Raw genomic sequence first — 255,826 nt, 5'->3', positions numbered from 1 at the left:
ATGGATGGATGTTCTATGCAGCCCTACAAGTTGAAACAAGGCATTCTTATTAATATTGCATTTGTGGAAAATGAAATAAGCAGCAAAATCCACCCATTTTTAGCCATCTCAGGTGCGGCTATTTTGTCACTTCTGTCGACTGAAAATGATGTCACAGTTGCTCAAGAGTCAGATAATGACCAATCATGGCTCAGCTTTAGAAAACAGGTGAGCTGCGATTGGTTGATACCTGAGCCCTGAGCAACTGTGATGTCATTTTCAGTCGACTGCAAGTGACAAAATGGCCGCCCCTTGAGATGGCTAAAAACGGTGGATTAACTCTTATTCCACGAATGCAATATTTATCAGAATGCCTTGTTTCAACTAGTGGTCTTGCATAGAACATATTCTTGAAAAAAAAAATGTTTGGGTTGACTCCCCTTTAATGTGACAGATGGCAAGCATTATCATCATGAGTGAGTTTCACTTTGTCACAGTCATGGAAAAGGCATGTGTCATAAACAGTCAGGGCATTAGCAGCTCTCCTCCTCTGCGGGATTACAGGCGGCTCTATTTCAAATGTCCGCTGCTGCATGATGACTGATTTACTGCCACAAAAAACTCACGCTGTTTTAATCGCTTATTTGTGATGAACCAACAATACGTGATTCTATAAATATTCTTGTCATTAGTCCTACATAACGTTCAACACAGTGAAATGATGCTAGCCATCAGGGGTGGGCAAACTTTGGTGCTTGACACATCCATCCATCCATCCATCCATCCATCCATCCATCCATCCATCTATCTTATCCTCACTAGAGTCGTAGCTGTGCTGGAGCCTATCCCAGATAACTGTGGGCGAGAGGAAGGGTATACCCTAAACTGGCTGTCAGCCAATCGCAGGGCACATATAACTGAACAAGCATACACACTCACATTGACACCTATGGACAATTCAGTCTTATATTCTTCTTTTTGGAATGTGGAAGGAAGCCCGAGTATCCAGAGAAATGATTATATATACTGTACAGTACACACATATACAGTATCTATTTAAGATGATGAGCTATTTCAGAAAAGTGGCTGATCTCATTCTTTGCACATTTCCCTTTGTGAGAAAAAGTCAAGATTCAGATGGGGGAAAAGGTCTAGTGGAAAATCATATATACTACACAGATTATGACAACTTGTTTCAAGCTTTTTGCATGTAAAAACGTATGCGTTGAACTAGACAATTTAACCGAGACCTAAGTAGTTTTGACAATTTCATTTCTGTCCTCCAAAATGTACCAAAACTACAGAGAAAACTGTGATAACAAAGAATATGAAGTTCAATGGAAAATCTCAACTATTTGCAGGGAAAAACGGGGAAGTCTCAATGCCATTTTACGGCCATAATGACTCTGTATTCGCTCATTTTCATCACGAATAATAATTTTCCAGTGGTGTACTAAAGCGCTGGTATAGCCTACCTTTACCATAACTGATGCCACCATGTTTTCAAATGACGCTGATGGTGGCATGCTGTAACTTTGTAATAACTTGTTTGGATTGAGGATCATTTGTGTGAAAAAATACTGTAAAAAAAACCCAAGTATGATTTAAAGGGGGAAATCAACCCAAACATATATTTTTCCAGAATATGTTCTATGTAAGCTCACTAGTTGAAACAAGACATTCTGATAAATATTGTGTTTTTAGAATAAAAATTAACCCACCGTTTTTAGCCATCTCTGGGAGCAGCCATTTTGTCACTTCTGTCGACTGAAAATGACATCACAACTGCTCAGGGCTCAAGTAACAACCAATCACGGCTGACCTGTTTTCTGTAGCTGATCCGTGATTCGTTGTTACCTGAGCCCTGAGCAGTTGTGATGTCATTTTCAGTCGATAGAAGTGACAAAATGGCCACCCCCTGAGCTAGCTAAAAACGGGTGGATTCCTCATATTCCACAAACGCAATATTAATCAGAATTCCGTGTTTCAACTTGCGCTCCTACATTAAACATTATTGAAAAAAAATATGTTTGGGTTGACTTCCCCTTTAATACATAGTATCTGTATGGATAAAGAGCTGCCAATCAAGCGTGCTAATCATCGCTCGGTAATCCCGTAACTCGGCTCCCAAAGGTCAGTGACAAGTGCGGGCCGGTGGGAAATGAGTCACCCATTGCAAGGCGTGTGAACATGTTCTCCAATCTCCGATAAGCTCCTGTGCTGTAATTGTAAAAGGGAAGGTGAGGAGAGGAATGCGGTTGCAAAAGCTTCATACTGACAAGAACATCATTAAGCACATGCCGAGCAGTGCACGGGAAATAAATAGGACCCACCAGGTATTCATTTCCACATCGTGTCTATTATTGTGTTTATGTGTGATCATGGGGCGGCATGGCTCAGTGGTAGAGTGGTCGTCTCCCAACCCAGAGGTTGTGGGTTTGATCCACAGCCTTTGTGACAATGTTGAAGTGTCCTTCAGCAAGTTATTGAACCCCCACCAGGAGCAAGCTCCTGGTGCTGCATCATCAGTAAGTGAATGAGGAAACGATGTAAAGTGTTTTGAGTAACTAAGGTAGAAAAGCACTCTACAAGTGAAAGGCCATTTACCATATCGCTCTTACTGTTTGCGGTGGTGTACAACTGCCCCGCAAGCGTCACTGTCAATGTCAGCTTTACAGATGCCACGTGTAAGGTTGCCAGAATATTAGAAACAGCTTCTCAGATACAACTATTTGTGTGTTGAACATAGATGTTAAAATTACTTGTTTTTTTATTTGTTCTTCACTGAAAAAAAAGAACTAGCTTTTCGGTTGCATGTGATTAAAATGTGGCAAACAAACGGATCCTTTGTTTATTCTTGAGGAAAACATGAGTAAATTACATCGGTTTACCATATTTTAATCATGTGCGACCAATGTACACGTTTGAATTAATTAAATCCAAAGGATTTTTTTTCCAATGTTGCATTTAAGTGAGGGGTTTTGAAACACCATTATGACATAGATGTCACCTTGAAAAATGCATATTTCTTTTTGGTGTGTAAATACAGAAATGTTGTTTGTTATGGCGTCATTGTAATGTGAATAAATATGCTAAATATTGTATTACCTGATTATACAATATTTGATTTGTTCATTATTTATGAGTATTTCATCTTCAGAAATGATACTGTCATCTGTTTTGGTATGCATTTTAAATATATTGTTGCTTTTAATTTTGAACCACCATTAATTCAGGAAATGTAAAAAATACACATTTTCTTTTAGTATCATTCTGTTTTGTGGTTATGGTACACTCTAAATATTGAAGTAATAGTTGTCCTACAAGCGAAGTACACTGTTGCTAAAATACATTTACCTAATTTTTCTTCCAACATTCACATTTAACATCACACTTATCTGAAATTATAGTAATCATGAAATAATTGCTACAAGAAACAAGCTTTCACACCTTCGTGTGATAGTGTCATTAAACAGAATCCATCTTAACATGTGTGAAGTCGAAAATGTATGAAGTCTAACATGAGGATTTAACTATACACCATCATCACCACCATACGGCCCCCTCCCTTCGAAAATATATCCAAACTAACCACCTCAACCGGTCTGTTAAGAAAGAAGGCCTCATTGTTTCAATAGCCTCTGCTGATGTCGTTGGGGTTGTCATGACAATGGAAATGAACCAATTGCTAAAGATTCTAGAGTGCTAAACATTCTAGTTCGATTTGCTTGCTTGGAATACAGGAGACAGCAGTCATCTGTGCTTCATTAGCTGCTACTCTAAGGACTACACCGCCACCATGTGGATGCAGATGGGAATAGCAACCATTGTCACCAATACGCAATGCCTTTCTGTCATCAGCCAATCAGAGGACGAAACAATGCTGACGTCATCAGGTCTGACACGGCGAGGACAACTTTGAACTGTATTAACTTTAACTATGTCTGTATGTTATTTACATTGTGTATATTATGTATTTGGATGATATACAATTAAAAAAAAATAATCTGATAATGCTGATATAGTTTAAGTTACATGGGCCAGCAGCACTTTTTGATTCTGAAGGCCTTGAGCAGACTAGTCTGACATGGCATTAATAACGTGGGGCTCTAATCTGACTGAGAGAAAAAAAAAAGTCCCAAATCCTCGAACACATACAGTGCTGCCTTGAGAGACAAGTTGAATCCATACTGTGACCACTCTTGTTATGTCAAAACACTCTTATCTCAAATCATCCTTCCTGATTCCCTTCCAGCAGATTCACCAAAAAAAACAAGGCTTCATGATGTTCAATACCCTCAGTTGAAATGTTTTGTCAAACAAAGAGATTTCCACCTTGTGCGTTTGCACCAACCTCATAGCTTTGTCTTTCAGTCTGCTAGTTTATTTCTAATATTAAATGAAAGCTATTGCAACCTTAGTGAGAATAAGCGGTTCGGAGATGGAGGGGAGGTTAGTTTTAAGATATGATTGTGGTCACAAAAAGAATGAAATGCATCTCAAGGCACCATTGTAGAAGAACTAAGGTTGCAGGCCAGTGCTTCTGATAGTGTTTAGGCCAGCAACGAAGGCCTTGCTGGTTCTGACCGCTCACCACTGACTCATACAGTATACTTGCACTTGTACTTTTATCGAATGATACTTTTAGCTAAATAACGCAATCACAATATTAGGAAAGCTTCTCCACTCTTGTGTCAGAAGTCATTCAATTGTGCAGCTGTACCTAATGTGTTGGACTGATGATTCGCTTACAAGGGCATTTATTATGTGAGGGTGGACAACGCGCCTGTGCAAAGTGTCATGTTATAAGCGTGTGCTCATTTGTGTGTGTGTGTGTCACAGGACGACAGCTGATAGAGTGAACAGGTGCGGCGGCGAAGATTTGGTGCATTTGTATCCCCTGTCTTTGTGTGCATGTGTGTGTGTGTGTGTGCGTGTGTGCGTGTGTGCGTGCGTGCGTGTGTGTGCGTGCGCGCGCGCACGTGCATATGGCCCCAAATGTAAGCATGTGGCACAGGCAAGCAGCACGGGCGACAATGGGCGCTTGTGTGGGCCATGCGGGAGGGAAACCCAATATGCAAGGACACGGTAGGAGCTCAAGCTGCAGCTGCTTCTTCTTCTCTTCTCCTTCTGCTGCACCACAACATGGCGATGACACCAGCAGGCCTCAGCACGACCAACTGGCCCACCTCCCATTTCATTTACACATGCAGCGATACTGTAAACTTTCTGTCTATCTATCTATCTATCTATCTATCTATCTATCTATCTATCTATCTATCTATCTATCTATCTATCTATCTATCTATCTATCTATCTATCTATCTATGTCTCTCTATCTCTCTCTCTCTATCTCTCTCTCTCCCTCTCTATCATCCATCCATCCATCCATCCATCCATCCATCCATCCATCCATCCATCCATCCATCCAGACTTTGTTTTCCTCATAGAAGTACCATAACTTCAAGTGTGATTGGAATATTATAAATTTTACTTTTTGTTTTTATGATCTTTTTGTTGCAAATGTTGACTGTTCTGTAATCCCTTTTCAGTAATGTTAAGAAAATTGTAATTTGACTGTCATAAAATTGTGACTTTTTTAATTGTGAAATTACACATTTATTTTCATAAAATTACAAATTGTCATAAAATTTGAACATTTTCTTGTAAAACTACCATTTTCTTGTCTTAAAAGTCCAACTTTATTCTCATAATCTTTCTGTTTTTTTTGTAAAATTACCACATTATTGCTGTAAAATGACAAATTTACTCTCACAAAATTAAGACTTTTTCTTGCAAAATTGCCACTCATATAATCAGGACATTTTATTGTAAAATGACATGTTCTCAGGAAACTGTGACTTCTTCTATATGAGTACAACCTTTTGTCCTGTAAATGAAAATGTGTCTTAAAATTATAACTTATTTTCCATGATGTCACACATTTCTTGACTGTTACTTTTCCTTTATACTACAATTATTATTATTTTTTTAATTATAAAACGTATGTTTTTGTCAAATTGCTGATAGAGTAGTGGTACACACGCCTGAGTTGTGTGCGGGCAGCGTGGGATCGGTTCCCGCTCAGTGACGGTGTCTGTGTGTGTCCCCTGCGACTGGCTGGCGACCAGTTCGGGGTGTAGTCCGCCTTTCGCCCATTGTCAACTGGGATAGGCTCCCGCGACCCTGTACAGAATAAGCGGTTTGAAAGATGACATATTTTTGTCCATATATGTCATATTTTACACATAGTCTCATGTTGTTGTTATTCTAATGTTAAGCCGCTGAAAACATTCATTTAACACCTTCAGTAATCAAATATTGTGCAATAGTAAGAATAATAACGCATTTTTTCCTATTATTTTATCATTGTTTTTAAAAAATTCCTGACTATTATTTTGATTTCAATACATTGTCTACCCAACTACAGTATGTTGTGTAATACTGTATACGACTACTACTACCACTACTATCACTTGTGATAATGATGATGATGATAATGATGAACCAAAACAAAGTGTCGTCACGATCACGTGTGGTCGTTTGCTCCACAACCCACGCTCGCGCCTTTTCCCCCCCTCCTATTGTGTGTGTGCGTGTGAAACTTAAGAAGACTCACACACTCCCTCACACAAGAGCACGTACGAGCGAACCCACGCGAAGACAATCCACGATGACGATGACGATGATGATGTTCTTGCTCTTACTTCTACTCTGCATACACTGTGAGTTAAAAAAAAAAAAGACACTTGTTTGCATGTCGTTTTCTGTTCACGTGAACGTGCAGTAGTTGGCTCATCGGTTGCATGTGCAAAACCTGCACATGCAATCTAGCATGACGTCCACAGTGTTTGTTCAGGTAACTTTGAAATTGACTTCGAATGATACTTGTGGCATTTATGTAGACTATAGATAATGTCAAGTAAAGTAAAATGTAGAAACTGTGATGATCATGTTTTGTAACTTTAATCATGTTTGAAAATGTCAATAGTACACGTGTGCGGATACCTCCCCCGCTGACCGCTGTTTATCGGCACAAAACTCCCTTTTGAAGTTGGGTCGGTTTAACATGATTGCTTCTCATGATCTGTTCACTTAAAAGGCAGATACAGCTGAAGTAGTCCAAATATTCGGACCATGTTTGTGAGGCAGAATTTCATATTGGATCAGTCGTTGTTTTGTGCATCATTGCATTTGTGAGAAGAACCTACCCATTTCTGACCCCAGCACTCCAAAGTCAAACCAGAACTTCAGGCTTAACCTTAGGACTCTAATTTAACCCTTCAATGTCTAATAAAAGCTCCATGATGAAATGTCGCCATCTAACGAAAACCAGCACGAGAGCCCTTTTGAAAATCAACCAATTTCCCCAAATAGTAATGCTCAGTTTTGATTCACACTGTCTGAGAAGTTTTAACATAACACTGAATTTACTAGGGGGGGGGGTCGTATACTGTGAGGTGTTTCTAATATTTTGACACTCTTGTGTAGCTAAATGAGGTAATCAAGTATAACTCAGCTTCACCGCCACAATTAAAGACATGCAGTTAAATTCCTACTTTTCTGAAGCAGGTCTTGCATTGGATCATGTTAAAGTGTACCTTTAGTGTAGCGTACCGCACAGTATAATTAAAAGTAAAATCTAATGTGTTCAAATACGTTCAGTGGACTCTCCTTCATTCCACCCCGTCTTCTTGTGTGTGAGAAGGACGTTATCAGTATCGCCTTGAATCCGCCCCTTCTGAAAGTCGTCCATCAGTTTTACATTCCAAAACAGCAGCGGTCCTGGTACCACCACACACCACACGCACACACTCTTTTTCATTTACGCTCAACTAATTTGCTGTTTTAAAGGTCCCATGCTATGAAAATCAATTTCCACTGTTTCATGCATCAGATAGGTCAAATATAATCTGCGAATCTGTTTGTCAACAGTTGATCAAGGAAAATGCAGTCAAATGTCAATTCCTACTAAAAGTTTTTTTTTTTAAACATCATCAAACAAATGGGGCAGCACGCTGGCCTAATGGTTAGCATATCCCTCTGACAGTTCTGATGTTCTGGGTTCGAATCTTCCTCTGTGAAATGATTGTGTGGGTTTTCTCAAAGTACTCCTGTATGCAGGTCCATTGCCACCAAAATTGTGCCTATGTGTGAATGAGAGTATGAATGGTTGTTTTTTTATATGTGCCCTGCGATTGGCTGTTGACCAGTCCAGGATGTACCCTCGGTCTGGCCCAAAGTCAGCTGGGATAGGCTGTATCACCTGAAGACAAGTGCTGTGGAATATGCAAGTGCCGTTGCAAAGTTAATCATTAATTTTGCTTCTTGCAGGTCCTGTCAGTATGTCAGTGACAGTGAGCTCTTCTAAAACCAAAGTGGAGGTCCATGAACACACAGGTAAGAGTGCTTCGTTTCCAGCTTGTTTTGTTAAACCTTCTTTCTTGAAAATCTACGGTATCTCTCCGTGAAACAAGCTATTACAGCACTTATGCTACCTCCAAAGGCAGAATCGACCTGAATCAAGTTGGGGCCTTTACAGGCTCCATCTCACCCATGACTCTAATTATGACTCCCGAGCTTCGGTGTAGCATCATCCCTGGCGCTATAGGATATGGATGGGTGAATTTAAGAAACATTTTTTTTTTTTTTTTTTTTTAAAAGGGATGAGTAAAAAGAGATAATAAGTAGGACTGCAACTAATGATTATTTTAATAATCTGTTGATGATTTTGTCAATTAATAGGTGAATTGGATTTTTAAAAAGTTGTACGTTTCCATCCCGTTTTGAAAAACAGGACATTATTTCAAATGACAATGCAGTAAATGCATAGGTTAAACATAAATTAATTATGATTCAGTTCCTGGTTTGGTCCTTAACTCAGAAAATTGGCAAAAATGTTGATCAAGTTTGAGGTCAGTTTTCCAAAGAAAAAGCAGATGTTTACAAAAACAACAAAATAATCAGCCTGCTTTCATGGAGAACTGCAGGTATCTAAGAACATTTACTGGTGAGAGGCAGGGATTCCATGTATTTGGACAATTTTGAATTATACAAGGTCTCCAAACAATTACTCTATGATCAAAATATTTAACAACTGATTTGATAATCGATTAGTTGTCAATTAATCGATCAATTGTTGCACCTCTCAATAAGTGTTTCTATGTATGGGCTTATTTAGATAAACAAAGCAATATGTGATAAAAACAAAAGCGGTAGACAAAAATATATATTTTTTAACAACTTGATGCAAGTTGCAGCAGAGTGAGAAAAAATTAAAGATGTTTAAACCTGAAAAGAACATTTTAGGTACGGCGGCAATGAAGCAGATTGCAGCCTTTGCGATTCTACTACACTGCACTTGTTCAGCCCTGGATTGGAATAACGAAAGTGGTCACGGAACAAATCACAATCGGAAGCCAAGGCACCACTGTGCGTCACATATAAATTACAAACGGAGCCGCGACATCATCAGTGTGCATCAGCGTGTCCTGACCTTCCAGACGCTGTTCTGTCCTGCAACTTCCACACTGAGAAGGACCAGAACCCTCGAATCGAGTGGAAGAAGAAAGGAAAAGCTGTGACCTTTGTCTACTTTAATAACAAATTTACCGGTGGGTGACGGCTTCTCTCCCTGTTTTCTGGAGTTGGAAACAGCACTTTCTTTCTTTGCTGATTTCCCATCACGGCAGGCTCGTACGCAGGGCGGGCCAAGATGGAGGGAGCCACTCTGACCATCCACTCGGTGACACAGAAAGACTCCGGCGAGTATCGCTGTGAGGTGACCGCCGCCGATGACCACGTCAGCTTCGGAGAGGCCACCGTCACCCTCGGCGTACACGGTATGCGCCTGCGAGCCATAATATTAGGTACACCTGCACAATACAATGCAGAAGCTGTGTTATGCTATGTTAGCTATATTCACAAATACATTTATGTTTGGTTTTATTATTTTGGGCCTCTCATTTTAATTACTATGCACTGTATTTTGTATGATTACTCCAATAATAATGATTTATATGATAAACAAAGGCCATCATTAGACTTTATTTTTCTTTTAACAAAAATATAGTCACACTAAAAACAATTATTTGAAATCATTCGTGAAATTAAATGAACATTAATATTTAGTTATAATTTACATTTATTACACTTAATATTTGTTTATAGTTTCATCCATTTGTGAGTAACTATTTCAATTGAATTGTTTTGTTTCATTTATCATATTGAATTAGCTTACAATGTATTTTTAACATTTATTTTCAATAGATATGTTTATGTAATGTAGACTGTATTGATATTTTCTTATTTGATTAGACTTATTTGAGATTCATGTGGTGTAACATTAACTTAAAGGGGGATTGTACAATGTTGAAACACCTTGCAGGATTGGAGCGTAGCATTAGAAAAGTCACAGAAAACGCTTCAAAAATTAGCTGTGCTAGCATTACTAGCATTAGCACTGTAAACAAGCCGACGTTAGCCACAGATATTAAGTTGGTAGCAAGACTTATTAGGAAGTTTTTTGTTTTGTTTGGAATGTACATAAAATAGAGGTGATAAAGGTACCCGTCGAGAACTAATGTCTTCTGTGTGGCTTCTAAATCCTCTTAGCCAGTAATTCTCAACTGGTGGTTGGGAACCCAATTTGGGGGGGTCTCTTACAGCTAGTAAAAAGTAAAAGTTTTTTTTTAGTAAGAATATGTATTACGTTCACACGTGGAACATATTAGGTAAGTGTCGGGAAATGTTACTCACATCTGCTAGTTTACTCTGTAAAGTGTAAACAAAGTGCAGCCCAGCCATTGGCTCACGGGCGTCCTAGCTAGCAATATGCTTTTGAACGCATAGTCAGACTCACAACATAATATACAGTAAATGTATTGAAGTATTTTCAAAGGTGTTCTCAACTTCCATCAAAGTGGGTCTCAACCGTACTGTACTGGCTGGTCAACAGTTCTTCAATCCTGTCTACCACTGTTGTGTTGGCATGAAACAAATTGCAACCATTTTCACTGAGTACAAGATGTCAAAATTGAACTCCAATCAGTGATCAAAAGTGTTGTGGATGAAGTGGCAGTGGACAAGTCCCTACATTTAGGTCGAAAAATTGTTTCCTTCCTCCTAATCAGTGATACCTGTCACCTCAGGAAACCCCAAATTTAACCTGTCAGGCCACCACCCCCAATTCGGCACAGGTCAAACAAAAACACCGCACCTTAGTGGTTGGAGGAATAACAAAAATATACAAAGCAATACATGGGGCTCCTACACCTTACAACAACTAAAAAGATGCGGGTCATAGATTGAGAACAAGTGAGAACCAGTGATGTACAGTAAGCCGCCTGAGGTCCCTTCACTTTTTTTGTGTTTGCTAGCTTATGCCCAGTTGTTGGCAAATGACGGATCTGTATTTTTTCATTTTCTGGTTGTGGATATTCTGCCATAGTTTCAGCATAGCTCCTGAAGCGCAAGGTAACAGGTCAGCGCGATTTTTCGATGTTATGGATATGTAATAAATGACAGTGGTTACATTAAATGCTGCTTTTGTGTGTGCGTCCTAAGTGCCGCCCCACATCCCGTCTTGCGAGGTGCCCCACTCGGTGTTTGTGGGCTCCGACCTGGAGCTCCTGTGCAAAGACAAGCAGAGCGTGCCCCCGGCGACGTACAGCTGGTACAAAGACAACAGGGCCCTGAAGGTCTCGTCCGACTCGCCGTACAGCATGGACACGCGCAGAGGCACGCTGGTGAGTGAGCTCCGGCTGTGTGACACATGGCGCGTAGAGCACAAAGCGCACACTTGTGCACTCGTATGTACCCGTGAAGGAACACATGTGCAGCTGTTGCTCTTCCTCTCGCTTTCACTCTTCACCCAGAGCAGAAGTTGACAAGCGTCTCCAAAGTGGATTCTGGGATGTATCGCTGCGAGTCCTCCAACAGTGTGGGGGCACCCAAGAGCTGCGTGGCACAACAACTAAAAGTTATTGACTGTAAGTTGAGTTTTTTTTCACCCCTAACTCTTATGCGCTTTACACGTGTACTCACAAGAGATTTTTTTTGGGGGGGGGGGCGCAGATCCGGTGGATATCGCCATTTTGATAGCTGGCGCTTCGGGTTTTGTGATCCTCACGCTCCTCTGCTGCATCTGCGCGTGTGTGTGCCGACGTCGAGGATACTGCAAGAGTGAGTTATTTCTTAACGGAGCCCCTGTACAAACATGTAAACACAATCATATATTGGGACCATACATTATTTAAGGGAAACATCGACGAAGCATAATAGGACACATTTCAGTATCTGGAAACAAAGCCCAACAAGAGTAACATATTTTGTGCTAACGGTGACTGCTATTTGGAACTGTTCGCAATTCCTTTTCACCAATCTGCCTACTCTCATAAATGTCTTGAGTGATTGTGACATTGAGAATGCTTGACCATCTCCCATTTTTCTCCCTCCAACTAGAAGAGAAGAAAACCAAAAGGTGAGTTGCTAGTCTTTAGTTTTGCCCAACCACTTTTGGACATTTAAGCAACTTGTACAGTTTGTCTTGCAGCGCCAAGTCATACAACCCTCCTCCTCCTCCACCCATCCACAATGTGAGTCATGTTTATTTGGGTTGCTGATAACCAAGTCACCTGGCTAATCCAAAGAACGGATTGTTTTTCTGTGTCTTCTCCACAGATCAAGACTTACAAACCAACTCAGTCCTTCATGATCTGATTTGTGCAGTGTTGTCAAACCAATCCAGAATTCAACATTTATTCTTCACTGCACTGGACTGTTTAGCCCACGCTGGTATTTTCTCAAAGACCAAAACCTAAAGCGGACTCTTCGTCATCATCCTTGCTGGACCCGGCCACAAATGTGGTTCAGGGGCAGTTTCTGCTGTGTCTATGTAACACAGGGTTCAAACTTTTTTTTTTTTATGAAGAAGGTTTGATTATTTGCTATTTCTGTGAGGGGTGAAGGAATTCCACTCTCACTAAAGACGCCAGTATTACAATCATGCCCTCACATCAACCAACAAAGATTCCCACTGCATTTGATCTATTTTTCCACACACAGAAACTTTATTTTTCTTGTTATTATGTTCATATACTCTGTTTTACAAAACTGTATGTGTTTGTGTGTGAATGTGTCTTAGTTACTCTCTTTCACTTTTGTTTGCGTGTGAATTAAGAAACAAATGAACGGGTGTCTGCAAACACTGGAGGAACATTGTATAAATTGCAACATTAATATTTTTCACAAATCTCGCATTTACCTCAGTAGGAAAAAAATGGAGTTTGTGCATTTTTTTTAATCCAAACCTCATATTTCAAACTAACTTTCGAGTTTGTCTTTTTTTGTCTAAAGAGGTTTGTCTTAAAAATAATGAATGAATTAAATACAAAATATATATTCAATAAATACATGCATTAAATAATTACATGAAGTCAACAATATTCCTTTTTTTTAAGTGTCAGAATTTCATAAATAATTAGATTTATTTAACAGAAAAAATAGTTACATGGAAAAAAAATCCTCTAAAATTCCCATTACTGGTTTATTTCAAAATATCAAAATAACTATTAATAAATCGAACAAACTCCAAACAAATTATTTGTTTATCTAAAAATGACATATATAAAACCCGACAAATTCCAAGTTGTTTATTTCAGAACACTATTACATTATTAATCTATGAATTCCCATTGTTTTAAAAATAATAACACAAATAACACACAAATTCCCACAATAGGTTTGCTTTTAAATAAATATAATCTGCATATTCCCATTGATTTCTGTGTACATTGTGTACAATATACAGTATGAAAGGTCTTTCACACGCAGCTAATATGACCTTTATGTGCATAGTGTATGTTGACATCAGTGTTTTGTACATTTTACTGTATCGTCCAAAAACACAAATAACAACAACGACCTTTTTACGCGAGTATATCTCCGAAGCAGGCGGTGAGATAAGTATTGTACTACTGGTACATGGCCACGAGAGGGAGACATCGTACTGAATGTTGGTGGCTTGATGGAGTGAAAGTGCCTTTATTCATTTTGCATGATCTTTATGAACAACAGTTGAATTAATATTGCATTTGATTTTGCCCCTTTATCATTGTTATCCTTTTTTTATTGTTGTCCTAGTCTATTAAACGTTTTGACATCTTTGATTCTTGTAGTGTTGTCTTCCTCTCATACACGCACGCATTCCCCCCCCACACACACGCCCTCACACGCGCATGCACACACACACGCACACACTCTCATGTGGTCCTTGAAGGCTACCTGGTGCCCGCGGGAACAGCATTGGTGACGCCTGGTATAGTGTATGCATTATGTATGTATGCTCTTTGTTACTTTAATGAAAGGGCAAACGGCACTTTTCTCATCCGGGGCAAACGGGCATGTGCTTGAGCACCACTCGGAGTCTAGCTAGGGTGACCATATGTCCCGCTTTGCGCGGGACTGTCCCGCATTTTAATGATTTTTGATTCGTCCCGCAAATTGACGCACAGTCCCGCACGTCTGATCGGCAGGCACCAATTTTCAAACATGCGTCTAAAATCTTTTTTTTTTTTTTTTTATCAAACGCCTGTGTGCTGAGAACAGACAACACACAGGGAGGCTCTTATGGAGGCGGGTCTCGGGCTGTGTGTGTGTGTGTTGGGGGTTCGGGTGTATGGTATTCGGCCTGGTGTGACTGTCTGCGTGCGAGACTGTGAGAGGCAGGGGTATGCTGTCAATCAAACAGCCGGGCGCACATGCAGGCAATAGTTGGTTTTAAAAACACGCCTACCAAAAACAAGCATTTTAGCGACGCGTTCCATACGTTTGTGATGAATGAATGAATGAAAATGGAGGACTCTAGAATCTGGCTGGGCCTGGGCGGGCACAGGCCCACCCAGATTGACAGACTGCCCACCCAGTGAGATTCACTGATACTTTTAAATTTTTTGTAAATTATTATGAAATTATTTTTGAATTTGTGTTTCGTTATGTTTTTTTTTTTTATTGTATCGAATATTAAGAATGGCATAATTGTGGTTGTCTAAGGAGGATCTGAACTTCATATTATTCAGTTTGTCATTTTATTTGAATATACCATGTGTCGGGATACGAGGATTGTGGTCAGTGAGAGAAATATTCAAGGCCCACCCTGATTTTTCCAGGCCCACCCATTAGCCACGTTCTGGCTCCGCCCCTGTCCTTGATATTAATGTCTCAGAGATTTACCTTTTTGCTAGTAGTTTGTGTTGTATTTTTGTAACTGCAGATAATTTCAACTGCAATTCTGTGTTCTGTGTTTTTATTTGTAGATTTATATTTGTTATTTTGTTACAGTTTATTATGTTATGTTACTGAACAATCGACAAGCTGTGTCATATGCATTTTTGGTGTCCGTCACGAGCGTCATATGCGTCCCACATTGTCCCCCACAAGCATAGTCTCTGTCCCACATCTGGTGAGTTTGGATCTGGTCACTCTAGGTCTAGCTGTACATGTGCAGTCAAGTAGACTGCTTGGAAGTAAAGTTAATTATTTGAGAGGGTTTTGCACTGACAAGTATTCATGTTGGATGTTCTCCTTGGATTACATTTAACTCTTACATCCCATTTTCAATCCGGTGAGTGTGTGCGCGTGCGTGGAAAGCGATCCGTCACAGAAGGGCCGAGAAGTGTGAAAAGAAGTGTGACAAAACCACAGAGCGTGTGTGCGAGTGGGCGGAGGCTGTCAAATGAAATCTACGTTAGTGGTGCTGTTTTATTAAGACGCTAAGACGAAAAGTTTGCTCGGCCTGCATCTTGGGTCACAGGTTGGCACGCTCCATCATGAGTGAGTTCCTGCAAAGACTTGGAGAGAAAGAATGACAATCACTGGGCAACTAAAAATTCCATTCCATATTTTATTTCAGTTCTGTTGTTAAATACAATTTTTGATTTTATTTCAGGTCTTCACTTTAATAATTTATTTTTTAATGGCATTTACCATTCATTTTTTCATTCAATTTCATTTTTTCTTCCAGATCGTATTTTCTCTAGTCCTTCATTTTGTCTTCAAATTTTCAAATTTATTTTTTTAATCTTAAATTCACATTTTTTTAATTTTAATTCATCCATCTATTATTTTCTAAACATCTCTTATTTTAGCATCATGTTATTTCTTTATTTAATTTATTTTGATTTTTTTTTCCATTTCTCTCTGAGTAATTTCACATCTGAAATTACTATTTTACTTATTTTAAACAAAATCACCACGTTTTACTTTGGAATTTTTTGATAATTAATACATTAGAAGAAACATGTCATGAGACATCAAAGTCTATATAAAAATAAAGAACATCCTAAAAACACCCTGAGAGCACCGCTCCATTACTTGGGTCAATCTGACCCAACTTTCTGCAAAAGAAAAAAAATCTTTTTTTTTAAATTGTACTTATTTATTTTTATTTGTAAACAAAAAAAAACCCCTAATATTGAGTTCATTTCATAAAACAACAACAACCACTACAACAACCCATTTTGACTCAACTGTTTTAGAGGGAATAAAACATCTCTCATAACAGCACCGTTGGAATTCTATCAGAAGGAAAGCTAAACATAATTTATTATTATTAAATGGATGAATGGGTGGATTAGTATTATTATTATTATTATCACACATTATTCAGGCGCAAGAGAAATAGCTCCACTGCAAAGTGTTTTATAAAACCCAAACACAAATGATGAGAAATGACAGGCAGGCAGGGAATATGAGCAACCTTTCTGTAAATCTTACATCACATGGACATCAATGTGTGGATGCCTCAAGGGGATTGCTGTGGTGAGGACCAACAGGAAGTGGACCAGCGACACGGCAGGCATCGGGGCAGGAAAATGCTCACTTCCCGTCAGAGCAGAAAGAAATAGCAACGTTTAAACATTTAAAAGTTCGCAGACGGCGTCCCCTACTGCTCCATGAAATCTTTATGCCGACGCGCTGTCACAATGCCAGGAGCCCTGCTGAGTGATGCTTGGATGTCAGTGTGAGTGCTTTTAGAACAACTTTCGCACTCAAGTCTGTTCTATACACTGCTAGCTGTGTCAGAGTCAACCCCCACCAAGTCACCTTTCGCAAGGCCAACCATCAACCCCCCACTGAAATGCAGCCTGACCAATCAGAGAGCAAAAGAGAACAGAGGTCAGAGACTTTCCTGGCAGTGCTTTGTTGACTGCAAAAAATAATGGAAAGTTTATTGTTTTACTCAAGAACAGTAAAATGTCATACAGGGCTTGACATTACCACCTGCCAACCGACTAAATACGGTGAATTTCATCTTTGGCCTGTAACACTGCCCATCCCAATAACCACTTTGGTGGGTTGAATTTTATATATACACTGTATTTATTGGTAAGGCTTTAAGGGGGGATATTTTGTAGGCTCTAGGACCTGGGGGGAAGTGGCCTGTGACCTCAGGCTGAGGTGCACTTTGGTTCTGTAGAAGGACATCGGTTCAAAACACGCCAACAACTCAACTTATGGATGGCTTAAAAAAAAGAAAATGAATGTTTTCCAGGGGCTTAGTTAAAGTCCAGACTTGAATCCGATTGAAATGCTGTGGCATAACCTAAAAAAGGCTGTTCATAATCAAAAACGTTGCTGACCACAAAGAACATAAAGACTTGTCTTACTTTTGAAAAATAAATAAATAATATAAAATAAAACAAGCAAGAAAAAAAAAAACACCTGAATGATTTCTATGACTTTTGGAGGAATAATGTATGGACTGAAGAGAAGGTATGTGTCATGTTACATCTGGCGCAAATATAACATAGCATTTCAGAAAAAGAACATCATACAAACAATGCAACATGGTGGAGATAGTGTGGTGGTCTCAGGCTGCTTTGTTGCTTCAGGACGTGGATGACTTGCTGTGATTGCTGAAACCAGGAATTCTGCTTTTTTTTTTTCCAGAAAATCCTGAGATAGAATGTTTGGCCATCAGTTTGTGACTTCAAGATGAAGGATACTTTGGTTCTGCAGCCGGATAATGATACAGGACACACAAGTCAACTTCTGGGAAAAAAAAAAAAAAAAAAAATCAACAAAATGAAGCTTTTGGAGCGGCCTAGGCAACGTCTGTACTTGAATCTGATTGCAATGGCATGACTTCAAAAAGGCTAATCATGCTAGAAAACCCTCCAGTGTTGCTGAATTAAACAAATTCTGCAAGGCAGCGTGTGGGCCAAAATATCTCCACAGAGATGTGAAAGCTCTGTTGTCAGTTATGGAAAACGCTTGATTTCAGTTGTTGTTGCTGTGGGTGGCCAACCAGTTATTAGGTTTAGGGGGCAAGTACTTTTACACGCATTTATTCTTTTAAGTCCACCTTTTCAAAATTAACAGTACTCCTGCAATTTGGGGCAATTCTACCAACTTGGGCTGTGGACTGGATGAACCTATTTTTGCTTATTGAATTATTTTAATAGTAAATAGAACGTGAACTGGCTTTACAGGAACAGTGTTGCTACTGTCAAGTGCAGTTGTTGACATTTTGTCATCCGTGTGCATCAGCTTCTATCTTTAAGTACGTGAATGTATTATAAAGGAACTGAAATCTCCTTAGTCCCAAAATTTAATATTTCTTCGGGGTGGGCAGAAAGGTGATGTCAAAAGATTTTCGGACATAGCAACGGTAACTAAGTGGGGGTGAAATTGCACACTCCATCCACAACTTCAAACTCCCAATGTACTGCAGCCCTGCGCTTCCTACTAGAGCTCAAATAGGATCAGTGTAGGCAGCGTGGCATCCAGATGAAATGTTGTATTTGTGTGAGCATGTGTGTGTGTGTTCCGTGGCTAGAATTTGGGGAAGTATTATAGAATATCTGAGGCGTGAAAACCAAGCAGGTTTGTCACACTTTGTAAACCAAAGATGAAAGTTCACATTTGGCTTGGATTCCAACAGCCGCAGGGACATTGCTAAAAGTGTCAATGTTGCAATATATGTTTATTCCGTGCATATTCGTCATTGTAAAGGCAGAATTTGTGATGCTGTGGATTCACTCTCAATGAATTTACTGCCAAATCATGATAGGTGAGTACTTTTTTTCCATGGCATGGAATCTTAAGATCAGAACCAGACCTCTCCCCTCTCCAAATGTGGATACAAAACTGATACGTATCAAATATGTGTCAGGTCAAGTGCACCGTTAAAGTGGAAGTCAACCCAAACGAGTATGTTCTATGCAAGGCCACTAGTTGAAACAAGGCTTTCTGAAAAAGATTGCGTTTGAGGAATAAGAATGAATCCACCCGCTTTTAACCATCTTCGAGGGCGGCCATTTTGTCACTTCCGTCGACTGAAAATGACATCACAACTGCTCAGGGCTCAGGTAACAACCAATCACGACTGACCTGTTCTCTGAAGCTGAGCTGTGATTGGTCATTACCTGAGCAGTTGTGATGTCATTTACAGTCGACAGAAGTAACAAAATGCCCGCCCCCTGAGATGGCTAAAAAGGGGTGGATTTTGCCACTTAACTCATATTCCACAAACAACAATATTAATCAGAATGCCATATTTCAACTAGTGGGCCTGCTGAGAACATATTCTTGAAAAAAATACATTTGGGTTGATTTCCACTTTACATCTCAACAGCTCCCCAAAACCGTCGGTCACCTTTGGAATTACCCTTGAAAACCTGAAGTTCTCAACACTGAATACAAAATGATTAATATCTCAGCCCCTGTAGCAGACAGAAACATAATTCTAAAAGAATTAAAGAGCTTAGACATGTGGCTTTCACGCAGGCATAATTTATTATTATTTATTCTTTCAATCGAAGATGTAAAAATAACGTGCAAGTGCAAGAGAAGCACTATTTTCATTAAAAAAAAAATTGAGTGGTAATTGCCATCCTCTATTTTCTTACTTAGAAGTCAATATCGTCATTGTCTACAAACCACATCATATCACCTTCGACTGGTTCCACTGGTCGTGCACGTCGTCCATCTATCACTGCCGTTACTTACTTTAATCAGAGTCCCCGGCGATAGACTGCGTTCGCCATTAGCCTACCTACGGCTTGAAAAAATTCCACCACACCGTCACGTGTATATTCTGATGCATTAAGTTGGCTAAGAGACGGAGAATTGGATTAAAAAAGGACAGTGATGTATCCGCCCTCCCGGTTTGAAAGGTAGAAAGATGCAACAGCGCTCCCGGCTCTAGTGGTAGACACGCGGTTATGCGCTCCCGGCTTACTGGGTTAAACGCTCACATTGGATACACCCTGTCAAACAACAAAAATAAACACATTAAAAAACATCTGCTGATGAGTAAATATGGTCTGAATAGGCTAAATTAGAGGAGGTTCCATTGTTAGATAAGACAAATAATTACAGAGGGTGGTGTGTGCAATGGGGTAATGTGGAGGTTAAAGCCATTTAAATCAATAGGGCAAGAGTAATCCAAGGACGATTCAACTCTATGTAACATTTAATTGGCGCGGGGCGAGAAAGCTGCCTGGCCAAGGGCTGCTTTTCCGCTGGCCGTGAAAGTGTGCGCATCGCTCAGAAGGAACCAGAGAGTTCACACTTCACTTGAGTGCAGTAAATGATCCAGCCAAGGATTTTTTTTTGATTTATTTATTTTTTAGGTTTTTAAGGTTTTATTAATTCTTTCGGCGTTTGGTTTTTGGCCTTGGTTTCCTTGTTTTTGGTTTTCAGTTTCGGCCAAGAATTTGCATTTCATTGCATCCCTAACAAATACGCCCAATGCGTATAAAGTTGTGTGCTTCAGTGCGCCGCTTGAACACTGCTTAGCATTCAAGAGGAGTCCTCCATGCTCAAGTGCTCCCAGTATTACGCCTTTAACTCTTTCCCCCCAGAGAGATGGGAAGGAATGGAGAAGGGGAAAAAAAAGAAGACATAGATAACAGAAGGATATAGATTTGAGAAAAAAACCTAGTGGATTCCCGTCATGATTCTTTGGACAATCTGTGACAAGTATTATTTTTGGATTCATACAGAAGCGGGACGCTGTACACGAGCTTGTGCTGCACTGTCCCGCCACTAGCCAGACTGTGTGTGCGTGTTGTGTATTGGATTAGACTTTGCAATCACATCTCATCAGCAGGACGAATAATGAGACCTCAGACGGAATGACTATTTACCCGGACCCTTTATGTGAAAAATGATGCACCGGTTCTGCCTGATTGTGACTTGAGTATCCTCGCTCAGTTCATCAATCGCTTTGCACTGCACCGAGATGAATATTTATCAAAGCTATAAAAAGGCACAGGAAACAATTTATTCATCACAGCCAACACGGCGAGAGCTTCACATCTTCTGGCCATGTTTGCGAAAACTAGGACAGTAGAGCACAGACCTCCCAAGGCCAAACAAAAACCTTTTCTTCTTTTTTTTTTTCAGTTTATTTTTAGATGATTTGGACATTGTTAGTACTGGATAACGTGTATTAATTCTAAATAATCAAAACTTGAGAGAAAGGGTGGGTGACCGAGATCCAGACACAGCAAATATGTTTGTATAACGAGTGGCTAATGCTATTGCTAGCTTGGTTCACAGCTGGAAACAAGTACGAGATATGTCAACTATCTTGCTCAAAAACCGACAATCTTCTTTTTTTTTATTTCAGGCATCAGTTTCATACAATGTCACGTACATACTCGACACTGATTGATAAATTTTTGTTTGAGTGGGTGGGTACTTGAATAACGTGAGTGGAGCTAACGTATGTTACAACAACGCCAAATTTTGATGGAGGAATTGCATACAGCTCAAACTTAAACCATGTCAGAGACTTACTTTGACCTAATGTATCCATAACACAGTTCAACGAACCTAACATCAAGATTTGGGAATGTGGAAAGAAGCCTGAGTGCCTGGAGAAAACACACGCAAGCACGGGAAGAACATGCAAACCGGAGCCAAGACCTGAAACAACTATGACGGACGTGTGCGGACGTGCTAACAACTGCTAACAAGAGCTAACAAGAGGCTACACTGACGACCAATGAGCATTCATTTTAGCAGCGTGTCCTTCACCAGGTTCCAAAACTATTTTTTTGTGTCACCTTGCCACTAATAGTAACTTTATGTAGTTTTTGCATAAAGCACATCACCTTAGGTGGAGGTAATAATAAAAAATCCTGAATCTCCACCAAATGATAATGATCTTTTTCTTGTCTCATGTCCATCACTTGATAAAACTTGATGGAAATGATTTTGACCATCCTATAAACAAGCAGAAAAACACAGCTGACAGCAAAACAATAGCTCCTTCGTGGGGGCCTAGCGTGTACATTCTCTGGCAGAACACCTTTGAAACATGCTGCAGCTGATCAGAAAATGGAAGCAGATTGGAATAATTGTCCCCACTCATTTGCTGGGACTCATTAACGTGCCAGGATGAGGATTATAAAGTGAGCAGGACCAAAATACACTCCCCCACACATAACCATGCACACACACAAACTGTACCCACAATAAAGGTGGAATATCAAATATTTTGCCACGCAACGATAGAAAGACAATAACAACACATGCACAAAGACAGAGACAGATTCACTCCTCTCTGAATTCACCTTTAACCTTTCCACAGACACAGCTCATCTGGTGATTTTTGCTTCTTTAGCAAAGCCCTGCTCAGAAGAGTGAGCCACATGACGACAGGACCGGGGCTTAACAACCTTTCAGCCCCCTTCCGACTTATTAAAGCCCTCCAGGAAGAGAGTCTGACGCAGTAAAGCAGAGGGAGAGTTTTCTTCAATTTGGCCTCATTTCCGTGTGGTGCAGATCGTCTCCTTTTAGGCACGTTTTGGTCTTCTTTCTATCCTCAGAGGATGAAATCAAAAGCACTCCCCACCTGTTCTTTTTTTTTTCTTTTCATGGCTTCTAGCCACCAAACATGTCGTTGTGTCTTCCAGCACATCTGATTAAAGAGTTGAGGATATTTTCCTTTCTCTTCCCACACTTGTCTGCGTCTTTCCTTTCAGTCAAGGTCTGCATGATTATAGCTTGTTTCCTCACTGATTACGGCCCTCTCTCGCTTGCCTCCCCTGCCCGTTGAGAGAGAGATATAGAGACCTTGGCAGAAGAACAGAACCAGAGCCACACTCGCAGCTCACACCATTAGGTGGACTGGTGATCTAATACAAGAGCTGTATGAAATATTATACCTTTACAAAGATGGTAAAGCTCACTTAAAAGAGATATTAATTGTGACTTAAAAAATGCAATGATGGTTATCATTACTAATGGGCATATGAATCAGGGGTGCACATTGGATCTGAAACGGTATGAAAACTTCATATCCTGATTATTGCGACCAAAATGATCACAGTTACCAATATTAGCAGGATCTTGTTCGATTTAACTGAAATCTAAAAAAAAACCAACAAGAAAAACTAAACCTGGAAACCATTACACCAGTTTTATTTTGAAATTGACTTAAAGTGGAAGTCAACCCGAACATATTTTTTTCGAGAATATGTTCCCAGCAGGCCCACTAGTTGAAACACGGCATTCTGATAAATATTGAGTTTGTGGATTAAGTGTTAATCCACTCGTTTTTAGCCATCTCTGGGGGCGGCCATTTTGTCTTCTGTCGCCTGAAAATGACATCACAACTGCTCACAACGACCAATAACGGCTGACCTGTTGTCTGAATCTGAGCTGTGATTGGTCGGTGGGAGCAGTTCTGATGTCATTTTCAGTCGACAGAAGACAAAATGGCCGCCCCCAGAGATGGCTAAAAACGAGTGCATTTTGCTGCTTAATTTATATTTCACGAACGCAAAATTAATCAGAATGCCGTGTTTCAACTAGTGGGCCTGCTGGGAACATATTCTTGAAAAAAATATGTTTAGGTTGACTTCCGCTTTAACCACATTTGCTTCTCATTAATACGAAAACATCCATCGAGCAATTTTCTATATTGCTCATCCGCGGTCTATACCCTGGACTTCAGTCAAACCATTCATTCACTTTCAGACCTATGGAACATTTAATTACCAATCAATCAGTCTCGCCAGAGTTACTGCAAAAAGAAACTTAGTTACTTTTCTGATCACTTAATTTCAAAAGTAATTTAGCTACTTTCCTGAATTGTTGATTTTGAAAGTAACTCAGTTAGATTGCATTTTACTCAGCGGATGCTGACAACGGCGGCACGGTGGTCGACTGGTTAGCACGTCCGCCTCACAGTTCAGAGGTCGTGGGTTCGATCCCGGCTCCGGCCTCCCTGTGTGGAGTTTGCATGTTCTCCCCGTGCCTGCGTGGGTTTTCTCCGGGCACTCCGGTTTCCTCCCACATTCCAAAAACATGCATGGTAAGTTGATTGGATACTCTAAATTGCCCCTAGGTGTGATTGTGAGTGCGGATGTTTGTCTCTGTGTGCCCTGCGATTGGCTGGCAACCAGTTCAGGGTGTCCTCCGCCTACTGCCCAAAGACAGCTGGGATAGGCTCCAGCACGCCCTGCGACCCTTGTGAGGAGAAGCGGTACAGATAATGGATGGATGGATGGATGCTGACAACACTGACATAAAACGACAGCCAATTTTGGCAGTACACTGAAAAAAGTTTTTTTGTTGAATTTACTCAACTATTTTCATTTCGTCAAGTGGTTGCGCAAAATAAGATAATCTGGATCCAATTACATTTTTAAAGTAATCTATCTGTCTACTTAAAAAATGTATCTGTATCCAAATGATATACGTCAGTAGCCCGCAGGCCTGCTCTAAAAATACCTTCCAGTGCTGGGACATTGTGATTTCCTCGGAAAGTTCTAGAAGGGATCATTTGAAAACCTAAATACTGGCAGAAATGTGTTGCACATTTATGTTTTGTAATTATGTTTCCTAATTATTGTGACATTGACATGATCGATGTCTTCACATAAATGCATTTTATTAATATATAATATTAATTAGTATAATAACAACATTATTAAAGTTAATTTGAGCAAATTTGTTATTTCAGAAGTGTGTGTCAAAGCCTTTTGCATGAACGTTTACCCAACAAGTTGCCCTTGGTTACAAAAAGGTTAGTGACCCATGGTGTAATGTATTCAGAAACATATTTCTGAATTCACCTTAAAAAGGATGTTTTTCTTGAAATGTTCATTGTTTTAATTCCTTTCCACAAGGTATTTGAGTTTCTTCCCCATTATGCATTAAAAACTGTGATTTGCTTAATGGTGTGGAGCTACATCCTTAATGAGGCTCATCTGGGAAACTAATTATCAAACCAGATATCAGTCTAAACCATGAGTGTCAAAACTCAATGCCCATGGCCTATATCTGGCCCTCCAAATCATTTTATGTGGTCTTCTAAAGCAATTACACTGTGTCTACTTCATGGCTGTTATATGCGTACACGGCGCAGCTGCATTTTGGCCTGAAAGTTTAAACTTTACGTCTGCTGGAACCATGCCTAAATATTTGCGGTAATAAGTAATGCGATGTCATGAATTTGATCAGGTTGCGGGCAGGCAGACTGTCATTGTATTTCATTCATAAATACAGTATGCATTGAATCGTCTGAATTATTGTTCAAATCAATTCATTGAACGCATTATAATTGTTTTCGTTTTTATTGTAAAATTTTAAAATCAGCCTACTGGGCACTGCACGGCTATGGAGACCTGTGGGGACATGGACACGTATAATTGGGGTGGAAGGAGGTCTCCAAGTGCCCACTTCACAGAACTCTGAACTCCCAACCTGTCAACTTGATGTCATCCATCAGTGGAAGTCAAAGTACATTTGTACTTTATGCGCCTGGAATTATCATGCATGTACGTTCCTTTAAAAGGAATGAGAGGATCCGCTTCGATCGGTGGCGAATCAGGTCGGCTGTGTTCTGTGAAAATGTCAAAACTTAGTCTAGCCCGCCCCTGTGCAGATTTAGACTGCGCCTTGTGGCAGGCTTGCCCTGGGCATAAAAATAGAGCCCCATGTGTCATGCTAAATTGGTTTGTTGTTTTCCTGTTGACACAAAATATGTGCTTGTTTGAAAAAAAAGTTGAAATATGACAATAGGCTAACGATGTGAAAAAAAATGTAAATGCATGATAATTTGGAACACATGGAATAAAGTGCTTTACTTCATTTTTAAACATGTTGCTTCATTCTGAGCACACTCTATATTTTCTGTCTGCAGTCCATATGTTTGTTCTCTGTGGGCTTTCCAAGTGTTTATATGTATAATTTCAAGCTTGCCATGACTGATTACAGCCCTAAATTCTCCTTATGACATCTGAGCGTGTGTGTACTGTATAGTATATAGAGCAAATAGCGGACCCTCAGGCACGGCATATAGCGACGTTCTCAGCCATATCACTGGTGCCTCTTTCGTTCGTCTCGGCTGCCTCTCCCTTTGATTGCACTTGCAGACTTTTGATGTGCCTGCAAGAATCCAAACAAGTAATGACAATATGGGAGCACAGCATTGTGTAGACACAGAAGGAAGTGTGAAAATGAACGCCGGCCCGGACGAATTACCCAGAAGAAGCAATATGGCAGTGCATCCCCGGCATTTGTATGGTGCGCAAGATGAAAGGCAACTGACTGCACATTTGATTTAAGGAGAAAAAAAACAGAGCCACACACAGTGTCTGAGGGAATAAATAATAAAAGAGCATGCAAAGCAGACTTGAGAAAAAGGGAGAAGTGTGCAGGTTAGAGCGCAGCAAATTAGGTGTCTTTGAAGCTGCACTCTAAAAGTGCTCTGTTTAAAAATGTAACAGCCAGGCTGGTGGCTTACAGGGTTGATCGGAGAAAAAAAAACAAAAAAACAAAAAGCCCTGTAGTACAGTATTTTGAACATTTGTAATGAAACAATTCCACTCAGAGGAACTAAATGGTGAAGTTTGCAATTCCCAAATAGATAACTTTTTGTCATGCTTGTTAAAACTGTCAGTATGAGTTAAAATGATCCGTGAAAAAAACTTTTTGGGTCTTTTTTGGACCATCTTGTACCTCTATATTGATTTTTAAGAAACCCTCACGCCCAAAGAAAACAACCAATCGGAGATAGAAGGTGTGACCGACGGTGTGCCAATTATTTGCCGTGCACTGGCGGGCACACTCACAGCTTTTTTGACTTTCATCAGAGAGGGAGATATGATTCTCAACTTCAGCCCAATGACTGGTTCTGTAGGTGTGTACTCCACTTAAGAGAGCATTATGAAGTCCTTTAATGCAGACTCTTTCAAATATGCGCCGGCTCACTTCGCTTCTCTGAGAAGTCAACGACACAATTGGTTCTTGCTTTTACAATCCAAGATTATATCTTGGCTGAGTCCTTCCTGGTTGCCTGGCAAACATACAAGTGCCAAAAATCCTCTAGGGAATCACTTGCCTGATAGGAAATATTTTTGCTCCCACTCTTAATCCCTTGAACCGTAGTGCATAATGCGTAATGAACCACAGCTGCCTTTTATACTTTATACTTTCATTAATGAATCTCTTAAAAATGTTAACCACCAAGAGGATGGAGAAAAAATTAACATTCCGTATGACAGCTTTCACGTCCTGTGCTCTCAGTTCATTCGATGCCCTTGCGCAATCTAATGACATTCAGTACAAGGGCAGTTAAAAAAAAAAAACGGAAAATAATTTGGAGTGAATATGCTCAGAAGGGTATTAAATTGAACAGTATAATTAGAAAAACTGTTGAAAAACCATTAGCAACCATATCACTAAAAGGGGTTAGTACCACTTTCTGTCATATTCACATCGTGGGTTACTTATAACATTATTTAGCGACCTTTTTAAAGATTATCTATCTACGTATTTCCCTAATTTAACACACTTTTTATTGACCTCAAAACAAATATAAATAAATACATTTATTTAATGTGCATACTGTACCTTAGAAAGTTTTTATCTGTTATGTAATCAGCTCTATTTAACCAATTAACTTAGAAGAGTAAACACATTTAAATAATTGCAATAAGTTAGTTAAAAAACTTTATTTATTTAGATTTGATAAATAATATGTACTCATAAAGGTAACATTTTATTATTTACCTACTGCATTTATCATTTTAATGTCCTTATCTATGATCTTTTGCCTTGCCACTGAAATGCGTTTTATATATATATATAAATATATATATATATATATATATATATATAGCATATATATATATATATATATATGCTTGTGTTTGCTGTACTCTGTCACTCTTAAAAAAGCAATATGCTTCATACTGCTCTTTTATTTGCTATCATGGTGTTGGTGTTCTTAATGTTGTGGCCCGTGGCCGTCCTCGTCAAGTCACAGTGACATGATGGTAATGATCCTCTTCAAACAATATGTCCACCAATGAACTAACAGGAAAAGGAACGTTTTCCTCCCACCGTAAATGGGCGCCATTTATCATCCAGTGATCAAGCATTGTCCTTTTCCCCCTCCTTTCTGCTGCCACCTCACCACATCGATCATCCGCCACCATCACCACCTGCCGCCAAATGTTTTCTACACACGGTAGTGTACTCTGACTCTTTCCAGCGTGTCTGTTTCTCATCTGTGTTATTCTCTGGTCGGAAAGACGTCGACAGATAACCACACGTTTCCCTACAGACTGCATAGTCATTGATCTTTTTGCATTCTAAGATAATAGTTTGCCGTGGAACTTGAAGTTTATGCCAAAATACACAATGATGAAGAATGTGACTTAAAGAATTAACTTGCGTCACTTTACTCTTCTTTTTGTTTGTTAAAGGGGAAGTCAAGTCAAATATCTTCTTTACAATAATACGTTCTATATGCACCCCCACCTGTCTAAACATTTGTGGATTTTCCTGCCTAATTCAGTTTAAACTAATGGGGTGCATAGAACATATCATTGTTAATAAAAGTTTTGACTTAACTTCCTCTTTAAGTTAGAATAAGCAAAGGTCAGACGTGTCTTTCTGGCTGTTGTGGCGATTGTCGTGATCATGTATGAAATTCATTGACAAAGACAAAAGCCAAGGCCATTTTATCTATCTATCTATCTATCTATCTATCTATCTATCTATCTATCTATCTATCTATCTATCTATCTATCTATCTATCTATCTATCTATCTATCTATCTATCTATCTATCTATCTATCTATCATCTATCTATCTATCTATCTATCTATCTATCTATCTATCTATCTATCTATCTATCTATCTATCTATCTATCCATCTATCTATCTATCTATCTATCTATCTATCTATCTATTTATCTATCTATCTATCTATCTATCTATCTATCTATCTATCTATCTATCTATCTATCCATCCATCCATCCACCCATCCATCCATATATATCTATATATATCTATATATATCTATATATATTTGTATATATATATATATATATATATATATATATATATATATATATATATATATATATATATATATATATATATATATATATATATATATATAGATAGATAGATAGATAGATAGATAGATAGATAGATAGATAGATAGATAGATAGATGGATATATATAGAGATATTGTTTTATGAACGTAAAATGTAGTTTCAGCTCGTTATCTTTTTTTAAAAGCTCTCTTGTTTTTATTTTATTTTGTTAATGAAAATGCTTTTTCCGCTGGACGATATTTGAAACGAAAGACTCACCGTGGCATTGAAGCCTCGCCGCGGCCAGGACTAATGCATCTTCTTTAAATGCGGCAAGGTGTCCAAGGTCCTCAAAGGTCCAAAAAGGTACTAGAAGGTGCTAAAAGGAGACGCATTTAGTACGGCCGTGATGAGGCTTCCATTATGTGGTGAGTCTTTCGTTTCAAATATCGGCCAGCGGGGATTGTGGGGGTACTAGTTGTAGTTTGTTGAAGTTGGTAGTCGGAAAAGGCTAACGGAAGCCCGTTTAAAATGATAGTCAGCCCGGCCTGTAGGCGATTACTAATTGGTCCGGCTGGACAAAATGGCGGCTAAACGGATGGTGGAAGGGTACCCCGGCTGGAGGTGGAAAGCAAATTTTCAGTCAAATGCCCAGCCCTGGCGGTCATATTTCACAAAATGTGTCTCTTCACCACTGTCTTTCCCCCTCCTCTGCTCCAAGAAGAAATGCTCCCGACGCCCTCACTCCCCACTAGAGATTTCAAACAAGGTCAATTTGTATCACTTGTAATTGGCTCAGCCCAAGGCCCGGAAGTCACACAGGAATTGTCAAAAGTGACTTTTCCAACAGGAAACTGTGAAAAGGAAGACAGTGTTTGTGAGTCTCATTTTCATGACTTTGCAGTTATGCCATGAAACATTTTGTGTTAAAAACATCTTAAAATGAATATTCATTTATTTCACATGGATTTAAAGTCATTCAAATCACTCCAGATCAGTCTTGACACACATTGTAAGACACAAACTCCCTTCATTATCCCAACAGAAATGGTGTCCTCGTTTTTCAAAATGTTCTCATAAAATTCCAAGTACAATCACAACTTCATTTTCCCCACCTCATAATATTATGGCTTTGTTCTCATCGCATGACTTCATTTGTCAGTCGTCTTCTTGAGTTTTTTTTCTCATTAAATTATATTATCATAAAATCCATGTGCTCATATTATGATTTCCTTATTATTGTAGGACTTTATTCTAATTTACCTTCTACTAATAATACAACTACATTCTTGTAGAAGTCTTTTTTTTTCTCATAATGTTTCACCTTTCTTCACATGTTGGACGTTTACACAACTCTTAACTCTTGTAAACAACGGCAATAAAATCCATATAATGAAAAAATATTCTCAGCGTTTTGCAACTTTATTCATAGTCTTGACCTGCGGGATCCTGAGTAGGATACAATTAATAGCAACACTCAAACATGCACTTTGTCTTCCTACATCCTGCATGTTACACGAACACACGAACACACGCACATACATGCACATGCATGTTACGCGCGCACACATACACATGCACGAAGCATATTTTGATGAGTTGCAAACTTTGTGCTGATCTGTGTCCTGTCCTATTCTATCCTAACGGAAGTTTGGGATATTTTGTTGTGAAAAAAAAATCCACTGATAGAGACAAAAAGGGGACTTTTTTTCCCCAAAGCCACTGCGGCATGATGTGTAAATGAAGTGTAACAAATACATGCATGCATGCCCGCGCATTGAGGTAAAAACACAACGTAGAGGGAAGGCCATTGTTGCAGCGGGGGAGTTTTTTTTTAAATCCACGCTAGAATGCTTGCTCGATCTCCTCCTTGTGGCGGCTGCGTATGGACGGATATCAGGCGCACCCTCTGGGAATGTTCTTTTCATCCAGCTGCTCTTTCATGCGACTCAACTTCTCCCCTAAGCCTTGTGTATTTTCCTCAAGGTCAATGCAGATATAAAATGGCGCAAAATGTTCAGGTCATGAAATGGCAGACTTGAGGAGGAAAAGCAGACAAACCCAAAGGAGCTCTCGTGTTGCACCTTCCGTCATTCTCCATCCTCTTGTTGACAACATGTTGCCTTGACCCTTGCGCGCTCTTACTGTATCGACCCAAAGCACACGTAGAGTATGTTTATTGAATTTACATCTGTCTTTCTTGGGTAAGGAATCATATTTGGTGACTTAGAATAACCACATATATCCCCGTCAATCAACAGAAAAATTAATAAAATAATGAAATGTTGATAAGAAAATACTGTATCATGAAATGAAGAGGTTTTTTTTTTTGTGTGAATTGGGTAAAATTTTGTTGTGGTTCCCAGGTATTCCAGTGATAACTCCATCATCCATTATCCAAATCGTTTATCCTTACAAGGGTCGCGGGCGAGCTGGAGCCTATCCCAGCTGTCTTTGGGCAGCAGGCGGGGTACACCCTGAACTGGTTGCCAGCCAATGGCAGAGCATACATAGACAACCAACCATTCTCACTCACAAGCACATCTAGGGACGATATAGAGAGTCCAATTAACCTACCATACATGTTTTTGGTATGTGGGAGGAAACCGGAGTATCCGGAGAAAAGCCACGCAGGCACGGGGAGAACATGCAAACACCACACAAGAAGGCCAGGGTTGGATTCAAACCCACAACCTCTGCACTGTGAGGTGAACGTGCTCACCAGTCGACCACCGTGGCACCCTAATATGCAAAATGCCACACAAAATTATATAGGGTATTTGTCCATTACACCACACTCCAAATGATTTTGCAAATGTTTGTCTCAGATTTTTATAAATAGTCAATGCTAATGGCACTCAGGATAATTTTCAAGTCATCAACTATTATAGAATCATTTCATTGTTTTTAAACAATAACAGTATTTTTTTCCTCACAAATGAAAATGTAGTTTTTGTTCAAATGCACTCTTACAAATTGTTATGCACAGCAGAGTTTAGGTTGTAAGGAGCTGAAAATAGGTTATCAGTTGAATTTGCAGCATTTGGAGGTTGTATTTGCTGAAATAAAAAGCTATTTCAATCAAAAACGTCTTAAAGAGGAAGTCAACCCAAACATATTTTTTTTCAAGAATATGTTCCATGCAAGCCACTAGTTGAAACAAGGCATCCTGATTAATATTACGTTAGTGGAATAAGAGTTAATAAGTAATGACCAATCACGGCTGACCTGTTTACTGAAGCTGAGCCGTGATTGGACGTTACCCGACCCCTGAGCATTTGTGATGTCATTTTCAGTCGACAGAAATGACAAAATGGCCGCCCCTGGAGATGGTTGAAAAGGGGTGGATTTTGCTGCTTAACTCTGTTTGTGTTTCAACTAGTGGGCCTGCTGAGAACATATTAAAAAAATATATATATCTTTAGGTTGACTTCCGCTTTAACAGCTCAAGTGACATTTGAACAAAGGTCCTCATATTTGATAGCAATTTCGCAAGTCTTGCATCCATTCAACTAGTGAGTTTTTAGACAGCTTCGGCTTGAATTTCTTTCCAAGACGTCCACATAGCCTCCCAGAGTTGCTCTTTGGATGTGAACTGCCTCCCAACCTCAACTGTTTTATCCTTACAAATTATATCCAATACTAATTGTAATAAGATTCAAAAAGTGTACCTATAGAAATATGTTTTTTTCCATGAGAGGGTTAAGGTCAGGGGATGTCGTGCAAATAATCTGGTGCATATGTGAAGCCCTTTGAGACTTTCCTGTGATTAAGGGCTATATAAATACATTTGACTTGACATGACATAATATCCTAACTTTATCCTCGTGAAATACTTTTTTCTCATAATGTTACAATTTTGTTTTTTATTCTTGTAGTGTATATTTCCCATAGTATTATGATTTTGTTCTCGTAAAATGAATTATTCTTTCATTGTGTTTACATGATCACAATACTGTGCAGTAGTACAACTTAACACTAGTTTTACAACTTTATTCAAATAAGTTGTGACTTTTATCATCACGACTTTATTGTCCATTTTTGTGTAATATTATAATTATGGTCTCATAATATTACAAGACATTTCGGGAAATTTGACTTCACTCTGACTACATTTCATAGTGGTGACCAATCAAAGGACAGCAGCCCTTTTTTTTTTGTCCCACAGGCATATCATTTTGTAATACTGCCAATGTTCCAATAATGGTACAGATCTCAAATTTTGAATTTCAAACTGAATTCACCTTTTTGGCTGCATGCACACTGGTCGGTATGATCAATTTAAAGGAAGGACTTGCGAGTGGGTATGAATGTGGCAACAGATCATATGACGGTTGTCTGACCTGCAGGTGTGTGTGTCATTTCAGGCGTACAGGTCATTTAACAAGAGAGGAAACATGCTGCCACGGACCGCCGTGCTGGATAATTACACCCTGTTTCTTTTGAGGTTGTTTTTGTTAGACGTATTTGGAAAAAGATCAAGTGATGTCACTGTGGTTTTCATGCGTTGTGTGGCAAACGGGGGAGGATAATCCTTAAAAGGAGTCAGCGGTGCCTCAGTGTTGAACATCCCTTTGGAAAATAACTGGCACCCAGGCCGGAGCAGAGTGAATGGAAGTGTGTTTACAAATTTACATTGTCGTATTCTTCCCACGAATGACCGGTCCACATTATTTACACTTCGACTTTTTCCTTCATCGTTGGAGGTGAAATGGGCCGAAAAATCCTATCGTCGCTTTCTACTTCTGATTGGATTTCATGACTGTATTTTTTCATTTCGTCTTTTAATCGTTGACGAGATTGTCAGGTTAATGTAGTTATTGTTATCGTCTCAATGAATGAGTACTATTTTAGTTTTTGTTTCGTTTTCATCTGAATAAAACTATTCGTGGCAAAATGAATAACGAAAAGTTTTAGTCAACGAAATTAACACTGGTTCAAACTGCGCATAACGTCACAGTGACTTAAAAATAATATTTCAAATACTTGCTTGGAATATAACTTTTGCCTTGTGTTTGATGAACGCTTAGGCCTACTACGCGACTGCATTTTAATGTTGATCGTGTTTGTGCTAGTTGCGGAGCTAAAGGTTTTTTTAGGTGGTACTTGGCGTAAAAGAACGAAGAAAGAAAGAACCTCTGACCTACACAACATTCAAAAGACAATAATGTTCAGTTTTGAACACAGCTACTGAGAGGTATTCATTTAGCAATGCTGTAAAAAAATGCTCTTGATAATTACTTTTAAAAATATATTTTTAATAATAATACTTATTAATACTGTATGTATGTTTATTATTGGGTGTGTCATTTCCACTGCCCCAGCCCCTTTTGTAGCAAATGGACATACATCGTAAATCAAAAGACATCTGATTGTGTACCTTTTCAGCATGAACTGTCAATATAAAATTAAAATCCAACAATTGAGCACTCTGAATGTAAAGGGAATTATTTTCTACTACTTAGTTTAGACTTAAGTTTAAAATTCGAGATACCTGCGCCAAATGGTGGCAGTGAGCGCAACTCACTTTAAACAAGCAGCAGTTTGGCCACTCCCAGGTGAAGTTTACTGTCAAACTAAACATAAAACAAAGAGACTTACATGTTGTGTATACAAAACTACCACAAGTCTGCTAGCTCAGTGCTTACACATATGGAAACACCATAGACGGATTCGTGAATAGCGCTCGTGTTGTCGTAATATAGCCCTTTAAGCAACTGATGTTTGAGCACAAACGGAGCGGCAACACATGCACAGATAATATAACTATCCCCACAGGCCCATATTCTTTCTTACAATACAATACTGCAGCTTACCAAGGAATTTTAAGCAATGTCCCCAGATGGCCAAGGCATGCATACAAGGAGCCATGTCCAATAAACTGAAGCAAAAGATGTGTCAAAACTCTTTGATTCTTCACATTCTAGTTATGCATTACTAAAGTGCACTACTATAGAGAGCTAGTTTTTTCATTAAAAAAAAAAAAATCATTGCTCTTTTTTTTTTTCAATTTTAGGTTTTTTTTTTGTGTATGCTGGAACTGATTATTGGCATATGCCTTCATTTCAATAGTGAACGATGATTTCTCAAAGCACCCCTGTAGTACTACCGGTATACTGCATGTGTTGCTTGGATTTTTGATTGTACTTTTCCATCTTCAAATACTGGTTTTGTTCCAACCTCCTGGTTCCTTCGGTCACACCTAATGGAACTGCCCTTCGCTTCAACCTTGAGACCCATGTCTGCCTGGTTGTTATGCCAACACAAAGCATGCGAGGGTGATTGTTTTGGCTACATGAGCATGTGGCTCAAGGCACACATAACTTTTGATATGAGAGTGATAAGCAAACTCTTTTCTCAAGTAATTACAGTCCCCTCCAAGAGTATTGGAACGGCAAGCTTGTATACTGAAGACATTTGGGTTTCAGGTCAAAAGATGAATATGAGACACACATTTAGAACTCTAAATGTTACTTTGTACTATTTGCATCTAGATGTGTTCAACAACTCAGGAAAGAGCACCTTTTGTTCAAAGTATTGGAACTGATTGGTGTTTGTAATAGCCTTTTAGAGTGACTGCTGAAACATTACATAGTGCTTATGGCTTTGGGTTTCCCTCATGAAAACTGCATTTGCTGTTAAGAAAACATGAAGACCAGAGACCTGCCTATGGGAGAAAAGCAAACCATTTTGAAGCTGAGAGAAGGCGGAAAATCAATCAGAGCTATTGCACAAACACAAACATTGGGCATAGTCAATACAACAACTTGGAATGTCCTGAAAAAGATAGAAAGTACTGGTGTACCGATTAACTGGCATCCCGATCCACTTTGAGAGAAGAAACATACAGGCCACACCACAAGATGCCAGATTGGATTTTGCAAAGAAGTGCACAAATGAGTCACGAAGGTTCGGGAAAAAAAGATTTATAAACTGATGGGACCAAGATTAACTTCTACCAAAGTGAAGGAGAAAGAAAGGATCTGCTGATGATCGAAAACACACAAGCTCATCTGTGAAGCATGCTTGGAGGTAATGTCATGGCTTAGGCTTGCATGGCTGCTTCCGCTCATTTGTCTTTATTGATGATGTAACGCATGATGCTAGCAGCAGTATGAATTCTGAAGTCTGCAAAACCATTTTGTTTGGCAATTTGCCGGAAAAAGCATCCGAACGAATCAGGAGAAGCTTCATCGTGCAACAAGACAATGACCCCAAAACACTGTCAACGCAACAAAGGTCTTCAGGGGGGGAAAGTGGAAGCTCTTCGAGTGACCAAGTCAATCACCGGACCTTAACCTAATAGAGCATACATTTCACCTCCTCAAAAGAAGAGAGAAAGGAGAAACAAGAACTGAAATAGGCTGCAGTAAGGGCCCGGAAACGCATTTGGAATGAAGAATGCAACAGTCGGGTCAAGTCAATGGGTCGTAACCATAATGCCACAGGGTAATGCCTTCCGCATGCGCATACCCCGTGGTATTACTGGAAAAATACCGAACGTAAATCCTGCACTGCAGACATCACAAAACCATAAAATTTCAACTAAACAATGTTTACTTACTTAGATTTCAAACATATTGGTATAATGTGGGCCAAATGTGACCAAAATATTTTATTTTAAGTACATTGGAACGTATTTGCTAGTCAAATTATGTTCGCTCCACGTTGGCAGCTCCATGTTTCCGTCGATTATAGACTAGCATCATCATTGCATTGTGATTATTACACTATTTGCAAAATATCTCCAATAACTATTAGAGACATTTTAATCAATGAAATTAAGTCAGAGAAAATATCAAAAGAAACATAACCCATACCAGTGCCAGTCTGGAATCTGGGGCTCCTTTTCCCTGCCGATAATGAGTCATCCTTAAAACCTTTTTGAAATGTGCAAACGTCACTACCACTTATTATGGAATGACACACTTCGCCGCTTATCTTTAAAAGCACATGTCGGAGGGAACCTTGACTGTAAATAAACTGGAAGTGGATTACATAACAAAAGACTAAATGGCACACATCACACAATTAAATGTGAATAAATGTGCTTTTCGCAACCGATGAGTCAAAATGAGCGCGTCTTCATTTTCATTTTGAGCGGAATGTACAGACATGCTCGGCATCCTGGCCATCATACACAGACCTGTCCATCAAATATGTGGTCACCATGGAAACAACCCAGTTCCAGGCTGGCGCATGGCAGATGCGGCAATATAATGGGGGACCAGACGGTGCCTCGTCTGCCTGAGGAGGAGGTGTTCTTAAAGGGCCGGTACCTTGACTGTTGTCTTTTCCACTTTCAGGGGAATGACACAAAGAAGGCCAGCGAAAGTACAAAGCCGGTTGACAGCTTGAGATATATTGCTCTTTTTGAGTGTGAGTGTGTGTGTCATGTTACAATGTAGACCGCTCGCAAGTCCCTACTGCGGTTGTATAAACGGAGTTAGCGAAGAAAGCTTATCTCAGGGCATCGGTAGAAGATTCTATTAGGTGGATGAAAAGCAGATTACGAGCAGAAAATGAGGGATGGAGATCAAAATAGAACAAAGGACGTCAGGCGTTGTGAGGATGCCGTGCAATGATGGGGGAAGTCTGGGAGGAATTATTGAATCGCACGGACGTCTTGCAAAGCAAATGACAGCCTGAATGAAAGTTGGGAGATATGGCGTGAGAAAGAGGAAGGATAGGCATTGATAAAAGGTTCAATGGCTTTTGTGCAGTTTCAGAAAATGGATTTGCCATCTCCCAGGAAATAACACCTGCTTTGCACCTGCTGTGTGAACATGATGGAAACCACAGCAGCCAAGTACCCACCCAAAAAATACCATTGTTCCCTTTTGCTCAAATAGCACATGCAATTAGGCTACTACATCCCCGAGAAGGCTTACATCAGTCATCAGTTCAATATTGGAACCTCAAAGGTTGAACACAATCCATTACACCGGTCAACAAATTCTTACACATTTAAAAAAAAAAAAATCAGAGATTCACGTAAACACACAAATTAATTTTTTTGCCCTGATTCTGAATCTGCCCTCGTTTTTTCTATAGCACATCAGGTTTTCATAATAATAATAATAATGATAATAATATGAGAACAATTATAAGATATGTATTATAACACTATATTTAGTAATATTTTTAAAGGGATCGATTCAGCAACAGGTGGATTTTTTTTTTTTTCTGAAACATCATAGCTATAAATTACAATGCATGGTAAAATCCATATTGTGTAAATTTTCTAAAAGTCTATGTAGGCGCCATAATTGAGTTACGTCACGTGGTGCTTCAGTTGCTGTGGTAACGAGCTGTCAGTTGGGTCACGTGGTGAATGCTGGGTAATTTTAAATAGGCGTGCTTACCAGCTGAACGGCAGAGAGACTCGGGCCGGGTAGCCGTATTTTTTGTTGACCGCTAAACGCTAAACTCGACACTAAATGCTTCGCTTTGCTTTGCTACAAGCATACGCTACGCCACTGTTATATTAAAACCATTCAAATCGCAATCAAGACTCAAGTGTTTCAACTGTCAAGCCAACGTAACAGCAGCGCGTCAGACAAGTACCCAACCCGCCCACTGTCTCTCAGAAGCGACAAGGCTGCTTGGAGTCGCTGCAGTCTAAGTTAAAAACAAAAAATGAAAATGTCAAAAACATGATGTGCTTGGAAAAAAAGGAAAGACATTTTTTCAAATCATCTTCAAAAATATGTTTGGGCACACATACAGAAAGCCATCTTGGATTAAAATTTGCTGTTGGCCAGTGTTATTGAGTGCTGTTTTGATTTGTTGTAATTTCCACACTAATTTTTCCCAAATACAGTGGGACCCTTGAGATATGAGTGACTTGACTTGGAAATTTTTTGTCTTTCCTTAAGAGCAAACATTTGACAGGTTTCTTTGTCAATGTGTTATATGCTACTATACGGGATCTGATTGAAAAATAACCCCTGTCATGAAACGTGTGATAACCTGGGGTTGTGTAATAGTGTAATTATGACTGTACGCAAAATGGTGATTATTCAAATTGGGAATGAAGTAGGCGTGGAAAAGCAATTAGCGAATATGAATTTTCAGACTCGAATTAGGAAGGCTCTTTGCATATTGTGGGGTATTGACTTGATTGTGATGGGGAACTCTGTGCGAGTGAAGTATGAAAGTGGAGTGTGCACATCAGGGTTATAATAGTTTTGGATTGTCCATTATGGTTAGTTTTTATTCCGTTTTGAGATTTGCTTTTGAATTCAGTTAATTGAGTTAAGTTTGAGAGCAAGTTTATTTGTATTTTTATGAGTTTTTCTCTTTTTTGGTTTGATTTTTATTAGTTGAAGACTTAGATGAAGGCCATTTTCGCTATAGTTGTTAGTTTCATTTACCTTTATAACGTAAGATATAGTTTCAGTTAGTTTTTCTTTTTTTTTTAAAAAAGCATTTTCGTTTTTATTTGATTCGTTCATTTTCCTGAATTAACCATAATAACCTTGGTTCACATGCCTGGTAAGGATGCGTGCTGCTTTGAAGTGTGTGCGGGTATGAAGGATTTAGCAAGACATCAGCCAGGAATATTTCGCCACTTAATGAGCATTAAACTGTTAAGCAGTCAGTCACTAAAGCCCATCTCGGCATTGTATCGATGCATCAGTTGTTGCTTTGCAATGACACCAACATCTCACTCATGATGATGCACCACAATGATTCAAACTCATTTGTGAATTTAGAGGCAAATTATGCACGAATACTTTAGATTTGTGTGATGTTTCTTGTTATTTTGTACATGGCGCAGGTCCATCTTTTTGGGAAAAGAATGGCATAACCCATCAGAAAACCAAAGAAAGCCTTGACTCAATCTTATGACGCTGACGAATGACGATTACGCAAAGGTTTGTGTTACTTAAGACTCTTGAAATTACGCCTCTTAAGTTAAGAGGCGTAATTTTCAAGTACATTTTGTTTGAATTCTGAAATGTACAACACTGTATTGTGACCCGGATAAAGCAAACAACAGGAATCCTCAATCAGCTAAATCGCTTTGGAGCAGTTATTCTGACTGGACATTGGTTAATTTTGTGTGATTAAAAGGAATTAAATGCATATTTTGGGTTGCACTGCTGGTCTTACCATGGGCTCTTGAGTAAACTGTTTCATTTGGAAAGGAAAACAGATTTATTGGTATAGAAAATAACATTGAGGAAGCATCAGCAGCTCACCGGTCGCACTGTACCTGCACACTAAAATGCTCATAAAGTGTTGCTTTGTGCGTCCTGGGATGGTTCTAGCTAGTCGCAGGCTGGAGAAGCAGAGGAAGTGCAGAGCAGGTCAGAAGCTGCAGCTGTGAGCTTTATTAAATCCATATTTTCCTGCATATTGTTTTTTGAGCCTTTATGAGCTCAACCGCGATCCTGCGCATTTTTAATAAGTTAGACTGTCAAATTGTGCACATTGCTAACAGGGAGGGACATTTGTTTTTTAATCAATAGCTGTTGACTGCAAATTGCTGCTAAAATTTCGCATGGGAAATAATATGTAATTAATGTATTTGTCACCATCATAAAAAATGAATTGACTGTACAGATGATGTTTTAATTAAACCTTTTAACATTTAAATATCATACATTGGGGATCTAAATTCTGGGTCCAGGAATTTACACAGTGCACGGGATAAATTTTTCCAAGGACCCCGCCCCCCCCATAATACTGATGTATATACCCCTCAATACCATTGGAATTCAAAAATCTCCTTCTTTCGTTAAGAAGTTAAAGTTGTAATTTTTTTCAAGGCAAAAATCTTCACACAAAAAAAAAAAGACAAGGAATAAAGTCCAATTTTTTCCCCCAATATTATGATCATGGAGTTAAAGTTCAAAGTGGGAAGAAAACCATATTTTAACAAGTGAATAAAAAAACCCACACCATTATTCTATATCATGGAGAGTGGTTTAGATTGGTTTAATTTATTTGGTCAAAAAATCTTACTCATGCAGTCTCAGACTTTTTGCGTGGCCAAAATACAAGATAGAGAACATCATTGGTTTATTATGTTTCTTCTTTCTTGGCTGCTGATCCTAGTTATTCAGCTAGTTATGCAACTTAAACTGAATAAACTTTTTTTGTATGTACACTAGTTAATTTCTATATCGCCCCAGTTGTACTGAGCAGCAAGATGTTTTCCTATGTTGCAATCATTTCCATTTTCTGTTCTCTGGTTATTATCACACGTTTCTTCTTCCATCATTGCTACACAGGTGGCATCACAAACACACTCATGCACATGCATGCGTGTAAATAAACACTAAAATCAACTAGTTGACGTGAATGAGACCATTATGTTGACTCGGACCATTTCGAAATCAGTCACGAGTGCGCAATCAGGACAAACAGATGGCACGCAATGGCCGAGAACGCTCGTGTGCATCGGCATCACCATGGAAACCGTCACACTCTCGAGGGTTACTAATGGCCGTCAATTAGTCGAGAGACACAACAAAGCGGCCCCGGTGTGAGAAATGGGCAGATGTTCAGATACGGTTTTGTCTGCGTCAGAAGGCTTTGGCGGTGCTGTCACGCGCCTGCGACGATTACCAAGGTAGACATGATGAGAGATGGGCTGCTGCTTGAGTGCGATCGGCTGGAGAAGACAATTAGCATGTTTGGGAAGATGGCAAAGAGGAAGTTTAGTGTAGGTTTATTTCCATCAAATTAAAAAAATTATATATATTAGGCGTGTGCATCTTTCCAATAAAATACGACTGGATATGTTTCTTGATACATGAGGTGCGATATGATTCAAGGACGGTTTTATTTTAAAGTGTAATGATTTGAATTTGGTTCGATTCTGGATCATTGTGATTATGAATTAACTTATTAGTACTGTAAATGCAGAGGTGGGCATTCCGTCTGACAGACAGACCGGTCCATGACGGACGCCTGTTTTGCAGGCGATACATGGGAAACTTTACAAAAAGATCGAGTAAGCATAGGCAGAAGGGGATTTTCACTCTTCTATGTAATCGTTTATTCCCTGACATTGATGATTATTGTTTCGTTTGATGCCAGTAAATTTGCTGCTTGATTCGTGTATTTTACGTCAAGCATGTTTTTGGAAAGCTAATGGGTCCTAATTTATGTCAGGCATGTTGTTGGACAGCTAAGGGGTCCCAAACGGGGATGTATTGAGTTCGTTGGATGTTCGCAGTAGTATACGCGCCAGTTCTGAGTGAGTTATTGAGAGCTGTGGATTGGATTGGAGTGACATTAAAACCAGAGTATTTCCTACTACGGTGTGTCCGGCCACGCTTTTGAGTGCCTGTGTGGATGAGGTGCTCCAGCGAATTCCCCCAAATTCCCATACAGTCCTAGCTCTCCACAACAGTGCACAATCTGTTCCACTATTACACTTTTTTGTTTTTGTTTTTTGAGGGGAGTATAAAGCGATAACGGAAGTGTGGTTGAAATAATAGACGGATTGACCAATAGACGATTACAGTCTAGTCCGGCTTGAAAAATGGTCGGATAGACGGATGGTGGACAGATACCCAGGCTGCTGACGGATGGCGATTGATGGACTGGCAAGCTTTAGTAAAATGCCCAACTGTATGTAAATGTGACATTTCCTTTGTGACGTATCTTCCCAACAAAAAATGATTCGATACGTATCTCGATTTATTTTAGATTAAATTTAGATTTTTAGATTAAAGTTATTTTTTGTTACACCTCTAATATATTTATGTATAGATAGATAGATAGATAGATAGATAGATAGATAGATAGATAGATAGATAGATAGATAGATAGATAGACAGATAGATAGATAGATAGATAGATAGATAGATAGATAGATAGATAGATAGATAGATAGATAGATAGATAGATAGATAGATAGATAGATAGCGGCTTGATAAATGTGCATGTCAACCTTCTGAATATAGAAAATAAGTGAGTTGTGGAAGCAGAACTCCCATAACTCATCTGCCACGATGAACTCCGTGATGCACTTCTCACAGCTGGTGGCTCCCGTACATTTTTTGAACTACAAAGGCTGCAGCGTAATGAAAAGTCCTTGAGTGACAAGCACCTGGAGAGAGATGATAAGCGGCCAGTGTTCAGCTATGGTTTGAGGGAGAGAGTTTTAGGAGGGGGTTATCCCCAGATGACGTTTGAGTCTGTCTTACCATTGTTATCTGAGAACATCACAGGCCACGTTTTGTTTTTGTGTGACCAATTTGCGCTCAGGTTTATGATTTGTTTTTGTGGTTTCTTGTTTGTCATAAGGAGCTTTGCCAACGATGCCAAGGCAGTTATATATTCATCACTACCTATTTGTTAGTGTGCCATTGAACTAATCATAAAAAGAACCTTTTTGGTACAGATCCAGACACAGATGCAGATGTAGGATTATTTGTTCCACTTTTGATCACTGTTTTTGTCGACATCTTTAGATACAATGTAACTAACCAAAGAATAGCCATAATTAGTTATGTGATACCCACAAGCGAAAGCTGGTCACAATTCTAGTGAACGTGCAGAGTAGAGAGCATATGGGCCAAGTATCGCACTGCGAGTCATTTAAACATATTCGCCATTGTGAATTGTAGGATAAGATAAGATATGATGAGGTGAAATGAGATAATATCAATTTTATTGTCCCAAATGGGACTTACTGCCTGCAGCTGCCAATCCTATACAACATACATTAACATAAACACAGACACAAACCAACGGTCTGAAAATTGCATGTTTCTCAACAGAAATAATGAAGGCATGGCCATAATGAAACCATTAAACCACCAATGATAAAGTGCCCGAAAAAGATTGCACTCAATTGATTGCATCAATTATATTCAATACATCATAAAAACAAGTACGACACGAGTGAAGTATTAACTATTAAAGTGACCGATTTGTTCAAAATAGCAAAATAAGTTGGGATAAAAGAAAGCTTGTATCTGTTGCTTTTGTATTTGAGGACTCGGTAGCCTCTGACCGAAGGAAGTACCTCATATTCACAGAGCAACAAATGGAAAGGGTCACTGAGGACCAAGCTTTGAAAATGTTCTTGCGAGAAAGGAAACTCTTTTCCTCCACATCGAGAAATTACAAAATGAAACCCAGATGCTCACATTAGCTTCCCCTGTTGCTATGCCTTAGCTCTGGATGCTTCTGTATTATCGACTACTCCTAAGGCCGTATCTCACGGATGCAGCGGAGGCTTGCTAGTGTCGCGAACGTCGGAATCGACAACTTTTCTGATTAAAAGCTGGTGGTCGCCTCTGTCGTTAGCAACTATTAGCGATGCTTTGTGACAATTAGCAATAACAAAAAACTTTTACTTACAGGTTGGTCCAGGGCTGCCCCGGTCTTCATATTTCTCTTTCACCATCTGCTTCGGCACCTCTCTTTTGCTTTTACTGCTCTTGAACTCATCCAAAAATGTGTTGTGAACATCGGGTACGCTTCAAAAAAGCCAGTCAATATTTCTTTGTGGCTGATGTCCAAGGATTGCTCGACCTTTTTTTTTTCCAGATATCATATGGGTGATATAAATACAACCGACAAACACAAACATTACACAAACACTGAGTGGTCTAGTGGTGATAGTTATCAACTAAAAACATCACAAAAGTCACAATAAAGCACCAGATCGTTTCTCATTGCAAACTCAAACGCAAGCTGACTTTCCACTTTGGTCTTACGGTTCACAAGTGAGGGCTTAAATCTCTTTTGCGAGCCGATTTATTGTTGACGGGCGTGCGCGGCAGTGCGGCAGTAATTGCAGCGTGCAGCAGCCCGCGCCTGATGGAGCGCAAACGAGTGAATAAATCGAGATAGCGCACTCATTTGAACGTTTGACATTTACTGACGAGGCAATTAAGAGGAGGGACTCAAAAACACAGTGACCACAATTGCACAAACTGCGGCGGTGGTGGCGGCGCTCTCTCGCTCTCACGCCAAACGGATGCTATTGTCTCATGTTCACGAGGACAAGGTGACACATTTTAATTGGATTAAACACACAAAGAGTCACAAAGACAACACTGGAACCTGTTGTCATTTTCAGACTAACGCAATTAAACTACAAATGCATAGTCGTGTGGTTGTACATTGTGGTTGACCATTGTATTCCACCTGGCAGGGTTGTGAATAGACGATTTCATAGACAGAAAAAAAAAAGCGATTTCGACTATTTTTTAAATTTCCCGTCTATCGTTTATCGCCTACAAAATGGGCGTCCGTCATAGGCGCAAAGGCAGACCGGTCCGTCACATCGGCGAAATGCCCAGCTTTGATGGAAGAATTGCCAGTCATAACGTCATTAAAATTCACAAGTTGGGATCTCAATTTTTGGTCCAAACAAATACAACATTTTAGCAACGAAATCGCTAACGTGGTGGTAAATGCGGTGCTGGAAGCTACTTAGATACTTAGGGACTCAGTTACTTCAACTCATCCCAGGTTGAAGTAACTCACTAAGAACTGTGCTTGAGCTTGTGTTATGAAATTGCATGAATCCAATTTGCATATTTGTGAGTAATTTATGCCTGCTCTAAAGCCGAATGCCAAATGACGGTGAACATCGGAGCTCCGTAAGCCACTACTTGGTTTCATGTGATAATGGCAAGGTCAAGCTGTCGACATTGGCTTTGCAACACTTAATTATAGCGCTGACATCTGTGGCATCATTTCATTAGTCGTGTAAATTAACTCTGCTATTCTCAAAGGCTGCTATAGTCACTGTCCCACCATTGTTTTGCTCTTAATCTTAGTTTAGTGTGTAGGATTATTCATCCAACTGATTGAGGGTCAAATCAAAATGGTTTGTTGTTAGTTTTTCACATGATGGTGGACATTATCAGAGTATTCAATTGTGAAAGTCTGAATTGCAGTTTAAAGGAAAACCACGAATACAAATATTGAATTAAAAACAAAGCACTTTAATTTTTCTTGAATGTAGCCTCCATACTGTACATACGTGCTTAACCCTACTGAATCAAGATTGGTGAAGTGCACATCCAGGATTTTTTTGGGGGGGATTTCTCTGTGAATAATGTATGAGTCTTAATTACAAAATTCAGACACAATCAGGAGGTGGGACTCTATGATGGTGAACAATTTCATCGTGACTGCTGGACTGCTGACACTATGCTGTATCAACGTGGATAGAAAGTACAGCAATACAAGAACAACAAGTCATTTAAAATTGCAAAAGCAGAATGCTACGGAAGTGGGCGGTAATGTGAACTAAAGGAAGAAAAGAGACAAGAAAAACGTTTGGAGGTGACAAGTCAGCCGTGAGAAAAAAAAAAACAGGCGGTGGTGGGGTGGGAGTGGATTGATGATCTGGGGGTACTTCTTGTGTGCGACCGGACAGAATCGAAGTCAATTCAGAGTTCAATCATGTCTTCCATCTTGTGTGCTGCCAAGTTCTGTTGAAGAAAAGAGGCCGGGACATTCGGGCCCTGCTATACATTCATGGCCAGACCCTGTCAGAGCTCATGGACAACAAAACAACCTTCTTTTGACCCACTTAGACAATTCAAATTGAATATTCAGGGGAATATAAAAGTAACAGAACGAAAATGAGTCCCAAGATCTTTTGGGGCTGGTTTGGACCACATTTTTTTCAACATGCCACTGCAAAATGATACAATTATGAGTTAATGATTATTTTCTAAAAACAACAAGTTTGAATATCAAATATCTTGTCTTTGTAGTGTATTCAATTAAATATAGGTTGAACATGATTTGAAAATAACTGAATTCTGTTTTTATTTACGCAATTAACACAATGTCCTAACTTATGTAATTAACACAACTCCCAAAAATTTGCAGAATAGTGTGTTTGCTTTCAAATGCTAAAATAGCCTCAATTCTACTGTTAGCTTGGTCCCTCCAAAGTGGTACTAATTTGTGTTTGAAATAGAAATACATACTTCCTCCAACTTTCTGGTTAGATTCTAAATGTTACATTAAAACATTAAACATTAAGAAGTTGTTACTGCATATTAATTATTCCATACAGATGTCTTAATTGGAAACGAAGTTCTTCACTTGCATGTACATATGTTTTGTTCATTAATTGCACTGTTACATCTGGATATAAGAACTGCTATTTTTGTATCCTGTGCAAAAGTAATAAAAAAATGACTTCCATTTCCGTGTCGTAGCTTTAAGTGTACGGCGCGGCGCTGGCCTCAGCATGAATGACAGTTTGGAGAGATTTATATGCTCTAGAGATGTCGCAGACAATGACATACTTCGCATGCAAAGGGATAAGGTATGTACTAAATGTTAACAGTTAGTTAACAAAACAGACTACGCCTGTGAGTATAATGTTACGGAACACAGATGAAAAAGAAAAAAAAGACTCAACAGTGTTGTGCAGGCAGTTGATAAAGGTGGCTCCGTGGTATCACAGAAGAGAACAGTGGTCTTTTTAAAAGAACCCAACACAACATGTCAGTCGGTACTCGACCCAGTTTTGGATGATTACAAGGACAGACGAAAACCCACTACCTTGCTTTGTCCATCCTTTTAATTTGCTCATTAATATCTCATGAAGTAGTTTTAGTAAGAGTCCAGTAGTAGGGTTGGGGCAATGTGTGTGTGTGTGTGTGTGTGTGTGTGTGTGTTCGGATGGGGGTGGGTGTATGTGTGTGTGTGCGAGGGAGGAGGGGGTCAAGGTCAAGGTGAACTTCATTATCCCCAAGGGGCAATTCCTTTTAAGGCCAGCAGTCCAAAAAAAAAAAAACACCAATAATCCAATCACACACAAACAATACCGTTGCTGTCCTGTGAAAAACACTTACCGGTATGTCCAATTATGGAAACATTTTTAATTTTCAGATTAATGATCGCATTAACTGTGGAACACTAGGCACGTAAAAATAAGAAAATTGAAAAAAAAAACAGACATAAGTGTTTTTCACAGGACAGTGACAATATGCAAAGTATACAAGTGTTATACCATACTATTTAAAAGGGCAATGGAAACTGGTAGGAATGAGTTCTTACATCTGTTTGTCCTGCACCTGGGCATACGGTATCTGCGTTCTGATGGCAACAGTTTACATTCAGCAGACAAAGGGTGACGGCAGTCGGTTGTGATGGAATGGGCCTATGCTGCTACTCTCGCTCGATAAAGAGAGGAAAGTTCCAAGTTTGCATGTTCTCCCCGTGCCAGCGTGGGTTTTCTCCGGGTACTCCAATTTCCTCCCACATTCCAAAAAACATACACGGTAGGTTAATTGAACACTCTAAACTGTCCTCAGGTATGGTTGTGAGTGTGAATGGTTGTTTGTCTATGTGTCCTGCGATTGGTTGGCAACCAGTTCGGAATGTACCCCGCCCGCTGCCCAAAGATAGCTGGGATAGGCTACAGCACGCCCGTGAACCTCGAGAGGATAGGTGGATCGGATAATGGGTGTATATATATATATATATATATATATATATATATATATATATATATATATATATATATATATGGGCTAGCATGCACATTATATTCTTTCCAGCCATTGTTGTATTTCTGCTTCAAACCACTCACAGGGGGAAAAAAAGCATTATTTTTCTACTGTCAATTTTCTACTATATTCTCCTACTGACTGTTTTACACCCACCGTTACTAAGCACCCCCGGCCTCCCTCTCGTGTGTAGCTTTGTGCAGACTTCGACGGCTCCGCCCCACTCACTCAGATGTGCATGCCCCCCCCCAACACACACAAAAAAAGAGAGAGAGAGAGAGACAGAGAGAGAGAGAGAGAGAGAGAGAGAGAGAGAGAGAGAGAGAGAGAGAGAAAAGAAAGGGGTCCAGCATTACCAGCAGCAACTATGTGACAGACAAACAACGCGGACCCTCGGCTCTGTTCGCAGGTATCCGCGGAGGCACAACGTAACCACCACCACCACCTTCCGCCGGACGGCCGTGGCAGCATCCCCACGCAGCGCTTTTTAGGTAAGCATTTTTTGTAATCATTGTTGTTCAGACATCCGCCGGCTCTTCTTCCCATTCAACTGGCTGCATTTGCGCGCGTGTGAATAAAGCATCTGGCTGCACGCGCACACACGCACTCACACACACAGTGAAATAGATAAATCACAAAAAACAATAATAACGTTTCAATGAATTGCACGTTGTGCACGAGGTCTTTGTCCCGGACACGCGCACGAAGCTGCATTCCCACACGAGGGGCGCGTGCATGTAACCACGCGAGCGTGCACGGCGGGTCAATTCCAGCATATTAAATCAGATCATATGCCAATATGCAAACCTGACCCCCCACCCTTGAAAGGAAGGATTCCTCCTTCTGGGAGGTGGGGGGTGTTTTTTTTCCCCCGTGCACCATGCTGCACACAACTTGGGCACAATATACAACCATGTGTACAGTAAAGAAAGGTGTCCTTGATGATTCGATAAAATCAGATCACACAGATAACTAACTGAATGGTTTGTTAGTTGAATTAATTATACCATATCACACATGGGGATGAAATTGAATGCTTCACTGTTGATGTACAGTTATTTTTAAATTAAGCCAGTGAGACTCTGCACTTCAATTAACTCGGTAGGTTTACTTCCACCAGTATGTGCTGCTGTTTTGGTTAGCAACAGAGTTCAACTGGGATCAGCAGACAACTTCAATGTTCATGTGAACGGAGATAAGGGAAGTGTCTGTTCGCAAATTCACTAGGGGAGACTTCTTTGACAACAAACTGCTATACGAATTGCCGTCATTTGTCATAGTTTTCATAAATAGTGCTACAATAGAACTGAATTTATTTCTCTTTAAAGATTCACTAATGCATCCATCCATTCAATTCATCTGAGAGGCTGGTTAAGTGCTTGGGAATCCGCTGCTGTTTTAGTTAGCAACATAATTCAAATGGGCTCAGCAGTCAATTTTTTAACATCCGTGTGTTGCTGAGGTAATGAAGGCGTCTGTTTAGTGAGAGGCGTTTATTTGTTCACATGCCTTCAATTAGAGTAGGGGCTAACTCTTGGAGGAAATAGGGTATTTTCTCTCTGCTATCATGAAATTGTATTATTCACCACAGCTTTCAAGAAAAATGAAAAATTGCACACTTTACTAATGTACCCATTGGGCCTAATTATTGGACTTCATGGTAGTTGTGTGTACCTGTTCTATAGGGCCAAAAGGATACATGTACGTATGTGCCCAGTCAAGTGTCACAGTCACGTACCACTAAAGAAATAAAATGACGCACATTATTTCCGGGTATGTAAGGTACATTTTGGAAATTGATCATGAAAAGGGGTGTCGTGTTTTACCACCTCACAATAGTAATGTGAGAAGACTCAGCATGATTTAATTTGAAATTGCTTACGGGCTTGGTTGGTGCTGCTGCTTTTGTTAGAAACTGACTTGAAATGGGCTAAAGAGGAAAATTCACGGCTCGTTCGTCATTACACTCCGACGTCCAAGCGCTCCGGCGGCTGACTGAAGCTGCTTCCCCCGAGGCGGAGTCACGACCAATGGGCCAGGTGACCGCCGAGGCAGCCTCGACTGCGGCTATCAAGCTTCAATATGGAATAGAATGTCATGTTCTATGCGTGTATTAGTCTTAATCAAATCGACAGACAGAAAAAAAAATAAAAATCATAATGCGTCTCTGATATTGTTCAGGGGGCCGGGCCAAAGGTGAAGGTGGGCCTGCGGGCCGTCATTTGGGGACCACTGCTCGACAGTATTCCTTTCTACTTATCTTGATTTGGGGTTTTACATTTCAAAGTCATACTACAGGATAACCCCCGCCCACACACACCCACACACACACGCACATACACATCCTCTAAAAACAGCAACAACAGAGAACGAGGGTCTCCTGCATTTACTTCTCAACATAATTTGATTTGAGAGGAGACTGAGGGCTGCTAAGTAGTCAATGTTAAAACGTTAGCGCCTGGCTAGCATTTGTGATTCTCTTTTAAGGGGACTTCTAACCATGCATGTTCAAATGTCAACCATTTGGCATCTGCTTGGAACCCTAGGTAGCTAACACCTACTCTATCCAGTACCAACTAGTCCCTGCTTCTGTCAGCGGAAAAGCGCCACTAACGATTAGAGCAATTCCTTTAAGCTGTTTTTTTTTCAGCTTGACAGCAAATGTAGCTTTCTGACCATGGGCTTGCTTCCTGTGTTTCCTTGATGCAAGGGAAGGTTTGAGGAGGTTGGGGGTGGTGATTGCGGGTGTTAAACGCACTAGTGTGAACAGTAATTAGCATGCTTTTTAGTGTACGTGTGTGTTGTCTTTGAAGTGCCTGCGCCTCTGTCACCTACAGGAAACTGGTGGTTTATCACTCTGCGCTGTCAAGACGTATCTGGGGATCAAACGGTGTCGTTGTCGAGGAGGCGTGTACTGAATGTGATATTCTATTAAAAATACACACACTTGCATCTTGTGTGTACTCCACTTTCTGCTCCGCTGGAATGAAATATGCACTGGATGCATTGTAGGAAGTCTTACTTTGTTGCAAAGTTTATTTTCGCAGTAACCTTGCATTAGTCAAAAGTAGGGCTGCCATGATTAGTCGACTAATCACGACGACGTCGCCGATCAAAATCGTCGACAATTACTTTTAATCATCGACGCGGCGTTTATTTATATATTTATTTATTTGGCACATTATTTTTCTCTCGAGACTGTCACGTCTCGCGCTTCTCCCGCTGGCTGTTTTCCTATCTGCAGCGCACATGCGCAGTGGTGGTAATCCGGGTGATGTAAATAGAAGCATTATGGGTAAAGTAGTGTAAGCCTTACACTGTAAATGCTAATTCGTGTTGGCAACGGATTCCGAAAGTTACGGCGCAATTCACCAAATATACTCAGTACAATGCAAATCTGCCTTTCATGGCAGCGCGATGGGGATGCCCAATCATTAAAAAAAATGGAAGCAAGTTATGTCAAAGTTTAATACAATTTAAATGTACTAACGTCTTGTCTTCATGATTAGTTTGTACATAGAGAATTTAAGCTGTAAGCGAATTATGCTTATTATAAGAGCAGCAGCTTGCTGCTGCGATTTGCCGCAATTTATATATTATCCAATTACTCGACTTATCGCAACTACTGTTAGTGATTAGTTGACTAGCAAAAAATCGTTTGTGGCAGCCCTAGTTGAAAGTCAGTGGTTTAAGATGCTGTTTTTTCTTTGTCTAATATGAAGACAGATGTCAAAAACTTAAGGCTTGGGGTCCAGATCCGGACAGCTACATCATTTTATGTGGCTTGCTATGGCAAATCATGTGCATCTACTTTATATGTTTTGATAAAACATGTACCAAAATTCCACAGTGTTCACTTTTAATAGCCATTTGAAACCCTCTTTTTATTTTTCAATGAGTTGAACATATTTCCTTGACTTGTAATATGATGAAGCGATTACACATATATGGTTGTGTATATTTTGTTTCACAGTCATAACAGCCCTTGTAACTAGAATATGACCAGCTACAAAAATGTGTTTGGCACCCATGGACTCTAAGATGTTTCATTGAACAGGGACTTCTCAGAATAGGGCAAACAGCAATACTAATTGGAATAAGTGGAGAACTGCTCTCTGATTTCCGTGGATCATAAAAGACTTTTTGGGTTCATCCACCTAATTATAGACTTTGAAGTGCGTATTAGTCTGAAATCATATCCAATTGGATTGTCTCGTTATGGAGCAGTCAGCTATTGCTTTATTGCGGTGCATGTACAGCTAGGTGAAGATTAGAAGGCAAAAAAAAAAAAAGGTTTTGAGACCAAGAAGAGAACTGCAAATGGTTGCATCTGGAAATTATGGAAACAGAAATAATCAGTGCCAGAGTCAAACTGTCACCATCATAAAACATTTCAATGCACAGGCAATGCTTTGAGAATGTCTTTTAACATTTTTAACTGTCATTCAAGTGTAGAAATTTAACCACCATCAATATAAGAAAGTAAATACAATGTCAATAGTGTCTCGCATGTGTTAAAAGAAGCTAATGACTGTATCACAACAACAAAACAGTTAATTATTCTAAAAAGCAATGTCCTGTATGGTGGCTCACTGCTTTGAAAGTGCACCCGCTCACCTCACATCACTTCTGTATGTTTTTCTTCCTCTCTTAACACTCCCTTTTGGGGTTGTTGAATGACACCAAAAACAAAGACAAATCAAATGTTTGAAGCTCTCCAGGTCTGAACTGAGCTCTTGTGAGGTAGGCCGACAACATGTTTTTGGAAGTTGTTTGTCAAATTCAAAATTGTTGGACGAAAAGAGGATTTTTTGTTTTGTTTATTTATTTTTTGTCCATTCGCTCGAGTTGGTAAATTTGAACTGCAAGACCAGGATCGTAATAGTGTTTAGCATCAACCAAAATTTTAGCACAACTGCCGGCCACCTGATTGACTAGCGATGTTCATACATTTTTTTCTTCTGTCAGAGGAGAAAGCCCCCTCCTCAGGTCCATTGTGACATGGCGCGAATGAAGCAGCTACGTTTCTAGTATCCCGTGACCAAACTTCAGGGAGAACCGTGAAATGTATCGATCCATTTGGTTTGAATGCAGCATTACATTTGATGCATTTAAGACCAGCTAAAATAGCTTGAAAAATGACTTTTCAAAGATTTGTTAAAAAAAAAAATGATGCATTAGTACCATTAGTAAATGCTTCACTTTCCCTTAAGTTTCTCTGTTATGTCGATTTATACATAAGCGAGGACGTGACGCAACAGACAAGCCAGCTGCCCGTCAGACTTTCTATGTCCTGGTGTATCAAAGATGAATTCAACCCAAACATTTTTTTTCAAGAATATGTTTTATGCAGGCTCACTAGTTGAAACAAGGCATTCTGATGAGTATTGCGTTTGTGGAATATGAGTTAATCCACCTGTTTTTATCCATCTCAGGGGGCGGCCATTTTGTCACTTCTGTCGACTGAGAGTGACATCACAGTTGCTCAGGGCTCAGATAACGACCAATCATAGCTCAGCTTCAGAAAACAGGTGAGCTGTGTTTGGTCGTTACCTGAACCCTGAGCAACTTCAATGTCATTTTCAGTCGACAGAAGTGACAAAATGTCCGCCCCCTTTAATGGCTAAAAACAGGTGGATTTTGCTAAATTCCCCAAAAGCAATATTAATCAGACTGTCCTGTTTCAACTACTGGGCCTGCATAGAACATATTCTTGAGAAAAAAAATGTTTGGGTAGAATCCCACTTTAAACTTTACAGAAACACAACGATTAATTACTAACGCTGTTAATCAGGGGCAGCTGGCATAAACCTCATATTGGGTGGTGGACTTCACATTTGTTCAGCACTGTGTACATACATTCCCCACAACCAAATAGCACTATAATGTCCTTTTGTTTTGGTGTTTAGTCACAGTAAGCCCCTATCCAAATATGACCAAATAAGGACTAAGCTTGACAGTTGATTAACACAGTTATGCAGATACTCTAAAATTGCCTAACGGTTATAATCATCATCATAGACACCAATCTAAATGATGCATAATGAACATGCTAATGGTTTGATGCATACACAACATATGCGAAATTCCTGGCTTGGCTGCGGCATATTAATTGGCACCGGATGTCTAACGTAGCTCATGAAGTGGACTGGGTATGCCTGGAGGTTTCAGGTGTGTGGGAAAGACCTGCAAAACTGGTGACTTTTCCCCTCTTCTTTGTGTCCACACACAATGAGAATTATTCCCGAGTGTAATTTCATCTTCTCTTTGTCCTTGCACAATCGGAGCAAGGGGAATAAAAGAAAAAGACAAAAAATAATAAGGCACGCCCTGGAAGGTGTGGTGGGACAAATGTGCCCGTTGGCACGAGGAGAACAGGGCAACACGCCCTTGTTAGTGCGGCAGATGTGCGAAATGTGTTACAAACCACAAATCGCTCGAGAGGTGAAAAAGCTACTGTACACACTTTGGATAAAAGTATCGGGATAGCTGCAGCAAGCCAACAACTACGACAACGCATTTAGGAAGACTCTTTCAGGGCGCGACTCTTTTTGCCCATTTATGAACTTGGCTCCAAATCTGTGTCATAGTTCGTCCCCAAGAAAAGTTCGTCCACACTAAACTTATACAAATACAATTTTTATGGGCATTTTTGGCATTAGGGAGCAGAAAAAGGCACGTTGGGTGCATATACAGTAACAAACTGCTCTAAATGTCTCGCTAATATGATGACCCAAGATTCAGACATTTCTGGATGAACAAACCGCTGATTGATTAATTAAAGACTTTCTACTTTTAGACTTTATAGACAACTTTAAAAAAAATTATTCCTCTGGCCTTTTGGGCTACACGTGGTAGTTATGTTTAATTGACCGATTTTGATGATTACGAGGGGGTTCTTGGAATTTGTATATTTTTTTTCCTGCACGGACAAAAGTTTGAGAACCCCTGGCAACCATTCTCTACCACATTAGTAGTCGTTGGGCACACACCTCAAGTCTTGTTCGTTTGGCTAGTGCTAGCCCTCCATGCCGCACCCCAGTTTAGTTCACTTCCCAACACGGATGAAGAGGTGAGCCTGGAAATGATTGCACAGGCATGAGCGCGTGCACACCCACGCAGCTTAGGCAAGTCGTACTAATATGATGAAATCGTTAAAAATGCCATATTGGTAACTGCCGCCTATTTGTTAGTAAAGGTTGTATTGTTGCATTACTTTTGTTGACGTCGTGGTTGTAGCGGAGCCTACTTGTGGTGTTGTGTCATGTTGAGTGAAAGCAATTGTTTTCAATCCAAGAAATGTATCAGGCTTGAACATGTCAGTCAAACGATGTCACGAAAATAGATATTTTGAAAATGTTCATCATTGAGCATCTGCGCTAAATCAAAGATGACAAGTGAATCTTATCCAGATGGGAGCACTTAAAACGAGTTGAGACATAATCAGCGGGAGGGAGCGTATGATTCTAGGTGATAAAGGTGCTGCAAAAAAACCACAACTAACGATGGACATCGATGAAAGTCGTTAAGAATGAATTGTTCCAACGAATACGTATAACTCTGTTGATCACATAAGTATGAATGACTATTGAACAACTTTAACTTTTACTTGGTCTTGACTTAATAAAAATAAAATAATGATATGAAATATAAATAAAAAGATAAGACATCCCACACCAAATTCAGTCAAGTGAATTTTCACAACGGAAGTTAACAAGGCAACTTAAATACTTTGAGCAGCTCAAGAACCATAGTCCTCAATGCAGTATGTAGCTATGCATACATGAAAACCAACTGAGCAAGAACCAGATGGCGGAGGCAAGGAAAATGCACCCGGTGGAAGAAAAGAAGGTTCTGTGAGGTGACTGTCTACCTCACTGGCTTAGTTTGAGATGGAGAGACAAAGTAGAGGGACAGAGGGGAGTTAGAGAGAGAAAAAAAGGAAAGGGGGGACCGTCGAGCACCCGATAGGTATGTGTGCCCCACTTAAGGAATCATGTCAGCTATAGGAAGTTGAGCTCTAGTTGTGAAAACAAGTTTGAACACACTCATCATGGACAGTAATGCTGCATTCATTTATTATTTTTGAATGATATTTTCATTTATCACGAAGCTATTTGTGGTTTTCTGTAATCCTACAATTGTCAAATCTATACATATATCTTTCATCATAAGTGCAGTAGTTTATTGTTGAAGATTTTAATCTCTTTTAAATTGCCAAGGCCTATTAACTTAAAGTGGAAGTCAACCCCCCCCAAAATCTTTGCGATTAATATGTTTTATGTGTCTTCGCTAGTCCAAACATGGCATTCTGATTAATATTGCGTTTGTGGAATATGAGTTAAGCAGCAAAATGCACCCGTTTTAGCCATGGGGGAGGCCTTTTTTTCACTTCTGTCGACTGAAAATGACATCACAGTTGTCATCATGGCTCAGGTAACGACCAATCACAGCTCAGCTTCAGAAAACAAGTGAGTTGGGATTGGTCCTTACCTGAGCCCTGAGCAACTGTAATATCATTTTCAGTCGACAGAAGTGACAAAATGGCCGTCCCCTAAAATGGCAGAAAACGGGTGGTTTTGGTGCTTAACTCATCTTCCACAAATGCAATATTAATCAGACTGCCATGTTTTGACTAGCGGGCTTGCAAAGAACATATTCTAGTCAAGAACATTTTTGGGTCGACTTCCTCCTTAAGTAGCAGGTGCACACCCCGATAATGCAGCAGAATGTTCTCCCACTTTCAATCAAATTTATCAAAGACCCGATTATTGGATGTTTCTAAAAGATTATCCTGAGCGATATCCTGTTGTGTGGAGTGTGTAAAGAATGATTGGGGCCAAGAATTGTAAATTGCTTTTAAGCTGTTTTTCTGATTGGAAATTCTTATTCGCATTGTCAACACCAAGTTCGGCTTAGCCACAGACCACGCAATTGACAATAGTCAATGCGAATGGTGTGTTGTGCTGGTCATTCAAGTACAAGAGCAGTAAGCACACACTCTGTGGGGTCTCTCACCAAAATGGTAAAAAATGATGATCAATGATGGTAATTGGAATGACTTTTGTTATCTATTATAATGGTAAGTTGGGTTCCCTTCCCTTGTGTGATTAACTGTGATGCTTAATCAATGGTGGCTTATTTAACACACAGGGATAAATAGTTTTCTGAAGCAGAATTTGAATTTCTTCTACTTCATTTGTTTGGCAGTTTGAACCAGTTTGAAAAAAAATATGTAACCGCCACTTATAGAGGTGGAGTGGAATTATTTATCACCCATATTTGAAACTGGGTCATTCTCCTCCATACAGACTGGGTTTAAACACTGTCGCTAATAAATATGGTAAGTGGTGTGGATGAAAACAGCACAATGATTCATTCACACCTCCAATGCTGCTAAACTTCTATCATTCTGTAAATCAGTGGCAGGAAAAAGACGTTTTGAAGGCTGACTGGCTGCCACAAAGCCGTGCTGCTATAAGTGTAGTAACTAATGAAATGTATAATTGCAGTCAGTGATGACCTGATAACATAGTTAGTCACAGATTGAGCGGCCTCATTAGTGGCGCCGCACAGGAAGTCCGGGGAGAAGGCCACTTATGTGTGCCATGAGTGATGACCATCATTCACGCAAACGTGTTTTATTCTTTCATTTCCTCTGCTTGCGTGAGTCAAATTCTAAGACTTAATTCCTCATTTATTTTTGAAAGAAAAATAGGATGTGATACATGATGGACATTTGACCCCAGGACAAAAATGGGAGGAATTCTGCTGCTATTTTTACCAAACATTTTCAGTTTTTTTCCTCCACTTTCCTTTTACATACATTTATTAGCATGTTTTCAGTGATACACTCCCTGAGATTGAAAGGCTTGCTGTAACACACGTTCCAAAAATCTGTCGTAAAGCAGGGCCGTAAGATCTTGCAAAAACATACATGTGCTGAATATTGCAGTTTTGATACTATTGCAAAATTTAAAATGTACTTAAAGAAATGACATTTTTATCTAATGAAAGAAATATTTTATTTTTTCACGAGGCAAAATAAGCATGCTCAAGGAGTTCTTATCTAATTAATTGTAATAACTTACTTTTTTTTTAAGTTATTCAGTGTTACTCTATTGATGGCAATGCACATTTAAGGTTACATCTGATTGTTCAAAGTCAGATAAAACCATACACTTCCATGAAAGTATTCATTTTAGAGCTGTCACTATCAAATCTATTTAGAATCGATTATTGTATTAATTATTCCATAGATGGACTTTTGTCATCATAAAACTTTTACTTACTATGCAATGCTTTCGTAACGTTTTAACCTTCTTTTGAATCAAACTAAGTAGAAGTAAGAAACTAATGCTACGTTCACACCAAACGCGGATTATGCGTTTCTGGCGCCGCGTTTGTATTGGAGTCAATGTAGTTCGCGCGGGCGGGCGCGGTTGCTCGCTGGGCGGTGCGAATGATGCGTTTGGAGCGGTGGGACGTGACGCGGAGCGAAGCACCGAAAATCCGTCCATTTGTCCCATTCGCGTATCAATCAAGTCAACTTCTTTTGCCACTCCGCCTGGCGGCAGCCGATCAGCATCGGGGATACTGCGACAGCCAATCAGCATCGGGCATACTGCGTGACACACAGCCAAATGGCGTCCTGTTCACTCGGCGGCTTTTTTTTTTTTTTTTTACAGTTCTTGAACTTTACCAAGACAGCAATGTTGTTAGCATTAGCATAGTGTGTCGGCCATTTGATTGTGATGTTGAAAAATGCTGTCGTAGTCTACTGCCAAGCGAAGCCCCTCCCCTCTCCGCTGTGAGCGAATGAGCGGCTGCAGCATTTCAGGTTTCAAATTTCCCGCGGTCAAACGCGAGCGAAACAAGCGACTCGGAACGCTTCACTCGCGTTTGGTGTGAACGTTAGCATTAGGCAAGTTAACCATTTTTTTTTTGTTTGCATGTTCTCCCTGTGCTTGCGTGGGCTTTCCCTGGCTTCCTCCCACATATTCCAAAAACACACATGCTAGGTTCATGAAATTGCCCCTAGGCGCGAATGTATATGAGTGTGTATGGTTATTGTCACGCTTTTCTTTTCTGTAGTGGCGCCACCAAATATTCTGTATGCGAGCGGTGTAGCATGAAAACATGAAAAGGCGCCACGAAGCGTTCCGATCCTCCAAACACTGGTATGTAATTTGACTGCTGGTCGAAGCCGCAGGAGAAGTTTCCTCTCTCATCACTTCCAGGCCTCATCTGTGCGGAAGCATCAGAGACGAGTGGGCAGGGCACTGTGGGAAGGTGGAGGTGTAATTTCAGATGCTCGCTAACTGGCCAGAGCAGCAGTTATGTGAGCTTCAAAAGCAGCTTCGGCGGCCGCCGCAGCAGCGCCGCAATCATCAGAGCCAGCTGTGCCCCTCACTCCCGAACGGGCGTGGGATCTGAGTTCGCCATGTGAAAGGCGCCCACTTGCAGGCAGGCCAATTAGCCTCCTTTTACGAGGGCCTGAAACTGTCAGAATGCAGTCTGTATATTTATTTATATTTGTACACTCAATGGCTGAAACATACACACCTGCACATTTGAAGAGATACAGTACAAGAGGGATAGTATTCACTTTTTACTGTGGTTCCTACTCCTAAAAAAAATGCATTTATAATGCGTTAAAAAAAAAATCATCATTATTATTACTTTTTTTATATGGGCTCGCCTATCACCTATCACGATAAACTGTAATTCATTCCGTATTTCTTCAAATACAGTGAGCGCCCGCGTATTCACAGTTTGGCAATTCTTTTGGCCCAGGAAAAGGTACACACAGTAACCTTGGAGTGTACAATTCACCCTAAGGGCAACAGAGGTGTAGGCAGTAATTTTTCAGAGGGAGAGGCCGGGGGTGGCTATGAATGCATGCGTTATTCTTTATCATACCATCCACAGTCAGGATCTCATGAAATAAAATTCACACATATTCAGAGCAATAGCAGTCACAATCATAACCAAGCAGGGATGAGTCTAAAGGCTTCTTGATATTCTCGCGGGCGATGTCCACGCGCACATCACTGCGGCAATGCCGCGCACAATTTGCCTTTAGACTCACGCGCAACCCACACGCGTTGTTTTGAAAATGGGTTAACATTTCACTCCAAGTTGGAGGGTGTGGCAATGGATGATATTGGCTGGGACACCACAGGGTGGAATTTCCTCTGCCTTTTATGGCCAATTCCATTCAGTGTTTTTATTGCCAAGCAACGTAAGCGACAGCGACAACATTTATTTACTAGATAATTCCATTTTCTTTGCCTTGGCTTTGCTTTTTGTATCTCATGTTCTACGTCAGTCTCATGCACTCATTCGCTAGCTAAAAGCCAGTCGGAGTGATCGATTGTCACCGACGCCATTTTGCATAGTGCGATCTATGGCTCATTGATTCAGATCATATCTAAAAAGCACAATGACACAAAAATTCTTCAAAAATTCAAAATTCTTCACAATTTGAAATGTTTCTTTTTTTCTTAGGTTGGTTCGTGCTTGTGTTACGAGTGTGTGTGCAAGATTAGGTGCATGTGTGCATTTTATTTCATGAAATCATGACTTATTATTATTGTTATTTGCTTGTAATGGTGTGAAATTAGTTATTTTGATTGACGCTGACTGTAAGAATTGAATGTTCTTTACTTACAAGTTAGATTCTTTTTTTCATGTGATTTCAGATCAATTGTATATTTATTATTTAAATATGTAGTTAATATAAATAACTTTTGGCAGAGTATCAGGGGGTTTAATTAGAATACTGCATCCAAAATGGCAGAAAAATCATATCGAATTCTCCCCTAGGTGTGGGCGTGTCCAAGGGGGTGGCTAGAGTGTGGCTGCAATGTAGCTCCTCTCCTGAAGGCCAGTGTGCAGTGAAATAAATGAGAACAATTGTTATTTATATTTAGTCTAAGCAGCCCCACTCAGAAAGAAGCCACATCTCAAGTTACGTCGGCCACGCCTCTCCCCCTTCATCATATCAGTTCACTAACAGATGTTGATGAGTTTCACTGCAGGAATCAGTTGCTAACCAAAACAGCAGCAACTACAAAAAAAAAAAAAATAATTTAAGTGTGGAGCTTCACTACATGTAAACTTTAAATATGAGTAAATACTTACCGATATTTGTAAAAATATAGTGTAGGCCTACAGTACTGTATATATTGAAATATGCCAAAAATAAGAATTATTAAAGGCAGAATGATTTAAAGTTCATTTCTTGTATTCGATTTCATTAAACTGTATACACAATGTTGTGGCCAGTGAGTGTTTATGTGTCTGCTACTGTCATTTGATCTTCTTAAACAGGGCATATGCAAGCAGCTTATTGTCTATCGTAGTAGTGCAGTAAATCCCTAATAGGCTGCTAATCTGAGTCCATGTTTGGCGTCAGGAGTTCACGTAGATTATAGGGGTTAAGATGTCTGAAAATGGATGCAGAGCTTTGCATTTTTTAGCGGGCTTGTTGTCTCAGCAGTTTTCCCCCCAAATACAACAGCCAGAGTGTTCAACACAATTGTAGGTGTTGATAAAAACTATTTATGGTGCATTTTAAGTATCTTTGTGTTATGTTATGTTAAATTTACAGTTAAAGAATTTTTTTTTTTTTTTTTAACCATATGGATATCGAAATATTATGCGTTGGGATTGACTGGCGACCAAGCAAACGTGTACCCTGTTGTAGTGGTGTATAGCCATCCGTAGTGTATATTAGGGCTGCATGATGTTGGAAAAAAATGACATTACGATTTTTGGGGGGGTTTGCGATGTTATGCGATGTTAAAATTGATTTTTCAACAGATGACTTGAATAGATTTGTTTGGGAATAATTTGGTTAACTGACCATGACATCATTGTATTCATATTATATCGTTTCATCCAGATTAAGGGGGTTCATCTGTGATTGATGATTGCTGTACATAAAAGGGATCACAGAGGACATGTCTCTGTAACATAATAGATTATTTTACAGTGTATTTCACACTTCAATGTAAACAGCAGCAAAATATAAAACATATTCGAAACACTAGACCCTTGAGTCATTTAAAAAAATAGAAGAAAATAGAAAAACGTTTAAAGCAGCGGCAGTTATAAACACCTTTAAACTAAACTATAAAATATTAAAAAATTAAAAAGCAAGTGTACTAGTGCCTGAGTTGTTTATAAAACTATAACATTAAGATAAAAAAAACTTTGTGAAACTGCAGCAAAGTTGTAAACAAATTAGAACCAAAATATTAAAACTTAAAAAAGAGCAGGTGCATTAGTTCACAAAAACTAAAACGGTCTGTAAAACATATTGCATCCGTGATTTGTCGGTGCTGTTTGGACTTCTTATCATAAGGAGTTATGCTGGCGAAGGCGTCTGTAATTGTTTTTCGAGTAGATGAAGTTTCCCCTTGGGTCCCACTTCTTAGTTTGAACTGCTCATACAGGGGCTTGTGACGGCGATTGCAGCAACAACGGTGAGGCACTGTTGGCAAAGGATGTTTTGTTGTTCTCAATCGTCCTTTTTATAGCCGAAATACTTTCATATTTTGGATGTTTACTTTCTTTTGGGGACTAAATCCATTGCCGCTTCTGCCGCTGTTTTCAGAGCAGACAGCAGAGTGGAGGGGGAGGGGCCGGTGACTGATTGGCAGGAAGGAGGGGGTGAGCGAGACAGGCTGTGTAAGAGCACGGAGTAGCTTGCTGCTTTTAGAAGCAAAACAAAAGTTTGCGTGTTCGAAGAAAAAAAAAAGTTAAAACATCGCACATCCTACGATATGACTATCGCAATCGCGATGTTCAAAAGACACGTCGTGCAGGCCTAGTGTACATCGTATATAAGCCTTCTAAAATAAGATGACTAATCTCAAGGGGTAATTCCATAATAAAGGTTTGAAGGGTTCAAGTATGATGTATCTTGCATGGTTTGTCTCAGGCTATGCTGCATGATCATTCTAATGTGATAAGATAAGATAAGAATGCCTTTATTGATCCCACAGTGGGGAAATTTTCATTGTTACAGCAGCAAAGATATAGGTCACACAGGGGCGGCGGCATAATGTGGCCATTAATGTATAACATTGACGGCAAACATTTAGGAGCAAACCTATGTAAATATACGCAGTAACATGTGTATATACACATGTATATACACACCAACCTACATCTACATAAAAAATATGAGGAACACTCATTTCGGCCTGTACATAGTACAGAGGAGAAAATACTCTTAAGTAAGTGACAGTGCTGCAGTGCTGTAGTGAAATGTAAGGAACAGCATTGGATAAAAATAAAACTAGACTAACAGTCGTGGGGAATGTTGAGTATTGCACGGTATTACAGTAGTGGGGAATATTGGGTATTGCACGATATGAGCTCAGGTGCAGGACTGCACTATTAGGCAACACACATTTTGGCAACGTATGTTCTTCGACAACGTCCAAACTGGATGAAACTTCATATGCATCTCTACTAAAACCCACAAAATTATTTGTTCCTTGTAGTGTGTCTTCAATGACCACTCCACTTGACTGCGCTCAGCTGAATTTGCTAATAATGTAACTCTTCGTGCCTTTTGGAAATGTAACTCTTTGTGCCTTCGAGCCACTTGTGTGACTGTTAGCCTTTCAGTCACACACGCTGCTTATATAGAGGTCTGCCCTGCAGTGCTTGTCTCTGATTGGTGGCCCACGGCGGGGAAATGGTTATTGAAGGATCTAAATCTATGTGAATGGCTATATATTAGCCAACAGGTTAACCAAAAACCTATATGGCAATTACGCTTTACGGACATCGCATAATCAATTAAAAGTGTTCAAAGTTAGCGTGCCCTGATCTAACCAAGCTGGTGAGGATCAGCACCAAAGACAGGGCCAGCCAGGGAGGGGACCAGCCAATTGGAGAAAGAGCGTGCTTGCTTTTTTAATATCGAACTGCACAGCAACTGGCAACTGTTACAGAGCTGTGCTCCCTTTTTCAAAAAATGCCAAGAAAACAAAGTTAAAACACATTTCCATGTCACAATGAACTTCTGGAACTCTTTTTCACACATTTCACGGTTTAAAATGATAGGCGGACCGGCCTGTAGGCGATGACTATTTGGTTCGGCCGCACATAAAGGCGGAAAGACGGAGGAGGGGTACCCTGGCTGCAGGCGGAAGGCGATAAACGGACTGGGAAATTTTTGTAAAATGCCCATCTCTGAAGATTACTCTAAAACAGTGACTCTATAGCCATATTATTATGTCATCTTCCAAACCGCTTATCCTATACAGGGTCGCGGGTAGGTGCTGGAGCCTATCCCAGCTGTCAACGGGCGAAGGCAGATTACACCCCGAACTGGTCGCCGGCCAGTCGCAGGGCACAGATAGACACCGTCACTGAGCGGGAATCGATCCCACACTGCTCGCACACAACTCGAGCGTGTGTACCACTACACTATCAGTGACGCCATATTATTATTATTTGATTATTTTGGAAGACTGCGATTGGCTGGCAACCAATTCAGGTTGTCCCCCGCCTACTGCCCGAAGATAGCTGGGATAGGCTCCAGCACGCCCCGCGACCCTTGTGAGGAGAAGCGGTATCGATAATGGATGGATATTTTGGAGGAAAAGAGGGGGAAATTAGATCAGTTTTACGATGATTTTTGCTCGTATATAAAATGGATTCCTTGGCTCAACCAAGGTAGGAGACACACATATCTAATCATATTCTCCTAAATTAAAGCTCAAGTTATTAAGTAAATCTTATATGATGCACATTGACTCATAATGGCCAGTTGCACTTTTGCATTACGATAAACTCCAGCAAACCTTTCAGAGTGGTGGTATAAATGATGCGTGTTGAATTTTGTTTTGGTGCTACACAATAATTATAATAACCCCCAATGCCTTCCCAAACCAACAGAGGCTAGAATTTCTTTTAGCGGTTCATTAAGGGATGAGCGCTGTGGTCAGTGCAGCCGCAGTGAGTCCTGAACTTTGAAAAGTAAGTAAGCTTTGATGTTGGTGGTCGTCGTGTTTCAGCATCCCTGCGCTGATTAAAATTTCATCCAGATATTCGGCAGTGGATGGGAAGAGAAGGCAGCTGTTGAGCACGCTACATGGTAAATCATTTTTATTAACGGGACACTTGGGTGAGCTTAACATTGGCACTTATATAATAGGTTTGCATGTAAAATAGCGGCGTGGCGTATGTTATGTTTTCGGTCTCAGTGGTCTACGTCACACGGGGAAGGAATGCGTGGTAATATTGCTCGCTTTGTCAGTTCTGTTGTCTAAAATGGTGACCGATCGCCACCAAAATGTAGATGCACATTACTACTCCTGTCCACTTCAACCTGTGAAAGTATAAAATTGTTCTGCACAATAGTTTGGATTTATTGACATAAAACGTGATCTCATCATGATCACCTCCACAAAATCAAAACTACCGTGGCGATTGCTCCTCCACTTTCGACACACAATGTGTGTGCACACACGAACCCCGACTGGTTATATTTCGGACACTTAGCGACTCTAAACTCGTGTCTCAGGAGGGAGAGAGACGGCGGCTTGCAGCAGCAGCAGGCAGATTGGAGCTTTACTTCCCCTTCTTCCCTCCCCGGCTAAAGGTAGGATAATGGGACGGCTAATAGCAACAACTAGCTTCAGGTCTTTAAAACAAAAGGCGTGTTCAATGCCTCGCCCGTCCTAACCGTGATCAGCAAAAGAGGCAGTTCACTTATTAATTTTTTTAAAGCAAAGAAGCAGTGTGCGGCGGCACGGTGGTCGATTGGTTAGCACGTCCACCTCACAGTTCAGAGGTCGTGGGTTCGATCCCGGGTCCGGCCTCCCTGTGTGGAGTTTGCATGTTCTCCCCGTGCCTGCGTGGGTTTTCTCCAGGTACTCCGGTTTCCTCCCACATTCCAAGAACATGCATGGCAGGTTAATTGAACACTCTAAATTGCCCCTAGGTGTGATTGTGAGTACGAATGTTTGTTTGTCTCTGTGTCCCCTGCGATTGGCTGGCAACCGATTCAGGGTGTCCACCGCCCACTGCCCAAAGACAGCTGGGATAGGCTCCAGCTCTCCCCGCGACCCTTGTGAGGAGAAGCGGTATAGATGATGGATGGATGGATGGAAGCAGTGTGCGCTCGTCCCAGCCTAAATCTACGTAGCTCTGCTGACTTCCACATTTCCTCATTCTCATATAAATCAGCCACGGAGAGGTTAATCCTTTTGATATGTTGAAGTGGGCATTAGTAGAGATGTCCACTTAAATTTTGGTGCCAATTGATCGCCGTTTTTGGACGTTATAAGCAATAAAAGTACAATGATTTCCAATGGAGAGTTTGGAATCGGTTCCTCACGTGACTCCGGCCGAACAAGGATAGAACGGTAGGGGGCGCTGCCATTGTGCTCATGATCAAGGGGCGTTATTCATGGAGTCAGTTATTTCCGAATTTCTCCAAAATGAATGGATAAAATAGAAAATGGCAACTCTTTTCATTTTCCTGATCAAAAAATATATAAAATGAACTTGTTAGTGAAAACATGGCCATCCCGGCCCCACCGTCCCTTTAAGGTGTGCGTTATCGTGATCATTTTGAAATCGTGCAGTTAGTGGTGCACTCACCTGACTTAAGTGCGGTAACCTTGTGTTAAGTTCACACTGAGAGCGGTTGCTTGCCATATATGTGCCCTGTGATTGACTGGCCACCAGTCCAGGATACAGTTCGCTTTGCTTCCCAAGCCAGCTGTGACCCTGAAAAGGAAAAGCAAATAGAAAATGGTCATGGTTTATTTCTCTTTCATGTTTAATGGAAATGTGAGTAAAATGCTAATTAATCTTCCGGACAGAATGCATTTTGGACAAAGGTATGCGATGGTGTTTGCCGTCACACGGTTTAGCTAGACTAGGCTTTGTTAGGTTGTCTTATTCCTTTATGGGTCCTTCTGTGAGTGCTCATTCCTCATTTCATTTATTGTATTCCACTTTGGAGTCATCCATTCAAGTTTTTCTGTGCAATGGACACATGTCACTGTTTTATTTGGGCCATGTTCAAATGTAGTGTTTGTAATTGTACTTGAGATCTCATCAAGGTCCAAAAATGGGATCTGTAGCTATAGTGGAAGTTCAAGCCTCAATCACTAATCCCAATACATTTCACGCAATCGACCGTATTCTTAATAAATCAATTTGTAAAAAAAAAAAAGAAGACTATTATGCCCATCCCCACTCCTCAATTCCATCCTTTCTTTGCATTTCAGCCTGGCAACAGCAGTCACATGCTCTTAATTTATTAATTGAACCAACATGTGATCATCATCCTGAACATACAGTTGTCAGTGCGCCATACTTTGCTTGAAGGCAAACATGGAACGCGTTACACAAAGCAGATTGTCGCAATTGGTGCCAGAAGACAAACAGGCCTGTACTTGCTGGGAATGAGTTCACTCAACGGCTTCAATCTTTCCTTTCTGTCGTCTCCTGCTCTGTATAAGTATCTGAATGTCTTTTTTTTAATACAAGGTTGCTGCATGTTTGTAATCAAGAAAAATAGCATGATATTGTGAAATGCAAATTTAAAAAAGATAATGGGAGAATGTAGCGAAATAAACTGGTGTAATTAAGCCGAAAGCCGCATACTCACATTGTACTATTTCTGTGTTGGTGTGTGACTTTAAGGGGCATGGCCTAGTGAGTGCTTAGTGAGTCAGTCGGGTTGACCGTTTCAAACGCAGTTAGTTCAGTGTGAAAGTCTGCTCTTCTCCATGCATGCATATATACAACACTGTACATATGCTTGGCCAAAGGCTATACAATTTATCTTGATATTATTGTTAAAGTAAATTATCCTTGTCAAGGTCATGGAGTATCTTCAAGATTTTATTAATAATGCTCAGGGTGTAGGCGCACCCGGAACACATACAGTGTATTGTTACAAATTCAGTGTTGTGTTCAAAGTCTCCGGGAAAACGCCCCACAGCCCCCATTCATTCATTCATGTGTGCTTTGCTTTTGTTTGTGTGTAAAATGTTATTGTTGCCTCGCAGCGATGTACCTGCTTGTTTGTCGGCCGCTTCAGCTGCTCAGAGACGAATATTACGGCTTTATTTTCGGAGGAGCCACTTTGAGTCTTCAATACTTAATGAAGAACAAGGCCATCATCGGTCAGTGCTTTAGTCACACAATGTGTGTGCACTTACTCGTGTGGTTAGACAGACTCAAAGAAAAGGTACATCTTAAACACAGGTGCCCTGTGCCTTAAGCCACCAACAAAAATACAGCTGTAACATTTTTACAGTCCACGCTACAGGTGTAAGTGCTGTCTTTTTGATGATTGCGCAAGCCTGCAATCATGTGGTGGTAGTTCTGATGTCGCTGATGTCATCTGTGTATTGAGGAGGATGATTACTTAGAACATAGCTGGAACAAGTAATGGAAAAGTTTCTTAAGAAGACGTTTTTCGTTTGTGGTTTGTCTCTGCTCTGAGAGCTGCCTGTCCATTCATGAGCACGCATGGAAAGTCCATCAGCAAAGACCACCCCCAGAGGGATCATGCCTTGCTTTGAGACATTGAGAACTATTATGGAATGACTTCTTTCCCCATTTGGACCCTGGATTTCCCTCTGGGAAGTCCGACATCCTCCCAACATGCATGTTAGGCTGCAGACTTGCCCCTGTGATTGACTGATGGTCTGTCCAGGGTGTACCCCACTCAGCATAGGATAAGTGGTATAGAAAATGGATGCATGGATGGATGGATGGATGGATGGATGGATGGAATGGCTCCCTTGAATGTAGAACCGCAAACAGATGGTGAACTGATCAATAGTCTCACTCGTAGCACAGTTTAGCTGAGTATGTAACACAACTAAAACATTCTTTGGGACTACTTGAATTGACTGCATTATATACAGAAGAAGTATCAGTTTATTTGCCTCATCGGAGGCAAGACTGACTTCTCGCTTCGCTTTGAGTTGAAAGCGATTTTGCAATCTGTATGCTTGAAGTAGCAACGGCATATTCTATCTGGAAGGCCCAGAAAAGGGGAGAGAAACAAACCAGAAGGGGCATTTATGCTTGATCTTATGTCTTTATGTCTTGAACATATACAAACAAATAAAGACGAGATAGGTTATGAAAAGAAATGATTTTAAAAAGGAAGCATAAGATTTTGTTCTTTGAACCAAATATTCTTTCAAGTGCTATTGAAAGTTGACTTTTCAAGGATTGAAGGAAATTTAATTGTCATACCAACACACATTTCCACATGGTATGGCATCAAATAAGAAATAGTCAGCAAAGAGGAAGGTGGGCAACATCCACGCTATGGCACAACTCTTCCGGGCAGCGTCATTCTGCCCAACGCCGGCATGGAAATAGGAGTTCAGAATGTTTATCAAAATATTTTCCCAAGGGTTACCGCTGTCAAGAGTGAGTTGGTCTGCCACCTCATCCCTTACGCTCAACATGTTCCTCTACTTAGTCTGTCATGAAGGTCGTATGTCAAGCAATTATCCCTATGTGGCCTGCGAACGTTTATCTCATCTCATCTCATCTTTTTTTTTTGATTTTAATGACACATTTTCCCTTTCCACCACTATTGAACCAAAGTGCTCTCACAGAACCTTTAGATGGAAAGTGTGAGAAAATGCTGATGTGACGCTTTGTTGCTCATTGTGATGCTATGTTCCCAGAATCATGATGACACATCCTGACGTACTCCATACAGACCTTGTAAAGAGAATTCTGAGATTTGTTTCCGAACATAATATACATGTTTGAAGATGATTGCTAAATATGTGTAAAAACTGAGAACTACGGTATGTTGTGCACAGTTGTGGAGATTGAACTGTTTTTCAACATTGCAGTTTCCCAGATTTTTTGAGGGGGGGGGGGTTAAATGCTATCCATCTATCCATCCATCCTTAACCCTAACCTTAACCTCAGCTCACACATGATTCCAATGAGGACAAGCCCTATTGAAAATGGATGCATAGAAGTAATCTGAAAAAGCCCCCGAATTATGTTAGCTAATAACAAAGCGGTGATTATAAAACAAATTCCTACTAAATTCTCATAAGTACAGGCTCATTGAGCACTCACTTTGAGATTTATAAATTCACTAAACATCTTTTTTGGACACCAAATTCCACTAAGACATCCAATAGCTTCGTCGTAAGCTTTAATAATAGAACATTTTGTCCTACGAGAAAATGTAACCCTCGACAAAATTAGAAGCCAAAATGCATCTCAAGAGAAAAACGGAAAGCGCAGCTCAGTGAGCATGAGTCTGACTTACATGAATTAAAAGCCAAATGCCATAAATAGGTTCATCTTGCTCTCAAGGAGGCTAACCCATCATTTTGGGGCTTTTGGGCGTCCTTTTTTTTTTTTTTTTGCATCTTGTTGCCGTGTGCTGCTGCTCTGGGGAGAGGCTCACAAAACGCCGTCCTCCGCTCCTGCCTCTCCATCTGTACGCTTGTGTTGTTTCGCGCTCGCCGATGCAACCCGAATGCTGCCAGGTGAGGGGAACTCCACACACATTCGAGATGTCATTTGATTTGTTGAAGGCATTTGGCCGGCTTTGCGCTTGTTGTGTTTGTAATCGTGAGTTTGTGTCAGACTTTCAGGGTGTTGGAAAGTCATATTTTTCCACTGGGAAACGTTTGACCTCCCTTAGACATGTCGGAACTGCTACACTCGCAGCATATGAATCACGGCTCCCACCTGATGTGGCCCCGAGGCTTTTACAAAGCATGTCACTTTAGATATGTGTGTCTTGAGTCTCTATGCAATCGCTACTCTTTGGCCCAGTTGCTCCTTGCTGTTTTTCTGGAGCTTGACCGAGGTCAGCGCTTGAGCTTTGGCCTCCTGTGTGGCCGAGGGCAGGAGGTGTGTGTGCGCGGATGTGGCGGGTTAGAGGGGGTTGCTTTATGTCAGCGGTGCCTGGGAGCCTTTCTGCTGCGCTCTGCAAGTTCTGGCAAGACCGACAGGAAGCTGTAATTACGACGAGAGGTTTCACTCTGACAAGAACCCCCCCCCCCCTCGCCCACTGAGAAAAGCCTATCTCACATTAAGAGACCATCTTTTTCTAATTAGCTTTGGCTAACTAGGTTGCGGTGCCGTAATGTGTATTTAAAGGTTCAGTCACTCACTTCCTTTACTGTGCACATAAGAACCTCTAATACAATCACCGTTTAAAACTATTTTTATAATTAGAACCAGTTAACATCGGATTAAATCATTCCATTGTCAAAATTGAGTGATCATAAAGCCTTTTTTAAACGACAAGGGATTTTTCAAAGTAATACAGTATGGCCTGGGATACAAGAAGGGCTGAATGATTTTGAAAAATATTGTACAGTAATTGCAATTTTTTTTCCCCCTCAATATTTTCAATTGTCATTTGACGTGTTTATTTTTTTGAGGGGCCTCACCCCATGTATTTATTTACAAACAGTAGTAATGAATACATTCTCAAAGTATATGCCTCCTCTATCACAGCGAAATGCCACTCCAACATGCACATTCATCTATAATTGATCAGCCGATCAACGTGCACCCGCTACATTTACGTTGCACTTGAATAGAGATTTGTGACACGAATAAAATCAGTCCTTATTTGTTACTTTTATTCTAACATACATGGCATTTTAACACTGATTAGGAGTCAAGCCCACGGCAGTCCTTGTACCAAAATATCATCACTCACAATACACCGACTTCATATCAATATTAACGCTACAGGCTATGCTGTAAGCAACATTGTAACGGTCAGAGCAGTCATTAGTGATGCTTCACTATTTTGACCACAAATAATGTATGATGTGAGTATATGTTCTGTAAATGTCATTAATGTGTTTACCGGTAAATACAAACTAAAGAACAGAAATGCCTTCACCTTTGCCCCAATTTGCTGAGGCCATTTTCCATGGAATTAGCCTTAGCACAAGATCACGTATCGTTCCCGTACGCTCCACATATATGCATTGCCGCCTACTCTCAACCCTCCTTGCGGCTTGGCACTCTTTGACGTTGGCATTGAATCAATCCACAAATGACAATCTGTGGCTATCAGCAGGAACCAAGGAAGTATTTTATGGATGCAGGAATTTGTCTTTTTTCCTACAAAGGATAGGGGAAAGTCGATTGAAATGCCCATTATCTTTGACTCATGCAAACGAGGGAATGGTCGGCTTTGTCAATGTCCATTAAAGATCAATGGATTGCCAATTTATTCTTATTTTTAGGCCAAAAACAACACTCAAAATTTGAGTGCTATGATTTTTTTCATGAACTGAAACTATCTTGTATTTATTAGTGTAATTCCTTGATTGAAAAAAGAAACAAAAGAACACATAGCATTTTCTTAGAGTATATTTGCTTTTCACTTGACAACAATGTTATGTCATGTGATTCTAATTTGCCAGCTTGATTGCCTGATGAAAAACTTTCCAAATGTGGTCACACAATATGGTGTATTGCCTGATTTAAAAACTCATAAAGCTGGGACATACTTGCCTTCGAGTAAGGATATGTTCTCGATGTGAACATACCAGACCAGATCTTCCTTCTTTATGATCTTTCTTTCTCCTCCAGGGCCTCCAGCTGACGTTTCAGCCGACCCCTGCCCTCCCCCGCCTCCTCTCCCCCACGCCCCCCTCCTGCTCCAGCTGCAGGGCTTTGTTGCTGGTGAGCCCCGCTTAGTAATGAAGTCCAGCATGAGGCAGTGGAGGAGGCTCGTGTTGGTGGGAATGCTGGCCTGGGTTCTCATCTTTCTCGCCCTTTTCTCGTACTTCCTGGACTACCGCGTTAACAAGTCGCCTACCTCCGCTGGCTCCCTGCTCTCCCAACACCCCGACACCCGCCGCCTGGCCTCCATCCAGGCTTCCCATCAGCAGAACGCCGTCACATTCTCCAGCTCGACCCCAACCTTGCCTGGAGATGCGCCGGAAGCCGAGCCTCGCGCCAGCGCTGCGGCCTCCAGCAACAGTGCGCCCTACGCCAACTATGGCAGCCAGGAGATCAGCCGGCAAGACTACATGGACCCCCAGACTCTGGCGGCCTGGTCTTCTTTTGGCACAGAGAATGTGGGCTCTCACTCCGACCCGGTGGTCCAAAGTCGGGAAATTACATCCCAAAATACGGAATATCAAAACCACGTGAGCAGAGCGCAGCCCCATGGAGGAGAGGAGGAGGAGGAGGAGGATGAAGATGAGAGAGAAAATGCAGATGAGGTGAAGACAAACAGAATAAGAACTGAAGGTGTCAGGACGGCCGCTGGCTCTTCTTCTAACCTGGAGAACTACTTCTCCAAGTCGGCATCGCTGTTGAAGCGCCTGTGGCAGGGCCGCTTGTCCACCGACATGCTGGACCCGAGGCTGCAGCGAGCCCGGAATGAGTACATGAAGGCCAACAAACACCACGTGGCCTACAAGGGGCCCCGCCGAGCCTCGCAAAGTGCCAAGGAGCTGCTGTGTCAGATGAAGACCCAGGCCCAGCTGAGCGCGGTGGACGGATCGGAGGAGCCCTTCTCCTCACTGGGATGGGCCCGTCTCGTGCCGTCCGTCCCACTGGGGCGGCTGCACGGGTCTCAGGGTGGGACTAGCTTCAGGACCTGTGCCGTGGTCTCCTCTGCCGGCGCCATCCTCCGATCGGGACTGGGCAAAGAGATTGGTGAGTGGCCTTCTAGTTCCTTTCATTTGCTGTCACTTGCATGGCTTGAATTTGAACTTGAACTAAAATCTGATAGGATTTGAATGCTCATAGTCTATCTACATCAGGAATGGGCAACTTCAATGCCGGGGGGTGGGGTATGGGTGGGGGGGGGACACAATTTGTCATCATTGCCACTGGCAAGCCACATAGGACTACACAATTCCTAACCAGATGCATGACAAAAAATGCTATTTTCAATATGGACCAAATATGTGCATGTGTGCAAATACGTGCTCCTCTAATATGTTTTATTTTTGACAGTATATTTTTCAGTGCATGTTTAGAGAGCCACTCCTCACCCAACAGCAACGAGTTTGATGCAAACAACAAAATAATAGGAATTGTAGGTCTCTGGTATCCACCTGAACATCTCACTTTTTTTTCCCCAAATCTTTACTATTGGTCAATCCCCACATATGTGTATTATTTTTGCAAAGTGTTGAAAATAGCATGCTCCCTTTGACAATGCAATATGAATGGCTCAACAAACGAGGATTTCACCCGGCACCAGCGATCAATTCCATCTGGTGGATTAAACATTCACTCTAATATTGCAAGTTGTTCCTTAAATTGTTGGTATTTGGGGTCACTTCGTGAATAATCACTTCAATTAAGCACTTTAAAATTGAAATTCTTGTCGGAATTTCAGAGAAAATGAAACAAAGCTGCAAGCGGAATTTTTGAATTTGTGCTGTGTTCAGGGTCATTTCGTCAGTCATTGCTTTAGAGACATATTTTAAGAAGAACTAAGAATTATATAATACCTGTAGAAATTGAATGTGAATGCTCAAAGTGGACCTGCTAGAAAGAAATTAGATGATTATTATTGGAATTCCGTCCTTGTATTGCCGGGGCATTCAGGGAAACATCCGCCCATCCATCCTTCCATCCGCACTGAAAAAAAATGATGGTTAAATTTACTCAATTATATTTTGTCAGTTGGTTGCACAAAAAGAATATAATCTGGATCCAGATAAATTCTTTTAAGTAGATGTAAAGTCTACTTAAAAATGTATCTGGATTCGGATGATTATATTTCATGCAACCACTTGATGAAATCAAATTAAGTACTGGTAAATGATGCACAGCATTTATGGCACTCAATTACCAAATAGTGCTTGTCCTCATTAGGGTGAGCTCGAGCCTATTCTGATTTACTTTGGGTGAGACGTGGGTTACACCCAGAGTGGTTGCCAGCCAATCACAGGGCACATACAGTATAGACAAACAAACAACAAGAAATCCTCCGATAAATCACTTGCAATTGGTGACAGTTAATCCGAGATAAATTACATTGAAAAAAATTGTTGTTGAATTTACTCAAATTTATTTTGTCAAGTTGTTGCATGAAATACAATTATCTTGATACAGGTGATTTTTTTTTTTTTTTCAAGTAGACGATACAACTACTTAAAAATTGGATCCGGATCCAAATGATTTTAATTTGTGCAACCATTTGCCGAAATAAAATTGAGTGAATTCAATACACCCCTTTTTCAGTGTATTGATACGTTTCAATGTACTATTTTGTTCAAATAGTATGAAATGAGAAAAGGTGAGCTGCATGCACACATTGAATCTTGACAGCAAAAAGCAAAATGAGGATGTATGGAGGTGGTGAGTTGTCACGTAGTTGTCCTGTCTGTCGCTGCGGTCGATTATTCACAGGAAGTGGTGGAGTTGATTTGCTGATGTGCGGGAAAGCAAGCACACGTGAGAGCTGTTTCAAATATATGGGGTACTGTAGTCAGGTACATGAGGTGGAAAGATGATCATAAACAGCTCTCTGTATGACGCAGTGCACTTCTGAACCACTGACATGTCTGTATGTGGTCTGTAACTGCACAAAGTACAATCAGCAAAACTTGAATGCAGATTTTCCAGCAAATATTGGAAAAGTGGTTCGCCTAAAAAAAATCTGCAAATAGTTGAATGTGCGAATGCAGAACCTCGATTATGCAGGGGTTCGCTGTATGTTGAATATGTATCATTGCATTTCCATTTGCACTAGCCAGGTTTTGCATCACCTCTTGTTACTGCGCTGATTGATATGTCAAGCAGGCCCACAGTTAGCAGTGCACATCTTTTGAATATGTACACACTCGAATTGGTAGATGAGGGAGCTTGGCAGCTTTGAGGAAAAGTGGAGGGTGTGAAATCCATGACAGATGGCTCACTAGGGGAAAAAAAATGTCCGGGAGGGGGTTATCCCACCCCCAACAACCCCCATTCTGGCAATCCATCAGGTGTCTTTACATCACACGGAGCCTCTTTGAATTTGATTCCTGAATGCATAAAAAATATTTCTGTTAACATCAACTGCATGCAGACTACTTGATATTGATGGTGGCAGCTGCTGTGCATCGAAAAGAGGCCTTGAAAGAGCCAGAAGGTCGATACTTGTGTGATGTGAAATACATCATGTATTAACGGTTGCTTATGAAATGATCTGTCTTATCGCTCTGAAAAGATAGAGGCTTCTGCAGTCCGGACTAACACACGCCACACCCCGATGAATTCCCCTGTGCATCGTCCACTTGAATAATTAAACATCGCACTTCAACTAGCCATCTATCTGAACGTCATATTTCTTCAAAGGGAGGCCTCCGCTCTAATTGTAGCCACACCTGATTTATTTGTTGTCCACTCGAATAAATGCTGCACCTGATCTCTCTACTGAATGATATATCTCTTTAAATAGAGGCCTCCGCTCAAATAGACGAAACCCTCTAATGAATTCCATGTGTGCATCACCCATTTGAATAATTAAATAGCACTCACTTCAACCATCTATTTATCTTTTTCGAGCTCTGTAAATACCATATACATCTTCAAATAGAGGCCTCTGCCTTAATAGACACCACATCCCAATTAATTGCCCCTCGTGCGCCATCCACTTGAATAATTTAACGTTGCGCCTCAACTAGCTTTCTATCTGATTCAATATTCCAATATTTCTGATTCAATATTTTCTCAAAGACATACTGTGCCTCCACACTAATTGATGCCACAAATTGGTTATTTTATGCTCCATCCGCTTCAATGAATAAATGCTGCACCTTAACTATCAATCTATCAATGTGTCTGTGTTTATCTGAATACCATGAATCTTCAAATGGAGGCCACTACTCTAATAAATACCATGCCAGCAATTAATTCCTGTGTGTGCCGTACACTTCAAAAAATAAAGGCTGCACCTGTTAACAAGCCGTTTATCACGCAGTGTAGCCTCAAATAGAACCCTCAAACTATGTTTTTTCAGAATGTGCAGATGAATTTCTGTCTAAATCATCCTCTTGAATAAATAAATGCTGCACCTCAAATAGACGCCATCTTTTTCTCATTCTTTACAACGACACGCACCATCTGCATCTCTAAAGCTGACGTATATGGTTTGAAGAGTGCGTTTTTGAGACAAATGTTGTAGATATCCTTCAGTAGGTGACACAACGTTTAGACTACATGGGTGCCTTGAGAAGTTTAATTCGTTCCATGATCACGCTCATTACTCAAAATACTTGTATCAAATAGTCTCCAATTCCCCAACATGTTTCTTGCAATGTGTTTTTAATAAAGAAAAATGTCACTCTAAAAGAATATATGCCTCTGAGTATTGTTTTATCGATGTAAATGTGTTGCTCCACCATTCAAATATCTGTTGCTTTATAAAAATGCAACCATGACGCTATTCGTTAGCCCATCTAGAGCGTTTTGCATTGTTAGCATTGAGCTAGCAAACTCTAGCGGAAAGTTATGTGGATGTTTGAGATCCACGTCTAATCTCTTTATGTTTAGCTTGACAGTAAACTTCAACTGGGAGTAGCACTAAACAGCTTGAAGCATTTTTTAAAGATTCGTTCACTATGCCAAAATGCTGCAGTCCGAGTTAAGTTGACTGCCACCAGACAACGCTCATATCTAAAATTTTTGCTCGTGAGCCAAAGAAAGAACATCATCCAAATGTTGGCTCGTCTCTCGAAAAACTTCAGATCACTCGTAGCTTCTCACAAGGTACCACTGCAATGTTACGTATCCATCCAACTAGCCATTTTCTATACCACTTATCCTCACTGGGTGTTAGGTTCATCAATTAGACATTTCAAAATAAGACAGCAAAAAGAGAGAAGACGCTCAATTTCTTTGTTACCAGCTTGCAAGGAGAGCGAAGAGAAAACACATTTTATTGCTGCGCACAGTCCGCGAAGCAATACCTTTCTCTAAGTTCTGCAAAAGCTTCGGCACCCTTTCTTTTTATTGAGTTTCGGAGTCCCTGATAACATGGATGTTTCCGACCTAAGAGCGGGGTTCGAGCCGTTGAAAACATGTGAACTCGTTTCTCTATGTGTGTGTATTACTGTGTACATGTGTCAGCATTTCAGAGGTTCTATTTTCACGTTAATAACGCTGTTGAGGAATGATATGAAAACGGTCGACGCCCTCCCTTTGCAGCAGAAGCAATTTCTTCATGGCAGAATTCACATTTCACACAAATATATATTTTGCAAACCATTAATAGCATTGCTCTAATCCAAAACTACATGTTACTAAATCATTCAACACTATATAATGTAATCAAATCTAAAACTATGTTACTAAACCACTCCACACTATATGAATATAACGTAATCAATCACTCAGGATTATATGTTCATTCAACCTCAGTATGATAGGCAAATGTGTGGCTGCTATTTGGTGATTAATAATAAGCAAATGTGGGATAACTATTTAGTAATTATTCCTTCACTGGGGTACACCCCGGGACTGTTCGCTAGCCAATCACAGGGCAATTATGTTATTTGATATTGCAAAAGCGCATCATGTCTGTCTCTCCTTCAATACATGGCCTAGCACAATATAAGCCTTGTACTCTCTGCAGTTGACTAAATAACCACTCCCACCCCCACATGAGGAAAGAGGATGATTAGCAATCAACACAAAGCAAATGTCAACACACTAAAAACGAACAAGTGTACAACATCAATCTCCAGCTGGGAGCTCCAGATTTCACAGTGACTCTGTGCACTTGTTTATTTGAATATCAACATTGTTCCTCCTCAGTGTCATAAAAAGCACACCTGCTCACAAGCACAGGAAGCCGGTGTCTCTCTCTTTCTCTAACCCACACATACACCTGCCAACTTCTGAAGTATATACTGTAAGCAGTCAAATGTTTTTAAAAAATGGTATTACATGTCTATTCTTCTAGCACTATTGCGTGCTTCCCAATCCCAAGCAGCCACAGCGTATTCATAATGCCAGTTGTATGTTCTAAAAGAGTTTTGACTCGATGGGTACTTCAGTGATTTTGACATTTCTTGAATTATTTAACTTTCAGCCTACTTTATTTTTTCAAGGGGTTCGAATTTTGGGCTGCGATACACTAGCTTCATCCTATTTTTTTCTTCTTCGCAAAGAGAACTTTTGATTGGCACTTTGATTTAACCCTGTGTTTATTGTTCTTGTTGTTGTTGTAGTTTGCAATGGTGTGGATTCATTCTGTAAACACGTGCAGTAATGAAATATGAACGCGCTTGCATAAGGACCTCCTATAGATGCTGAAATATTTTATCGAGTTACTTGTAGATGACAATTCCGTTCGATCGAGAGATTCATCATACATTGTGCAATGCATTACTGCCACCGTGTGGTCAACACAATGGACAAAAACTTCAGATACAAAATAAATTCATCTAACTACTGTAATAAAAACTCAAACTACAGTTTTGGAGGATGTTATTTTGTTTAGTTGGTTCAGCTCCAGTGCACTTTGTGAGGATAAGCGGTTCAGATCAGCGGATGGAGTTTTATATATGTCTAAGTTATTATTATTATTATTATTATTATTATTATTATTATTATTATTATTATTATTATTATTATTATTATCATTATTATGTATCTCAAGCTGCTTTCCATCGTGCTGACCACACAGTGGCAGTAATGCATTGCAGTGTATTGATTTTATTCAGGTCATTTTATTTTTATGTATTTTATTTTTGGCCTTCAATAATTACATTTACTCATGTATTTATCTTAAAAATGTATATTTAATGACATATTCATTGGTTTTGTATTCTTTTATGATTTGGCTTTGATAGTGTATTTATTTGCAATTGATAAAAGGTTAACCATTTTTAGGAGGCTTATGAAGAAAGTTTTGGACTTAATCATTTGATAATTTACGCATTTATCAGTCAAATAAATTTTATAGTTACTTACATATTTATGTAGTACAGTTATTGTTTGTTATTTTTATTCATTTGGGAAGGCCTTTATATGAGCTTTTGATATAGATTTCTATACACCGTTCACATATACACTGTTGAGCTATCATACACAACATACAAAATGATCTTTTTTCGTTATTATTTAGAAATAATAGTATTTGTATCGTATTTTCACGGAATAATAAGTACTGTAAATTAAAGCAAGATTGGTTGAAGCTTGTCAGACTTTTTTCCTCCCTCACTGCAGTGCCATCTTTTGGGCATTGCATGTATTTGGCCCGAATTCAAGTCAAGTCTAATAATAACTAGCTCAGTTACCAAGACTGACCGTTAGAGGGCAATTGTGCGGCGTGATTGTGACACTTGCCTCTGAAAAGTGTGTCTTCATGTGTTTCCACTCAATCATGCAAATGCAAATTTGATTTATTGCAGCACAACATGCTTTGAGTTTTTATTGCGCAAATAAAGATCTTCAGCTGGCGAACTCTTGACTTGGCGTCACCAACCTTTTTGCAACTGAGAGCTCCTTTTAGGATACTGATTAATGTGAAAGGGATACTATTTTGTTACACACTTATGAAAACAATAAAATAATAATAATATTTAAAAAGAATGGTGTTCATCTATGTGAAGACACTGATCGTGTTAATGAATTTTCACAGTATTTATCAATAATGCTATATAGGTGCTTATATTCATTGGCCCGTCTATAGCGTTTCCCATTATGTGTTAGCATGAAGCCACAGACTCTAAGGTCAAAGTGGTGTGGTTATTTAAAATGCAAAACCTTAATTGTATTTTACATGTTTAGTTTGAGAGTATTCTAAGTGGGAGTGGCTTTGCCCTTCCAGCATGCAGACTTGGGACAAAATAATGAACCCAACCTTGGGTAAAATAGCCCAATCTGCTCTAAAGCTACAGGTACCCAGTCAGGGGGTTAAAAAAAAAAAATAAAAATAAAATTAAAAAAAAAGAATTTTTTTGTGAGTGTGAATTATAGCAGTTTATCATAGCAGTTTATCATGTAATGCGATTGCCGATGTGTGTGATTTCAGATGCTCACGATGCTGTGTTGAGGTTTAACGCGGCGCCCACCGAGGGGTACGAGAAAGACGTGGGCAATAAGACCACCATACGCATCATCAACTCACTGGTGAGAACATGAATATTAATGATGAGGTTGACTGGTGCTGACGTACTAGATGTCGTGCGGCGGAACACATGAATTATTCATATAAATAGACACCATATGGTTAAAAATGTTGGGACATGAAAAAAATCATGGCCTTGCCTCCAGATACAGGAACGTTTACATCTGTTACCAAAGCTACGATGATGTAATCGGCCCATCCATCCATCCACTGTCTGTACCTTTTATCCTCATTAGGATTGTGGATGTGCTGGAGCCTATCCCAGCTAATTTTGGGTTTGAGACATAATGTTACCACTTCATTCTCTTAATATTACAACTACATTATGGTAAAATCACAACGTCTCTTGTTTCATTAAAACGTAATTCTTAAAAAAATAATGACTTTTATACTCTTGCAATTCCAACTTTATATTCTTGTAAAATTGCAAAGTCCTGAAATTTGATCTCGGTCTCAAAAAGACTGTGCAAACTATGCATCACAGTTATCAGTGTTGTTGACATGTACATAATTTTGTTGCTTAAAATTGTGTATTTTATATAGAGTGTTTAGATGTCTTACTGTAGCTGCTTGGTTACAGTGGTAAAACGCTTTAACGATGGATAGTTAATTAAAAGCATGTCCAATATCATCTATAGGTTATGGCAAGTCCAAAGCATCACTTCCAGACCAGCTCTCTTTACAAGAATGTAACCTTGGTGGCCTGGGACCCTGCGCCTTACACTCTCAACCTGCACAAGGTTGGTTGGCTCATACACATCACCCTGTATCTTTATCACTGTTATTCTTTTAGTTGTTTCAGGAGAGAGTCCATTTGTTTTAGTGGAAATTGTACTTGGTATTGGAATACAGGCAGTCTGACGTCATTTCAAGGGAAAAGATTTTTCAGGTTCTTATCGCATTCCACATGCGCACCAACCCTTCCTCGTCTTATATATTCACTGTCAGCTAGCATTTATCAACATACCGTATGTATGACTTTATTCTGCCCTTGAAAATGTCAGATTCATATGTACATTCTAATATTATTCATTGAGGCAACAGTTTAATAATAAACATTAAAATACATAATTCAATGAATTCTAACAACAATTGCATTTAAGTGGTTTTGATACAAAAAAAATCACTCAGTTAGTGGATAATACAAATAAAATTCTAGTATCGCTTGTCACAATACAAATATCAAGTACCGTGGTGCCTTGAGATAAGAGTGACCCACCTTACGATTTTTCTTGATGTGAGCTGTTGATCAGGTGATTTCTTTCTTGATTTTTGCTTTGACTTGGGAGCACAAACTTGAGATACAAGCACCATATGGTGGCAGGTGGCTCAACGGACGTAACAACAACCGCTGGTTTGTCAACTATACTTAGTAAATATTTTTAAAAAAGAGGCTTCCAAAATGTATTGCCACTCTCAGGTTAATTTTTCTGTCAAACAAAACGTAAAATAAAGAGAATTATACGTTTTGTAGTTAAAGCAACCACATAGCCTCCGCTACATGAATGCTAACAATTAGTATTTATGTGGCGGTGCTGTTATCCCTTAAGGAACAGATATCTGAACACAAACTGTGCTGCACCACACGTAGACCATGAACAATACCCACAGGCATATATTATTTGTCCTCTGTGGAAAAAAAAACGGATATTATTGCTGTACTGACAAGCCGAAAGAGGAGCCTCGCCTCGCTGGTACAATCTGTATGGCTGGAGTGCACACTACAACAAGCAGCACAATTGAAGGAGAAAGTGTGACAAAAATTGTGTGCCTCTTTTTGTTTTTAAATACCGTTATTGCTGTATGTTTTTACAACAAAATAATATTATACAGTGCTATTTTCTCATTTTAAAAAATTACAAAAATGTTTTATTGGTGGGGGGGGCTGTAACGGATTATTATTATTCATTTCAATGTGGAAAGTTGATTTGAGATACAAGTGCTTTGAGTTACTAGTATGGTCAAGGAATTAAACAAGGCACCACTGTAACAAGGAGAGGGGAAAAAATATTATAGATAACAGCAAATCCAGTCACTAGACATAATGGATCCATTTAGATAGAAAAAGCAGTTATGAGCTCGGCTGTGTTTTCTTTTTTTTTTTTTTTGGAAAGGCTTATTTATGATTTATGATTATTATTCTCCTGTTGTATCATCCTACAAAACCATGTTCCAGATACGTATATAACAACAACATGAAGTAACATCATTTAATTATTAATATTTAGCAACATCCTCCTAAGTATGATAAAGACTAAAATATAATAAAATACAATATAAAAATATTTTTAAAATGTTTTTTAAGTTTTTACTTTTTTATTTGTATTTTTTTTTTTTACAAAAACTGCCTTCTCACTCACCTTCACTCACCCAACCTTCTTCCCTGAAAGATTGTTGCTCTTCTCTCTCATTATGTCATTTAATGGGCCACAAAATGAGCGTCTAGCTGCTCCAAATTGATGTGCACATCATCTTTTATTTGTTGGGCGGTGAATACATTTGCTTTCATGACACTGAAAATTTTTGAATGACAGTCTGGTTTTATGATACCATAATTTGTGTTGAGTACCGCCAGTTACATAAATTAAAGTCTCACCCCACCGCTAGCTTCACTGTTTTAATGACCTTTTTTACAACTGCCATTTTGACATAAGCACAACAGCTACAGTACAGAATCTATAAAGTCAGAGTTGTGGTCAAAGAGGGAAATTAAATGGCTCCAGTATAATAATAATTATTATTATTATGATTATGATTATAATAATAATTACAATACTCTCTGATTTCAAATTAAAAATGACCTTTACTTCCTTCAATACATTTTATGAGAAGAATCCATTCGTCCAAGTAGTTATTTTCCTTCAGCGATGCCCAGCAGACATTTTTCATTTGCACATAATGGAGACATTCTGGAGGCTCATCAGTCATTGACAGCTTATATCTCTTATTAATTTTTATCAGAGTCGCCACAAAGAACATGTCCGACTGATTCCGAGAAACATTCAATTTCCTACTGGCTGCCTCAGCCATTGGACATGCCTATGTGAAGAACACTTGCACTCCTACACATATAACTCAAGTCATATACAAAATTGCCTTCCCACTATGAAAATTGTGCACGTGTGGACAAAATTGTCCATCCTCCTGTGTTAGAAACATCATGAATCTGACAAAAGTAATAGGGGCGTTCCGATACAACCTTTTCACTTCCGATACAATACCAATATTGCAGCCTATCGTATGGTCCGATACTAATATCGATACGGTACAATATCAGCAGGAATGTTACATGCTTTTAATTATCTTTTTTGTATGAAATGTTAGGAGACTTGATCAAGTGATACTACTCAATCAAACAACAATAGTCAGCAAGAGTAGGTGTGATTAAATATGACCCATTTATTCCAAATGTTTGGGTTACATAAATTCAACCTCAAACATGAGAATGTACTTCACTTGAATACAAAAAATAAATTAAAGGATCGTGAGAAATAACCCAAATGAAGTCAATAAAAGTGGGGCGGTCGTGACTCAGGAGGTAGAGCGGGTCATTCAATCACTGGAGGGTGCGCTGTTCAAATCCCGCCGTGACGCATGTGTTGTTGTGTCCTTGCAAGACACCTCACCCACCTCACCCACCTTACCCAGTGTCACTCACACTGGTGTACGGATGGGTGTGAATGCTTGGAAATGGTCGGAGGTAGGGCTGCTCAATTATGAATAAAAACATTAATCACAATTATTTTGGTAATAATTGAAATCACGATTATTCAAACGATCATTTATTTTTTGCTACTAAACAAGAACAGGTTTAAACGTAAAAAATATTAAGACAAAATTCTTTGAAACGCTATAATAATTTAAGTTCGTTTTGGACCCAACAACATTTATAAAATTCTTTAAAAAAAAAAATGGAAGTGCAATTGTATGAATTAAAGTATGGTTTCCTTGTATAAACAAACGAGTTAACTTGCTATGCACTTATAAATTGCCAAAGTAGTAAACTGCTTGGAGTCAAATGCCAATTTTGACAGAATAACAGACATGCTATTCATCTATACATTTAGACCTTTGTCTGGAGACAACTTGCACTTTATACGTCTTTACTCGCCGTCTTCCACTGCAAACCCAAAATGTAACCAAATAAGCAATTTCGACGAGCCTTGCTTGCTTTACAAGTCGTTCCTGTGGCGGGTCTTGTGCCATTTTTAGGTCTGTTACTCTGTTAAAACGTTGAGTAGGAGCGTGTGCAGTGTGACTTGCGAAGTACAGGGTGCGGGCTGGCTGGCTACCTAGCTAGCTAGCTAGCTTGGAGAGGGCGGCGCGGTGGAGTAACTCGTGTGTGCATGCCTCAAAACAACTCAAAATTAGTATTAATAATCGTTGTTTTACGATTATGCCAATTTTGTAACCGTGGAGTGTAATAATCGAAATCGTAATTGAATTTCGATTAATTGCACAGCCCTAGTCGGAGGGGCACACTGGCAGCCACAATTCCGTCAGCCTGCCCCAAGGCAGCTGTGGCTCCATATGTAGTTTACCACCACCAGAGGGTGAATATGTGAGCACATGAATAATGTATACACTGTGGGCGCTTTGAATGTCCGGTTGTCCAGAAAAGGGCTATATACTGTATTTTATGTTTTAGTATATCAACATCACTGCTGTGAAAAAGTTTATTATTCATACTGGTGGCCTAAGACTTTTGGGTAGCACTGTAATACGCACCTTTGGTCTGATGCAGTGTCCCCCCCCCCCCCCCCATCCTTGCCCCCTTTTGTCAGTGGTATGCCAGTCCAGACTACGACCTGTTCAGCCCGTATGTGGAACGTCGCAAGTTGCATCCTGACCAGCCCTTCTACATCCTCCATCCCAGGTACATCTGGGGCCTCTGGGATGTGATTCAGGGCAATACTCAGCCGAACATCCAGCCCAACCCTCCATCATCCGGCTTCACAGGTGAGCACATCTCATATTCACTCACTGGACACTAACAGGCACGTGTAGAGTCCTCAGCAAGCTCATCGTTACAGCCCGGACTGGGTCCATCAGATGAGGAGTATAAAATATTCATAAAGTGGTGTCAGAATAACAATTGCTTGCCATTATCCCACAATATATTGCAGTTCATCATTCGTACCCCTGCTATTTTGCAGATTTTTTGTGTGGAATTTATCCATCTGCCTGCTACTGAAATTAGTGCTTGCCCGCCAAATTGTCAAGCTCCGATCACAACGTACACACGTACAGACAATGTTTTTACATATCGCATGAGTCACTGTTTACCTACGCAGACTGTAGATGCAAATACTTCATATAGTTGTTTCATCTGTTATCTTTTCTTTCAATATCCACAAACATACACACAAATATACTCGCACATAAATACCCGTGTGGACATCCTGTGCTCAATTTGACATCTGAGCCGAGATGGACTGTTGACTAATCTCACAAGCTCTCCCGGACCTTAGCAATCAACATGCGTGTTCTGCTCGCGCCTCCTCGCCATATTGCAAACATATATTGCAAACAGCATTTTTTTCTTTATTATATGTATGCACCCTCAGTGTCAAATTGACACATTTGTTTGTCTCTTAAGTGACAATCTGCCGGTGGCTGTCATACTAAAGAGTGCAATTTTCACTCCTTGATACGGAAAGCACCCTGACAGAAGCTCATGCCATTTTACATTGCAGCAATTTGTCGCAATAATGTTTAATACAGAGTGCGCGGAAACATGCTAGACCTGGAGTCGGCAACCTTTAACAGCACTCAAAGAGCCATTTTGATCCGGTTTCCACAGAAAATAAAAAATTGGAGGTTTGACATCTGAAATGAAGATAATAGCTTATTCGTCGCTAACCGCGTCTATAAAGTGCATAATAAAATGGAACGGACTTAACACACGACACACGATTGAGGGCAGTCTTTTTGCATCGATACATATTAAACAAACAAGCCAACGTATTCCAGCGAACCTTAGTATTTTCACTTGCTATTGTCCCCCATAAAAAGGAAAGGAAAACAAAACACTACTCGGGGCGGCCATTACACCACACGGCCTCCGCATTCTACAGACGGAGGACATGTCATTATGTCGCACACACCTCCGGAACACACACACATAGGTTGCGGTCAAGCGCGGCAGTGAAATCGTGCTTTATTTGTATATTTGCTATTTTCACCGCTTTAAATTGACTAAAAGTGCATACAAATTACAGACGAAGTAGGGACAGACCATTAGAATCAGTTCGCGAAAAAAACAAAAACAAATCAAATTTACCATATTTGGACTTGCGAGGTTTTCGGCTGAAAGTGACAATGTAATTTTATTTTCATATTTCGAGATCACAATAATCAATTTACAACTACAACCAAACAAACACAAATAAAATAGTTTGTTCAGATATTGCTCAGTTTTGGTTTCCCTAGCAGCAGGCGTGTCAGCAGGCAGCCGCGCGTGCTGTCAAGTGCTGTCAAACGTCTGTGAAGAAGGCGAATGCTGATCACTGAAATTGCACGTTCTGAAGAAAGGAGTTTAAAAACGGACTTAATAAGAAGACATGATACACCTTTTTGAGACTGTGTTGTGGTGACTGTTGTGTTTTGCTAAATTGGTGTTGTTTCTGAGGTTCCTGCATCAGGATCGCTGGATGGGAGGGGTGTGCGAATGAGAGAGGAGTGAGCGGACAGCGAGAAGGACGAGAGATCCGTGTATACTTATGACGGTTGTTGCACTGTAGTTGTCGTTGGCCACGGCCCACAGTAGCCGTATTGGGATAATAAAAAGGGAGATAACTAAGCTAGGTCTGACATCATGTCTTTGGAAGCCGTTACAATACACTTCAATCGGACACTTGTAATTTATTTTCCCAAGCCACGCAGAGCCACAACATAAGGATGAAAGAGCCGCATGCGGCTCCGGAACCGCGGGTTGCCAACCCCTGTGCTAGCCTGACCAAACATTGCATTTTCGTTTTGTGTAATCGTGTAAATGTGTGAAGAGACCGATTTTTTACTTACGCTACAAATAAAAACAAATAGTTTTCATCTTTGTTTGTTATTGGAGCAACCTTTGAAAAAAAAAAAAAAAAAACAGCATGAAAATGTGTTTTTCCATATTGTGTGAACTAGCAATTACCCAACCTTGGTAGAAGACGTCAGACACGTCAATCATACCACCCGCACGGATACACACCTTTCTACGCAAACTGCATTGACGTAATCACATCGCAAGAATACTTCAATTTGCATTCGGGAGAGGCTGGACACCCTGCTGAGGAGCTAAGCAGTTAAGCTGTTATTCAATGTCCTCATCAATGAAGTGTAATAATGACAATTGCTGCCCCAGTGCGGCATCGCAGAGGGGAACGGACACTATTTGAGAACATACAGCAATCTCTTCATTCTTATCTGTCCTCAAACTAAAAGAACCAAACCATCGCTACATTCCCTTAAAATGTGTGATTTTAAATAACCGATGCTGACAATCAAGTGAGAAGGAGAGGGAAACGCTCCCTCTACCTACTCAAACATCAGGTACGCATGATTACTGTGATTCTCGGGGAATTAAGCCATTGTTGGTGACCACTCTGACGCATGTAGCCGCGAGTCCCTCTTTGTTGAAGTTCAATTAGGGACATTTGCGTTTGATTTAGTTTCCTATAAGCACAGAACAGGATGAATGGGCCGCAGTGTCTCACACAGCTTTGCTCCAATTGAGCGTTCATCAACATCCACCTCAATGTTCCCTCTAAATTACACTCATGAGCAATTGTCGTTGTACAATAATGCCGCATTGTATGGGGAATGTTTTTAATCCACAGAACAATAGTGGTAGTCAAGGAAGACGTGCAGGAATAGGATATTAGCGATAATCATGAAGAACGTGTGGATATTTTAAAAGGCCAGACTCTCTCCCACTCAATTGCATGGATTGAGAAAGCGTAGAATTCTCATACATTTTTACCGGCAGAAGCTTCGCCATTTTATCCACTACTACATGTGAAATAGAAATACGGTCATGTCATGTTGTAAAACACAATATATGAGCACCGTATATAATGTAGCTTTGGGCTCAAATGCAAATGGCTGTCTCGCAACTAGCTAGGCCTGTTCAATTTTGCCTAATAAGAAAATCCTGATTATTTTCTCTCAAACCCGATTTTACGATGACGATTTCTTTGTAAAATAAAAAATAATGAAAGATGAAGTATTTTGAATGTCTTTTATTTAAACTTAATTTTTCTTTCTTTGAACTCAAAATGCCAGTCAATTTAAGTTCAGTGAAGGGGATCGGCTGGCTAAAATGCGGCCTCCTACCAGCCCGACCAGAGCAGGGATGAGTCAGAATGGTTCAGTTCTATTCCAGGCAATTTCCAAGTTTCAATCCTGGGCTCCTAGCTCACCATCGACCTGGCCAATTCCGTCAATTGAGCATACACTCCACTTCACTTCCTCACTCATTCGGCAGTCGGCTCAGATAGTCGGCTCCTGCAGCAAACAATCCCCCACGTGTCACTTTTTCCTGCCAGTGGCATTTTTAATTTTTTTAATTACTTAATTCCCTTTTATTTGATGATGCCACACAAAAATATAAGTCCTGTTTATGTTCCTATACCAGCTCCTTTGTCTTTATGTCCATTTCTGTCATTGTGACATTGTTTGTGTTTACGTCTCAAAACAATAATGGACAGAAACGTGTCCGGTTTGTTGCTGTTACTGTTGTGTGTGACAATGAAATGGAAAGAGATGGTGATGGGAGGCACTTGATGAGGGGTTTGCCGCTTTTATCGATTCTCCCCGGGAATCAATAATAAATGCATCTCGAAGAACCCTGCAACCAAATGATTTCAGCATCACAACAGGCATGTATTCTGTATGATATACAGTAATACACACTCAACGGTTACACAACGACATGGAATCGAATAAAAGAAATTAAAAGGTGGCAAAATTCTTGACATATTTGCAGATACTGGGTAAAGTCTAGTTCACACAATAAGGAAATTTGTTTGAATGATTTTTATCTAGAAAAGTATTCTCAACAGAGCAGACTTCCACAAAGGTGGAAAAATCTCTTACTTATGTGACATACAGTAGATATGAAAAAAAGGCTAGTTGAAACGCCGGGTTTTTGTGATATGAAAAATGAGAACAAAATAAATTAATTGCCCTCTCCATATATGTCATGTCATGTCATCTTCCAAACCGCTTATCCTATACAGAGTCACGGGTGGTTGCTGGAGCCTATCCCAGCCGTCAATGGGCGAAGGCAGACTACACCCCGAACTGGTCGCCAGTCGCAGGGCACACATAGACACTGTCACTGAGCGGGAATCGATCCCACGCTACCCGCACACAACTCAGGCGTGTGTTTAAGTTGTAATTTGCCCTTGCATATCTGTATATAATCTTGCACATTACACATGATTTTCAAATGGCTTCTGTCATGTGAAGTGAAATCAGCAATGTACGGCGTATATGTCTGAAAAGGTGTTTCCACCTGTACAAATTACGCTGAAAGTGTACAACTTGACAGGTATGCAAATTGACGCTGAACTGCAGTCGGTGACCGGAAAATGGATGTCCTGTTTTGATTAGAATTTAAACAGTCCTCTTTATCGTGCTATTCACACTTTGACGTCATGAGGCCACAACGACAAGAAACAATTATTTCACCGTATGTGTCAGGGTTCTGGGTGTGAGGAGGGCCCAATTGCAGAGACATGAGACGAGTTGAGAAATACAGTGATGTGTTTATTGAAACAGGGATGAAGGTGTAGATCGGAGAGCGAGTCCAGAGGTTGTCTTGGGAACAGGCGGGGCTCGCGGCACAGCGTTGGCAGGCTGAGTGCAGGGTAACCTGAGAAGCGATATAAAAACAGGCTCAAATTTCTGAAAGTACTTGCAGGAGTGCAGGATGGTTGCTGGATGCACAAACTCGGAATCGAGAGTGTTGATCTGGCGACGAGGTGGTGGTTGGGCCCAGCTTAATAAGTAAGATGCTGATGGTGATGGCTTGCACCTGGTCCCAGCACCAATTGTCTCTCCGCACCTGCACCAAGACAACCATAGACACACACACATGGAAAGGAAGGGGCGGGGCTCAAGGAGCAGAATCTGTGAACCTAACAGTATCTATAAGAAGGAAGTGGCCAATGAGCTTCCTCTCACAAAGTCTTATCAGCAGGTTGCAAAAGAGATATGCAGAGACTGGAGGGGGTCACAGAAAGGCACCAGAGTGGGCGTAATTGGAAATTTCAAAAAGAAGAATTTGTTGTGAATTTTGCCCTTCCAGCCCTTTGTTAGAGAACAGCAAGTTGGGCAAAAAAGTATTGAACCATTGAACAATTGGAATGTGATTTCAGAATTTTGGAGAAGCTAAAATTCAATTCACCCTTAAAGAGTATTGTCCATTTTAGGTTCATCCTGAATTTTCATCTTAAATCCCAATATCCCTCATTTTTGTGACTAGTGTATGTTATACAATACAGTAAATACTGAGTTGATTAAAGTTAACATTTTGCTGTTCAACAAAAAACAATTACCGTAGAATCGGTTGACAATTATCACTGTTTATTTTTTTGTGGAGGTTTAATTTACAATAAGGATAGCAATCCATCCGTTTTCTACACAGCTCGTCTAACAACTGAGCCCATCCAGCTGACATCTGCTGAAAGGCAACTTCAACCCGGGCTGCTTACCAGTCATTCAAAGGGCAAGTTTTTATTCAATTAGCTGCCTTCTGCTCTGGAGGTATCTGGCGAGCTAGTTTGGTGAGGTTTGCACGACATTTCATATTTCTTAAAACGAGACAGTCAGAGTATGGCTTTATGCCACAGTCGCAGAAATGGACTTCTTTTCTGCTATGCTGGCAGCCACAGCACCCCTGGCCTGTTGTGATCCGAAAATCAGAATTTATGTTGTGGCCAGTGGTCGACTGGTTAGCACGTCCGCCTCACAGTCCAGAGGCTGTGGGTTCGATCCCGGTTCTTGCCCCCTTGTGTGGAGTTTGCATGTTCTCCCCGTGCCTGCGTGGGTTTTCTCCGGGTACTCCGGTTTCCTCCCACATTCCAAAAACATGCATGGTAAGTTGATTGGACACTCTAAATTGCCCCTAGTTGTGATTGTGAGTGTGTGTGATTGTTTGTCTCTGTGTGCCCTGCAATTGGCTGGCAACCAATTCAGGGTGTCCCCCGCCCACTGCCTGAAGACAGCTGGGATAGGCTCCAGCACGCCCCGCGACCCTTGTGAGGAGAAGCGGTATGGATAATGGATGGATGGATGTTGTGGCTTTTCAATTTGTAGCAAGACAACTGGCTGTGAATAAAGAACATAAGGGGATTCACGTGTATTGTGCTTTTTTCTTTCTTTCGCAAGCCATATGTTTTGCACATGACATCTAAACGGGTATTAACTAGTTGAAGATTTTCAGGCAAAGTAATTATTACAAATGATCGTGGAATACAATTCAATACAATACAGTATGACTTAAGGTCTCTCATTGGTCAAGCAGATTTGTCACTGCAACCTTTGAGGATGTAATGACAAAAAAAATATCATGCATGCTAATGTTAGCATCTGGACGTCACTGCACTTTCTCCAATTTGCCGCCGTGACCCTCATTCTTTTCTTGGATAAACTGTGAGTCCAAAACTGCTGAGAGGTAAAAACAGGAGATTGTTGTTGTTTGTTTGCGTGTCTCGTTCCAACTGATGCAATCAATGCAGCGAGGGTTTTGCACTTTCCCGGGGTACTATTTTGAAGTGTATCCCCAACAACCGCAGAGTCTTTTTGGGCATGACCCTTTACCATCCACACACGGTACATCAGATCATATGAGCAGGTGTTTTTTCTTCTTTTTTTTTGCATTTAGCACACTAAAAACAAATGAATAAAAGTCATGGGACACAAAGTGACTTTTCTCTGTACAAACACAAAACTCACATGTCAAACTACATCAACCCTCTAATTCCTGTTAATCCACGGTCCCGGCCGAAGCATTCCCACTTCTCATTGAGTCTGCTTGTGTTTGCTCGGGCCTGCCGGTTTCAGGTCACGACCTTGGGGGGCGTGGTCAGCTTGACGGCCGGCGCGCTGCTAGTTTTGTGCGCGTCGCTGGAGATGTGCGCAGCGCAGGCCACCGCGTTGCTGGAGAACCGTTGGTTGAGCTGGATGACGGTGGTCTTGGATGACATGGAGATGTTGCCTTTCTTCCCCGACCAGTGGTGGCAGTGGAACAGGATCAGGAAGTATCTGTAGAACTAACATGGCAGATGGGAACTGGGTTAATGTCAGTGCAAGTGTAGTCACCCTGTTCTCACAAACACAAGCGGGCAGTGGAGTTGATGGAGCATAAATCTTTGCTTAAAGCACTTTGATTGTGGTGAGAGCAGGGAAAATGGCCTTCTAATGATCTGTTGCATGGCATGAAGTGGCCTGAGACAGTCTGAGTGCTTTGCTCCAATGCCTGATTTGGAAACATCTGAGAGTTCTTGTGGAGCGTTTCCTGGATACCGTCGGGCAGCGTTTACTCCTGCACATCAAACAAATTATGGCGTGTTTCGTGTAAGAATGGTGTGGATACAATATTGTGCAAAAGCCACCGCTACCTGTATTACTTTTATGACCTTTTGTAGCCAGAGACTGCATAATAGCCATCTTTTGTATGATTTAATGTGAGGCAACTGGATTTGATCTGCCCATTGTGCGTAAAATTGTGTTTAAAACTTGTCACTACACACCTGACAAACTGATCTGGTGCTGAAATGACAGAGCAGGAAAATGCACGGTTGAAGAAGTTTTGTCATAGATGATATGGCATGATTCCTTCTTGTGACCGGCTTTGGTCATTCAGTAGCTCCAAAATTGCATTGTGGATTAGACAAATGTGTTACAATAATTTCTGTTTCTGGCATTTCAAACATGTTCACACAAGCGCAAAGTTCTCCCCGCTGCCTCTGGTTTTGCCTTTACTCCTCCTCATAGTTCCATACAGTGGTGCCATTTGCCTTTGCCTTTCAGATGTGCTATTTCTAGACACAAAATCAGCCATCACAATTCACCTCATTGATGAATCCAATGCGTGATACATTCATGTATTCCTCACACAATGAACAAAATTTACTTTACGGCAATTTTGCCTTTTGCCAGATTCAATCCTCGATCAGCCTCTGATCTGTTTTGCATGAGAAACCAAATTGTGACATGCCATCCCCTCCTCTGACTGATAGTGACCGGCTCGCTCCCTCCGGGGGGTAGGGTAGGGTAGAATTCATTGTTGTGACCCATACAACTGTGTAAACACGTCAAAAATACATCAAGTCCCCAAGGCGCGGAAAACAAGAGCAGGGAAAACAGCAGAAAGAGAGCTTATTGTGACTTGGTTTGTCACACCAGGGGTTGCCACAGCATGTCACCCGCATGATTTGTTTGGCAGTACTGATTCAGATGACCAACAATGTTCCCATTTAAAGTAGCTGACATGTTATAGTATAAATTAAATACAATGGTAAAAATGATGCAGTACAGTTCAATTTTTTCCGATCTCTTTGAACCCGCAGAACATGGTATTTCAGTATGACAAATGTATTATCGTAGATTTTTTTTTTTTTTTCAACGCCACCACTACGTGCTCATCAAGTTACTTCCTCTCTGACGGAGTCCATCAAAACGGAACATTATTGCCTCTGTTATATATTTATCGGAGGGGGGTGGGGCGGACACATATAACGCAATGGCATGGCCCTTCACCGTATGAGTCACTTTGCGAGGAAGGATTTAGCATCGGATTCATAATGACAACAGAGAGGACGGAGACTTGTGAGCAGAATAACAATCCACCGAGACCAACTGATAAACAGAAATGGGAGGCAAAGGCTGGTGGTGTTTGTGGTAGGCAGATAACGCGGCATAGCATGCGGAGCCTGCCTGGCCTTCATGTTTTATGTATTCTGTCTCTCAAAGAAGGCTTTTCTGACACATGTACACTTTTTTGCCCCCACCCCTGCTCCCCTCTACGGATTTACACAAACGACATTTGCCTCAGAAAAGCCCGCCATTTTAACTGCAGTCCACCATCCATCCTTTGTGAGTGAGGGCGTCTCTCCATGAGAGCAGCCCAGAAGTACACGAGGGGCGACGCATGGCTAAAAAAATCATTTTTCTTGTGGCAAGAACATGGAAAAAATTGGACTGGAAATCAATCAAACAGAGTGTAGCTGTTGCAGTTGCACCCGAATTGCCCATGTCAGCTCTGATTTCATGATCTGCTAGTCAGACTGAAATACCATGTACACACACTCTAATTTGTTGGTTCGCCCGGCAAACTATAATCAATTATTTCAAATATATGTGATTTATTGTCACCAAACCATCAATCATCACTAGAATCCCTTTGCTCTGTGTTCACAATTACCTACAAACTAAGGGTCCAAAATGTTTTGTTTATTAGCACGGATTTCATGGTATTAACTAAGAACACAAGAACTAATTGGTGTGCTGCTGGATAATCACAATAGATCCAATCCCAGCAATAATCTGTATGATTGATAATCCAAAGGGATTACACCAAAATCTCTTAATCACTTTCTATGGCATAACTTGGTGAGGTGGAGCTTTACTAAGGAGTGTAAGGGCCACACTCACTGAAAACAATAAAAAGGGGTAAAGTTATTGGGAGAAAAATAGTCTGATTAGTCACCTTTCAAAATGTTATAATATATAATAATGTTATAATAATAACGATGCATTATTAAGAGAAAGAAGTCATGGGGCCCTACTTTTGTAGACTGGCGCACGTGAACTCGGCATAAAAGCGAGTGCATCTTAATTTTTGTGCCAGGGCGGGTCTAGTTGATCATTTTTAGGAATTTGGCAGAACACTTTGCGCCTCGCTGGGCATTCCAGCAGACCGAGGACATTTTCTATTATAGGGCGTACCTGACAATTTGGTGACAGAAAGTAGACTAGAGTTTAGACCCGCTAAAAGGAGGTCTAAATTGTGACACAGATGGTGTAACGCAATTTCGGACAGATTCTGAGCTCCGTGGACGTGGTGGATGTCATCGTATTTCATTCATAAGTACGACATCAGCGTGTGTGAATCCCTCCTGATCATTTTAGACATCAATTCATTGTGTGTGTGCGTGTGTATGTATATACGAATACATAAACGGTTAACGTCTAATATAGTAGTAAACTTCCCCTGCGCTGTTTCTTGTAATGTAGACCCACACACTAATCACCAAGCGAGGAACTGACACCCCGGATTGCACATCCGTCTGCTGGTTGAGAGGGAGCCCGGTTAGCTCACGAGCTAGCTTTTGGTTATGGCCTCTTGTCATGGCTTGGAAAGTTTCGAGACAACCCATTGGGATCATTTCCAGCCACCTGAGACTTTAAAAAGGGATGTCAACGCAAACATTTTTTTTTCAAGAATATGTTCTATTCAAGCCCACCAGTTGAAACAGGGCATTCTGAATATGAAATATGCGTGGTATTTGATTGACAGTTGACATTGGAGTGTGGTTTCAGCACACTCAGCGAACACGATCACAGCGTTTGAGCAGAGAAATAGCTTGATTTTTCACATTTGTTTTCACGCCGTTTTTCTCTGCAGTGTGTCAATTAACAAAGCGTTTATTTTCATTTACAGGGACTCAAGCGGTTTCAGTGTTAACCCTGAATTCTTTTCCTGCAGGCATGCTCCTGATGATGGCGCTGTGCGAGCAGGTGCACGTGTACGAGTACATCCCCTCCATGAGGAAGACCGACCTGTGTCATTACTACGAGCGTTACTTCGACATGGCATGCACGGTGGGCGCCTACCACCCACTCTTGTATGAGAAGAGCCTCATCCAGCGGATCAACAGGGGCACAGAGGGCGATCTGCGCAGAAAGGGACGGGTCACACTCCCCGGATTCCGCACCTTTGACTGCGACATCTGAACACATGCGAGCTGACTCCTTGAGCCCACGTTATGTAACTCTGACCTTTTCTGGGCCCACTTAGGGTGCGGTGCAATAAAGCCACTGGAGACGACAAGGCTGCGATGGATGGGTGGGGGCGGGGGCAGGTTTACAAGTTTTGGATTAGATTGACGAAAAACACAAGCCATAGACCTTCAGGGTGGTGGGGGATCAACAGGGAGGCTTTGGGGAGAGCTTGTTTTCATCAAGATGTTCTTTGGGACTACAGGCTACTGGATGGGAAAAAAAAATACCCTCGTGACAGCTTTGAAAAGACATATCTTTCTGCTTTAGCTGAGCCATGTTAGCTGCGGAGCTGACTTAGCGTAGCTGCCGAGTTTTTAGGGAATTTTCAACCATTTTTTTTAATTGGTGTGAAGTGTCTTTTTTAATAGTCGTGTGGTTATCCACTTAAACTATTTGATGATAGTGCTCCAACCCATTATGCACTCATCTGAAGTCATCCGGGATGTTGTTGTTTGGCTTTGGGAAAGTGTGAACAACCAGTTAGGTCCCCCTCAATGCTCCACTTGCCTGGTCAAGCGATTTAATAAAATCCACGTTTAAGACCCTGCAGATTTTCCTCCTGGCTTACCTACACCGACAATACTGTACATCCAGAACCTGCAGGTTCCTCCCGAGTTTAGTTGATGTGGTAGATGGATGTCAAGGTAGTGAGGAAGGATTGTATGTTGGTGGGCAGGTGATGCTAATATATGCCATCATGCATTCACTTCTGTACATTCTTACATAAATGTATGTCTCACACTTGCAGACTTGTTCATATTAGACTATGACTGTTGAATATGTTTGTGGTTGGGAAGATAGCTCCTGTTTGATTAAATCAGAGGACGACGGGACCAGTTTTCTGGGATGCAAAAAGACAGCGGTAGTCAGACAGGGCACAGTCCATGTTTAGTGAAATTAATGGGCTGTAATTGACAGGTGTTTAAAAGAGAAGCTCAAAGTATACTTTTTACAACCACCGCGCTGCAGCTTTTACTTAATGGTTGTTGATCCTACTTGGCAAGAATATAAAATCAACTTCAAGCTTATCATCGATGTTATTTAAGTCATTTTAACGAGGGAAGGGAGGTAGATTTGGTTAAAGTATATTGGAGGTTAGAAAAGTAGGGAGGTAAAGTAGCGTAGGCTGTGAAAATGTGTGGTAGGAAATATGGGATATACACATATCAACAATCAGACCAAATTTGAGCTTTTTCCTTCTCATGAAAGTGAGCAATGGCTCAAATCTCAGATCTTAGTCCAACATGCTAGAGATACCTGGGAGAGTGTGATAAACCTGAGGGGGGATTACATCGAAGGAGAACATTTGAAACATTCCTTATTTTAGTTTGAGTTTTTCCTCCCACATTTGAATAAACGGTTAAGATGCTACATTGTTGTGTGTGTATGCTGCTTCAGTTGGATATGATAGATACAGTCCGGTTCAGGTAACTCTCACTAACTTGAATGTAACCTATAGCGGCTGCATGTTTTCACGGCGAGCCTCTCAACAAAGCATGTGGGCATTGGAGGGGTAGGCGGGTGTGGGGAGGAGGTTATATTCTTTTTTTACAGAGCTATAGCAAGCTCCTTTATTTCTGCTTGCGAATCCGCAAATATTGGTCGGGACTTGCCATCATCAGTGAGGAATGTGACCCGGTAAAACCATCAGCTTTGCTCCGTCTCTGCCTGAGGACATTTGATTTATTATGTTTTTCTACCAGTTAGCTCTCCGTTGGGCAGTATTTTTCTTGCCCATAAGAGAATTTATTTAAAGACAAAAAATGTGTGCTGTTGTGACAAAATGCTCTTGAGCCAATGTTGGTTGTTCAGTATCAGACGTGATGTCACATGAGTTTTGTATTAAATGGAAGTCGATGGCTCTGGAAATAAAAATATAAGTCCAGGGATTCTCACTGCTAGCTATATAAAATAGTGTATTTCCTCAAATAGTGGCCTAGCTAGTATAATTAACTCAGTTTTCATTTTGCTAACCAAAAGAGCGGCATCTACCAAGGCAGTTGCTCAGATTACAATTAGAATGACATGAATGAAAATGTTTCTTGACGGATGCCACTAGGTTGTTGTAAACGAGTTTGAGGGTGAGCTGGTGTTGCGATGCAACCGCAATTAGCATTGCACTCACTTCTGCGCTCGCTCCACAATCAATTCTCACAGTTCTTTCTCTAGAATTGTCCTTTCGTTTGCTAGTTATTGTAATATATAATATTTCAAGTATCATTTATTTATTTGTGAAATATAATTCAAAATACAGACAGAATATTCTATAATATTATATTTCCAGGCCAGGCCACTATATGAGAAAATAAAGTGTGAGCTCCTTAAAAATATTCTCATATTTGGTGGCCGTTCTTTTTACTACTTGAAGTTTGGACTGGGCTGTATGGATGAAATCTTGTGCTGTGCATTTCGATATAGAGTAAAAGCAAGACTGTACGATAACTTGTAGGGACAAGCTATATGGCTACTTGAAACAAGAAGGTACATTGACACGCACACAAACACAAAACATATTGAGGCAATTCTGTCGTAGGTGTGGTCGTAATAACTGATGACTGGATTAATTCATGTCAGCTATGTGGACATCCATGTAGACCTCCAGTTCTAGACAAGGTCTTGGAAATGGAAGTTCAGTTCATTCTAACAGAGACTTCTGGTTGTAATAAGAAATGAGCATCATTTGGGAGATGTAGCTACCTTGTTAAACAACAACTACTTTCTTGTATATAACGGCTAACTTTTCTGAGTGTAAAGTTCGGACTCTGAGCTCATTGCCATTCCACCTGGCAGTTTTACCTGACCGAAAGGTGCACCAAAGTAAATTTGATGCTGTACTTGAACCATTTGGAGTATCGGCATAGTTTTGGTCTCTTTTTGAAGATAACACTTTGAATTTTTCTCCTCAATGGAAGATTATTCTCCTCCTCAGAATATTTTTAAGTGCTACTGGCACTGAATTATGGAAGTTTGAATACATAGAAGGCCGTGGGTACATAGAAGGCCGTGGGTCGGCCTTCTTTTATGTATTCAAACTTCCATAATTCAGTGCCAATAGCACTTAAAAATATTCTGACAGTTGAGGAGAATAATTCAAAGTGGTATTTTCAAAAAGAGACCAAAACTATGCCGATGCTCCAAATGGTTCAAGTACAGCATCAAATTTACTTTGGTGCACCTTTCGTTCAGGTAAAACTGCCAGGTGGAATGGCAAAGGGTTAAGCAACCAATTAAAAACAAGAATGGAAATAAAAGTGCTAACTTTTTTTTTTTTTTTTTTTAATCAGAAGCCAAGTGTTTTTTAATGGCGGTTGGAAAATTAAATTGCTAAAGGTGAAACAGGAACTCCGCTGCTGAGGATTTGATTTCTTTGTGACTGAAAACACTGAAGCTTCGACAACCACTGAATATACTGTATATAAATTTCCATAGAAGCGCACACGGCATGCAAACCAGGATGAGGCTAGAAGAGTCTTCAAACTGTCTGTGCTGTACTGTGCTGCATATAGAACCCACTAATGTCGTACATGTCGTGAGAGGCTATGAGACTATTTATCTGGTTCTTCTGCTTCGGGGTGGCCGTTTGCATGCTTGTGGAGAGGCCAATCTAGTCTGGCTGCGGGGTAGTTTGGAGTAACTCCCTAGTAGCCCATCATCGAATGCAATTATTTCATCCTAACCTCATGAGCTTGTCAATTTTCCTTTTTTTTTTTTTTTTTTTTAAATCGCCTCTTGGCGAGGTAACTTTATATGACCTGTGGTGAAATTTGAGGGATTGTGCACCTCACTGCCCGTGACACCTTTTCTGAGGCAGAAGAAAAAAAATGAAGCAACACCATTTTCACTCCTAACAGCCTTAAAGGGTGTTCTTGTTGACTGGTTTGCACATTTTCTTCTTATTACACTTGAATTCAATTGGTATGATTTAAACTGTTCCTTTTCTAACAATGTAAATAAACATTCTCCATGTCTAAATTTCCTTTGTTGACTGACCTGCTTGTTCATGAGGATGTAGATGAGCGGGTTAATGACGGTGCTGCTCTTGGCCAGCAGGGAAGGCACCACGCTGGCCACAGGGCTGATGATGTCAGGTGGACCGAATGTCGCCATCATGGCCACCACGCCGTACGGCATCCAGCACAGCAGGTAGCATGCAGCCGTGGTCAGAACCATGAACAGGATGTGGTACTCTCGCCTTCGAGCTGCCGACTTGCGGATCTTACCCACCTGTGGATCAAAATATGGAGAAAAAAAAATCAATGCAACAATTATCAAGGATGAATTAATATTTAATACTTGTTATTTTTGCTACCCCCTATCATTCCATTTATTACACGGATGATTCTCATTAGTCGTGGCTATTGTTGTTGGTACTACTAATGACATGATTACCGCTACCGTATAATGTAAAAACCAAAGTAAACAGTTGCCACAAATTTTTGCTCCAGTTCAATGGACAATGTGCTGTTCTTTATCGTAAGTGTTCCTTGGCCACCTGGGTGCGGTATGATTCAGTATTACGGACGCCAGTGAGATACAGAAATATTAGTCATTTACAGAGGATAAAAAATATATGTCTGTGTAGCATGATGCTGGGACCTCCTGATGGGACCGAGGCCTGCAGAAGAGCTGATTTCCATGATGGTCAGCACAGGCCTGGTCCTTATCAGCAGAACTTTCAGGTGCTACAAACATATTTTTTCCTCTATTTGGCCCAACCAAAAGGTTCCCCCAACTAGCTTCAATGAATGGAGTCATCTTTTCTCAACTGCACCGTCCTTTCGAAGGCAAATCTTGGATTACAGGCTAATCAAGCCTTGGAAGAAGCCAACTTTCACGATCTGGAGACTCAAATAAGACTGTAAAAAAACAGACATAAACCATGTCCAACTCTCGGGAACGTTGCCCAGGGGAGCAAAATCTTTTTTGTGGTCTTTTAGCTGACACCAGACAAAACTGCATGTTTTCCTACTCTTATTTGTGGTCTCAAACTGTAATTGTTGCCCATTCACATACACACGAGCACACTTGAACATCCAAGCACCAACAGTCCTCTTTATCAAAGCCTGTCAGGATGACAGCATTAATTACAACCTAACTCTAAGGAAAGTTTAGTTGTGTTCAGATTGAGATTGGAAGGCACGGCGTTGAACATGCAATCGACGCCAACACTAAGAGACTAGTATATTTTTTTCCACAAATAAATCAGTTAATCAAAACTATCAATTGAAATAGAATATGAACTATATGATGGCCTCTGTGTTGAAACATTAAAGTGGGAGTCAAACCGAATTTCTTTTTGTCAAAAATATGTTCTGATGAATATTGCATTTGTGGAATAAGAGTTAAGCAGGAAAATCCGCCCGTTTTTAGCCATCTTGGGGGTGGGGTGGAATTTTGTCACTTTTGTCGATTGAAAATAACATCACAGTTGCTCGGGCCTAGGTAATGACCAATTACAGCTCACCTGTTTTTTTAAGCTGAACCATAATTGGTCGTTGTCTGAGCCCTGAGCAACTGTGATGCCATTTTCAGTTGACAGAAGTGACAAAATGGCCGCCCCCATGAGATGGCTAAAAACGGGTGGATTTTAACTCCTATTCCACAAACGCAAGATTAATCCGAATGCCTTGTTTCAACTAGTGGGCCTGCATAGAACATATTCTTGAAAAGAAAATGATTGGGTTGTCTTCCACTTTAAGCATTTTTATTCTGCTAAATATAGCTGTACCTCCTCTTTAAATTATATGATAAACTTTAGCTTTACAAGTACCCAGGCAATTAATCACAGCCCACAACCTGTTTTTGTTTTTTTTCCCTGATGGGCAAAGTTGGAATTGAAGTGGACGAACCCAAAAATGGCTTTTGATTTGATTTTTTGGGGGCGAAATGTCAGGAGATTAGGTAGATGTGTAGATGTAAATTAATGTAATGAGAGCACATAACTTAACACACTGCATGGCACCATCTCAGTCAAACCGACTTTGACCTTCTAGCCTTTGAAAAGAAAAATAGATACAGCATTTTGGCATCAAACATTCTGCCTTTACCAAAACTAATAATCTTCATTTTTAATTGGTTTGGTTTAATACAGTGGTTGCAGATTTCAGAAACATGAAAATACTGCAGCTTTCAGTATGAGCAGTAGCGTTCTTTGCCATTCTTTACCCAAACTACAACCAGAGCTGGGCATTTTATTAAAATTTCCAAGTCCGTTTATCACCTTCCGCCTGCAGCCAGGGTGCCCTTCCGCCGTTCGTTTACACACTTTTTTGTCGGGCCGGAACAAATTGTAATTGCCTATAGGCCGGACCGCCTATCATTTTAAATGGGCTTCCGTTTGTGTTTCCATCTACAAACTTCGACCAACTTTCCCTCGAAACCAGCCCACCTCCCACTGAGCGATATTTGAAACGAAAGACTCACCGTGGCATTGAATCCTCACCGCAGCCTGACTAAATACATCTCCTTTTTGGACCCAGAAGCCTCAGCCGTGGCCAATGGAAACCTCGCCCCGGCCATTGAAGCAAATAGACGATAGACGATGGCATAGACGGAAAAAATGGGCTTCCGAATATGCTTAATCTGTTAATTTTTTTAAGGGTGCCATCTATCGTTTATGTTATCGCCTACAAAATCCATAATAGGCGGCTAGACGGACGGGTCCGTCACATAGGCGGAATGCCGAGTTTTGACTACAACCATCAGAATAAAACTACTTTGAACAAGACAAACACCACACATGAATTTCAAAATGAGAAGCTAAACCAAGCAATAGAATACAGTACTACCGTCTTTCTCTGGAGGACACTTTATGCAGAGGCATCATTTTCACACAAGGACAAACATGTAAAGTAGCTTAGATTTAGCGCTTTCGTTATACAAATACATCTGAGAATGGTCTTCAGCAGCCAGATGGGCACTTATTTGAATAAATCCCCTGTAATACTCGCACAGTTTACAGGGGATTGGAATGTGAATTAGAGAATATCTTTGAAGCATGCTCTTGCATACAACATATCATCTTGTTATTGCATGATTTACTTTTAGACTTAACATTTTTTAAAGGCATCATTTAAGTTGTGCATCCCTGACATAGACCGTATTTATTGCACAGATTTGTTTTTTTGTTTTTTTACTTGATTTCAGTTTGAAGATTTTTTTTTTCAAAGGCCATTGAACTGGACATGAGAAATTTCAAACCAATCATATCCATGAAGGTCAGGAGTCATGATCAGTCTTGGTTGATTTTGGTTTTGGTTTAGAATTTGGTTTCACGTTTTCCTTGTGTTCCTTTGTCTACGTCTGTCTCATTGGGTTATTGGGTCCACCTGTGCTTGTTATTCCTGTCCCTTGTGTTAGCCAATCACATCCCTCCAACCCTTTATGTGTTGTCCAAGTGTTTCTGTTTGTCTCGTTTATTTGTATTTATTTCCTTGCTTTCTTTTAGTCCAGGGGTGCCCAAGTCCTGTACTCGAGATCCTCTATCCAGCAACACACCTGATTCAAATCATCAGGCTCATTATCAGGCTTTTGTAAACCTTGCTGATGAACTGATCATTTGAATCATGTGTGTTAGAATAGGGACACACCTAAAACAGGCTGGATAGGATAATCTCGAGGACCAGACTTGGGCACTCTTTGTCCATTCATTGTAATTTGTCCTTTGCCATGTCAAGTTGCTGTTGGTTTGTCTGCAGTCCCAGTCCTTTTTCCTAGTGTTGTTTAATTTCTTTGATCCGTGGATACGAAAGTGGAAAATTTCAAGGGGTCTGAATACTTTCTGTACCAACTGTAAAACCACAGAGTCAAAGAAGTAGACAATGACAAGCCAGTCAGGAGGCAAAAAACATACTCGCAAATAAATGTTTTTTTTACCTACAACTAAATGGCATTCACGAAATGGCGTGGAGTAATTCCGCTAATGTAACCCACTCAGTAATTGTAAGTGAAGGCTAATTCTTATTTCTTGAATTAAAAGCGGCTTATGCACAGTTGCGAGTCATTACAGTGATAGAATGAGATTGATTAAAGGAGGAGACTTCAAAAAACGACGCCCCTACGCCCAGTAGCCGACCGTGCGTTTGGTACACAGGCTTTGAGTCAGGATTTACACGACTTAATCCTCCTCTTAATACCACCACTATCATGCCACAATTCTAGAAATCACCAATGCTATCCAAAAATACAATCTATCAGCATGAAACTGCGTCATGGACTTCATCTGGAGCAGGTCAGATTCAGTATTTATTGTATAACATGACCCCCCAAAATTTTGAATGTAGATAAAACTATAATTCAAATTATAAGGCAATCCTATTTAACAAGTCTCAACCTGTCAACCTGAATTTGATTGGATCGGAATTTGCTAAAAATTAAAAGCTATCAGACTAGGTTCCACCCAGATCAGATCCAGATGGAAAAATCCCTTAAACCATGACAAAATTATGTTACTACATGGTGGATTTTATTCCCTGACTATGCAGAGGAAATATTCATTAAAATAGAAGTCAAATGTCTTCTTAAATTTCACTTGTGAATTTAAAAATGCAACATCTAACTGAACACATTCAGACAAATATTGTATTTGTATTCATAAACAGAATTCAAACTAATCAGGATTTCATCAGCCCCAAAAATGAACAAGAAATTGACCAGAAGTGGCCCAAAATGGACAGGATGTTGAACAGGAAGTGCACCAAAATAAACGGGAAGTGGACCACAAGTGCCCCAAAATGAACAGGAGGTGACTCAGACGTGCCCCAATTTTATCAGGAATTGGCCCTGACTGGGCAGGAAGTAACCTTGAAGTGCCCAAATTGAACACAAAGGGCCCCATACTGAACAGAAAGTGTTCCAAAACGAACAGGATGTGATATAGAGGTGCCCCAAATATTTGGAAAATTTCCAGTTAAATTGCCCAAATTAAGATTCTTACATCTGAATCAAATGGAATCTGAATATGACAAAATGTCACATGTTTTGTAGCAACAAAAGATGTCAAACCATGTTTCATCCATATTATATTCATCCTGTTCATAGTCTTATCGTTGTCAAATACCAATGAAATATTTAAAAATGAAATGAATAAACTTAAATTTTAATTGGAACCATTGTGCCCACTGAGTAATATCAAAGCAAGTTTCAACTGGATCTGGTGTGTATGATGCATCTGCCAGAAATTCTGTTTGAATTCAGTTTATGTTCACACACTCATATTTCTGTAAACCCTGACTTGATTTGAAAATAATCCCATCCATCATCCATCATCCATCAATCCATTTTATATTCCTTAAAACACAATAAATATCTTGCAATACCATCGGGTTAAAGTCACATTTGTACACGCTTCGATGCGTGTCGGACAAAGTTTCTACCTGTTTGACAGCCCAGAGCAGCCTGCCATAGCAGTAGATCATGACCAGCACGGGCAGCCCCAGGCAGAAGATGAAGAGGCAGATGATGTAGGCGTGTGACTGTGTCGTCTGGAGCGTCCAGGACACTGAGCAGCTGGTCCCGGCTCCCTCCACGCCATAGCTGCTCCAGCCCAAGAGCGGCGGCACCGTCCAGAACAGGGAATAGAGCCATGAGCCCCCGACTGCCAACAGGGGCTTACGGTAGTTGGGACCGCGCTTGTTGTACACGGTCAGAGTGGTGTAGCGGTCGTAAGAGAGGATCACCAGAGAAATCAGCGACACGATACCTGGGAATGCACATTAGAAGAAAGAATGCGCAGACGTTGAAGCGTTAACAAAAGCGTTTTGTGTTCATTTTTCTTTCTCTTCGTGAGCGGGCCATTCCAACATGAAACCAATTCCACGGACATCCAATTTTGTACCTGTCACCTGTGTGACTCTCACAATGTCTCTGTTGCAATCTGATGATGAAATTGTTAGACACTCTGAACTCAGAACATCCTGCTTCAAGCCTCGTAATGGTGAGGTACTATTGTGACAATGTTACAGTTGGACTTGTGATGTTATAATGTGAACAGCAAGATGAAATGGATTTATTAAATACCAAATCTAAGCCAACAATATGTATTGCTGGATTGATGGACCAAAACCCGGTTGTGAATGTACCCATTCAGCTCCTTGTTAGAGAACAACCAGTTGTGCAAAAGGTACAAATTGAATGTGCATTCAAATGTTTAGAGAAGTTACTCTGTTTGTTTTGAGCTCACTTGCCAATATGTCTTAAAAACACTTTACATTATCTTTTATGAAAAAGGTGAGTGTTCTTTTTGTCATGGCCTACATAAGACGGTATAGGAATGAATTGCATTTTCGCTTGTAGAGGCAGAACGCTGTCACCGAAATACACGTTCAATTTGTGTAGCAGATCCTTGTGGCACATGCAGCGTACACATCAGCAAATACAATTATCCCATTTCCCCTAAATATCTCAGTATACAGACATTCAATATTAGCTGAGCGCATTTGAATTCCCTGCACAATACTAAAGACTATTTTACATTAACTGAAGGAGAAATGATAATCATGTTTAATATTGTTCAGAATTTTTTTTTCCCTATTTTCAGTTGGGTTAATAAATGCCTCTGGCTACTGAGTGCAGAAATACGGATAAGTGGCATTTTAAAATAGCCACCATTGTTATACGATGTGTTATTTTTTGTTGTCTTGCCAGCTATCAAAGGAAGCCTTCAGATGTTCAAGAGTTGAAGATGGCAGAAAATATTTTCGGGGGTTGAGCAAATGCTTCTATTTCAAAACACTCTTCACTTTCAGCCCCTCCAGGCTCCTGCTATTGACATTCGTGTCGTGTCTCTGGTGAAAAAGTAACACTGCAGTCAGGATATGAATGGCAATGGATGATCGATCAAATTGCTCGATACAAACTACTGTTTGATAAGAGGCACTACAAATGCACTTGGACTGCGGGAAATAAGAAACTAAGCATTTACATTTTATTGATTCAGCAAGCCATGTGGACCTTTTCACACTGCAGAATAACTTGCATGATTCATTCCGTCCTTTCTTGTATCAAGGCCACAAGAAGCCGTCGACCATATGAAAGTCCACTCGTGCACAAATACTAACTTGCTATTGCAAGTTACCTTCAAAATGTAATAATACTGTATAGTCCTAGTTACTCTTTACTTTGAGTATTGCTGTCTCTGATGACTCTATTATGTTACCTTTGAGTTTCTTACTTTCACGACATTACAAATTTAATGGGAGCATATTACAGAAAAAGTACCTTTTAATTAGATAGTTGAGTCTGAAGTGCTCCCATCAAGTGAGAAATTACCCTACTAAGTAAATGTTTTTTTCATTTTGAAAATGTATTTGTGAGCTAGCCGTTGTGAATTTTGCCAGACTATGATGTGATACTCTTAATTTAAATGCTAATTTATTTAAGGAGCAAGTCAACCCAAACATATTTTTTTCCAGAATATGTTCTACGCAGCACACTAGTTGAAATATGGCATTATGATTAGTAATTAACATAAACATGAACAATGCCGGAAGCGTGTATATTCAATTGGTCATTAAACTTGTTTGGCTGCATGTTCCCTTAGTAACATCTCAAAAGGAATAATTTTACCAGTCATGCTCTTAAATCATTAAATTAATGGCATTTGATCAAGTCAGGAGGAGGAAACAGCTTGTCCTGCAACGTGTACAATATGCCCTTTATTTGACTGCTCTCCTGTTTGACCTTATGATCGGCGTCTGCGAATGGTTCTGTTTTATCATTACAAGACAGCACAGTTTGAGGGACTGTGTTGTGCTTGTGAAAATTTTGTCGGACTTGCCGATGGACGCCCATTTAAAGTTAGAGGCGGCCCTGCCTATAGGCGGGTACTATTCCAACAAACCTTTTTAACGGTCTTTGGTTTTGTATGTTTGATTTTTACTCCATGTACAGCACTTTGTATGTATGAGAATACTCGTAATGTAATCTTATGTAATGTAATAATGTCGTGATAATAAAGTCATATTGTTATGAGGGTCATTCAATAAATAAGGTGAATTCTTCGGTATAAGGACTTCTGATACAGATAGAAGCTTACTTCTTTTTTTTTCTCTCACTTTTCCCATCTGTGCAGAAGCTTCCGTATTCACTCAGCATAAAAATCTTTGGACTGATGTCTTTGCCAGTTGCTCACAACACTTTTGACTTCATTGTCACTTTCAAACCTTCTTTAAACAATTTAGCCCACTTGTAGACATTTTTTCGGCTGAAACAAGTGGCACCATACACAGTTGACATTCTCCTATGAATTTCAACTGGTTTGCACCCTTGAGCAACCAAAAACTTGATAACTGACCGCTGTTCAAACCTGGAACATGCTTCTTTGGCGGCCATCTTTCTTAATCGCCAAAACTCCCAAAGTTTTTTTTAATCTGCAAAAGAAATTAAAGCCATGTGAAAAAGAAGTAAAACAGAAAAAAAAAGTAAGCTTCTATCTGGAGTAGAAGTCCTTATCCCGAAAAATTCACCTTATTTATTGAATGACCTTTGTACAAGACTCAAGAAAAAATAGAACATAATATAATTATGAGGAAAAAAAGGCTATTTTCTTATTATTGTTTTATTTTTCAATAAAAAGTAAGACAGTGTACAGAGAAAAAAAGTTTATCGTACTTTTTCCAATAAAAGTCGGATTTTTATAGAAAAGGTTAGATGTGACGTGATGAAAATAATGTCACAATGTCACGTGAATGAAGTCAAATTATACTACGGCACTCATGATAAAAAACTTTCTTTTGTTTTAATAAGAAAAAGTAAGAATGTATAACAAAATAAAATTTTACAAAGAAAAAATGGGGATTTTACGCCAATATATCTATATCTGCATGCCCCTGCTGCTTCTTTTGTGAAACCAGGTAAGGCAGTTGAGAACAGTTTCTCATTCACAGTGCCGACCTACTGGAACTTTAGGTTTCACCCCTCATGAATTCCGCCAAGCAACAAGTTTGTACGTCTAACCTGAACAGGGAACAGAATCCAAACGTGTTGATCTATGCTGCTAGAAAATTGTTGTGCTACACATTTAATCCCCACTGCTCCACATTAAATTGGACTTAAATTGTAGCTTGTGGACCACTGGCAGCGGAAAAAGCAAACAAACGAAATCTAAAAGATACCCCCCTTTTGGTTTATTGGGATTTCTCCTCAAAGGAGGGATTGGCATAAATAACAAGAAGGTTCTCCGTCCAACTGCCCATCTCCTGTGGAGAGATCCCCGCTGAGATGAACTTCTAATTGATGAATCACATCCGATGCCGTGTTGCCCCTGCTGTTCGGCACTGATTACTGAATCTCTTAAAAAAAAGAAAAAGTGAGAGGCACAAGTGTAGACTTCGATGTTCAAGAAGCACTTTTAAAGGACGAGTTGCACCAAACCATAATGTGACTTATTTACCTGAAAACTGCTTTTAAAATGTGGTCGTTTTGTCCATGTTTTTACTCGACAAAATTTATTTCACAGCCTGGCAACGACTTTAAGTTTTGCCTTCTTCAGTTGGAAAGACACTTCATTGCTCTTCATTGGCTTTGGCATATCACGATGTCACGATAAAATGTATATTGTGAGTTAGGAAGCTATTTGGGGTGCTAAAAATGCCAATATTTAAAAAACGAGTGTATATTGGTGAAAATATCACTGTTAAATGTACCGATTAATTTTCCCTTCTTAAAATTACATAGATAGGTCTTACCAAAAGCCTCCTTTCTCCCAAGACACTTTTTTGATTATCGCACAATGGCTTTATTATCATAAAGTACTTCCATGACCGCTGGCAAAATATCATGATTATGCTGTACACCGTTACTTGACTGAAACTAGTAAAAATACTTCTGCTTTTAACAACAGAATTTTCGGAGCCTGGAACTGCAAATATTTCAAAGCTGATACTCAAAATAGAAGTTTTTGAAAATGACACACCTTCACATCGCTTGAGGTTTTCTGTTCATCATTTTGACCCGCTGCACAATGAGCAACACTGCCAAAAACAACTGAAACATTGCACAACCTACAAAAAAAAAAAAAAAAAACTCAAGAAACATACCCTGTGACAAAAATGTTTTTCAGTGTAGTCATGACAACAGGAACTCATGAAACCCATCCATGGATCAGTCTTAAGGTCAATCCAATTTCACAGCGACATGCCTTGAAGGACTTAGCAGGACCGGGTTTCAGGTCTGTAGAATTCATCTATCTTTTTTCTATACCGCATATCCTCATTAGGATAGGTGTGCTTGAGCCTATCCCCGGTGACTTCGGGCAAGAGGCGGAGTACACCCTAGTCTGATCATCAGCCAATTGCAGGCCTGTGAATTCCTTCCACTTCAAAAAAAACAAATTGCTGTCTTAACTCTTTTTGACCACATCACGTATGTGACTGTGGTCAGTGCATGTTGTAAGTTAGAAGGGAGGCTTGACGTCTTTTATGCACACATGGTTATTGACTATTACGGTAAAAACATGTCATAATAGTGTCCGTCCCTCTAATACGGGCCCTCCCTCAATTAGTCGCTCAATTAAGACAAATAAACACCTCTCTCAAATAAACGCCATAAGAAGTCAAAATGAGTAGCAAGTAATCACCACAGTTCAGAAATGCTAGTGCTCAACACAGACAAAAAAATAACTACTGACATTTGATCTATTTTGTTAGCCAAAACACCAGCATTAAAGCTCAAACAATCGCTGAGATGAATAAAAGGTGTGGAGTCTTACTTCTTGTTGTAAACACGTTCTCTGCAAAGTAATATTGTGCATATTGTGTTCTAGTAGACATGCAATCATTCCACAGTGTTGTGTGCTTCCATGTTTGTGTTCCAAGGAGCTGTGAGTCTTTCTGTATTAGTTCCACTTAATCAGTTTTATGTTTTAACATTTTGCTACATTCATCCATAACAATCATTTGTTTACTCCACTTGGCAGGAAATGCAATATACAGGTGGTAATGTTTCATTATTATTATTTTCGTTATTATAGTTGCACGAGTACAAATAAATGCCACCCCTCAACAGACGACGCTACCGTTCTGCAGTTTACTAATGAAGCCAAAACCTTCAAATGATTTTGATTATCTTATTTGAATGCAATCCTTAAGTTCCCCTCAATGTTACAAACCAACATTAAAAACACAACATGATCCTTATTTTCCAGAATGAATCCCAGACAACCAGTTTTTTACTTAGACGTCTAAAAAAATAATTCTGGTGTTCTCTTAAAAAAAGAAAACTAAGAAAAACATGTATTTTGGAGCCAATGTTTTGGTTGTTGTGATGCATTTAGTACAAGAAGAGGCAAATGAGGCTGCATGCACATTCTTACGCAATGTTGAGAATTAGCATCACTGGCAAGCAGAATTGACGATTAGTTTGTCTGCCTTGAACTGGTCAGGACTTAATCCAGTCAGCACATGTTGGCATGGGAGAATGTCCAGATTGAAATTTTGATTCAGTGCCGTAGTCACTTTGTTATTTTTATATATTTTTTTCTAAAGTACAGCAGTATAAAGCACAATAAAGCAATTCTTACTATATACTACATTGAGATGATGTGATGATTTCATACTATACTGTAACATGTTTGAATTCTTTTTGCACTCATGTAATCGATATCTAACATTATTCTCACATATCATTTCTAGTAGAGGAAAAAAAACATGACCATGTTATTGACATTAATAAAGTGACATTCTTTACGTGGCCTTCTAATCGTATCAGTCTGCATGCCTTTCTTCTTACCCTGGGTGAATTTGGTTTGCAATCGTATTTATTTATTTATTCATTTATGGACACACATTTTATACACGCAGCACACACACAACCAAGGCTTCAATAATCAGTCAAAAGCCTTCACAATTAGCACCATAGGAGGTGCAACAAGCAGATCATATTCGGGCTGTGTACCATATGCTAAAATGATGGGCTTATGCCATGGCAACAGTGTCAATGGGAAGTAATTCGTGACGCAAGTTTATGGTCGACAACCCCGAGGACGTTGATGTTCACCAGTCTATGCAGCTCAAACTGCCTTTTCAGTTGAAGAGGAGTCCACACACAGTCACTTCACAGGACTACAATTCATTTCATTAAATAATAAAGATGTAATTTCTTTAGAATCATACTAACTGATGATATATATATATATATATATATATATATATATATATATATATATATATATATATATATATATATATATATATATATATATATATATGCATATATGCATTTATATATATATATATATATATATATATATATATATATATATCATCATCTGAGAAACCTTTATGTGCCTCAGTAGATGCTAATATCTCTGTTAATTCAAATGTCCATGTGTGAACGGTATTGCCTAAAAAAGTGAAGTGAGTGAAAGTACATTTACTAGCTACTTGTTTTTTGTTTTGTTTGTTTGTTTGTTTGTTTTCTGATGGGGAAAAAAAATTATAATCTAAGGGCGAGAGAAGTTCTCTTGTCTTGCTAACAATACAGGCTGTCAGAATGTCTGCCGCTCACCAGGAATAATGGCAGCCCGTGAATGGATTTGTCTCAAACAACAAACATGTCTTATCCGATGTTGTGTTTTGTATAAAAGTGGGTTCTCTAGACGGGCAATGAGCATTTTTCCAAAGCAAGTCTCGCTCCTCACCTCACCTGTCCCACCTCAGACACATTCTGTAAACATCGGAGATGATCCCACATATACGCGACTTTCTTTGATCTCAAATCAGGCGTCGCTCGCCCGTGGGCGATATCTCGGAGTTGTCACCTCCCCCTGATGTGTGATCAAACCCTATAAGAAATCAGACCCCATTCGTTCTCATGAACGCGCACAATCGAGGGCAGAACAATTGGTGGCATGAAACTTGCTAGCCCGTAAAAATGCATAAATTAACTGCTTCGTGGTTTGTACCGCCGGGTTCAAAGCGTACTTGGAAAAAAGTAGCGGCTTATAGTCCCGAAAATACAGTATGCATTTTTCATGTCAACTGCTGGAACTAGCGGCGTTGCACCCTCATGCAAAAGAATGAAGTGATTCACCGCACATTTGAATTGATCTGCAGGAAGAGATGTACAGTAGCATTCCAAATAGCCTGCAGAGCAACGAGGATTACAAAAGAAAATCTGTGCTCTTTACGTCAGAGCCTCAAGGGTATCTCAGAATTCCACCCAACTTGACAGCAATGTGAATTTTTACCTTCCCCAGGGCAAATATACTTTGTGATTTCTTTCTTTGCCCAGTAACGACATTTACTGATGCAGCAGTGATCAGAAATGCTCTCTTCCAGGTGATATTTTTTTAATAAAATGGAGCTGGTGGCAAAAATCAATATTTAGTGGATTTCTAACAGAAAGGTTTGCTGTAAATTCTCTTTTCCCTGAGAGACACTTTCGTAGAAAAATGAAAAGCAGCATGTCACCTTTGGTTAGTAATTCACTTGACTGACTCGTGGTTTCTATTCGCACCTCAGTGATGTTGTGGATGTTAGCGTGAACAGTTGTCTGTCTCTTTATGTGTTCTGTTATTGAATGGTGAGTAGTCTGGGTTGTATTCTGTCTTTTGCCCAAAGGCACCCGGGAGAGGCTCCAGCGACTGTTATTTCCACAAGTGACGCAGCAATTAGTCATCTCTCACCAATCAGTTCCAGGTAATCATTGCTGCGTGTCTTTGGTACATCATCTTTATGCATACCTGGTGTAAAGGTACAAGAAATAGTCATTGGAAAGTCAATACGTGAACTCTGACAAAGTCAGACGGATAAAGTCTTTTTGTGTTAATGGATGAAGCCACATCCAGTTTTGCGCTGTCCTTCACTTCTGTTTGTACAATCCATTCTGGGTTTTCCACTTAATGTCATGTTTGGTTTGTTTTGGTGTTGAGCTAGTTTCATGTTTTGCTCAGTGTTCTGTGTGTGTCTCGTCATGATTATTGTGTCCACCTGTGTGCCTTCCACTCCCTAGTGTTGGCCAATCAGCTCCCTCCTACCTTGTGTCTCTTGTCCGGGTGTTTCTCGTTGTCTCGTCAGTGTGCTTGTATTTAAGTTGCTAGTTTTTGTTCAGTTGGGTCATTGTCATGTATTTGCTGGTGTCCTATTTGTCGTAGTCTATGGCGCTGTCTCGTCAAGCCTCGTCACCTCCACAAGCCAAGCCCTGTAACCACACCAAGCCTCAGTATCCGGTCTATTGTGTTTTAATTTGTTTTCATTAAAACATCTGAACCAGTTCTCATGCCTCGCCCTCTCGCATTTGGGTCCTCCACATCATGACACTTAATATGCAAACACATTTTCTTCTATTGAAATGCTTTATGAGGCACCCAATGTGTGAAATTAGTTCAATTCACATCATGACGCTTTTGTGTTGTAGTGTTGTTAGAGCTCCTCATTTCCCTCAATGAATGACGCTCCCACAAGGGCGACTTGAAACCGCATTAGTTTGGCAAATATGTGTGTCTGAGAACAGAGATGGGAATTTTACTCAAATTTGCCGGTCCGTCATTTGTGGCATCCATCAGTTGCCTGGGTACCCGCCCGTCAACCGTCAATCCGTCATTTTTTTCAAGCCTAACTGTAATCGTCTGCCGGTCAAGTCTGACAGCAGGCTTCTGTCAGTAAACATCAAAGGTCCGCCAGTCCGTCCATTGTCAGATGAAAAATCCATCCATCCATCATCTGAACCAATTTGATTAAAATGGTAATCGGAGTGCACTAGCTACATAGTTAACGTGTTGGCTTGCTGGTCAAACAGCTCTACACTTACATATATTTGACATTTCAGTTTGCCTACACTTATTTGCCAATCTATTGAACTTTTAAGTGGGAACCTGCTTCCGCTTTACATCTTAAAAGTTTTACTTTTAAATTTTGCTGACCTTAACCAGAATGCTGTGTCACATTGTTACCTTCTGAAATGGAGTGTAGGCCTGCAAAATACCATTTCACAACCTTCTAACCCTACATTTCCAAAAATAAAAGTAGAAATGTAAAACTTAACTCACAAGAGCTTCTTTGTAAAACTGTCTCTGTATTCAAAGCTACTGTATTACTTATTTGCTCATTAATTAGTCAGCTTGACTAACTCTTGTTTCCCTCTCCGGTGCATTCCACCACCCGCTCTACATATACAGTCAATGCAGTCTGGGTCGCGTTTACGTCTCTCATCAGCAAATGGGCATCCGTCAATGATGGACTGTGACGTCCATTCAAACTTGACCAGGTTAGTGATAATTACACAGACGGACGAAAATCCACTTGCGTCTGTGCTTAGTCCGTCTTTTTTAAAGTTTCCCGTCTATCGTCTAATGTCAGCAAAACGGGCATCTGTCAGCGACGGAAAGATGGACCAGTCCGCCGGACGGACGGAATGCCCACCACTGTCAACATTCAATTGTGTGAATGACCATGTGAAAGGCCTTTAGACATACAGATGACACACGGGGGAACTGAGAACATTATAGGACGTCACACTTCCACAATAGTGTGTGTTAATATACTGCAGTTGATTTACATTAATGCATACTTGACATAGTAATTGATAAAAATATTTTATTTCAAAGATATATAATTGAAACACTAAGCAACACATGCATTAAACAGAAAATAAATGTGGGTCATTTTTGACCCATGTTGTGCATTAGAGGTGTAGTGAATCAAAAATGTTTTTTATTCACAAAGAAAAGAAAAATTAAATCGAGAATGCGTGATGATAAAAGACAAGTTAATTGAGGAATACCTTGAATACTGAAACCTGTAATTAATTCATTGCAAATATATAGAAAATTACTTTTCTTACTCATGTTGTGCATCAAAGGGTTATGAATAATACGCAGAAAATTGAATATGTGTTGGGCATATATAGACAAACAAGCGTTCACACACACAATTACGGCAAGAGAAAAAGTAGAGTCTTCGATAACCCTAAGAGGCCTTTTTCTGGAACATGGGAGACATGCAAATATGCTTTGAGTTAAAATAATTGAGTTTAAATCATTTGGGGGGGGGGGGATTTAATAAATGGCAATTGTAACAAGCCGTGTGAAACATGTTAGTAGACATGTTTTTCGTTGATTTTGTTTGTTTGTTTGTTTTTAATTGATCATTTTCATGTTCATGTTGGACAATGCTGTGTAAACACATTATTTGCACAATTCTAAAGGAATGTACAAAGAAGATTCCAAACACACGTCACCACCACAATTCTGTCGCTCATCCACTAATGATTACGAGTTGGCCAGTTCCTGAAATCCCTCTAATACATGGTTGAGCACAGTACCAATGAGGTATAAAGAGCATTTAGCAGAGAAGTTGGATGAAAAGGTGGAACTTGTCATGAGTTTATGATCAACATGGAAACAAAATCAGCAGTGAATGACAATTTGTAATACTACGTAACCGTGTTTTATGAACTAAAACTCTTTTCAGGAGACCCCAAGGACAGCATGTTTGTTCAACCATGAATATTGCATCGTCAAAGAGACCAAGCCATTTTCGACACTTTAGATTGGTCAATAATTTATAAAAATAACTCCCACAGATGTGGACTGACTAATAGTATAGATTTGTGAACAAATATGAACTTGACCAAATTATGACATAGGAGGTTCCGGCAGGATGCTAGTGATATGTATTTGCATGCAGTGTAGTCTACCAAATTCACAGACTACACTATAGACAAGCCTCGAAACCAAAATGAGGTGCGCCCGTTTTTACGCCTGCCTATGAAAACAGGGCCCCGATACTGACTACTACTAATTGATTTTCAAGTTTCTTTTGTTGCGACAATGACAATGATCTACCCGAAGAGAAAACGCTCTTACCTTGCTGACAGTTTAGGCTGTCACTGCAGCCTTCCTCGGAGCCGTCGCCGCTTTCAGCTATGGCTCAGAGGAAGGCTGCGGTGACAGCCGAAACTGTCAGCAAGGTAAGAGAGTTTTCTCTTCGGGTAGATCATTGTCATTGTCGCAACAAAAGAAACTTGAAAATCATTTAACAAATAAGAAGACAAGATGAACACTATTGGATTACTGACTACTACTAATGTTGCAATGTATATCTAATTGAGCTGCGGTGAAATATATCTGCATCGAAAAAATGTTACTCTTTATTTGTGAACGTTTGTAAATATATAGTACTGTAAATCTCAGGTTTTCAGGATATTTTCGGCATTCCACTTTCTATAGTACTTATCCTGTTCAGAGTCATGGCGAGCTGGAGCACACATTCAGGCTGACTTTGGGCGAAAGTTCAGCTACACACTTGAACGGTTGCCAGGCAACCACATTTTATAGAGAGACAGACAACCGGTCGGATGCACATTTACACTGTTATTGAGTGGGAACTGAACCCATGCTGGCTGCACTGAAGTGGCAAATGTACCACTCCACTAGCCAAGGGCAAAGGGTTAAATTTAAAAAAAGGGCCAGATTTAATTTTTGAAATGAATGAATGGGCAAGGTCATTTGTAGATGATGTTGATTAAAAAAAAAAAGACTTAAAATAATGACGCTAACTTTATTAAAATAAGAATTATTTTTTACTTATGTTTACGTAATTAACCAAATACTCGATAAAACAAATAAGAACATGTCAATGTATGTGTAGAATTTTTTGTTTTATTCACAATAAATAAATCAGGCAGATCTTTAACGAGATAAGTGAATAAAACAATTTTTGCGGGAAAATTCATTAAATATTTTAATCAACCAATTTTAGAAGTAAATAAACTGTTAAATGAATGCAACAAATATTACAGGACACTTGAGAGACTTGATAATGTTTGGTTGGATGCGCATGAAAAAACGGAGCGGCATGTATGCGTATGTGGACCCGCATGGGCCATACTTTGCTCATTACCATCAGTGACTCTTTTGTTGTTTTTTGACAATGTATACATTTCAACATAGGTGGGCATTCTGTCAGACTGACAGATGCCCATTTTGCTGACGATTGACAAATGACGGAAAACTTCTTAAAAATGACGGACAGAGCACTGACGGAAGTGGACTTTCGTCCGTCAGTGGAATCGGCACTAACGGCGTCCGTCACTAATGGTCCGTCAGTCCGCCACTGACGGGCGTCCGTTTTGCCAACGTTTCTTTGGGGGCTTGGGGATGGGTAGTGGGTGGATGGACTGACGGACCGACGGACTACTGGCAAACTAACTGACGGATGACGAATGTCAGACTAGAAAAAATTAGTCAAATGCCCACCTCTGCATTTCAACGTGCTCTACTATTAATATTTTGATTAGAGGACTGAGAACCCCTGAAGGTCAGATTTAACCCTGTGCTAAGTAGGGACAATACATCAGAGGTGTCAAACCCACATTGTGGTAAGAGGGCTACTATGATGTAAAAAACATACAAATGTGTCCGTGCTTGTGTCATAACAGGAATTACACAAGTGCCCCTGTAATATATTATTATTATTATTATCATTATTATTGTATAGTATATATTATATAGTGTGACAGAAAAGTCCCAGGACTGGTGTCACAAAAATACTGCATAGTCCTAACTCATACAATACGTTTTCCGCTTCAAAGTTTTGCACGTCTATATCCAGTCTTTTCTTCCACACATTGAGGCACTCCAAGAAAGATTCTTCTGGGTTCTCAGCAGCTCTGTCTTCATTTCTTCTGTCTTTAAAACGGGTGCCCTTGATGGCCCCCTTGAGCTTACTCCAGCATGGCAATGTTCTTCTATCGCACAGGTGTCGAACTCTGGTCCTCGAGGGCCGCTGTCCTGCCTGTTTTCCATCTCTCCCTGCTGCAACACATCTGTTTCAAACGATCAGCTCATCAGCAAGTTCTGCAGGGGCCTGAGCCCGATCGTTTGAATCAGTTGTGTTGCAGGAGGAAACCTCCAAGGCATGCAGGAGGGCCACCCCCAAGTACTCCTCGCCTCCTCTGCAGGATCTCTCTGTAGACATAATAGTTGATTGGCTGGCCCACCGTGCAGGGGACATCTCGTAGTTTGGGTTTGAAATATATCCTTTGTGACACCAGACTTGGAGCTTTTCTAAAATACCTCATTTAATGTTAATGACTAATTGAGTTTGATATCACAAGTCATGTACAACAGCAACAACCAAATGTTGTATGACTGTAAATACTATTGCTATAGTTTGTTATTGTTATTGTTTGTTATATAAGAAATGTTTATATCCGTCAAAAGTAAAGAAAAATGCCATTTTCATTGAGTTTTTCTGAAAAAATGAAAAGAGCAAATCCAGAAACATGAAGTAGACCCAGAAGTAAATCATGGAAAGGTTGTATAAAATTGCAGGGGATCCTCCATCACACTACATTGTTTTAAGATTACGAGTGGCACAACATGTTCTAGTTTGCCCAGTGGCGTAAGAATACATGGTGGTCATGCAGCACAAGTAGGCATGCACATTTAGCTCTGTATTTACTGTTTTCTATTGAATTCTGGTCAATTTATCAAGTGTTTTTCATACAAATATTTACTGTAATTATGATGTTACTGCTGTGTTAGTGTAGATGACTAATAGTGAGTTCAGATTGCTTCTGTAGAAGCGGAACTGTTAGGTAAATTGAGGCACCATTTTCCATGTCCAGTGAAATATATGCATCCCAGGTCGGACTTGCCTTTAATTTGGAACATAACATTCTTTTGAAAGGTATGCATGAGAATATGTTTTTGTTTATTTGGTTTGGATGGATGGACTCCAGCACACCCAAGATAAGCAGTACACAGAATGTATGGGTGCATGGAAGGGTATACTATAGATACTGTATGTTTTCATAGGATATTCTTTAACAATACATTTACTTTATTGTTCTCAACTTCTATAAAAGTGGGTCGCGACTTTATGACGATAGGAAAATGCAGGTCCCAGGTGAAAACAGTTAAAAACCACTACTTTCAAGGGCCATGTGGTGGGCTGGATCTGGCCCACGGAGCTTGAGTTTGTAGTGTCTGCAACTCTTTTAAAGCACAACATGCAAACATCTCAAATCTTATTGCATTTAAATTCTTCCAGATAACAACATCTTTGGATGTATTTTACAATGATTTAAAGAAGAATGTGGTCGCATTTAAGAAACTTTTTTTAACCAAGTGCTTCTCATTATAATCACATTAATGAAGCTAAAGAATAGCAGACACATGCTTGCTTGACCGGTGACAGAAAATCCTGAGACCGAGAAGAAACAATTACAGTGTGCAGTCGAGTCCAAGACAAGACCAAGGCTTTCAAAATGTGGTTTTAAGTGTTACAAGTTGCACTATGCGTCCGACTCCTACATGCCTACTTTTATATATAATTTATTTAAATTATTTATTTTTCAGAGACTGGAGGGTGGTGGTGGTGGTGGGGGGAGACTAATTAGCACGATCTCCTCTGCACAAAGAAGCTTATTGCGTCGGATTGGATGTACGTAATGAAGTGACCAGAGCCCGTGCGCCTCGAAACTTACCGAAGCAGGAGTTGATGAAGCCGTACCAGCTGCACCCGCTGGGGCCGAGCAGCCAATGTCCGTGGATGCTCGAGGCGAAGCTGAGCGTGGTGCCGAACACGCAGACCAGCATGTCGCTCACGCTGATGTTGAGCAGCAGCATGTTGACGGGCGTGCGCAGCTTCTTGAACTTGCAGAAGAGTAGCAGCACCACCAGGTTGTTGAGGAAGCCGAAAGTCATGATGAAGCCCAGCACCACGGAGAGCACCACGAAGCCGGTGGACGACAGGCGCGCCACGACCTCGCCGGGCTCCGCCAGCTCCGGGTCGTCGCTCAGGTTGAAGCCGCTCCAGTTGAGAGCCGCCTGGCCCGAGAACATCCTGGCGTCCATGCATGAGAGCTTGGGTGCACTTGTGTTGAGTTTACAAGATCTTTGCGCGCATTCCTTTTAAATTCCAATGCTTGTGATGATGAGGGTGATGCCTCACAGTCCCACCTGTTACTCCATCCAGCTTCTCCGTTTCTTTCTGAATAGACCACTTTTATTTAGCGCTTCACCCCACAATCCCGTTTTTCTCCCATTTTCCCCGCGCTGCAATGTAATCCACGCTCGCGGTTTTGCATGAAAGTGCGCCTCGCCGCGAGGTCCGGTATCTTTTTAAAGGCACCTTTGACGTCATCCCTACATCGTGAGCTGCAGGGATACGGTGGATATAGTGGGAGCGACCTTCTTTCTCCTCTCATTTACGTCCTTGTATTAATGTAGATTTTTTCCTTACTTCATCCTTCCTGACCGGGAGCTGTAAAAATCTATTTTCAGAAAAGTCTATTACTCATACTGTCAGCAATTGACGGAGACATTATCATGCCCCTATTTCTGTCCCTCAATGTAGTTACCAGACCACCCACAGTGGTAAAGTGACAATAAACATATAAACTTAGTTGCAACAATTAAGTTTTTGCACATTTTTTATATTACTGCCAAGTGTTTCTAATGTAACTTTTTAGAACAACAACCAATGTAGCTGGCGAGTCTCTAAACTTATCAACCAATCAGAATTTCCACTAGCCATTTTTTTTTTTCAAACTTTCTACCTCCCTATCTCTGTTCGTTTTTCGTGCTGGGTGCACCCTAGACTATAGTGTGAAATCAGGGATGTAATGGGACAAAAATTCGACCCGAAAATGTTCGTCGACAGTGGGAGTGGGGGGGTTATGACGGCCACCACATGCCGGAACAAATGTGTTGTGGGGGTGGCTGTCACGTGCCAAAACATGATCATCGACTGGGGGTGCAGACGGTCGATGGTAGCTGTCGTGCAACGAAACGTAATCGTCAATTGTTGGATAAGTCCGAAGGTTGTGTGCCGACATTGCTACATGAAATCGCGGCTATGTTGTGGCTAGCACGTCTAACATGCACGGGGCATCATCCGACTTTGAATGTTTCTTAGACGAGGAAGCAAGCAGTCTTTTTAGCCCAAAACGTCAAACTTAAATAGCAAGATTTATCATATTGTAGCGTTTTCCAGGAACACGCCGTCAGATGTAGTTTAATTATCACGTTTTTGTTAATCCAAGTACAACTGCCCGCGCTCTTCTTTCTCTGCTGCTCCACTCCCGATGCAGTCATGAACCTCGGAAACATCACAACTCAGCAACACACAAATCCGACCATAACACAGATAACTCAATTCGTTACAATATTCTGTTGAACATTCAAAGATTTCAATGCCTAAAAAGTGCTACAATTTCATAAAGACTTTTAAAAAAACTGATAAAAAGAGTTTTAATATAGTTAGCAATAATTGTAACTGTTATTGTATGTATTTTTTTTTTAATCACAAAAAGTGTATACATGTACTGTAATGACAACTGGACTTTAACTTGAATACTTAGGTGTGTCATAGGCTTTTGCTGCTGAGTGTTTAAAGATTTCAGTGTCTCAATAATTTACTAAATTAAGACATCTTTATTGTTAGTGTATTTTTTATTCTGGTGTCATTTCTTAGAATATCACCCGAATGGTTCGCTTTTATTTTATTTTTTCTAAAAAATGTACCATTTACTTGTCATCTTTTCAAAATAAACATATTTAAAAAAATAATAAATCATTTTTTTGTACCAAAAATATACTGAACCAAAGTTTCCAAAAAACCTAACCGAAATGTGATTTAGCGCACCGTTACACCCCTAATTATAGAATCGTATTCATTGGAAATGCAGGAGTCACTGCCAGGGTTACAAAGGACTGGGAACAAAACAGAGAGTATGGTTTGGCATCGTTTGAATTTGAACGATTCCGATCGATTCCGATTCCGGTTTCAATGATTCTCGATTTTGATTTGTTTCGGGGTGTCCTAACAACGACCCTTCATTTTAAGCACCTCGCGGTTACGACTAAAATAACATTTGACACAGCCCGTGTCACTTACCTGCATTATACTACGGTACTTATATACACTGAGCGGCAAGGCAGGAGAAAAACAATGTTTTAATTGTTCAATTGCTCAAATGCAAAAAAAAAAGGATTTAGAAGTTGTCAATGGAAAGCAACAACATACCACTCAAACTCACTAATGCCTCTATAAACCAATTCGATGGAAGCTGGTTGGGCATTGATGAATGGCGTATGCTTTGGGTAGTGCACACCGTTGACACGTCGGAGTCATTTTCAGGGCGTCAGGGGGCGTTTTTTGGCCAATTCAACATGATGAATGGAGAGTCACCACTGCTTTTCCGTCTAGAGTGCAGGGGTCTTCAATCCTGTTCCTCAAGGGCCGGCGTTCTGCCTGTTTTCCATCACTCCCTGCTGCAACACACACCTGATTCAAATGATCAGGATCGTGATCCAGTTTCGGACCTTTCTGATTATCTGACCATTTGAATCAGGCGTGTTCAGCACCGAGAGATGGAAAATAGGCAGGACACCAGCCATCGAGGAACAGGATTGAAGACCCCTGGTCCAGCACCTCACTAAGCAACAGTTATGCAACTGGCACAGCTCACCTCCGTATAAGATGTATTTACATGGTATGTCTCGTATTAGCACAGGTTCTGAATTCCCCATCATGTCTTCCCTGAAAGCAGCTAATATTGTGCTTCTGTGTCTCAATAGCTAGCTGAGCCCACTGGGATTTTTACTGTCCATCTGTCATAAGTCAGTTTCAAATAGGTTTTCACAGCAGCCGTTGTTCTTTGTTGTGGCACAGAAAACAATGAAAAGCATCCATGATGGATTTGTTCCAGCAATGTTTCACGGATCAGCAAAGCTCATGCGATTTGTTGCAGTACATTATGTGTGTTTTACAAATATCTGCTGCAAACTGAAATAATGATTATTTCATTCCTTGTTTTTTATTCTTCTTGTAGGTGATTTAGATTTTTACTTATTTATTTGTTCACTTGAATCAGCAGTCTCTTCTCACAGAGTTTCATAACAATGGACAACTGTTGGCACACATGCAGCGTGGGGTGGCTGTTAGTTAATTGTTTTCTTTAATCCCCTGTGTCAGTGTTTTCCATGGTTCATTTTGATAATGTGTCAGAATCACAAATTATGAGAGATAAGCTCCGTGTTAGCTTATTTTTTTCATGTCAATCCTCACTATAAACAGCTGTCATATGGTCCATTACAGAACATCTTCCCAGACAGATGGCTGCATAAATGATCTCGGAGGGATTTTTATCAGCCAATGATATAACCCAGTTTGGGACAGGCTGAAAATAGAAACGTCAAAAGATGACATGATCTTTGCTTATGAATGTCAAAGCTGTGAATTCATGACTGAATGTTTTGGATTTGATTTCTGAAAGCAAGACAAAATATTGCAGTGTAGCCACCAGTTACGTCCCACAATATATTACAAATGAAACACCAGATATCGATATCATCACTTTGTAATGTGCAAAAATTTTAAGTTGCACACTTTTCCACATCAGAATCTCTGAGTTTTCCTCAACACTGTGTATCTAAAAATACCACTACAAAACTAGATGTGGGACAAAAAAACAGAGCTGGGCAGTCCGTCCCTGGGCCGGACCGGTCGGACCCTCCAGCCCGGCCGGCTGCCCATTTTTGGGGCGGAGGGGTGGAGGGTGATAAATTTAAAAAAATGGCTGGACTAAGCACGGTCGGAAGTGGATTTTAGTCCGGCCCACTAATCGGCCCTCATGCGTGTGACGTGGTCGCGAGGCGGCCAAATTTAATCTCAGCCTACTCTGTGAAAGGCTTCTTTTTAGGCTTCTTTCAAAACAACTTGTGTTTGGGAGTATATTCAAGTTGCGCACAGCACTCAAGTATGGCACATCATGTACTGTCCTACTTCTGGAAATACGCCGTAGCAAACTGCTGTGTAGTGGTTTTCTGGCATGCTTTTATTTCGAAGGCTGGGAAGCGTGAAGGAGGGGACGTGTGGAAAATAAGTAACTTCTTGAATGCTAGCAGACGTGTCTTCTGTTGGACCCAAATAATTATACAATACGACAAAACCAACCCCAGGGCTCGCAATGGAACTTAGCACACGCAGCTGGGTAAGTACGTGAGTAAGTGGCGCGTTTGAAGTGTGTCCACAGCGGGTTTGAATAGTAAGTTAGCCAGCTAATTGTCCTTAAATAAACCTCTTCCGTTAGCATCTCTCCCGCGGGGGCATCATGCACTTTTTTTTTTTTTTTTGTGGCGTTGGAACGGGGCGGGGCAATGTTTATGAATATGGCCGGGGGGTCGCGGCCGGAAGGGTACCCAGGTCAATGGTGGAGGGTCGCGGCCGGACGGGCAAAAAAGGGTCAAGTGCCCAGCTCTGTGAAAAACACTTACTGTAAGTAACTACATGACTACAGTATATAAAGCACTTTGTGAGTGAAAAATGCTGTTTCTATAAGTTTTCTCAGCAGTTACAAGGATACCGTTATAAATTGTTGGTGATTTCAAAACCAGTTTATCGATTATGGCATGATCATTATTTTGCAACGTGATAGTAGTGGTATTAAGAGGGGGATTAGGAAGGCTCATGCCTAAAATGCACCTCTCGTCACCGATAGCTCAAGCCCACCTCAAGTAAAACGTTTTGCCTCACCTACAGTAATAAATTAAATTTGAATCCAAAGTTAAAGGTGTGTTGCAGCAGTGAGAAATGGAAAACAGACAGGGCAGCGGACCTCGAGGAACCGGATTTAAGACCGGAACCGGATTGAAGGGGAAATATGAAAAATGAGTTCCAATTTCCACTAGTATTTCACATATTCAACTTCAAATTATTTTCTTTAAATTGTATACTGATCTCCAACTGGTATCCTGTATCATATCTTGTATGAACATCGGGTATTTATGTATTTTTTGCCCCATGCAAACCTTTGCGTCTGCAATTAAAAAAAGCTGAAATGAATAAATGAATTCTACACAGCACCAGAGGAACTCATTATTGATTTCGTAAAAATATATTCATTTTACATTCCAACCTCTGGTTAACTTCCAACATCTCACTTAATATTCTCTTCATACGCTGTTCGAGAACATCCTGTATGGATACTGTAGCATAGAGTACTTTGTATGTGCTGCACTCTATGACATCTTCCTCTGTAATTGGCCATAATTACACACAGGAGTCATGCCTTCTACCTGTAATAATCATGCAGCAAGACTTAATATGAAATGTTTTTCAATTACCTTAGCTTTTCAGCTCCTTATCGTGAGACTGTTCTTTCGATTCCATCACATTCTACCTATAGATTCTCTCCATCTAGAGGAAATTTTAACTACTGTTTCATGAATCATTAAACCAAGGGATAGATTATGGTTATCTGGACTACATGACACAGCTATTACTCTCTTCTATTGAGGGTTCTGCTTTCTTCTGAAAGATAGCCAGATAAAAGTTAGTATTTTGTCACTGTTTCTATTCAACTCTCTCTATTTAGGAACGCTTGAACTGCTTTATCTGAAACTAAAAGTCATCTTTAATCGTTTCAAGGCCAGTAAATACAGAGAAAGAAGAGAGTTTTGTCATTATCTAGACTTCTGGTAGTCAACTAAAATTTAAAGAGGTCCAGTTTGAGATTCAATATTTCTTGAAGCACATGTGTGGAAGATCTATATTGTATGTTTTAACACTTGGACTCCGATTGTTTTTCAACCTACCTAAAACACCCAGGAGGGGGTTGTCGGGGGATAAGATGAGCTATTGTTATGTTAAAGTTGAAAGTTTATTAGCCCCAGAAGCCACCCCCCCCCCAGCTTTGCAGTGGATTTGACCCCCCCCACTATATATATATATATATATATATATATATATATATATATATATATATATATATATATATATATATATATATATATATATATATATATATATATATATATATATATATATATATATATATATATATATATATATATATATATATATATATATATATATATATATATAAAAAGTCCACTGATAGTGTAGTGGTACACACGCCTGAGTTGTGTGCGTGCAGCGTGGGATCCATTCCCGCTCAGTGACAGTGTCTATGTGTTCCCTGCGACTGGCTGGCGACCAGTTCAGGGTGTAGTCTGCCTTCGCCCATTGACGGCTGGGATAGGCTCCAGCAACTTCCCGCGACCCTATATAGGATAAGCGGTTTGGAAGATGACATGACATATATATATATATTTAATCAATCAAAAATATTGTTGCGATGATCCCTCCCTACCAATGATGGCGGTATTACACCAGTTCGCAATCAACCGACCGTGATTAGCCCCGATGAAGAAAAAGGCACCAGTTGTGTCCAGGAAGTTGACAGGCTGGAATCAATTCGAACAAGTTGTAACGTGTCATTTTATATTTTTTTTATGACGCTAACACACGTGTAACAACAGCGTCGATCTTTGTTTTTGTAGCGTTTGTAGTACTTTAGCTTGGCCGCTGCTTAGTGGTCCAAATTGGATAAGCGGGTGCTAACTGTTCAGTGTGTGTACATTTTGCTCTTCTCTGTCGCCAACTCTTCCAAATGCTGGCCAAAGATATGCACGCTTATGTTTGAATTCTCCGGGTAAGCAGGCGCTTACAGCAGTCGGACAGCATAGAGCGCAAATGTCGTAATAATGACACCGAACAGTGTTGTAGCCTGCCACTGGAGCACGTAATGTTTCTTATGTGTGCTACTCGGTTAGCCACGTAAACTGCTTCAACTGATTGTTGTTGACGTAGTAGCAGCTAACAGCTAGTTCGCCTGTCAACTGGAGTGTGACGCTGCTGAACTTGAAGCCACAAAGCAAATACTTTACGATCAGAGCAAGACAAAATGCTATAGCAGAGCGGACGTCACGGAGGATGAAGCGAGTCATCTGGCTGATATCAGGATTAAACAGAAGAATGGTGAAGCTACTTTTTACCCTCGCCTTGATTGCCTACATTGCCTGTGAGTAAAACATTTGCCTTTTTCCATTCCTTCTAAACATCATGGTGGTATAGGTATTTGATCTTTCTGACCCTATTTGGGTCCCATGTCAGCTTTTAATTGGACATCTAGTGTCGCAGTAAAATGTTGAAAGGTCTTTCATTTATCAAATACAAGACCCAGGTTTGGGACTATTTGATCTATCTAGAAGTTTACCAAATGAAGTGTCAGAATAATTAGGCCGTGGCAGAGGTGGGTTTCGAGTCGTGACCAAAAAGTTCCAAGTCACTGTGGAAAACAATAAAGCAAGTCGAGTAGCCACCGAATTTCAAGCAGGTCAAGTCATTACTTGGTTCAAGCAAGTCATAAGTCAAGTCATAAACTCTTGCTCAGTAAAACATATGTTGGGGTGATAAAATAAAGATTTTTTTCACTGGTCCTACTACAAAAAGTACAGTATCTCTAAAATATATTGAACATTTACATCTGTAAAAATGACATGAAAAACAATTAACTTATACAATTAATACCTACACTTAAATTATTTAGAAGAATGCATGTTATATTTTCATACTAACATTTATGAGTGGCACACTGTTAAATGTGGTGATAAATACAGAAATATGCAGAATGATGATGTAAATTTGTAGAATCATCAGATTTAAAAACTGCATACTTTGTTTCAGGTGCCAATTTGTTTCCCAAATCGAATTAGTGTGTGTTAATGTAATGGGTGGACAACACAACTCCATCCCAAACTCATGTCTTGCAATTGCTAATTTATTTTGCTAAAAAATGGCACATTACACTAATGTTGTCACGATACCAAAATTTTGACTTTGATACTATACTTGCATAAAATACCTCGATTCCAATACCGAAACGGTACCTCGACAAAAATCTAAAATCAGCAAAACCAGCAAAATTAAAACTTACAAAAGAACTTGAAATTTAAAAAATGTGTTGTTAATTCAAAATATTATGATCTGCTTGATTTTAAAAAAACAACAACATTTTAAACATTGTTAAACACTTGTGAACATTTGCACACATGTGGGGGAGTAAATATAGGGGGGAGATAAATATATTACACTGTTTCTTTCTACACTTGATGATTTACATTTAAGAAAACTAGTTCCCATTTTATTTATTTGTGTAAATGTCATTTGTAGAAAATGTGCACAGAGGTTTATAGAGCCATTATTAGTGTGACATGTATTTACTTTCTATGTTGTTTAAATATTTGTTCCTGTTTGAATTGCTTTCTTACAGCACATTTTGCGCTTGGCAAAAAAAGTGAGAGTTGTAATAGAGCTGAAGACGTACCTATTTAGTTCAGCTAACTGATCTATTATTTTAATATTTATATCGGTTCACTTATTGATTCATTTAACTAATTTTAAATGTATTCATTTATGGAACGTATAAAGGTCACAAAGCTACAAAATGATCCAAATACTTTTTATTTTTATTTATTTTATATTGCACAATGTTACGTTTATTTTTGGGGGGGGGGCAGGCATACGCTCACACAGACAGACTGAACAGACTGTACCGCTGCACTCAGCTCTCTTCCAGGCAAAGGCAGAGTGGCAGGTTTGTCTTAATTTTTTGGAGGGAGAGGCAAGCCAAAAGACACTCCTGACTAAGTCTGCCATACCTGATAGAAAGAAACCTCCTTGCTGAAGGCCAAGGGTTGAGAACACGACAGACAGGTTTGCAATTGAGACTGACAACATAACTTCAAATACAGGTTTAACAAGTGAAAATTATTTGATGACAAGCAAACTTGTTACCCACTGGTTGCATTAAACGAGGTAATAAAACAATAATGTTGTTTGTTGAGCTACGTAGCTGCGCGGAATCCTCATTTTAGCCTGCACAAGCATGTAAATAAAAATGTAAATGTGTTGGTTACCACTGAACAAATTAAATACACTTAGAGGATTCCCTCATTCTGTGTTAAAGCTTACATGGGTTATTCCACCATATAGGTGGCATTTGCATTACATGAAAATACATTTTTGTAAAGCGTCCTGCACATTGATGTATTGTGTTTATAAAGGTAACTTTCAGTTAGTGTAAATGTCGTGGCAATAGCTATATTCGCTCATTTTCATGCTAAAAACACACAAAGAGTTTCAGTAACAAAAAACAGTGACATGAAAAAAACAAATATGAGATGAACCATATAAGCCACATCTATGTTGAAAAATTAGATATTTACTGCATTTACAGAACAATTTTGAACTGTAAATGTACATCTATGTACCTGAACAGATTGTTTCCTAACAGTGCCTTTTAACACGGCAGCAACTTTGCTGATTAAAACAACAAAAATAAACAGTACTTATCTTCATCTCACTGCCTGCTGGCACTCCAAGTTGTCAGTTAACGTCCACCTTTTATTACTGTATTTCCGCATACCGCCTAATTCATAAACGAATGCATAGCGCCCTTGCCTGTTGAACTCCTCCACCTGCAGTCACACCTGTTAATAGCAATTGTGTTGCATTGTAAGTCCGAGTGGACCGCCTCTAGCGGTGGAAGAAAAATCTACAGAATAGCTTTACCCTTATATAAGCCGCGTGGTTCAAAACCTAGGAAAAAAATAGCACCTTATAGTCTGGAAAATACGGTAGACAAAAAGCAGTTGGCACTGATTTGGTGGAGTCTTCCATATAATATAAATATATACAACAACTAAGGGTGTAACGGTTTTTGTACATTATTCGTCCCGTACCGTTTCTGTACGGGCTTCACAGTTCGGTACACGCAGTCACACGACGAATACGTTTGAAGGCAGGTTGGGGGGAGTCAATGCCTGAGACCAAGCGACCGTCACATTTGTTGTTCGGAGAAGAAATAGATCAAAACAAATGTTGAAGAAAAATGCCGAGTGCAGGAGAAAGCATGGAGTTAGAGGAGCCGTCTGCAATATACATATCAGCCGTTTGTATAGTGTATTGCGTATATATAGTATCAGCCGGGAACATTTCAGCTTCCGTACGGCGGCGATGGAGTGCCAGGCTGCGAGCGGTGGAGTGAAAAACAACTCGGCGTTGTTCGACCTCCGTGGAGTATGTTGCAGGTAACACTTCAAACATGCTAACACATGTAAGACGGCATCACCCCGATACTGTTACCGGGGGTCGAAAAAAGAAAGCCGCTCAACATCAGCAACTTATCCCCGCTACTTTTAAGCAGCCTGGAGATGTGAAAGCAGACAGAGCCAAATATATTAGTAGCAATCGGCATATACATAGCAACATCTATGCGCCCATATGCTTTAGTCGAGGAGCCGGGCTTCAAACGCTTATTAAACATGCTGGACCCCCGTTACAATGTTCCACCCTGGGCGCATATTAGCATATACAAGAGCCGTGGAGGAGCATGAGCTGTCCTCAGCTGCGCCGTAACTCTTAATATGAAGTCAAAGGTTACTAGTTGAAGTGCTACCTGACTTTATTTGCAACCTCATTCCATCCAGACAAAAAAGGGTGTTTTCCTCTGTTTAATCTTTTTATGATTATTATTTATGAACAACCCTAATGCGCAAGTTTTATTCTATTTTGTGCTTTTATGATAGGGAAGGTTTTTTGCTTTATAGCAAATAGAATTGCAACTTGCTCTCTGTTAAAACGAATTTGAAAAAAACAAAACTAGTCTTATGCATTTGAGACTTATTGCTGTATCGAACCCGTACCGAACCGTGACCCCCATACAGAGGTACGTACCGAACCGTGACTTGTGAACCGTTACACCCCTAATACCAACATATGACATACTTAGTGATGGGAAAATGAAGCTTCATGAAGTACTTGTGAAGTTTTTTACTCCTCTAGATGGTGCTCCTGGTTTAAAGATAAAGACTAGTGCAATGGAAATGTATTACCTTTTCCACGGAGTCTTTAAACCAAGAGTGCCATCAAGAGGAGTCAAAAAACATTACAAGTGCTTCGTGAAGCTTCATTAGTCCCTCACTACTGTTATACATTGATGACATTTGTATACATGACTATATTAATTTGAGACAAATCGGAGGCACGTTTATTTATTTATTTATTTTTTCTTCATGTACTGCTGAGGTATCGGTGTAGGATTCTGTATCGGCACATACTTAAAACCAAAGACGCGGGCTAGGTGCCAAAAAAAAACCCACCATATCAGTTTATGTGGCCCGTGATAGCCTTCATGTTTATGTTCATGTAATGTTAAGACATTATAGATTTTTTTTGTTGCAAATATCCTCTTAAACATAAATCGAACAATTGGTGAAAATTGCTTGGTTGTTTGTCTATATGGTGCCTTGCAATTGGCTGGAGACCAGTTCAGGGTGTAACCCACCTCTCGCCCAAAGTCACTTGGAATAGGGTCCAGCACACCCACGACCAAAGTGATTATAAGCAGTACACTGTGTGGATGGATGAATAGGCTGATTGGTTCTAATATTTTGAATTCTATATCTCTTCTTTCAGCTGTCTGGGGAAAATACACAACCATGAGGTAAAGATTTCAATTTCTCTGTGTTGACATTCTGCTGCCCTATTCCCCTTCCCTGTGCTTGTGCTTATGACTGCCACTATCCTACTGCTCATAGTCGCTGGTCTCCTTGCCTTGTGCTTGATTTTCCCTCATGATAGATCAACACAAGAAAACGGAGAGATGAAGATTGAACAGAAGATTGATGAAGTGAGTTTCAATTTATCCCTGCTCCCACCCAACCATTTTCTGTTAACCTGTACGGTGATATAAAAAGTATAAAACCTGTCGTGGTGTACTTTACACAGTATAATTACTTCCCTCTGCTATAAGCCACCTCCTGCAGTGTGCCATTTAATATCAGCATGTTTGTTTATTTGCCAGACTACCAACACAAATTTTAATCACTTTCTGCATGGCTTATCACATGTCGCAGGTGCTCCCATGTTCCCTTTATCATGGTGACCTTATGGTTTAAAGCATCGTAGGTAATTGTAGTATCAAAATATAACTGGTTGTCTCATATTCAAATATCCCGTTGCTTTGAAATCACCCTGATCCTCGGTATTAGCTATGAATGACACTTTTTACATAATGATCATGAGAGGACCGCTCTTATGATCATTATGTAAAAAGTGGTTTGTTGTTGAACAGAACCATGCTGTGCTGTCCCAGTGGTATCTCAGAAGAGAAATATACGATCGAAATTGAACACACTGAAAAAATCAGATTTTTTTTTTTCTTCCATTAAAAAAAATAACCGCGGTAACTTTAAAGGAGAACTAAACTCAAGATGTCAAAACTTGCCATTAATGTGCCCATCTTAATCTGCTGCTGTTTAGCACAAGCTACGAAGTATTTATTCGTACAAATTTCAGTCTGAAACATTGTATCTACTCGCTTACTGAGGCAGCCATTTTCATGACTTTGTGCGATTGTGCGAAGGCACGAGAGTGTGACGTGTCAGCTATTTCTTGCTATAAAACCACAGAGCTTCCAACCGTTACGGATTGTCCGTATTTCGTTAGGGAAATCACTGAATGCTAACAATTTGGCTATTTTAGAAAAATCCTGGTTCACATAATTGCGCAAATAGGTTGAACATATTATAAATATTTAAATACTGTAATTAATAAAATACATATTTTAATAATCTGTGATTGATTTACTCTTTGAAGTATTATTAAATAGTGAAATTGCAATGCCACGTATGCATGAATGCAATTGTACTAATAATTTAGTTTAGTTACATGTATATATGTCTGTGTGTATAAAATACTGTGATAACCAGCCCATAGTACTGTTCTTGACAGAATTTTGAAAATACGGAAATTCAGATCAATTGTTCTGGAAGTGAATTCGTGAAGTTTGGCAGCTCTGAAATCATCGAGTCGGGTGGAATCTAGAATAACTCGCGACTGCTCTTTTTGCATCGTTCACGTAGGCATCCTACCTTATTGCTCGCTGAGTGACCATTCGTACAGCCGGTTGCTCGCAATACTTTTTGAAGGGGTTTAATAAGTGAAAACGATGAAAGCGCTTTGATGCTGTCAGCCTGACACAGTTGCAGCCCCTACCGTTCATATACTTAATTGAGGGCCGTGACAGCATGGAACCCTCCACTGGCACTTTGTCATCATTACAGGTCTGTGGCTGATGTTTTCGTCTTGTATGGCCCTGCTTGTGCAATGATGAATTATTCCATTTAAGTCCAAGACCTGCAACTAATAAAGAGCACAAATACATTCTATATAGAAATGTAATATATAATATAGTAGACCACATTGGGAAGTGTCTCTTGATGTATATATGTTGCTTTTTGTTTCTTTTCATTTCTGAACCCTCACTGTGATTACACAAATACATTAGTCAAATGTGCTCTGATTGCATGCACTTGTTGTTTCATTTAAGGCTGTGGCTCCACTCCGTGAGCAGATTCGTGATTTGGAGCAGAGGTTTGTGTTTTATTTTTTTTATTAATTGATTTGTTTTGTCAAAGCATGAACCTTTACGCCAAGCATGTCCAGTTCCGGTCCTCAAAGGCCGCTGTCCAGCCTATTTTCCATCTCCCGACTGCAACGCACCTTTTTCAAATAATCAGCTCAAGCATGTTAATGCTCCTGATCATTTTAATCAGGGGTGTTGCAGCAGGGAGGGACGGAAAACAGGAAGGACAGCCGCCCTTGAGGACAGAATTTGTATTGTACGCCCCATGTATCAAGATATGTAGCGAATCGTCTTTTGCCACATATATAGGAATAAAAAATGTATTCAAGTTGATGAAATTGTCTATTTTCAACAAGAAACTTATTGCATGCTCTTATCTCATTCACTGCCATTGACGAATTTAACTGTCTTTTCACAGTCCAGCCATTCAATCCGTTATTTATAATTTTTTTCAAACGTTAGGGTAAAAGAGGGTCAGAAAATGTCTGGCAGTGAATGAGTTAAACTGAGCTATACCATATCGAATTGAATTGTAATTCCACTGAATCGAATCGAATTGTTCAACTTTAAAACACCGCTGCCACTAATGATTATTTTAATCATTGATTGATCTTTTGTTCATTTTGTCAGTTGATTGATGAAATAGATGAAAAAATGTTTTAATTTCCATCTAATTAAAAAAAGGACATTAATAGTGCAGAAAACATTATGGTTCAGTTAATGATTTGGTCCATATGTTCAAAAATGTTGATCATTGTTTTCCCAAATAAAAGCAAATTTTTTATTTTGATTAAAAAAAAAAAAAAGATCAGTCTTCTATCATAGAGGACAATAGAAATCTGAAATATTTATATATGAAGATGAAATTCTGAGGATTTTAATTAAAAAATACATTTTGAATTAAAAAGGGTATCTAAACGATTAATCAATTATCAAAAATAATTTTCAATTAATTTGTTCATCGATTAGTTGTCCGTTAATCGATTAAGCATTGCGCCTAAACTTTAAAGTCTGCCGTTCTTGAATCATATCGCATCCCATTGGATGGTCCTTTTTGGGGAGATGCCCATCCCTACTGTACCTAAATATTTGGTTGTCATTAATAATAAAAAATAAAAAAAATTGTTAAAAAAATAGATAACGGCTCTACATAATAATACATTGTAATACGATGAGGTGATTAAACATTTATGATTTTCTCTGTCATAACGGCTGAGGGGAGACCATAATTGCGATGTGGTCTGAGATAAGCTTGACATCTTTGCTAAAGAGCCACACTCCATTTCCAATGTGTTTTAATTTCAATTTTGAGCATTTCTGAGAATGATATCTTCACTGTGGCAGAATAAAAAAGAAAAACACTATCAAAGTTTGAAGTTAAATAAAAATAAAGCCGCAGCTTCACATTGAAAACCCCCTTGCATTGCCCACATTCAATCAGGAAACATGAGCTTTTTGTGTGATAGATTGAGGAGGATGTTCGGTCCCTGCGTCCATGGTGGTTCATTTTGTCAGAGACGTGTGCTTCATGGGTATTGTTTGCACAAAATGTTTATCACAGGGGTTTTATTATATCCCCCTCCTTGCATGCTGTTCCCCCAGCAGATGTTCAGCATAACTTATTTATTTATTGTTATCTTGTCTTCTCCAGTTTTTCTCAGAAATACCCACCTGTGAAATTTCTGTCAGAGAAGGATCGAAAAAGGATTCTGGTATGTAAGACAAACAAAAAACGTGCAGTCGCACTTGTAGTTGGGATGGAGCATGCTGTTGCTTTTATGGTTTTATATTTGGGGGCGTCGTGCTGGTTTTGCTTTGGCTTATGTTTAGAAAAGTAACACAGCTGGAAAGACGAACATTCCTGTTTGTTGATCTAATGGATCAACTCTTACACATTTGTCACATTGACAATGCTATTGTGTTGGCTTGTCATTGTTTGTCACATTGTGATATATCCTACTTTATGATCTATATTAAAAAATATATATTTTTCTAGATTACTGGCGGTGCGGGTTTCGTGGGTTCTCACCTGACTGACAAGCTGATGATGGATGGCCATGAGGTGACTGTGGTGGACAATTTTTTCACCGGGAGGAAAAGGAATGTGGAGCACTGGCTTGGCCATGAAAACTTTGAGCTCATCAATCATGACGTGGTGGAGCCACTCTACATTGAGGGTGAGGGAACGACAAAAAGTAATTGGATTTTTTTTCGGCCCCGCACTTTGCACCTTGGGATCAGAATTGGACCATCCTGGCCAGAGCAACAGCAAAGATGTTTAGATTAGCTGTGAGCTGCTGGGAACAGGCAGAAAACGTGCCCAACCTTTCAGCATGAGCCGGTAAAAATTGCATCCGCTTGCACTAGCGCGAGTGCACGTTTTAATTAGATAAATATACAAGTCTGGATGTGCCATTTGCCACGATAACGGCCACCTAACTTAATTAGCTCTATTTGCTTTATAAAAGACGGCTTCCCATTCAGCTCGCTCTCATTCACTGAGGCGCTGACGACCCGATGCGCATCCCACCGAGACTTCGCGCTTTTCATCCAGTGTTCCATGTGGAATTATACATACTGTTAAGTATGCACTCAACTTTTGTGATTCAAACGGACAGTTTCATAACGGGAACATGACTTTAAACATTGAAACCTCTCACGTTCGGCAAGACACGAGGTGCATTCAGATACAGTCGGACATTTCAACATCAAAAAAGAAAAAAGGCCCTCGATGCGTAAACATTAATAGCAACAAATGTCTAAAAAATGTCGGCTTTTGACCAGTCTATAAAAGATGACACATAACATTATCAAAAGTATTCTAATTAGTGTCTTTGTAGTATTTTGTTGAACCACTGCTTTTTATTGATGTTTTAAGTTTTTGTCCTGGTATGGTTTACGTTTTTCAAAGTGATAATAAAATAACTGATTTGTTTTGTCAGCTGCTGCTTGTTCTAAACAAAGCTCTTATTATGGCAAAATATTTAGTAAATATATCGTGTCAATCTTCACATCATATGAAACTACAGTATGCCAAATGAGTTGACTCTACAGCCACAATGGCAAATATGGTCATGCTGTACCTCCCCCAAAAGGGTGCGACCAAATGCACCAGTGTTACCCTTGCAAACGTTCATATAGAGACCTGTGCCAAAAGTCATTTAGTCCACTGAAATCACTCAGTTTCAGACCCTGTAAATTTGTTTTGTTTCAGAAGAATTTGTTTCTAGAGCGTAGACTCACACTCAAAATGTGTTCGGTATTTACATAAACACAGATTGAGGTTAGATCGCTTTCTGACCACAACCCAACTCCAGTGCAAACAACTGATTTTTCCTTTTATTTTTTTTTTCCCGGAGCAATCGCCTTTGTCCACATCCGAGTTCATTGTTTACTCCAGGCCAGGCAAACTAAACCAAGGGGGGACCTAACTAGAGATGAGTTAAAATTGATGAAACAATACTTTACAGAAAACATTTTAACCAGTATTATACAATAAGTGATAGTCTTATACTCCTCAACAATACATTTGACAAAATGTCAGTCTTTGTACTTAAATGGACCAACAATTGGGAATGTGAGAATTTTTTTAAACTGCTGTAGTAGTACTTCAAACATTTTAATGACCCTGCAGTGGTTCTAAAACTTCAGTGTTTGTTGTGCAACAGTGGTGATGTATCTCGAGCAAGGTTGATGCTGAAGTTATTTCCCTTGACAACACCATATCCCCAGCATCATAAATGGAACAAAATCATTATCCAAGCCCCTCAGACTCACAGATTTTTAATTAGCAATTCAGTCCTGCTTTTTGTTCAGGTCTTGTTAATACAGCATACATGATAAAGTAAAAAAATACAAGTCTGGTTGAACATTTCGCCCTCTGTAGAACTAGAAATTTCCTATTAGGGATAGACCGATTATCGGCCAGGCCGACATTGTGCGTTTTGACGAATATCGGCATCGGCCTTTTTAAAAACTCTAATGGCCGATAATAAATCCATTTAAAACTGTGTTGAAATCAAAACAATGATATGTGAAAGTTGAATTTTCTGTCATTTTGAATTTTTGGAGAAGTTCATTTACTGTCGAAAACTATATGGGTGCTCCCTGAACTTTTTGTTTGAATTTGATAAAGATAGATTTGTTAAAAAATTATCAAAAAAAAAAAAATATATATATATATATTATGCAAATCTGAAAAATTTCAATTTCAAACATTTCAACGAAGTTAAGAATTTTATTTTCTTTTTAAAAATTTTTTTCTTCAGATTTTGATGCCAATATATATATATATATATATATATATATATATATATATATATATATATATATATATATATATATATATATATATATATATATATATATATATATACGAAAAATTAATATCGGCTCCAAATATCGGTTATCGGCCGCCTTAATAATCGGTATCGGCCCTGAAAAAAACATCGGTCTATCTCTATTTCCTACTATGCGAAAATCATGAGTGACCTTTTGTCAACTCACTGAGCTCAATAAACAGGTGAGACATTTTCAGATGGATGCTCAACTTTATTTGCAGATTGGTCTCATCAGCTACCTTGTGCAGTCATGTAACACAGTGAAAACCATGTACTGTACAAATGAAAACATTAACAGTTTCAAGATCAGGACAAACTGTTTCAAGATCAGGACAAAATACAATGAAGTATACGACCGCCTTTTCCTCATCTTCTGCAACCTCACTGCAGCCTTTGATACCATAAACCACTCTATGTTCTTGTCCCGCCTCAAAACCTCACTACACCTAACTGTTGATATCCTCTCCTGGTTCAAATCATCCCTTTCCGACCGTCATCAATTTATCTGTATCAACAACTGCAGCGTTCTGCCCGTCTGTCCAAAGGTGTCCTCCAGGACTCTGTGCTTGGTCCTCTTCCGTTCGTCATTTACATTAGGGGTCAGCAACTTAGGTTGGCTGCGGGCCAAAATGCCATTTTCACCTCCTTTTCTTACTAAAAATATCTCATCAGTAGGAATGTAACAATATCGATAGATCACGGTTTGGTTTTATTGCGGTATTGATGTGAAGGTAACATTTATTTCGATATCATGTGAAAGCTCACAGTATTGCAGTAAGGCACACTTTGTATTGTATTGTAGAAAGGTTAACTGTACATGGTCTGTGCAGTTTCCCTCAGCTTTTTGTCTCAAAGACCTCTTCAAATATATATTACTGTGCACTTCTTCCTTCATTCATCCAACGTTTACATTCGTAACTCCAAAACGATATTGATGCAGCAACAATCAAGCTATGCTCACAAAAGCAAAATTGGCCATTGAGAAACGTGATACTGCCCATAGGTATAAAAAAAAAGGTAAGTAACTGAATAAAATAATCAACTAACCTTGTTAGTTTCTTTTCCTGTGCTTACTGGTGCGCTTACACTTGGAGCGTTATTGTCATGTCAGATGGGTTAATGTCAGACGTGTCCTTCAACTCATATTAGTTCTCTCTATTTTTTAAAATGATAACATTAACATTACCTAAACCAGTTAACACGCATGCTGCCTTCTGTTTAGCTAGTGAAAGTAATGTCTCGGGAGCCAGTCAGCCAATCATCAATGTATTTCTTCTGACACGATCACGTCGTCTTTTGGGGTATCAGTCACCCGATTGGCCGCGCAACATCGAAGTGGAGCAGAACAGCTCATTTTGTAGCGAAACAACACCAGGCCGATATCATTTGGCGAGCCAGATGGACGTTGCCCACCCCTGCTTTACATAGTCTCTCTGGGAACCGCCATCCATCATCATGGCCTCCGTTTTCACTGCTACGCTGATGGTGTCCACATTTACATATCCACCAAATCAATCACCTTCTCTACCTATTACACTCCAACCAGTTGAAACCCAACTAGTGTACCACTTTCACAACGCAGCCAGTTCAAAGTCCTAATAGCACCAGACCAGGTATTGAACCTCCGGGATAGACTCTTTGTCATTTCTGCCTCCACCCACTCTGTCATTGAAAAGCTGCGTGACAGGGACTATGTGTTATTTATAACCTAATGGATCTGAAGAATCAGCTGATTAGTATGCCCATTTTTCATCGAAAACACATTTTCCTCTTTGTGGAGCAGTAACTTCTCCAAAGTTTGCATGTAGTAAAAAATCCAGTAACACTTGGCTTCTTCTCTTTTGGCAGTGGATCAGATCTACCACCTGGCCTCTCCAGCCTCTCCCCCCAATTACATGTACAACCCCATCAAAACCATCAAGACCAACACCATCGGCACTCTCAACATGCTTGGTTAGTAACATTTTAGTGCAGTGTTTCTTTGCAGACAATGTTGTTCAAAAATAACGTTTGTTTTAAAAGTATTAATACCGTTCCAATTGCAAGGTTGTGTTTATTATGTGCCTTGTAGACGAAGACTGTTTTTATTTTTAGGGTTGGCCAAACGAGTGGGCGCCAGGCTTCTCTTGGCATCTACCTCAGAGGTTTATGGAGGTAAGAATCCCTTTCAAGGATTGTTTCACATTATGAAGTACCCGTGAGCAAACAAATGTACTCTTTTAAGAGAGTCCCAATTTTTATTTTGATGAGGATGTGTGTTCCAAATGTGAGGTGCCGAATGGCTGAAAGCTCTCAAGCGTGGGGCTGGGGAGATAAGTTGATAGATGAGGAAGACCTGAGATATTTGGTGGGCGTGTTCATATAGAGGAGGTGGGTGAGAGGGAATGTGGGACACGGTTCTTTATGGCTTTGAATAAGTTCGGCAGCATGTTATATATGATGCAGTGCGAAATGGGCAGTCATTGAAGTTGCTCTGAAGCAGGTGTGATGTAACTTGTGTGAGGGGCTCCTGAACTAGTCTATGAATTAGAGTGGCGATATTGTTTCGTGAGAGGGATGGATGGCGGTGTTGTGCAGGTGAAAGTAGGCTGACGGACTGGTGGAATTAATGTGTGACTGAAATGAAGGGATGCTATAGAGCAGGGGTGCTCACACTTTTTCAGCATGCCAGCTACTTTTAAAATGATGATATAAAATGAAGTCAAAATGATCTACCTACCAGGTAGAGTATGTTTTGCGGTTTCCTCTCATTTGTTTGTGACATCTCTCATTTGGAGCCATGTTTCATGTCAGTCCACTTGGAGCAACAACTCTCCAAGGTGGATCACTCCTGGTAAAACTGCAAACTAACGAGCCAATCTAATCTGATGCGGGTGTTAGTTTTGGAAATAGAACTTTACGGGGCGAGTCCATGCTTTTTTTCTCCGTTGGTCTAAAAATGCAACCGTTACTGACTACCACATTTTTTTCTTGATTTTAAAGCCAGAAAGTTGCCATTTGAAATGACTTTAGTTTTCTGTCATTTCTGTGGTCTGCTTTTTTTTCTCCTGCAAATAGAGGTGTTCCAATTGATCTTCTTTTGCTTTGAGTATATAGAGTTCAGGGTTAAACTAAGGAGTGAATAAAAGACAGTCTTGAGTTTCTCGAGGAGCCTGGCTCTCCAGAAGATTGTGACGTTCATTGTAATAGCGTGCCGTGAGAGCGGTTCATTGGCTGTGCATGAATTGTTAATGCTTGGGAGACTTGCAATACCAGAAGTGATAACGGTTAAATCAGTGTCCTACACTATTACAGAATGAAAGTGCCACACACACATTGCTACGCTGGTGCTGCTTTAGGATTCTACTTAGGCTGTTTTATCATCATTAGCATCATTATCGTCGCCATCATCATGACATTTTTCCCCTCCAATGAAAAAGACAAATATGTGCATGTAATCCTGTCGATGCTCACTAAGCGGAAATCACAAACAAATTGCTGGGGGTCACAATTTATAAAGACAGTTTTGAGCCACTTAAGAAGATTCATTTCCCAAATTGCTAAACCTTTGGGGTGTTCAAATCTTGAGTTTCCACTGTATGTTTGACATGTATGTGACTGAAATGTTTTTTTTTTTGCTCCAGACCCTGAAGTACACCCCCAAAATGAAGAGTATTGGGGCCACGTAAACCCCATCGGTCCTCGGGCATGCTACGACGAAGGGAAACGTGTTGCCGAGACCATGTGTTACGCCTACATGAAGCAGGTATCATCATTACCAGAGACTCGAATCAGACTCGAGTGGCTGTTTTTAGGACTGAATCGTCCGCGAACGGGACGTGAACTCACTAACCCCTTCGCGAACGTCAATAGCGTGGAAGCATGTTCAGTAAAATCCCTCCGCCATTGATGACATGCGCGTGGCTGAGCTGGAATGAACTGCGAGAGAAAGGAATCACTTTAGTGATTCATTCACTCGCGTTCACTGAAGAGATTCGTTCTTATTGAACGAGTCCTTCGCGAACGACACAACACTGTGATTTAGAACTGAAGCGTGAACAAACAGTGACCCAAATATGCTTCTAAATTTGTTGCAATTCCACAAAGCTACCTACATGACTGATGTTCTTAAGTGAAACATGTACAGCAGCTGAATATGAGCCTTCCCGTATGTGTCACCATATCGAAGGAAAACCGAGCGGAATTAGCGGTTTAAACCAGCAAGGAGGGCACAAATTGATCCAGTGAAGAATTATTTTCCAGAAGAATTTTTCCCCGATTAGATTTGATTGATGCCAGCCTTTTAATCGGCTGATGTGATTGACTTCTGTTGCCTTTTGCTTCAGGCAAGTGGTATTTATTTATCGGCCTTCGCCTCAGCTCCTTACTAAGCTGCTCTTTTTTTTTTTTTTTTTTTTTTCCCCAACACTCATTGGGATAAGTCTTAGAACCCAGCCCGCTTTCAGTAATCAACTGTCAGTTCACGGCGCGCAGGGACGAGACTATCACGTCGTCCATCTATTGCCCAGCCATGTGATCAAAATCCATTAACATTTACACATGGTGACTGTAGTTACACAATGGACAGCACGAAAAACGAAACGTGTAGTCCGAAGGGCGTGTAAAGCTTTGGGTATTCTAAGGTGGATACCTTACGCTGGATAGCACCCAAAAGATAAGCGTTTCATGGGTGTGCTAATTGGATAAGAACAAACTTAATTGATGAACTTGATTTCTGTTCATGTAAAAACATTCAGTCAATATAATGTAATGTTTCCTTATTTTAATAGTATGCTTTTCTTGTGCTTTTTTGATGATTCTAGTGAGCCCGCTATAAACTCATAGGGCCATATTCTCCCATTCGCACCGTGTCACTTTTTTTTTTGCGCCCGGCATGGTACTTGGCACTTTCAAGGTTCGCAGATTCTCCCATCCAGACATCTGACATACATCCTGTGCACAAGACCATTTGTGTGCAACTTTACAGGTGTGATTGGTTGAAGTCTGAGTGTGGCCTTTATTCTCGGATTGTTGGGGTTTTATGAGATTCCAATCCATAGCGATCCATTTGGATAATATGCCGGACTAAATGGATCCAGAAGTTGTACTATTAGTCACTCGCCAGTGACATGTGCGCCATGTGGGATTCTAGTTAAGGTAATCCAACAAAAAAGAAAAACTTACGTTGTTACATGTGGGATTTTCGAATCAGACTGGAACTCGTTTGTTGCCGTGATTAGGGAACAGGCGTTTTGGGTGTGAGGCTAAGCTCTACTCAAATAAATTTCCCCCCAAAAAATGCAATTTATAGTCCAGTGCGACTTTAGCACCGATGTAACATCTGTCTTTCTAATGAATTCACTTTTCACATCACACGGTTTAGCAGAGTTGCCTCTTCATAGTCATCATTTATTGGACTTAACATATATGGGTTTTTCCCGTTTGCTTATGGAATGCACAAATTTCCCCTTTTTGAAATAGTACGTAAATATTATTTGAAACGCCATAACAATAAAGTCAGAAGAAAATCAAAATTTTTTTGTGTGTGCCTATTTTGTAGTGTATGAATGCATAAATATTTGGAACCCAACTTCTATGACCTTTTCAACACCTTGTCTCCATTGCGTCTGCTCTTCACTACGCTGAATCCATTTGGCTACCTGTCCACAAATTCCCCATTTAGCAGAGCGCGTTCTGCATAATTGTCATGTTTTTATTCATGTTGCTCAACCTCCAAAGTGTCCACGTTGCACCTCAGAGAGAACGTTGATGCATTATGTCCATCTGCGAAGGCCAAGGATTTCGAAAAAGTATGTGTGACGCATGCCGTCTCGCTTTGTCGTGTTTGTACATAATATTGTCCTGTTATGGAATTCATATTTAACGTTTTATTGGCGTTAAAGGGGAAGTCCACCCAAACATATTTTTTTCAAGAATGTTTTATTCAGGCCCACTAGCTGAGACAAGGCATTCTGATCAATATTGCGTTTGTGGAATATGATGAGTTAAGCAGCAAAATGCACCCATTTTTAGCCATCTCATTTTTGTCACTTCTGTTGACTGAAAATGACATCACCTGTGTCCCATTGCTCAGATAACGACCAATCATGGCTCAGGGTCAGAAAACAGGTGAGGTGTGATTGGTAACCAAAAAAATGTTTGGGTTGACTTCCTCTTTAAGATCACATTTCATTGAAAAGTGTTGAAAAACATTGATTGCAAAAACACTGAACAAAGTAGGACATAAAGATGAAAAAACATCATTTGGCAACAATATATCTGTATACATATCCTTTCAAGGGATTTGTTGTGTTTTCTGTGCTGTCAGGAAGGGGTGGAGGTAAGAGTGGCGAGAATCTTCAACACGTTCGGCTCTCGAATGCACATGAACGATGGGCGGGTTGTCAGTAACTTCATCCTGCAGGCTCTCCAGGGAGAACCACTCACAGTAAGAGCCACAATCGCCCCACCGCCACAAGAAACAGATCTTATTTTTTGTGTCCCACTTGTGAAATACAGTGCAGTGAAAAATTATTTGCCCGCTTCTTAAATGACCATTTAAACGGAATTTTCCCATAGCCTAGCTGGGGAATTTGGGCATATGTCCAACCCTCATTCATGTACAGTTTCTTGTGCAATTGGAGGCCATGCTTTAGTTAGATTGTTTCACGCTAATACATTTAATACTGTGCGTTGTTTGGTTTTTGTTTGCTTGTTTGGTTGGTTGGATTAGCTTGTGCATTTATTTATTTATTTTGTGGACTTTTGTTTTGCCTCAGTTGTCTTGTCACTGTTGAATATAACTGCAGGCAATGAATGCAGTGGGTACGGAAAGTATTCAGACTCCTTGAAATTTTTCACAAATTTTTCAGACTCCTTGAAATGTTTCACTTTGTGTCATTGCAGCCATTTGTCAAAATCAAAAAAGTTCATTTTATTTGTCATTAATATACACTCAGCACATCATTTTGACAGAAAAAAAGCTAATGTTTGCAAATTTATGAAAAAAGAAAAGCTGAAATATCATATGGTCATACGTATTCCGACCCTTTGCAGCGACCTTCATATTTAACTCACATGCTGGTGATTTCTTCTGATCCTCCCTGAGATGGTTCTGCTCCTTTATTAGAGTCTAGTTGTGTTTATTTAAACTGATTGGACTTGATTAGGAAAGGTCTATCTTACAGCTCACAGTGCATGTCAGCGAATATAAGAATCATGGGGTTGAAGGAACAGTCCAAGGAGATGAGAGACAAATATTGTGGCAAGGCACAGATCTGGCCAAGGTTACAAAAGAATTTCTGCAGCACTCAAGGTACGTAAGAGCACAGTGGCCTCCATAATCCTCAAACAGAAGACGTTTGGGATGACCACAAGTCTTCCTCGACTTGGCCGTCCAGCCAAACTGTCCCAGTCGGGAGATGGGAGGAAGTTGCACAAAGTCAACTATCACTGCAGCCCTCCACTCGTGGCTTCATGGCCCGACGGAAGCATCTCCTCAGTGCAAGACACATGAAAGCCCGCATTGTTTGCCAAAAAACACATGAAGGAATGGCTGTCCACCACTGTTCGCCATCCAACCTGACAAAACTGGAGAGGATCTCCGACGCAGAATGGCAGTGGATCCCCAAATCCACGTGTGAAAAACTTGTTGCATCATCCCAAGAAGACTCATGGCTGTACTAGCTCAAAAGGGTGCAGGTTTCTTTTATTAATAATATGCAAAAATTTCTACTTTTCAGGTTTTTTTTTTTTTGTCAAGATGGGGTGCTAACTTTATATTAATGAGAAATGAAATGAACTTTTGATTGTAGATGATTTTGGCAAATGGCTCCAATGACAGTAAGTGAAAAATTTCAAGGGGTCTGAATACTTTTAATTACCCAGTGTATATCATGATGGTAAACGTGCGTTCTGTTTGTTACTTTGAAGTTATGAACTGACTGAAAAGAACATTCTTGTGTGAAGCTGAGTTTTTACTTAATAATTTCTTATCACTTGACAAACATGACTAAGCAGAACTGTCTCGCAACAGCAGCAGTAAACAATGTTGTCTTACAATTGAAGTGAATACAAAATGCCTTTACACCTTGAAACTAGGAATTTAACAATTCATCGAAATTCGATTTAAACTGCTTAAAAATGCATCGATGTAAAAATAAAACAATCGATTCGTAACACCATGTTAACCATCGTCGATCGAAACGCTCAAAATCGTCAAGAATTAATTTTAATAGTCGACATGTCATTTATTTATGTATTTAATTATTTAGCGCTGTCTTTTTCTCTAGAAATTCCCTTGTCTCCCGCTGGCTGTATGCCTGTCTGCAACGCATATGCACAGTAGTGGTAATCTGGCTCATCCATGATGTAAAACAGAGGCCTTGTGAGTAATTTGAGTTTTATGGCTAACCCGCGTTAGCAACAGAATCTCAAAATCCGGGCGCATTTCACAAAATGACTTAATATGATGCAAATCTCCCTTTCACATAGCAGCACGGGGATGATAAATGAACATCATGAGCAAGGATTGGTGCCCAAGAAGAGTGAAATATGTTTAAATATGTTTACTTTTAGTATTTACTGTAGTTTCATAGTACAGTATTAGTGCAACTCAGCAGTGTGAATAGTATTTTGATCCATTTTAAATTTGGCTAGACCTTTACAGCAAAAAAAAAAAAAAATTGAGGCCAGAGTATCGCCTTCAATTTCAATTGCTCCATCATTTATAAACATGTCAGGAATGCTGGTACAAGCTTCAAAGTTTAAAACTAGTTGACTGTACTATCATCTTAATTGTTTTTATTATTTATTTGTACACGCCTTAAAGAATTCAAGCTGTAAAATACCGATGGTCATGGTGCGATTATGCCACGTGTGATTCGATTAGTTGACTAATTGTGACTACTGTTGTTGATTAGTCGATTAGCAAAATAATCGTTTGTGGCAGCCCTACATAACACGCTTGTGCCAAACATCATTGCGTATTGCGTTTGTGGATGGCCGCAGCAACGGTAGCGCCACACAAGCGCAGAGAGACCACAACGGCAGCGATTTAAAAAAATAAAATAAAATAGAAAAAATCGAATCTAATTGAAAATAGGTAACTGATAATCAAATCGAATCGGGGCTGTTGAGTGAATCATTACATCTCTACTGGAATCCTGATCAAGGCAAACATAATCAACTGAGGTGCAAGTAATTTAATGCATTTCGTGACACCCAAATTGTGCCATGCTAATTAAGATCCTGTTGTTGTGCTAGGTTTATGGTTCTGGTTCCCAAACAAGAGCCTTCCAGTATGTAAGGTAAGCAGAAACATTTTTCTTGAATTAAATCCTGGTTGGTATGTCCAATGCATGGGCTGAGCCTAAATGTTGGCCAATTCCACTTCAGTTCTTTTTCTCAAGCTACAGAATGCATCTGTTTAAAACACATCATCGTTCAAGGGTTGTTGCGTTCAGTATTCATACCCTTGAAGGCCATTTTAGTGTTGATACAATTTTGTGGCGTGTTGGCATTAACTGTCATTAATTTCAGTTGTGTCAAGTAAATGAAAGGTTCACATGCCTTTGACAGAGGAACACCGATTTCCCTTTGAACGAGTAATTAGATCATTTGCTCAATCTGGCGAGAAGTGATCAAAGAGGTGAGAGTGTTTGAAGCTTTGATTTCTCATGTGACTGTGGAACTGCACGAATTTATATATATAAATATATATTTTAACTAACCTTACTGTTTGTCGCCAACTAATAAAAGATTTCCCAAGTGAGGTAACCACCACAGGCTCTTTTTTTTCCACGATAGCGTCGTCATGCTTTCCATTTTGATGGCGCAAATGGCCATGCGTGAGTCTCCGTTGCTTGGCTTGCCAAAAAAGGTGGATACCCCCCTAAATATAAAGTCTCGTTTTACCATGTGTTTAGCTGGCTTTTCAACCGGAAGAGTAACGAAACCTGGAATTCTTGAGAAGAAAAAGGAATTGTTGTCCATTGACTGTGGAAAAGCCGTTCACAGGCGCCAGGTTGAGCGTGTTTGCAAACACCTTCATCAGGCAGAAATACTCTTAGTTTTCCTGACTTTGGGTAGAATTCTGAAATGTTCAACTGCAAGGATGTTTGACTTGAAAGGTTCCACTGTATAAAGCCTGTTTTATTTTTGGATTCCGCCCAAGATCGCCTTCAAAGTTGTCGGCCATGCCCTAATGAGCAACATGGTTAGAAGAAGTGGGTCAGCATAAAGGAGAGCGAGGACATGCTGACTCTGCCCTCTCTCGCCTGACCTTTGCACATTTTATTATGTCATCAATTTAAATGGGAAAAGCAGGAATGAAACATTCGTCTCCCTATATATGGAAGGATCTGTTATTATAATGAACCAAAACAGTTAGCAGCAAATGTCACTCCCATGAAGCGGGGCCCCGCTATCGCATTAACATGGATGAAGCCCATTGCAAATTCATTTGCACGTGTGATTGTAATTCCAGTGACCTGGTTAACGGCCTGGTGTTGCTGATGAACAGTAACATCACCAGTCCGGTCAATCTGGTGAGTTCCTCCTCTTGAACATTACACATTAAACCTTTTACACACTAAACCACTAACACTAACTTCCAATCCAGAGTCCTATCACTGACCCTAAACCCCGAACTCCCAACACTATTAGCAAATCACAACCTTTACCTTTTCATCACTAACCTCAACTTTCAACCACCAAACCAAACGCTATTCCCTAACCCTTACTTCTCATACCATAACTCTTACCCACAAACTCTTAACCAGCAATTCACAACTCCAAACCAAATGTGCTTTAATCTGCAGGGGAACCCAGAGGAGCATACCATACTGGAGTTCGCTCGGCTCATCAAAAGTCTCGTCGGTAAGGGTGCCCGATCGATCCAGATAGTTGTCATTGTATGTCTCTGTGCAATCTCTTGACCGATGCTATCGCCGCGCCGGCCCGGCCGACCTTCCTGCTTATCTTGTAACGCCATTCACTTTTTTTGGGGGGTGGGGGAAGGGTGCCAAGACGGAACCCCCCGTGTTCAAATAATACCCGACTCCGTCAGATGACGCCGATTGCGGTATGGCCAAGGCATCATTTCAAAATTGACATTTGAGGCGCCATATCAAACGACAGTAGGCCAAAACGGCAGCGTCAGATGCTCCGAGCGGAGCCAAAGAATGGCGCCTCAATCCTCAGCCCCTCCTCGGTCTCCCTGTGTGGACGAGTCCTTACACTGAAGCCCTTAATGGCTCGCGATGATGTGAACGCGCTTAAGAGCGTTGAAGTTGGCTGGCCTTTCTGGCAGCCGACGCCGTCGTCCTCGGGTGACGTATAGCATCTTGACGACAAGTGGAGAGGTTGAGCCTGCCTATCGCCACTGGATGAGCTGCTTGACATGTCCAAAAAGTGATTTGTCACACTCCCTCCCCACTTCAGAGGACTGACTGTCATGCCACTTGAATCCACAGATGTATTCAACTGGCGATGGGTTGTCAACTTGCAATCTGGGCTCTAGGCGTCCATTCAAATAGCTGTGAACTCTTACTTGGCTCACCTTGAGCACCATCAAAGCCGGCGTTTGGACGCGAATCCGCGGAACTAGTCCAGCGACCATGTTTTCTCATATTTTGTGAATGGCTGACATTAGTCACTCCGTCTGTTATGGACTTCTTCATTTTCCTCCACTGCTTTGTAGAAGATCACAAAGGGAGGAATGAATTGCACTGACATTCTCCGAAGCAAAATGGGGGGGAATCATGGTGTGTAGTATTTTTTAGCAGTGTGACAAGAAAGAAACAGTTGTTGCCAACAAGTAATTTGGGCCTGGGACACACACACACAGATAATTGGACTCTTGTGTCATGATTTCATGATGACTGAGGAACAAAAGGAAACGGGCGTTCATAAAAACAAATGTTCTACCAATCTTTCTAGGAAAATAACAGCAACCATTCTCTTACTTTGACATCTCATCGTGTAGCTCAGTCGGCTCCAGCCTTCTTTTTTTCATTTTAAGTTTGGGATTTTTCCATCAAGAAATGATTACAGGAACACAATCTTTCCCCCTCGTGGGTCCTCCACGTCGCATGTTGCGTTTCATGCTTGTTGCTGTTTGTTTTCATTTTTGTAAGATCACATTTGAGCACACAAGAACGCATCTTGAATCTTGATCTAGATCGGTATGGAACAGACTCGTGTGTATTTGTTTTTTGTGTGCACGTGTGTCTGCGCAGGCGTCTAACAGAAACAATTTCTTAAGAGTAAAACAAATTATAATACTTCCTTGTGTGTGTACCAGGCCTCGGAGGGCACACGTCCGTCAAAGGTACAACTGTTAACAAAAGTTAAAAAAATAACAATAAATCTTGAAGCTCAGTATTCTCGTATTTGGCACCACTTGCACTATGACAAGAACAACATTTTAAGGAAATGCGTGCATACTTTCTTACTTTCCTGGTCATTTCACTTTGTTCACTCCCGCAGTGAGCAAAAGTCAGATCCAGTTCCTTCCCGAGGCCCAGGATGACCCCCAGAGACGGAAGCCTGACATCCAAAAAGCCAAGATGATGCTGGGCTGGGAACCAGTGGTATGAACCCTTGTAAACATTATATAAAATAGCTCATCTTAAAAATCAACAACCTTAGATTGCTAGCTACGGTATCTGAACAGATCTGTTTTATCTCCCTGACAGTCTGTCAAAGGTTTTAAGTACAGTATTCATGTTCATTGACATTCTTTTGAATATCCTTGTGACAAAAAGAGTCTACCTTTTGCTCACAAACAAAATTGCCACACTTACCTTGGAAAAGGAATCCTCATACAGAGTACTCCTTCAGAAGGCAGCTTTCTTATTTTACTGAATACTTGATTTTTAAAGTTGCTTTATTAACATTCAGCAGCTCTGAAAGGCGCATAAATCAGCATACATCTTCTCAGACTACTCAACGATACCACACCATACCACTTTATTGAAATAGCATTATTTAAAAGACAGCAAAAGTTGACACCACCGTGCTGTACAGATCACAAAAAAAAACAATAAATAACAAAGACGTACACAATAACTCGGTACGAGCCTTACTTAGCATAAATTGTAGTGCCCAGCTTGGCATGCTAAAATGACACATAACAGCTTGACTTTGCTCTCTTAAAAATTTGAAGGATAACTATACTCGGTAATATTTCGGTACGTGAAATACTGCTAGCTCCATAACTTGAAATAACAGTGTCACTTTCAATATTGTAACTTATCAACCACACTCTTTACCACTCGCTCTCTCATGATGGATCCATGAAAATGTCACCCGCAACACTAGCCTGAAAAAACAACAACATAAATGAGTCTTTTGTACACAGTAAATGACGTGAACCATTATTGTTGACTTGTTTGTTTTGCCTCTTTGTATTGGAATGTGTAATTTACTTATGTTGAAGTTGTGTTTTTATTTATCTGTAACTGAAGGGTGTTGACGTGGTCTTGACTAGTCAACCAATCTTTGTAGCCCCACCTTACAATATGTAATATGTAGCGGGTTTCGATTGTGGTCATGTGATGTTTGCTAGCTAAGCCGTGATTTGTCATTACCTGAGCCCCAAGCAACTATGTCATTTCCAGTGGTGGCAAAATGGCCGACTCCCGAGATGGATAAACACGGGTTGATTTTGCTGCCTCATTCATATTCCACAAACGCAAATATTACTCAGAATACTGTGTTTAGACTAGTGGGGTTTCAGAGAACACATTGTAAAGAAAAAAATTGAGTTGACTTCACCTTTAATCAATTGAAATGTTTTATTAATATAAATAGATATTTTAAAAAATCAATAATTATCAATATTGACTTAATACAAATTAGTTTCAGTATAGTGTTGATACATTTTTCAGCCATATTAAGCACATTGTTTCACAAAGGCGTTTATTTAGTCATTAGCCCATTTATTTGGCTTTTTTATAGTTGCATTTATCTCCTATTTAAGGCTAAATATTGTGCCAATAAAATTGGCTAACTTCAGCCTTTTTACTCGGCCCGTACTTTGGATAGTAAAAAAGAAAAGAAATCAATCATTGATGTATCGACTGATACGACAAATGCTTATGCTGATACACTTTTCAGCCATCTCGCTCAGACCTGTTTTTTGGCAGGCAGGCAGGCAGGCAGTCAGTGTTACGCACGCAGTCCAGCGGGAGTGAGTCACGGTGTGTGTTTGTGTGTTGACAGGTGCCCCTGGAGGAGGGCCTGAAGAAAACCATTCAGTACTTCAGCAGAGAACTGGAGCACCAGGCCAACAACCAGTACATCCCCAAGCCCAAAGCGGCCCGCATGAAGAAAGGCCGACCAAGACACATTTGAGCAGGACCTATCTACCTTTTTGAAGCGTGTGCAGAGGTGCATTCTGGGATATTTATTGCGAGAAGACTTTGATTGTTGCCTTGATAAGAAATTGCACTGTGAGGTCTCCCTTGCCTGAGCTTTTTAGGTTGGACAAGCAAATATATTTAAAACACAGCCTACTTACAGCATCTTTGGGTTTCATTTGTCTATTGTTCTTTTTGGGTCATTTTGTGCTCTTTTTTTTTTTTAAATAGATTTATCAAAGACAAGTCATTCTCTTGTCTCGTGGCGAAGAAAAGATTGTTACTGTGACACCGTGCTTCACTTTGGGGAATATGGTGCGTTGGGATGTGCATTATTCATATCAGGTGAAGCTGGCTATTTTAATAAAATATTTACAATAACTCATTGTGGTACGAGAACATGTGGCACAACCTTGTTTTTTTAATGTCTTGACCTCTGAACTATTTGTACACAGTTATGTAAGACCTTTTCACAGGCTGCATATTCACATTGAAGCATAATGAAGTGTATAAATACAGCTTAATGCAAAATGCGCCAGAGCCTGCCTTCATCTTACTGTCTCCCCGTAATTTACGACTAATTGTTACATTCAGTGCCATGCAGAAGTGCTGACATTCTTAAACTCTGTTACGGGCTGTAACTCTTGTCACTGTCCTGTCAAAAACATTTATGTCCATTTTTTTTCATGTTTCTTATATTTTGTGTTATATATGTATATAAATATATTTATACATACACACACACAGTGGGTATGGAAAGTATTCAGACCCCTTGAAAGTTTTCACTTTTTGTAATTGCGGCCATTTGCCAAAATCAAAAAACTTCATTTTAATTCTCAATGTAAAACCAGCACCCCATCTTGACAAAAAAAAACAAATGTCATAAGTATTCAGACCCTTTGCAGCGACCTTCATATTTAACTCTCACACTGTCCATTTCTTCTGATCCTCCTTGACATGGTTTTGCTCCTTTATTGGAGTCCAGTTGTGTTTATTTAAACTGATTGGACTTGATTAGGAAAGGTCTATCTTACAGCTCACAGTGCATGTCAGAGAATATGAGAATCATGAGGTCGAAGGAACTGTCCAAGGAGATCAGAGACAGCATTGTGGCAAGGCACAGATCTGGCCAATGTTACAAAAGAATTTCCGCAGCACTCAAGGTACGTAAGAGCACAGTGGCCTCCATAAGCCTCAAAACGGAAGAAGTTTGGGATGAACACCATTCGTCCTAGATCTGTCCGTCCAACCAAACTGAGGAATTATTGGTGAAGAGCCTAAAGATCACTGGCTGAGCTCCAAAGATGCAGTAGGGTGATGAGAAAAAGTTCCACAAAGTCAACTCACTGCTGCCCGCCACCGGTCGGGGCTTTACGGCAGAGTGGACCGACAAAGTTTTGCTTACCTTAACCAGAGTCCCATGTCACATTGGTGCCAAATTTACAATCCTGGTGGGATTTAAATGTTTCCTCGTCCTTGTGAAAATTGAAATAAAGTACCCATTACAATAAAGTAATGTTTTTTTCCTTTGAACTCATCTTTGTCTTTTTCAATTTCTTCATCTTGTCTTTTAGCGGTTGACAACTTTTGGTGCATTACTGTCACCTGGAATCGAGTGTAGGGGGCTGCAAAATACATTTTCACAACATCCTAACCCCACTCTTTCCAAAAAATAAAATATAAAGGTAAAACTTAAGAACTTCTCTGTATTCAATGCTAGCTATTTTATTAATTCTTGGTCAGCCTGAGTAAGTCATGATTTTCTTTGATGCATACTGCCACCTGCTGTGCATACAGTAAATGAGTCGCGTTTCCATCTCTCTTCAGCAAAACGGGCATCCTTCAATGACGAATTTTGAGGTCCATTCGGAGCAGGTTAATGATGATTAGACAGACGGACGAAAATGCACTTCGCTCTAAACTTAAGCCATCTTTAAGTTTTCCCGTCTAGCATTTAATGTCAGCAAAACGGTCAGTGACGGACAGACGGATGTTTCCGTCGGTCAGACAGAATGCCTACCCTTGTACAGTATGTATGTATATGTATAAACGTGTTGGTTGTCCCAAGACCTATTAAACTAAAATGAATTATTTTTTAACGCAAAATTCCTTTATGTAACGTTAACAGCTTCTTTTGTTGTTAAATAAAATCCAGCACGGTCAAGAAGAACAAAAGTCAAGACTTCGCTCACTAATATGGATAATGAAATGAAATAACTTATTGATGCCCTTTAAGATATTTTCTCTTTGGGTACTAAAGCGTTTACCGGTGGAAGAAAATACTGGAATTATTTTGAAAGTAAAAGACACGACGGCATATATATTTTTATTTTTGAAACTGTTGCATCATAGGCATGTTCTGTTAAGGAAATAATGGCGAGAGTATTGTGGATGTTCCTTTTAATTCCTTACGGTGTGGTCAGTTTTAAAGAGAAAATGATGGGGTGAAGATCTTGGATGTTTTTTTTTTTTTTCAAAATAAGTTTCCAGACATTATAAAAGAAAAGTACGAATAACGTCCTCCCCTTTTTAATTCATTGTTTCTCATTTAAGTTCAGTGGTTTAGAATAAATGTGATGGGGATTTTAAGAGCTTGACATTTTACAAAAGTAAAAATCTGTTCTCACCTCCCTTTTTTGCAAAAGAATGTAGGATTTTTTTCCCCCCTTTCCATTTAATTTAATCAATGTGGCTGGGGTCGGATGAGCTTGCCAGTTTTTAATACATACAGTATATACAAAGTAAAAGACCACATCGCCTCCACTGAATAATGAACGCGTCCCTATAATATCTTTCTTGAAAGTTCTTCTGTTTAAATGAATGACGGATTGTAAATAAATACATTCTCTTTTCTGTTTTCTTCACTGTGGATCATTTCATGCACCAAGAAAAGCAGTTCTGAGATGATAATTTCATATTTCAAAATAAATAACCCAACAGCAGTGGCAATACTAATGATGGAAGCAGAACAACTTGTAGACTTTAAATGGAGAAGTAACATTTATGTTTTTTCATCATCGCATGACATAACAATTTGTAAAACGCTGGCATCGGGCGGAATCCTTGTACCTCAAAACATTTTCACGTTTCAAGACACCTCAAGAACGCCATGTTTGTCCAACCAACAAAATTGCATCGTGAAAGAGAACAGGCCATTTTCAACACTTTAGATTGATCAATCATTTGGGAAAATAACACCCACAGGGGCTGACCAATGATATACATTTCTGGAAAAAAAAAACTTACCAAATTGTGACAGAAGGAGGCCCAATTTTCACAGAGAGCTAACCAGTATTTGTGTTTTATTTCTGAGCAGACCACAGAGGAAGGCAGGACAAAGCTGCTTTGCATGTTAATAAACAAAACAAAAAAAAAAACAGTATGTGTATACTTTTTTTCCCACGGCAGGTGCGTGCTAGCCGCTAATAATAGTCGTAGTTGACATTGGCGCCGTGCCGGTACGTGTTTGGGTCACGCGGGCCGATGGGCGCGTTCTCATCGTAGTGATGCTGACGTCCGTGGTCGTTGGAGCGTGCGTAGTCCATCCAGTAGGACAGGTCCGTCTCCAGCCTCTGGCCAGAGAGAGACGGGGTGGGGGGGGGGATAAAAATGACGTTAGGATAAAGTGACCCGCAGAGACTCCGCAAACAGGCAAACATGGCTGGTGTGAAAAGGCCAACGCTTTGACAGCGCTCACCTTTCAGGGACGTGGTGGCAAAGGTCATTCATGACGGCGGTCATGCGGGAGATACTTGTTTATGTCTCAAGTGTTAGTATTCTTAAGTCTGTCATTTTAATACCATCTGACGTGCTATTTAGACTATGCTAGGCCTTCATTAGACCCACAGCGGGGAGATTGCGTTTTTACACCAGCTTAATGTACACTCCCAGAAAATGAGATTCTCCAAAATGGTTTCAGCAGGCAATGAGCAGCAGCAGCGAATGTGACAACAGTACATGAATAAATTAATACTTGCAGATGTGAATACGAACAGCAAGATTTATGTATGAATATTCACTACACAAAAAGTTCAGTTAACAAAAAATTGTCATTCCTCAATGAGCCTAAAATGCAAGCTAACCTTTATAAGTGACTTGTTCTTTGGAATGCAAATGTTCAACTGTTTAATATTTCAGTACTTTTGTGCCCCACAAATTGATGTTCTTTCACAAGGAGCCGAAGGGCAAAATTCACAACAGGTCTTTGATCCTTGAATTGAACAAGGACGTCTACTTTTATAGCTTTCTGTGACTCTTACAGCCTCTCTCTTGCAACCTGCCGATGTTACTCTTACAGTCCTTGATCGAGTGTTCGGTGTCTTTGTCCCATGTTGTGAACAGCATAATGAATATCCATCTATCCATAAACACGAAGAGATTAAATACCATTTTTAACTCAACCAGAATTCTATTGGTCCAGTTTTGTTCCGAATTTTTCACTTGAGCGGGTTGTGTAAAAAGTACTGTTCCCAAGGTCAAAAAGTGCCATGCGAAAGTATTAGCCCCCCCCTTGAACTTTGCGACCTTTGGCCACATTTCAGGCTTCAAACAAGAGAGTATTTTTCGTTGTTGTGAAGAATCAACACAAAATGGGACACAATCGTGAAGGTGAACGAAACGTAAACAAGATTTTTAACGTAGGGCGTGCTAAATTAATCACCCCGTTTTCTCTCAGCGCAGCCAACTGACTCTGCAAGTTCCAAAGTTGACCCACAAGACTGACGATGATAAATTGAGTCAACCCGTGCGCAATCTCCTCTTAGTATGAATACACCTGCTCTGCACATGTTAACTCATTCACTGCCAGACATTTTCAAACCCTCTCTGACGCTAACGTTTGAAAAAATTTGAAAGAAAATATAAATAAATTCCTGCAATTGAATGGCTGGACTGTGAAAAGACAAGTAAATTTGTCAATGGCACCGAATAAGTTAAAAGAATACTGGGAGCAAACAGCATCATAAAAACCAAAGAACACACCGGGCAGTTCCGGGATAAACTTGTCCCATCACTGCCCATTACAGTCCAGTTGTATTTAATTTAAGGTTAAATACGTTTACATGTGATCTTTGAGGACTGTTTTATTTCTAACAAATGTGTGTGCCTACATGGCAATCAAACAAGCATACGTCATTTGACTCTGCGTTTAAGTGATATAGATTGTGATAGACTCAACACGAGTAAAACCAGTTAGTCAACCATTATGACGTTTTAGCCAGCCAGCGAGGGCATGTGCGGCAAAATGTGAGTGGCGCCAAGTGTCACCACATTAGCATTTTAAGTGCCACCACCAAGAGAGCCAAAATGTCACCGAATGCACACGTGTGTGGGAAATCAGCGATATTAATCATGTTCTCCAGCCAGCGTGTTATGCCTGCCATGCGGCGGCTGTGCTTGGTGGTTTGCTTTGGTGTGGAAGAACAATTTGGGGCTGAACTAGAACAGAGGCCTCAAAAGCACTGAAAAATCTCCCCAAAGGATGGAAGCTGTTATGATAAAATGTTTCACACTACATGCATATTGTACATCATTGCAATCATTTCCCTTATATGAAATATTGTGAAGAGTCCTTGGGTCCGTCGACAGGCGTTTTACAAATCACACTCATATTTAATGGAACTAACCTGGATGCCAGCAAACCACCCACCTGCTCGTCGTAGCCCATGTACATAAATTGCATAATCCATTGCTGCACGTCCGGTCTGCTGCGGTCCCAAATGTTCCTCTTGCTTCGGCTCAGTTTAGCCAGAAACTCCTGCGCTTTGGAGGGCGACACGGACACGGAGGCCTTGGAGGAGGCAGCGGGACGAGCGACACCCGCCGCTGCAGTGGCGCACAACATTGACGTAATAGATCAATGCATTGTTTTTGTTCTAGTGATGCTGTTGGGAGGAAGCGGTGCTGTTCTGACACTCCGACATGTTGGTAAATGAATGCCCATTATTAACATGAAATGCATCATTTGTGTGTCGTGGGGTTTTGTGTGGACACCTACCATCTCTCTTTCTCAGGATCTTGTGCAGCGTCTCGCCATCACCCGACCTCACTTCTGTTTGGACGAAAAGGCAAGTCGAGTCAGAGCTCAACCCACGATTGCCGGTGCGCAGTGGAACATCATCCATTCTGTGATGCCGCTAAAGCGCTAATGTGAAGCGAATTGCAACTCAAACTTGCCATCATCAAACTTATTTATGCCACAGGCAGTAAGAATTTAAGTAACAGTTTAACTTCAAAACTGCCATACATGATGAAGTTCAATGTCAAAGTAAACAGAAAACAAAAAAAATGACACATTGTATTTCAATCCAACCACATATGTTTGCCTTAGGATATTCCGCTTAGCTTAATGCTAACAAACAATGCTAAACACCATAGAGGAGCTAAGGAATAGCATTGTTGTGCCACTCTTTCAAACCGTCCAGCAACGGATATTTGAACCCAAATGGTGCATCAACATCAGGGGCGGAGCCAGAACGTGGCTAATGGGTGGGCCTGGAAAAAGCAGGGTGGGCCTGAATAAATTCTCTCACTGAGCATAATCCTCCTGTCCCAGCACATTGTATATTCAAACAAAATGACAAACTGAATAATATGAAGCTCAGATCTTCCTTAGACAACCACAATCATGCCATTCTTAATATTCAATAATATAATAATAATATTTATATATATATATATATATATATAGATTTTTTTTTTTTTTTTTTCATGAATTTCACTGGATGGGCAGCCTGTCAATCTGGGTGGGCCTGTGCACATCCAGGCCCACCCATGGCTCCGCCCCTGGTCAACATATGTGAAAAGATAATACCCACAAGCATATATTATTTATCCTCTGATAAACGACTAATATTACTGCAGTCTACCAAGTCACAACAGAAACTCTTCATTTGTGTCTGGAAGAATTCTACTACTCCGAATGTTTTAAGTCACAACCACCAGAAGCAGTGAATTAATCATGATGGCATTTCCATTCATTTCCATAAGGAGAGATGATTTAAGATAGAGCGCGGTCATGTAACTCTTATCTCAAAGCACCACTTTTTTTTTTTTTATGTATCGCTATAGTCAGCATTATTGTACTCTTCTTCTGATGCACATACCACCTCATTTGAGCCCCCCCCCCCCACTTTGTCCACACTCCACCCCACCCCCACTGAGTGACTTTGAGCAATGGCTGCCTTTCATGGCATAAACTGAGCCATATTCCACTCTAGCTTGACGAGAGGCAACATTTCAGGGAAAGTCTAACTTTTTTCTTCTGTATGGAATAATATGTATCGAACGTTCTGTTTAAAAAAGTTTTGTAAAGACTCTTTCCACAGCATGAGTAGTGATTCACTTGTTCCACTCTTCCCTTTGTCCCTTCAAGGTTTTCTTTTTTGACATCTGGAATAAACCATCTTAACCACAGTGATGCATTCCACGTAAAGCTTTTAAGTTTAAATTATTAAGGCCTGTTTAAAAATGAAAGACAGGAAAGAAAATGTGGCGCAGTATCCAATGTAATTTGATTCTGCTTCTGTTCTTTTTGTTGTGGTTGTTTTTTATGAAATATTTTCAAATGAATGAAGATATAAATCTTGCTCATCCAGCATGAACTTCTAATGTTAGCATTTTTTTCTTTTTAGATGAAATTATTTTGGTTTTTAGCTAAAAAAAAAAAAACTCCACTGTGCAAAATGCAATGTTACAATTATTTTCTCTTTTATATATATATATTTTTGGTGGTTTCCCCGTTGATGCAACTATAACATTATGAGCTGCTTTTATATCCTTTATTTTCCTAATTCACATATTAACAGTGGAAACACTTACGGATCCTTTCTCTGTCCACTAAAAAAAAAAAAAAAATTTAAAAACAATTTCAATTTTAAATAAAAATGACCTTCATATTATTAATGATCTTGCGGGGCTATGGCACCATTACACATTATTGCAGTGTTTTGCAACAAAAATCTAAATACTTTTCACTACATTTTAGATAGAACCCTTACGCCAAGATCCCTCAACATGTTGAGACGTGCAACACAATGAAAGGACTACAATGCCGAAAGATAATGCGACTGTCTGGGTTTCCACACTTGGGCGCCCGGCGCTCAAAATGGATCGTGAGTGAATTTTTATTGGGTATGTCAACATGAGGAAGTTTCAGTCCTAGACTTGATACAAATGTCTTCTATGGGTCTTGAGGTATAAACCCTGATAAAGTGAAGCAGAAAGTCATGCTGGGTCTTACCTGTAAAAGCCAAGAATATCAGCAGTGCAGCGAACCCCAAGACCCTCAAACTCAACAGCTGGGATGCCATCTTTTTCCCCCTCACGCAAGAGAGAAAAAGTCCTGCGCGAATCTGAGCTAGCAGGCAACAACTGCGCTTTGACAACCAGAGGCGAGAGTGGGAGCCCCTCCGCACTCACTCACTGACTTTTCCAAGTGGGAAAAGCGGCCCGTGGTGGTGGAATGTCGCCTGTGGAAACAAGACTGCAGCTGGAAGTCTCGATTGGTGCCTCGGGGATTCTTTCCAGCAGCAGTGAAAAAGAGGGGAAGAGTTCTCCTACTTGGTTTGTTTTGATTCATGTTGGATAAATTCTGTCACTAAGACTCTAGTGGGTGATTAAAGCAGTAAAAATGTGATGAAATACAAGAGCTGGATGAAATTAATCCTTGACAAAGATAAGAATACAGTACAGCGGAACCTCCAAAAGGGCCCACGCATAGCCCAGGGTGGTGTTTTCAAAAAAAGATATAATAAAGTTAGCACAATGTTTTTATATTTCTTCTTCAGCGGTTGTCAAGTACGTTTCTCCCGTGAGATTGCACCTAAATGAAAAAAAAATTAAAAGGCTTCCATTCAAGCAGTTTTACCCTGTTATATGATTGCGATTGTGATTGTAAAGGACTACTCATTGATCCGAGCAGCAATGTTCTCCCACGCCTCTTCCTCATTCGGATGGTGACTCATCGAATTGGGGCTCTAAGTGATGTTGTCTTTTCATAGTTGCGGTACGTGCGCTTAACTTTAGGTGAAGATAAGAATGCCTTTATTGATCCCACAGTGGGGAAATTTTCATTGCGATGAGTAAACTAATTCAAATCAACTGGTCTGAAACTCAAGAGTTACCTATCTCAGAATACACTGAAAAAATGTTGTGCATCATCTACCGAATTGTATTCCATCAAGTGGTAGCGTGAAATAAAAACATCTGAATCCAGATTGATTTTTTTTTAAAGCAGACTATACATCTACTTTAAAAATGTACCTAGATACAGATGATTTTATTTTGTGCAACCACTTGACGAAATAAAATTAAATTCAACTTTTTTTTTTTTTTTTTTAAGATCAAGTCAGACTTCAGGATTAGACTCAGAGTTTGTTGGACCTGTGTGAAACGGTCCTCTGAAGTGTCAGCAGTGTAGACACACACTTTTTTATGTCAGACTACAACACCGCCCTGTTTGGTTGTAAGTTCAACTCAGTCAGCGCCACACCAGCAATGGACCTCACTGCACATCACGGCGTCAGTCTTTGAGGAATTTCAATTTGAATCGTTCATTAGATTAGATAGTGAACGTGAGTTCTTGATTTTTAAGATCGTGACATGTGAATGAGCCGGCCGGCCCATAGTGCATTTTTTTCACGTGTCTCCAGTGAAATATGATAACAGGAAATGTGTGTGTGTGTGTGTTGAATAGAGTCTTTATGTGTGTGCAGGTAGGAGTGGAATGAAGGAAATAGCCAGATGTTGGCAGACATTTGCAGCAAATTCCTCCAATGGACGGTAGCTCGAGTCAGCGAACGGTTTATACAAATGATTTATACAAATTTTTCCAGAGTTCACGGTTTTGTCACAGACTTCTCGTGTTATATAAAGTGTTATGCTTCTCCTTTTGTACAAAGCTGTGACATTTATCGTACATTAGTTCCGCATCCCAGAACCTCTGATCCTGGAATCACCCCCTGGATGCACTGATACAAGTATCGGTTCTGTGCGTCAGTCCTCCTATTCTTTCTTGTAAAAATGTTTGAAAGTTTTGGCACTGATGGTGAACACGCTTGTGTGCGTTTTGATTTGACTCAGCTCTAGTAGTCTGAGCTGAACACGGGGAGCTCAAGCTCCCTTCCGTTCTTCAGCACAAGCTGCTTTTTACAGATGGAAAAACAACCAAAAACACAGCACAAACACCCCGAAGGGAAAACAGATGCACATAGAGGAAACTCCCCCCCCAGTTCAGCCTGTAAAAACAGGGTCATCAAAGTCGGAGTGCGCCGCTTCCCCGAGGGTGGGCGGCAGCGGCCGGTGAAGCCATGCACGAAGCTGCCCGTAGGGGCGGCGGGAAAATGAAAAGGAGGCAAGAAAGTCACGGACTGATCGCTCCTTCAGCCGACCTCTGGCTTGATGTTACCCGTTCAGACACACTTGTGCACATGCTCACGTTGCAGGACAAAAAGCTCTTTATATACACTCAAAGAGCCATTTCGACCTGGTTTCCGCGGAAAAGAAAGCCCGCAAACACTTATTGACATATTGACCTCCAAAAAATGTCAGCTTGTTGGAGTTCCCAGGCACTGCTTCGTTCAAGTTGTAAAATACGTATGTAATACTACTATAATACGTATTGCACACTCACCTCCACATATTACTACCTACAAAATACATTCAATCAGTAATTTGACACTTGAATTGATTAAAAAAAAAGAATAAAAACCAAGCCTGCGACATCAGAGTACTTCAAAGTGCCGTGAGCCTTTGAAACGTCACACCTGCAAACACACTTGCCCAACGCCATGAGTGATGCAGCAAATAAAACATTGATCCAACTAATCACGTCTAAAGTGCATATTAAATCTCATCAATCTACATTAAACTGGCCAACGTAATCCAGCGAACCTTAAAAAAAAGGCTGCATTCAGCAGACGGAGAACACGTCATTGTGTTGCACACACATCCGGCCGTGAAATAGTGCTTTATTTCAGTATTTATATTTGCTATTTTCATCGCTTTAAATTGTCTGGAATTGCCTAAAAATTACAGACGAAGTAAGGACGGACCATTAGACTCGATTTATGATAAAAACAATGAATTTGAACCATATTTGAACTTCCGAGATTTTCGGCCGACAGTGACTATATTATTTTATTTTAATATTTCGGGGTCCCAATAATGTTACAATTTACAACTACAATTAAACCAAATAAAAAAAACAATTAAAATAGTACTTTGTTCAGATATTTCGCAGTTTTAGTGTCGCTGCGCTTTCTGATCACGCCGGCTGTCTGCTGACACACGTCGTGAAGGGCTGTCAAACGTCACTGAAGAAGGCGAATGCTGATCAAGAAAAAAGTTAAAAACTTTGATTTACTAAGACGTGATGCACGTTTGTGAGACAAATAACATACAGTAGCGAATTGGGTTATCTCTATTGTGGTGACGTTTGTGTTTTGCTAAGTCATGTTATTTCCGAGGTTTCTGAATCCATCACGCGCCTCGCTGGATGGGAGGGGTAAGAGAAGAATGAGCGGACGGCGAGAAGGACGAAAGAGCTCTGTGTGTACTTACGACAGAACTGTTGTTGCACCGTAGTTGGAATGATAAAAAGGCAGCCGCGTTGGAGTAATAAAAAGTAAGATAACTAAGCTAGGTCTGACGTCGTGTCTTTGGAAGACGTTACAATATACTTCAATAGGACACTTTAAAAGAGCCGCAAGTTGCCGACTCCTGCTCCATGCACTTTAAAAACTGCCAGGTTAAAAGTACAATAACCCCAATCGGGTGCTGGATCCAAATGGGACTGAGCCAATGCTAGGTTATTTATACCCACATGCATTGGGTTGAGGTTTTGATTTAGGTTCAACAAGGGGTAAAACCTATGCCCACACTGATGAGTCAAAGCTAGAAACGAGTTACCCAGTTATTAGTAGACTGTAGACGTGGTTAAAACTAATACACATTTTGTTACATACATTTGCTGAGGGGAAGAAGAGGCAACTTTCCCCTGTCAGGGGTCGCCGTAGCGAGCCACTCGTTTAGTGCTCGATATTCTTCCGAACGCAACCCACCCATTTTTATTCAGCCTTGAGACTGGCAGTGAAAAGTAGACTCCAGCCTATCATCCGCTGTGAAATTTGTCACTTGATTGGCATACAGCCACTTATACGACTATTGCATGCCGCACCTTGTATACAGCATGGGTTCATGCGCTTATGTAAGGTACACCAATATATGTGCATATAAAGATTTTAAGTATATTTTAAATAAGTAGGTTGGTAGTTCATTTGGACTCGGCCATTTTCTAAGTAGCTTGCATGCTGAAAAGGTGTGGCCGCCTCTGTATGCAATATATGGCAATATAATGAAAGAACAATGGGTTTTCTTTTTGGGACTCAACTGTTTAGAAGTGCAGTGTAGAAGCAAACTTTATTTTCTTGTCTATTTTTTTCAAAGTGTTTTTAAGTTAAAACTCAGGTCTCTGTTGTAAAAGCAAACAACATGCCTGATAAATTATAAATAAATTAAAATTATGGCAACGAGTAAATAAAACACTGCAGGATACAATTGAGTGATTAACTTGATGAAGTCAGTAAGGGTTATGAAGAAATCGTTTCTGGTATAATTGTTTTTACACAGATTGCTTGAAGTAAAAATGTAATTTTTTTACTTGAGCTCAGTTTTTAATTAAAGCCCATTTTGGAAAATGTCTCGAAATTGTTGTTGTTTGCAAATGTTTCAATCAAAAGTGTACTAATGCCACTTGATGCAGAAAATCCTTTGCCAGCCTACTACTGCCACCAAGTGGAAAGGTCTGAATACTGCACCTTTCTAGGCGCTCGTTTTTACACTTATTTATATGCATTTATTTTTATTTTCTTAACATACTGAAAAACAATATGTTGACAATGTTATGTACATTTAATAATTATATTTTATATGTATATATATAATGTATACATAGTACATGTAAAAAACAGTATGTGTGTGTATACGTGCACGTCCGCCTCACAGTTCAGAGGTTGTGGGTTCGATCGCGGCCCCGGCCTCCCTGTGTGGAGTTTGCATGTTCTCCCCGTGCCTGCGCGGGTTTTCTCCGGGTACTCCGGTTTCCTCCCACATTCCAAAAACATGCATGGTGAGTTGATTGGACTCTCTAAATTGCCCCCAGGTGTGATTGTGAGTGCGGATGTTTGTCTCTGTGTGCCCTGCGATTGGCTGGCAACCAATTCAGGGTGTCCCCCGCCTACTGCCCGAAGACAGCTGGGATAGTCTCCAGCACACCCCGCGACCTCTGTGAGGATAAGCAGTATCGATAATGGACGCACCCGCACACACAAACTAAGAAATCACACCTTACGTTGGTTTGAATACTCTTCCAAAAAAACATTTATTGAACAATTGTCTTCACGTCGGTGATACAGTACCATAGTTAGATGCCCGAGCGCCTGGTGTCTTATTTGGGAATATATACATACAGTGGAGACAAGAATTAAATAACAATGCTCAATAACATTCACATAGATCCTATATAATAATAATAATTAAAAAAAAAAAAAAAAAAAGTAAACCAATCTTCATCACTTCATCGGTAAACACAGGCAAACCTAAGAGTGTGTTTGGGAGGACAAGACAGGTTGCCTTTATTAATGAAGTGGATATTTTGGTTTGCGTGGAATCAAATGAGTTTGTGTTGCTGGGACGCGCCGGAGACAAACATTTGGCACATGTAATGGCCCTGGAAAGACCAATTTTCAGAGTCAGCTGCATCTCATGACTGCATTTCTTAGTAGAAGTGGATCCAAATGATTTCACAAACCGAGGCCGGCTTCCACAATAAGTTCAAAGTTCACCTTGACACTGATGAATGGATGAGAGCAGTGACACACTGCAACTGGGCGCCACATTTGGTGACATTGATTAACTGGACAGAAAATCATTGTTAGAACCCCACACATTAAATGAACACATGAATTTCTATTTGTTAAATGGAAATTTTGGCCAAAGACCGTAAGAAGTTGCGTTAGAGAGATATTAATAGAGAACTAGTCAAAACCTTTTTTTTTTTTTTTTATGTTTTTTAACAAGATTTGGAGTAACCTTTTTTGTACTCAGGGACACATCCTGAACTTCATCTAAAGCAAGTCATCCAAGGGCCATATTAAATGCTTTTGGGGGAATTGGATATATTAACAGCATTTTATAACAGCTCCTCTTAAAAATGTTTGGTGAAAAAGATCACAGCGTACATGAATTTGTTTTCCGGGAAACAATAACTCTTATCATCCGTTTACAATATTTGCTTGTCGTGCGGTGATAGAAAATTTAAGACCAAAAAAATGTTATTTAAACTCTTGCTAAACCAAAGTTTCTTATTAATATCTCTTAACAAATGATCTTTTGACATTTTCAACAGCATGTTCTTGTTATGAATAATTTGGACTTAATGTTAACTCAAAATGTGTTCAGACCTAACTTTTCCTAAAAATGTGTACAATTTCTGAATAATATGCGATTAATAAACTAGAAAAATGTTCATGTTGTTAATCATTTGTAATTGTCAAATGAGCATTGTGTTCAAATTATCAATGTGTTCAGGTTATGAATAATTTGGATTTTAACTCAGAATATGTAAAGGTTCTGAATAATTTGGGCTAAACTGGAATCCAACACTTTCCGAGGTTATGAACAATTAGTGTCATTTGTGTAATTGTTAAGCTGAGTGAGCAAGTATGAGGTGAAAACTAAAAAAAAAATTCAAATTAAAAAAAATAATGGTTGTGACAAAAAAAAGGCAAAAGAGTGATTCTGGTCACTGAAGTTGTCTCAATGAATGACACCTCTGAAGAGGAATTGAAATCAAACGAAATAAAGTGAAGACACAGAGAAATGTAATGAAACAATTGCAAGTTGTCATCTTCTTCAACTGTGTTTAAGAGCAATGGTGCTAGGTCGTACTTTAACAGGACACGTATGACATCACATCAAGACTTTTAAGACCCCCTGGGGGGGGGGAAAGGCCTCATTGCTCACCTGCTGGGTGGCAAATACCAGGGAGCTTCACCTGATGGCCACTAGGGGACGACAGAAGATGTGGATGGAGTGTGCATGCCACCAGAGGAGGTCCAGATAAGGCTTGATTCATAAGACAAGTCAGGGGAGTGTTGTATATATGTTTATGTGTGTGTGTGTGTGTGTGTGTGTATATGAGAGAGATCCAGTGTGTGTGTGTGTGTGTTTCACAGCAGTGCTTTGACCAGGTACAGCCTGTCTCCGTGCTCGCTGGTGAAGATGGGGGCTTTCTTGTAGTGCTCCACCAGCTCCTCCATGGAGGTGAACCTGCGCTGGCCGATGCAGTAGACGCCGTCGCACAGCTGCACTTTAAAGTGTTTGTTCTTGCCCGCCGCCTTCAGAGACACCGAGAAGTCACTGGGCTGAAACACAACACAGATTGTTCCCAGTGATATTAACGCCAAATTATTGGTGACGACAATGTCGGTCCTCCCTATGTTTTGTTCATTTACGTCTTGTTAATGTTGTGTTTTGCGGAGCTAAAAGGTTGCGAGGTACTTCTTGAGAAAACACAAAAAAACGTGTCCAAAAATTGCTCAGCACATTTGGCCATGGAACAGCTGAGTAGGTGTTGTGTCCCATTATTTTTGGTTCTTTTCAAAGTGGGAGGTGCATACATATACTGGTTACATTTACATGGGCACATTTTCTTTAATCCGATCAGAGTTCGGATTAAAATTCAGACAAACTATGTATTGACTATTGAAGACATTTCCTTTAATGCGATCAGAGTTCGGATTAAATTTCAGCTCGAATGCATTGTTTTCATGGACACTAAAAATACTGATCCTTTTAGGATTTGCATGTCCATGCGTGTTCAGTAGTAACAAATACACATCATTTGTGTTTTTATAGCATAATAACTCTGCCTGCTCAAACTGTTACACTTGCCTGGTTCCTTCTTGTAAAGTGTAAAGAGGGTGCACCCTCTTGTATTTACTGATATAATCGAACTCGGGATAAAACATCCATTGTTCCTTTCGATACTTTATAGCAATCTGTATCGTGATGGACAATATGAGGATTATCTAAGCGTAACAGCAGTCTGATTCTAGCACGTCAGTGATAGACAGTGCATAAGGATATAGAAAAACCAAAAATGTGCGCAGGTCACCTTTAAGTAGAAGAGCATTGCAACCAAATGCAACCATTTTGTTTAAATGTTATAAATAAATGAAGGTTGTGAGGCAAAGACTAACCTGGTGTGGTGACGAACGAGTTCATCTGACCATAGCCAAGTATTTATCCACGCATGATGACTCAAAGCACGCAAGTGCAATTTGCTGGACCACATGGATGATTCAGTATTTGACTGCGCTGCTGCGATGTGCTAACCACGCTGCCCTCGTGATATTTCATTTGCAATGTCGTTTTTGTGTGTGCGCTTATCCGTGTATCTGTTTGTAGCCATGTTTACCAATAAATTGCTTCTCTTGAAGTCACTTTGGTAAAAATCACTGGAATTGAAAGCAACAGTAGGCAATAATCAAGTTTTTGAAAAAAAAAAAAATGGCAGCAGAAGGTGATGAATTCCAGTAATACTAACTAAAAATACATTTTAAAATGAAATATCTATAAAAATATATAATAATTCAGTAATGGGCAAATGGCAGCCGGTGGGGCGCATGCACGTGCTGTAAGTGGCCCCTTATTAATTCAAAAATAAAATAAAAAAATTCAAAAACATTTGGTTTACAAAACCTCCCCAAATTTTTGAAAAAAATAATATTATAATATAAAAAAAATAAAACAATATTCTCCTTTATACAAGCTAGCGAACAATCAATTGAGTTTGAATTATTTAATCATAAATTAAATTAAGACTAGCTGCTGCTTTTACGCACTAACAGCCTATCATACATTCATTGTAAATAGCATACTTACTTACTTACCATACACGGTAAATGATTCTTTTATATAAATGTAACTGTAAATGTTGATGACATTCATTGAATAGCATTTAAAGTTTCACTTGAAGTCTTATTGCTGGTGATTAAGACTTAACCATTTAAGAAAGTTATTTTGCATGTACGTATTCGTCCAACCAAACAGAAATACTGAATATATTCAGGCTTATTATTTCTAAAATTACCCATTTTACAGTAGCTTCTCATTGAAATTGACCATAAAGGTTGCGGAAATTTTCCACCCCTTCGCAACCCTAAAAGCGCCAAATTGCTGTTTTTTCACTCACCGACGACTCGCTGTCCCGTATGAGGAAGTCGCCGTCATCCCCTCTCTCATTAAGTATGCGTTCGGCCTGGTGTCGCGTGACGTTGCCGTAGTACCAGTCCCTCCCTGCGAACCTGCCTGAGCGCGATGGCGCCACGTGGCGGTTCTTCGGCGAGATGGTCGTGGAGGACGGCGGGCCGGGTCGCTCGTCCAGCACCGTCACATAGTTTTTAGGAACCAAGCCCACCATGCCGAGCGAGTTCTTACACCGCCACCACTCGGGATCGTTCTCCGGCTTCTCCACCACCTCCATGACCTCGCCCTTCTCAAAGTTGAGCTCCTCTTCCGTGACGGAGCTGAAGGGGTACAGGGTCTGCACTAGGTTCAGCACGCCGACGCTCCCGTTGGCCAGCATGGTCCCTTGAGTGTGGTATATCCGCGAGGAATCCCCCTCCCCTCTGTCATCCGCGCCTACCATCTCCTCCTGCACGTAATTGGAGGGGAACCAGCCCACACGTCCTGCCTGGCTGCCTCGCCACCACCCGTCGCTGCACTTCTCCATCACCACCACCCGGGAGCCCTTCATCAAGGTCAGCTCGTCTTCCCTCTCCGCTGTGTAGGCGAACTTGACCACGGCGGGGATGTTGAGGTCGTTGATTCTCTCTGCCGCTCCTCCGCCGCCTCCTCCTCCTCCTCCTCCTCCCATCCCCCCGCCAAGGCTGCTACCGTTGGAGGGATATTCCGTGTCAGAGCTCGGCGTCGGCGAAGCATCGCGGGCACTTGTTTTCCTCTTTGTTTTTCCCAAACCTGCAGCAAGAATGAAACAAGCGTCACAAACAACATTTTTAGTGACGTTTCTAAAGCTGCTTTTGCAGTGAAGCCCCCTTTCATTGTGGAGAATACATTCCGGACATTTGCTCAATATGACCCTTTAATTAAAGCGGTAGTCAAACCAAACATTTTTTTCAAGAATATGTGCCCAGCAGGCCCACTAGTTGAAACACGGCATTCTGATTCATTTTGCGTTTGTGGAGTATAAGTTAAACAGCAAAATGCACTCGTTTTTAGCCATCTCTGGGGGCGGCCATTTTGTCTTCTGTCAACTGAAAATGACATCACAACCGCTCACAATGACCAATCAAGGCTGACCTTCTGATATTCTGAATCTGAGCCGTGATTGGTCGTTGTGAGCAGTTGTGATGTCATTTTCAGTCGACAGAAGTGACAAAATGGCCAACCCCAGAGATGGCTAAAAATGAGTGGGTTAACACTTATTCCACAAACGCAATATTTATCAGAATGTCCCGTTTCAACAAGTGGGCTCGCATGGAACATATTCTTGAAAAAAAAGCAATCGTTGGCATTCGACAGCAACGGTGCTGGTGATTGACGTAAAAATCAAGCGACGCTGTGGGTAACTGACATAACAATTGCGTGACACAATGAATTGATCATTTCTATAGTCTTTAACGATGCGTTACTGCAGCACTATATGATACTATAAATACAGTAAGGAAGCCCCGGAAATCGGGTTCGATCACATGATTTTCAGTTTCTCCGGTATCGGTATAGATCGTTTTTAAAAATTATTTTCTGAACATTTAAAGCTCACAAAGCTACAAATCCAGATGTGTTGCACTGTAGCTTAGTTGTACATTACACAATGTTACTTTTTTTTTTCCCCCTTCGCGATGAAGTTCGTGTGACGCAAACACCCACAGACATGAAACTCTCCCTCCGTTCTCCCGCAGGCAGAGACAGAGCGGGCAGTTTGTCTTCATAGCCAAATGTTTGGAGGGAGAGGCAAGCCAAAAACATCCTCCTTAAATAAGTCTGCCTTGCCTGACATAAAGAAGCCTGCTCCCAAAACGGCATCGTCAACGATTTGAGAGCGCCGAGAGCGCGATGAGCAGGTTAGCAACTGTGACACGACCAAATGTCGTAACTTCAACTAGAGGTTTAACGAGTGTAAATTATTTGGTGACAAGCAAGCTTGTTCCCCACTGGTTGCATTTAACGAGGTCATAAATCAATGGTGTCGTTTGTGGATGAGAGAAGTCACGCAGAGGTACTCTACATGCGGAGCAGTGTGGGCTGTTCATATAAGCTTGCACAACTTAAATAACGATGTAAATGTATGGTTTACCATTAAAACCTTTTTACCATTTACCTATGGTAATATTTTTATAGGCCATTCAACCAAATGAGTGCCGTTTGCATCGCCAGGCAATTACATGAAAACAGATGTTTATAAAGCGTCCTGGACGTTGGGATGTATTGTGTTTAAAGTTAACATTCAATTGGTGTAAATGTCATGGCTAAAACCCACTGAGAGTTTCAGTACAAAAACAAAACTGACATGATAAAACAACTGCTGAGATGAACCAATGCACATTGAGTTGTTCAATATGTTTATCATACAATTTTGTGCTTTAAAAAAGGAAAAATATGGATAGATATAGATAATATAGAACCTTGAGTTTATTTTGAGTATTACAAAAAGAAATTGGCGTGGTCCATATAATATAAATATATATATAGCAACAACATATAATGCATTGCCGAGGTATTGGATTGGGACTCGGGATCGGCAGATACTTAAAATCAAAGACTCAGACTCAGGTGCAAAAAAAGCGTGACATAAAATATAGCATAATGTATGGGAAAATATAGCGAAGTATATTAAAAAAAAAACACATCTGGTGTGGTGGCACCTGGCTGGATCTCACTTGGTAGCTGCAAATGTCATTTGTGTTGTTAAAAAAAAAATCATGTGATGCAACCCGGCATTCTGATTGGCCATAAACATCTGTGCGGTTGCGATGCCAGTCACCTGCGAGTCGACAATCGGAATCAAAGCCGAACTAGTTGCAGACGGTCGGAAACGAATGACTACTAGTTGCAGAACCGCGCACGCTGCATGACGCAACTGAACAAAAAAAACACCACTACGCTTTGAACTCTCTGTAGCTACTTCAGAACCGATGTACCGTGCCATAGCGGGTTTCAACCCTCTCCATCAGAGCGCGCTTAGGTCGTCATGGCAACAAGAAAAAGGCAGGTCAGCATTCCTCAGGGAGAAGAGGAGGAGTCCCAAGAAAAGAGCACTTGACATCCTGAGAAAAGCCAAGCAGCGGAGGACTGAGGACGAGGATCGATTCTCTACAACACCCCGCTGGGTGCACTTTCTCCCCTCTGCCACATAGCATCACATTTCTCCGGGGTGTTCTGTGGAGTCGTGACATGAGCATGTGCATCCAATGCTAATCAAAAGGCTGAAAATAGACAGCGTAGTCAGGGAGGGTAAAGTGGAGCAGGCACCAAGGGCCCGGGACAGACAGCTACATCCAGGATCAAAGCTATGACTTCCCCACTTGACTAACTTCAAACATCTCTTGAAGGAGACCGAGTGTATTTTAATGGTACGTTTACCGAACAACGGTCTAGTAAAAATGTGACGCTTTTCTTCTTTCTGCTTTTAAAGCATTTCATGTACTAACTGCAACTATGTCAAAAGCATCCATGTTAAAAGGGATCTTTGAAAACTACTCAAGTTCTGTAACATGTAGGGATGTTCAACATCATTTTTTTTTTCGACCGAAACCAGCACGAGTAATCACTCTTGAGTACTCTGCATTACCGATACCGAATACCGATACCTGTTGTAAGTTGGATGCATAACATTTCAAATAACACAACGACAGATAATTGTGAACAAAAACCTGTCTTTTCTTCTTTTCGTCTCACCAGCAATTAGGTTACCCAGTTAGTTAAACACAGAATTCAATTTCAAAATATAGGTACATACAAGCATGAAAAAAAGGAGGCAACAGGCTAGTAGAGCACTCTGTAGAATAAACATGGATAAGCAAACTAGCTATGGACAAGAAAAATATACCTTAACCACTTTGATGCTGAGGGCTCTGTTGAAGAAACTTACGGGCACAACTTCATGTAAGACACCGAAAGTAGGAGCGAGCCATTTGTTACTGCGGCTTTCATGTCCCGAAGAGGTTTATTCAAACATTTTCTTTGTTTCTTTTTCTAAATGATCATAAGCCCTTGGAGTATCTCAAAAATGCCTTGAAACGCTTGGGAACTTGGTGGTGGTTGAACTAACAACCAGAAGAGGTTGAGTTGGTGAATACAAGAGCAATGATTTGAACACGCACCCCGGACGAGGAGAGAATATTGATGTGCGAATCGGTACAGTTTCCAGGAACACAGAAGGATTAGTCTGAAAATGGTCATTTGAAAAGACCAAATCCTAAAAAAAGGTGAGCAGTAACGTAAGCTGAGCCTTTAGGAACTGTGATGTCATTTTCAGTCGACAGCAAGTGGCAGTCGAAGGCAAAATGCCAGCCCGCCCTGAGATGGATAAAAACGGTTGGATTTGGCTGCTTAATTCATATTCCACAAATGCAATAGCAATCAAAATACTGTGTTTAGACTAGCATAGGGCATTTTATGGCGAAGGAACATTTTTGAATTGAAATATCGGTGGCTGGTTCCGGCAGCCTTCACGACTACCCAAAACATTTAAATAAGCAGAGCTGGGCAGTCCGTCCCTGGGCCGGACCGGTCGGACCCTCCGGCCCGGCCGGATGCCCATTTTTGGGGCGGAGGGGTGGTGGGTGACATATTTTAAAAAAAGGCTGGACTAAGCATGGCCGGAAGTGGATTTTAGCCCGGCCCACTAATCAGCCCTCATGCGTGTGACGTGCTCGCGAGGCGGCCAAATTTAATCTCAGCCTATTTGGTGAAAGGCTTCTTTTTAGGCTGCTTTCAAAACAAATTGTGTCCGGGAGGAAAATCAAGCTGCGCGCAGCACTCAAGTATGACACTGGCACATCATGCACTTCCCTACTTCCGGAAATCGCCGTGGCAAACCTGCTGTGTAGTGGTTTTCTGGCATGCTTTTATTTTGAAGGCCGGGAAGTGTGAAGGAGGGGAAGTGTCAAAAATAAATAAGTAACTTGTTGAATGCTTGCAGACTTGTCGTCTGTTGGACCCAAATAATTATACAATACGACAAAACCAACCCCAGGGCTCGCAATGGAAGTTAGCACACGCAGCTGGGTTGTTGTGTCTTTCACAACTTAATAATTTGGAGAAGTCGCGGAGCTCAGCTTGTTTTTATTGCGTAAACTGCATTCATTTACAGACGAGTTGAATCACTGATAACACTTGAAATTATATCAGTCCGCGCATGTCGCGGTGCACTGAGGAAATCACAGGGCGAATAACTACGCCTGGAAAAGTAGGTCCATACACTACATGGGTAAGTACGTGAGTAAGTGGCGCGTTTGAAGCGTGTCCACAGCGGGTTTGAATAGTAAGTTAGCCAGCTAATTGTCTTTAAACAAACCTCTTCCGTTAGCATCCCTCCCGCATCATGCACGTTTTTTTTTTTTTTTTTTTGGAGGGGCGGGGGTCGGAACGGGGCGGGGGCCGACAATGTTTACGAATATGGCCGGGGGGTCGAGGCCGCAAGGGTACCCAGGTCAAGGGTGGAGCGTCGCGGCCGGACGGGCAAAAAAGGTCAAGTGCCCAGCTCTGGAAATAAGGGCGATGGTGGCGCGATACGGATACCTGATATCAGTGCACACCCAGTCTATGTAATAGGCCTGAACAATTTATTGCATTTGCTATATAATCGCAATTTGAGAGTGTGATTTTGTAATGGCGAAGTCTGCGAATTAAATGGCGAATTAAATTGCTTCAGAAAATGGTGAGTCATGATTGGTCCTTACCTGAGCTGTGAGCAACTGTGATGTCATTTTCAGTCGACAGCGGGTGGCAAAATGGCCGCCCCCTGACATGGCTAAAAACAGGTGGATTTTGCTGCTTAACTCATATTCCACAGACACAATATTAATCAGAATGGTGTGTTTGGACTAGTGAAGGCGCATAAAACTTATTATCGTAAAGACATTTTTTGGGTTGACTTCCTCCTTAACATTAACATTGCAACCCCACTAAAAAAAAACAAACTTCTTAGTTAACTTTGAAAGTCTAATGAAAACCACCTATAGGACAACTTAAGTAGAACAGCAATGGCTCAACGTAGCATATGAGCAGTCAAGTTGAGTTCTTTGTTAGCATTCAAATTGACATCACAGACGATAAAACTGGTGTTTCATTTGTATGGTGACATGTATTTGCCAACTCAACAATTAATCTGACGGGTGATGCTTCTGTCAGCAATTCTTTTTGTTGGTGCACGGCTTGACAGCTAATCTCGCAGTTTGCCCACAGAGCCCCGCTGAAATGCCACAAAATGTCAGCGCCGATTGCAGACCAGGCCCATTTGCATTGTTGGAAGCGTGGCGGGGTTCACGCAGAGTAGCATGAAACTTGTTGGCGGGGGAGAGAAAAGACAAGGGGTCCCTTGGCAGCTGGTACTCGCGAGCTGAAAACCACAGCTGACAATGAAGAGGCATGGGATGGGAATCACAAGTAGATCATGTTTATGGATAACGCGGCACACATCCGACATGTTTTATAGTCGTATGTATGTGTGCGCGAGTTTAACACAGAGGCTTGTCCATCTGCCGCTTGTACGTGAAACACAAAAGGTTAGTTATACTTCCAAAGTGGTCCCAGCGAAAAAAGAGCCTGTTGCTGCACAGTCGACCGTAATTTAAATAAAACCTTCACTCATTTACGGAAATGTTACTTGGTACATTAGTGGCCATCATTTTTTCTTCCACACATCCAGTCTTCCGTCTTGTGGAATAACGCCGGGAGGCTTCCACTCAGAGGGCATCAATAATATGCATTAGCAATTTTAGCAATTTAACAATGACCCCGTCCCATTTATGGTACAACAGGGGTCCAATGTCGCATGCAAGTATTTTTATTAAATATCCAGTTGCTGCTGATAATACATTCTAAGATTAAAAAAAAAAAAAAAAGCACATACAAGGTTGTACAATTACAGAGAAAGAGCAGCAGAGAATAACCTAGAAAGAGAGCACACACTCCTAACCAATTAACATTGTCTACTCAAGCATGTGAGTATGTTCCATTAGCTCCTGACCTCACCTTTTGCTCATCAAGAAAATGTCCTACGCCGCAGCATAAGCTGACGCTTTTAACATCGGACGCTTCCGAGCACTCGCCGAATGAAACGAGGCCATAATGTGGCAGTCGATAATGTTATAATCTAGGACAGTGGAGTAATTCATCATTCCGGCACATCCATTAGATGGACGCTTTTCTTCCGTAATCAATCTAGAGACCGTCAAAAAAAAAAAAGTCAACTACGGTGATGAAGAGTGGAGAGAAATGGAAGATGTGGGGACAGTGTGACTGGTAGGATGTAAAACAGCGGGGGGAGGGGAGGGCCGATGGTGACTGGCCGTGCCATGCTGGCTGTCAAAACAGTGGAGTTTTCACACCACCAGCGAGCAGAATTGCAGCTCGCACTGATGCGAAAATATCACAATTTTGACCCTCTTGCTTTCCTACACCACTAAAAACAACAAAAATAGGCCGACAATGTCAAAGTATCAATCAAAACTGAGCAATATCACCGTATTTCCTCAAAAAAGGGCTCCAAATTGAACATGTCTCACTTGGGCCTGGTACACACACAAGGATTTTTTATAATGTGAAAATCTGTTACATAGACCACACTTTAAGATTAAAAAAAAGATTAGGCATTTAACAGTTTTGGTCATAGTGTGTGGTGTGCTTTGAAAATCTCAACACAGAGCAACACCCATATTGAAAGTCCTTCAACGGCAGAATCTTGCGTGATGTGTGAACTCTCAAAAACAAAGAACAGACACTCCCGGATATGCACCTATGTTCCCCGTGTGTTTCCAAAAAAGACCAGAGGCGGGAGCGTTGAAAGAAATTACCAATTTATCCAGAAAAGGCTTGCTTTGGAAAATACTTCTTGCGTCGTTTTTATTTGCCGCTGCTTCCTTGTTCGTCTATCAGGGCACTTCTTTGATTGGCTACATTCCATTCCAAGTCGCAGTTCATTCACGCATTCAAATGACTCGCGAGTTGTCTGCTTTCCACACGAAAAAGTAGTCATTTTGGAGATGGGGGGGGATTCTGACCGACAGCGCCGGTATATAAAATATAAGTATATAATGCCACTTTATAGTATAGTACATGGCATGCCTGTGTCTATACTGGCTACACAGCAAATTTGGTGTCCAGTTCTTTCACTGACGCGTACACCAAGACATTGAGGTGTATCAATTTTGCAGGTGAAAAAGGGGTGTTCCAGGGGCTCCAAAACTGATTCCCATCATTGAAAATGACTGCTGTTTTCATTTTCCTGCGCAAAAAATGCGTAAAGTGAGCTTGTAATCCATTTGTGTTTGGTTTTAAACGCCTTTTTCACTTGGCATGAATTGTAATATTGTTAAATATTCCCAAAACAATTTTTCCAATGCAGTTCGGTAAATAAAAAATAAACAAATGTTCATTTTTGATACAGTACGGTATCAGTTGTACCTAATGTGGCTTATGAGGGTGCATTTTTACCTACGGTTGAGTACCAGATGTTTCCATCTCTTCGTCCTAGTCTGGGCAAAAAGAGGTGAGTCATACCGCAACTGTCATAACAGATGGATTTCCCGCTATTTTCCTGCCTTTGGAATGTTAATAATTATTCATAAATGTATCCGTGGTTCAGTTGAACTATATACATATCGTTGCTGTCCCGCATGTGAAAAACAGATCTCCAATTTTGGAAACTTTTTTAATTTTCACATTAATGCTATGTCTGTAGCGCAGAAACACCAAAAATATTGTAAAAAATGTAAAAATAAGAAAAATGAAAAAAAAAATGGAGATAAGTGTTTTTCACATGACAGCGACGATATATGGTATATAAAGCATCCATGTTTAGGAGCAACTAGGTCAGAGCTTCTTTGCATACTTCACATCTATGGAATGTTTCAGCTTTTTAAGCATGACACACAATCTAAGATGAAGTCGGGCTGACTAATAACAGTTGGGAACTGTGTTCATTTTTTAATGAGTCATAACTGGGCTTGTTTTGAAGCAGAAGTCAAACATTTGTAACTGTGTTATTTTAGTTAACACACACAAAAATACAGGAAAACAAGAAAGCTGTGCTGACTGGGGATGGGCAAAATAATCCAAATTGTTATGGGAAGTTGAGCTACAGTACATCCAGGCTGTGGCACAACTCCTCTGGGCAGCATTTTTCTGTTCAATAGGGCACTGGCATGGAAACAAGAGTCCAAGGCATTCAGAGGGAGAGAGTGAGTGTCCCAATTAAAAGCTTGTTTTCGACAGATTTTACTCCATGTTGCTGGTGCTAAACGTGCAGCAGTGATACTTAAAAATGCCCATAAGTGAGGTGAAAAATCTCCAGAGGATCTTTGGTGTCCCACAAGTAGGGCTCGGCAATATTACCTCAAATTCAGGTCAGAGTACGAATTGAAACCCTTCACTTTTTTAGCTATCTAGAAAAGTTACATTTAAAAAAAAAAAAAAACATCGACCATTCCATTGTATTTTTTAGATGTTTCTGGCTACCAGATTTTTTTTTTTTTAATTTTTCTGGCTAACAGATTTTTTAAAATTAAACTGCACAGATTAAAGATATAAATATTTATTCAAGATAATTGGTAGGCATGGCTCTATTCATTGACAAGACAATTTCAAGTGACGCCAGAATGCAAAAGGTGACTGGCTAGGGACAGAAGATTAGTAAGCGAAACCCCAAATTTGATTTACCTAGCGTGTCCTTGATGTTCTTCACCAATGAACCTTTCTTCAGGCTGTTCTTGCGTTCTACGTAGTTGGACGGCACGTAGCCTGTCTGGTTGGCAGTGTTGCGGACGCGCCACCACGTTTTCGAGTCGTCCAGCAGGAACAGCCGCTCGTTTTTTCGAATGTCAAGTTCCTGGTCCTGCTGGGCTGTGTAGTCCCACTTGGCTACAACAATCACCTCCTCTGTCATCTTTCATGGAGTCCCCCTTTGGACGGAAGAGAGAGAGAGAGAGGCGTGAGTTAGATCATGCTTAAAATGGCAACCAGGCAGCATATCGGTTACTCATGAATATACACCCTCATTTCCTCATACAGAGGCCAGGGTCATTTATTTATTCGACGGCTGATGAGGAATCATGTATTAACAGGTAGTAAGACACTTTAAATAAATCAACCGAGACACTGTATATAGTATGCTTCAGTGGGTGCTGCTCTTTTTGTTAGCAACAGACTTCAATTGGGCTCAGCAGTTAACTGATTTATCTAAAAAATATTATCACTATCAAAAAATGCCGTGTCATCATCATGTAAAGGCCAGTTTTGGAGTTGCGCTAAGCACAGCTTTGCTGCATCAAGCATAGCAAATTACATAATTTAAATCTAGTCACCAGTATTTTTCATGAGAGAGGATATGCCCTCAGGAGATATTTCGTTTGTTAAAAGGTTAAATTACATAATCTGGCAACGCTTGTTGTAATATTAATTCCAATACCAACAATTAAATGATTCCAGCCAAATTTCAAGTGGCTGACTGCCATTAGTTTTTCAAAGACAAAATAAAGAAATTGTACTTGTAAAACCTCAAAAGGGCATTTTTGGAGGTAAAGAGCTGCAACTGCAAAAAAAATATGTCCAGTATAACAAATGGTAGTTACATGAACATCAGTTGGCCTTTCTTAAATTTACCGACTGACTTTGCTGGACAACTGCAACTTCTAAGGGATCCGACAAGGCTGATGGTACAGCGGGGTCGTGAGAGCTTGTTAGGAGAAATGCATGCTGGGATATGGGAAGCTCCATTTGTTTCTGTTTTGTGATGAAAGAGGGAGTCTCATGGTATGAGAACCATCCGAGCGATCCGGTTTATATTTAGCTCAGCAGTATGTCAAAAGCCTGCAGCTGGAAACGCAATCGCGGGGGTAAATAAAGGAAGTGCAATTATTCCAATGCATGCCTCTTATTTTCAAGCAGCGCTACTGTTTACAACTGAAGGTTATTCAAGTGTTATTGACTGTTTCAGAGGACTTTAGTTCTACTCAAGTGATTCTTCATGATACAACTCGGACCGGATGGCGAACCGTATGAATGGAACGCTAATGGAGGAGGCAAGTAACCACAAGAGAGAGTGACTATGGCTATTGAGGAGTGTAGCCGCGCAAATTACATAAAAGATCAAATTGTGTGTAGAAAGACTGAAATCTCAGACGCATGGTAGTAGTCTGAAGGTATTATATTTCATCTTCATCAAGTGTGAGAAAATGCTGTTACACTGCCTGTAAATGTTAGCATTTTCTGTATTTTGCCTGCCGCTGAATTGTAAAAATGGCAACGACACGGAATGAGGAGAATAAAGTCGACTTGGTGATTTTCTGCCCAGGTTGATGTCGCAATTCCAGGACAGTTCTGTGGAGTTTAACAACTGACATTCAATTCTCCTGCACTGTTGTCCTGAAAGCAATGTCAGACAAGCATTTTATGTGTCACTGCAGACCCCAGTTTTTGACAACTTCACACATCTAGTATACCAGGTTCTTTGGAAAAGGAGAAGTTGAAAAACAGTGGTTCTTTGGTTATAACTCTAGAGGTGTAGGTGAATGAATGAACGAATGAATGATTGAATTTGTTTCAACATGTACATGTAGACAACACAAGGCAGGAAGGCTTTCCTTTTTACTTTAAAAGAACTTACTTTCACCTCCAGGATCCCTTGCCGGCCAACGGCAGAACCCAGGATATTCTTTTGGACCAATTTTAAATGCATCCACCTGCTTCGTACCAACTGCTAGCTCGTGCTAAGATAACCTGGGTATTGTCGTATTTTATCTCGGTAGGATGCGTGAGAGGCCTACAGCGAGTAAACAAAGGGGTTGATACACTGCCTCGCCGGGTTTTATTGGCTTAACAGTTGAATTTAATGCTCATTTGAACACAGCGCGCTTTCACACATGAGGCGCAGTGCCCATTTATTAATATCTCTCTCTCACTAAATTATTAGTACAATTGCATTCATGGCTATGACTGTGTACTAACCCCACTAAAATCAGGGAATTACAATTGCAGAAATTAATATTATGCTTCAAAGAATAAATCAATCACAAAAATATCAAAATGTTTACTATCAGTCCAACAATGCACACACACACACACACACACACATCCATTTGTTTGTGTGTTTTTATAATGGAAGGAGTCCCCCATACCTTTTCATGTGAAGACATATTTCCAAGGACCCACAAAAAAAAATTAAGAGAGCCAAAATGTGTGAAAGAGATCCAAAATATGACATGCAATCACGTGGAAAATAAGGTTACATTTAATACTCGAAACACGTCTCCCATCCCTTTGTCTTGCCTGTGTAAGTATTTTGCATTTCACAAAAACATTGTAATGCATCTAATTATTTGATTGCAAGATACCATATTGCTGTATGAAAGCTCTCACACGCTGCAATATCCTGAATTCGGTGGGTTTTGTGTATAAGGCAGGGGCCGGGTTTTCTGTCAAGTGAAAAAGGAGTGCTGACATCATTGCGGGAACATGTTGAAAGTGCTACAATGGAGAGATAAATGTGTCCCTGCTTGCAGCCACTGAAGCTGTCAAACTTGATTTGAGAGAAGTTGAGCAACACGGCGCTGGGAGAGTTTGAATGGCTTTCAACAGAGATTTCACCTCTATTGGGGCAACAAGAGGAGCAGAGAAGGGTCACTTCCACGAGGCAGCTGCAGTAAAGTGCAGAGTAGATGAAAAAGACCAAATTCGAGGCAAGAGGAATGCCAGTCCAATAGTGACATAGATTCTTCCATAAAACAGGAGTGAGGTATGCGAACAAGCTGCGGCCTCTGTCCGCCTCGGGCTACAGCTGCTGAATCACACCAGGCATCTATTTCCATTTTGTACTGCAATGATTCATCCTGCACGGATGGGTGAGCCACCGTGATCCTGGCACAGGGATTTAGTGTTGGATTATTGCAATATCTATCAGATTAGACATGTTCACTGCAGAAGTTACAAATTTGGCCATCGAATTACGCGCATGTCCGACATATATTTACACTGTTGGTCATGATGTTGCATCAAATTATGTAATAGTGACTGCTGTGGACATACGGAGTATTATTTAAAATGAATCTCATTTGCATATTCAAACAGCGGCATCGAGTGTCACTTCAGAGGACGTGAGTGTGCGCACCTTACTCCTCAACATAAATGCTTTACGAGTGTGGAAACACACAACTCACCTTTGATCCCAACTATATTTCAAGTCGCAAAACAACACCTTTATTAGCCGTTTTGCCATTCCATCCACGCTCATATTAAATTAAGATTATAGAACAGGTAAAACATTTCCCCGTTTCAGTTTTTCAGATTTTTGGAGTGTGGCTAAAATGGCACCGTTGACAAGACACACGTGTCACATGATTCAGCCTGTGACTCGTTCCAGATGATATTCCAATATGGTACATAGTATCATATAGAAAAGTCCATCACGCTGCATGACCCTGTAGTTTTTGCACTTATATTCATGTGTGGGTTCAGTATTTGTGTAACCGTGGCGACTCATGCCACAGCGCCACCAGGCCCATACCTGTCAACCCCAGGGCCTACTAAATCTTAGCAAAGTTGGAATTTGCCCTTACATATCTGTGTATAATCTTACACATTACACATTATTGTCGAATGGCTGATGTCACGTCAACGGAAATCAGCGATGCATGGCGTACATATTTGAAAAGGTGTTTCCACCTGTACAAATTACATTGAAACTGTACAACTTGACAAGTACGTGCATCGCTGTCTTAGGAGCCGAGCCGCCAGGTCAGCGGCTTCTAAGGCTCAGGGGAGTGAGGTTTTACTAACTTAACACTCATGCAGCGTAAATTAGTGTCCTTTACGTTGGGTTAGCTCTGTTGCTATGCTATGTAGCATCTGCGCGTTTCACCTTTAGGCACAACTAACCAATTTTCACTCAATGCAACCGTTACGCTAACATGGTTAGCGATTCAAGCTGAACACAACAAGCTTGTACCTCACTTCTTCTTCATGATATTAATTTCTTTGTCTCCCAGAAGTCTCTGGTCGTTTGCCAGAGAGCAGGAACACCACTTCAAACCAAGCCGGGCCAATTATGTGCACCAGAGAGACAGCCACAGCTAGCATCGCATCTGTAAATGCAACATCACTTGACTGCCTTTACAGCAGCAAATATAAAACTACATTACAATGGACTTAATTTAATTAGACACCAAACCTGCTCAACTTGGTGTGTGTTTTTGGGTGGATTATTTCCAATTGCACTGCAATCAAATAGGAGAGAAACCCCCAAATAAGGTTCATTCCCCTGAGAATTGAAAGAGGAGGGAAAATAGATGAGCGACAGGCTGCTGAACTGGCCTTCGCCGACCCTTCACGACGCCTTATAGTGAGGCGGGAGCGCTCCGGGGCTCTTTCAACGCGGCACAAAGAGAAAAGGGACGTAAAAGAGGATTATAAAAAAAAAGAGAGGAGATGTTTAAAGAGAAAAAGGTCTAGCAGAGCTTTCTGTGTTTGCCATTCAGGTCAAACACAAGGGAGCATTCAGCCAATGGGAACACATTCCCACCTACCCCCCCGCTTCCACTTCATCCCACACAGTTTCAAGAGGGAAGCTGCTTTACTGGCAATGAGAGAACATTTGGAGTAAACTCAATGAACGCTGGAACATGACGGGGCAGAGCCAGCAGCTCGCTTTGAGGCGCGACAATGTTAATCAGCCCAATGGTCCTGTTCAAAGACACTTGGCCCACTGAGCAGCTCGTTGGTGTTTACAAGTACAGCTGCTGCTCCACGCCGCCATTAAAAGATGTTGACTGGCGGCTCTTGGAACAGTTTATCAACTTAACAAGCTTTCAATGTGTTGCCTCAACACACACACACACACACACACACCCCAAACGCACACACTCATGCGCAAAGCTGCCCTGATGTGAGGGTAACTCAGGCTGTTTACTGGAAGGGGTTTTAACTGAAATGGATAAAAACAGTGTGGTTCGGACTACAGGTGGACATATATTAGTGATTATCTGATGATCTGGCGATTAATCGCATCAAGGCAAAACGGAGTGTAATACTTGGCTGAAACCAACAAAGGTTACTGTTGATTCACTCTCAGCCAGTTTATGGATTGTCAGCTAGTCTTCTTCGCAAAACAGGACTATGCTTAGGCTAGGATACGTGCACTGCTATTAACCCACCAAGGGGATAAAAGAGGCTACTGCAACCCCAAACTGGGCCAGCTTTGCCGATAAACCTGAGAGTCAGCAAGCCCAAGGACACATTTAATATTTTGTGATGCGGATTATGTACCATAATTCCCAAGTTACGTCACAAAAAACATCTGAATAACAAATACTAAAATTTACACCAGCGAAACCCTTTCGCGCCCCTCATTTAAAGTGGTGTCCTTTGTTCAGTCACGAGAAAGAGGATTTTTATTGCAAGATAAGGTAGTCAAATGTGTCTCCTAGTCTTTAGTACAAATACGTCATTAAGATAATCAGAAGTAGAAGTAGTAGTAACTATTGGTAAATTGAATATCCGCAGCTGCGGCACACACTTAAGTTTCTAGTGACAGGAAGGTACAATACTGCTTTATTTTGACTTGACCTTTCCCCACAGCTAAGCAATTTTTCATGTCACTTTCATTTTCCATCACTTTTCAGGGCTCTCGCTCATCAGCATAGCCAACATTGTTGAGTCCGTCTCCATGGCAACCATCGCTGGGTGGTCTCGTTTTCAGAGAAGGGGCTTTGCCACAGAGTCGGACTTTCCGTCACCCTTTTAGATTTAGCAATATTCCTGCGCTGAAAGCACGTTTCATTACACACACGGACCATGCAGTTGCACATTTGCGCTTCAAACATCAGCTTTCACTTGGATGGATTATGTTAGTTTTTGGAGGGCTCTTTCATGCCTAATTTGCTCCGTTCCCAAAGAGTGTAGATATTTTTCACCATGCGCACATCTTGGCTCTCAAAAAACACATCTCTACAGGGCAGCTTGTTTTCCCAAAAGCTATCCTCTGCAACAACCTTCTGCAAGCTGCGATCATTAGCTTTTGAAAAGAAAAATAAACTATAACAATAAAGTACCAGTAATGCTATGAGACAAATGGTTGGCAAAATGTTGATGAAAAAAGTTAATATTTCCGGAATAAAGCCACATTTTGATTAGGGGGGGAATCATTTTCTTACAGGAATAAAGTTGCAATAATATGGTTTCTTTTCTTAACTAATGTTAATTTTGAATTGATGATTACTCATATTTACATAACATTATGACTATTTTTCCTCTAAGACAAAAAACAAAACAAAACAAAAACCCGCCTTTTTTCTCATATTTCTTATCTGGCTGACACGCAAAACCTTCTTTCTTACAAATATACTTTTTTGAGAAAAAAAAACAAAGTTTAATTGTTGAAGGCTATTTTTCAAAGGTATCCAATACATTACACACTGTTCTCGGACTAAATTACTACATGATAAGTTAACAATATATAACGGTTTTGGCCAGGGGCCTATTTGTGTCACAAGAAAATGCGGGATTATCTTGCAAACAGATGAGCATGCTTCTCTATTCCGATCATCCAAAGTGAAAGCTGACAATCAGTGAATCCTGCAAATAGGATGTTGTGCATTTTGGTCTTTATTTTTTGGAAGTCAGAAATTAATATACCGGTACACCGTTTCATAACGGGAGCATTTCTTGGTATTTATTTTTTTTAAAAAACCCGAAAAAAACGGAGCTATTGTCTGAAACTAATGGCGTACTATCCTCCTGTCCTTAATAACCCATTGCAGATTTATGTGCTAAGAAGAACATCAACGAACTTCTACCATGTTTGCCTGTGAGGGATAAGCTCCAGCAAGTGCAGTGGGGTGAATTTACCCACCCCAATCCATACAATGAGAAACACTCATTTATAGTCCTACAACCAGCTGCTACAAACACACAGTAATGATTCGTGTTAAATAGCTGCTAGCTGCTCTGCGTGTCCCTGGAGAGTCAGCAGCACGAGAGGCTACGTGAACAGACGCGGCGGCCCGAGAGAAATTATTAGTCTATCTGCCGTTGCCTTTTTACAGGAGAAGAAATTGCTGCGACTGCATGAACTTCCACTCACCATCACAGCAACCCGCAACCAAATAATTAGCAGCAGTTAGGCCAACGGCTGTTTTGACATATTTAATAGAACACGGACGGCGTTGCGGAATCCTCTTACACACAGCCGTGGTGCTGTCTTGGTATTATGTACTCCATTAATCTGGCGTAACAAGTAGGGTTGGGCATCATTTGAATTTGGATGATTCCGGTTCCGATTCCGGTTCTTTTTTTTTTTTAATTCGATTCCGGTTTCTAACGATTCTCAAATCCGAGACTTTACAAAAAAACACACAAAGGTTATTTTTGGACAAATCACATGAACTTTTCTGTTCTTTTTACTTTTTGTGAACTTTACTATGAATTCCTCAAAGGGGTGTTTTTAACCAGTATATTTATTTTGGTATTTTTTGTATCATTATTTTTGTAGTATTATTTTTCACAAGAGATTCACCCAGGTGAATCCACGACCCACTTTTGGGGTCCCGCCTCACCAGTTGAGAATCAATGCTCTACAGTATGTAGTGCGCCTGTAAAGACTGTGAGTATAACAGCAGACTTCATTTCATCCAAATTTAAAGTTCAGCTTCAGCTGCTGAGTGGGTGATGTAACACACCAAGTGGGTGAAGTGTGGAACTGTGCTCATCGCTTGCCGTTAAGCGCACTGCCGAGAAAGACCAACTGTGCAACGGAGGCCTGCAGCAAGTGTGGATTTGTGTGTGTTCGTGCGTGCGCGTGTCTGAGCATGAGAGACCAAATACTGTTTGTGTGCCGTCTTGAATTCTCAGGAGAGCCCTGTGGCATTCAGAGCGATCCATCTCATAAATAAAGCAGGACTTCCTTCAGCTGCAGTCATGTTTGAGCGCACGCATGTGTGGATGCGTGTGTGCGTGTCTGTGTGTCGAGAGAGGCAAAGGGGATGTGGTGGAGGTGGGGGACAAATGGATTAGGAAGCCTATCATATTGCTCCATTCAACTCTGCAGCACCACAGCACATCGCGGGACTAATGTCCTTGAGGACAACAGCACAGGCTCAAAATGAGATGGCCATTGACTCAATCATCTTTACAAAGCTATTTTTCAAGCTGAAACAACCATAACAATCGATTAGGACCATCCATCAAGTGGGAGAAATACCAACAGAGTGGTGCTTAGTCATTGAGTTTATCATTATTGTTCTAATTAGTGTTTTTGGAGGGTAAAAACACAAATGTAAAAATAAATAAATAAATTTAAAAAAAAAATCATACACTTTGCACTTTTTTAAGGTGCAGGACTGCATTTATTTGGCAGTGTTTCCCACACCATGTTAATACTTGGGCGGGCCGCCCAAGTAAACAGACGGCTGCCCAAGAAGTTTAAGATAATTTAATAAAAGTATTAAAAAAAAAATTTTTTTTTTTTAAACCCCCCTCCAAAAAAAAAAAAAAATCACCTACGCAGCCGCTTTGCCGCACACCTCTCCAAAATCCAAAGCTGCCACGTACGGTGTGCAGTTCGTATCGAGGGAATACCTTTACATGGGTAATAAAATACCTTTTAATTCGCAGCTTTGGGGTGCAACCGTTTGCTGCCAAAAAATATTCAGCTATTCAACTGAACAAGACACCCTCTCATCACCCCACCCGCTGCACGGCTTTAAACCCTTCGCAGAACTATCATACGCCCGGCCCCCTTGTGTAGCTCAGGCGGCTACGTGCTGCAAACCAGTCGAGAGGAGACGTAGCAACAGGACTGACTCCAACCAAAAAAGCACGTCGTGTGTGAAGTGAAGTTGAGGCAGCCAATCACCTGCAGCACAGCAGAACCACTAAACAAACCCAATCACGTTGTTTCACCAGCACAGATTTGAAAGAGCCTAGCTAGACCAATCTGACGTTGGCCAACAGCGACAGACGCTTACACCCTGTGGCGTCTGGCTGGCTGTCGGCACGTCACGCTGGAAAAATACACCGCAACGACAGACGCTAACCATTAAAGTACCTTTCGCGCATGCGTGCGATGTAATACCCTTCCATACCATCGGCGGCAGTAGTCACTATTTCTCATTGTTAGAAAAATCCAACCAGAAAGCTGTTGGCCGGGGACGGATTATAAAAATGTAAACAATGCATACAGCTATATTCTTCGATCACGATGAACTCCCACGCGAAGTAAACCCTCACGTTCTAGACACGGTATTGTGAAATACTTACATTGTCAAAACTCGCTCTTGTATTTGTAAGAAGATCAAGGCAGCGAAGGCGTGCTCACTGTTTATCCGAATTTGTCATTTCCCGTTGATGCTCCAAGCGCTGATTTGCTAGCTAACAGCCAATCACAGTGACCAAATGTCACGACTGGCGACGACGATTCAACATGCGTAAACGCACACCAGATGCTTACTGACGGTTTACGACACTATGACGGTGGTCACTACGCCAATCAGACGGCGCATTCAGACGCCACGACGCTTCACGACCTCCGATGTCGGTTTGGTCTATCGAGACACGAAGCTATCTCGCGAACATCTTTTTCTGCAAGTCGATCACACCATACACAGCCGTTCTGCTACATGGTCATTCAAATTCTCTCCCCAGACTCTGAGCACTTCATGCTTGCAAAGCACTTTGTGCTTTGGGATTGTGGATTAACATCTCAAACAACATGGTGTTTTATGTTTTAAGGCTCAGTATGTTTGTTTTTCACCGTCCCCATCCATTTTTTTCTCTTACAATCCAATGACAGCCTTATTCTTTTAATATTATTTTTTTATTTGAATATAAAATAAGTGCAAAAACTGTGGTGTCACTGAGTAATGTGGTAACAATGTTTACTCTGAAAATTCACTACAATGCACAAACGAAGTGAAAAATATCCCTCCCCCCCAAAAAAATTTGCCCCACCCTCGCCGGCATCCACCCACCCAAGTAGATTTCTGTGGGAAACACAGTTTGGAGTTGATTTATTTTAACTTAACATTGCACATGTAGTACCAAACAGTACCAAATATTCTATATTTATTAAAAAATCAAATGTATTTTGTTCAATACGAAGGGAAAAATGTTATTTTGCCAAATACAGGCAGTCCTCGAATTACGACATACGCTCGCCTACGACGTTTCGACTTCACGACATCCGTGCCTCTTCCTCTATTTTGTCGCCAGCACCATAGTGACTACGTTTACATGCAGTCAATATTCGGGTTAAAGTCAAAATTCCAATTTCTGAAACATTCTGAATATCCCGTTTACATGAATGAGCGGACAGAGTTGCTCCGGTATTTGAATAACCCACTGTGTACGGCGACAAACGGCGTCATGACTCAAACGGACGTCATTTCCGCTTGTTACTTTCAACTGCCAATAAAACACTTGATATTCGTATCACTCACCAAAGGAATGAAGCAGCCGTTTTCCTCCTCGCTCCAAAAGTGTGCTTTTGTGCTGACTCTCTGAGCTTGTTTACCTCTGCTTGTGTATTTGCGATGGGTTTCGCGCCGAACAACGCACTTCCGCATCCAAGCACTTCCTGTACTACAAAGACCAGCATTCCTTGCGGTTGAGCATGCGAAGTGTCTCGATCGTGTGTCTGCACGCCGGCAGTATCTTTCCCTTTTTCGTCCTCCTCTCATCCTTCTCCACCACTTATCAGCAGTAATGCTAAGTACAGCATGTTATGCTTATTTTAATGGATTTAGTTGTTTTTTTTATACAAAGTATTTTGACATAAATTTCGACTTTAACGGTGAAATCCGACATATGCGGAAATTCATGTTACAGCGCCAACGTAGGAATGGAAATCGTTTGTAAAAATGAGGACTCCCTGAATTTCAAAAACAATACATTTTAGAGCTGTAATTGCAATCCTGCGATACGGCACTATTTTTGTTCAAGGTTCTCATACCGTCTGAATCTGATAACGGCCCGTGCTTAGTTGCTTCTTTCACACGTAGAACACATGTTCGAACAGGGAGCCCTTTCACTCATATCACCATAGTCATAGTATTGAACGGTGGGGGTGATGGGTGGGCAAAGATCAATTGACTTTAGCCATGGCTCCCCCCCCCCCCATCAACCTACAGGGAAAAACCTTGAACAGATGTGAATTAGAGTGGTTAGTGGAGCGCTGACGCCTTTCACTGCCTCCGCAGGAGTGCTATAGTAGACTGTTAATGAGGACGAACCTCAGAGGGAGGCATGTTAACACGGGCTACGTAGCTCTACGGGGAACTTGCTAGCATGGAGCTTTCGCTGAGATGCGGATGATTTTGTGGTCTAGACGAATGAATGTTTGGCTGCCTGATTGACTGCTAGAACTGCCAAAAGGCAGAGCAGTCACTTAATCAAAGGAATTAGAGCATGAAGTGCTGCGGCGTCCAATCCAAACACGACGATGGAGTAAACACCGAAAATATTTTCACTACTCAGAAGTCACCTAAAATTGGAGAAAACGCAGGAGCTAACAATAAAAAACAAAACAAAAAAACATGCAGATCTCCTGTAGGAAATACTACTTTCCTCTAGACCTGAACTACAAACGTGTTTTTCTCTTCCCGTCTTGGGATTTTGTTATACTGGAAAATATTGAGCAACCAATATACGCAGAACTGAAGTGTCTCTTATTCATGATGTATATGTCACTGCCAAGTGACAACCTCCCCCACTTGACTAACACAATGAGATTCTCCAGGTTCTCCTGCGTGTAATTTTAAAATTGTGTAGTCGACAAATGAAAACAAGTTTTTAACCAGCTGCTCCATTTGATGTCACAGCTGACAATGTTAAATAAGGACTTCTGTTTTGGACCGCACCTTCCTCATTTTGCTTTGATTTGAAGATTGACAGAGCAACAACTCACTTGGAAGCCAAAAACTGATTGCCCTTACTTTGAATTAATCAACAAAGTGTCTGCAATCTTGAATAAGGATAATCCTTTGATAACATCAATGCATCACTTTAACTTCATACACATTGTTACCTTATTTGGATGCAGACATTTCTAATGGTACAGTCAGACCAAACCCGAACTGAACCATTGTCACGACGCGGTTACATATAAGTCAGTGCAGTTCACGTAGAGAGGCGTGAATCCGTGCTGAGCTAAACGAGCGGGGGGCAAGCACATTCAATGAAATTGGACATTTGAGCTGGAAGATGCACATTGCGTCGTGACAACCAATTGGCACACACACATGGTGTCCTGTGAGCGTAGCGTGGACAGACAACGTAGCATCATGTTTGCAGTCGGCAGGCACCGCGAGTTGTACAACACAGCAACAGCATTTAGCATTAGCCAAAGCTTTGGCACAACCACCGGCCACCTGATTGACTTGCAATGCTCATACATTTTGCTTTCCCGTAGGAAGTGAAGGAGGAGCCCCTCCTCTTCTCTGACGTAGCGCGGCATCAATGAAGCAGCTACATTCGTAGTATCCGGTGATCAAACACAGAAACGCAAGGCGGAGCAATGTTTCCCCTTTGGTATGAATGGAGCTCAACAAATCTTGTCTCTTCAATATTTTAAAAGGGCATGTGGCTGGACAGAGATGGCCGTGAAGATAGCTTTATATTTTTGGTGCTAAAGTGCTTTTGGTTTCATCTGTTTTTTTGCTCCTGGGGAAAAAAAATACAAATTAAATGTGACCATCACAACGTATTGCCTGGAAGAAGACTCCTTTCTAGATATTGGGTACGTTTACAAGTCCATCCATCCATTATATCCATCCATTATCTATACGGCTTATGTGACAAAAATATCACTGATCCTTAAAACAAACAAAAAAATATCCAGCAGTTCTAAGAAGGTCATTTTTCCATTTATATTTAGCAAATATATCTACCGATCAGTATTACATTACAACTTTTCAACCTCCGCTTCACTTCCCGTACTATCGGGAGTTGTGACATCACATATACTGGAACTGGCTTGACTCATTCCCACTTTTTTTCCTTGTTACTTCCCCTCTCTGCCTCAGAATCCCAGAGCAGGATTAGGCCCCGTGCCCGATTGTAGCGCTGTGAGTTGACAGACTGTTACTTCAATTGTTGGACCCCAAATTAAGAACTCAACCCGGGTGGCTACCGATATAGGCGATGACAGACGCGGATGGCGTTGAGGCCAGAACAAACACACTTAATGGACAAAGGGGAACTCTACAGACAAAGAGCTTAACATGCCGACTGAAAACTGGGGGGAAAAAAACAAATACGACAGATGCTCGTGGCAGCACCAGTCCTCTTTCTCCTTCCTCATGAATGGCGTTCGAGCAGTTATCTCCATTGTTTTAGAGGGAAACACAGCGAGTTTAATGGTTACCCACTGCCTAGATTACAGTTGATTATAATAACAATGGGATGACCTTTATCTCGCCACCCAGTCCCACTTGTCGCCAGTGTGCCCATCTGTGCTCGCTCTTCATTAAACTCTTTGCTCCAGCGAGGACTGTAAGGCTACGTTCACACTGCAGCTCAATTATGATTTTTTTTTCGCCCATATGTGACAAGTATCTGATTTTGTATATGGATATAAATCAGATATGTATGTGATGCGTCTGAAGTATGAAAGACCATCTGCACGCATCTGATGTACATTTCATCAAAAGCCCAATATTTCCTCCGCAAGGGCGGGGGAGAGGGCTCGGGAGACCACTGACATTGTCTGTGAATCTGCAAAGTTGTTTTGAGTAACAGTTGTCGTCTTAACATTTGACTTAATTTCATCCCATTTGAAACATGAAGCATAAAGTGGAGATTTATGGTGATGGTTGTAATTCAGCCACGCAGACGCTTCATTCATCACGCGCAGCAATGACGTGACATCATCTTTAATGGGCGTCTCCTTTAAATGAGGAGATCGAGGAGCATCGCCTCATGTCCCCAAATTATATGTACCTCCTCCCCTTTGAGATGATGAAATGAGAGCCATGTGACATCTTTCTTTTGGGTGCACATCACTCGAGCTTTGTACGCATGTGTGTCACATCACAGACGCATTGCGTTCACATTAGAAGTTGCATTTTTTTTTTTTTTTGTAATGTGAATGAATACATAAAATGATAAGATTTAACAACAAAAAAAATCTGAATTGGGCATCACGCCCTGCAGTGTGAGCGTAGCAAAAATCTCACTTTCGGCTCTGAAACACAAATTCATTGGATAATCCGCACTACGCTGGCTGCATGCAACCATTTCCCATCAGTCAAGCAGTGAGATTGTCCAGATGATCAGGAGACTCCTTTCAAATTTCCCAAGTACCGCTACTTACTGATTTTGGAGGCCATATCAGAACTGTACCACTCTCTGTGTGCAAGGGTATTACACAATGCTGGGAATGATGTGTACGGTTTAAAGTGGAAGTCAATTCAAAAATGTTTTCAATAATATGTTCTATGCACCCCCACTAGGGTCAAAACACCATTTTGATTAATACTGCGCTTGTGGAATATGAATTTAGCTGCAAAATCCCCTCTTTTTTATTCATCTCAGGGGCCGGCCCTTTTGCCACTTGCTGTCTACTGGGAATGATATCACAGCTGCTCAGAGTCAAGTAAGTACCAATCGCCCCTCACCTGTTTTCTGAGTTTGCTCATGTGACGTTTGCATGCCGAGCAAGCGGAATGAAATACTATATTAAGAACACATATTTTGTACATATGCACGTATTTTGTCTATATCTAAAATAGCATTTTTTGTCATACATCTGGTTAGGAAGTGCGTGGTCCTATGTGCAAGCACCCCCCCTCCCCGTAGCACTGATGAAAACTTCTGGCCCCCTCCAGCATTTAAACTGCCCATTCCTGTCTCCAGACCCACTGACCATCCTTCATCAGGAAACTCAAAACAAGAAATTTGTCTTAGCTCATAAGTGAGAAAATAAGCTTGAATGACAATTTGTTGGATAATCATGTAATTGTGTTAGGTGCTTAGCAAATATTGACAAAGACAAAAGTGGTTGGTAATGCTGAGTATGAAATTTAAAATCAAGCACTTTTCGTTCTCACAATACTGACATCATGCATCTACTTAACCGAAAGAGTCGCTGGTGACAAAGGGTTCCCTCGCTGAAAAATCAAATTAGAAACAATCAGCAGGACCGAAGAAAGGATTCACAGCTACACAACAAACTGGCATTGTAAAGGATGAGAAAGGTGACGTGTGAAGTTTTTTGTCCGATTTCTTACACATTACATCACAGCTCTCGCGAGATCATTTCGATTATTTAAATTATAGTAGCCAAAGTGCAACAGATAAGACGCGGCAATGTTACATAAAAAACAGTGTCGTGTTAATTCCACTTTTGACCAGAATCATTTTTGGGAGCAGGTGTATTGTGCCTAATGAAAGTTAAGTTACCAATTTGGTGACACTACCAGACAGTGCAGGGCATTACTTTCTAGCGCCACTCTTCCCGTGCACAGTACCAGCTCAGCTCGGCTCGGCTAACTTGCCTCGGCTCGAGGCGTTTGGTGCTCCTCATCAGAATAGTACCACAAAGCACACTGAATACTTCAGTCGGAACGAAACACGCTAACAGACTACAAAAATGCAGAATGTCTCTTGTATTGACTTTCACTACAAGGAGACAAATTAAATTAGGAGACTGATCTCTGCAGCAAAACTGCGGATTATAACACTGCGGCAGTCAGCACTAAGACGCACAAATAGGAAAACTAACGTTAGCGATTGTTTTGGTCATTTCAGCCAGGTATCCTCACATATTGACATATAAGACAATTCTATTTAACCAATGACCAGCAGTGTCTTAAATCCCTCATATGGTCTTTTGACTCAGCACATTCGGAACGCCAGATGACTAGTTACTGGACATACTGTAGTACCTGCCAAGCGGCCAAGTACAGGTGCAAATCAATAAATTTGAATATTATGCAAAAGCTAATTTGTTTCAGTAGTTCAATTTACTCATTTTCAGGAGGATCATGCCAACATGTGTAATACGGTATTCAAATTTCTTCAGATGGTGTATTTGGGTTTTTCATTTGCTAAATTAAATGGTGAACTGTTTAACTTTGTGTGTGATCATATTAGTTACTTTTTTAATTGAACTAACGAAATAAATTGACCTGTTTATGATAATTTAATTCATGAAGATGAACCTGTATATGTTCTCTATTTTTCCTCAGTTGCTTACAGACACAATTGAAAATCAATTCCACACAGTTGACAGAATTCATAACAATCATATATGCATCATTTAATACAGAAAAGGTGGACCTGTTTGACAATCCGGGCAGCCATAAATGTATACAAATGCAATGGAACGAATGGTGTCTTAACATGTTTGAAATAGTTGTGCAAGAGTAGTAGCTAAGGGTGTTATTGGTTTGCAACTTTTCCAGGGCCAGCTGTGAGAAGTGTCAAGGGTACAATAGACTAAATTAGGACGCTGAGGAACGTTTTCAGTGTGGTAAGAGGCAGGTTTCTTCGAAACATTCCTTTCGCTCTTTAGTCCGCTCACCTTCCACATACCTGACATTTCAAGTGAACCTTGTACTAGCACAACACCACCGGCCTTACTGGAAGGGTGTGCCTGTAGAAAAGGTGGGCCTTGCAAAGGGTACCTGCTCCTCAAATCTCTACATCACTAACCATACAGAAGAAAATATGAATACATCTATGTCAAGCAGAAATACCAAATCTGTGCATGGAGTCCACTGAACAGTCAAGCAAGACAGGTTGCAGCAGTATAGCCAAGAAGAGCCAGTAGAACCAATGACAAGCAATGAGTTTAAAATGTTAACATTTCAACACTGACGCTGAAACCTAGCATTAAAGGTTTACACCATTGTTTTATCATAAGATTACAGAAGAGGAAAAAACGAAAAAAGGTCTAGGAAAACAGCTGTGCACAGACGCCTATGCCACAATTAAAACGGCTCTTGGACTTATACACAATAATTGAACAAAATTATTGAAGCTATTTCTGTTTAATAGTTTAAGGTGGTTCACAAAATGGTTAACATTGGCTATTTTGGACAAAACTAGGCCAAATGCGGCGCAAGTGGCAGAGACAGCACCGCTTCTGACCGGACAAAGACCCTGCGTCAGAGCCTCAAAAAGTGACGACAGCCGAGAGGCGTTTCGTCACAACTTTTATTGCCGTTTGCCATTTACGACTCTTAACAACATTCAACATGGTAGCAGGTGTCGTTTTGAGGGTAAAAAGTTGTTAAGTTGGTAAACGATTCGGAGCTTACCTTAGTGTTGGCTGCAGGGAGAAACGGCGACACACTCTTGACTACACGACCCCAGCAAAAAGCAGCTTGGCAAAAGTAACTTAGTCCAACAATGGACAATTAATTACAGCAAATGGTGTCTTTTGTGGATTTTTCTTTTTAATGAAATCACGGACTGTATTGTTCAAGCAGTAGTCGCTTGTTTTTCTGTCGTAGGCTTGAATGCCTCCACCAGCAGCAGCAACCAGCCTTCCACACCGCAGTCACACGGAACAAGCTAGGAAGAGGTGATGGTGTCACTTCCGATGTTGATTTTCACAATAAAACCAGGTTCGAAGTTTGTCAGGCAAGGCGTTTAACTTTTATCCTGAAGGCAGTTTTTATTTCCAGTTTGAATCGACTGTTGGATGGATGGTCGCAAATCTTGTAGGTGACGTCACCAACACTGGGACTGTCTGGTACAGCACGCCGCTGAGGAAGAGCGACATGTGAGGGATGATATCGCCCTCTTGCCGATTGCAAGAAAAAGTGTACAGAGCCCCGAAGTGCCAAATTTCAATAAATAAATAATCATTAATTTATGAAGTATGTATGTATTTCAGTGTTTAATTATTTAAATATGTATTTATTTAAATTTAAAAAATCTGTGGCCAACAAATTTTTACATTTGTTTTTTTAAATCAGAGACGCAAGTAAACTTCTGGATTATCTTTTGTCAATCATTTTCTAGAGCAGATTTACTTGATAATAATAATAATAATAATAATAATAATAATAATAATAATAATAATAATAATAATAATAATAATAATAATAATAATAATAATAATAATAATAATAATAATAGTAGGCACGGTGGGCGACTGGTTAGCATGTCCGCCTCACAGTTCAGAGGTCGTGGGTTCGATCCCGGCTCCGGCCTCCCTGTGTGGAGTTTGCATGTTCTCCCCGTGCCTGCGTGGGCTTTCTCCAGGTACTCCGGTTTCCTCCCACATTCCAAAAACATGCATGGTAAGTTGATTGGACTCTCTAAATTCCCCCTAGGTGTGATTGTGAGTGCGGATGTTTGTCTCTGTGTGCCCTGCGATTGGCTGGCAACCTATTCAGGGTGTTCCCCGCCTACTGCCCGAAGACAGCTGGGATAGGCTCCAGCACGCCGCGCGACCCTTGTGGGGATAAGCGGTATCGATAATGGATGGATGAATGGATAATAATCATCATCATCATCATCATCATCATCATCATCATCATCATGTAACATATTTAGTAATATCTCTGAATTAAGTGTTAGGTTCAGCAACAGGTGTTTTTTTTTTCTGAAATGTCATAGCTATAAATTACAACGCTCTTTTCTCAATATCGTAGTCGATGAGAGCAGAATCAACTCCCAAAAACTTCCATAATCTACTTTAGGATACAGAGCAATATTTGAGTTTAACAGTCTAACAGCTTGAGGAAAGACGCTGTTCCTCAGCCTGGTGATACTGCTTTGGATTTAGCCTCTTGCCTGAGGGGAGGCAATAGAAGAGGGTGTGTGCGGTGTGGATTGGGTTCTTGATGATGTAAGGAGCCCTCTTTCTGCACTTCCTTTGGTAATGGTAGTCAAAGGCTGTTCCCTACAATCTTTTGAGCAGCCTTTACCATCCTTTGAAGAGCCTTCCTCTTTGTCAGCCGAGCAAGCTGCTGTGCTGCACCTTGATGCTGGCACTGTGGACGCTGTGCACCACACATCCGTAGAAGCTTCTCAAGGAACTTGGTGGTGACACCCTTTGTATCCTTTGTAAGTAGTGCAGTCAGTTCTGTATATACCGGTAATAAAATGGCCTGCCTTCATAGGTCATTAGTATAACTGTAAAATAAATTTGCATCTTATGAATGCACTTTATTTGCTGATTTCAAAACGGATTTGTGTGTGAGTTGGAATAGCCGCCCAAGCAGCTCATAATGCACATTGAGAAATTGCCAGAATACATATATTACTACTCTGGGTCTGTCTGTACCCATCATTTTCTTAAAATGTCTCAGATTAACTCATGCAAGAATTTATGGAACTAGCAATTTGGTTGGTGCTGGATTAGCGCTAGTCCTGCCCAGCGCCTGCCCGCCGACTTTGAGAGGGAATGACAGCTAAAATGATTTCATGATGCAGAGGGGAACTAGAGTGCCAAATGAAATAAACAAATATTGAAATAATGCAATATTGAAATACTTAAATAAATATTGAACAATCTAATTAATATTTAGCTACATGATTATCCTGCAATCAAACAATATATGACTTAATTTTCTACTTATGTATTTATTAATTACGGCATAGTGGAAAACTGGTCAGCAAATCCGCTTCACAGTTTACAGGTCGGATTTGGAGTTTCCTGAGTTGAATTGTCATGTTCTCCCTGTGCTTGTGTTCATTTTCTATGACTAATACGGTTCACACGCACATTTCAAAATTAACATGCATGCTGGGATTAGTCGTATAGAAAATTCATGTATTTATTTACTGTATTTTCTTTCAGCATTCTTGGTCATCCGTAAGAAATGCCACTGCTCATACACGCACACACGCCCAGTGAGTATTATGTGGCATGAGTTATACCAGCTGATGGCAGCAAAAGATACAGAACAAAGTATACAAGCACACATACAGCAAGTGACTCGCAGTGGTGATCATTGACATGCAGGGAAAAGACAAAAGTAATTTCTTCGACAATGACATATTCTCACATAGAAACTTTTTACGCTCTTATTCCTGCACGTGCACTTGCTTAGTCAAGCGTACCAATCAGTGACATTTGTGATCTTTTTTTTGACAACTTTACTGAAACGAAAGTATTACATATGGATATACTGTAAATGTTATTGAAAGAAAGACTTAGTGTGTACTTCTTCGAACAATGTCAGCAGGACTTTTATTGTGACAGCTTTGTCATTGATTTGATTGACAGATCCCGAGTGTGATGCAATGTCCAAGAACATCGTTGTCTCAATGTATAGAAACTATAACTATACATCTCTCTCTCTCTTTGGCCTTGGTGGAGCTCTGCTCTCGACTGAGTGACCACTTTGCTACACTTTCAATCACAAGGGGGCAGAGCATCTCTGTAAAGCTCCACAGTCCACATAGTCATTCATCAGTACTGCATGTCTCATGACTGACAGTGTGACCTTCAGAGGGGTCTTGAGTAGTCGACCGATCGTAGCCCTTCTCATATTAACGCTCATTGAACAGTCATGACAGGCTTTCCTTTTGAAATCAACTAAGTGGAAAGCTATGAGAGAGATAATAAGTAAAAGCACATGCACATTGGCTTAATGTAGCACATGGTCATAGAGGAAAAAGAAGCACGATATTTTACGGCAATGTTGTACAATGAGAAGGAACAAAATACTGGCATCTTTTTGACTAGGGAGAACTGAATTACAGATACAGTACCTCCAACATAGCTCCATCGTAGCCGGTAAATGTTAAGGTACCTTGTCATGTACACCAATGGACGCTAACCTTATTTCTGCTCATACAAGTGTATAGCCTTTGCGGCCCTGTAACTATTCTCCGTCCGGGGGGGCGGTAGCTGGGGGAGAGAAACTTTCCAAATACGTCTGTTTATTTTACTCATTTGCTAGCTTGTGCATTTAATATTAGCGTTACTTGACGGAGACAACTTGACATGCGTCAAGAGTCAGTCATAGATGGATGTAACAGAGAAAATCCGGTCACTTTTCAATTTAAAATGTTTTTCAGCTTCGGTTAATAAATAAACCGCAAGTACTGTACTTTCTTTTCTTTCTTTCTTTCATCCGTGCGGCCCGCCGCGGCCCGTTCCAAAGTGGCCTGCGGCCCGATATCGGACCCCTGATGTACACCAGCATCAAATACTGATATTGTCCAATCAACACTTTTGTACCGGATGGTTCAGAAGCACATTTACTGCATCCTATACAATAGGGATGGGACAAACTATCAATGTCATTATGTGTAGTATTGTTATTTTATTTGCGCTTCAGTGAGCAAAGCAATAACTCTGTGGGTCCTATTTTGATAGACTTGCACCCATGCGTGCTGCATAAAAACGGGCGCATCTTCATTTTCGGGCAAATTTGGTAGACACATTGCACGTTCCTGGTGTGCCTCCCGATGTACGATTGGGGGTGCAACGCTGTCTCCAATTGCCCACATCACACCTCATCATCCGCAAGGGGAGAGCTTGTACTTTGTAGTTTACCTACCAATGTCATGCGCGGACCCTAACGAGTCTATTTCTGATTCCACAATCAAGCGTGGCGTACTCGGGCTTACTGCATTCGGACCACACTGATTTTGATACAAATGAGGGGTGTCGCTAAGATTTATTGGGAAAAGACTATTTCCATATCACAACGGCACACAAAGGGGCAAACGTCCCGTTACGTTAAATTCTACCTGTGCAAAGTCTAGCAAAATACCAAAAGAAAGAGAACTCCACCCATGAGCACAATTAAAATATGCTTTGAGCTAGACTTGCGCTCTGCAGAAAATTAGGGGCCTCCATGTTATTTCCGTTGTCTTTTTCTCAGCAATACTTGTTCCAGAAGAGAAGGGACTGCATCAGTCTGTCAGGGTGAAGAAGGAGCTGAGCCTAAAGGTGAAGCTCTCAGTTTACTGGCCGATCTACATTCTTACCCTCACATATGGTCATGAGCTGTGGCTTGTGACTAAAAAAACAAGATGCTGGATACAAGCAGCTGAAATGAGTTTCCTACACAGCGTGTCCAGGCTCTTTCCCTTAGAGACAGGGGGAGCAGCTTGGTCATTGGGGAGGAGCTCGGAGATCTTATTAACAATTATAATAACATTAACTTACTGGAAGGTTTAAACTTGCATCACAGTTAGGAATGCTAAAATGTTACTTAAGATATCACCTCGAAAGTCTTTATGATGACAGGAGTTTGACCCTGGTACAAATTACTCTTCTAATGCAATTATAGATTTCAATAGCTGTTGGTGGGGAAAGTTAGCATGAGAATTCCTTTGGCTCGCAGTTGATTAAAAGAAAAAAAAAAAAAAAAGAAAAATTAATCTCACACGTCCTCACTTTCACCCGAGGAGGACGTATCAGTCAAGTCAGAGTTACACAAGTCAGGGCTCCACTTGCTGCCGCTTCTGCCAGCCATGATATGCACCCCCACCTACATTCTACATCCACCCCTCGCCTTTCACCTGCTGGAGATAAATGACAGCAGTGAGTGACTGCTGAGTGGGCTGCAGCTATAGTTACAAGGCCCAAGGAGCAGGAGATCTATTTTGACCAAGGGGCAGCCGCCTTTAAACCCACCTGACTGGAAGTGATGATGTAGAAAGGACTCAGCATGACTCCTGGGCGATGCGGGCTATCCTATGGCCTGCAGGCCCGTGAAACGTGACTCGTGGAATGCATCTTAATGAGGGGAGTATTTTGAAACGGCTGGATTGGTCGAAGTGTTGGTACGCAGTCACAACCTTTGTTGATGGAATCGATGTGCTGTTTTTCCTTTGCAACATTTGCCGCAAACGGAAACATTTTAGATGAGATTTTGACCAAATTCGCTAATATGTTTCCATGAGTATTTTAAAATTGCATTATGCACGGGTTGATCCAATCACAAGATCATACCACACAGAGGCAAAGTGAGTTGGATGTTTTACCTTTTAGAGGTCATTTCGGTATTTAAAAGATCCCTCAAGAGCCATACTATGATCCATCCGTCCATTTTCTGAACCTCTTCTCCTCACGAGGCCCGCGGCTGTGCTGAGGCCTATTCCAGCCGTCTTCGGGCTGTAGGCAGGGTACACCCAGACAAACAACACTCACAATCACCCCTATGGACAATTTATGGTGTTCAATTAACCTTCCATGCATGTTTTTAGAATGTGGAAGGAAACCGGAGTACTCGGAGAAAACCCACACAGACATGGGGAGAACATGCAAACCCGAAGACCCCTGCACTCTGAGGCGGATGTGCTAATTAGTTTGCCAGGTCTAGGTGTGAATGTAAGTGTGAATATGTGTTTGTTTATATGTGCCCTGCAATTGGCTGGTGACTAGTTCAGTGTGTACCCCTTCTCTCACTCAAAGTCAGCTAGGATAGATTCCAGCTCACCTGCGTCCCTAATGAGGATAAGCACTGTAGAGTATGGATGAAATATTTAGATTAAGGTTTCTTATGTATTGGGAGCATTTGGGATAACACGGTGAACAAGCGGTTGGCACATCCGTCTCAGAGTTATGAGGTTAAGGGGTTTGAATCAAGGCTCATTTATGTGTGGATCTTACATGCTTGAGTCGGATTTATTCCGGCTTCCTCCCACAGTCCAAAAACATTCACATTAGGTTCATTGAAGACTATAAATTGTCCTTACACTGGCTATAAAAAGCCAAACGCGTGTTTGTATGCCAGGTTTTTGTAATATTAAAAATGAGAATTAACTTCAACCCTCATTAGCTGCCTGCTTTTTGAGGCTGCCAAGAGGCCGGCTTCAACATTGAAGGACCTACAAAAATTTCTGGTAAGTTCTGGCTTTATAGTACATGTGACAAGAATCTGTCAATCTTCTTTGTATCTCTGGCCTGTAGGGTATGGTAAAAAAATAGAAGCTTTATCTTACAAAGAAAAACTGGTGGCTATACGTATTTTTTTGCAAAACACACTTTAAATCTGCTACACATATGTAGGCAAATGTGTTGTGGTCCAATGAAACCAAAGTTAAACTTGTAATGATTCCAAAATGTAAACACAACACTTCCCATCACCAAAATAACACCATAGCAACAGTGAAACATGGTGGTAGCAGCATCATGCTTTGGGGCTGTTTTTCTTCATTAGGAACTGGGGCTAAAGGCATAGTGGAAGGAATTATGAATAGTTCCATTGAAAATCTTTAGGGCGACCTGAAGAGGGCTGAGCAAAGGAGATTTGTGGGATTTTTGTATAAAAAAAAATAATTTTTTTTTAAAGAATAAGCAAATATCCCCACATTAATATGTGCCACAGAGCCCTAACTGTAAACACCTGTCAAGACATTTTGAAGACCCTTAGAAGAATCCCACTCCCCAATTCGGTTGTACAGGTTGTAGGGGCATTTTTATTTTTACCCTTAGAGGAATCTCGAATCCCACCCCCCCAATACGGTTATACGGGTTACAGGTCACATTGGTCACATACAGGTCACAGGGCTATTGGTGGAAAAATTCTTTGAAATTCTGCCCCAAGACAGCTGGGATAGGCTCCAGCACACCCGCAACCTTCGTGAGGATAAGCAGTTTGGATAATGGATGGTTGGCTGAGTTACAGTATCTTGCTTTTTTTTTTTTTTTTTTTTTTTAACAACACAAAAACCTGGTATTTGAACAGACTTTTTATGTCTACAGTAGGTATGGATGACAATGGTTGTTTGTCCATTTGTGCCTTGCAATTGCCTGGCGAAGTAACCAGGTTGTACACCGCCTCTCATCTGAGGTCAATCAGATGGGATAGGCTCCATCTTACCCGAGGGCCCTATGAGGACTAGGAGTGGAATGGATGGTCATTGGCATTTGTTGGTTGAATGTTTTTGGGCTCTGCTTGTTGGTGGAATGGCTCAAATGCCATACATGGCCCCCAGGCAATAAGTTCCCCACCCTTGCTGTAAAGATTCTCACTTGTCGCTTCAACCAACCTTGGGTATATGTTTATTGCATTTATATTGAATGTTAACAAAATATCCAGCCTGTACTGGTGCACTTTTGAGTACCCCTCTGTTAAGGTGCCAGCTGCGGCTGATTGATCAACAGACAGTTGCCCATCTTTTTCTGTGTTACACTGGCATGAATTAAATGGGAAATGGTGACACATTTCTGGATACATGTTTTAAGAGTTTTCTCTTTCAGAGTTTTCTCTTAAAACATGTATGCAGAACTGTGACAAACTCTGTGTGCTAACATCACAATTGTAAAAGACCAACTTGACATTGGCTGAAATTCTGTCCTGGCATTTCCAAAAGATCACAGCATTTTCTAGTCAACAGCCTAAGTCAAACTAGATCATGTCACAATTGCAGGATACAAACTGGCAATATTTGTGTGAAAATCTGTAAAGTTTTGTTGCCACCAAGATATTTATACCCACCAATGTTCAGTTCATTATGCATTTTATTGCTTTGTAAAGTGTCCCAAAATATCCAGCCTGCTTTGAGTGCCCATTCATTTAAAGTAGGTACCAACTGCAGTGGTGAAGCTAGACACCCCTGTTCACTGATTGGTCTACAGAGAATTGTACATTTACAGGACTGAAAAGTATTTTTAACAGTCCAAACACAATGCAACAAGGCACAATACGTTTGCCATAATTGTTTCCAGCATTTAAATGGGCGAAGATCAACAACAATCATAATACCTAAAAATAAGAATACAGTAACAAACCGAAGAACCAGACTCACATACAATGGCGTGTCAATGGTGTAATTTCTGCAGAAGATGTGCTGCATTTCATGTAATTGTGAAATTGGAGATGTCCAGCCTACAAACTAAGAATAGTGTAGAACAATACTCCCAGTTGAAGTTAATGTAGAAATATGGCAACATATTCATTCAATCTAGCTAGCTCTATTGCTAAACAACATTGTCGTTAGCCATGTCGCTTTGACATCAAACAGCGGCTAATATGATATTTCCAACATTTCCTAAGCTTTGTGTGTGTGAGTGTGTGTGTGTTATGCTGTAATTTATTCAATTGTGTTAAAGTACTGTAATATTCTCAATTCATTACTTCGGATCGTATTTTTGATGTGTCGCAAATTGTCCAAACAACTGTTTTGTGCTTTAAGTGCTTCTCCTGTTCAGGGTCACGGATGTTCTGCAGCTTATCTTAACTGACTTTGGCTGAACGGCAGGCTACACATTGGACTGGTCTAGTTGCCAGCCAAACGCAGGGCACATATAGACAAACAACCATTCGCACTCACATTCACACCTATAGACAATTTGGATTTTTCACTTAAAGCAAAGTGTTTTTGGAATGTGGGAGGAAGGTGCAGTACCCAGAGAACACACACGGGTACAGGGAGACCTCATCAACGACAAACAGGAAGACCGCAGGCGAGATTCAAAACTCAGATTTGTGAAGCAAATGTTCTAGCCACTCGTTCACTCTGGAGCCACAGCAATTTGTAATTTAATACAACATACCGATTTTCTTAACTTCTCTGAGCTTTTTCCTTGACTTTGTCACTGTCTTTGTCTTAACAATATTGACATGAACCATTTGTGGCAAACGTACAGTAGTAGATTAGGACTAATTCTGCCACTTGTGATTGAGACAAATCGCCAGTGTTTTCAACAACTACTCTTTCAGGCAGGAAAAAAACATGTTCACAAGCACATTTCTCAAATGGCTGCAGCTGCCACAGCGGAATGATTAAACATGATGAGAAAAATTGCTGAACCATTGGACTTTTTGAAATAGATCATTGTAGGTGCATAATTCAAATAATTTTCCCATGATGTATTGGTGCGATATGAGAGGCAGCTGCAGGTGTACTGTAGTCACTGATTGGGATTAAGTAGTACATTTAAAACAAATTGACTCGGAAACAGTGACTCTTTATGCTTTACTTCTGTTCATTGGTCAGCAAAAGTAAGTTAAAATTTCTAATTACTATTTTGTGGAATTCACTATAATACGTTTCCGCACACATTCCAAAAACGTGCATGTTAGGTTCAATGACGACTCTAAATTGGCCATAGAGTCTGACTATGAATGTTTTTTTATCTATGTCAGGAGTCACAAGGGCCCCTATCCAGCATTTTTTAGATGTGTCCCTCCTCCATCACACCTGATTCAAATGATCAGCTCATCAGCAAGCTCCGAGAAGCCTGATCGTGATCACTTGAATTAGGTATGTTGAAGGAGAGACATCTAAAACATGCTGGATAGGAGCCCCCGATGACCGGTGATGGACACTGCTGGCCTACCCTGAATGATTGGTGATCAATCCAAGGTGCACCTAACCTCTGACCCAATGTCAATTGGGATAGGCTCCAGCTCATTCGCAACCCTAAGCGCTTCGGAAAATGGTCGTATGGAAGTTTGGCAGTACACTTTACTTCAAATTTAAATGGTTTGAAGATGTTAGGCCTTCAGGGTACCACTGTATGTGTATGTTCAACAAGAGAAACAGGTTCTAAAAATAACATCAGCACAATTGCAACTTGTAACTAAATGTTTACTTTGAAATTCGTATAGCAACAAACACAAGGAAAGACAGTAATCCGAGTCTGTAAACAGCCATCTGCGGAAACTGAAACAGTGACAGTGGGCGAGTACATGTAACACCATATACTGTATATTTAGACTGAACCCGAAGCAGCAAATGTAATGTTTGCTTGACAACTATCTTATCATACCCAACAGTGCTTTTTCTCTCCAGTATTATTATTATTATTATCTATTAAAATTCCACTTACCTATTACTTATACTGTAGTGTACTTTGGAGCAAACCCTCCAGTACTTTCCAGATTGAACCACTTTAGGGTTTCAGTTCCTGATCCTGCCTTCGGACACTCGAGGCCTGGTAACGGCAGCTGCTATTGCCATGCAACGGGCAGAGTTAGCCAGATAAACACACCCCGGAACAGAGGGCTCCGGTTGTTGGCAAGACACGCCAGTGTCTTTTGCTCAGTCACCGAATTTAGAAAAGATTAACAGTCAAGCATCAACAGAAAATGATTGCAGTGTGCCTAGCTCTAGATACTATACCAATGTTGTTTATACCCACCAGATTAGTTATTTTGCATATCTGACATGGTTTGGCAGTGGAAATGCCCAATCTATGAACTGCAGCATGTTTACGCCCTTTAGGTACCACACCATTGTAATTCCCATATGGTAGATACAGTACTGGTTATTTTCAGCATTTGTAATTTTTGACAGTGGAAACATCTGAAACCACAGTGTTTCTACACTTTCAGGTACTGTATCGCTGTGGTAAGTACCTGAACAAAAGTGTGCCAAAAGTTGGGATACATTTGGTGCCCTCGGTTCCTGGCTGTGCTTAGTACCAAACAAAAGTGTGCCAAAAAGGGACGGGGTGCAATGTGTGGTCTATATTGCACCGTTTACATGTTTACACAGTGGAAACTACTATCCTTTAATTAAATACTGGGCCACCTTGGTCAGAATTCCTACAAAAGGCTGCAAAAAAAGTTGTATGGCACAACCCGTGTTCTCTATTCTTGGCTGTGGTCAGTATCCAGATGGAAGGGCGCGAAAAATTATGTGGCAAAGATAAGAGTAACTTTGCATCTTTTATGAAATTAGATTAGTGCAAAATTAGTGTAAACGCCAATTAACATACGGCAGCACTTTAGTTACCAACCCACTGTTGTTAGTACCCCAACAGAAAGGTCCCAAAAAGTGATATGGCACAGACTGGTTATTTTGCAACAAAAGGTGGTGCAATACAGAGGTTATTTTTGAACCTTTGATAACTTTTGACCGTGGAAAACACCAACAACATACTGCGGTGTGCATAGCTTGACATGTTAGGTACCGTGCCACATTGGTTAGTACCCCAACAAAAGGGTGCAAGAAATGACGAAAATATTATTAGCCTAATTGCATAGGCCATTTTGGAACATTTTCGGAGAGTGAGAAAAAACAACCACAGGCCAGTTTCACCAATTAAACCTTTGCAAATTGTAATGACCTGGACGACTGAGAATCTAGCCATAAAGAAAAAGCACAATTTTGACCAAGCACATTGGTATTTGTTTTTTATTGATAATGTTACATTATGTTAAAAATGGCCTTGGACAATTATTCTATTAGGCTAAGGATATGGGTTATTTTGTAACTTCATTTTTGGTCATGTAAATGGGAACCTATGGATTGTAGTATGTCGAACTCCACCCTTCAGGTAACATACCAGTCTTCGCTAATACCCAAACAGAAGGATGACAAAAAGTGACAGATCAGTTATTTAGCATCATTTACAACTTTTGAGAGTGGCAACTCAAGTTTTACCCCAAACCACACTGCTTGATGGAAACAGGACTTCCCCATTTCATAAAAGCTCTAAATACAACTGAGAGCATCTGTCAAATGCTCAATTGTGAGTTCTCTTTAAGCCAAGTATCTTTCAAGTATCCTATGGAGCAAAAAGTTAAAAAAAATAAGTAGTTATTTATCTTACATGGTACCCTCCAACCATTCTGTGCGCAGTAAAAGTGGAATTGAGGGAATGCTCATTTAGCACAAGGCACTGTCTTCCAGGTGCTTGCGATGTAACAAAACTATCGTGCATGCTGCCAATTTTATGTGCGCAGCAAAGAAACATGTTACTTTGCACATAGACCACGCACAAGGTGAGCACAAGCCATTCTATCTGTGTTTCTACACGAGGAGTGTCAGGTTGACAAGTCTGTCGCACTTGTGTGAAGTGAGAGAACAAAGAAAAGAGATTTTCTAAATAAAGGGACTGCCCGGGATGAAACATCCCACTAATCTTTTCAGGGATTTATCTGCCTGGAAACACAACACCGGTTTAAATGTGTGCAGATTTGCCAAGTCATATATAGACCCTCATCATTGGCAGCGAGCACAGACTGCGAAAACTAGGCTCGGTCAATATTGGACTCAACATGAGGTGACAAATCACTATGATAACGCGAGAAAAATTCTCAGGGATGAAGTCTCCTATGAATGCTCGGCAAATAACTTTGAAATGTACCAATAATGTGCAACTTGTTAGGAACAGTTGGGGTTAATACCATGGTTTGACAGAATTCCCAATGACTTAAACTTAGACTTAGACTTGACTTTATTGATCCCTTTGGGATGGCTCCCTCTGGGATATTTGCATTTCCAGCAGCAATAAGAACAAAAAAAAATTGGGAGAAAAAATAGTCATGTAGACAGGAAGAGCAGAAAATAAGTAAAGAAACACTTAAAAATTTAAAGGAAAATAAAAGATAAAGAAAAAATTTAAAAAATAAAAATCAATCAATAAATCAATGAATAGATTTATTGCACATTGAATAAGTTAAGTGCCCTTTATGTATAGTGTAGTACAATCTATAGTACGCTAGCACAGTGGATAAAAGAGCTCTTTAATCTAATCTACACTTGGGGAGCAGCAGTCTTTTACTAAACAGGCTCCTCTGGTTATTGCAATGCTGCTCAAAGCCATTAGTGGGTAGGGTCAGAGGTGGCGCTACACTGGGGCTGAGGGCACAGGGGCTATAGTCGAAATCTAACCCCAGTTAAACCCTTCCAACATTTTATTTGATATTCTAAAAGACATACAGGGGCAGCCGTTGCCAAGGGGTTAAGATTGTCACCTACCACCGGGGATGGGGGGGGGGGGGGGGGGACCCGGGTTCAAGGCCATCCCCCCGGGCACACAGCTATGGTGTCCTTGAACAAGACATCGATACCTCGCTTAAGCAGCCCCCTGCTTCAGTGTGTGTTCACTGTCATGGGTCAAATTTTGTGTACATGACAAAAAATAAGATCTTAATCTTATTCATATTAATAAATTATTTTCTCAGCCCCCCTGTGTATCAGTCAGACCCACCTTAAGCCCCTGGAGAGAGAAATTCCTGAAGCCATGCCTGGGTAGGGTATCTCTAATTTAAGGTCGTTACATTCAGAATTCAACCCCATTAAAAAAAAAAAACAGCAAAAATTATGCAAAATTAATCAGTAGTTGACTTATTTTCAAAACTTGTATTGCATGGCTATGAATGGATGGATGGATTTTGAATTTCTAAAACATTTATGCAGCAAATGATTTTCACTATGATAGAGTGGACATGTTAAGCCTGACAACATCCAACTAAACGCATAAGATGACAATTATGAAACACAAGTTGAAATATTTTCGAGATGATGTATTTTGACGTGCCGTTATTTTGACGTGCCGGCTAGGACCGAAGACACAGACTTACGCACACACACACTCATATGCTCATAATGCAATGCACAAACATATCCTCACCGCCTTTTCGACGGCTTTTCCCCAACCCCTCTCCTCCACCAGCGATAGTCTAGGTGCGCTGTGGATGTGGCTCACCTTGAGATGTTGTCGCCATCGTACAGTATGTCTGGGCTGTTTCATCCGCACCCTGCCCGATACCCACTCACATGTGACAAGTATTTGAGTTGTGTTGTTTATGTCTCATTTCATGTGGCTGTCACAAGAATTATTTTCTCCAATTTCATACTGTGCCCCTCTCTTATGGGGGCAAAGGTTGAGAATTGTTTTTCCTTTGCATCTAAGAAAATCATCGCGCCGATTAACGACCCATCATGCTTCTCCATTCTGTCTCCCCCTGTTGGTCATTGTTTTTTTTTGTGTGTGTGTTTTTTTTAATGTCTCTTTGGACAGATTGTAGCTGTTAAGTGAATTTCTTTGCTCGGTACTAGTGCATAAGCAATGACAATAAATTCCATTCCATTCCATGAGAGGGTGGACAGCAGTTTTAGGGACTCATGCAAAATGTTCAGTATAATTATGGAAATTGTATATGCATGGTTAAAATAACCCCTTTTATCAAAGAACTTGTTGTCAATATCCATCCATCCATTATCTATACCGCTTATCCTCACAAGGGTCCCAGCTGTCAACGGGCAGTAGGCGGGGGACACCCTGTATTGGTTGCCAGCCAATCGCAGGGCACACAGATACAAACATCCGCACTCACAATCACACCCAGGGGAAATTTAGAGTGTCCAATCAACTTACCATGCATGTTTTTGGAATGTGGGAGGAAACCGGAGTACCCGGAGAAAACCCACGCAGGCACGGGGAGAACATGCAAACTCCACACAGGGAGGCCGGGGCCGGGATCGAACCCACGACCTCTGAACTGTGAGGCAGACGTGCTAACCAGTCGCCCACCATGCCGCCCTGTTGTCAATATAACCATGTAAAAATGCTTAGTATCATTTAACTAATTACACTATAGTTAGCAGAGCAATGTGTGTGGGTGCGGCACATGCCAAAATGATGATGGAGAAATCATACAAAACCAGTGAAACTGTTATAAAATTAAAGGAACGCATTTTAAGAAATGTAACATTGTGTAGGTATGTGGTCAAATGTTTGGCCACTTACACTAATTAAATTATTTAATGAGTATTTGCACCTTTTAAAGAATGATTTTATCTGCCCTTTTTTATTTTATGGAGGTGCAACGCACTTTCAATTGCATTGTGTCCAAATGGTGCTTGATGAATAAACTTACCTTGCCTTACATTTTAATGATGACTGAATCATCCTGCTAAGTCAAACAAAGTGTTTTATTCTTTAAATGTTGAAAAAAAAATCTTGTATGGCTGTTACATGTTAGTTTCTCTTGGCTTTCATTATAGTATGATAATTTATATTTTCCTTCAAAGTTCAACAAAAGAATTAAGTCGGTTAGCTGGTCCTTTGGTATGTCAGTGGGTCCCCCCCCAAACATGTACAAAAAATGGCCGTCCGCCAGTGAAGGACGGATGCGATTGGTGGCGATTACACTGATGGATGAAAACGTACTTCCGTCATTCGTCACTTCCGTCATTTTTAAAAGGTGTGCCGTCATTCGTCAATCGGCAGCAAAACGGGCGTCCGTCAGTGACGGACAGACGTAACGTTCCATCAGTCAGACGGAATGCCCACTTCTGCAAATTATAACGAAGTCCCGTCGTATTGGAGTCATGTTGTTACCAGTGTAGCTCACAGCCGATGGGTGGTGTATCGATGACATTAAAAATGCACCTACAATTTGGAATTTGACCACTTGCAGCAAAAAAAAGTTAAAGTATATATAAATATTGTTTGTACACTTATATGGCGTATAGATTGTTAGTTTGCCTTGGTTTATATTTTTTCTCACAAATTCTTTGTCCTGATCTTGTCCTTCATAATGATGCCATGGCATACATAGCGTGGCAAGAAGATCAAAGGAAATATGCAATGTTCAATAAGATTGACTTTACAAATTGAACGGCAACTAATCCTTAAAATGTAAAGACTTTCTGGATTACAGATTTTTTATCTGTTGTTTACTTGGATAAACCTTTGAATAATTAACACACAACTTCACCTCTTATGCCCAAATTGAGGATGTTGCATTCAAGCAGCGGGGAACAGCTCAGGCATGTAGTCAAAGGAAGCAGCTGATCACACTCATCCTCTCACTCCACTTACATGCAAGGGACTGCATGTCACCCGGGAATGAGTGTCTATAAATTACTACTGGAAGACTCTTTTAAACAATTACTGTGTAACTAACGGGCATGTGAGCTGAAACGCAACATTAGCTTTATTTCTGTTTAAATTTTATATTACCTTCGTACAATAGAAGTTTAAATTAAAAATAAATTTTTCTCAAATCAATTTATTATAGTATGTACTGTATATTGTTGGATGTGTGTTCTCATTTCCTCGCATTTCCAAACCAACATCATGTGTGAAGACTTACAGGCTATGCATTGGAATCCAATTCCATTGTTAGCTGCTAGCATGAGCAGCCGGTTGACAGGAGAGGTGTGATTTGGGCCGTCACTTTTGATTATGACAGCATTTACACTACATGCTTTAAGTGACACAATTCAGATTTTCACGCTCAAGTGGAACAACATTTTAATATGCATCATAGTAAATGGAAAAGAAAAAAATTATACAATTGGATATTTTCAGATCGGTAATGGGCCTCTCCCAAATGGGATATGTGCCAATGTGAGTGCAGTAGATCGGATATCAATCAAAGAAACTTGATGAGTATTTACACTCGCCCCTGCCCAAACACACAAAAAACACCTGTCATAAATCAAAATTACAGCTAAAGCATGGACAGTTTAAATATGGTCTAAATGTGCCACAGCTGAAGTGTCATTTTGCTTCTTGATTTAATGCAGTAGTATTTACCATAGCTACAAAGTATACCATAAAGTCCTTGTAAAGTAAAAATAAATGTCTTCTAAATTTCACACCGACAGAGAAGAGTGTTGCTAGCAACCTGCCAAATTTGGATTATTCAGTATATAATTAAAAAAAATAAAAATAAATACGAAAAAAATCACTATGTATATAGCTTCCAAATCTTGATAAATTAAGCCATTGACTGAAATGGATGCTATTTTGTCTAGGATATTTCTTCTGCCTACACATCCCTACATGTTTGAAAAACACAGGCAATCCATTTAAAGCCTTCGGTGGCTGTAAGATATCTCACCAGGTCATTGGGGTGCTTTTTCACACCGTGACAGCGAGGCGCTCTAAAACACCACCAGCGCAATGTCCACGTCTCATGCAGACTTTTTTTCTCACCCTAATCTCTCTTCTCCGAAATGGTGCACACTCACTGCCGGCAGCGAGGCACTCTAAAGCAGCTACAACAACGCCAAACCTTGGTCCACATGCTGGCTGTCATGTCGGACTTATTTCTTTCCCCGTCACTCTTCTACCCTTCACTACCTGAAGTGTGCTTACTCATAGCATCTTAAAATGAGGCACTCTAAAGCCATGCCAGCGGACTAGCTGAAGTAAAGATGCATATTTTGGAGTGTGGGCATAGCTAGATAGCTAGCTAACAGCAAGTCGCAATTGCACCGGGTAAACATTGATGCAAACGAAAGCACACAAATTCTTAAATAGTGGGGGAGAGATGTACCATGCAGGAACCCAAGTGTGTCACAAGTCCCCATTTTAGTTAGGTCCCAAAAGAATCACGAAAACTGAAATGATAAAAAACAGTTTTACGCAAAATCTCCAGCATTAAGTACTACATAGTTGTTTGTCTTTGCATATTTTCAGCAATTGTCTTAAAATTTACAAACAACCCCAAAACTTCCTAAATGCCACTAGATGGCGCTATACAATCGACCCTAGCATATGCACGATTAAGCACCCGTGGATTTGCATATTCACGGATTTGTTGGGGTTTGTTTATCCAAATATTCTAAAAAATATTTGGGTTTTGTTTTTTTTTTACCTCTGGACTTTTTAACCCATTTTTTTTAACCCAACCACCCAAACCAACCACCTGTTTAGCGTGGAAAACAATGTTTTTAATCACCATTTTTTGGAAGAATTTTTGGGGTCTGCAAATGCCAAACTGTAAATTAGCAGGGGTTCACTGAGGTTCATTATTATTACTGTTATCAACATACAGATAAATGATCATTAAGGTACTTTTATTGTTAAATTGTGCCATGAATCCCAATTGGAGGTTCCCACTGTATTTTGGTTTAAAATATATTTTGGTTGCCTTGAAGCACTGCCAGTCATTGAGCTTCTGTTTGTTGGCGTGATAACGATGCTTACTGAAATCTCAGTCTTATGACATTCATAAGACAATTTGTGTTGTATTATTTTGAGCATTATTGGATTAAATTGGCGTGACGTGTTTGTTTTTTTTGTGTGTCTGCATCTACAAGTTGGCGCCATGGGAAGATAACGGCAAAAATTTGTGTAGATTCGTGTATTCAATCAGATTCATTATGGACGCTATTTCTTGCGCCAGTAGCTAAGCTGTTCCCTTTGTGCCATGAGAGGAAGCTTAAAATGATTCCATCCTCTCCATCAGATACAATTGCCCTTTGAGAGACCTTCGTTATGGTGCTCAAGTCGGTTGCAGGGATCCATTTCCAGCGCTTCTCTGTTCTAAGAGTTTTCCAGGATGCTCATATTGGATCTCAGAGGAGTTGCTGGAATTCCAGTGCAATTGGTCTCCGGCATAGTAATGATTAACAGTCCAAAAGCGACAACGGAGTCCGTCTTTCCTGACCTTTCCACGCGGCCTCTTATCTTGGCAGCACAAGGACGGGGCGAGCTGAAGCATCACGAGACAGCTGCACTTTTATCCCTTGGACTGCACAGCTGAGCTGGACACCAAGTGGGGTCACTATGGGCCAGCTGGACAAAAGTAATAGGACAGCTTGCCAGGGAAGAAATAGTTTGCCGAATAAAAGATTTCAGACCTTTCATTGTCTGTAGAATATTCTGTTTGATATTGGTCTCACGCTTAAATTGTTCACAGCTGAGCCCATTTCAAATCTGTTGCTTACTAAAACAGCAGCACGTAAGCATATTAACAGTCTGACTGCATGTTGTCTGTGACATGCTTTTGTGAAATAGGATCAAAATTACAAAACACTTTTGACACCCTCCCATTTCCTCCCATTTTAGTGATTTAGTGATAATATGCAGCCACTCACTTTTTTTTTTTTTTCCACAACCGTTCCCTCACAGAATGAATGGCAATCATCAGTAATTGTCTCCTCTGGCACAATAAGTGGGAAATCTATGCCCTCTCATTGTTTACAGAAGTAAAATCTGTAGAGTTGTGGATAACCCCAAGGCCCACCTCTTTTCACACATTAACCAATCACAGCGGTCATTCGCACCGCACCCCATTCTCACACATTGGCCCAACCTCCTTCTTTCGGTTTGTCCCCGTTCTTTGTCTTTGCAGGGCATACAGAGAAAAACAAACATTCACACTTTCACACTCACAATCACACCTAGGGGCAATTTAGAGTGTCCAACCAACCTACCATGCATGTTTTTGGAATGTGGGAGGAAACACATTTTCACAAAATAAACATTTATTCGTGTTAGATTACGGCTATATTCTTGTAACATTCCAACTGTAAAAACACATAAAAAATGTATCCATAGCACCATAACATTACAAATTCTTTGATGTGGCGTTTTTTAAAAAAAATTCACATTCAAGAGTGCATTGTTTTGTCATATTTTTGATCATATTTACAGGATTAATTGTGGAAAAATAAAAATCTGTTTTTGAGTTTGTCTCATTACTTGCATATTTAAAATATCTCGTGATTATGCTGTTTAACAAAGACATACAGTATGCATGAAATTATGCCTCATGTCTGTGACAGGCAGAGTAATCCAATCTATTACTAGTCATGTTTTCCTTAACAAGTACAACATGTTGCTCTGTCTTCTGTTCAACCACAGGTCATCTGCTTCCAATTAAGCCAAATGGAGTCAAAAGACATGCCATCCTGTTTATCTGACTCTCCACTTGTGGAGTGTAATTTTGAAAATTTCTAATGCATCGCTTGATATACTGTGGGGTTTTTTTTCATTTAGCATTGAGAGCATGTTATGGTGAAGCTTTCAATATATTTGTCAGGTTCTTGGTCTGTGTATATATACGTCTCATGAAAATGACCAGATCGTCTTTGCAGTTCAAATTCGATCTCATAAAATTTGATTTATTGTGTCATTCATCCATCCATTATCTAAACCTCTTGTCCTCACAAGGGTCGCGGGGAGTGCTGGAGCCAATCCCAGCAGTCTTCGGGCAGTAGGCAGGGGACACCCTGAATCGGTTTATTGTGTCAGTCATTATTTTTCAAATACCCATTATCATAACAGTGAAACTTTTAGAAATCTGACACTATTCTTATGAAATTGCTGTATGTCTTTATTCTCATAAACTTCAAATTTTCTTTGGTAAAATTTTCTTTGGTAAAATTGCAATTTAGAACTTTGTCATAAAATTCTGATTTACAGTATTTGTATTATTATTGTAATTCTATTAGTATTAATATTATTTGTATTATTATTGTTTGTATTATTATTATTATTATTATTATTATTATTATTGTTATTATTATTGTTATTATTATTTTAATGATCATAAAATTACTTCTTATACTATTTGTAAAGTTACTATTTAATTCTTAATAAATGACTTCACATTCATAAAAATATTATTTTGTTATTAAACAATTACAACATCTCTCTTGTACTGCAGCAAATGTGGTTCTTTTCACTTTGGCCCTATAGTGCCAATGTATAACATGACTGCCTCTTAACATTTATATCCCCAAATTATGTTTTTCAAAGGTATGATCTGAAACAGCAAGAAAAAACGACTTTTGTTATATTTGTAAAATAACTACATTTTCACTTATTGTGACTTTAGTGTCTTAAAGTTAGGGCTTCGTTCTTGTAAAATTACAACTTTTTGTCAATGACTGTTTCCTTATAATTGTCATAATGTCATTTTTCATAAAATCCCAACTGTATTCATTTCAATTACTATTAATCGACCGATTATCATTTCACCTTTCCGATTTTAATCCTTAACAATTTGTTTTTTGAAATACTTAAAGAGGAAGGCAAAGCAAACATTTTTTTTTTCAAGAATATGTTCTATGCAAGCCCACCAGTTGAAACAGCGACGCTACACATAATACCAGCAGCATTGCCTTGTAGCATGCAATATAAGCAAGCTCTTGAGCAGTCAATACATGGAAATACATCAGATAAACACATTCAGCTGTAAAGACCCCCTTTTTGTCTCCCCACACAAACTAATCTCTGTGTGGCGCACCACAAATAGAGCACTCGGAGCTTAGTGAAGCACTGCTGACGTGTTTCTCACTGGAGAGAATCCAGCGACCAGCGGGTCAGGAAAACCTGAGAGAGAGCGAGAGAGGCTTTGGTTGAAAGAACAAACTGGGGTGCGTGTGCACTGCGCATGTTTGAGTGTGAGGGTGAAGAAAATAGCGCTGTAATTTGGCACTATGTGGTTGTCTGTCATCACCAGGCCTGGATACAATATCCAGCGCGTTGGAGATTTGGGATTGTATGCGTCTTCCCTAGTGATTGGAGGTAGAGACAGATGAGACACATGAGTGGGGAGGGAGAGGACAATCCTCTTGGTTGGACACCCGAACCTTTGGGTGGTGCCCTGTTCCAAGAAACAAATAATGTGAAGTTATGGAACTATTTGTGTGCATTTGCGTCTTTGTCTGATATCCACGAATTATGAGATAATTGTTGTCATTTTTCTAGGAACAAGATCAGAAAAAACTCCAAGATTCCATGAAAACACTTTGCATAGATTGTTGAGAATTAAAGGCGCATTGTGATGGTGACCGAAAACTGTCTGAGTGACCGTAAAAGGCCACATGATTGACTCTGGGAGTCCGTGAGTGAATGGGGGGCTTCGGGGTTATCTCTGAGAAGCGTTGCTTTATTTATAGATCTAAAAAAAAAAAAGAAAAGAAAAAGCCCAACAAACACCCACCCACTTTGAATGTTGCGCCTCCCCCATTTTCAATTAGGCCCTCATGGGTGGAGTAATGCAATTGACTAGCGATCTCCCAGTGAGTCTTGCCTCAGTCTCATCCAGACTCTGCCCAGGCACAAACTCCTCACAAAGGAAGGTAAGACCGATCCATCCATCATCCCCTCATCCCCAATCATCTTCATTTTCATCCCCCCCATCCATCCTTTCATCCCACTTCGACCTTTTTACCATCTTTCTCCTTCCGCCGCCATCCCCAAAGAGGCTGCTGTCAGGCCTTCCAGCAGCAGCCTCTTTGATTTTTATCATCCTAAATGTACTTCCTACTTATCCCAGAGGCCATTTCCCACCTACATTTTCACCCCTGAAGGCTTCAGGCTTTACTTTGACTGGCACAGATAACGTCTGATCTAATGAACACCTCCGATTTAAAGTCATTCACTTGATTTGGTCATTCAGATTATGCAATTACTGAAGCTGGAGATCGGACCGTGGCATTTTTAGGTTTAGCAGCACATGGTCACTGTCTTTCCAGGGCGTTTTCACATTTTCTGCATCCTTGAAATGTAAACGTGATGGAAAGAGGGCCAACATCTTTGAAAAATAGAAGGGGTATGCCGTAATGTTAGGATACGGAAAATAACGATATTGAGATTTAATGCATTATTTACTCTACCGGTATGGTAATGGTATCCCAAGATTAGATATCGATACTGCTTCTGACAGACAAATGAGTATGGCGAGTACTTTTTAATAATAACAAAACATATTTTGTATTGACTGTATTTGATATATTTTCTATCTCCACTGTATTATATCCCATATCTGAATATCACCAATATCATTGGGGAAATATCGCAATAATGCATATCATGAGTTATGGTATGGACGGTGATTTTTATGGTAAGAGAAACATTTATGCTTGGATTCACTTCATTGTAGACATTTTTACAAATTTTCAAACCCACCTAATTGAGATATGGCTGTAAAAATATCACGATAATATCATATCACAAATTACTGTACGGTCATCAGTGCTCAATGCATTTTGATCAAAGACACATTTATTTTTGCATCCACTTTAGATGTCTTTTCCTCCATCAATCACAATGTGAATGCAATATCGGTATATTAAGATTATTGTTGGCAAAATACTGCAAAAACATCTTGAGCTACAGTACAGATATTCATCAATAACTTCAATTCACTGTCTTGTAGATGCAGTTCCCCAAATACAATGAAGTACCACACAATTGCGGTATCAGACTATTATCATTAGCATCGGGAAAAAAAATACAGTGGTAATATCATACTGTGATTTCCACCACTAGTATGCAAGCCTTAAGAACAGTTGTTCTGGGCTTTGCAGGGATAGACCTTCAGTACCCACATGATGGTTCATCATCTCACTGGTTTTAGTTTGTCCACCATCAAAGGGAGTCCAACTATCTGGGAAACAGCTGCCAAACGTGTCGGACCGACCCCGCAGGTTGTATTTGTGGCAGTTCAGATTAGCTGTTTTTATTTTTAGGCAGCAGATAAATCCTTGTGTAAGCTAGGTGAGTCATGGTGGGCAGCGATAGACAATGAGAGAATGCGGGCGGGGTGAACGGAAAGATTAAACCGCTCAGCTTTTGCATATTTTCGGAAACCTCGTGCGACTATTTGATGATTGAGTGGGACAAACTGTATCTGGAATGGACATTAGACACCGCAGAAGAGTTGGGAAGTTATTTTCTAGGATCAATGGAGAGATGGGCTGTCGGCTGCGTAGTTAAAAGCAGGTGTAGGGAACGTACAGCATTGGATCTAACTCTACCGCACAAATTTTAAAAAACACAAATGAAATCCAAAAACATCTAAGTTCTATCTTAGAAATGGCCCGAATGTAAAAAATGAACCCATCTCTGGATTTAAAGCCTGTAAAACTGCTCACGCACTCACAATAGAGTACGATACATATACAGTTAGGCACAGGTGGACGAGCCGGGGTCGCGTTTACCAAGAAAACAAATGCGGCAGCGACTAACCATTTTTCCAAGTGCCATTCAAGCCAATTATATACACATTGACAAGGGATACTGTAGTGCTGACAGCTGGAGGTAAGCTGTTGGATGCATACAGTAGCAGGGTGAGCGTTGGTATGCAAAAGTTGTATGTGTGTGTGTGCGCGTGTGTGTGTGGGTGTGCACCCCCCCCCCCATGTAGACTGATAGGGCTTATTTATAACCTCCTCATTTGGAGCCAGAACAAAATAAGAGCCTGCTGGGAGGTGGAGGAAACATGGAGAACGTTGAAATGTGTAAAAGCACACTCAGTAACAAAAGATGACCTTTCACTCTCATCTCTGTGTGTCTTTCTTGTGTTTCAAGTGATCCGTCGTGAGTGAAAATGACAGAGCGCTTCGACTGCCACTACTGTAAGGAATCCCTGTTTGGGAAGAAGTACGTCCTGCGAGAGGAGAATCCCTACTGTGTGAAATGTTACGAGAGCCTCTACTCCAACACCTGCGAGGACTGCAAGAAGCCCATTGGCTGCAATACCAGAGTGAGTACACACGCAAAGTGTAAACACACACAAGTATGGTCATTTTTAGAAGGGGAAAAATAAGGGCACCGAACAATATTTGCAAAGTTAGACTTGAGTCGAAAAGGATTTCTCTCAGTCGATCACTGAGGAAAAGGTAATGATAGTAAGAGCAGAGTAGTAATTTATACAAAATAATAGTAATAATGACTTCAGTCGCACAAAACAATTCTGGTTTCTCTTCCAATAGTGGAAAATATTCCGCAAATTTTCCATGCAATTTATGTCAAGCTAAGCTAAATTTTTGGAAATGCATGGGTTACTTATTTTTATACTTGTATGACATATGATGAACAAAAATGGGAGAAAATATATGACAGCAATTATCAGCTTTAAAAACGTGTCTGTTGTTTTAATGAAAGTAACGAGTAAAGTATTGTAATAGATATGTTTTTAATATCAAATATTGTCTGCATATGTGGATATGTGATATTCTTTGCTCAAATACGAGCAATAGAATGTATTCTTTGTGTTCACTAAACGGTTTTCAAAGTGTAGGGCTCAGCTAGAGAAAAATTAAGATAAAAAATCCTGCTAAGCTAACTTTAGCTTTGCTAAAGGCAGCACAGATTGATTCCAATTTCTCTATACACCTTGCAAATGCTGCAATGTAGATCAACTTAACCGGGTAGATACTTGTTGCTAGACACAGTTAATAAGGCACACAACTGTAGCGCAGGCCATACACCAGCCATACCTCATAACACCATGAACGAATGGGTGAATGTTATTTGCACACATTAATTCCGCAATTGAATCACCAGTATGTATTAATTGGGAAGTCAATCCCAAAATTTGCTTGACAAGAATATGTTCTATGCAGCTCCATTATTCTAAACATGGCATTCTGATTATTATTCCGTTTGTGGAATATGAGTTAAGCAGCAAAATCCACCCGTTTTTTTCCCCGTCTCAGGGGGCGGCCATTTTGCCACTTGCTGTCGACTGAAAATAACATAACAGTTGGTCAGGGCTCAGGGAACGACCAACCATGACTCAGCCTCAGAAAGCAGGTCAGCCGTGATTGGTCGCTACCTGAGGCTACTGTGATGTCATTTCCAGTCAACAAAAGTGACAAAATGGCCGCCCCTGAGATGGCTAAAAACGGGTGGATTAACTCCTATTCCACAAACGCAATACTAATCAGAATGCTGTGTTTTGACTAGTGGAGGCACATAGAACATATTATTGTCAAGAAGATGTTGGCGTTGACTTCCACTTTTATTACAAACTACATAGTGGGAAGAGAAGCAGTGCCATCTGTTGGATCTGGTGGGGTATTGCATCCCCTGTTCCTCTTGTGCCAGTCCCCAAAGCACACACACTGACAAACACACACATGCCTACATGATCTTGTCCCTTGAACAAGCAACCCTGTCCCGGCAGGATCTGTCTTACAAAGACCGCCACTGGCATGAGGACTGCTTCAAGTGCTTCCAGTGCAAGCGCTCGCTGGTGGACAAGCCCTTCTCCACCAAGGACGAGCAGCTGCTGTGCACCGAGTGCTACTCCAACGAATATTCCTCCAAGTGCCACGAGTGCAAGAAAACCATCATGCCTGGTGGGCGCGGAAACAAAAATACCACACCCTCCTATCTAGGGAGGTTCTTCTTCTCACCCTGGCGTTCTCCCTGCGTTGTTGTTGTTGTTGCCGTGAAGGCTCCAGGAAGATGGAGCACAAGGGCAACAGCTGGCACGAGACCTGCTTCACCTGCCAGCGATGCCAGCAGCCCATCGGCACCAAGAGCTTCATCCCCAAGGACATCCACAACTTCTGCGTGCCCTGCTACGAGAAGCAGTTCGCCATGCAGTGTGTGCACTGCAAGAAGGTAGGCGGGACCATTAGACACGGGCTGGAAACCATTCTCCTGAAAATAACATACCGGCGCCGCTATAATGTCAACATGTTTGTGGCTCCATCCTTAGCCCATCACCACTGGCGGCGTGACCTACCGTGACCAGCCTTGGCACAAGGACTGCTTCCTGTGCACTAGCTGCAAGCAGCAACTGTCTGGCCAGAAGTTCACCTCCAGAGACGACTTTGCCTACTGCCTCAACTGCTTCTGCAACCTCTATGCCAAGAAGTGTGCTTCCTGCACCACTCCCATCAGCGGTAAGCAAATACATTAAGTATATTTCTTCATCCATTTTTTTTATAGCACTCCTTCTGGTCATGGGTGAGCTGGAGCCTATTCCAGCTGACTTTAGGCGAGTCAACAACCTGGAACGGTCACCAGGCTATCGCAGGACACATATAGATAAACAACCACAGGTGGTCATTTTACTCAATTTTGCCTGTCCGTGAGTCATCATCCGCCAGCGGCCCGAGTACCCGTCCGTCATTTTTCAAGCCGAACCGAATTGTAATCATCAGTCGGTCAGTCCATCAGTAGCCTGTCGGTCCATCAGTCGGTAACCCCGCCCCACCCCAAAAACAACACGTAAGCAAAACAGCATCCGTCAGTGACGGACCGCTCAGTCATGGTTAGTGAAGATTACTCTGATGGACCAAAATCCACTTCCATCTGTGCTTAGTCCGTCATTTTTCAAAAGCGTCCCGTGATATGTCAGCCGTCAGCAAAATGAGCGTCCGTCAGGGACCGTATCCCCACCTCTGCAAATAACCATTCACACTCATATGAGGTGAGAGAAAATCTTCAGGCCAGGTGTCACCAACCATACATTCCAAATTCAAACTTTAAACGACGAGTTTTCCACTTCGTAGTCACGCCCTGGTAGGGCTGTTCTATTTTGCCTAACCATAAAATGTTGATTATTTTCTCTCAAACACGATTTTACGATGACGATTCCTTTGTAAAATAAAAAATAATGAAAAATGAAGTATTTTGAATGTCTTTTATTTAAACTTAATTTTTCTTTCTTTGAACTCAAAATGTCAGTCAATTTAACTTAGTACACACAGAACAATCCATTGGGATTAACAGCATTTTACTTACACAACAGATTTCAGATCTGTCCTTAATCAAACCAATAAAGAAAGAAGAAAGTGCATATACCATCGGAAACAAAATCATCAACATGTGAGAAGGTAGACAGTTTAGTCTGAAAACCAAACAGTCTGTCAGCAAGTCATTTTGCCAACCAGCTAGTGACTAGCCTTTCACCTTTCTCCCTGATCTTACTTAAACATAAATCAATGATTAGTGCAAAACTGTCACTCAATTATACAATGCACTGTCAAGCTTAAGTACGGATGCATAGTCCGGTTGGACCAGAGGTCCGTTGTAGAGGAGAAAAAAAAGGGATGATTTTCAGACGTTGAGTTACTTGCTCACGGGTTGTATTGTACATGCGGGGCACACACTACACTACAGATCTATATTTGCCCGATTTATTAATTAAACGCTCACTTGCCTGAGCAAATAGCACGATCGCCGGTCGCCATGGATGTTGTTGTTGTTGTTATCGGACTGCGCGCTTGTGGGGGGAAGTGGAAATGCGGAGGAAACTACAGTGGCTGAGATACACCAAAAATAAAAAAATCGAACATGCCGATTTGAACGTTTTTAAAATCGTCTTATCCAGAAAATTCAGTTTCGGTTCAAAATGGCTTAATCGAGCAGCCCTACCCTCTGGAATCTAACGCACTTTCCGAGCCTTGTTGGAAACGCCTCCTCCGCAACTGTCCTGCCACAATTCTCACCTTTTCTCGCACACTGAACGAAGAAGGTGCCGCAGGATCTCTGTTGATGTGCTGGTTGTTCGTTTGGCCCACATTGAATTGGAAAAACGTTCCTGTTAGAGAGTAACCTGCAGCTCTACACTTCTTCATCGTAGTCCCAATAATTCCTCTGAGTTCCCAGAAGTCCAACTTGGAATTTTGTTTTTTTTCAGGCCTCGGAGGCAGCAAGTACATTTCCTTCGAGGAGCGCCAATGGCACAACGACTGCTTCAACTGCAAGAAGTGCTCCGTGTCCCTGGTGGGCCGCGGTTTCCTGACCGAGCGCGACGACATCATGTGCCCGGAGTGCGGCAAAGACATCTGAAGGACGCCGCTGCACACATCCACGCATACGTACATACTTACATCAAAATGCTCATCAAGCAGACGCGACACACACTGTAGTGTCTTTACTCCTTTGTAATGTACATTGTTGTACGGCATAGCTACTGTTTGACGAGAACTGACGAATAATGCTAACAAAATAACTACTTGCATGAATGTAGATGACATGTTTGCAAATATGACGTATTGTGTAGAATCGACATGAATCGAGATTGCACGCTTATAATTGTACTAATCTCTGTTTTGTGCATGGATTAGCCTCTGTGGAAAACTTGGTGTTATCGACTTGTGTAAAATGTAGATGTGCATGGAGTCAGGTTTATGGACTTGAGAATTATCGAAAATAAAGCGTTAACAATTGGCATTGTGGCTCTTATTCATACTTCCGGTTCTCAAAAAGCAGAGCTGACGGATGCCCATTTTTGGGGCTGGAGGGGTGGGGTTGGGCGGTGACAAATTAAAAAAAATAATGGCTGGACTAAGCATGGCCGGAAGTTGATTTTAGTCCGGCCCACTAATCGGCCCTCATGCGTGTGACGTGCTCGCGAGGCGGCCAAAAATCATCTCAGCCTACTCGGTGAAAGGCTTCTTTTTAGGCTTCTTTCTACTCCCGTGTAGGCGCGAGCGACAACTGCTGTTACAGGGGTTGCGGTAAAATGGTCAAGTGCCCAGCTCTGTCAAAAAGAAACAGTTTTCGATTCCCATCCATCGGCATTTAGCCTCATCTGTCGCTCCACTTCCTCACTACTACTGTACATTCCATGCTGATTTTCACAAAAACTACTACCGGTACTATACCGGTACTATATTATATATACTAAACTTTAGTATGTTCAATCGAGATGAAAAACTGTAGATTTTCCCCATTCTAATAAAAGCAACATCGATCATTTGCAACGACAAACTTTATTGATTTAAAAAAAGGTTTTGGTACAAATATAAAGTTGGCATCTCTGATCTTAAAAAGACCTGTAAAGTCCACAAAATACACAAAATAAGTTGCCAACCTGTATAGCTCATGCAGGGGTACCTTTGGGCTTGAATCCAAATTCAAAGTATTTTTAAAGGCTAATTTGATCAATTTTTACTTTCACAAAACCGAAGGCCTGGATTTTGCTAAATCAAGGTTCCAACAGCGTGCCGTTTTAATATTAACTATCCATTTCAGCTTCTTGCCTGTGAATTACGCTGAGTAACCACATCACACGCGCACAAAACATCAAAACGCAAACTTGTCGAGGTTAAAATGCCAGCACAGAATCATAAACAGCATTATGTACACTCTCAAATAACACTCCTGAAACTTGTTTCAAAAAGCTACATGAACAACTAGACTGTTTCAAGTGCCAAGGTACACAGGTGTGCTCATAAGTTTACATGAGCACAACCGTACGTTAAGTGCCCCAACCCCAACATATGAAAGAGCATTATGAGGGAGATGATCAATGAATTAACATTTTTAAAACGTTTATTTGATGCTACTGGGTGAAATCACTGTGATGTGGGGCACAACAGCGTTTAGTGGGCGTTGAAAGGGATGATTCGCTGTCACTCAGACATCAGGGCCAAGTCACATGCTGGATCTTTTTCTTCACCTCTGGAGACATCAAAACGCCCTGAAGACATGCCGTAGAAAAAAAAATGAAAAGAACCAATCACAACCATATAATGAAGTGTCACTGACTGAAAAAATTGTGAAGAAGAACATTTCAAAATAACCCACGGGCAGTAATGCACAAAGTATAAACTGCAGCCATCATAAAAACCTTCATAAACTGTACAGTAATGTCTGAATTAATATTCTTAACTTTAATGCAAGTGAAAATGAGCTAGCTGGTGTTAAAGATGTGGAAAAAAGACAGTCTTTCATGACAAATAAGATTAAGAGTCACAGATACTTCTCACGTATTAACATTCTTAATTGTAAGCAACATAGCAAAGCTACCAATACGGAATATAAAAGAATACCTTAAATTCGATGACAATAACAATTCTTTACTGTCTCACAGCTCTGAATGAGGGACTGCTTACTTCACATTTCTATTCTTCTTCTCTTCTCACATTCTTTCTGACAGAACGGCCATTACTGAGGCTGCTAGTTTCTAAAATTCCAAAGAAAACTGGAACACGGACGTTATGTGCCATTTCCCAGATGTATTCTTCCTAATAATTTGGTTCAAATTTGGAAATCTTAAACATTTTAAGTTCCACTGTATATCATATCAGTTTAGCATTATATCATTTTGGTTGGTTTATTTTGCACGTGTATTTCATGTTCTATTTAACTTGTTGGAGTTGCAGGCGGAGACATCACAATCTTTTTAAGCATCATGTTTAAAGGACATTTGTTGCATCAAATATGTCTTGTTGTATCAAGCTTTACAGTAGACTTTTATTTCATTTAAAGCATATAGTGAATACAAAAATAATCTACACACCCCTGTGCCAATGCGGGGGTTTTGTCATATACAAACATGTGACTAAGATAAATCGTTTTGAAAATACGTCCTCCGCTAAAGTAATCTATAATCGGCACGACAAGGAGAAATAGACAATGGATTTTCAAAACCAGAAACGATCGAGCCATTTTGGCAACATAAGAGATTACTTGCAAAGCTCATGGAGTTGCAAAAGTTACAAGTCACATTAATTTTTAAGAGTACATTATTCATCTTTGTCTCTCTTTTTTATATTTCACAAAATAACAGCCATTTGAAAAAGGGTGTGTAGACTTTTTATATCCACTGTATGTCTGGTAGGTGTCCAATATGATTGCGATTCCAAAAGATGACCAGTCTAATAGCAATAGTGTAACTTGCGGTTCTTACGGAGCAGTTTGCCTCCCGCTTGAGGCTTGCTGTGTTAGGGCAGTGTGGAAACTTCTGGTTGGATGAAGATGGTGATGTTGATGAAGATGAAGATGATGACGACACTGATGATGACAAAGTCGATGAACTGCCAGATAAACGACGAATGGGATTGGCTAGATTTAGCGCTGGTGGCGGTTTTAGCCTATCAGCCACTCCTGATGATGGCACAGTGCTCATTTCCGGCTTCTTCGTGTTTGGTGAGCCACAGGAAACGGAACCAGAGGAACTAAGGTGGTCCCTGGAAGGTACAACATACAGAAAAGGGCAGGTTCAATTAAGCACTAGGAAGTAACAGTAAATGAGAAGGGAAGGAAAAAGAATGTATAAAATAAACATTACTGCTTCACTCCACTCCCAGTGAGCTGTTATTCACTACTTCCTCGATAAACAACACACCCTTGAATAAAATAAGAAACTTCCAAACTTGTTTAGTTTAACTCATATGTTGTGATAATTATTGATTTGTGTATTCATTAGTGACACTTCTCTCATATCATTGTTTTGAATGTAATGGTGGCTAATCTGAAATTCAAGTAAAGTTGAAGCGTGCCTTCGGAGGTTTACTTTTTTTAAATAAAAATTATGGCTCAGTGGTAGAGTGGTCATCTCCAAAACAGAATGTTGTGGGTTCGATCCTCCATGTCAAAGTGTCCTTGAGCAAGATACTGCTCCCTCCCCAGTTGCTCCTGACCACCAACATGTCAACAAACATGTTACTCATGCTAGTTTTCTGTGTCTCAGTTGCACTTGTTGTTGTTTTTGTTGTTTTTCCAGTTAGGCCCAATCCTGCCTGCCTTGCATCCCTTTCTCCGCCTCAGTTTTTATCCCTCCGTTTGAGGATGCGTTAGGTTTGGCGACTCACCTGTTCGGTCGCGGGCCGGCTGGTGCTTGTCGACCTCGAGTCTTCGCCATCCTCTTTCCCCAGCGGTTGTTGGGTAAAGTGCGCTGCGGCCGTGGGATGACATGACGTACGTAGAGGTCTACGAGCTGGTCCCGATTCCCGCAACCTTTGGAACTGACCTTTTTCTAAGCCACAAACAACAACTGGTAAGCAAAGGCAGTCTTTTAAACATGACATGGCCAGAGGTATCGACTGTTAGGCAGGTATGCTAACGACACTGTTTCTTTCCTCGAACTAACTCACTAAATTGCACTCTAAATCTGTCATTATGGTATTTTGCCTCACCTCGTTTAAAATTAACTGGAGAAAATCCTGAGATAGCAGCTCAGGGTGTAGTAAAACATCCACATCTGAGGCGTAAATGGCTTTTTCGGCTAATTCACAGGGGGTCGCCATGTTTGAATTACCCAGCATGCTCCACGTCCCCATCGCCGTCTTCTTCTTTAGGCTTTTGGCTGCAAGACTGCCATCTGGCGGGAGACACTCAAACACAACACAATACAATACAGTACAGTACTGTACTGCATTGTACAATTAAACTATAAGAAAATAATTTTCAAACAAGGGTGGGCAAGCATTTTTGCTCAAGAGCCACATTTGATTTTTTAAAACGTATATTCTTAGTTAAATACAAGTGAAAATAATAATAATAATAATAAATAAATAAATATGTATAATTGAAAAAAATAAAATATAAATAAATTGATATTTATAAACCGGAGTACCCGGAGAAAACCCACACAGGCACGGGGGGAACATGCAAACTTCACACAGGGAGGCTAGAGCCAAGATCGAACCCACAACCTCTGAGGCGGACGTGCTAACCAGTCGACCACCGTGCCGCCCCTATTATTATTATTATTATTATTATCATTATTATTATTATTTATTTGTTTATGTATCTATTTATTTATTAATCATTATGGTTTATGTTTAATGTCTGATATTATGTATAGCACTTTGCTACAGCTACGGTTGTTGTTCAAGTGCTCTATAAATAAAGTTGAGTTAAGTTGAAGAAATAATGTATTTCGTGAGTGGGCCCGTGGTGCAGGCACACCCCTGATCTAAGGTGTCCATCTATCCCCATATTAATCCACCACCTGTGTTTATTGGATGTTGAAGCCTTTTGAAGTCTAAATAATAATGTTATTCCCATGTGTGATATGGAAAGCATGTCTCAAAGTATTTCCTACTAAGCAAAACAAGGTAGTAAAATGAAACAAAATTAATTCGTTTTGTGGTGGATTTATATTCACAGTAGCAAATCAAAACATTTCAGTTTATTCACTACTATCTCCACTCCGGTAAATTCACCTGCCTCAATAATTTTCAGTGAAGTGAACACCCGAAGGAAAGAAACGTCTGTCGTATCCCAGCAACACGGCAATATATTCACATCATATGACCTCAGTACTGTTTACATTGTGGAAGTGGATGACCTCAATGTTTTGTTGTTCCCACAACGTACACCTTCAGTCCTTTGAAAATCGTGTTTATTTGTCTGTTTCCATTCTTGGTAATCCATTATGTTTCCAAGTACATTTTTACATCTTGACATTGTCTTCCTGAACAAATGTCTGAGAACATCACCGGACAATAACCACTTTTTTTTTTGTTTTGTTTTTTGTGAGAAACATAACTGACATTAGAATGATCACCAGTCGGGATGGGCAAAAGAATTGACTAATTGACTATTATGAATTTTGTCAACTGGGTGGAACTTGCTGTTGAGTAATTGTTTCTTAAACATTTTTTTTTCCAGAATTTGTCCTATGCAGGCCGCCTAGTTGAAACAAGGCATTCTGATGGGTCAGCCCATGTCAGGTAATTAAACGACCTAAACACTATTGTCTGTTATAAATGAATCAGTCAAAAATATAGATAATGACGACAAAATGAACTTAATAGAACTACAGACACAACCATTTACAATCACATTCACACAATCAGTGTGTCTGCAGTCAGTGTCTCCCTAACGAGATTGTCCCATTAAAAAAAATGTAGTATTAACAATCACTCAGTCAGTCTAATGCCCATCCCTTATCGCTACTGTGACTCAATGTACAAAACAACAGCTCACCAATGATGGAAGGATTCACAAACAAGAGAGAGATGTTGACATTCGACAATATGAAGTTGTTTTCCCGCAACGTTGGCCATCAAATCTGTACAGACGCATGAAACTGCCAATGTGGAGTAAACATTTTTGACTGGTCTATGTCATTCGAATGTCCTGTAAAGTCGTTCATAGCTTTTTTTTCCCATAATACCATGCGGTATTGACTTCCGCAGGCGCACAATGTGCAAGTCAATACCTTGTTGATGTATCATTTCATGTATTAACTTGCGCATGGGCAAAATGTATACAATTTAATACATGTCTGTCAAGTCAATACCTTGTGACATTTTGGGCAAAAAAAGCAGTTTTTAGCATGTTTTAGCAATACGTTCGAAAGACTTTACAAATATGTTCGAACGACTTTACCAACACATTCGAGCAACTTTTTCAATACATTCAAACAGCCAAGCAGTACATTCGAATGACTTTACCAACTAATTCGAACAACTTTGCAGTATGTTCGAACGACATAGCCCAGTCAAGAATGTTGACTCCACATTGGCAGTTCCCCACTTCCATAGATCTGAGACAAAAACAAACAGTAGACATCAGAACCCCTCTGCATTTTATGTGCTTCACACAGCAGACTGAGTCTCACTACAAACATAGATGTTGCTGGGTCGCACTCTTCTTCGGCTGCGGCCGCCCACCTTGGGACACAGGCGGCAGCTCTTGGGAACGAACTCCTGGCAGGCTTCCCGGAACTTTCGGATTCTCCAACAGTAAATGATGGGGTTGAAAACCGTCTTCAGGTAGCTGAGCCACAGGGCGCCTATGCTGATTGGGTAGAAAGCCGGGCTGTAGTAGAACTGGCGGCTGAAGACAGCCAGCAGGCTGACCACGGTGTAGGGCAGCCAGCACACGGAGAAGCCCACAAAGAGGATAAGGATGGTTGTGAAGGCGCGGGTCTTGAAGCTCATGTCCACCTTAATCTGCGGGGGTCTCTGCAGCCCGATGAGTCTCATTTTGCTGACTTGGTTGAGTGCCGGCAAGCAGGAGGGCTCGCTGGCGTGGCTGTGGACGCGCAGGGTGTTGCGGCGCACCGTGTTCAGGATGCACATGTATGAGTAGAGCATGACCGAAAAGGGGGCGAAGAAGACCGCCACCGCCAAGAGGACGGTGTAAGCGCGGTCGGCCACGGACTCACTGTATCCCAGCACGCATTGCGGCACCCAGACGTCGCCTACCCCTGCCGTGCCCGTCCTCCAGCCCACGATGGACGGTAAGGACACGCACAGACTAAGCAGCCACGAGCCTGCGATCAAAACTTTGGCCCTGTGCGGGGTCAACTTGTCCTGACGCTGCACGATGATGAGGAAGCGATCCACGCTGATGATGAGCAGTATGGACACGCCCTCCAAGACAAAGAGCCAATAGAGCATGATGGAGGCGCGGCAAAATCCGCTTCCGAAGCTCCAGTCGGTGCTCCCCAGCGTGACAGCGGTGAAGGGCATGCAAAGGAGCGAGAGCATGATGTCGGAGAAGGCCAGCGTGGCGAGCAACAGGTTGATGGCCGAGCGCATGGCCGGCTTCTGGTAGACGATCAAACACACAATGGAGTTGCCCAGGAAACCAATGGTGATCATGAAGATCATGATGGCGGCCAGAGTTACACGCAGGGTGACCGATATGAGAGGAGTTCTGGGTTCGGATGGGGGAAGGTTTGTGGCCTGAATGCCGTCGTCTGGCTCCATGTAGTCACATCCTTCCGGCAGGCTTTCATTGCAAAAAGCCATAGTGGCACTTTATCAGAGAAGAGCAATGTGGATGAAGTGTGCGATCGCTGTCAGAGGCATAGCAACAGTTTGCAAGCCATCTGAAACATAAACAAAATAGAGCACGCTTCGATTAGCTGTAGCAAGGAACCGCAAGTGGTCACGAAAATGGAAGTTCATCAGATCATAATGAGGCAGTAGCAACATGTGATGTCTCTGATGAAGTTCATAAATGGATGTAATGTTTCCCATTCAAATTAATGGAAATGCAATTAATCCGTTGCAGCCAAGTTATACAGTACTTACCATTTTTTTTTCACCAGTGTGGTTGGATTATATTTTACGTCGGTGGAACTTTCGCCTCGCGATAATACATGCAGATGTCTATTTTTATGTGATTACACCGACATTAACCATTCATTGCTTCATTAAAGAGATGTTACAATTCAATAACATACATTCTGTAGATAGCATTTTCTGACAAAATTTTCTGAAGCTACCTTGCGAATCATTTGTAATTCCTCAGTAATTTTGCTCCATATACAGACTTTACTTAGCAATTATTTCTTAGCGCTTACGCTTTCCTTGGTCGAACTTAAACACCATGACGGCCCCAAGCAGAAGAATTGAACTATCTAACAGAAAAAAACAATATGTACTGTTATTTTTGACAAAAAATGCAGAACAATAAATTAGAATGATTTAAAATTATAGATGAAGTCACATGATACAGATGGGCATCTCACTGGCTTTAATTCACTTGATTATTAACAGCTGCGACACCATCTTCATTCCTCCCACCCCTTACACAATATGTGTCATGTCTCACACCTCCAGGCAATCGAGGACGCTTCAGGATCAGATAAAATCTGGATGAGACGTAGAGGCGAAGCGCAAGCAGGATGTGTCTGTTACCATGGTTGGCGCCGCATCTGGGAGGGGAAGGAAGAGACGCTTATAAATGGTGATCGCCACTAATTTGGCACTAACTTATAATGTGCTCAAAGACAAGGAGGCCAAATATTTAAAAAACTCAATAATGAAAGTATGAATTGGTGTCAAAGAAGTATGTTGAAGTAAAACATCTAAACTGATCAACTAAAATCTTTGTATGCATGACGCCCAATTGTACCTGTTCAAAGTCTTGCAAAAGACCAAAAGAAAGAAAACTCCGCCCATGCTCCAAGTTAGTCTGCGCTCTGCAATTTACTTGCGCTTGGCATGAAAATAGGGCCCCATACGTGTGTTGTGGGTAGCCAGAGAAGATCTTGTAGTGTCACCTTAATAGGATTATTCATTTGAACATTTATTTAGTGTCCGAGCGTCCATAGTCCAACAGGAAGTGAGTGGCGAGCCTCAGTGAGCATTGTACCACGCATGCATGTCTGGAGGTAAATCCTACATGCCCAATTTGATTGATCAAATGTTTGGGCCTGTTGTCTGGGTGCAAATGTTTTATGATTTAAAGGAAGGCTTCATTAAATTACACATATGGCTTGATTGGTTGTCATTGATTAGTTTATCTTGGAAAAATTGATCGTAACGTATGCAAGTTACTGCTGAACAATAGACACACATTTGACAATGAGGAGGACACAAAGAAAAACAATGCCATAATGCATAGGAAAAACATTGCAAGGGGTGGACCAGAAACAGCAAACAAGGTGCACACTGGCATGTTAATCAAAGACAGGCAGGCACACGCGCTTTGCAGTGAACGCTTCTGGGACAAGGTGTACTTTACAGTCGAGAGGGGTCCCCTCACGCAGGTGACATTAAAAAACCAAAGTAGTGCCGAGTATTTTTAATGAGCCAGAGCCGGGTGAGCTTCACTGCCCGAGGGAGGATCTGTACTGCCTCTTAATCCTTCGCCAACACCAGGGCAGGCGGCGGGCTGCGTTATGTCCATAATACGAGTGGAGTCCGCACTTGTAAATTAAGCCGCTGAGATACCGGACCAAAGTAGTACGGTGCTCTGTTCATCATGCGCACAACGTAGGAGGACTATTTCCAGCATTGTCCATGCGTGTGAAGCTCACAAATGAGCACCATGTCTGCTGCACTTCCTGATTGATCCACTCATTCTCAAAAATGTATTTTGTGCCATCAAAACACCATGCGGCGCTACATCTTTCACATCAAAAGTGGAACCTCACTCGGTAGACTTACTGGATTTCACAGTATAGCTGGAAATGAAATGGCTTCATTCTTTCAAGATGAACATGATAGATGCAGTGCAGCTGTGTGTGTATATCATTGTGCAGTCTAGTCCCATGTTGACTCGTGACAGTTATCAAGTGACGTGTTGAATGAACATGGATTTTAAAAATCGTTTTGTGGACATGGAAAATAATTAAGTTATCAAATTAGTCATGGACAAAGTCTTAATTTTTTACTTGAGTAAAATCTAGGAATTAATGTGGAAAAAAAAAAAAAAAAAAAAAAAAAGTATAAAAGTATATTTCGAATCAAAGACTGTTCTGAGAAAGGTCACTGATAGTGTAGTGGTACACACGCCTGAGTTGTGTGCGGGCAGCGTGGGATCGATTCCCGCTCAGTGACGGTGTTTGTGTGTGACCTGCGACTGGCTGGTGACCAGTTCGGGGTGTAGTTTGCCTTTGCCCATTGACGGCTGGGATAGGCTCCAGCACCTCCCCGCGACCCTATATAGGATAAGCGGTTTGGAAGATGCCATGCCATGACTGTTCTAAGAGCTTTCTTTGATCCCTGAATACGAATTTCTTCCTGTAAAATACAACAGTTGAACGATACCCCAATGACGTACAACTAATATGGTATATATATGTGCAAATTATTTTGGATTTCTCCAATGAGCCGTCAAGCAACTTTTTAAAGTAAACCTACGTTAAAGTCCGTATTTGCGACAGTGACTTAACTCTAAGTTTGGCTGCACAGGGAGCAGAGGTCAGATGCTACAGGAGGTAAATAAAACTGAGTTAACTGAGTTAATTTTTTTTTTGTGTTATGAAATTTGAATTAATCTCCATAGTTAATGCTTTAATTTTGACAGCCCTAATATCCATCCATCCATTGTCTATACCGCTTATCCTCACAAGGGTCGCGGGGAGTGCAGGAGCCTATCCCAGCTGTCTTCGGGCAGTAGGCGGGGGACACCCCGAACTGGTTGCCAGCCAATCGCAGGGCACACAAAGACAAACAACCACTCGCACTCACAATCACACCTAGGGCAATTGAGAGTGTCCAATCGACATACCAAGCATGTTTTTGGAATGTGGGAGGAAACCGTAGTACCTGAAGAAAACCCACGCAGGCACGGGGAGAACATGCAAACTCCACACAGGGAGGCCGGGTTCGATGCCTATTGAGCCTATTGATATTATTCCTTGTGAATACCAAATTGACAGGGTTATGCCCAAAGTGTAAAAATGAATATAATACATCTAATACATATGTTAGCAAATCCACACCAGCAATAAACATGAAAACAACATGACAAATAGTGCCTTTGAAATGGTGACATTCTTACACAAAACCCTCTCCAAGAGCGCTGCATAGTTTTGCTGGCTGTTGCTACGGCAACAGGGTTAGCAGCTCCATGGCAACAAGCATCCCATATACTCTCGTGCTTCCAGGACCAAATCTATTCTATAGCACAGCCTACTACTGCCAACTTTAATCTTATGCACAAGGTCACCTGATCTTGTTGGACTCAAACAGTCTGCTTCTTATTTAGATCTTGTTAATCATCCATAGGATTAAAGTAGGGACGTGTGAAATTGCTTTAAATAAGATGATGTCATCTAAAAAATGTGTTTTATAGGTTCTAGTAGCTGTGCCTACATGAAATGAAGTCAACATAATAATGCAGGGTTTTGCTCACGATGGCCTTGACGTGCCTGCTATTATTATTATTATTATTATTATTATTATTTATTATTATTAATATCTCTTCCCCTGGTCCTTGAGTAAAGTAGGGGAACAGGGGAAAAAATGAAAAATGAAAAGACCCACCTTGAACGGTTCACAGTGGCGCTCACCGTGACAGAATCCTGGTCCCGCTTCTCATCCATACGTGAACTGACGGGCCCTCCTCCATGGCATACCAAAATGTCAATTAATAACGATAAATAGTAATATGATATCCCAAGGAGGACGTTTTATAGCGGTCTCGGTCGTCATCCTGCCGACTGCAAACTACGCAGACGCCAAACGAAGCAGAAGCAGGTGGACGCCGATTTAAAGGAACAGTGCGTATATAGCTGAAAGAAAGAAAGAAAAATCTCCACACCAACACAACAAAGTTGCAATGAAGTTGGGGTTTTTGTGTTGCTGTAGTGTAGTCAAACGTGTACATTTCAAGTGTATTTTTGTCTGAGTAGTTTTGTTACAGTAATTGTATTTGTAATCGTTTACATATTAGTTTTAAAAACGATCTTGTATTATACTCGTGATTTGTGTTATAATTGTTCATTGTAAGAATACAGAAGTGATACTGGTGAGAAATGGTAAATAAATTAAAGAAATTAAACGTTTTTTTAATCATTGCAGGCTCATGTATTAGTGTAGATTAATTTGCCTATTTATCATACTAACCGTATACTTACATGCCACATCTTAATGTTTTCATATTTTCCTTTTAAATTTTAATTTTCTCATAATTCCACCTCTCTTTAATCTGTCTGTCTGTCTGTCTGTCTGTCTGACTGTCTGTCAACTTTACTTTAAAATAGAATTAAAGCTCGCACGGTATAATCAAAATAAAATAGTCTTTTTTTATATCATGCTATAACAAGGTTGACCAATAGATAGCAGCATTGCATCATATCCACTGGTTTAGCAGTAACCCGCTGACTACAGGCCAGATGTGCAATAGCATCCGCAAAGATGTTTTCAGCCCATTATTTAACTGTAATTATTGATAGTTCCATGACTTGTCGAGTGTTTTTTTCCACTATAATACAGTACTGTATTATCTTCTCTTCTCAGTGTAAAGTGGCACGGTGCCCGTGTGGTGAACGTGCCCACCTCAGTTCCACTCCACTGATGTGACGCATGCATGCACATCACGTCCACTGGCAAGCTCGCAGGGTGGGAGAATTAATTTCTTTTATTCCACACCTCTGCCGAGACGTCGCCACTCCATCATTCGGCTAAAAAGCAAACACGCCGGCCTGCCTGCGTGAAAAATGTTCCTCTCCTTAAATCAGAATATTGAGAGTGCAAAGAAAACACACACACACACACACACACACACACACAAGGAACAGAGAGCTACATTTAGGACATTTTGCACAACATCTAACTTAAGTACACCTCCTGAGTCTTGTATTGACACACTGCTGCTTGTGACTCCTTCTCCTACTTATGAGACTCAGTTTAGACTTCAAGGAAGGTGTTAATCAACGGTGAGACACTCGAGGTGGTTAGCTACACTGGGCAAAGTGAGAATAATTAACAACCCTGGGGAATGTGCAAGCCTCAGGGGAACTTTAAGATAGGTGTCTGAGAGAAAGACTTGTTTCACAATATAGTAATCCAATAGGGATAGTGAGACTATACTGTACAACAGGGGTCACCAACCTTTTAGAAACTGAGAGCTACTTCTTGAGTACTGATTAATGTGAAGTGCTACCAGTTTGATACATTCCTCCATAATAACACATTTGCTTGTATTCATCTAAATTGAAAAAATAGTGTTAATGATTTCTTACAATAATGACAACAATGATTTAGCAATGAAGGAAACAAATCTATCGTCGACATGCAGGATTTTATTCCTCTAAATTTCTGCAAGTGTTTTGAAATTGACACTTCTACAAAATTCCTTGAAAATCACAATTTCTCATCACTGGTGTGCTGAATTTAGAATAGGCCCGCGGGCTATTCAGGTGGTCCTTGGGGACTATGGTGCGAGCAGACACCATGTTGATGACCCATGCTGTACAATATTACACAAATAAAAACAAATAAGAAGATCTCGACCAAAATCCAACATCATGTCACTCTAATTGTAAGTCGATATACCACTGGAACATGAATCCATTGAGTCCATTCTGGATTCATGAAAACCATTATTATTTGGTCAGACAATGTTTGAATTATCATTTCATAATTCCACTGTATAATAAAACTAAAATAAAATAAAACTACTCGCCCTTTGAAGACGTGTGAAACAACACCCAATGGAGAGGCAACAGGAAAGTTTTTGCAAAGTGGTATTGCAATAAAATACTATCGCTGGAATGAATCAGTCGTAATGTAATGTATGATACGAGTATTCATGTTAGCATCTATTTTGTGCTTTTTTTTAAGTGTGTTACTCGTATTGTACTGAGCAGCCAGTAGCTTTCCTGCCTTAAGGTTTAGTTCCGGTTCTATGGTTATCATTGTACCTTCCCTCTTTATTCATCACTGCTATCTTTATGTTGTTATGTCACACAAAAAGGGACAAAGAAAAAGCTCAAATTTACAGAATTTCGTTACAGTCTAGTTTTTTTTTTCAAAATCTTGACTCAACATGCTGGGTCAAATCATCAACCCAATGCGCTGGGTGTAAATAACCCTGCATTGGCTCGGACCCTTTTGGAGCCATCGGCGGGTTAGCTATTTCACCCAATTTGCGTTACTTTTAACCTAGCAATCTTAAGAGTGTGGTCGCAGTTTGGTGTCTGGCCTGCATCATGTTTCTAATATCGTGGTTGCCTTATCGAGCTATGTGACGGTCGCACCTTGCGCCTTTCCGCAATCAATATGCGGATTGTGGCATATTGCATTGGAGCAACAGTACACTGTCTTAGGTTGGCTTCACAGTTCTGGATATACTTTTTAAAAGTACATAAACAGCCGAGCAAAAAGGATGCATGACAGGGCCAGATGTTTATTTTTGATATGCTATGTGATTTAGTGTGGCACCTCCAGAGAAATATTAACATACAGTGTTGTTTATTCCTTTCTGGCAGCAACCTCTGCTTCCCGTTGGCTCCACTTTTCCGGTTGTCATCGGGAAGTTTCTTTCACTTTGTTGTGATGAGTGTTTGCACTTGGAAGCACGTTTGCGTGCGTGCGTGTGTGTGACTATTGATCGGAGTGAGGAAGCACGCGCCGCCATAATCCATCATGTGTGGCCAAAGATCTGCTGCCTAGTGTCACTCTGTCACCTTGGCAACCGTTTGTGCGTTGACCTGCCAGCTGGGAGCGCTGAACTTTGCTGGCTGGCGCGGGATTGTGCATGAATGCACATCAAAATGCAGAAAAGAGCGCAACTCAGGAGAGCACACTCAGACAATGTGGATCACTATAAACGTTTCGCAGTACACAATTTTCATGAACACATACACGTCAGCAGCGCCTGCTAGCGCGCCTTGACTTGAAATAAAACATTGTGTTTCCTCTGCTCTAGTTGACACTTTGCCACAATTAATTGTTTGTGGTGTGTCCACTTGACTAAATGCAGTAAATGCCACACTTCAAATAGACCTCCTAAAATGAAAGGGTTCTTTAATCATCGATTATATGTTGCAGTAGACGTTTTGCCACTTATAGAGCAACCATTTCATTTGTAAAACTGGCATCTTCCCTGGAGTTTAGAGAAACAGAAAGGGCCAATTTAAGTGTCCAGTGCAATTCTGAATGTGTGCGTGGGTGGAGTTTCTTTCGTTTGGTATTTTTGTGAAATACCAAATATTTCAGTTAGAAATGGGCGTTTGCGCTGTTGTGGGAGTGAACACAGTCAACTTCCTTAACTGCCAATGGAGATGGCTCCTCTCATTCCCTTTAAGTTCAGCGCAGGAGAGGAGGGCAACATGGTAGAAGTATGAACTTCTCAGGAACTGCAAGAAGATTGTGAATGATGTAAAGTTGGCCGCTGTGAAGTGGGCACTTGGACACCACCTTCCACCCCGATCGTGCAGCCATGTGTGACAACCACCCAACACACACGCCCTCCCAATAGCTGTGCCATGGCTACGGGGGTATGGGTTTTTTTTTTTTTTTTTTTTTTTTTAATTCAAGCTGGTTATAGTCATACTGCGTTCAATGAATTGATTTCGACAATGATTCAGAGGGTTTGCTCCATGCTCTTGTTATATTTATGAATGAAATATGATGACATCCACCACACATGTTCGCAGAGCATGTTTAGTATGCCTGCACCTAGATCAAATTCACCAAAATCACATTACCCCATCTGCACCGCAACTTAGACCTGCTTTCATCAAGTATAATGTTTAGTCTCCTATCAGCCACCAAATTGTCAGATGCATCGGGGTCGAAAAACGACACCGCTCACCTGTACATACACTACCAGTTTCTTATTCAATAGTGTGACTAGTCAAGTCAAGTTTATTCACACAGCCTTAAATCGCAAGAGTTTCAGAGGGTTCACAAAAATTAGCAACAACCACTGGTCTACACCCTCCCATCCGCCCAAGGAAAACCTCAGAGAACCGATTCCATGTCATGTCATGTCATCTTCCAAACCGCTTATCCTATACAGGGTCGCGGGGAATTGCTGGAGCCTATCCCAGCCGTCAATGGGCGAAGGCAGACTACACCCCGAACTGGTCGCCAGCCAGTCGCAGGGCAGAACCGATTCCAATTCAGAGAAAAAAAAAAAAACTTTGGGAAGGGATCACAGATGCGAGGATCCCCCTTCCAGAAAGACCAGGCTGCAATGCACGCAACATTAATCAGACGATATAATTCGTACAATGTTAGATTCAACAGTATGACAGCCCATTTGATAAAATGAAGTGCCACAGAAAGACGCCTCCGAGGAAGTGCTTCCCCTCAGGAATTTTCCCAGTTGTTTGACGCAGAATTTTCCACAGCAACAGCCTCACTTCGCTCAGCGCCATCTAGCCTGCTCTGAGCAGGAGAAAGTGGGGAGTAGAAGTGGCAGTAAAACAGGCCAAAATCAAGAGGTTTAACCAAACAAGACAGTTTTCCAATAAGTTTCAAGTTGAGATTTCAACAATTCTACTGATGCACCCGCTCTATATTTCTCTGCAAGGGCATTCCAGACCACTGGAGCCCAAAGAGAGAATGTGTTAGATTAGAACCTGCTGACTTCTTTTTAGCTCTCAGAGTCACCAAAAGACAATCTGGTTATGACATTAGGCCAGTACAAAATTTTGACTGGTAATGTTTTCGAATACACAGCAGTATGTATACACAGCAAAAAAAAAAAAAAAATGGTGTGTTGAATTTACCCATTTCTATTTCGTCAGGTGGCTACATCATCGAATTATCTGGATTTACATACATTTTTTTAAAGTAGAGGTATAGTCTCCTTAAAAAGTGTCGACCCAGATGATTTTATTTTGTGCAACCACTTGACGAAATAAAACGGAATAAATTCAACACAGCATATTTTTTCTGTGTAGTTTGGGGCGTAACACTTTCCACCACCAACCACATAGCAAAGATTAAGACAGCAAGGGTTGGGATCACTCTTCGGACCCATTTTATTTTCAGTGATCGAACAAACGTATATCATTATGAGCTTTTGTGTGTTCCATGCTTCTCGGCTTGTTCTCAGTGTTCATTTTAGGTGTTATTTGTTTTTCATTTGCATTGCGGGTCAAATGTAATGCTCTATAGTCCACAGCCTGTTTAGCTTCCTGCCAATGTTTTTAGAATATGTTCGAAACGCTCTAATTTGTATGTTTCCACTCACTTCATATTTATGCCTCTGGTATAATTAGTCTGTCACAAAGAAACCAAGAAATCTGTTATGCTTGTGCAATACTCACTTTATACTACATGTAAGGGCTTTAAGATGAAAAAGAATTGTTTTTAAATGGTGTGTACCATAATACACTATACTTGGTAGACGTGCTGGTATGCTGTATAAATATATATTTAATTAGCAAGTTTCATGTAATGCAAGCCGTGGGAGTTACATCAACTAACCAAATTCCAGTATAAATGCACAAACTGCATTACAGTACTTTGCTTATTTCTTAGCTAGCCTTCTTTAGTCAACAGCACTTTATGCTGGTACTCTTTGTCCGTTTACATCCATGTTTGTATATGCCCATACATATGAATTACATACAAACTTCAATTTCTTTGTTATTACTCAAGAAGCCTCAAAAACGTAAAATGTTTGTAAGTTGCACATTCTGCTTGCCAAATTCTTAGCTCACTGAGTCAGTTTTCATGGCACTTTACAAAAGGAGAATGAGTTCCAGCACTTTTAAAAGTCTTAATAAAATGTCTTTAAACACAAACGATCGCGGTGATTTCAACAAATGGCTTCTTGTGAAAGAAAGCTACGTCTTACACTTGGAATAAAGCCACAAAAGACAAGTGCAAATTTGCCAAATAGTGCGCCTGAACGTGTTGTCGGCCACACAAAATCCTGTGAATTATTCTTTAGAACATAAGTGTCACATGCACTCCAGTCTTTTTGGGCCACTATCCCACATGTTTTAGATGTTTCCCTCCTCCAGCACGCCTGATTCAAATGATCAGCTCATCAGCAAGCTCTACAGGAGCCTGATAATGATCCAGATCATTTGAATCAGATGTGTTGGATGATGGAAACATCTACAACGCGCATAATAGTGACACTAGAAGACCAGGGTGTAACACCTGTGATTTAGAACATCATCACTAAGTATTTTTTTACAGGGTCACCCTAAATAAACATTTTTTTTGCAAATATATCTAATTAAAATATTTGTGTTTTGGGATAATGATTGTAATTATTGAGCAGAACAAACTCAAACATGTCTTTAAGTGTGTGTGATTTACATTCTTTAATTTTGTGTTATACCACACACCCACACACACACACCCACACACACACACACACACACACAAACACGCACACACGCGCGTCTTTGTAATAATGATGTTCAACTCACATGCGTCGTCTTCCATGTCAGTCCAATTTATTAAATAATTCATTTCTTCACCGGGAATACTGTAAGAATGAGGGGGGAAATAAATAGTGCAAACCATCACACAATAATACACACTTGACTTGTACACGCAAAGGAATGTTTTGTACTTAAAAAAAACATGTATCTCAATAATAAAGGAAAACAAAACAATGCAACGAGTTGCTTGAACTGTATATCTACTAGCACAAAACACAGTTGTAAGAAACTTAGTGGGGGTATATTAATTATTGCTTTCGGGAACAAGTCAGTGCTAAAGTAAAGCAAATCGGTGTATTATTTTTATTTTAATGTTGTTTTTATGGTTTTCAATATGATGCATAACATGACTTGTGCTGCTTTGAAGTGTCACCCTCATACACGCCCACACGCGCACCCACACACCATAGCGGTTCAGAGGACACACAGGAGCTTGTAACAAAACGTTGATTATTAATCGTCTAAAGTGAGACAAACAAAGGAAAAGATGGTTTGGGCGATTTGGTGTGGCGTTCACGTGTCGCTGTACATCCTCTTGCAGTCAATGGATGGAGGCGGCGTGTCCGCGCCCATGCTGCCCACCTGCGAGTACGCATTGTCCGGGCTTCGCGGGAGCCCGGGCGGCGTCATGCGCTTTTCCTTCTGCCTGCGGTTGCAGAACCAGACGCGGACCACCTCCTTCTCCAACTGCAGTGTGTCCGCCAGCCCGTTGATCTCTTGCGCCGACGGCTTGGGGCACTTGAGAAAGTGGCTCTCCAGCGCGCCTTTGACGCTCACCTCGATGGACGTGCGCTTTTTCCTCTTGCGTCCCTGCGTGGCGATCTTGTCGATGCTGGCCGGGCTTCCGGTGCTCGAGTCGGCCTCCTCCAGCCACTTATTGAGCAGCGGCTTCAGCTTGCACATGTTCTTGAAGCTCAGCTGCAGCGCCTCGAACCGGCAGATGGTGGTCTGCGAGAAGACGTTGCCGTAGAGCGTGCCCAGGGCCAGACCCACGTCGGCCTGCGTGAAACCCAGCTTGATACGACGCTGCTTGAACTGCTTGGCGAAGTGCTCTAGGTCGTCCGAGGTCGGCGTGTCCTCATCCGAGTGCGCCTCTTGGTGATGATGCTGGTGGTGATGTTGGTGGTGATGGTGCGCGTTCTGGTGATGAGGATGATGATTGTGAGGATGGTGGTGGTGGTGGTGGTGGTGGTGAGGGTGGTCCAGCTCCGGGGAGTCCCCGCGCAAAAGCGCACCGGGGTGCATGAGGCTCTGGGTGCTGAGCATCCCGTTCACAGTGAAGGCGGCGGGTTGGGAGTAAACGAGGCTCTGCTGTTGCTGGTGCTGGTGCTGCTGCGTCTGACCCTCGCTAATGTTGATGGTGCCCCCCCAGCCGCCAGGGTGCGCTTGATGCCCCCCTAAATGGGAGCCGCGGTGCTGCAGAGTGGCGCCCGAGTGGAGGTCCTCCCTCCCGCCGCCGCTTCTCTTCGTCTCCTGGGGCTGGGAGCTGGCCGGCCACGCGGCACCAACCTCGGCCGCAGCAGCCGCAGCCGCCGCAGCGGCGGCCGCCGCGGCTGCGGCGTGGGGAAGCGACGTGACCCACTGGTGGGCATGACTGAGCATGTGCCCCCCGTTGCTGGACACCATGGTGGCCCCTTGCATGAAGTCACTCTGCACCATCTTGATTGAGGGGTCCCCTCTGAACGCGCTGGAAGACACCGAGGTGACCACGCCGTTCGCTGGCTGCATGCTACCACCTCTCCGGTCAGAGTGGGAGACCGAGCCGGTTAAAATCCTGCTGCTGGCTAGGTACGGGCTGGAGGTGGCTGTAGCCATCCCCCAAATCATAAATCTGGACTTTGTTTTCTCCCTCGATGCTTTAAACACTGGATCCACTCAAAAACGCACTGTGTGAAAAACTGCAAATACAGTCCTTGGAGCGAAAACAGCCATAAAAATGACTGAAAACCAGGGGGACAGCAAAAGTTATAGTTTCAAAAAAGTTTCTCCAGTTGTGAATAATCCACAGAACACTTTACTATTCGATCCGTGCCTGCCTGGAACGATTTAGGATCGTGCGTAAAAGTCTTCACCCCTTCTTAGTCTTCTAATTTGGATTTTCTCAGCACACGATGAAATGATAAGGTCGAAAACTCCCCGCCGAGTCGAAGCGCATCCTCCACGGAGCAAAGGAGGCGAACATGTGTTTAACTGGGACCACGGCCGAGCTTGCCTCTCCCATCTCCGGCCAATTAGGTGCAAACTAGCCCGCTGAGTCCTTGCTGATTGGACGCTCAGTCTGAGAGGAGTGTGTGTGTGTGTGTACGGGGACACTCTAAACTGGTCAGTGCGCTAAATTTATTGTACACATATACAATAACGTCATAGTATGAAAATCTATACACACCTGTCCAGTGCCCATAAAATAAGGTACACTTGTACATTCTGATAAGATCTAATAGAAGAGCCCTATTAAAAAGTCAGCTTTTGCTCACTTTGGATTGGAGGTAATAGTTTAACAGCCTTGTTGGTTATAGTTTTCTGTAGTGTACAACTGCATGTATCATGGACAGAAATGTTTGTAATATTTTTGTCATGTAGCTAAATGAGATAACCAAAACATTAATAACAGGTGTCCCAAAGGCAGAAAATAAATTGAAGGCATTAATACACCGCAGCATATTATAATTCCCTGATATCATGAAATTACCCCTCGAGGTTGTGAGCCCACATGGGGAAAACATCATAGCATCATATTTGATTGACTTAGTAGGTTTGTTGCAATAGCAGTGCATCATTTTCCCATATCAGCTCGTCTTTAAAGTTATTTTACTGAAAAATGTCCAACAGATTAGTGCTAAGGGTCAGAAAAATAATAGCTCTTGAATTAGACCCACATTTTTTTTATTGAGTTTGAATTCATTGAGAGGTTGTGCTGCTAAAAATGTGTAAGCAGAGGAGAAAAGCTAAAAGTTGCATAAATGTGAATTTTGACAACTGCTATTGCCGATCTAAACATTTTCCGTACATCATAGCATACAATAGCAATCCCCAATACCCGGACCCTGAGAGGCCACGAGTAACATTGTGATGACATTGATATACTTGCCACATTTGAACTTTTTGTACACAATCTCGCACTAAAACCTCTAGCAAAAAAGTCCAATATTTCAAAATTAATAAGTGTTAAGTACGTGAAAAGTAATTGCATATAAGTCCCAAATGAGTCCCTTTTGTTGTTTCATGTACAACAAAAAAAATGTTGTGCACCACTTAGTCAATTTTATTTTGTCAAGTGGTTGCACAAAATAAAATAATCTGAATCCAGATAAAAAATTTAAGCAGACTATACACCTAATTTAAAAATGTATCTGGATACAGATGCTTTTAGTTTGTGCAACCACTTGATGAAATGAAATTTAGTAAATTCAACCATTTTTTTCAGTATACACTATAACAATTCACTAATGCGCATATAAGGCTGCGGTTCGCATATTAATGACACCAAAGCAACGTGGCTGGACGCTTGTCACGTTTCCTTTCCTACCATTGAGTTCTTCTGTCGATGATTCCACAGGAAAATTGTGAGATAGGAGTTGCGAGAAAAGTACGCCAGAAACAAATTGGTGTGATGAATTTACTCAATTTTATTTCATCAAGTGGTGGCACAAAATAAAATCAGCTGGATCCAGATATATATTTTTAAGTAGATGTATAGTCTACTTTTGAGAAGTTTTCTACAATTAAAATCAGCTGGATCTTAAAAGTAGGCTGCACATCTACTGAAAAAACATTTCTGGATCCCGCTGATTTTATTTTTTGCAACCACTTGCTGAAATAAAAGTGAATACATTCAACAAATACTTTTTTCACTGAACAAAACTTCCCAAAAGAGCAACAGATTGTATTTTTATTTTTTTTTGGGTTAGCTGTTTAGTGAATGTGTGGGAAAACGATGATAATAGGAAGAAAAATACACTTTTTGTCAAATAATAGCAGTGTGAATGCTTGTCTCTCGGAATAAATATACAATTACTATATCTAGATGAAATAGCATAATAGCTGAAACCTTTCTCAAGGATCCTCAGCTTTGGGCACAAATAAGGTGTGCACGCCTTTCGCATGCTAATGTGCTCTGCCTTTCAAGTGGTAAAGAAAGAACACAGTTGCGCCTCACTGCTGAAGTGCGAAAACCTGCCACCATGCAGTTAAAAACACACTTCTCAGGGCGGATTTTTCGATACTGGGCCAGTTTATGGGACCATCTGACGCGTAAACGTGATGTGGGAACTATTCTCTCCCAACAGAAAGAGCATATGAGTGGACCAGACACACTGCTCTGCATATGTTTTACTTGTGTGGTCTTGGATGCACTTTAAAAAGTGGATGATGGACTTTGCCTTGTCAATACTGCCATCAAATTCCTTTGAGACTTTCTCACTTCACCCAAAAAGTTGAAATTGAACTTCATCATTGTTCATTCATTGTATTCAGAAGATGATAGCTATTAAAGATACAGATCTGCCAAGCTCCCACACTTGTGCATGCACACAGCAAAATATGTGAGCTTGATGACAGGGTGGACAATAGCAAGGTAGACATGTTTGGCTAATGTTAGCATTTAATGAGCATATGGTGAACCTCCACTTAGAGTAGTAACATGATTCGGTAAAAAAACAGCAACATCTTTTTAATTGATATTTCACTGTGACAGAGTGGACATGTTAACCTGTAGAACATCGAATTAACCACATAATTAGAAAAAATATAAAATATAAGTGTACCCATTTACTCTGCAGGTAGCCACTGTTTCAGACTGCACTGACGAAAGACAAAATGTTGGTAATGTCACTGAAAACAATTGAGTGTTTCTAATTGGGGTAGTTACCCTTAATGACAGGGTGGACAGCAATATTAGGGACACATATATCAAGTCCAATATGATTATGAAAATAGAATATGTATGCTCCAAATGACTTTTTTTTTTCAAATACATTTTTGCGGGCAATAAAACCATGTAAAAATACATACATTAATAAAAATTTAACCATTTGCTACACACACCTTAAGACACTATGTGAAACATGCCAAAATTATGTCCATGCAATTAAAAAAATGTATACAGTAAACTGAAGGAAAATGCATTTTGAGAGACTTCTCATTGTACTGCTATACTGTATGTGCATGTTTGGCCACTTATAATAAGACCTCAGAGTTTCATTATTTTGCTCCATTTTCATGATGAGAACACAAAAAGCAATTAGTTATAGTGATTTACCTTCTTAATACCATTTGTTATTGTAACATTTTTATCAAGTGATACTACAACTTGTAAAACTTGAATGATGAATGATGAATGAATGTTACATAATAATTTGCTGAGAAATGTGCAAAATGTGCGAATAGGTAATGACTCAGTTGACATTTTACATTTTTGATCATTGTTGTGTTAGTTTTCACTGATGTGTAACCTTCCACTATCACAGAGAGAACTGTTCCTAATACTGTATTTTGTTTCTTTCATCATATAAAAAAGGTACCCCAAAATACATCTATAAATAAAATTGTATTGTATTGTATTGTATAACAAAATTTACAGAAGGCACATTTTCGATACTATTCATATACTATAGGTACTATATATATTTACAATTTTTGGGGTACCTCATTTTGTTCCTGTATGTCATTGTCCCGTATTATATTTTACAATGCTCTTTAATATGACATGTGTTAGTCCTATATTGCTAGACCCATGAGATTTTAATAAGCCATAAAATATTAATAATTTATTAAATTGTGGTACAGTAAATAAAACTCTCCTTCATGTATGTGTGTGTACATTTTAATTTGATTAAACAATAAAAATATGAAAATATTACAGGAGAGTTGGATGTAGGGTTGCAGCTAAGAAATATTTTATTGTTCGGGTATCCTACTGAAAATTCTATTGACTGATCGAGTATTTGGATAAAGTATATTTTTCCTTTGTTAAAGAGCAATTATAAACACAAAAGATAAAATAAGAAATTTCACTAAATGATGAATGACCCAACATTCCATCCGCCCCCCAAAAAAGCGTCCGTGCATGACATTATTTCATTATTTTATTTCTCATTAGCTGGCTAATTTCATTTGGACATCCTCTTACCTGCCGAGAGTATCGTGAGTGGATTGAATTGTTTACAACTGTTCAACCATTATACCAACCACCATTGTGATGATGATGATGATGATGATGATGATGATGATGATGATGATGATGATGCGGACCGGAGCAAGCCAGGGGACATCATGAGAGTATTTAAGATTGCACAATAACGCAATACGATTGCGTTATGTTGCAAAACATTTGCGTTTTAACGCAAGACATTTTCACTTTTTATTGCATTATTTCGCAATAAAAATAATTATTGCAAAATAACAATGTTATTTTAGGAGTAGAACGAATGTCTTCCACTTCCGGGTCAAAGCTTTCAGTTCAGGTGGAGCTGGCATGACCCGCCAGGTTTGGATAGAGTTTTACAGTCTAGAAATGTTCCAGATAAGGACATAATTTGCATGCAAAGTGATAAGGTTTGTACTCAATGTTAACAGTTACTGTAGTTAACAAAACAAAATTGCTCTGCACCTTTTTCCACATCAGTGAAATAGGCGCACACTAGAGGGCAGACCCTGCCTGTGAGCAAAATACTGTAGGGAGCACGCACATGAAAAAGACCATCGTACAGTGTTGTGAAGGCTGTAGTCATGGCGGTTCTCTGGTATCGCGGAAGAGAACAGTGGTCTTTCTTTTTAAAAGAACCCAACACAACAAATCAGCCGGTACTTGACCCGGTTAGATTAGAGGGACGGAAGAAAACTCACCTCCGTCCTTGCTTGGTCCATCCTTTTTAAAAGACTTCTCGTCGTCCGTCCGTCCTGGACGGACGGACCGCTCCGTCCCTGGGACGGAATGTCCATCCCTGGTATGCATGTGTGTGCGTATGTATTAAATGTACTGCATATATGATGTACATTATAGTATAGAAATGCTCTATTACATGAAAATATTATACTATATAATAATCATCAAGTAGAAATTGTTTTCACCTACAACAATGTCATAATCTAAACATACGTACAACACGGGTATTTTTAAACTAAGATTAAGTCGTAAAGTTAAAAAAAATAGACAAAGAGCAACAAAAAAATAAATGCAACGTGTCTCAATAACAAACTAATTAGGTACATTTCAACTCATTCAACATTTGTTGAGACAAATTGGCTAAATTGCTGCCGTTTGGACAAAGTGATGTTGGTGAAAAAAAATTACTGTGCACTCTCAGTACTAGAAATGTTCTCACAAAATGTTAAATTTATCAGCCTAAAAGTTACTTAACACCCAACCTGAAGTACATGTTCATTGGACCCCCCCAAAAAAACGGCAGCTAAATGTATTTTTTTTTATTTTAACTATTTTTAATGACTTTTAATAAAGTAAAATATTCTCAAAACACTAATAAAGAGTTGGAGTTACATGCATTTCTTTTTGAATACTTCAATTTGAATGATTGATTGTGCTGCGAACATGTTCAAATACTACTTCTTGAACCTGTGAAGTAAAAATAATAATACAAACGGAGTGGCCGGGTCCAAAAGCAGCAAACCGTGTTCCAAGTCCGGCGGCAGAATGTTGAGGAAGCCAGATGAGTGTGGAAGGACGCGGTAATGTTTTGCATGTGTTGTGCTGGCTGCTCGTCTTATTTGTTATTCATGAAGGAAGCTGGGTGAAGAGGCCGACTTGTGATGCGTGTTCCTCTCTCATTGCACTCTCTTTCTGCCATGTGTTTGAGTTGCAGTGAATTTGGCTATTAAACTCTGCTTAATAAGCACCGTCAGCTAATTGGCATGGCTGTTTATGAGAGATCATCCTTAAATCAGTTAAACTCTCTCTTTCGTCTTTTTACTCTAGGTTGAGTCTTCGGGATGCGCATAGGCCACCATTTCAGCCCCCTGGCTATTTTTTGGGGTAGACTTTTGAAATATGCAAATGTTAGAAAAAAAAAAAAGTAGGAAAGGGCATGAAAAAAAATCTTCATTTGGACTCCTGGAGATTCCGATCAAAAGAAACAGATGTTGTTGTTTTTTCTTGTTCGTGCTTTTGTTTGTCGTCAGCCAATGCAATTAAGAAGCACTGTAAAATACAAAACAGACAAAAACAAATGCTATGGTCACTGACATTATTACAGACCCGCTAACCTCAGGAAATTTTGCATAGCGTTACACCAATGTTTTCAATTTTTCCCAAGGTTGCCACGGTGCCAAAGTGTGCAAGTTAATTTTACCAAGGATCCCTATTTTCATTCAAAAATATTTCCCACTTTCAACTTCTTTCTTTCATCTCAATTATGTAGCTAACCTCTGCCAAATACTTATTTTGTTTCAGGCAGGTTACACATTGCTGCTCACTCTGTTCGATGTAGGTGCTGCTCATGCACACTTCACACTCAGTCTATTATTTTTTCAGGAAATTTGATTTCAAAATCATGCTTTGAGGTAAAAATTCTCAACTTTTTCACGAAATACATGCTGGTTGGCAAAGGTCAATTTTTTGGTTGATCACAGATTTGATCTGTTGTTGTTGATTTTAAATGGATGTCATAGTTTGTATTTTTGAAACCTGTTCTCGTGAGGATTTAGTAAAATACTGCAGAAAAATGAGCTGTTACTATTAGAAATGATAGTAGATTAACTTAGAAATCTTGATTCTATCTCAGAGCAAAATATTCAAGAAATCCCAGTAGGCGGCGTACACCCTACTGTGTGTAACGGTATATATATATATATATATATATATATATATATATATATATATATATATATATATATATATATATATATATATATATATATATATATATATATAGTTGTAGATATATTTTTTTGTGGGGGTGATTTCTGTCGAAAAAATTTCTGTTGAAGATTCATGAATTTATTCAGGAAAATTGCACAAATGCTATCTCCACTGTTCCTTATAATAGCATTTTTTTATTTCCACCCAATTTCAAGAATCTAGTAGGCTAGTCCATCAAAATCCATTTATTTACAACATTTGGTGGAAATGAACACTGCAGGATTCACAACAATTTCAAGAGAAATTTGATACTTCAGTCATACAAAGCAAATACGTTTATATTTTCATTTTTGTAAGATTTTTCCAAATTCTACCATACATGGGTATCAAAAGAGGCAAATTGTTATGATGACCAACAGGAAATATAACTTCTCTAATGATATTGTCTCCGGTGTGAGCAAATGTTGAATTTTTAGATCGGCCACAATTGTAGCGTGAAGTGACTTTTTGGTCATTGTGAACATGTATTGATTGTTTGCTGCCAT

At 40.5% G+C, this 255,826-nt stretch overlaps 10 protein-coding genes and 1 long non-coding RNA gene across 18 annotated transcripts; 5 read left to right on the top strand and 6 right to left on the bottom strand.

Moving 5' to 3' along the window:
• Window positions 1-6,577: 6,577 nt before the first annotated feature.
• jam2b (junctional adhesion molecule 2b) lies at window positions 6,578-14,145 on the top strand. 4 transcript variants are annotated; one of them, XM_086051727.1, is made up of 10 exons: window positions 6,578-6,704; window positions 8,314-8,379; window positions 9,483-9,593; window positions 9,672-9,821; window positions 11,545-11,726; window positions 11,861-11,969; window positions 12,055-12,162; window positions 12,445-12,460; window positions 12,533-12,575; window positions 12,661-14,145. In XM_086051727.1, exons 1-10 carry the CDS (start codon window positions 6,653-6,655, stop codon window positions 12,697-12,699), a joined length of 876 nt encoding a protein of 291 aa, XP_085907853.1. In that variant the 5' UTR covers window positions 6,578-6,652; the 3' UTR covers window positions 12,700-14,145. The 4 variants fall into 4 exon arrangements, with proteins under 4 accessions (XP_085907853.1, XP_085907851.1, XP_085907852.1 ...); XM_086051725.1 differs by having other exon boundaries at window positions 12,521-12,575; XM_086051726.1 differs by having other exon boundaries at window positions 12,442-12,460.
• A 34,973-nt stretch (window positions 14,146-49,118) lies between these two features.
• st6gal2a (ST6 beta-galactosamide alpha-2,6-sialyltranferase 2a) lies at window positions 49,119-100,907 on the top strand. Of its 2 annotated transcripts, none has more exons than XM_086051353.1 (6): window positions 49,119-49,283; window positions 73,399-74,475; window positions 81,800-81,897; window positions 82,534-82,635; window positions 86,772-86,854; window positions 97,599-100,907. In XM_086051353.1, the coding sequence occupies exons 2-6, from the start codon at window positions 73,509-73,511 to the stop codon at window positions 97,741-97,743; spliced, it is 1,395 nt and encodes a 464-aa protein (XP_085907479.1). In that variant the 5' UTR covers window positions 49,119-49,283; window positions 73,399-73,508; the 3' UTR covers window positions 97,744-100,907. The 2 variants fall into 2 exon arrangements, with proteins under 2 accessions (XP_085907479.1, XP_085907478.1); XM_086051352.1 differs by having other exon boundaries at window positions 86,680-86,854.
• tmtops2b (teleost multiple tissue opsin 2b) lies at window positions 91,457-122,926 on the bottom strand. Its single transcript, XM_086051354.1, has 4 exons — window positions 122,324-122,926; window positions 107,269-107,594; window positions 101,885-102,118; window positions 91,457-94,161 (listed from the first exon to the last, which is right to left on the bottom strand). Exons 1-4 carry the CDS (start codon window positions 122,691-122,693, stop codon window positions 93,949-93,951), a joined length of 1,143 nt encoding a protein of 380 aa, XP_085907480.1. The 5' UTR covers window positions 122,694-122,926; the 3' UTR covers window positions 91,457-93,948.
• Window positions 122,927-129,059: 6,133 nt separating this feature from the next.
• On the top strand, window positions 129,060-155,336 carry uxs1 (UDP-glucuronate decarboxylase 1). Its single transcript, XM_086051686.1, has 15 exons — window positions 129,060-129,706; window positions 134,164-134,191; window positions 134,329-134,377; window positions 136,079-136,122; window positions 137,766-137,826; window positions 138,111-138,291; window positions 142,303-142,407; window positions 142,549-142,608; window positions 144,078-144,199; window positions 146,762-146,881; window positions 149,698-149,741; window positions 150,920-150,980; window positions 151,254-151,311; window positions 152,923-153,026; window positions 154,660-155,336. The coding sequence occupies exons 1-15, from the start codon at window positions 129,619-129,621 to the stop codon at window positions 154,789-154,791; spliced, it is 1,257 nt and encodes a 418-aa protein (XP_085907812.1). The 5' UTR covers window positions 129,060-129,618; the 3' UTR covers window positions 154,792-155,336.
• Window positions 155,337-157,499: 2,163 nt separating this feature from the next.
• ecrg4a (ECRG4 augurin precursor a) lies at window positions 157,500-163,233 on the bottom strand. Of its 2 annotated transcripts, XM_086051792.1 has the most exons (4): window positions 163,036-163,233; window positions 160,792-160,845; window positions 160,444-160,619; window positions 157,500-158,368 (listed from the first exon to the last, which is right to left on the bottom strand). In XM_086051792.1, the coding sequence occupies exons 1-4, from the start codon at window positions 163,103-163,105 to the stop codon at window positions 158,219-158,221; spliced, it is 450 nt and encodes a 149-aa protein (XP_085907918.1). In that variant the 5' UTR covers window positions 163,106-163,233; the 3' UTR covers window positions 157,500-158,218. The 2 variants fall into 2 exon arrangements, with proteins under 2 accessions (XP_085907918.1, XP_085907917.1); XM_086051791.1 differs by lacking the exon at window positions 163,036-163,233 and having other exon boundaries at window positions 160,792-161,254.
• Window positions 163,234-168,145: 4,912 nt separating this feature from the next.
• Window positions 168,146-199,617, bottom strand: nck2a (NCK adaptor protein 2a). Its single transcript, XM_086051997.1, has 4 exons — window positions 199,349-199,617; window positions 181,761-182,002; window positions 172,051-172,835; window positions 168,146-170,218 (listed from the first exon to the last, which is right to left on the bottom strand). Exons 2-4 carry the CDS (start codon window positions 181,984-181,986, stop codon window positions 170,024-170,026), a joined length of 1,206 nt encoding a protein of 401 aa, XP_085908123.1. The 5' UTR covers window positions 181,987-182,002; window positions 199,349-199,617; the 3' UTR covers window positions 168,146-170,023.
• Window positions 199,618-221,391: 21,774 nt separating this feature from the next.
• On the top strand, window positions 221,392-228,357 carry fhl2a (four and a half LIM domains 2a). The gene is made up of 6 exons (XM_086051406.1): window positions 221,392-221,519; window positions 223,753-223,927; window positions 225,353-225,527; window positions 225,626-225,795; window positions 225,893-226,079; window positions 227,822-228,357. Exons 2-6 carry the CDS (start codon window positions 223,772-223,774, stop codon window positions 227,971-227,973), a joined length of 840 nt encoding a protein of 279 aa, XP_085907532.1. The 5' UTR covers window positions 221,392-221,519; window positions 223,753-223,771; the 3' UTR covers window positions 227,974-228,357.
• A 1,086-nt stretch (window positions 228,358-229,443) lies between these two features.
• On the bottom strand, window positions 229,444-232,217 carry tslig2 (tRNA splicing ligase complex subunit 2). The gene is made up of 4 exons (XM_086052402.1): window positions 232,050-232,217; window positions 231,726-231,889; window positions 230,822-231,101; window positions 229,444-229,609 (listed from the first exon to the last, which is right to left on the bottom strand). The coding sequence occupies exons 1-4, from the start codon at window positions 232,191-232,193 to the stop codon at window positions 229,553-229,555; spliced, it is 645 nt and encodes a 214-aa protein (XP_085908528.1). The 5' UTR covers window positions 232,194-232,217; the 3' UTR covers window positions 229,444-229,552.
• LOC147136284 (uncharacterized) lies at window positions 231,707-237,693 on the top strand. Its single transcript, XR_015089691.1, has 3 exons — window positions 231,707-231,910; window positions 233,530-233,591; window positions 236,439-237,693. It is a non-coding gene; the product is annotated as an uncharacterized LOC147136284 (long non-coding RNA).
• On the bottom strand, window positions 233,256-239,802 carry gpr45 (G protein-coupled receptor 45). 3 transcript variants are annotated; one of them, XM_086052398.1, is made up of 3 exons: window positions 239,595-239,802; window positions 236,433-236,533; window positions 233,256-235,702 (listed from the first exon to the last, which is right to left on the bottom strand). In XM_086052398.1, exon 3 carries the CDS (start codon window positions 235,620-235,622, stop codon window positions 234,462-234,464), a length of 1,161 nt encoding a protein of 386 aa, XP_085908524.1. In that variant the 5' UTR covers window positions 235,623-235,702; window positions 236,433-236,533; window positions 239,595-239,802; the 3' UTR covers window positions 233,256-234,461. The 3 variants fall into 3 exon arrangements, with proteins under 3 accessions (XP_085908524.1, XP_085908527.1, XP_085908525.1); XM_086052401.1 differs by lacking the exon at window positions 236,433-236,533; XM_086052399.1 differs by lacking the exon at window positions 239,595-239,802 and having other exon boundaries at window positions 236,433-236,542.
• Window positions 239,803-246,504: 6,702 nt separating this feature from the next.
• pou3f3a (POU class 3 homeobox 3a) lies at window positions 246,505-248,639 on the bottom strand. The gene has a single exon (XM_086051619.1). It carries the CDS (start codon window positions 248,294-248,296, stop codon window positions 246,983-246,985), a length of 1,314 nt encoding a protein of 437 aa, XP_085907745.1. The 5' UTR covers window positions 248,297-248,639; the 3' UTR covers window positions 246,505-246,982.
• Window positions 248,640-255,826: the final 7,187 nt, after the last annotated feature.

The sequence above is a fragment of the Filicampus tigris genome, chromosome 14 (genome assembly GCF_054856515.1).
Source record: "Filicampus tigris isolate MCC_2025a chromosome 14, RoL_Ftig_1.0, whole genome shotgun sequence".
Classification (NCBI taxonomy): Eukaryota; Metazoa; Chordata; class Actinopteri; order Syngnathiformes; family Syngnathidae; genus Filicampus; species Filicampus tigris.
Note: the sequence above shows the minus strand (reverse complement) of the source record. Positions and strands in the feature narration are given on the sequence as shown.

Bases quoted from the DNA above. Each gene is read 5' to 3' on its own strand.
- jam2b (XM_086051724.1), top strand. From the start codon at position 6,653: ATGACGATGACGATGATGATGTTCTTGCTCTTACTTCTACTCTGCATA. The intron at 8,380-9,482 runs GTAAGAGTGCTT...CTGACCTTCCAG, and splicing joins GGAGGTCCATGAACACACAG to ACGCTGTTCTGTCCTGCAAC. The intron at 12,576-12,660 runs GTGAGTCATGTT...TCTTCTCCACAG, and splicing joins CTCCTCCACCCATCCACAAT to ATCAAGACTTACAAACCAAC.
- st6gal2a (XM_086051352.1), top strand. From the start codon at position 73,509: ATGAAGTCCAGCATGAGGCAGTGGAGGAGGCTCGTGTTGGTGGGAATG. The intron at 74,476-81,799 runs GTGAGTGGCCTT...GTGTGATTTCAG, and splicing joins GGGACTGGGCAAAGAGATTG to ATGCTCACGATGCTGTGTTG. The intron at 82,636-86,679 runs GTTGGTTGGCTC...CCCTTTTGTCAG, and splicing joins ACACTCTCAACCTGCACAAG to TGGTATGCCAGTCCAGACTA.
- tmtops2b (XM_086051354.1), bottom strand. From the start codon at position 122,693: ATGGACGCCAGGATGTTCTCGGGCCAGGCGGCTCTCAACTGGAGCGGC. The intron at 107,595-122,323 runs GTAAGTTTCGAG...GTGCATTCCCAG, and splicing joins CTTCATCAACTCCTGCTTCG to GTATCGTGTCGCTGATTTCT. The intron at 102,119-107,268 runs GTAGAAACTTTG...TTTGATCCACAG, and splicing joins TGCTCTGGGCTGTCAAACAG to GTGGGTAAGATCCGCAAGTC.
- uxs1 (XM_086051686.1), top strand. From the start codon at position 129,619: ATGAAGCGAGTCATCTGGCTGATATCAGGATTAAACAGAAGAATGGTG. The intron at 138,292-142,302 runs GTGAGGGAACGA...CTCTTTTGGCAG, and splicing joins GGAGCCACTCTACATTGAGG to TGGATCAGATCTACCACCTG. The intron at 142,609-144,077 runs GTAAGAATCCCT...TTTTTGCTCCAG, and splicing joins TACCTCAGAGGTTTATGGAG to ACCCTGAAGTACACCCCCAA.
- ecrg4a (XM_086051791.1), bottom strand. From the start codon at position 160,918: ATGGATGATGTTCCACTGCGCACCGGCAATCGTGGGTTGAGCTCTGAC. The intron at 160,620-160,791 runs GTAGGTGTCCAC...GCGCCACTGCAG, and splicing joins GATCCTGAGAAAGAGAGATG to CGGCGGGTGTCGCTCGTCCC. The intron at 158,369-160,443 runs GTGGGTGGTTTG...CTCTCTGGCCAG, and splicing joins ACATGGGCTACGACGAGCAG to AGGCTGGAGACGGACCTGTC.
- nck2a (XM_086051997.1), bottom strand. From the start codon at position 181,986: ATGACAGAGGAGGTGATTGTTGTAGCCAAGTGGGACTACACAGCCCAG. The intron at 172,836-181,760 runs GTAAATCAAATT...TTCTTGCTGCAG, and splicing joins GAACATCAAGGACACGCTAG to GTTTGGGAAAAACAAAGAGG. The intron at 170,219-172,050 runs GTGAGTGAAAAA...GTTGTGTTTCAG, and splicing joins TACGGGACAGCGAGTCGTCG to CCCAGTGACTTCTCGGTGTC.
- fhl2a (XM_086051406.1), top strand. From the start codon at position 223,772: ATGACAGAGCGCTTCGACTGCCACTACTGTAAGGAATCCCTGTTTGGG. The intron at 223,928-225,352 runs GTGAGTACACAC...CTGTCCCGGCAG, and splicing joins CCATTGGCTGCAATACCAGA to GATCTGTCTTACAAAGACCG. The intron at 225,528-225,625 runs GTGGGCGCGGAA...GTTGCCGTGAAG, and splicing joins CAAGAAAACCATCATGCCTG to GCTCCAGGAAGATGGAGCAC.
- tslig2 (XM_086052402.1), bottom strand. From the start codon at position 232,193: ATGGGGACGTGGAGCATGCTGGGTAATTCAAACATGGCGACCCCCTGT. The intron at 231,890-232,049 runs GTGAGGCAAAAT...TTTGTGGCTTAG, and splicing joins TCCAGTTAATTTTAAACGAG to AAAAAGGTCAGTTCCAAAGG. The intron at 229,610-230,821 runs GTAAGAACCGCA...GCATGTCTTCAG, and splicing joins AGCGGGAGGCAAACTGCTCC to GGCGTTTTGATGTCTCCAGA.
- gpr45 (XM_086052398.1), bottom strand. From the start codon at position 235,622: ATGGCTTTTTGCAATGAAAGCCTGCCGGAAGGATGTGACTACATGGAG.
- pou3f3a (XM_086051619.1), bottom strand. From the start codon at position 248,296: ATGATTTGGGGGATGGCTACAGCCACCTCCAGCCCGTACCTAGCCAGC.